Source organism: Dermacentor variabilis, chromosome 2 (assembly GCF_050947875.1).
Source record: "Dermacentor variabilis isolate Ectoservices chromosome 2, ASM5094787v1, whole genome shotgun sequence".
NCBI lineage: Eukaryota > Metazoa > Arthropoda > Arachnida > Ixodida > Ixodidae > Dermacentor > Dermacentor variabilis.
The window spans coordinates 230,557,576-230,845,933 of NC_134569.1; the positions used below are offsets into that span (position 1 = coordinate 230,557,576).

The following is a 288,358-nucleotide window of genomic DNA, read 5'->3' on the forward strand; positions in this document are numbered from 1 at the left end:
ACCAATATTCACTCTAAGGACATGACTCAATTAACCTTTGACACCGAGGTGTCGAGTTAGATACCAGTGACACATAGTCTAATTCTCGGTAATGTAAAGTATGTGACTACGCTATGCGGCAGAACTGACGTAGGAGAGCACTGATACCTTACAGGGAAAAGAAATTATTTTGATAGCTTATAGAAAAACGAGGCACGACCTATGACAAGTTGACGCTCAAAGCCCTAAATATAATGTTAAGCTCGAGATCGGTACAAAACGTCTATGATAGTGAACAGTTAACTAAAATAGAAATATGCGAATAACGATTGCTCCCTGAAAAGATAATTTGAACGCAAAGGAAATGAATAAGTATCCGAACGCAGGAGGCTTTTATCATATTGGTATAGAAGCAAACACCAATTCATCGCTCCAGTCACCATTGTTAACGCTAGCGCCTTCAAGCTATATAAACGGGTACGGTCTGTCGAGCCGGGCAGATTGCAAAGCACCTCTGCTGAATACGACAATGTTGACTGTGCTTTTCTTTTGCATGGGGGCTTATGCTCTTTCACCAATGATTACTACTGCTCACTGTCCAGAAAATGATGATGGGTGGGGGGTGAGTATTTCACACTTCGTTGTAGAAAGTGAACACAGAGAACTGGTAAGCCGGTAAACGTTACTGATGTATTTGTATTTTTCAGTAGAAAGAATTGAAAAAAAAAACTTTTATCCTTGCGAAGAACTCGGGATGCAGTTCCCTCTAGGTTATTTCATACGAAGTGCAGTCGTTTCACCATTTATAAAATTAAGAATATTACACATCATCAGTAATTTACATTTACTTTAGGACTAATGTACATAATAACTATACTGAAGCGGGTTTCCAAAAAATTTGAACTCGTGTGTGTACCTAAATGAAAGCATCGATAAGCGACGGGGCACAATATAAGCTGGACTGCAGCATAAGCTACTCTAGGTTAGGAGAATTGCCATTCCCTCAAATACAAAGGATGCGTGCGACCGGGGAAGCAATCGAAGCCGTCCGGCCTGCTCATTTCATTGGCAACATGCCGACGCCATATAATAAGAACTCACATAGAGCGCTGCAATAAACGTTCGAGAGGGCATAAGGACGTCTTTTGATATACAGTGGTCTTTGCTACGACGTTGCTAGACGTCATGCAGCCGTCATTTGCCTGATCCTGACGGCTAATAAACGGCAGTTTCTGAACAAAAAGGCGAAGCTATAGTGTCGGCTAGAAATTGGGTTTTAGGGCCATTTCATTGGAATGGGGGCAGGTGGTGCAATCAGCGGTCTCATGGACGACCACAATGTTCCTGACGTCAGCGGAGAGGTGCGGCCAGCAATACGGCGGAGCGGCCACTTTCATCGTCGTTTGAAACGGTACACACAATAGCTACCTAACACATAAATCGAACGACCGCCAGTTATGTGTCCCTTGCATCTCGCGTTACATGCAGAAACTACTCTCAATGATATCGCAGGAACGGCGATTCCGATACTAGAGTTCCAACTCTAAACCATGGTGATGCTACCGTCACGCTCTGATTACTTGATATCAGTGCCTTGTCTTTCTATTGAGGATCCTAGCCTATCTTTCTTATATCAGAAGATACAACAATGGGAAGGAACAATTAATGACGTAAAAGGTGCGCATTTCCTGATTATCAGTGTTTTTTTTTTTATGAGTTCTCCGAAATGGTTTTGATGCGAAACAGGACAGGCTTAGCAGTGGCGTTAGTCATGTTGCCTTTAAATCTAGTTGTCTGTTGACGTCCTGGAGCCAGAGGCCGACTTCCTGTTCTTTCCTTGAACACGGTATACATTATTCGCAATTGATTCGTTTACAGAACTAGGATATTAAGCTTGACTCTCCAAACAGGGTGCGTATTGCCAGGCTTTCCCTCTTGGTAAGCGCTACGAAAAACGCACTCATCCATCTTCCCGATGACCGCCCGCGAACTATGACGCTCATGCTGAAAGAGGATTTTCTCCTCTGCAGCAAGATGCGGCTCAACGTTTTGAGGAGCAGCGACTTGAGCTTCCTCTTATCTGTTACAGCGGTAGTAACCCGTATGACATTGCTAGAATTTGGCACCACCTCCGAATGCCACCTAGATCTGTAGAGACGTGAAAGATACGCCTAATTTACAGATATTACCCACCGTTTCCGATGATAAGGAGCCCACAAGCTATTTTTCCATGAGTTTATCCCGCAATAGGTGCTACCAAATCAGTCCCCGGTGACCAAAATGAGCTTCACGCCACCTCTAGTGTTTCCAACTTGCTTCTCTCCGAGTCTCCAGCGTGCCGATGCTAGTGAGCCTATGGAGCTGAAGTCGCTGATCGATGCTCTCTATTGATGGACATATCTCTGCCAAATTTTACTTTGAAGAGGAGATGTGATGTGTTTCTTAACAAAGTCCTTATAATGACCTTGATTGAAAAAGGAGCACCAGTTTCCGCAATGAGCATTATTTTTAAGCAGCTTGCGGGAAGAAAGGACATAACAAAAGAAAAATCTACTTTTCGTGGAGTTAGTGGCGACGCAAGGTATTTAGCTGTTCGTGGTGGTGGTGACAGTGAAACTTTATAATTAAAGAGATTTTTGAGCGGTTATTTTCTATGTGGTGCCATCTGACGTGGCTCCACTGTCGATCGCGGCTCGCCGGGCCCGTTCGGGAGTTGCCAGTTGGCTTCCCAGGTCCAGTTTGCAGTGTCTTGCCTCCAGCACCACGTAGAGAGTGCGTTTGCTGTGAGTCGTGGCGACATTGCGTCGCCCGAACGGTCGGTGCATTCGTGTGTTATGTACGCGAGTGTCACTGTGTGGGTGCTACACAACGTACATGTCCGGGAGGCATATCTGTCTGGGAGATGGTGTGTAGCCGGGACAAGTGTGTATGTGTTTGTTTGCAGGCGGCACAAGTCCTAGCCTGGAATTTATTGAGAGCTTTGTGCAAGGGGAGCTTAGTGTGTTCTTTCGACATGTTGGTCCTGTGTAGTATTTGTCGACTTGTGGTTAATTACTCGTGGGTCGCTAGTCACTCTGTCGGGGGCTGAAGGATGGTGTAGTACTCCGCTCGGCTAGTGAGATGTCCAGCTGCGCAGTACGCCTCTTCGTTGCCTCGCAGGCCTTCGTGCCTGAGGCACCAGACGATAGATACCGTGGGTCCATTCTAGTGAGCGGCCAATGATTTGAATGGCTTGTATAGGGAGTGTTCAATTCATGTATAGACGATACACAACTTGTGACTCCGTAAGGGCACGGGCGGATCTCAGCCTGCTCTCGGCGTCGGGAAATACGAGAGGCAATCGCTGCGGCTTCTGCTGCTGCGCTGCATGTGGCGTGGATGGAGGCAGAGGGTAGGAGGCTCCCCTGATTGACGACGGCGATTCTGTATTTTGTATCATGATGTGGCGATGAAGGATACGGGTCAGAGTCGTATGTATCTGTGTCTCTGAAACAGCGTTTGGGCAACATGCGGGCCCGCGCTGCACTCCTCTCTTGATTGTGCATGGAGTGCATGTTCTCTGCGATAGGGTCTACTACAATGTTCTCTCTAATGTGGTTAGGCAGGAGTTGTGTTTAAGGCCCTATAACGTAAAACTATTCCGAAATGTTTTTATTCCAATCTCTTGACGTAAAATTTGCGTTACCGCCGACGCAAGCATCGGCTGGTGACCCGCAGGGTTGCCAAACCAATCAAACGCTCTGCTAGTTTATAGGCGGTCACTTTTCATTGCTTTCGAAACAAATAACATTGCTTACATTGAGCAGCTTGTCTTATCTAATTGGTTGACAAGAGAGGACGAGCACGCTCAAGTGGAGAGGAACTTGATGAGCCCGAGCCAGTGCACTGAAAATCGGCAACCCGATGAAGAGGGTGGTGCCGTCGTCTGCTATTTGTCCGCTTGTCCTTACTTAGTTTGAGGTGGCTGATCGAAAATTGCGACGACACGCAACTGAAATTTAAGAATTCCACTAAAATGAATCCTCTGCAAAGAAGAATTTGCAGAACGAGATCGTCAACGTGCCGAAAGGGCTCCAAAAATTACGGGGCCATGCTGAAAGTTTTATTGTACGCAGATAAACCAAAGCTCTCCGGCATGTGTGAGTAGCCAGTGCCTGAGGATCGGCGGCAGCCATCATATATTCCTTTCGGAACGGAGAAGCCTGCGTCTATTCAGAAGAAAATTCAGTGTTTTTGGGCCTAATAATGCATCTTTCACACGTACATGTCACCTTGACGCGGCGAGTTTTCGCGGTTTCGTGACGTCGCGTGACAGGCAGGTGAAGTTGGTCCAGCCGGAAAAGATTTGACCAATAGCCGAAGTCTAATAGAGAAAAGCCGTCGATTCAAAAATAACCATTTTTCTTTTATTCGGTCCAATGATGCATAAGTAGTGCATACGCGTCATATCATATATCACAGTTCTCGTGGCGTGGCGTGACAGACAGGCGATGTGGGGACATTTCAAAAAAAGTTTTGACCAATCGCGAAAGGCGGATTGTAGAATTCGAATATCAAAATTTCGAATAGCGTTACGTTATAGCGCCTCTCGCTTGTCAGCTGGTACCCTAGTCGTTGAAGAAGGTGTCTTCCCTCTTGTGTCTTCTTGAGGCGTTCCCTCTGCTCTATCAGCGTGGCGCTTGCTAGCTCCCCGAAAGTTTTGTGTGCCTTTAGTGCTAGTAATTTATTTCTCCTCTTGCCTGACGGTAGCTGTAAGGCCGTTTAGTATGCTGTTCTTATAATAGTGTCCAAGCGCGCGATCTCGTTTTTGCGCTTAACTTGATACGGGAGTGCCTACGTGACACGGCTGATGACGAGGACTTGTATCAGTCTTATGGTTTCGTGCTCTGTGAATCCTTCTTTGCTGGGCGCTACTCTGGCGATGAGTGATGCGATGCTTCCTACGACGTGATTTTATTTCTCTGAGGATACCTTTACGCCGTTGTTCTTGTGGACGTGCATACTTAGTAAGCGTGTTGTCGGAACGCGCTTTGCAGGTTGCCCTACAATCTCGAGGCGTACCGGCGGCACTCGATGTTTCTTAGCTTGCTTGCGCCGGATTTGAAGTTACTCTGACTTGTGTGGGGGACATTTCATTCCTGATGCGGTTAGGCATGACTTGATGGGTTCGATAGCTGTGAGTAATGTGCTTCCTTTGTCGCCCTATGAACCCGTCGTTGCCCATAGGGTGATATCATCAGCATAGAAGGCACATCCGAAATTTGGGATGTGTTCCAGCAGTAACGCAAGTATTCCAAGACCGATGTTGAAGAGGAAGGGAGATATTATTGGATCCTTGCGGAGTACCCTTCTGCGGCAGGTCATATTTGTCTGATTTTATGCTTGCTATGCCGATGCGAGCTCTGGGGTGAGTGAGATAAGCGACGGTATACTGACATACTTGTTCTCTTCATCCTATAGCGGCCAGGCCATCTAGATTGGTTTCGTGTGCTATGTTATCAAAGGCTTTTTCCAGGTCGAGGGCTAGAAGTACGTTGTTGTTGCTGCCCGGTTGTGAGTTGTGTACTTGTTCCTTGAGGAGAAGGAAGACATCCGGTGCTGACATGCCTTGCCTGGATCCGTCCATGCAATTGGGGTGTAATCCATGTTCCTGCATGGTTTGTTCAATTCGAGCGAGTACGACTCGTTCAAGAAGATTGCCCAGGCAAGACGTGAGGGAGATCGGTCGCAGTTGATCGAGCCTGCGCGGTTCTGAGCGGATCTGAACGGTAGTGCATTCCTCAGGTAATGTTGCGCGCGGTGTCTAGATTCCTTCGTAAAGCTGCTGTGTAAAGGCTCGGCGGGTTTCATCGCTTAGGTTTCTCAATATGGCGTTCGCGATCCCGTCGGGGCCCGGTGCCGCGTTTCCCTTGAAGCTCTGTGCTGCCGCGTATACCCCCGCATACGTGATGGGTGCATCAAGTTTCTCGTTGGGAGGTCTCTCATAGTGAGGGCGTGGTTTCGGATGCCCGATCCAGATTCCCGTGTATGTTTGCTGGAGTTCCTGTTTGATTTCATCCTGGGTTCCCAGATATTCACCAACGAACTTTTGTATGGTTTTGTTTATTTCTGTTTTGTTACTGGAGGGATCGAGGATGCTGCGGAATATGTTCCACGTCTTTTTAGTCCTGAGCGTGCCTTTAAGCGAATCACAGAACATGCGCCAATTGTGTCTGCGTACCTTCAGGTCATAATTGCTGGCCTTCAACGTGACACTTCAAATCCAAAGACTATGTTTATTATTTAACTTCTGTTTGCGCCATCTATGTGTGAAACCTCGGCTTGGTTACCATAAGTGCACTGGATGGTTGCCGATTGCCAGTGTGTCAGTATTCGTTTGTTAGAGTTCGGCGTTGGCGCCATGTAATTCTTTGATGCGTTTGGCCCACTCCTTGATCGTGGTTAGGCAGCCTTGATGTTCCGGGAAGGGCGAACTGGTATCTAAGTCGGACTGATGTCTTTCCCTAAGCTTAGGCAAATTTGTAATTGTGGGCTTCCCTAGGGGCCGGCCTACTTTGTCCGATGCGCTGGTAGTTTCGATAATGTAGTGATCGCTACCCAGCGAGTCGTCTAGGACCATCCAGATTGTTCTACGGTATCGTTGGTGATGGTGAGATCAGGGGTCTTCTCCCGGCTTGCAGTGTTTCCTATCCTGATAGGCGTACGTGGTACAGTAATTACTGTCTATGCATGGTGCTCTCTGGCTTCTAGGAGCTTGGTGCCCTTAGTGTCTGCTTTTGGGTAGCCCCACGTATTGTGCTTTTGCATTTAAATCCGCTGTTATATTTAGGCGCTGGCGGTGTTCCAACATTCCCTGTAGGTGCCGGGATAGTGAGGCGAAGTGAGCCTTCTTGTAGCGGAGGGGGGGGGGGGAGGGGGGACTGTGTACGCTGCATACGACTTGTTTTTGTTTCCCCTTCTTGAAGGGCAATATCGTGATGATGGGATATTCGATGTCCTAACCGGGGAGTACTGTCAGCTTTGTGAAATATTTGTGCACGAGCGTGGCCGCCCTCCGGTGGCTGGAGTCAGTGTATTTTATACCCCATAATTGATTTCGGTTGCTCTCCCTCCTCTTGCAGGCAGATAATGTCCCGGGCGACTAGCGCCGCCTGTACATATAGCGAGAGGGATCCGTGTTTGCTTTTGATGTACCTGTAGTTCTAGGACCAGTCGTAATGCTATCGCTTTCCATTTGGGTATTACGGGCCGTCATGCGACTTAGACGGTTTGCACTGTCAGTGTCGGAAGTTAGCCTGCTACCGTGCTCTGTCTGAGAGCGTATTTTACTATTTTTGCGTTTACATTTAGGTTGCTTGTTTAGGGAATCGTTAACGTATTTTTTAGTTCTTGGAATTCCGCAAGAGACTGTTGAAATTGTTGCTGTATTTGTTTATTATTTCTTGTTGTGACTGTTGCAGTGTTTGTTGCAGATGGTCCTGGATTACCAGGTTGCTCTCTGACGGCGAGGCCGCCTGATGCTGCTTTGGTAGTGGTGTTTGGAGGGAGGGGGGCAGTTGTGCTTGTAGGGGTGGATGCCCAACGACAGTGCTTAGCTGCAGTAACTGTGATTGTGGCGTTCGTTCACGGGTCGCAGCCTGTGCCCATTCAACCATGTCCACTCGTTGGATTAAAATTTCGATGTTGTGCTCTTAGTAGGTTAGACGCTGTTTTGGCTGCCTATTTTCCTCAATGATACTTTGGTATTCCAGATTTTATGTTCTCGGTGTGGATGTATTTCATAGCTGGTGAAAGACTACTTCCGCGCTGCTTACCTCGTTTGATGGCTTCTGCTACCTGGCCGGAGTCGACGGTTTCCTTTTGTGCGTCGGTGGTGCCCGGTGCTCGAGCCTCGGTGACCAGGAGCCGGAGCGATGCTCGGTATTGACCGGCGTGCCGCGAATGTCCGCCCGGTAGGTCTCTTATTCGTATTCCTAGGCGAAGCAACGTGGGGCTTTCGGCATCACATGGGCGGACGATGGTGTGGATAGGGGTCAAACCAGTTTCAGTCGCTGCTTGCCCAAGTGGTCGCCTTTTGGGTGAGGCTCCACGCACGAGGCGCAGTTTATCTCGCACTTGTGGCCGTTGATTGGTTTAAGCAGTCCGCACAGCCTGCAGATGTGTGTGTCCGGGTTTACCACACGTCGGTGCGGTGGCCCTTTTCCCTGGAGATCCAGCTGATTCGAAGCATCGGTCTAAACAGGCAGCAGCGGAGTTCACCTCTGTCATCATCATCAGCAGCAGCAACAGCAACCTGGTTACGCCCACTGCAGGGCAAAGGCCTCTTCCATACTTCTCCAACTACCTCGGTTATGTACTAATTGTGGCCTTGTCGTCCCTGCAAACTTCTTAGTCTCATCCGCCCACCTAACTTTCTGCCGCCTCCTGCTACGCTTTCCTTCCCGTGGAACCCAGTCGGCAACCCTTAAAGACCATCGGTTATCTTCCCTCCTCATTACATGTCCTGCCTATGCCCCCCCCCCATTTCTTTTTCTTGATTTCAACTAAGATGTCATTACCTCGCGTATGTTCCCTCACCCAATCTGCTATTTTCTCATCCCTTAACGTTACAGCAATCATTCTTCTTTCGATAGCTCGTTGCGTCGTCCTCAATTTAAGTGGAACCCTTTTCGTAAGCCTTCAGGATTCTCCCCCGTACGTGAGTAGCGGTAATACACAGATGTTATCACTTTTCTCTTGAGGGATAATGGCAACTCGCTGTTCATGATCTGAGAATGGCTGCCAAACGCACCCTAGCACATTCTTATTGTTCTGATTATTTCAGTCTCGTGATCCGGATCCGCGGTCACTACCTGCCCAAAGTAGATGTATTCCCTTACCACTTATAGTGCTTCGCTACCTATCGTAAACTGCTGTTCTCTTCCGAGACTGTTAAACATTACTTTAGTTTTCTGCTGGTTAATTTTTAGACCCACCCTTCTGCTTTGCCCCTCCAGATCAGTGAGCATGCATTGCAGTTGGTCCCCTGAGTTGCTAAGCAAAGCAATACAATCAGCAAATCTAAGGTGTTCTCGATTAAATCTTATCCCCAATTCTTCCCAATCCAGTTCTCTGAATACCTGCTGTAAACACGCTGTAAATACCATATGAGAGATCGTAGCTCTATGCCTGACTCCTTTCTTTATTAGGATTCTTTTTATTGAGGACTACAGTGGCTGTGGAGGCGCTATAGATAACTTTCAGTATTTTTACATACGGCTCGTCTACACCCTGATTGCGTAATGCGTCCATGACTGCTGATGTTTCAAATGAATCAAACGCTTTCTCGTGATCAATGGAAGCTATATATAAAGGTTGGTTATATTCCGCCCATTTCTCTATCACCTGATTGATAGTGTGGATAGGGTCCATTGTTGAGTAGCCTTTACGGAATCCTGCCTGGTCCTTTGGTTGACAGAAGTCTAAGGTGTTCCAGATTCTACTTGCGATTACCTTAGTGAATACTTTGTAGGCAACGGACAGTAAGCTGATAGGTGTATAATTCTTCAAGTCATTGGCGTCCCCTTTCTTATAGATTAGGATTCGGTTAGCGTTCCTCCAAGATTCCGCTACGCTTAAGGTCATGAGGCACTGCTTATACAGGGTGGCCAGTTTCTCTAGAAAAATCTGCCCGCCATCCTTCAACAAATCTGCTGTTACCTCATCCTCCCCAGCTGCCTTCCCCATTCGCATAGCTCCCAAGGCTTTCTTTACTTCTTCAGGCGTTACTTGTGGGATTTCAAATTTGTCTAGACTATTCTCTCTTCCATTATCGTCGTGGGTGCCACTGATACTGTATAAATCTCTATAGAACTCCTCAGTCACTTGAACTATCTCATCTATATTAGTAATGATAGTGCCGGATTTGTCTCTTAACGCATACATCTGATTCTTGCCAATAACTAGTTTCTTCTTAACTACTTTTAGCCTTGCTCCGTTCCTGAGCGCATGTTCAATTCTATCCATATTATATTTCCTTATGTCAGCTTTCTTGCGCTTGTTGATTAACTTGGAAATATCTGCCAGTTCTATCCTAGCCGTAGGGTTAGAGGCTTTCAAACATTGGCGTTTCTTGATGAGATCGTTCGTCTCCTGCGATAGCTTACTGGTATCCTGTCTAACGGAGTTACCAGCGACTTCTATTGCGCACTACTTAATGATGCCGATAAGATCGGCGTTCATATCGTCAACACTGAGATCCTCTTCCTGAGTTAAGGCCGAATACCGGTTCTGTAGCTTGATCCTGAATTGCTCTATTTTCCCTCTTACCGCTAACTCATTGATCGGCTTCTTATGTACCAGTTTCTTCCGTTCCCTCCTCAAGTCTAGGCTAATTTGAATTCTTACAAGCCTATGGTCACTGCAGCGCACCTTGCCGAGCACGTTCACATCTTGTATTATGCGAGGGTTAGCGTAGAGTATAAAGTCTATTTCATTTCTAGTCTCGTCTTTCGGGCTCCTCGACGTCCACTTTCTGCTATACCGCTTGCGGAAGAAGAAGAAGAAGAAGTTTATTTACCACATAAGTACACTGATATGTACAAAGCGGTAGGGATGGCAGGATAAAAGCTGCATAACGGCAGCCTGACTAGTCCCACCTCCCCATGAACAACAGGCAGCAACATGGCAAGATATTCGTAGTACATTCTTGTGGCAAGGTCAATATATACATATTTACAGACGCATATATGTACACACATTTATATATACATACATATATATATATATATATATATATATATATATATGTGTGTGTGTGTGTATATATATATATATACATGCATATACGCATACATGAATGCATGAGAACCAGAAATGAAGGTATTCATTTCTGGTTTTGGAATACCAGAAGGTATTCATTATCCGCATATTATTCTGTTCTGCAAAGTCTACTAATAACTCTCCCCGGCTATTCCTAGTGTCTATGCCATATTCCCCCACTGACGTATCTCCAGCCTGCTTCTTGCCTACCTTGGCATTGAAGTCGCCCATCAGTATAGTGTATTTTGTTTTGACTTTACACGTCGCCGATTCCACGTCCTCATAGAAGCTTTCGACTTCCTGGTCATCATGACTGGATGTAGGGGCGTATACCTATACGACCTTCAATTTATGCCTCTTATTAAGTTTCACAAGACCTGCCACCCTCTCGTTAATGCTATAGAATGCCTGTATGTTACCAGCTATATTCCTATTAATCAGGAATCCGACTCCTTGTTCTCGTCTCTCCGCTAAGCCACGGTAGCACAGGACGTGCCCGCTTTTGAGCACTTTATATGCTTCATTTGTCCTCCTAACTTCACTGAGCCCTATTATATCCCATTTACTGCCATCTAATTCCTCCAATAGCACTGCCAGACTCGCCTCACTAGATAACGTCCTAGTGTTAAACGTTGCCAGGTTCAGATTCCAATGGCGGCCTGTCTGTGTTCACCTCTGTAGTAGTACTCAAAGCATAGTAGACGGGGCCCAACAAAGGTCAGCGGTGCACTCTATGTTCCACGGCTCCCAGGATGCCTTCTATTGGCACGGTGTATGCGCACACTGCGTGACTTCTACCGCTAAGTGTTAAGGTGTGGATGCGTCGTGCTTTTTCGGTGACCTCTTCGTACTGGGTCGATAGGATGACTAAGTTGGATCCCGGGTTAATTTTCAGAATATATTTGTCATCCGTGAACTCAGTCTGGCATACGTCGGTGATTGCTCATGCGAGAGTATGAGTGAGCACGTTTCTTAATGATAGTCCTTGATTCGGACGAACGATTGTGTTGTAGTGATTTTTCATAAACGGTGGTGGTTGCGTGGTCTTGGGGCTTCGCACTATCGCGTTGCCTCTCCATGGCTTTTGTGTTGCTTGTTTTTGTGACTGATTGCCAGTTAATATCTTCTCTCACGGTGTTATGGTACAGAATTTCGTGGCTCACTGTTTCGGTAGTCTGATCCATGCGTTCTTCTTCGGGTTCTGCAGAGGTTGTATGGAGGAGCTCGACAATCGTAGCCGTTCCGTTCACTATGGTTAGGCCTAGTGCCATTGCGGGAATCCCCGTCGGCGAGGCGAGCGGCTCACCCGTTGGGACGAAATTTCCAAGAATTCTCCTGGCGTGCTCGGTGGCTGGATTTCCCCGCGGGTGGTTTCGATACGGTCCTGAGAACGCTAGGAAGCTCGTGAACGCGTTCCCCGGCGTTTTGAGGCACACCGTTGTGGAAGAAATTTCGACCACCTGGTATTTTTTAACGTGCGCCTAAATCTAAGTATCCGAGTGTCAGCATTTCACCCCCACCGAAATTCGGCCGCCGTGGCCGGGATTCGATCCCGCGACCTTGTGCTCAGTAGCCTAACACCATAGCCACTGAGCAACCACGGTGGTTTCGCCAAATAAAATTAGACGCTGGCCCAACTAGCAATTTGCACATGGGTGAAAATAAATTTAAATGTGAGCCAACCAAATTGAGGCGTGGGCCAAGTTGATATTGGATGGGGGGCCAACTGGTATTTGGCGGTGGGCTAACTTAAATATGGGAGTATACAAACCTAAATTTGGTGGTGGGCCAAATTGAAGAGCGGGTGTGGGCCACATTAAAAGCTGTGGGTTCGCCAACTTTAAAACAAGAAATAAATTAAATAAAAAAATTGGCAGGAAAAAATGAAATAAAAGAAATAGAATATCCATAGAGAGACGTACGGCTCCTTAGAAAATCCCTGGGTAAAATTACAGTAGGGGTTGATCAATAGGAATGGAGGTAAGGCAAATTGAAAATTAGTGATGCGCCAACTCAAATACGGGGGTGGGACTACTTGAAATGTGCATGTCTGTCGAACTAATTGGAGGGGTGGGTGAACTTGATGTTTGGAGTGGGGATGGCCCCACCTACATTGGGGGTGGGCCAACTACAAATTTGAGATGGGCCTACTTATAATTTGGGGTGGGCACAACTGATATTTGAGGGTGGCCGAACCTAAATTTGTAAGTGGGCGAATCTAAATTGAGGTGTGGGCAACTCGAAATTTCGATCTGGGCCAACTAAAATTTGGGAGTGGGCAAACATGAAATTTCAGGATGGGCCAACTTAAGTTGGGGGTTGCCCAACTTGAAATGTGGTGGTGAGAAAATAAATTTGGGGGTGGGCGAACTTGATATTTGGATGTCTGCTTATCTAAGGTTAGCGGTGGGTCGACATGAAGTTTCGTGGTGGGGGTGTTCCAACAGAAACTTGGAGGTGGCGTAGCTAACATTGGTGGGTGTGCCAAATTCAATTTTGGGGTGGGGCCACTTTAGGTTTAGAGTTGGCACAAATGAGATTTCAGGGTGGCACGAGATAAATTTGGGAATCGGAAAATTTCAATTTCGGTTTAGGACTGCTCGAAATTTGGAGGAGGGCCAACTGAAAGTTGGCAGTGTGCCAACTTGAAATTTCTAAGTGGGTCCACTTGAATTGGGGCTGGCGAACATGTAATCTGGGGATGGGCGAAGTTGAATTTCGGGGTAGGACACGTTGAAATCTGAGGGTGGGCCAACTTAAATTTGGGGGTGGTGCAACGTGAAATTTTCATGTCCACTAAGCTAAATTTAGGGCTGGGTGAACTAGAAGTGCTCGGGTGGGATGGCTCAATCCAAATTTGGGGTTCGGTTAGCTTATATTCGGGAATGGGCCAACTTGAATTTCGGGGTGGGCCTACTTGAAATTTGGGGTTCGGACAGCATAAAAGTTAGGGGTGGACCTACTTAAGTTTTGCTGTGGGCCAACTTGAGCTTTATTTTGGGGGAGGGCACAATGTTCAGTTGTACGCTGGGGAGTCTTGTTCGAGCTATGAAGATCTCGGGGCCAGTGGGCGCATTGCGATGCTTGGCACATTTTGATTAGGCCTTACCAAAGGGCAGTAAGAACGCAGGCGACAGTTTGCGTACACAAGGAACGCGATCATACCACAGGCTTGCGAGAGCGGCAGGGTGGGGGACCAAGGATTGCGGCCATGCTCTCTCCTCTCATTCTCTACGCCGCACGCGCTACTGCGGCCGCTGATGTTCCCTTGGGACCGCTCCGCTCCGTCGAGGTGCGCTCGTGCGCAGCAGTCCAGCTCAAGAGGCAAAATTGCATTCAAGGGGATGAATGCGGCCAGAAAATCCGGCAATTGTCTACTAAAGCGTAAGCATTCTTTACCACTCGATATGCCACGGGTAAACGAACAAAAGCTAGGAGAATCAAGTAAGCAATACTAACCAAAAAAAGAAGTCACAGCCGAGCTGTAAAATGCTTACGCAATAATGCACACTCCCTAGAACTGATTTCTTAACTTACTTTTTGCACCCGTGTTGGGTCAGCGTCTTTGTGGAGGCACGCGGTTGCAATCGTGGCTGCAAAATTTTAACCGGCATCCCCGCTACTATTTAATATCGCCACGCATAAGCTCTCTGAAAGGCTGGCTGCCCTCCCAAAAATAGGCCACGCAATCTATGCAGACGATATCAAAATCTGTTCCCCGGGGGGATCTTTGGCCGATGTAGAGCAATCTCTCCGGGCGGCCATAGATGTAACGGATGATTTTCTTACATGCACGGGTCTCAAGCTGTCACCAACCAAATTCGAACTCCTCCTCTACAGACAATCGAGGCAGGGCATTAGGAACTTCAAGCCTCTGGAAACGCTGCCAGTCGAAATTACAACACGAGAAGGGCACCCCATTCCGAGGGTGAACTCCATCAAAATTTTATGACCTTTAATCAACGCCAAAGGCTGTAATGTAGAAGCTCTAAACAAGCTGGGTGCGCAGGCGAAAAATATACTGACTCATAACTAGAATCGCAAGCAAAAGGGGGGGGGGGGACTCAAGGAGGACAACCTGCTCAGGGTCTTCAAAGCTTTCTTCATCAGTCACATTACTTACACGGCACCCATTTTCTCCGACTCGCGCACGGCGGTCAGGGTTTCTCGTCCGCTCTAGTTTGTAAACATGCAGCCGACATCATTAACAGATGCTTTCATATTAATACGCGAGAAGAAAGTGCAGGTCATACTATAGCATGGTTCCCGGCCCACATGGACGATGCAACTAACCGAGCGGGTTGCAATCCTAACGAGTGGGCCAACTGCCTGGCACGTGAATTCACGAGCCGCGCCCGAGCTAGCGGTCCGGCTCTCCCGCCGGATTGCCCCTTCAAAGATAAACTTACAACCTTTCACGAAATTACGTCACATTACAGACACAGCAGGAGAAAATTACCTCCCCCCAGCCCGATACTGAACAGGGCTCAGGCTGTTACTTTCAGACTCTTACAGATGAGATTGTACCTCACCCCGAGAGCGCTTAGTTGGATAGACCCGAACATTCCGCAATCGTGCTCCAAATGCTATCACGCTTGCTGCCCCTTCGACCACATGCTCTGGCTGTGGCCGTACAATGCGGGCTCCGACTTTCATAACAAGTCCAAGTGGGACGCTTTGCGGAAGAGCACGGATTTCGAAAACCAACTACAGGCCGTCGAGAGGGCGCGCGACGTCGCGGAGAGTCACCATCTCCCTGTCCCGTCATGCGCGGAGCCACCAACTTGATCGGGGAGCCTTCGGTTCCCCCCAATCAAGTTCCTCAGGACACTCTAATAAAGTTCCTGTCACTGCCACTGTACCACGCGAAAACTGAAAATTTGCAACAGAAGCAGGTGCCCTTGATCTTCTGGGAACGATTCCAGCCAGGAAGCGAAGGACACATGAAAATGCTTCGAACAGAATTATACATCGCGCAACGTCACCTACTGTGGCAACTGACCTCGCTAGGTAGTCGAATACGGAACGTGCCATAATACCACCACTGGAGGTGCGCCACGCAACCAAATTCAAGGGTCACTTCGTTTTCGCTACGTGGATGAATGTGAAAGCATTGCGACCACCACATAATGCCACATTGCATTATGCCACGAAAGGTCGAGGGCTCCACTCTCAACAAAGACCGGGGGCTCAGTTTCTGTTTCAGTTTATTTCTTTAATAGGTGGTAGACATGCTTACATAAGTATAGAGAAGGAGGTCGAGCGCCATAATTGACTTCGGCTTAATTAACACCAACGGTCGTCGGGTCAACTCCCGCTAAAGGTCGAGAGTTCGAGTGCGTAAATTAACTGTGTCCTAATTAGCTGTGCCCTAATTACCTTGGCTCTAATTAACCCCGTAGGTCATGGGTTCTACTGCAAGCAATGGTCGAGGGTTTGTAGCCTTTTAGACCAACGGCGGTGACGTCAACTACGTCGGATTTTCTGCCTCATGAGCCATACAAGGCTGTCGCAGTTCAGAAAAACATAGCAGTAAACGCAGCCGCTAAGAGAACGCAGATGAAGTAACGTAGATTTGTGGGTTGTAGTCCGTTTCTTGCAATTTCGTTTGCTGAACGAGATAAACACATTCATGCATCGGGCCCACATGAACGATCACATTGTTGACTACTAGTTTATCAACATGCTTCTTTCTACTGTTTGCGTCGGCTCTTCGCTTTGTAGCAACTCTTTGTCCGCTTGTTGCCTCCGGGTCACTTTCATCGTACTCACATTGAACCTAATACTTAGCGGAAATGTCAGTCTGTTTGATAAATTAGTGGTCCTAATTATTGAAAATGTTCATGCAACTCGATATTTAAGAATTTAGTATGCTAACGTATAGACGCGTTACGCTAAAGTAGAAAACCATTTGTACAGGGGTATTTCTGTAGTCTCTTTAGCTTTTAAATAGCAGCAAAGCATATAAAGCCCTGAAATTGAAAACAATATAGGCAAACAAAGCCTGAAGCGTCTAGTTGTACCTCTCAAAGTGTGTGATACAGGTAACTGTAACGTTTAGAAGCTCAGGGAAGAAAAGGTTATTGCTACACCAAATGATTGGAAACTGCAGGAAAATGTTCGCCTTCGGCGTTGCCCTGGGGTTCGGCATGAAGTCGAAGTGCGATATCATGGCGCCCCACGCGCCGTATGCTGTGGATGTGAGGGAAAGCGTGCGAATGTTAATCAAGGAGGAGGATGGCCTAATGCGCGCCACCTTGCCTCGCGCCAAGTTTAGAGCTCACGTGATGGAACGTTTATTTTGGCCGTTTCAGCACGGGCGAGCGCATACAGGGCCCGCGTGCCCTATCTTAAAGGGACACTAAAGTGAAAAATAATTTCTTCTGCATCAGTAAAAAACCATTCTACAACACCAAAAACACCACTCTTACAACGATAAGAAGTTTCGTAAGCCAGAAAAAGCGCAAGAACGAATTACGAGTGGCGATGCCTACTTAAAGGGACACTAAAGTGAAAAATGATTTCTTCTGCATAAGTAAATTACTGTTCTACAACAACAAAAACAGCACTATTACAACGATAAGACGTTTGGTAAGCCAGAAAAAGCGCAAGAACGAAATACAGATGGCGACGCCTACTTAAGTTCCCGCACCTGGTGGCTGTGACGTCTTGGATTTTGATGGCATCTTCTAGGGCCTACTAATTACATATAGCGGTACAGATTGACTACATTGTGTTCTAAAGGAACCAAATAATAAGCATGGCAAGTTTCGGGAAAGTTTACTCAGGCAACACGGCCCAAATTCGAAAACATACTTTGGGATCCCTGACGTCACGCTGACGTACCGGCGCTGGGATTTCAGCGCGAAATTCAAATACTGATACTTGGATCTTCATTTGCTCATCTAATAATCAAACTATCTTTTTTTTTAATGACTGCCTGCAGGGTTCCCAAACAATGCTTCATTAGTCAAAAGTGATTTATTGTTTCGCTTTAGTGTCCTTTAAGCTGGAATCACACCGATAGCGCTGCCCCTACCCAGTTCCCGGACTACGCGGGGTGTGCGGTGCCGGAGTTGGACCAGGACTTTACCGCGGCCGAGATCCGAGATGTCCTCTTCTCACTCAACGTCAAATCTCCCCTGGTCCAGATGGCGTCACTAACAGGATGCTGAGGAATCTCGATGATGAGTCGATCGACTTCCTCACTGAAAGGATTAATGAAGTCTGGCGCAGTGGACAGGTCCCCACACAGTGGAAGGCGGCCTGCACGGTACTCATCCCCAAACCCGGTAAAGCACCAGGAATAGAGAATCTAAGACCAATTTCCCTGACGTCCTGCGTTGGTAAGGTTGCAGAGCATGCCCTGGTCAATCGGCTCAAGGTGCACATCGAGGCCAATGACATGTACACCCACAATATGATTGGTTTCAGAGCCGGCCCCTCGACACAGGACGCCATGAAGCTGATAAAGCATCAGATCATCGACCGGAGCACGGGAGATACCAGAGCCATCCTTGGACTAGACCTGCAGAAGGCATTCGACAATATTTCACACGAGTTCATTCTCCAGTCTATTGCCGGCCTCGGGCTCGGGAAGAGGGTCTACGACTTCGTCCGATCATTCCTTAGCCAGAGAACTGCCAAGCTCAAGATCGAAGGATACCTTTCGCAAGAGATCACCCTCGGTTCACGCGGCACGCCTCAGGGCTCAGTCATCTGGCCAACATTATTTAACATCGCAATGGTCGGGCTTTCTAAGGAGCTCGCGAAGATTCAAGGAATCAACCTTACTATCTACGCAGATGACATCACCATCTGGTGCGTCGGCGGGAGCGACGGCCAAGTTGAAGCCGCCATGCAGAGCGCCATCGATGCGACCGAGCGCTTCCTCCGCCCCACTGGGCTCAGATGTTCTCCATCAAAATCTGAGCTACTTCTCTACAAGAAAAGACCCAGAGGTGGCGGCCATCGTGATTGGAAACCGGTGTCCGAAAGCGAAATACGGCTTTTCACTGGTGACGGGTCTCCGGTGCCTAGAGTGGACTCACTCCGAATATTGGGGATGTATATCGAGACTAACGGTTCCAATGGAACCGCACTCAGAAAGATCACCGCCAAGACGGAGAGTGCTCTCGGCCTCATTCGGAGGATCGCCAACAGGCACCGGGGAATCAAGGAAGAAAATCTCATCCGCATTATACATGCTTTTGTTCTCTGCCACCTTTCATACTCGGCGGCCATGCATAATTGGCATGTGGCTGAGAGGAACAAGCTCAATTCACTCATCAGAAAGGTTTTTAAGCTTGCCCTCGGCTTGCCTGCAAGCACCCAAACCGAAAACCTGTTGAAGCTCGGAGTCCACAACACGCTCGAAGAGATTATCGAGGCACAGGAGCACTCACAGCTGCTCAGGCTATCCGGCACCCCGACGGGCCGCAAGATACTCGACGAGATGGGCCTCAATCCTGTCGACCAGTGCCCTGACGCCATGCGGATTCCCAGCGACATCAGGTCTCAACTGCCCATCGCGCCCCTGCCCCGCAATATGCACCCCGCAAACAACGTCGGCAGACGTCGGGCCAGGGGTAGAGCTCTACTCGAGCATGTCCGCAATAACCACATTGAGGCATGCTTCGTGGATGCCGCGGCATATGTCCAACAAGAGGCATTCGCCGTTTCCATCGTAGACTCCAATTCAAGGCTCACTTGCTGCGCTACGGTACGCACTTCAAGGCCCCTGGTAGCTGAACAGGTTGCAATCGCGCTGGCTGTGCTCGATGGTCGCAGAGAGGCAATATATAGTGATTCCAAGGCAGCCATTAAGGCCTACCAAACCGGCATGGTCTCCCCCCAGGCCCTCCGCATTCTCCAAAGCGCCAAAAGTATCTCTCCGCATTCTTTATTTTGGTTTCCCGCTCACTTGGGGTCGATTGAGGGTTCTCCCTCTAACCCTAACGAGGGCGCACACGAGGCCGCGCGAGGACTCACTGACCGCGCCGCCTCAGCAGTCCCTCAGCCCCGCGGGGAACCCTTGCTTACGTTTAATGAGATCACTACGCACTACTATCTGTCAAGACGGGTCTTCCCCCTCCCGCACCCCGCCTTATGTAGGGCGCGGGCGGTTACCCTTCGACTTTTACAAGCCCGTGCGTACCCTAACCTCGCGGTTTTTCATGCCATATACCCCGAAAGATATCCCAGTGCGGACTGCCCTGCCTGTGGACTAAGGGCAACATTGGACCATGTGTTTATGGAGTGTGAAACCATCGGCTCCTCCTTCAGCGAGGATAGGTGGGCTGCGCTCTTGGGCAGCCCCGAACTCAACGACCAAACCCTGGCCGTCCAGAGTGCCCGCGATCGGGCCGTCAAGCTCGGCTTGGCGGTCCCTACGTGGGACTAGCCGGGTGGCGCGGGATCTCCCCTGCGTCTTCTCTGGACCAAAATAAAGTTACTTCACTCACTCACTCACACCGCTCGTTATTCCCTCGCGAAAAACGATGCGCGGTGAACAGCCCCGCCACCGCTGACGCGTCAGCAGCCGCATGAGAAAGGCTAGTGCGCCGGGCGCGCCCCCTTTGCCGGTTGTTCCGCCAAGCCGTTTCCCCAAGATGCGCGGAGGGTGAAACCATCTGGCGGCCCTGGGAAAACTAAATCATGGCATATAGCGTGACGCGTCACTCGGGGTGCACTCTCATTGGTGGACGAGGGCACGGCCATGCAACAAGGCGCGTTCTTTTCTACTCCCAACACTCCCATGCCGCCACGCGATTTCCATGGGTGCGTTCGTCGAAGCATCGCCCGAGGCCCTCCGCTGCGCGTCAATCGCGCTAATGATCGCGCCATACGCTTGCAGCTTTAGAGGTAATGTGCTGTGGGCACAAGTGTTTGGTGAGCTGAGATGGCTGGTTGCCTAACGAAGACTGTCTTTCCATGTGCCTTGTGTTTAATGTCGGGTAATCTCAAGTTTCAGAAACGGGTGGAAACGAGAAACACCACGAAGCGCTTACTTTCCGTGCCTATATAGCGCTCCTGATCACGCCAGTGTTCGGAAATCGCTAGTTTGCAGCCATCGAGTGCGATGTATTCATGCCTACATGTGCTTGCCTGACATCATGTTTCTTAGTTTAATAAGTGCAGAATGTATACGGCGATTTACGGTGCCGATAAAACTATGAAACGTACATTGTGTAGTCGTCTCCTACTTTGAAATTGCCACGAGGCAGAATTGATGAAGTGCAGGCGTATTTACAAGGTATTTACAATTGGAGCAACGCTGCATGCACAACATGGCTTCTCGAACCAGCCGCGCGCTCTTCTTGCCAAATCGTCTTTGTTCTGAGGCACACCATGTTCCACTCCTCCGTAACATCACGTCCCAGTCGGAAATCGTTCATCTCGGCTCTAATGTTTATGATGGCAAAATTGCGGTGAACTAAGGCTTCATTCAGCCTACAGGGTGGACGATATCAATGGGCATAGCGGCAGATGATGATCGACAGTCTAGCGGAATACTTCGAAATTTACATCGCCGAGCTCACGCAGGATCTTATAAAGGCCTATGTAGCGCGGGGAAGTTTTCTTGACAGGCAGATGCGGCGGCATGGTCTCCATAGAAGAATGAGAAACCAAGTCGAGAAATGAAAGGGACGTTCATTTCTCCCTTTAGTCCGTAGTTGGCGGCTATTGTACCTCTTCTTATGTGCAGACTGTGAGGCCGTGAGCCGTGAGCGAGCAATCTGGCGAGCTTTATGAGCCGAGGCAAAAATTCGCGTGTATACTCAGTTCCAATGTTGGTCGCGATTGGAAGGAGTATGTCGAAGGGCAATGTTGGGTGGCGGCCGAACAGCAATTAAAATGGAGTAAAGCCAGCTGTCTCGTTATGGGACGAATTATAGGCAGATGTTATGAAGGGTAACGTGTCGTCCCAGTCACTGTGTTTCGGAGAAGCGTAGAGGAACATCATCTCCATCAACGCCCAGTTGAGCCGCTGAGTTAGCCCATTGGTCTGCCGGCGATATGCCGTGGTTCCTTTGTTCACGGCAGAACAGGAACGAAGATCTTTAGCAACGTGGGAGAAGAAGGTGCGGCCACTATCAGTGAGCAGCTGCCTCTTTGCTTCAAGATGTAGTATGACGTCATGCAGAAGGAAACCCGCAACGTCCGTAGTGCAGCCTGTCGGGAATGCTCACGTGATGGTGCGACGCGTAGTCAGTCGCTAGAGCGACTAACTTGTTGCCGGTTTTAGACATAGGAAAACGACCTAGAAGATCGGCGCCGACGCGAATGAATTGAACGGAATGGACATCAATGGCGTGTACGCGTCCAGCGGGTAATACAACGTGTCGTTTACGGCCTTGACAAAGTACAGATGCAGCAACGTAGCGGCGCACGGAGTGATAGAGACCGGGCCAGTGAAAGCCGGACCGTGCGCGGTCGTAGTCATCGGAGACACCGAGGAGGCCGACGGCGCGCACGTCATGTAGGTGCTCAATAACTGCTGCCCGGAGATGTCGAGGCAGGACGAGCAAAAGTACCGAGCCTTGAGGGCGAAAATTGTGTCGATACGAAACGCCGTTGCGCAGTACGAGTGCGCCGATGGCGAGTTCGGGATACAGAGAAGCTACCCAATGGACGAGAATACGTAGAGAAGCATCACAGCATTGTTCATTGCGAATGCCACGCAAGTCTGAAATGGCTAGGACGCAAGCATCCGTGTAGAAAGCGTCATGGACTGTCGACCGGACCACAGCAGAGACAGTCAGCGTCCTTGTGTAAACGGCCAGACTTGCAGAGGCCAGTAAAAGTGTATTCTTGAAGCCGCAGCACCCACTGACGCAGTCGTCCAGTCGGGTCTTTCAGCGACGAGAGACAGCATAGGACACGGTGATCAGTGAAAGCAAAACATGGACGGCCAAATAAGGGCGGTACATGGCGACTGCCCAAACCAACTCCAGGTACTCGCGTTCCGTGAAAGATAACTTCCGCTCTGGTCGAGAGAACGCGGCTAGCGTATGGAATTACACAGCGTGCGTTGTTTCACTGTTGGACGAAAAAATCTCCCATTACATGGTTGCTGGCATCTGTATGAATTTGAATAACAGCAGATGGGTTGTAGTGAGCCAGAAAGCCGAGCCGTTAGTAAGTGGATGAAAGCGTCGAAGGCTGCGGCTTGCGCAGGAACTCATAAGAAGGAAACCTTTTTTTTTGAGCGGCACAGTGAGCGGGTGGGCGGTGTCGGTAAAATTCTCGATGAAGCTACGGAAATAGAAGCACAGAGGAACAAAGCTTATGACATCTGCTATGGATGACGGTACGGCAAAAATTTGGATGGCAGGAGCCTCGTCAGGGTCATGTAGAATTCCTGCGGCACAGAGAGGGTTTTCCTAGAACAGTAATCTTGCGACGTTCAAAATATCACTTGGAGGAGAAGAGTTACAGGCCGACACGTCGGAAAACAACAAGAATTGCCGACAGGCGCGCAAGTTGACTCGCAAATATGGATGAAAAAGTATCACATCGTCCAAGTGACATCGAAAAGTGGATCATTTATAGTTGCGAAGTAAAAAGCCCATCATTCGCTCGAAGGCTTCCGGGGCATTACAAAGGCCGCACGGCATGATATTAAATTGATAGAGCCCGTACGGCGTTACGAAAGCGGTCTTTTCGCGGTTCATGCCATCTACGGAGATCTTCCAGTACCCAGAGCGAAGGTCAATGGACAAGAAATACTCAGCTCTATGCAGGCAGTTGAAGGCGTCATCAATACGTGGCAGCGGCTAGACATCTTTGCGTGTGATATTATTCAGACGGCGGTAATCGACGCAAATGCTCCAGATGCCATACTTCTTAACAAGGACAAGTGGCGAAGCCCACGGACTGGACTATTGTTCGATGACACCTTTAGTCAGCATTTTGTCCACCTCGTGCTGTATAGCTTCTAGTTCGGCAGGTGAAACGCAGTACCGACGTCGGCTATGGGATTGGTGTCGCTGGTAGATATGCGATGAGTAACCACAGACGTCTGTTCTAAGGGACGACTGTCAAAATAAAAAAAAATGTCGAGATAAGCCTCCAAGACGCGATGTATGTCAGCAGCCTGCCTACGTAGGAAGTAAGTTCCGTAAGCTCCGATCAACTTGCTTACTTCGTCTGTTGCAAGGCTGGACTGATCAAACTTGCCTGCTGATGATGGTGGATGCACTCCGCCAAAACAGAGATCTCACAATCACCGATAGGCAATATATCGGCCAGTGACAGACATCTCGAGGCAAGCTGTGCGAAGTAATTAAAATTTAGGAGAGGAAGTGTGGTCCGGTGGTCTGCAGCAGTGAGTAGGGTGCGTGGGACGGCAACGTTCCTTTCAAGGACTAGGTTAGCACGTGGACGCACCTCGTAGACGTCGTCAGGAACAGGCGGAAACGAGGTCACAGTAACGTACTCCATGGCGTCCGGTCGCAGGCGGGTCTCATTGAGGGAACATAAGCGCGGTTGTGTCTCTTCTGGAATGCTGTAGCTATGGGGCAGTTGAAGTCTAATCACATCAGACGCGCTGTCGAAGAGGGCGGAATGCTATTATAGGAGGCCTAGTCTTAGGATAATGTCGTGAAGGCAATGTTCCAAAACGGCAAACAATACAGTGGTAAGGTGACCTGAGACGTTCACACGAGCAGTGCACATTTCTAGCCCGGCGTGCGTTCCTCGATCGGTGACGCGGAGAGCGGTGATGCGGCAGCTGTGAGCACTTTTTTTAAGCGGCAGCGCGATTGGGCACTCATCGCAGAGAGTTGCGCACCAGTGTCGACCAATGCCGGAATGTTTGCGTTGTCCACTCTAACATCACACAGGCTTTGTCTGGTCGGTCAAGTGAGCAGATGATTTTTAGGTCGATTCGTCAATGCAGCATCCCCCCGACAACTGCAGCAGTTAGTTGTCCGGGGAAGAGCGTCGGCGGTTCAAGGGGGGCGGCGGGCGACGAGCCTAGCGCCATAGGGTCGATGTCCATCGAGCTGGTAAGGAACGGCATTGGTAACAGTGGACTGACCGTGAGGAACTGTTCCATGTAGCAGTAGCGTCGGCGCTAGACGGTTGCTGGTCAAATAGAGGTTGGAAAAGGTGGGGGCGCAGTCCGGAACGGCAACCATAGGCCGATCGCGCATATGAGCATACATAAGCATACGGGCATATAGTATTCTTTCAATCAAATTCACCAAATTTGAGGTTAGCGCGATTGGTCTATTGTTATCGATTATATTTCCTGTTCCATGATTTCTATGAACTGGACGTATTTTAGCAATTTTCTATGCAGACAGAATCTATGAAAACCTGATTGAGTGATTTATAATAGCAAAAAGGTAATCAGGAGCTTCCTTCAATAAAATTTTGATCATGGCAGAGGTTACTCATCTATTCCGGGAGCTGAAACTTGCAGGCGCTCCACCAGTTCAGCCAATTCGAACATCGTAATTTCTATAAGATCATCTGATGTACTTCGTAATCCGGACCAATGTGGCAAAACTAAAGAAACTCTCATTCCTAATCCCTTCGCGATTTCTTCTACCGACTGTTTCATTTCATTACTGCTCAAGGGTTCGGAGACTGTATTCATTGGTCGCGGAAGAACTTTCCTAATGTGGAGAAAACTAAAGAAAGCACGTTTATTTGTATTGTTAGATAGGAGGTCGAAATGCTTGCAGTCGTATTCGGCTTTGGCTTTTGAAGCTGTATGTTTAAAGAGGGCTCGACAAAATGTATAATCGCTCCAACTTTTGGTATTCTGGTTATGTAATAAGTTTTTCCATGCGGATTTTCGATTTTTACAAGCACGAGGACATTTTTCATTCCACTAACGGCTATATGAATTTCTCTTATGTAGAGAAAGCTCAAATTCAGACTTTTTGGGAGAACCTTCAAAAGCAGAACCGATAATCATAGTTTTTCGCTCAGTGCACGCGTCACAAAGCGATGCAAGAGCATTTCGTAAGCACTTGCTAAAAATGTTGTAATTAATGAAAGTTACCACCTGATCGCTCATAAACGTTACAGGGCGTGCTACTTCAAAAATTACCGGAAGGTGGTCACTGCTTGTCGCATACTCAACAGTCCACCCAGAAGATACGGAGACACTCGGGCCACAGCATGCAAGGTCCGTTGCAGAGTAGGATCTACCCACGTAAACGTAATAGATCCCGAATTTACACACGTTAATCCATTTTCCATAGCCCAGTTCTATAATATGGCGCCGCGCAAATCTGTTTTTATCCCAATGATATATGTTGTGAGCTGAAGTCACCTGACGCTAGGATGTCCCGTCCACAAGAGCTAAGAACCTTGTCCAGTGTGCGCGTGTCCTGTACGCCAAAATGAATATATGCGTTTACTATGGCAAAGGGGCTACATTAAGCAAAATTCAGCTGTATCGCTAGGATTTCACATTCAGAAGTAGACAGTTGTCCTGAAATTTTCGCCTTATGTCAAATCTGAGGCGAAATAAATGCAATTCATCCGCCGCCTCCAGTAGGGCGGTCTAGACAAAATGATCTGTAAAATTTTAATTGGACATTTTTTTCAGAATTTAGCCAAGTTTCTTGTACAAGAAATAAATAAGGGTTAAGTTGAGTAGGTAGACAAGCTAAATCTACTGAAGCAGAAGATAAAGAGCGACAGTTCCACTGAAGCATTTTCAGCGACGCTATGGTTTAGAAAGTGCCACAGGCGAAACTGCCTTCAATAGAATGCTTCCTTTTGGTAGATTACTGGGCGGCCTTAGCTTTTCAATGAGGACCGGAGGAAGTATCATTGATTGGTGACGTTATTTTATACTCTCGAGCGTTTTGTTTCACATCTGTCATTTACAAATCTGTGTTAACCGGAATATTATTAACAGGCAATATGGAAGAGGAAGTGGAAGGTTCAACACCATCAGTAGAAGGATGGGTACCTGAATGCCTAACACTAATTTGTGGACTGGAATCAATTGTTTGGGTAATTGTAGGACTAAGACACGTAGCTTTAATCAAATTAGATAAGCTACTAGAAATGGCCTGCGATATATATTCCCCAAGGCTCATTGCGAGCCATTCCATAGCTTTTGTAACTGCCTTTTCCACAGCGTCCCCTATAGTTGCTGTTAGTCATACGTCTGAGGTAAGAGTTTGCTCCCAGTCACACCCGCATAACCAAGCGCCCTTTCTTTCACGATGCTTACTGCCTCCTACCTGAAGCAACGTCGTCTGTAAATTATTTCTACCACCTGCAATTCTTGAGCCCTAACAGAGCAGGTAGAATAATTTGCTGGGTGACTTCCACCACAGAGGCAGCATCCCTCATCTTGAGCACTACGATCACTTTGATCATGCTCTTCCCCGCATTTGCAACAACGCTGACTAGACTTGCATCCTCCAACCTAAGGCCGTATCGCCAGAAATTACAGCATTGTCGCGGACGCGATGCCAGAGGTTCTATTATGAACACAAGGGGTAACACCTTTAGTTCTAATGGACAGGAAGTTCCTGCGAATGTTGCAATCACCGATTCTGTTGGGAGCCTCTCCTTGTCTACCACTCGATTGCAGCCATAAAGAGCAATTGCCCCATTCCCAGGTAATTTCTCTAATGTTTATGATGGCGATAGCTAAGCATCCACACCTCTGACTATTCCCTTGGTGCATGCGAGGTGAGATGAAGGCACTGACCAGCAGTGACGCGAATGATCACTTCAGCAAATTCGCGACACAGGTCTGTTCTGCCGATCGGCACATGATACATCTGCGGCCGAACTATCTCACTCCTGTGATGGTCTAGTATGCAGAAGTAGCAGCATGGATAGATTTTTGGGTAGCCTGGGTGTTGGTCAACCATACTGGTACCCTGCAATGAAGTTTGCCTGTACATGTCGTACCACGTAGTAGCGGCGTTGAGCACCAGCGCGTAGGCTTTAACGTCATTTCACCATTGGTGCGCTGAGGCCCGCCTGACAGCCTGCCTTTCCAATTTTCCAATGGATTCACCGCGGCCTCTTGGCAGCTTCTTTGTGAGAATTGTGAACAAGAAGAACAAGCGCAGATACTGCTGCGTTAAGGATTGTCACAACCGCGAAAGGGACGTTGGTATCAAATTTTACCGCTTCCCTTCAAAACCGGAGGAAGCGACCCGGCGGCTGAAGTGGACGTCGCGCTTCGAGTCGGTCTTGCGAATTTCTGTTAAACGAACTAAGACGTAAATGCAAAAATAAGAAAAAAAAATTTTAAAAAGCAGCAGCGGCATCCGTAAACACACAATGAAGCGTCAACTGCATAAAAACCCGTGAACTGATTCCCGCTCTTGTAAATCAGTTTAGATAGTTGTTTAGCTCGTCTTACTCTAAAACAAACGTGCAGTGGTGGTTATGTGTCAAATCTAGCTTCGCAAGCGCTCGGTGCTGGAGCTTTGTACGCGCTGTGTTTCTTCCTGCGCCAAGATCAAGACGCGAATGGTGGAACCGAGCACATTCGTGCCGATATTTTCTCGCGCTTAGAACAGAACTAAGGTTGGAGTACACTGCTACACTCGTCGAGTAATCGAAAATCAGCGTTTCTCTCGGGCATGCTAGCGCATGTTTGTTCAGTCTTCACGTTGTTTAGTTTGAGCTGATTGCTCTCTGTAATGCATCATCGGTAATGCCCTCTCACATTCGAACCCGAACGACAATATTAGAATATGCTCGATGCACTATCTCAACGGAGAAAAAAGCACTTACCTGACAATTCGCCAAAACATCTACAATTGTGAGGTGCAAGGCATGCTCCAGGTAATGAAGCGACAAATGACAATTCAAAGACATCCACGACCGTATTTGCTCACTTAAAGGGAAGCTGAAGAGTCTGTCGAATTCAATAATACGCTCATATACGGATGGGGGAACGTTATAAACCGTGCAGGTACATATTTTTTGGGGGGGGGGGGATTTTCCGCTTAGGAGCTCCGCCCCCAGTCGAGCGCCGCGCGATGCTGCTGACGCTGACGATGCGAGCGGAGACCGGAAACCGCGGCGTAGTGACGCCAGCACTGGTGTTCCGTTCCTTCAAAGTCTCCGCGACCGTGCCTGACCGTGCTTATTTCTGCGTGCGTGCCGTCCTAATCTCCTTTGTTGGACCATACATTTCCTTGTTTGTGTGTATGTAGAGTGGTAGTTCGACGTGCGCAGCATCAATTGAACTTGTCGGCCGATCATTCCAGCGTTCTGTGCAACCTACGGTTGCACGAACACCAGCAAGCGCGACGGTGTTCCGATGCACCTTTCGTTCCCGCAAGAGAAGAAGCGTTCAGCTAAGTGGGGGGCTGATGTGAAGCGAAAGAACTTCAAACGCTCAAGAAGAACACTGCTGTGCTCTAACCACTTCTGTGACCACGATTACGACCAGAGTTTATCAGTAATGCTTGCTTTGGGTTCTCCTTCGTGTTGGCACGCTGAACGGAAGGTGCATGTTTATGTCCCACCCTTGACGCAGGTTTCATCGCCAAGTGTCGCGAATTTTCTATTCGCATGTGTGTTGTGAAACAGCCTGCATGCAGCTACCATAACGCAGTGCAAGTGTAAAGTTTGCATGTGTTGGAAAGTTGGCTCACGTCAGGACGGTGCGCTCCCCGTTCTCTCGCGTACATATAGAAACCGACGATCTCACGTAGCCGACGGAATTCGCCGGTTACCAGTAACGCGCGGATGGCGCGCTTATGAAAGTTCTATACCAGGGGCGTAGCCAGGGGGGGGGAGCTTATGGGGCTTCAGCCCCCCCCCCCGAAATTTTTTCGTGCTGTCCATGCGCCGCCGGCCAAAACAACCCCCGGCGCCGGAAATCATACTCTATTTTGTCTAGAATGTCCCTTTCACGCTCGAAAAAAACACTTAAGCGCGAACATCGCGAAATCGGGCTGGATTTTGCGGCAACGCTCACGCACTGGGAGTCGCAGATCGCAACGCAAGGAGCTCCGTACGAGCACAAAGTTCCAAAGGCGTGGTGGGCGGGCTCTTCGCGGCATCTCGCTGAGGCCGCGGAATCGGGAGCGCTTGGATTTCAATTCTGACACTTTATGGGTATAAAGTTCTAATAAACATTTGATGCGAAAGGTGCAATGATATTTCCATAGCCGTGCTTTAGATTTTCAATTCCGGAACTTTGTGGGCTTAATGTTGTTATAAACATTTGACGCCAAAGGTGCATTGACTTTAGATTCTAAAGTCTGAGATCGGAACATACAACGAGACTAGCCAAATCAACACACTATCAGACAAGTTGACAAAACACGCAGCGAGATACGATGAGACGAAGCGTGTGGGGGGTTATTTGTGCCGTCATGTCGCATAAAAAATATCAACATTTTTTTTTCACCTACGCCAAAGCATCCATGTCAACACGCTAAAGCCAGCCAGGGTAACTACGTTCTTATTTATTTTTTCTACAATGACTTTTATTCGTGAGGGCACATTGAGCCTCTTAAATTTTTTTTATTCTCACTACCCTACCCGCGGGCTGCCAGAGCCAGCCAGAGCGCTTGCGTTTTTCTTGTGTTGCCCCGAAACCACCGCGCGGCATACTTCAGTGCGCGTGTGGTTTTCTCTGGCCGAGTGAATTTTCGCCTGGCAGAGTTTTGGACGCCTTCTGGCTAGCAGACGAGAAAAAGAAACAATGGTCGCTCACCGCCATCACTGTGAAGACTTGACGAATTACACCTTGTTCGCCTGAGCGCAACCTCTTCGGAAAGTCGTTTCGCCGGTGTAAAATACCGAGCAATATGCGTATGGTTCTCGGTGGACCAAGCGTCTCAGGTTTCCTTCGATATTCATTCTGTAGCCATATTAGGTGCCCAAAGTAGGCTTTGGATTGGAGCCAACATACTCTTCTTTGCGTTTTTTTTTTCATTTCGGTGCCCCCGCCCCACAAAAGGAAAAAAAATAGATGCATTGTTGCGGCGCAGCGAATTGTCAAATGGTGACAGTTTCTTACTTCTTTGGCGGAAAGTAATTGGCCACGGCACGCTTCGGTTGCCGGATACTATTATAATATTATTGTGATAGCAATTATATAAAGACTCCAGGCGCATTCCTGCTGTCGCCGTCGCCCTCATGTTTCGTTTGAAGTATCAGGGTAATAACGTCGAGACCGCGCGCCGCATGCTGTATGCGCGAGTGAAAGAGTAAGGGGGGGTGGAACGGGTGAGCCGACGATGGTGGCTCAGTCTTGCGTGCACAAAGGAGAATAGCAGGGAGCAAGCGCGCTGCCTTCCGTCGCACGCGATACATCGGGTGGAGTGGATGGAATGGGGGCGGGATCTAGGATTCTGTGAATCTGTGATTGCGCTGCATGTTTATTCGCCTTGTTTGAGGCATTATATACAGTGACTTTTTCTTAGATACGTAGTTGTATTGGAGACTTATACGTATATTTAAATATCTTGTTGCGAGGTTTTGTATACGTGCAGTGAATTTCTTTCCAGTGACACTTTCTTTGTCTTGGGGGGGGGGGGGTGGCTTTATCAAGCATTTGTATATTCCCTTGTATCTTCGCATTTCTATTGAACGAGGGCCAGTTAAATGCAAGTGAGCCTACCCAACCTGCGCAATATTGGTTCGGTTCATTATCGGCGAGGCATGTGCGTAGCTCACAGGCATCTTTCATTTTTAAAAGTGACATGCAGATGTGAGGGTAAATGTTCTTTAAGGCTCTTATACACTGGATTAAACATGGTTGCGAGACGTAATGGACACTTCAGAAGTTGAGCAACGGAGTGCCGTCAATTTTTTGACAGCTGAAGGTGTTTTCCAAGAGAAAATTATTTGCCGTCTGGCTGCCGTGTACGCTGAACATTGCATTTCATTGGCCACTGTGAATCATTGGAGCAAACGGTAGAAAAAGGACGTGAAAGTCCCAAAGACGATCCAAGACCGGGCCAAAGCCATCATGCAATCACCCCCAACACAAGTGCAAAAGTTGACGAGCTCAGGAGACAAGAACGGAGGATAAACATCGATGAACTGGCAGAGCGTGTGGACATCAGTCGCGGTTCAGTTGAAACCATAATTCATGAATATCTCGGTCATCAGCTCTTGCGTGCGCTATGGTTGCCCAAGATTTTGAACCACCACCAGAAGAAGGTTCTGTGCTGCCTTGATTCATCTGATCTGGTATCACTATGAGGGTGACGACTTCTTGTCTGCAATTGTGATCGGGGACGAACCGTGGTGCCACTACTACGCGCCTTAAACACGACGGCAAAGCTTACAGCGGAAACATTCGAATTCACCGCCCCCAAAGAAAGCAAAGGCCGTCATTTGCGCCGGATAGGTGTTTACTATGTTTTTTTTCGATCGTCAGGGGCCATTACTGATACAATTTTCTAAAGCCGGAGAGACTATCAATCGTTTCCGATATTGTGAAACGCCGGATCGGCTGCGTGTCGCAATCAAGAACAAACGACGTGGAAAATTGACGAATGGGGTCATCTCGTTCTACGACCTGGCTATGGTGTTGGGCTGCTGAGCACGAGGTCGCAGAATCAAATCCCGGCCACGGCGGCCGCATTTCGATGGGGGTGAAATGCGAAAACACCCGTGTACTTAGATTTAGGTACATGTTAAAGAACCCAGGTGGCTGAAATTTCCGGAGTCCTCCACTACGGCGTGCCTCATAATCAGAAAGTGGTTTTGACACGTAAAACCTTGTAATTTAATTTTCAGTTTTTCCACAATGCCCGTCCCCTTATCGCTGATGTGGTTAATACCAAACTGGCAAAGTTCAAGTGGCACATGCTGCAACATCCGCCATGCAGCTAAGACCTGTCGACTTGCGACTTTCCCAATTTGGGGCAAATGAAAAAAAAAACAGCTTAAGGGAAACAGATTAGTGTCGGACAATGACGTGAAAGAGTCAGTTGCAGATTTGTTGAAGCAGCAACCTAAGGCGTTTTATGAGACGAGAACCAACCGACTCAATAGTCAATGGGATAAATTTCTAAATGCTCATGGAGACTACTTTTAAATTAAGTACCCCGTTTGTCATATATTTGCATTGGCTCACTTTCATTTGACTCGCCCACGTATGTTTTGCAGAACGGCTTTATAGAGGTGCTCTCTGTTGGGACAATAATTTCGTTGCAATTACTCACGATACACTACCGGTGACAACTGTTCCTGCGTAATACATTGGAATAAATGACAGCCTCAGTGAGACTTTTCACTGGCCGTTGCATATGTACAAAAATGTAAACAAGGTTGTTGAATGACAAAGTTTCATTAACATATTTGTCCTCGACTTGTTCATTTATGGCCTTTAAATTTTTCGTATCAGTGGTATGCACTGGTGTGCTGGTTTCGAACTGATATAGTTCTAAAGATAGTATGATATTTTCTTTACTTATTAAAAAGACAAAAACATGGAAGCATTGATATCAGTTATTTTGAGCACAATTTCTCGCACATACGAGTATATCTCTTTATTTATACATACATATATTACTTGTTTTGACAGTGCGTAGCGTTCAAGAATTCGTTTGCAGCACCTTTGGCAATGGCAATGCAGTTATTATTCATGTATATCATCTCTCGACAAATTGTTTAAGAGGAAGCTTTAGCTAGGGCCCAGCTACGACGCAGCATATTCAAATAAATGTAAAACGCAGAAACGCTTTTCCGAGATAACCCCTGGGTCACTTTTAGTGGAATTTGTTGAATTTGAGAAAGTTGACTTCTAGTATCTGCTGAAAGCGGAAGTTCGATTTAGGGCCTGAATTTTGTTTAAAATATTTTGAAAATTTTGAAAGTGCGAAAAAATAGAATATCGACGTTTACAAACTAAAGGTCTTCATCAAAAACAGATATCGCGGTTCTTCAAACGGCATCTATTATAAGAGTCAAAGCGGCCAAATTCGTTATGTCAATTTGTATCTTACGTGAATTAGTTACGTGGTGGAAAAGGGTTCTGCAAAAGCTGTATTTCGATAATCCTAAATCGCTTGAGATTCATTTGTAACATATCAATTTTGTCCGCCGTAGATGTACTATTAGATGCGATTCACAGAACTGTGATATTAGTTTTCGTTGTTTAGTTACAGAGTTTTAAACGTGATAGTTTCGATTTCTGAAAATTTCAGATTTGTGCCAAGGCAACCTAAACGAAAAATTCGAAACCACAAGACAGTAGAATTTAAGTTTTGCTTCTAAATGAAACAAACCTTATAAAATTTTGTGCAGTGGTTGCCGAGAAAAGCTAATTCACCTTCTACATGTATTTAGGTAGGAGCAACCGAGATAAAGCTTCCTCTTAAGGAGGAGGCCGAGCTGCAACTTGAGCCCCCCCCCCCCCCCCCCCCGAACGAAATTTCTGGCTACGCCACTGTTCTATACTACACGTGCTACAACAGCCGGTAAACTTTCACCGCGTTTAAACCGTCTGTGTAGATTGCCGACAGCTTTGGGGCAGCGCACAAACGCCGAAGATCGCATCATCGCTTAGGTTCTACGCGCAGGCATGCAGGAACGTAACACAACAGTTGTTTGCCAGGAAACGTACTTATTGGATTACTGAGTGCAGCTTAGCAAAAAACGTACTCACCAAAAAACATTTTCGACACAAGGGGATGCTAACACTTCGCCTTCGTTCGCGTGGAAAGCACTGCTTGCACCAGCATTTTCGCTTCTTCGAGAGGCCGGCTCTTCGCAATCGGCTCGTACGTGTAGGGACTAAAGTATAAACCCCATACAAGTGATCTTGCACGCGACAGCGACAAACTAGGCGGTGGTTGTCGCGTTCACTCGTCGACTACAAGCCGAACTCCACGCGAGCGACGTGTTTGAGCGACGACTTCGCGGTATTAGGGCCGAAACATGCCGAAACTACCGTGACGCGTGCTTTATCAATTAAAGTTGATGTATTTTACTGTAAAAAGCAGCATAAAATATTCCTGAAGGTCTTACACAAGGTTCTTATTCTTGAATGTGTAAAATTAAATAGTTTGCTCGTTCCGTGCGATAAATAGTAGTATTTGAGTTATGTACATCCAGTTCCGGCTTCGCACTATTGGCTAGTCGGTCATAGCATTTCCGGACGACGAGCGACGAGTTCTAGATTTCTAGAAAAGAGCGATTGAGCCAAAATACCGAGCGATCTGTTCAAGCGACGGCCCACTTTGTCGCTCGAAGCCGTCGCCCAGTCGCCGTCGCGCGCAATATCGCTCTCGTGGGGTTTGCACTTAACGCCGAACTCCTCAGAGAAACGCAAGCTCTTGAAATTTTCCATGACCGTCTCAGCAAAATAGCAACAAACTACCTTCCACCGTGATTCGTGTATAGCGGCAGCAGTCGGTCCGGACGAACACAATTGTTGACGTCATGAGGTGCCCGACCAATCACAGGCGGAAACGACGCGCGGGAGCTGCCCTGAGTCTGCTGCTGCACTTTTCGTCGAAATAAAGTCTCTTCGCGCTTTCTTTCGCTCAAGTTCGATGCGATATTCGAATTCATAGTGTTGAAAACCGTTACGTTCGGCTCTCACTCATTTTTTCTGGAACAGCTTTCAGCTTCCCTTTAAGAGGAAGCTTTAGCTCGGGCCCAACTCCGACGCGGCCTATTCAAATACATGTAAAACGCAAGAACGTTTTTCTGAAAAACCCCTGGGCCGATTTTAATGAAATTTATTGCGCTTGAGAGAGAAAGTCATATTATAGTGACTGTTGCAAGCTGAATTTTGACTTCGGTCCTGTATTTTGTTAAAATTATTTTCAAAAATTCGAAAGCTTGAAAAAAATAGAAGCACGAAGTACACATACTCATAGCTCTGCATCAAGAATAGGTGTCGCGGTTCTGTAAATGACATCCAAGAGATCCTTGAAAGCGGACAAATTCGCTATGTGGTTTTATATCTTACGTCAATTTGTTACGTTGTGTACGAGGGTTCTGCAAAAGCTGTATTTCCATATTACTGAATTTTCGGAGATTCATGTGTAACATATCAATTTTGTGCGCTTTAGATGTACTATTAGATGCAATTCACACAATTGTGTTATCATTGTTGGTTGCTGAGTTAGAGTTTTAAACTCGTTAGTTTCATTTTTTATTTTTTATTTTTGTCAATGTTTTATAAAAAACTGACGACCTATATAATAAATTTGAAACCAACAGTCACTACATTTTAAGTTTGTGTTTTAAATGCAACATACCTCGTCAGATTTGGCGCAGCGATTGCAAAGAAAAACGAATTCTGTTTTTACATGCATGTATATACGAGCGCCAGGGCTAAAGCTTCCTCTTAAGCGGAATAAAATAATGATTTGTTAACTCACTTTGAGTTCGACGTCGTAAGCATGCTTGCTTTGTTGTGACAAATCCTTCGCGACCTGCGGTGGTTACTTAATGGCTATGGTGTTGGGCTGCTAAGCACGAGGTCGCGGTAATAAATCCCGGCCACGGCGGCCGAATTTGGATGGGGTCGAAAGACCAAAACACCCGTGTAATTAGATTTAGGTTCTCGTTAAAGAACCCTAGTTAGTCCAGATTATTCCGGAGTCCCCAACCACGGCATGCGTCCTAATCAGATCGTGGTTTTGTCACCTAAAACACCGTAATTTAATTTAAGCACCTCGCTGTGATATCCGTGCTGTTTACTCCTTTGACTGGATATACATGGTTGTAGCCGTAAATGTGACGTCCTTTCTGAAACGTCGGTGGTCCAAAATTGGCCTCAATGCTTTTGATTGCCTTAAAACCGCAATTTAGTACGGCCGACACGTTTCAAACGAGCGCCGCAAAAGCATGCCTCCGTAGCAGTGGCCGCCTTGATGTTTCGCGCATCTGACACGCTGGCGCTGACGGCTGAGCCGATCGCTGCGCCGCCTGAAAATTGCAGGAAGCCCATAGAGCCACCATTGGAAGGAACTAGTGCCACATAGATGCTGCTCACGCCACTGCGGGTAAACAAATCCAGGCGTAATTCGTCTGTCCGAATAGAGGCTGTCCAAGGGGAAAACCCTTTGCCGGGGAAGTTTTGGACATCAGTTTAGGATGATGCAGGCGCAAGAACAATAGGAAGATCAACCACTAAGCCTAGAAAAGCCTAATACCACCCAAAACCTGGCCGAGTAATAGGAGCCGTAGACAAGTCCGAGCAGCTTTCGAAGAGGGCCTCGATTCGACCTTTCCAAATCATCTTCATCGTTCATAGGCACACCGTTGCACTCATCTCCGTAACAATATTGTTGTCAATGCTTCGTTTTCGGTCGAAACTGCAACTTTTGTTTATAGGTCAATCTCCACGAGCTTCTCAAGACCTGCAGCCTACCTTTAAATGTGCGCAGGTTTCTTTGATATGCCCGTAATCCGAAATTTCTGAGAATTAAAGAAAACACATATTCGAAGTTACGGGAAGCAGTTTGTAGTATCATATTTACAGTTCTGGCTTTTCTGAGAAAGGAAGAGCTCATGTTTCAAACCAGAAAATTTGCTGATAGCTACGAATGATGGGTGCACTACTCAAAAATTTTTTTCTGTTGCTATTAATTTTGAATTATGTCCCGAATAACAACAACAAAAAAACAAGATTCAGTGTCAGTACACCGTCTATCGATGGGCCAAAAGCAGCACTTTCTGCCAAGTAAAACGGTCTTACGAGCAGCTGCGCCGCCTTAGAAACAAGACACACTTACCCAATGTCTGATGCTGTTCTTATATACAGGATGTTAGATTCTCGTGGTTGTATAAGCGACTGGCGTCTCTATTTCCTTCAGCTCGGATATCACATGTCTGCTCGGTAGCAGTCGACTAATTCTTGCACAAGCAAATGGAGGGCGAGAAAAACTTGGAGGACGCTTAGGCTGCGCTTCAAGAGAGGAACGCGATAGCATTCAATGATCCCTCACTGCTTCTCAAGCTTCCCGGCAACTGCAGTTTATGTAACCGTAAGGTTTACGGGGAAACACTGACGGCGAGCGTTCTGGTATAAACGCAGCCTCTTGCGCCAGCCACGACGGTGCAGAGGCGAGCGCCATCTGGATATATTACAACAAACTGGGTGCGCCGATCTGCGGCCTTTGAGGCTCGCGCGCGCCGGATGGTACAAATCACCAAGGCTTTGGGCCCTCTATCAGTGCTGTGAGGTGTTTCGATTTCGAGTCCCAGCGTAACAGAATTATATGTGTTTGTACATACATGCCATAGCGTTAAATGGAACGTGCGGTGTTGGCGTCGGATGTCTTAGCAAAAATATTTTCGAACCACACATACGTAGTCCCACCATGTTATGCAAGAAATTTACGGAAATAATTGAATTCCTCAGGCTCAAATACAAGGAAAAATCGTAAACTTTGGCATGCACACAACCTACAGACATGATAGCTCTCGGACTGTTATTTGCATGTACGAGAAAACATGATTCTGTTATGCAAAAACTCAAAGAAAACCCTTTTCCAGCGTTTTTACAAATCGCAGACAGGCCGCGGCGTCCGCCTGCGCGCGCGTGTCTCGGGGGCCACGAAGCGGCGCGCCGGGTTCCATCCAATACCTCTAGCTGGCGCTCGCCTCCCCCGCATCGCGGCCCACGCAAGAGGCCGGGTTTCTACAACAAAGCCCGCCTGCGTACAAAGCGTTCGCCGCCAGCGCTTCCTGGTAAACATTACGGTTACGTATGTTGCAGTTGCCGGGAAGCGTGAGAAGCAGTCAGGCGTCTTTGTATGCTATCGCGTTTCACTCTGAAAGGCGAAGTTTAAGCATGCTCTAAATTTTTCACATTACGATCTGACGCTACATGTCAGTAGGATGTGTCTCAATCGTACTTTACGGTTTTGCTGACGCATTTTTCCTTGAGAAATTGAATTAGTTCAGTAAATTCCTCGCGCTGCTTGGAGGGCCTGCGTGGTTGGGTATGCGTGGTTTGAAACTTTTTTTTTTGTCGAAACAGTGGCCGATGCTGGAGGCGGGACGGTGACACCGCATTTTCTGCGAAACCAGGCCCGTAACGATATCGCGTTAATACTTTGTTACAGAGCAGCTCTTAGGGCCCGACCAATGGGATGCGTCGGAACGCTTCGGCGCACCTACAAGCCTAAGTGTCGCTTCACGTTGGTTGGAGGAAAAGGACACACGAGCTTCTACACGCGCCGATGCTCGATCCTTGGCTGCAGCTCATTGTTGCTTGAAACAATAAGCAAATGATCTGTATCCTCTTTTATACATAAAAAAACAAGTCTGATTAATGAATAGGTTCTTTTTTTTAATTTTGAAGTAACAACAGTGCAGAAGATGTCGACATCAGCGCTTGCGTTCAGTGCCCGCGTCGTTTGCCTACAAGATTGCTTTGCCTAGAACCTGCACGACCTTGCCATATCATATGAAAAGTCGTTGTACGATTTTATTTCTGGTTGCTTATTGCACAGCCAACTATGTAAAAATCAGGAGTGCAAAGTATCATTCAAATCCGAATTAGAAATATAATTCTGCCCGTTCGTGCATGAAATAAACGCGAAAAAAAGGGTATTGAGAAAATCAGCGAGAAAAATTGGAGCACCTGGACGCCCCCAAGAAACATCTAGAACAGCTAAAATTTACCACATTCGCAGCTTGCCTCCCACTGATTCTTGCTTCTCTAATTTTGCCCCTGCAGCACCTCAGTTATTTTTCTAAGTTGTTTGAAGCCCCAACACCATCTCAGGATGTCTTCACCTTGAGCGGCATTGAGTGTATTGCTATATAGTTTTCAATTTGTAAATGCCATCTTCTATTGTAACTGGTTTCAACACTTTGTCTGGCTTTCTCGACATTAGTAAAATGATACACCGTCAAATCCTACAAACTTGCTAATCAGAGGGTTTTAATAGGTATCCTTCGTTGCCGTTTGCGAAGTCATACTACTGATGCGCGTATTCAAACGTACGGGGGCAGCTCATTTGCACAACATAAAAAGAATATTTATAAAAAGATTATTTTGTAATGAAGAATAAGAGCACAAGAACAAGGCCAGCCAGATCGTCTGTTCCATGCCCGCAGTGAAACCAGTGGGCCAGCCGGATCGCCAGCGTTTAGCACGAGAGTGAGCCGTTCGGGCAACCAGCTGTTCCTGCTCTGCCTCACCTGCCTTCTCGATTACGAACAGACGCTAGCATCTGAACTGTTCAGTACACTACATTAATATTGGTGGAGGTGCGGGGTATTCAAGAACATCAACAGCCGGGAACTCCGGTCTCGGACTCTGCCTTCCGTCATGCCTGACTCTCCCCAGCCGGCGTCGCCGCCACCCTCCGTTGCCTGCTCTGGCGTTGTCCCGCAACGTCATCCAGCAGTTTTCAGCGGTACGGATGAGCAGGACGTCAATGACTGGTTGTCTACCTACGAACGGGTGAGCATACACAATCAACGGGACGACACCGCCAAGTTAAATGCCGTCATCTACCTTGCGGGAGTGGCTCACCTGTGGTTTGAAAATCGCGAAGCCGACTTTCAGTCCTGATCCACGTTCAAGGAGAGTTTCGCTGAACTTTTCGGTCGCCCCGCCGTCCACAAGTTGCGCGTGAGCAGTGGTTAGGACAGCGAGCGCAACGACCCGGTGAAACATTTGCATGTTACATCGAAGAGGTTGTCGACCTATGCAAACGTGTGGATGCTTCTATGCACGAAAATGACAAATTGAAGCACATTCTGAAGGGCATCGCCGATGACATTTTCCAAATGTTGACCGCGAAGAGTCCGCACACTGTAGCAGAGATCATAAACTTGTGCCAAAGCTACGACGAGTTGAGGAGGCAGCGCGATTTGACCAGACGCCCCTCAGTGGCTGACGAGGCCCTCTCTTCCATGACAGTCTTCTCTGATCGCTCCGCCCTGCTCACAGAAATCTACGCTTTCGTGCGGGAGGAAATTGCACGTCAGCTTTCTCTACCACCCTTCGCTGAGCTACCCCATCAGCAGCCGCTGCCGAACAGCCTCCTACAAAGCTCGCCCCTACGCTCCGGCGGGTTATTGAAGCGCAAGTTGCTGAGGCTCTACCAATGCAGCATCAGCAGTACCCTGTTGCCGCGCCACCTACTTACGCATCTGTCACAGCGCAGCCTCCTCGTCAACCACTCGTTGCGCTGCATCCACGGCCGCTACCACCCGTTCATCATCTCGTTCATCGACCTGCTGCTGCGTTTGCTAATCCTTGGCGCACACAAGACAACAGGCCCATATGTTATGCCGGCGGTATTCCTGGCCATGTTGCATGACTCTGCCGCCACCGCATGCTGCACTCTGATGAGTTTGTGCAGTTGCCTCCCTACGCAGACGTGCCACCTTTCCACGACACTTATCTTAGTCGGCAGTCGAACAGGCCACCATCGGAGCGCTCGATCCTTACACGCCGTTCACCTTCCCCGCGTCTCCGCTCGTTGTCCCTCATTCGTCGGCGCCCTTCACCCACGCAAGAGCAAAACTAAGCGCCGCAGTTCCGGAGGCAGAAACTGCGTCGCCATCGGTCTGTAAAAGTCCTCCATTGTCGCCTTCGAACGTTGTAGACTTTACTGTTGACGGCGTCCCTACCGTCGCGCTACTTGACACTGGTGCAGCCGTGTCTGTCCTAAACGAACGCGTCTCTCGCGCTTTACGAAAAGTTACGACGCCACATTCTGAGTTTTCTCTTCGCACAGCAAGCGCCCAGCCAGTCCAGACTTCAGCAGCATGCACAGCTAGAGTTGTTATTCAAGGCGTTCTTTATATTGTGGAGTTTGCGGTTCTGCAGTCCTACTCTCACGACGTGATACTTGGGTGGGACTTTTGCGAAATAACGCCGTCATCAATTATGCACGTGCTGAAGTTGAATTATGGCCTCTGTGTGACGTGCCCCTCATCGGCGCCATTTCTCTTCCCGCTAAGTTATTTCTTCGGGAAGACATCGCCATACCGCCTTACTCATCTGCCGTTGCTCGCGCCTTCTGTGGCGCTGTCTCTAAAGGCGCTGTCCTCTTCGCTCCTTCGGAACTCTTGATATCCCGCAATGATGTTCCCCTCCCTTTTGCCACGCTTGACATTTCAGCCGGTTTCAGCGCCATCGTTGTCTGCAATCCACTTGCTACAGCCCTGATGGCTCTTCGCGGCGAAGCACTTGGCCATGTTCAGCCTCTTGATGACATGTTTATAACCGACGTGCCCGATGCTTCGTATGCAGAGCTCACCGACTTCTGTGCACTTTCCACTTCTGCTCCGCCATCACCTGACTTATTCACACCTTTCATTGCCGATGACCTCACTACCGAGCAGCGCTCCCAGCTTCTTCCACCTGCTTGCCCAGTTCCGTTCTTCTTTTGATGTCGTTCAGCCTACTCTGGGTCGCACGTCAGCCGTCAGCCACCACATCGACACTGGCTCCAACGTGCCATTGCGGCAGCGCCCGTACCGCGTATCCGCCAAGGAGCGTCATGTGATCAGTGAGCACGTGGACGACATGCCTCAGCGCGGCATCATTCGACCTTCCAATAGCCCGTGGGCATCACCGGCGGTTCTCGTCACAAAAAAAGATGGTTCTATTCGGTTCTGCGTCGATTATCGCCGTCTTAACAGGATAACGAGAAAAGACGTCTACCCTCTACCGCGCATTGACGACGCTCTGGACAGCTTGCAAGGCGATGAATTATACTCTTCGTTGGATTTACGTTCGGGCTACTGTCAGGTCCCGATGTCAGCAGTTGATCGCCCTAAAACTGCTATCATTTGAACTGCTCAGCACACTCCATTACAATTTTGATAATTTTTACGCTTCAAGGGATCACATCAATAAAAAAATACCGGCTTCTTAATTGTTTTCAGCTTCCAATGATATTTTGATTGATAAACACATTCAATTTATTTCAGTAAGGGCCGCAATTATTTTATTGCATAAGAGTGGACGCGATAGCGAACTGTTATTAAACTTTAGAAGAAATAATAGCACAATTTATGTGATCAGACACAGCCTTTTTTCATTGATGCTTTAAAAAATTGTCACACATAAGAATATTTTCGATATGCTACTACACTGAAATAATATACTAGTAAATCTTAAAACACAGTTGTATACTACGATAATAATAATAATAATAATAATAATAATAATAATAATAATAATAATAATAATAATAAAACATCAAATTTTTATTGTACTTCCCAGGTACAGCTAGAGAGCATTCGTATAGGTGCACTTATGCGATATGCGAAACAATATATACAGAGAACACAAATGTGGAAGATAAACCAACGCGATCGAGATTGAGAAACGAAAAGGGAAACAGAAAGCAAGGGAGCGTAAAAGCGAGTTATACATTCAAATTCAAATTCTTTATTTTTCAAAAGAAATTTTTGGTTGACAGGGCTAAAAGCTGCGGTCGACAGCCGCCCGAACACACTATTCAAGGCAGGGCTTGACCTCCACGTGAATGTCGAACCGTTAAACAAAAACGTATGAAATAGAAAATAACAGTTCATCAGAATAACAATCCGCAATTCTAGATTGAATGATTTATATACAGAAGCAGATTATATATATATATATATATATATATATATATTTCTATATATATATATATATATATATATATATATATATATATATATATATATATATATATAGAAATATATATATATATATATATATGAATTCACATATGCAAACACAGAAACACATATAACACATCAGGAAAAGATATGGCATTCTAAAAACACTACAATGTGAACTACAAGCAGACACAGGGGGATTTAGCTTCTGTTAAAAAAAAGAATTATCAATGTACGTAGCTTCACGACAATAGTGCTAGGCATGATTTTTTTTAAGAAAAGAGTTGTTGAAGTAATGCTAGTGTGGGATTCACTATATTGTGGTATTTATTGAGGATTAACGGAAGATTATATTTCAAAGACTGCAGTTTGTAAAAAGTATGGAAACGTGGTATTATCCAAAAGTCAAGACAACGTGTACGAACATTGGTATTTTTCTGAAGCAGTCCTATTGTACTAATAAAGTTTTTAAAAGTGGGTGGAGACTCCTAGAATGAACGCAAAACACGAAATACGTACATATATTTTATTTTCATAATGTTGTACAACCTAAAATAATATTCTGTAGAAGCTAAATAATCAATATTTGCCATATTGTGAACAACTTTCTTTTCTAATAAACAAATCCTCGTAATATTCCTTTGTGTAATGGTCAACCATACGAGACTACAGTAATTAATATGGGAAGCGAACAAGGCAGAATAAGTTTGTTTTTCACTGGGAGAATTGCACGGCAACGCGATAGAGCTCCTGTGGTCTTTGAATGTCTTTTGCATAAGTTGTCAACATGCGAATGCCATGCGAGATTTGAGCTAAATGTTACTCCGAGAATTTTATATTCATTGACGATTTCGATCCTGTGCTCGTCGCAGCATATATCCTGTTTTAAATTAATTACTTTATTTTTTGCACGGAAGAAAACTACATTGGTTTTATCTGGTTTAATCTTGAGGCAGTTAGAATTTGATCAGAATACGAGCTTCTCATGGACGTGATTACATCTTGACGCTAGATCGGCTTCATCAGTTCCGGAGAGTAGGATAGTGCTATCATCGGCATATGTGATAAATTTTGAGCTTCTGTCAATACGGACAATATCGTTTATGTGTACGTTAAACAAAAGAGGACCTAAAATACTGCCTTGAGGTAGACCACATTTTAAATGGAGAGGAGATGAATGGTAATTGCCAACGTGCACACTCTGAGTCCTGTTGGCTAAGTATGAACGGAATACTTCGAGCTGCTTACCGCGAACCCTGCAGTCCGAGAGTTTTAGTATAAGTATGTTATGGTAAAGTGAATCGAATGCCCTACTGTAATCTACGAAAAGATCGATAGTTATATGTTTATTTTCAATGTTTTGTAGCACATCTTCTTTAAGAGTTAATAAAGCGTCCTTTTCTAAAACCAAACTGCACGTCGGAAAGAAGATTTATTTTGTCAAAGAAGTTAGTCAGTCGAGAAAGCAATATTTTTTCTAAGCCTTTAGAAAAAATTGGTATCACCGGTAATGGCCTATAATTCTTTGTCTCATATTTATTGCCCCTCTTGTAAATGTTTCTTACCGTGGATCGTTTCAGTGCGTCAGGAATTTGACCGGGAATTTGACCGGATAGCGAGACTGAATACGTGAGCGAGCGCAGATGTAATACATTCGATAACATATTGTCACGTGGTAGTGACGGTGAAGAAAGCAGCAATACGGTGGAATACAAGACTAGCTTTTATTGGGCGAACCTGTGCCCACAAAAACAGGCTACAGTTATAGCACAACGATAGCGGCGAACACGGTCGGCGATCGTCGGAAATCTGATCAGCGGGTCAAGCGCGTCGGCTTTGAAGAACAGTCGTCGAATGTTCCAGACTAATCGTTCGGACCCGCGTGCCTTCCTCAAAGTTCTACATCATTCGGGTCAGGTGACGAAATCAGATAACATAAGGTTCGGCGACAACAAACAGCGGATAGAAGCATCGATAACTTTCCAGAAACTTCGGATACATGCAGGAGCGTCCCACGCTGTGCGATTACATTTGTTAAGCGGCGAAACGTGGTTGCCCGATAAAGATAAGTACACGTGTCAATATTTTATGGGCTTTATTGGCAGGTTGTCTATATCTAAAGCCTTGCTCTTCTTTAGAACTAGAAATGTTTGATAAACTGCAGCTTCACTTTTATCATACAGAGCAAAGTTCTCAGCAGGGCAATTGCTTGGCGGTCTGATAACTTGTAGGTTTACTACCTGGAAGCGCATGTTCTAGAAACGCTTGGTTGAAATGATCAACAAGCGTCTGACCAACTATTTCACGGTTATTGTGCGTTAGCTTTGATGGCGTTTACGTTTTACTATCGCTACCGAGAACCGTATTTAGCACTTTCCCTGCGGCGTCAGGTTGCTGTTTCTTTATATCAAAAAACAACGGTTGATAATATCGTAACTTTGCGACCTAAGCTTGGCGTTCCGTTAATTTCTTAAAGCTTTAAAATCTTTCAAGTCAGACAGTGCTCTTGTACGTAAAAAGGTGTTAAATAATCGATTTTTCTTATTGATAGCTTTCCTGTAGGCAGGAGTGACCCTAGGTTTTCTCATTCTTTTTGATGGTTTGAAACTTGTAAAAGGAAAATGTATAGCGTATATTCGCTGAAAAATTTCAATGAACTTAGAATATGCATCATTCACGTCTTTTATTCCGAATATGATAGACCAATCCTGAGCACTGGTGTCACGCTTAGATAAAAGTAAAGCATCGTGTGATACCTACAGCGCTGTAATTGCGTCCCTTCGACTATTTTTGCGAACTTTGGGTGCGAAGAAAATCATGAAGATTGGGCAGTGGTCAGGTATGTCAGAGGCTATGGTTCCTGCATCAGCGACTAAAGTTTCCGCATTGGTAATAAACAAATCAAGTGTCGATGAAGTTAGTACAGTGATGCGTGTCAATGTAGTGATTATATTCACAAAGCCTGTGGAAGAATTGGTGTTGCTGAAATCTTGAGCGCAAGTGCTATATTCAAGGGTATTTATATTAAAGTCTCCACCACAACCGAGTTTCAGACTACTTGTGGAAACAAATTGCAAGAAGGTTTCGAAAAAGTTCATAAAGTGCCCAAAATTCCCATTTGGGGGGCGATAAACGACAGTAATGACGTCAGCGCTTCGTTTCAGTGTTAGTACTTCGTAATCATTTATAATGCAAGTACAATCTCATATTACTTCATATTCTTCAGAAGCTTTAACATAAATAGCAATGCCACCACCGCTACGACTACTGCGATTAATAAAAAATATCTTGTATCTATTGAGATGGGAGCATTGCACACCCCTCATAATATCATGTTTCAGTAAGCATTAAAATACTATACCGAAAAGAGAATTCGTCTAGGAAATAGGCAATTTGGTCATGCATAGCGAGAGCAGAGCGTGTGTTAATATGCAAAACAGAACCGTACATAAAAGAACTTGGAAGAATTTCATAGGGCAACGGTAAATCGTGGTAGCGCATTTTGAAAGCTTAAACTGTACGCAGAAAGAGGGGGGGCTAATTACATCGATGTTATCTTATTGAGGTCGTCTTTACAAGTTATGGGTATGGCGCCAGAAGTGCCTGACTGCCTCGCAAAAATCCTTCCAAAATAGGTCCACACGGATCTGCACTGGCAGTCGTTTTTACGCCTGATAGCCATACTGAGAAGTCTCTTTAGTGTAGGACAAAGATGCTCATTTACATAGATAGGACTTGAGCTGCCAAGTCCTACGCTATCATTAGTAAGCCGGGCTTTTCGCGCTTTCCTTAATGTCATGTAGCGCTTAGAGCGGGACTTGAATTGCACTATAATGTTAGTTTTATCCGGATTACGCATGAGGACGCCATGGCAAGTCTCGATATCGCACTCACTGATCGGTTCTTCAATAGCAACTCGGATAGTGGACATTATGGCAATAACACTTTCATTTTCTGTCATAACCATCCCTGGATTTCATGATTGGCATTCCTAGAATAATGTTCAAGATGAACTATCTGGTTCTCAAGTTCGCCATTCTTTCTTTCCAAGGAAACGTATTTTGCATTGATAGCCTGGTTCTCTTTCAAAAGCTGAGTGTTTTTTGCTACTTCAGCTTCAAATTTCTTCTTTAAGTCGTCTATTTCTCTATGCGCGAAATGCTCTGTGTCATGTTTAGCTGCTCATTCTTCTGATCACGAATTTCATTGCGCACGTCTTGATTATCTACACGTAATTATCTACATATAATGAAAACAGGACATTACCTGTGAAATATGTCGATACAGGAACGTTGTACTGCTAAGCAGAAGGTCACCAGATAGAATCACGACCATGGCGGCCGCATTTCAAAGGTGGCGAAATGCCAAAACATCCGTGGTGCTTGGATTTAGGTGCATGCTAAAGAACCCCAAGTGGTCCAATTTTCCGGAGCTCTCCACTATGGTGTACGTCATGTGGCATGTAAACCGCATTGCCTTTTAAATTATATAGGACAGTCTTTAATTTAACAAAGCTCGGCAGAGAACTGCTCGGGAGTGCTGCACGAGGCATTTATACCCAACTTGCCCGAAGGCTGCACTTAAAAGAAGTGAGTAAAGGAGTACTGTGAACTTGTACTGAACTGGATTTCACATGCCGAATCGAAGAGCCCACTTTCAGCTGAAACCGAGGACATGGCTGAGGATGTACTTTCCATTGTTCGGCTAACAGAGCCTTTCGCTTTTGAAAGTTATCTTTGCCGCTGGAAACATCGAACAGCTCGCCCATTAAACTAATTCCTCTTGAAACCACATAATTCACATACGGAACACGTCGCCGTTCAAGACCCGAAGTTACACGCGGTTCATTCATGGCACCACACGAAGTGAGGAGCGCCATATTAAAGCTAAAGCTTTACTGGTCGCGAACTTGCGATTTCACCGTGGCGGTGCTCCGAGGAGGCACATGACGCCACAACGCAAGCCTCGCCGCGGATATTTCTCTCTCTCTCTCTCTCTCGCTCCTAGGTCACTACTGTGCGTGGGCGACTAGTAGCACCGAGCCGCAGGAGTTCCGCTGCTGCGCAGCGCCGCGCCTTCCCGCGGCGGCCGTTTGGTATGACGTCACACCGCGTTCGTCGTCGTTGCGCTCGCCTCCGCTCGCTTCGCCCACTGCGTAGCATGCCTGATAACATGTTGGAGGATTGAAAAGGAGAGATCGCGTGTGCCGCAACCACAGTTGAGGCGGCACTATGGACGGCGACAATTCTGTATGCAAAAAAGAGGTGAGGCGTGCAGACAGGACACAAGAGTATAGAAGTGGACAACATGAACGACGACTTTCAACTGAAAGGAGTACTAAGGCGAAAAAAAGAAAGAAGACACAAAACGCATCTGCCCAAGCTCTGGAATGGTATCACCGCGTGTCAGTTGGGGCACATGTGCCGGTCTACGTGAGAGAAAACTGCTAAGGCACTTAATCTCTTCCTCATGTAAAGTAATTGAAGGCTGACTCACGCATGCACATCCACCATTATAGATATACCATGCCTCTACCATAAGACGCGTATCTTCATTCTTATGCCTGTACAATATAGCGCATTCATCCAACTCTGCCTTGCAGTTACAGTCTTGGCAATGTAAAGAAAGATTACAAGGTGATCCACCGGTTAACGACCTTTTATATTCTATTAGCCTCTGATTGATACACCGCCCCGTTTGCTCTACGTAGAAGTGGCCACAGCTAAGGGGAATTTTTATAAACCACACCCATACGGGAGTCAGTAAAACTGTTGTTCTTATTGTGCTTCACTGGACAAATATCTGTTCTCTTTTTCCCTTTTTCCTGCTCCTTCTTCCTCTGCATGGCAGCGCATATCTTACCTAGCTTATTGGGAGCAGTGAAACCAACATTAACATCATATCTAATACATATCGACATCATACATCATATCATGTCTACATCATATCTGTCTGCACGCCTCACCTCTTTTTTGAATAATGAACCTTACCAACTAGCTCAGCTTTCTGTTGTTCTAAACAATTCTCATAAGCAGGAGGAGGCCTGGAATCTATATCTGAACGAGATGAAGAGAAAACGAATCGCCCAGGAAACTGACGAACAGTGTGCCGAATGAGTTGCTAAACGCCGCAACACAGCTAGACAACCAGGCTAACATGGACTTAAATCGAGAATAACCAAGGCTAACCATGCTATGCCTTAGCTTTCGCTACGTGTATCCTGGCATAGCCGAGCTAAGCCAGTGCCAATTCTTGAAATCACTGCGGTGCCAACCGGAACTGAAAATTCATTTACCTCTAAAGAGTTTGTGAAGTTAGCTCATACCCTCGCCATTTACGAACTCGATGGACGCGCTAAGCCTACGCATAATTTATACAACACCTGCGGTAGGCGAGTCCTGATTATTCATACTTCTGACTTCAATGCATGTGTCTATTCGCTTCGAGCACAAAAAAATAAAATACAAGCACAGGCGTTGCCGCAATCATGAATTGGTTCGATGTTTCATGAGAGCGACCTAAATTTTAGATTGAGAGCGGCCTAAATGACAGTCGACAGGTTGGATTTGCCGGCGTCGCTCGAACTAGGAACAAATTCTCGTCGCTGTGCCAACACCCGCAGCCGTCGGTCGTGTCATTGTTGACCTAGAATCACAACGCTGTCTCTGAGGAACACCGTCGCGCGCGTTTGCGTCCAAAGAATTTGGACGATCGTTGGTGTCGGCGTCTTCCCGTCGGCGGCCATAATGACCATAACAGTCTGAGGCGTCGCGGCCTTTCATTTGTGAACGCCGGCGACGCGACGCATAGCCATCATTCTAGCATCGGTAGTGAGCGAAATCTCCGCGCGTCGCCACGCGTCACCCTGTTCCCTACTTTCGCTTTTGAAGCATTCGCGTGTGCCGAAGCTGGCCGATGCATGCAAGTGGTTGGGCGTTTTTGTCCAGACCACACGTACAGTACGTACGTACGCATGGGCGCCCATGCGCATGGGCCCATGCGCTTGAGGACGGGCGCAAGCTCACGTCCACGCGCCCACGCATGCGCAGACGGTGTGACATGGCTCACACGCGTCGAAACGCGGCGTGATCTCGGGGAACAGCTCCTTTGTGTTATAGCACGCTTGGCTGCTTCGCGTCGGCACGCATGGCTACGCAGCTATGGCGCGGTACATTCAGCTATCAGCGAAGCAGATTTATGTCATGCAATAAAGTGCTTCTTCTTTCCTTTTTGTGCTGATCTAACAGCTATAAAAATATTACAATTATTTTTATAGACATCGAAGCATATTGGAAACACTGTCAATAACGAAGTACAAATTGGCGTCTGCCAAGGGGTCTATGAGTGAGCCCAGTGAGCGCGCGCAGTCGTGCGTCTACGTAGATGCAAACTGCCATTCCTCGCAAGGTGCGTAGACGTGAGCTTGTGCGCCTCGGCAAGCGTACGTGTGGTGTGGGCTTTAGGTGCCCATTGCTGCGGCGAGCGTCAGCGTCGTTGTTCCTGGGCTTCCGTCTTCCTACCTTCGCGTAACAGAGCGCACGAGCAAAGCGAAAGATGAAAGTGAACACGAGCGCATCTAGGGGATCAAAGACGTGAGGAGGAAAGCGGAATGGAGGGTGCAGCTGCACCATGAGGTGGACACCGGAGAAGTGTATGGTGAAAGCGTGAGGAGGAAAGTTCCGTGCAGCGACATTGGCAACGTGATGACACTAGAGTAGCGCGCGTCATTGTCGAGGTATGTCGGCGGTGGCTGCTGTGAATCGCGCCCATGTGTCACCCACGCGCTGGCTCTCGCGATCTACAGATTAGCAAGGCACTTGCGCTGCACTTCGCTCCAGTTGCAATGTGCCGCACGGGACAGATTGTCCTCCCCAGCCAATATATCGCCAAATTAAAAGACGTATAGAGCTGCGCTCAAACATCGCATTAGGCAGCGTCGTACCCGTTGGTTATGTCTCTTTTTTTGTACCACTAAACATTACATGGCAAACTGGTAATGTTGTACGGCACGCGGGCAAGTTTCAAGCATTCTCCACATATCTAATGTGACTTGGTCCGCAAAAGAAAGGAGAAATCAACAAGAAGCAAGGTCACATTCATGAAGAATAAGCCCCAGAAAATAGCAACCAGAACGGTCGTGCGTCAATATAGTCTGGTCTCGAACGCAGATATGTGCATGCTTCTCGCGTTTATATGATTATCATAGCGGCTCACCCAGGCTTCGATTTTCATACTTACAGTCCTTTCCTTGTTGAATGTGGCCACTAGGAGAAAACTCGCAGCAGTCAAGTTGACGAAGCAGCCATGCAGGTGCAATGACAACCTTGTGCAGCAGATATGCACAGAACGCAGGTAAATGAACCTGGGGATTCGTAGCACCTTGATGAAGAGCGGTTCTCACAACGACGATATTCGGTGGCCTCTCAGAATGGTATACGTCGCAACGTCGCATTTTCATATAGGTGACAAGTTAATTACTGAGTGACACATGCGCAAACCGGAGCAAACTTGCGCAGCATGATTACGGCGGAACGAATACGGGTGTCCTGCCTTCTATTGGGCACCACATACGGCTGCGCACGCCTCGCAAGCAAAAGGAAGCTGCACAGCTTATGAGGTTAAAACACGTGGGATTGCAAGGTTCGTACAAAATGTCCTCGTTAGCACAATATGCGGAATGCTTGTCACGCCATCAGTTCGACCCGCCTGACGTTGCTTTTCGCGATTAACAGGGGAACAACGTCGGGACGTCTCTTTACAAGACCTTATTCAACGGCTGATTTCAACAACACCCTATCTTTCGCATGCTTGAACGTCAAGATCCCTATTGCAAAACCTAGTATTCATCGTCGTGTGCCATGCTGAATTATGGGCACACTGTTGCGTGCTGGATGCTGTGGTGCTGTGCAGGCGCAGCAAACTGGAGGCGCTGGGTGGTGGTACGAAAAGGAGCCCTATAGCGTGAAATACGCGGTGCCTGGCCGCCGCATATATTTTTGTTCAATACTGAAAACAGCTACGATCGTTCTAGAGCAATAAAAATGTAAAACTAAAAATGTTGCGAACTGGGTTCCTTCTTCTGTCCTACAGATCCCAAGCCTGGTAGCTTACCACTAAGCCACGCCAGCTTATGGCAAAGTGCGGATAATTTGCCGTGTAAATGTACAGGCGCAGTTTTTGTTTCACAGAAAGACTTCACGAGCAGACATGGTACATGCGCTATCGCCCCGTAACTAATGCAGAAACTAATGCAGAAACTAGGTGTAACTAACGCCTGTAGCAGAAATAAAATATTCTTATCCGTCTTCAATAGTATGATTGGAAGTGTCACAACACTCACAATACCACTTTTCGTTTGCAATTGGTATTTTTAATTAAAAAAAAACTCCTAAATAAACCGTCGACCCGGGAAGTTGTATGGGCTGTTAATGCCAATTTTGACAGCCGTTTCTTGTTCTTCGCACAAGGCGGATGCAACGTTTTCTCTCTTCAGTGATTCGTTTCAATTGGCACATCTGTCTAGTCGAATATCTTCGTGAAAGAAGCGTAGGTTAGTGCTGGCAGCTTTCAGCGACAGCACATATACCTGTATTTATAACGCGTCACATCGGCGCTCATTACTTCTTCTGATGACAGTATAGACATTAAAAAAGCTGTTTATTTAAAAACATCGCTGCGAAAGCTGAAATAAACAGTGATTTGTCCTTCTTAGACTTCCTGATTCCTCAGTCCAGACGAGCCGATAGCGCGTAGACGGTCTCGGCGGATACGCTAGGCCTACGCTTCGGCGGAAGGGACCGATCGTGTCGCGGGTAGCTGGCGAATGCTAAAATGTATGTATTTGACCCTCAGAAGCTTTTATCTATTATTTTGTAGTACACTATTGAAAGTGGAAGCGCAGAAATCACCTCAGCTTTGTTATTGATGGGTTAGTATTATTACGGATGGAAGAAAGAAGAGAGAGGAAGTTCGCGATACGCTGGCTTCTGCGTGTTGTTAGTGGTCAGCCATCTTAGTAACTCATGTTTGAATTTGACTCATGTTGTGTGTACATATATAGATACATGTTGTCAGACAAGGTTGAGGCAGCCAGTTACTTCTTTATTCTCTCGAGTGAGAGCTCCACCACCAGGCACCAAAACAATGATGATGAGTATCTACAGGTGAGAATATGAAGCGCATGAATAATGCTCACATTAATTTCTCCGCACGCGCAGGCTGCCAGCCAGGCCACGACTTAGCCAGCAGGGAAACACCGAGCGAATCGTTTGAAGCGCGAAAAGGCGTGATCTCTGAACCACGATTACGATGGTGCGAAGAAACGCCTACGGGAGAAACGCGATAGTTCACAGGGAATGTTTTTTCATTAACTATGTAGAGTCCGAGGAAGCGGGATTCAAATTTTTCACACAAACTGGATGTATGAATTTGCGTTCAAAGGAGTACTTCCTCTCCAGGACGCTGCGACAAGACATGTCGTAACGTTGCTTGCAATCTAGCTGACTGACTTGTGTGTTGAAGCGAGCCCGTTGACGGCATTCCTCAAGTCTCGAGACGAACTGTGCGGGTATGCTGGCCCAGGTGTTGGGGCATTGAAGAAAGCGGCGTCGATGGTGAATGTCGGTGAACGGCCGTAAACTACTCGTATGTTCGTTGGATAGCGGTGTTGTGAGCAAAAGTCACAAAAGGTAAAATAGACCGATATACATTGATACCATATCTGTTAGTGTTTGATGAAATCGCTATGTTAAGCCATTTGTTTGAGAGTGATATGCGGATGTCGTCTGATGAACTGCGCCACAAGCTCCGAGTACTTCTGCGACCATTGTTGACATGAAAGTCTTGCCTCAGTCGCCAGTGCTGGATAAGCGGGGGGGGGGGGGGTGTAAGGCGGCTGCAGCCCAGAACCTCACCTGGGACAGTAGGAGAAGGGGGCCCATTTATTCTAACCTGCTTAGTATATGGAACCATGGGCAACGGAACTTCGAGCGACATGTATGAAGCGAGAAAACCAGAACGAGCAGATGGGGCCCCCCGCCTAATGTAAGAGCATGCGTTTAGCCTGATCATTTGGGGAGAGCTTGTCGGTCTGCAAAAACAGGAATCCCTCGCCGCCCTGGCGGGGCCCTTTTTCTTACGAAGCGAGGTGCGTTTGCTTGGAAGAGTTTTCGTGGCTTCCTGTCAGTCCGTCTGTCCCTTGCTCTCTCGAGAGGAGGGGCAAGGGGAAACACCTAAAACGTGTAGTGTGGGATGAGGACCTCAATCTCCCTTGCCTCTCGTCACCACCACGACACCCTCCAGCTGTCAAATAGTTCCGCCGCTGTCCTTCTCATAGAGAGGATGTGCTGAAATACAGAACAGTGCCTCCCATTCGACTTTTCTTTAACGTGATGGTAATTTAGGCGGGGGAGGATGACTTCGATAGCAGATGATGATGAGTTCGACGGTAGAGTTTAGGCAGGAAAGGAACGAAGACATCACACAGGGCTTTTGTCCGCGTGCCGTGGGTCATGGAATGTTCACTGTTCTGGCTAGGGTTGTGGAAGAGTGAAGGGGGAAGTTGGAGAGCTGTATACAAAGGCCTGTCTCCAGGGCCTATTCCTGCCTAGTGGCTAGCGCACGCGCGCGCGCGCTCGACGGAAAGGAGGAGGAGGAAGTAAACTTTATTGGTCTAGAAAGAGTAATTCAGCAGTCAGGCCGGATGCCTTCATCTTCTATTGCTTGATGACGATCTCCGGCCTGAATGGTTAGCGCCCCTATTCCAGGGCGCCACTGAGCGTGGCAGCTCGTCGGGCATGATCCACCAGCCTCCGTTTGAGGCTCGGGGTTGCCGCGGGAGAGCACGCTCTCCCACTGCTCCGCACTCCGATTTTCTATTTTGTGGAATGCCTTATTCGTATTGCACTCCCATGTGATTTGCTAAATTGTGGGTGTTGCGCCACACCACGGGTATGTGTCCTTGTATTGACTTGGGAACATTTTACTTAGTATAGGCAAATTTGGGAAAATTTCTGTCTGCAGCTTTCGCCAGTGAACTGCCTGTTGTTGAGTGAGGGTATTGTGGTGCGGGGGATATCTGATCTTCGTCAGATATCCCCCGCACCAATTTAGTATGTCAGAATATGTTGGGATCACTCTCATGAAATCTTCAGGATGTCTGTTTAGGTCCGCTCGGTTTGTACGCTAGTGAGTGATCCTATCAACCCTTTCGTTGACCTCAGTCTCAGTGTGCCGCGGTACCCAAAAGATGGTGTGTCTAGTGCGTTTATTCTGTCGGCAGCGCAGAGGAAGATTTGGAGCGCTTTTTGATCGATTCTACAGTTAATGTAGTTTAGGCATGCTTCCTTGGAGTCTGTTAGAATTATAAGAGATCTTCTTGTGCGGTAGCCCTCCACAGCTGTTAGAGCAACAGCCATTTCCTCTCCCTCGGTTACCGTACAATCCCGTGCCGACGCGCAAGCGATTTTCCTATAGTCCGAGTCTATTACTGCCGCGACGACTCTTTGTTCTGTTTCCCTTCGTTCTCGAGGATATACCGCGGCGTCCGTGTTCGTCTTGAGTGCTAGGTATTTTTCTACATACTTTACCCTAGCGTTCCGCCTGGCTGTGTGTAAATTCGGGTCCATGTTGCTTGGCAGGGACCCTACCTTGCTGGTGCTGCGATACTCATCGGGTAGGTTTGCCGTTCATTGTTCTTCGCTTTCAATTTCTTTGTGCCCCAGTTTCTTTAGGAGCTTTCTGCCCGTGGTAGTCTGCTGGAATCTGAGTAGCTGTGACCCTAATTGTGCTTCCTTGAGCTCCACGAACGTGCTGTGGAGTCTGAGGGCCAGCAGCTTGTCTGCCGAGGTGTTGGTCGGCAGGTGAAGTGCTGTTTTGTGTGCTTTCCTTATGATGGCGTCGGCCTGGTCCCGTTCGCGTTTGTTTGTGTTGTAATATGGGAGGGCGTACGCGATCCGGCTGATTATAAGGCTCTTAATCAACTTGACCGCATCTTCCTCCTTCATGTCGCTTCTCTTTTTGCGAGAGGCGGGTAATCATACATGCCACCTGTGCCGTCGCTTGCTTGAATAGGTTTAAGGTGTGTGTGCACCGTTGATTGCTCTGCACCCACATTCCCAGAATCCTGACGGCTTCTTTTTCTGGTATCTGCGGCCCTTCTAGGGTGACACTGATTTGTTCTTCTGAGCGTTTTCCTCTTCTGACTCTCAGGAGCACGGACTACTCCGTCGAGCAGGCGAGGCCTCTTTCCGTAACGCATTCTTCCACGCATGTTGCTGTGGCTTGTAGCCATTCTTCTGTTTGGCTGAGCGAGCCTTGGCTAGTCAGACGGTGATATCGTCGGCATAAATGGCGCGATGTATCTTCCGATCTTTCAGCTTCCGGGCTATCCCAAGCATTGCAATGCTGAAAAGGATCGGTAAGATCACGGATCGCTGCGGGGTTTCTTTGTTTGGCGTATGGAACTTGTCTGTCCGCAGGTCTCGCGGGTGTTCTATTTGATAGGAACGCTGTCACATAGCCGGGGATTCTTCGTCCGCTGTTGAGATCGTCCAGTCCCTTGAGGATGGCCGCGTGGCTGATGTTGTCGAACGCTTCTTTGACATCGAGTGCCATTATTACGTTTTCGCAGTTGTGGGGGATGTTGCTTAACTCCCTTATCTTTAATTTGTAGTAGGACGTGTTGGGTTGATAATTTGGTGCGAAAGCGGAACATACTGTGGAGATACAGATCTTCGTCTTCCATGTGTTGTTGTAGCCTACTTGTCACAATTCGCTCGTACAACTTGCCAAGTTGAAGTTTATTTTCCTTCAATGATGAAAGAGGGACCCGCAACAAAAGGCAGTAAGCCTGACGAAGTCACAGTCACAGAAGTGAGCGATATCGGCCGTACGTTTTCAACTAGTAGCTTCTTTCCTGGCTTGGGGACCATAACTACCTCCGCATGTTTCCATTCCTCTGGCAGTGTCCCCGCTTCCCTATGTGTGTTGAGGAAGTTCGTCAGCTGTGTGACCGCCTCATCACTTAGGTTGCGGATTAGTGCGTTCCTAATCTTGTCTGCGCCTGCTGCTGTGTTCAGAGTCGATGCCTTAATTGCTGCGAAAACTTCCTCCCTGGTGATGGGTCTGTCTATGTCGGTGTTTTCTTCACCTCGGTATCTCTCTGTTTACGCTTCGGGTTTATCTTGCCTGTAGCACTTTACACGGACTTTTTCCAGTAGCTCTTCTTCTGTCCCTTCAAATTGGTGTAGTAGTCTTTGGATGGCCTTGTTACTTTCTGACTTGGTCTTTGTTGGGTCCACTAGAGCCTTGAGGATACGCCAGGTCTTTGCGGCGCTGAGGGTTCTATTCAGCGAGTCGCTAAACTTTTGCCAACTTTGTCGTGTGAGTTGGGCTGCGTATTCCTCTGTCTCCTTGGTAACCTCCGCTATCTTCTTCTTTAGCTACTTATTTAGTCGTTGTTTCCTACATTTTGGTTAGTACACGGCTTGCCTCCCATAGCCTGAGGAGTCGCGAGTCCACCTCCGGTGTTTGCTCGGGCCTTTCCACCTCCTGGGTGTATTGTTGTTGTATTTCCTTAAGTTGTTTGCACGATTCCTCTATGGAGGTTATCTCCCCCTCCATGTGCTTCCACTCTTTGCGAAAAGCGTTCGAGTCCGTTATTCTGGCTGTTCCTATCTTGCGCTTGATGTTCTCTGCTGACACTTGCGTTCTTATAATGCAATGGTCGCTACCCAGGTTCTCCCACGTGGCTTGCCTAGTTCCCCTGACGTATGTCAGGTCTCGGCATGTGTCGAAACTAATGATGTTGCCTAGGCGCGTCGGTTGGTATGCATCCGATAAGAGGGTGCAACTTGTGATTTCTGCTGCGTCGCTAGCTTGCGTTCCCTTGTTAGTGTGTTTTTGACATCCCCAGCTCTGCCCTCTGGCATTAAAGCCTTTGTGATCTTTTGCGTATTTTGTTTTTTTACGTAGTTGCGAAAACTTTGGTCTTGCATTACGATCTTTTGTTGCATTCAATTCATTTGCTCCATCATTTCTTTGCATAAATATTTGCATTTGCAATGCCTTATGCTGGGAGATATCTATCCAAATCCTGAGGTCTTTCCTGGCAGATTTTCTTATTCATACTTTTGAGGGTACCGTTGAACTGCTCTACAAGCCCATTACACATGAGATGATAAGGTGTTGTCAGTAACTGCCTTACTGAGAAAAGGCGGTTAACCTCCTTCATCAGCTCCGACGTGAAGTTCGAGCCCCGGTCACTCAAAATTTCCATCGGGAACCCATAGCCCGAGAACATCTTTACAAGACCCACCCCCACTTGGATACTGTCAATAGTTTTCGATGGAATAGCGTCAGGATAACGAGGGGCCATAACAACCAGCAGTCCAATTTAGTCTATTGTTTGCCCTCGTCTTAGTAAGTTCACAAGCGGATCGGCTATGTGGGCCTAATCGGGAATAAAGTCCCTGTAGTAACCCGTTAAACCCAGGAAGGACTGGTACTTCTTTCTTGGTCATCGGTGTCTTTGCTTTCTATATTTTGAGCAGGATGTTGTGTTTTGTCGCTATACGGCTCATCCACAGCTTGTGTCCGATGAAAGAAATGGCTTCAAAGCCCACCTCACATTTTGCCGGTTTTATGTCAACCTGGCTTGTTGAATTCTATCAAATAATTTTTCCAGCGTAATTACATGCTCTTCCCATGTATCTGTTGTCACAAGGCTGTCGTCAATACAATGTTCTACATTTTGGAGCCCTTCCAAAGCCTTCCTCATCAGCTTCGTGAATATTGTGGACGCTGTCTTCAGACCAAAAGGCATGAATTTAAACTGGAATAAACCTGCTGAGCAAGAAAACGCAGTCTTCTCTTTAGACGAACCTTCCATTGGTGTTTGCCAAAACCCTTTAGCTGAGTCAAATTTAGAGAAAAAGTTTTTTTAGTCACCTTAGCGAACACCACGTCCGCTCTTGGTATAGGTTTGGCATCGGGTACTATGATGTCATTTAGCCGACGAAAATCTACACAAAGACGGTTAGTACCATCGGGTTTCTTGACAACCACGAAAGGCGTATTGTAAGCTGACGACGACTTCTCAATCACACCAAGCTCAACATGACCCGCACCTCTTTTTTAATGGACTCTTCATCTACTAGAGGCAGTGGATACTGTTTCACGCTGATTGGTCTATCTGAAGAGAGATCTAGTTTGCAACTTATGACATCCGTTTTTCCCGGCACATCCGAAAACACATCCCCCTTGGTTTGAAGGAGGGCTTTTATCTGTGATCTTCTGTCTTCATTCGAATCGGGTTTTATTACCACCTACAGTTTTCTTTCCATTGCACGTGGGTACCTCGGCAGCATCATCTATCTCCTCTGCCATTACCGCGCATGCTACCTCGGCGGCGCACCGTACGGGAACTGTTTCTTCGTACTTATTCAACATGTTTGCGTGGAAAATCTTCTTGGTGTTATTTATCAATAACTCATAACCCATGTGGTTTTTTCTTCTGCGCCACAAAGTAAAGGCGCTTCCATTGCAGCTGTACCTTATTATGACCCGTGGGTAGCAGGATGAGGACCTTGTCGGCCGCCTTCAGGTTCCTGTGCGTGGCTTCCTTATCATAGTAGCCCTTATAGCGTTCGCCCGCTCTTTCCAAGCCTTGATTTGCAAGCCTACATGTCTGCTCCAACTTCTCCCTCAACTCAAGAACGTATGTGTAGCTTGTCTTGAGCTCTGACCCGATCGCTTTATTGGCCCACAGCTCCTTGAGTATTGTAAGTGGGCCTCTAACGGTTCTCCCATACAACATCTCGAAGGGCGAGAAACCAAGACTCATTTGCGGCACTTCGCGGTAAGCGAATAAAAGAGCTGGGAGATATCTATCCAAATCCTGAGGTCTTTCCTGGCACATTTTCTTAATCATACTTTTGAGGGTACTGTTGAACCGCTCTACAAGCCTATTACACATGGGATGATAAGGCGTTGTCAGTAAGTGCCTTAATGACAAAAGGCGGTTAGCCTCCTTCATCAGCTCCGACGGGAAGTTCGAGCCCCGGTCACTCAAAATTTCCCTCGGGAATCCATAACGCGAGAAGATCTCCACAAGACCCTCCGCCACTTGGATACTGTCAATAGTTTTCAATGGAATGGCGTCAGGATAACGAGTGGCCATATGAACCAGAGTAAGCACATATCTATTGCCTCTGGCGGATGCTGATGAGATTGGCCCCACAATGTCAACGGCCACTCTTTGAAATGGCAGGTGCATGGCTGGCATCTTGCACAGAGGCACGGGACCAACTCTACCCTTCGGAACTGTGCGCTGGTACATCTCACATGAACTCAGGATACCTACGGTTCCCTTTTCCGGCTGATGTGGCTGTTGCTCCATAGCTGGAGGTGGGGTCTGCTGTCGCGGCGGGCTACCATCTTTTGCTCTCGCAGTTCCCTGATTAGTTCTTTGTTTCCCTCCTTTAGTTCTGTTTTTTTCCTACTCTGCTCTAGTTCTCGCTTTAGAGTCTTATTCTCTTCACTAAGTTATTTAAGTTGGTTGTCGTTATTGTTATTGTCCGAGTGCGGAAACAGTGATTTTGGAGGGCCTGCCCCCCAGCTTACTTTAACTCCGCCCTTCTTTTGTTGTTGTTGTGATTGTGGCTGCTGTTTCCACTGCCCTTTGGCCGCGGGTGGTGGCCCCAGCGGTTGGAAGGAGCTGTCACTGGACTGGCTCCGGTCCAGGTTCCACGTTTGGCTGCGGCCCCGGCTCCGCGAGCTGCTCTGCTCTCCTTCCGAGCTCAGCCACCTGGGACGGCGCCTACGGCTCCGCCCTCGGCTTTTCTGCGGAGCTCGTCCTCGCAGTTCGTCTATGTTTTTCAGGCGCATCTGGCAGTCCCGACTTGCCCAGCATCCTTGCCGCCAGGATCTCCAGCCCTTGAGTGCGTAGTCGCAGCGTGGATTCCAGTATTTCAGATGGTAGTCCTACCGGTAGCCCGTGGATTACCGCTCCCTTTACGTCCTCAGGCATGACCACGTAAGCGTTTGCTTCGTAACTGATTCCGTTTTGTGGGTGGTACTGCATCTTCCTGATGGCGTCCGCAACTTCTTCCTTGGGAGCGCTAGCGATGACGATGTTGGGCCCTGTTCGGAGCCTGACCAGAAAGTCTTCTTCCTTGAATTTCCTCCCGCAGGCCTCTATGATGGCTTGCATTGCTTGATATGGATATGGATATGGTCCTTGAGTTTTAGCCCCCCCTGGGCCGAAAGATCATCTTCGCGTCGTCCCTCGGTAGCGGCGACAGCCTGTGCCTCGGCTGCCGCGGCTGTTGTTGCGGCGGCGTCCCCGTCGCGCCGTCCTGCGTCATACCGCCGCCAGCTGTGGCTGCCGGCTACATCTTGCTATTGTTCTTCGTGGCTTGAGGTCCCCTCGTCTTCAAAATGGCGTCGCTCTGCATAGCGCGCTTGAGATTCTTTTTCTGGCGCCTGGAATGATAGATATGCCAGTTCTTTTTCCTTGTCTTTCTGCCGGCTCGCCTCGGCCGTGGCGTCCTGCTGCATGAGGTGCTCTGCTGTGGCTCCGGTGCTCGCTTCCTCCATGCTCGAGTGTGTGGCGGCGGGCGCCTCCTCCATATCCTGCAATTGTGCCGCGTTTTGGGCTGGCCTGGCTATAATATTGCTTGTCACAGGGTTGGTAGCGCCCCGGCGATTCATTTCGGTCGACGCCTTGTCGCTGCGACCTGCTTGGCACCCGCCCAGGTATCGGGTGTCGCTGAGCCTAACGCGAGGCTTAGCTCCCGGGCAAGGTCGGAGATCTTCGAAGTCCAATAAAAAGTTCAAAAATGCGGCTACCGGCTCGAAAGTAGTATCCTCGTGGTCCTGACGATCAGATGCGTTGATGTTGCCAAAAAAATTGGTGGCCTAATAAAATTGTCCTGCCCAAAACTTCGAAAATTTGCAGGGCCCATGCGACGTGCGTCCACTCGCTTCGACACTTCTTCTTCCCTCTCGACTGAAAATGTGCGTCAGACTGGCCGCCGAACTTTTCAGAAAGCAGAAAAAGCTGACTGAGAGGCGACGGAGGGTGCGTAACTCCTACCGCGCTAGTAGTCGCCCTCTTCCCTTCGTTCTCGCGCTCAGCGTGGACGGGGCGAAAGAAAAATCGATTGCTCCTAGGCAGGCGATTGCTCCTAGCCAATAGGAAGACGAGACCGGAACGGGAGAAGGACTGAGTTTGTACGGAGAAGGAGGGACTTCGTACAAGAAACTCTATGCGTATGTGAACGCCTGCTTCGGCGCTAGTAATAGACAGACGCGGCCCGCGTCTATAAAAGGAAGTTGATGGCGCGCTGTGATTCAGCCCCGAGCCGCCGGTTAAGCTTGCATAAGCCCGCCCGCTGAGGAGCTCCCGGGGAACGCACCACTGTCGGCCAGCCACGGGCCATCCAGGCAGCGTGCACCAGTCATAGGGATAGCCACCGCTAGACACCTGTGGTCGCGTCGGACTGACGAAGTGCCCGGTGAACAAAAAGCATCCATTCATTCGAAAACGCTCGGTCGGAAGCATTAATGTGGTTCATCTAAACGAAAGGCGAAGTTAGAAAGAGAAGAGCGTGAAATGAATCTACCAAAGATGAAAAAAGTGCATACTGAATGCACCTCCCGCTGAGCAGTATGATCGCTCTACCCAGACTCCGTGTCAAACTCCCAATAGTACCGACTGTGCTTCTGTGGAGGACTTGCCAACTACATCACCACGGTTTGTTTGCAAGAATCAAGGTTTGACTCACCTTGGTGGTCTGGATCCTGCGAAAACGGTGTCAACCTCGGTCGTCCATATTTCTGAGCAACCGATGCTAACCGAGCCCTGTCCTGTTCCTGAGTCAGCAACGTCTAAGCTACTCGGCCGGGCTCCAGCCACAGAACTCCACGTGTCCGGTCCGCCACGCCTGATTTCTACTACTGCTAATAAACAGGTGCCAAACCTCGTCGATGAGCCTCCTTCTACTGACGTGCGCCAGAAAACAATACTCCAAGAACCGACTCACTTGGTTCCTGTTAGTTTGGCTTCAAATAATAATGTTCCCATCCACGAAGTGTGCCTCGATAGGGCGAATGAGACGGCTTTTCGTTGCGGCAACAAAGAACTACAGACACCCCCGCAGCAAGAGGTACGTTGAGAGATTCTCTGAAGTGACCCTGCTAAGTGGCCGGACGTTATTACTGAGAGCTTTCGGAGTGTATGCCGTGAGAAAAGGCCGTTGTATTTTAAAAATCGGGCAGAAAATTTTCCGTCTTCCGAAAGGCAATACAAAACTCAGAAACGCTATATGTCACCTCATATTTTCATGCGAAAGGCTGTAAATGGGGAGGCGTACGAGTGACACTGGTTATTGTACTCGGAGTCGAAAGGTTCCGTTTACTGTTTCATGTGCAAACTATTTTCGATTTCAAGCAACGCCAATGCTTTCACCACGCACGGCTTTTCTGATTAGAAAAGAGCAGAATAAAAGGTTTGCGCACACGAAAATAGCGTCGAGCACCGGAATAACGTGGCAGCATGGCTCGCCCGTTCTAACTCGGGAGGCACAATTGACAAGGAGCTGCCTAAGCATCTTGTCACTGAGACAGCTTACTGCACAGAGGTGTTGAAGTGCGTAGTCGTTTTAGTTAAGCTTCTAGCTGAGCGCAACCTAGCGTTTAGGGGTAGTGAGGAGATTTTTCGTTCACCGAGAAATGGCAATTATATGGGCGTGCTTGAGGCGATTACCAAGTTTGATCCCTTTCTAGAGGAGCACATCAAACGCTGCGGGAACAAACGAAAAGGTCAGCCGTCGTATCGGTGAAAAACCATTTGGGATGAATTTATCCAGCATGTGGCGAAGGCTGTCAAGTAACGTCTCGTTGACTAAGTGAAACGCGCAAAATACTTCTCTTTAAGCGTTGATTCGACTCAATACCTTACTCACGTTGATCAGCTGTCACTTGTTTTTCGATACTATTTAAATGGGAAATGCACGAACGCTTTCTTGAATTTGTTCCAGTTGAATCGCATACCGGCTTGTGTATTTTCGATACCGCGATGTCCCTCTTGACCTCCACTGGCACTCAATTAATGATTGTAGGGGCCAAGATTATGACAATTCGAGTAATATGTCAGGAATACACAAAGGACTGCAAGCTCAAATCAAACACCTGAACGAATTGGCAGTCTACGTCCCGTGTGCTGGTCATGCATTGAACTTGGTTGGCGCGTGTAGCGTTGACAGTTGCCTTGGGGCAGTCAAATTTTTCACTGTTTTTCACAGACTGTATGTGTCATTTGCTGCATCACCTAAGCAATGGAGGGATCTTTTGGACAGCATGGGGAGAACTGGCTAGTACCTTGTTTTGAAAACCCTCCTGAGGCCAGGTAGTCAAGACACGCTGAATCATGTAAGGCCACTCTGAAAAATTTCAATGCAGTCTTGTGTTGCCTTGAGCTATATCAAAGAACGAGAAAGAAAACAGTGACACTAGTTACGAAGCGCACTCTTTCTACAAGAAAATGACAAAACTAGAGAACGCATTCATGGCGATATTGTGGAGTGAAATCTTGGAGCGCTTTGACAAAACGAGTGGAGCACTTCAGAAACCAGGCCTAGATATTTCAACTGCCGTAGACCTGCTCAGCTCTCTAGAAGGGTTTGTTAATTTTTTGCGACCTCTCTTTGATACCTTCGAAGAGAGAGCACGCATGCTAAGTATCAATCAATGTTATCCGGATGAGGGCTGTCGCGTCGTTTTGAGTAAGCACCCGGGCGGAAAAAGCGATAATGCGCTACAAGGTACAAAAAAGTTTATCGTAGAGACGTACAGTGTTCTACTTGACAGTCTAGGCTCTGCTTTGCGAGTGCGAAAGGCTACCTACACTGAACACTGCGAAATGTTAGGATTCTTAAAATTGCTGACAGAAGTTGGGAGCGAAGTCTCTCTGGCACAGCAGGCTGAGAAGTTGGTGAAAACCTACAAAAATGATTTGGGGCCAGCATTTTCCGCTGAAATAGTTCAGTTTGCGAACTTTCTGCACAACTCTGTGTGCCAGGTCTGGAGTCCCCTGGGAATAATGAAGTTCCTGCACGAAACAAAGCTTATTGATGTGTTTCCGATATTTTCTATTGCTTTGCGAACCTACTTAAGCATACCCGTGGCAAACTGTGAGACCGAACGATCGTCTTCCAAGTTGTCGCTGATAAAAAAATCGTCTTCGTTTGAGCCTCCTTGACGACAAGGTGAACTCGCTTGCTATCATGTCTATTGAAAGTGACCTCGTCCGCGATCCATCCTTCGCACAGGCTATATCTGATTTCGCCAAAGCGAAGGCACAAAAGATGCCATTTTAAAAGAGGACTGTTTGCGCTATACATGAATAGTTTCAACAAGTTCGTTGTGTCGCCTCCCAGCCTCCACGTTGCAATGAAACGCTTTGCAGTGTAATTCCAGATATGCAAATCTTCGTTGTTCGTCTCTTGTTCGTTCTTGTGATATTTAGCGTGCTTATAAACAACTGTATTTTTGTTGTTTTTGATAGTGCCATGTTTATTTGCTGTCGTCCTTGGTCGTCTTACCTTGAACGAAAATATTTTCAAATTTTTTGTAGTTACAGTGCGTAATTTTCATTGTTATTCTAGTGCATTTGTATGGTGTTTGTATTGTCTTAAGTATTAGATATATCTATTGCACATTTACAGAGCAACTTGTATAACGATTACTGCAGTTTGATGCTTAAATTTAATAATGTTTTGGAGACAACCATGCGTCTCCTCACGGTGTTAAACTTAGTGATGGAAACAAAGTCTAGCTTCAGAAGGATCGACATCTGAGCTGTGTTGTCTTTTCTACGTTCTTGTTCGCCTTGAGTGCAGTAAACGTTTCCTTAAAGCCTTGCTCTTGCTGAAAACAGAATGCAGATTAATCACAACGTGAACATATGTGTTGTCGTTTACAACAGCACGCGTTCCAAGCAAGTTCTGTTGTTTTTCTTATAATAATAACAATAATATTAATCCGGTTGATCGCACTTCGTTCTTTTTAATTTGGTGGAATTAATATGAAACATGGCATATTGCCAGTAGCGTAGCAGGCAACAGGGGGGGGGGGGGTATGTATAGGGAAAACGGGCCTGCATGCGTAGTAGACCAGGGCCCCCATTTTCCTTAATCCGGCCCTGGCAGTCACCTAAAAGTACACGAGGTGCACCATGGCGCAGCACATTGACATCCACAAAAAAGGCGGCGACGTCGCAGGCCGAACTAGATCGTAGAGGAGCGGTCTCTGCGTAACGTTTGAGCTGGTCAACAGCTGTCACGATCCACCGATGACCTGTGGTCGTTATGGGCAGAGGGCCGCCTAGGTCTATCCCAACGATTGCAAACGGTGTCTCGGGACATGGGATGGGCTTTAAAAGCCCAGCAAGAGGCTAAGTCGGTCGTTTCCGCAGTTGACACTGTGCGCAAGAAGCGACGTAGTTGGCCACAAAGGTGGACATGCCTGGCCAAAAGAAAAGGCTCGTAACGCGGTGGTATATTTTGTGGAAACCCAAATGGCCAGCAAATAGGTCACCGCGAAAGGCTTCAATGACTTGTGTGCGCATCAAACGTGGCAGAAAAGGTACCCAGCGGTGTCCGTCGGAGTTGTAAATGTAGCTGTGCAGCACATCGTTGTCGAGCTTAAACAGTCGCAGTCGTCGACGTAATCTGGCATTTGATGCTCAAATAGTTCCGCACAGGCGTTCGATAATGCTGTTGCAGTAGGGGTGAGAACGTTGACACGAGGCGAGCTAAGTGACGCGATTGGAAGATAACGTGTTGGTAACCGCTAGAGGTAAGGACGGAAGTGCAAACTTAGTCTCATCATCAACTTACGAGCGATGGAGATATGTACTCGAAGATAATAGTGGCAGAGGGCAGCGATAGAGAGTGTCGGCATCTTGATGCTTTTTCCCAGACTTGTAGACAACATCAAAATCGTACTCTTGCAAGCGGATCACCCAGCGACCAAGGTGTCCAGACAAATTTTTGATTGACGACAACCAGGATAAGGCGTGGTGGTTGGTTATCGCCGTGAAGTGACGTCCATAAAGATATGGTCGAAATGTTTGTATCGCCCAAACTACTGCGAGACATTCCTGCCCTATGATCGAGTAGTTCTTTTCGGCAGCCGTTATTGCGCGGCCGGCATAGCCAACCACTCGCTCTTGTGAGGTGGTATCACGCTGTAGAAGGACAGCACTGATCCCATGGCCACTAGCGTCAGTGGGCAAACATGTTGGTGCGTTCTCATCGAAGTGACAGAGGACAGGGTCGGTGGTTAAGGCTTGCTTGAAGGCTTGAAAAGGAAGTTTGCAGTCGTCTCTCCAAGGGAAAGCAGTGCCCGACGTGACCAACTTGTGCAACGGCGACGCTACGGCAGCAAAATGACTGATGAAGCGGCGGAAGTAGAATGCCAGGCCCAAGAAACTCCTTACTTGTTTTTGGTTTTCAGGGCGAGGGAAGCGAAGCATGGCAGCAAGCTTGTCGGGATCTGATCAAACGCCATCTTTGCTGATAAGGTGGCATAACACTTTGACATTCTTTCTGGCAAAATGGCATTTCTTTTTGTTGAGTTGGAGTCCAGGAGTTGGAAATGTAAGTGAAAACTTCCTCCAAACGCTCAAGATGCTGACGAAAAGTTGCAGAAAAACTCATCATGTCATCTAAATAGCACAGACAGGTCATCCTTTTAAGGCCACGTAAAACTGTGTTGATCATGCGTTCAAATGTTCCAGGAGCATTACATAAACCGAAGGAATGACGTCGAGCTCGTAAACTCCGTCTGGTGTTGCAAAGGCGGGCTTGCCCTTGTCCGCTTCGTGCGTGCGGATTTACCAGTACCCGGATCGGAGATCTAGACTGGAGAAATAATCTGCACCCTGGAGGGAGTCAATGAGATCGTCGATTCCTGGCATCGGATATACGTCTTTGCGCGTGATCATATTAAGGGCTCAATATTCGACGCAAAATCGTACAGAACCGTTTTCCTGCGAACCAACAATAGGAGACGACAAAGAACTGGCCGATGGCCGAATGGTGCCTCTTTTGAGCATGTCATCAACGTTATCCGCAATTATTTTCCGTTCTGCGGAAGACGCGCGATGCGGGCGGCAGCGTACAATCGAACTGCCTTCAGTTTCGATGCGATGTACTGCGATGGAATTGCGCTCCAGAGGCTTGGAGTGAAAGTCAAATAAGGTGCTGTGTTTTTGTAGGAGGGCCAAAAGGTCTTGCGAAGAAGTCAGATCGGGATTTATCGCCGCCGTTAAAGCAGCGGCAGCCGTATGGTCATGAGTTGTGTAGGCAAAGGTGGTAATTCGGTGTGAAGCGGCACCAGTGAAAGAAGTTCGGCGTCAGTAAAGCAAGTCATAGTAGTGCCCTGGGAGAACAAAGCTGGCGAAGAAATAGGGTTACGAACAGTGAAAGACGCTCTAGTGTCCAGAAACCGCACTAGGCTAGGAGTAAGGGTAATTCCGCCAGAAATGCAGTGACCGCTCGGCGCAAGGAACACAAGACAATTCAGAATAGCGTAGGAAGTCAGTGTAAGAACATGCTCATTGCCCGCGGGTATGAAACCGTCGGTAGACTTCACGAAACGTAGGCCATGAGCATCGACAGCGGACGAAGATTCAGTGTCCGTGCTACTAAGATTTCGCTTACGGCAAGAGATGAAAGCTGAGGCAGAGGACAGGAAGTCCCATCCCAACATCATTGCGTAGGTACACGAAGACAGCACGACGAAGTGAATGTGGCGAAGAATGCCATCAATAAAAACAGGCGCAGTGCAAACACCGAAGTGCTGAACAAGAACTGCAGTAGTAAAACGAAGGGGAAGGCCATTATACGGTGTATTCACTTTTCGCAATCGAGAACACAAGGCAGTACTATTAACGGAGAGGGACGCACCTGTGTCAACGAAGGCTTCGGTACGGACACCTTCAACACCACCAAAAGTACATTTGACGGGCGCCCAGGAGCAGCTTCACGTTGTCCAAAGGATGCAGCTTTCCCTCCTAAAGCTGCACCACTTAGTTTTCCGGGCGGTGATCGGAGTATGAAGTAGCCGGTCGAAGACGGGAAGAGGAGCGCCGCAACGGTGATGGAGAGCGAGGACGCGGGAAACGCAATGAACGGATAGTGTCGAATTCCTGTGCAGATGAAAAACATCGCGAATAATATTCGCACAAAGAACGCCGACATTATGGTACAGGGCCAGGAAACTAATCTCTGTCAAACCCGGCATAGCCACGTCTTTCGTCTTGCTGACGGCGTCGGCAGAATCTTGAAATGTTGCCACGGATGCCGCAGTAGTAGCAAACCTGTCGACGTGGGCTCCATGCCTTGTAAGATGGAAGAGGTGGTGGTATTGTAGTTATGGGGTTCAGGGACACGTTCGGTTCAGGTGCCTGTTGTGGTAGCTGCTGGGAGAGTAGCACTATAGAGGCAACCTGAGCGTAAGTTGGCGTTGGGATATGGTGCGGGCTCGAGACTTGCGGGCAGGTCTCGGCAGCTATCTCTTCCCTCACGATATGGCGTAGGCCGCCACCAAGAGGCGTCAGATGGACCTCAGGAGGGTTTTAGGAAGCCTGGGCGTGCAGTTTCTGACGGTTGATGGAGCGAAACAAGGCACGTAGCTCGCTTGCATTGGACGCCTTGAAGTCAGATGTGTCAAGGTGCCAAGCGGAGCATTTGAAGCTCATCGAGACGCTGACATGTACTGATGTCATCTACGGCGGTAGTGGGATTCTGCACTACAAGAGCATTGAATTTCACAGTCACAATTCCCTTGAGAAAGTGGCGTAAACGGTCACTCTCTACCATCGAGGTGTCCAGGTGGTGGCAGAAGGCGATGACGCCCTCTATGTACGAAGTGTAAGACTAGCCCGAGTGCTGGACACGCTCAGCAAGCTTCTTCTTGGGGATATCGGAGTTTACAGACGATTTCGCGATAATCTGGCGTAGGTGGTGTTTAAAGGTACTCCAGTTTACGAAATGGAGCTCTTGATTGTAAAACAAAGTTTTCGCAACGCCGGTTAGGTAGAAGCCGACGTGAGCAAGTTTTGCTGATTCGTTCCAGTTGTTAAAGTCACTCACGTGCTCGTATACCTCCAACCAGTCTTCAACGTCGTCACCTGGAAGCCCAGCAAACACAGGTGGATCCATCTGAATGGTGGTGACTGTCCACGAAGAGTTTTCCACAGGAGCAGGCAAGGTGGATGTCGTAGTATTGGTCTGCTGGACTTGCGACATGGTTGAGTGCAGTTGGTAGAGGCGGCGGCCCGAGCGGGGCTCCAGGGCTGTAGCGTAGGTGAAGCTGGAGAGCACACTCCACCACTTGTGAGACAAGGTTTAGCCAGCCAGTCTATTCTTTATTCTCTCGAGTGCGAGCCCCACCACCAGGGCCCAAAACGATAATGAGTATGTACAGGTGAGAATATGAAGCTTACGAATAATGCTCACATTTATATATATATATATATATATATATATATATATATATATGTATGTATGTATATATATTGTAAGTACAGTCTTTCTATACTGCCCACATCCTCTTAACATATTTGTGGGAGGTGCGGGGTACCGCGGCACGTAACGGAGCTCCACAATGAACGTCGCATCACCGTCTATGGCAGGAATGACGGTGAGAACGCTGGATTAACGCCGCCTCAAACGTCACCGTATCCAGCTACGTCGCTGCCACGTTCGGTTGTGATTGTGCAATACGAGGATCTTGTAACTTTCTGAGGTACCGATGACGCCGACGTTGAAGAGTGGGTGGCTATGTACGAAGGCGTGAGCGGAATTAACACATGGGACCCTAAGCCTATGCTAGCGAACCTGTTGTTCTACCTAAGATACACAACAAAAATGTGGTACGAAATCCAGGAAGAGGAGCTAACCAGCTAGGAACAATGCAAAGAGAAATTGGCAGCGTTGTTTGCCAAACCAGCCGGCCGTAAAATTGCCGGAAAGCATAAACTGGCCTCCCGTGCCTGATACACCACGTAGTCATAGGTCTCGTACATTCAGGACGTGCTGGAACGTTCTCGTAAAGCCGTTCACGACATGACAGAACTTGAGAAGGTCAGGCACGTGATTAGGGCATTGCTGATGAAGCCTTTAATCTGTTCATGTGCAAAAGCTGCTCTGCAGTGGATGCTATCATTAAACAGTGCCGACAATTCCAGCAGGCCAAAAACCGACGCGTCCTGCAACCATTGGCCAGATTTCCCAATACTGCCGCAACATCGGCAGGTGAAGATCAACAGAAGCATGCGTCGTCACCAGAAGACGTGCGAATCGTTCGACGTGAACTCGATGCGATGGCGCCCGCAGTTTCCCGTTCGCGTAGCAGTAATGCTACCACTTTCTCAGTTCCCCTCGTACAAGCCATCGTTCACCAGGAACTCGGAAACATTGGTTTACATTCTGTCTTTGCTGTCGCCGATTCCTGAACTAACGAACGCCCTTCTACTATATTCGCTCAACCCCGACGCTTCTCTATACGTTCTCGCAACCCAACTGAGTGGACCACTGAGGACGACGACGATGTTTCATCTGTCGCCACATTCGTCATGTCGCCCGCTACTGTCGCAGCTCGTGGCCCTCAACGCCTCACACGCCGACCAACCTGAGCCGTTTAATGCAAATTCCCGCAATGTTTCGCAAGTCTAACAGCACCGACAACTCTGCTAGGAGCACGTGATAGGGTAGCTCATCTTCGCCACGCGTGCACCAGTCTCGTTCACCGCAAACACGTCGCCCATGTTCCCTTTCGCCGCAGCTACCTCGTCTTTCGTCCCCTGTAGCTTTTGGCCGTACCCTTCCCGAAAACTAGGAAATGCGTCCCTCGAAAGTGGTGCTGCATTGCCTACTACTGCAGCAAATCTGTCTGTGCAGACAAGGGGATGTAAATTCACGTTAAAATAGACAGCATACCATTCCAAGCACTCGTCGACACGTGAGCCCACGTATCTGTCATGGGTGCGAGCCTACGTAGACGCTTATGAAAAGTTCTCACCGCAGCAGCTGCGTGGTTTGTGTATCCTGCGGCGGCGTGCTGGTTGTTCTTGGAATGTGTACTGCGCGTTTAATTATAGCCGGCCGCTCTACTGTTCTCTTTGCTGTGGTCGACAACTGCCCTCACGACGTTATCCTTGGATTTGACTTTTTATCTACTCATTCTGCTCTCATCGACTGCATGACCGGCGTTCTTCAATTAGAACGGCCTCAACTCGCCGATGCTCCGAGCACCGCCCCCTCCACACTTGTCCTCGCTTCACTATGTGCGTCTGCACCCGAGGTGGTTACTTACGTCACTTTGACAGCCCAGCCATAGGTTCCTGACGATGACTATGGACTTCGCCCCATCATCAACGTGCTTTTGAACTGGAACGTTGCTGTTCTAGATATGCTGGTCACGGTTACTAATAACGACGTCATTCTACCGCTTCTGAATTTCAGCCTGTGCCCTCAAGTGATTCCGGCCGGCACGTTCCTTCCGAATTTGACATTGATAGCGTGAATACCGAGAGTGCCATATTAGCGCAAATTGCAGGTCACAGTTCTGGTACCTTAACGGATGACTTCGTGAAAATTATTGCACCTGACCTCAGCCCTGCGCATGCCATGGATATACGTCTCCTGCTTGAATCGTAGAGTGCCATCTTTGATTTCGGCGACAGGCCTTTAGGTCAAACACCTGTTCTCCACTGTATAAACACTGAAGACACGAATCCCAGTCTTCGGTGTCCCTATTGTTTATCGCATGTTGAACGCCGCGTCATCCAATCAGAAGTGGACAAAATGCTTCGCAAAGGGGTCACCGAGCCATCAGCAAGCCCTTGCGCTTCCCCTGCCATCCTTGTGTAAAATAAAGATGGCACCTAGCGTTTTTGTCTCGATTATCGCCACTTAAGCAAGATCACGCGAAAAGACGTCTACCCACTAACATGCATCGATGATGCCTTGGACTGCCTGCACGGAGCAAACTTCTCGTCCATCGATGTTCAATCCGGCTACACGCAGGTTTCAGTTGATGAAATGGACAGCGAGAAGACGGCCTTCATCACGCCGGATGGTTTATATCAGTTCAAAGATATGGCCTTTGGCCTATGCAATTCTCCTGCGACATTTGAACGTATGATGGACTCTCTACTGCGAGGCTACTAATGGCGGCGTAAATAACAAAACAATGGTGTCAAGGTAACACAGACCACCAGTTTTTGTTACCTTGACGACGTTACTGTTTTTTCTCGCTCGTTCGGCAGCCACCTTACCCGACTCACCGCCATTTTTGCGGTCTTTCGAAAAGCCAGCTTCCAAATGAACTCCACGAAGTGTCAATTCGGGCGCCGTCAGATCACCGTGTTTGGACACCTCGTTGACGCATCCAGTGTCCAACCAGATCGGGAAAAGTTCGCGCCGTACGCAGTTTCCCAGTGTGACGTTCTGATTCTGACGTGCGCTGCTTCGTCGGCTTGTGTTCTTACTTTTTGCCGTTTCAACAAAAACTTCACCGACGTTGCTCGGCCATTGACAGATCTTCTAAAGAAGAACACGCCATTCTAATGGGGCCCGGAGCAGGCTCACGCGTCTGCCGCTCCCATCGGGTTTCTGACCATCACTCACACACTTGACTACTTTGATCCATCTGCACAGATTGAAGTCCACACTGACGCAAGCGGTCATGGTATCGGCGCTGCTCTGTCCCAATGACAGAATGGTACCGAGTGCGTGATAGGTTAGGCCAGCCCTCTGCTCTCACCTGCCGAGAGAAATTACTCCATCACCTAGCGGATGTGCTTGGCTTTAGTTTGGGTTCTCGCCAAGTTCCCGCCATATTTGCACGGCCACACGTTTTCAGTCGTTACAGACCACTACGCACTCTGCTGGCTGTCTTCCTTCTGGGACCCGACAGGACGTCTGTGTCACTAGGATTTGCCGGTCCAGGAATTTTCATTTATTCCCAATTGCAAGACTGGACGCGTCCACAAGAACGCTGACTACCTGTCTCGTCACCCCATGGAACCCCATGATCATTCTGCGCATGATCCAGTGACCTGCGTCATGGCGTTTACAGACATGGCCGACATGCGCGCTGAACAACGCGACGAATCCTTACAGTTCATTATAGCCATTATCTTGAAGGACTGACGGCACGTACCACATGTTGGTGCTGCGCACGGCATCCCCTACCGCTGCAATATCAACCCTGACGTCCCTGAGTTGCTCCTTGGCCTTCCTCGTCATCTGCGATCCGTCGCTCTTGAACAGCTTCACGATGCACCGACGGCGGGACACCATGAAGTTTTGTGTACATGCGACTACGTACGAGGCAGTTTCTTCTGGCCGGGTGTCTACCACTCTGTGTGTCGGTATATCGCAACTTGCGAATTGTGTCAGCCCAAGAACAAACCTCCCCTGCCACTTGTCGGACCACTCCATGCGACTGAAATTCCCTCTGGACCGTTCTTTCGCGTAGGCCTTGACCTGCTTTCCACTTTTCTGACGACGACTAGAGGGAATAAGTGGATCAACGTCGCTACTGATTACGCGACACGATATGCGATAACAAAGGCGTTGCCAACTAGTTGCGCAATAGACGTCGCCGATTTTCTCCTCCACGGAGTCATTCTGCACCATGGTGTACCTCGACAGTTACTTAGAGACCAAGGGCGCTCGTTCTTGTCTCCAGTTGTCGACGACCTCCTCCCCACTGGTGGCATTGAGCACAAACTATTCACCGCCTACTATCCATAAATGAAGGCTCTTACGGAACGTCTCCACCGAACAATCACAGAGATGCTGTCGATGTACGTCTCCAGCGATCACCGTGACTTGGACGCCACGTTGGCCTACGTGACGTTCCCGTATAACTCGTCCCGACATGACGCCGCAGGATATTCACCCTTTTATCTTTTGTATGGCCGCCGCCCTACGTTGCCGTTTGACACCATCCTCGATTCTGTGCCTATTGTTGCAACTCAGTACGCTCGTGAAATCATCGATCGCGCTCACATTGCACGTCAAGTCACCCGATCTCGTTTATTAGCTTCGCAGCATATGCAAAAAAGAGCGTTATGACCGGTGCCATCGCGATGTTGAGTTCGCGTCAGGTGCTTGGGTGCTCCTTTGATCACCATGTCTTCGGGTTGGCCTCTCCCAGAAGTTTCCCTCTCGCTATGCGGGGCTTATGAAGTCCTACGTCAAGTTAACGGCGTAAATTACGATATTTCGCCGCTACACTTTGATGCATCCTCAAGTACGGCACCTGTTGACGTCGTGCACGTTTCGCGGCTGAAGCCATACTTCGCTGCGAAAAGACCGTAACAGGACCCAGGGGTCCTGTTACGGAAGAATGAAAGAAGAGAGAGGAAGAAAAGTTCTCGAGACGTCGACTGTGGCGTGTTCGACTGGCCCGGTTGGTACGCGCATGTCTCTAACAGGTTGTACACTTCAGCTGCATCATTGCTCGCGCAGACGCGCCCTGTTCCGCCTGAGTCAGCCTTTGGCGACGCCTCCGTTTTCTGAACCGTCAAAATGCCCAGTTTGCCGTTCTGCGCAATGGCCTGTAACCTTGTCCTATGCGCTGCGGTGTGGCGTCTTTCTCAAATTTTCGCGGCGGCGAATTCTCTGCTTTCTTTTGCTCATGGCGCTGTCTGAAAACACTTTTTCTTGGCAAGCGATCATATATAGTGCGCTTGATTCTGGTTACGAAATTAATTCTCTCTATTTGACCTCTCCGAACCATTTGATACACTTACTCACTCCAAACTTTTATGCATGCTTGACACAATATTTAAGAATCATTCTCTTGTTCACTGCATTGCAAGTTTTCTTACCGGCCGTTCACAAAGTGTTTATTTTAGGAACACTTACTCTTCTGCTGTTTACGTAACATCCGGTGTGCCGCGGGGTTCCGTCCTGGGCGAATTCTTTTCTTCCTGTACATCAATGATCTACCTTCTAATAGGCACGTAAATATATGTTTATACGCGGACGACTGCGTGCTTCATCAAACTATCATTTCACCTAAAGATCATATTCTTCTTAACGATTCATTTGCTCACTTCCAGCATTGGTTCAAAACCTGTCAAATTACTATAAATTTTAAGAAAACAGCGTACATGTCATTTTGGAGGCGTATGTTTCCATCCACATTTCCTTATGCAATTAATGGTTGCACACAGCAAATATTTTCTGAGTATTAATACCTGGGACTTTATTTTACTAGTAAGATGTCCTGGTCTCATGATATCAATTATATTTGTGATAAAGCACTTAAAAAGCTAGGCTACTTACGGCGTACTCTATGCACCGCTCAAATAAAAGTCAATCACTTACATTAGTTATTGGCTCACTTTTGGAGTATGCCTGTGTGGTATGGAATCCACATAAGAAATCAGACACCGTGAAGTTGGAAATGGTACAGAAAAAGGCTATCAGGTTCATATACCGTCAATACGATAGTAACTTTTCTCCGTCTTCTAAACTTTCAGAGTTAAATCGAACTACTCTCAGCATCCGTAGCCACACAGAGTCCCTAAAGCTATTGCACTCATTAGCTCACCAAACACTTCTTCCCTTTGTACGTAAATAAATTTTGCTGAACGTTCCTAATCTAGGAGGTATCAGCATCCTAATATTATACCCTATCGGTCAGTAACTGATGCGTTTTAATATAGATTTTCCTTTACCCATTGAATATTGGAACTCGTTGCCTGTTGCCGTTCGTTCTCTTCCGTTGGTCGATTTCTTGCTTAAACATGAATGTCGCTGACGTATCCTTGGTTCATGTTTGTCTTCTGTTTGTCGTGCTGCCTACTTTGCAAATTTTTGCACGACAACGACGAAGTGTTTTTTTATACAGCGCTCTTCTTTCTAGCTGCGGTTTATTTCTGTGCAAATCTAAGTTCCTCCGCTGGTCCTCGCTCCCGGCTCGGTCGAGAAGGAAGTGGACGACCCCCGCACGTCTGCGGGCGACGGAGGCGTCAGCGGCGGCCGCCTTCAGGAAGCGGATTGGTTAGCAGAGCGACAGCGACAGCGAAGACACCCATGTTTACTCTCAGCAGTGAGGACACTTTCGATGACGACTTCCAGCTTGTGCAGAGCCGCAGAGCAAAGAGAAGGAACACCACGGCGTCCTCATCGTCATGCACGCAAACAGTAAGACGCACGCAGAGTCCGGACGCCAATACCATCATATTTGTACCCCTGCTTCCCACCGTCAACATGAAGCTGCTTAACAGGCAATCTGTGTCGATGTCACTGGAAGCCCTGTTGTCAAACGAAATACCGGACACTTGAGCTAACACTAGAAAAAAAATCTACTGGCGCTTGATGTCCAGCAAGCGCCTGCTATGACCACTCTACGCAGCGTAATGGACCTCGATGGCATTCACGTGCGCTCTTACATCCCTCTAGGATCTGACGTAGTTACCAGCGTTATCTACGACGTAGACGTCGCCATCATTATTAACGACTTGCCGATTCTTATCAAGCCAGCCAATGATGATGTCATCGTTGATGTTAAGTGGCGATTCAATTCACGCTGCGTGAAGATTGCATTCACGGGTAAATATATACCCTCGCATGTTAAGGTGGAACATTTCAGACATGCAGTGCGGCCTCATTATTGCGAAACCTTTTCAGTGCCGCAAATGCATGAAACTGGGACACGTGAGCAGCGTCTGCGAAAATCAGGCTGCATGCGCCTGCTGCGCCGAGCTCCACGCTGCAGATAAATATGGCGCGACTGTAATGAAATGCCCAAACTGCGGAGGGTCACTTGAAGCTTCATCGAAGAAATGCCCACATATAAAAAAGGAAATGGCCATCGTAAAAGAGATGGCGAGAGATCATTCATCTCATCGCGAAGCCGCCGATAAAATCAGGAAGCGACGTTCCCGTCGCCAGCGCTCCTCAAGGAAGTCTACTTCCTCTGCGACGCACATGCCACTCCCTACAACACAACCTCCTCCTCTACCACCCAGGCCAGAAACTTTGCAAAGAACCGCGAAGAACAAGGTCATTGAGTAGGACACATCTGCAGAATCTTGGCCGGCTCTACCGAAACGACGGCATTCACCAACAGATTCACAGTAAACTTTGCTGGATAACGCCCACCGTCTACTGTCGGTGATTTGAGCGACCAAGACAGGCAGGTGGCTGATATGCTGCAATCACTAATTAATGAAATGCGCATCATACTGAACAAGCTAGAAACACGAGCAGCTCGAAGTGCTCTGCAAACACTGGATACACTGAATCCAGTGCTTGCTAGCATCGTTTAAGCATAATGGCTCGACCAATAGTCCCCTTCCGCACTGAATTTAAAGGTGCGTCGATCTTTCAGGGGAATGCCAGTGGTCTAAGGACCCGTATAGCAGACTTTCGTCAATTCATTTTAACAAATCGCTTCCCCATGCTGGTCATTTGTAAACCAAATACATAAACTGCACTCAAACTGTCCCGCTACGAATCTTTCGTCGCGTCCGCGTGCGGGGCGAGCACGAAAGTAATCATCTAGATCCGCACGGACTTTACATATGACGATAACGCGGTAGAGCCTCATGACGACAACCAATATGTCTGCGTGAATGTCCAAAAGAAGGAGGTGTCATTTACTCTAACTGGAGCCTGCATATCCCCAGGGGGTCACTTTGACGGCGAACGACTTAAAAAAATATTACTAATGCAGAATGGCCCCTGGGTTTTCTCAGGTGACTTCAACGCGCATCATCAGCTATGGGGATGCACTGAAATTGACTCCAAAGGCAGGAATCTTGCTTGCTTTGCTGCCGACCATGATTTGTTCGGTGTGCATGACGGCAGCCCTACATTTCGGCGAAGCACGACCTATAGTAGCTGCTTGGACTTAACTTTGGTGTCACGCCCTTTGCCTAGAGCGTCCAATGATTTACGGACATAGAAACACCTGGAAGCGACCATATTCCAACATATATAAAGATTAGAGGAGTTTAGCAACGTTCTTCTACTGTCTTGCGTACAGTTGATTGGTCAAAGTTTAAGAAGTATATCGATGACGCCATTTCGGGACGATCTCTCACAAACTATCGAAGGTGCAATAGCAGAGGTGTTGAAAACATCCATGTGCTCGCTTACAAGGTCAGCAAGGCGAACAGACTTGGACGTGGAGCTGGAGGCTGCGTGCGGCACGATGACAGGCGGAGAGGAGGTATCGGCGGACGAAGTCCGTCTTGGATCTGAGGGCTTCACGACGCACACAAAAGAAAGTCCAGCATCGTATGGATAAATTGGATGAGAAGCGATGGAAATCTTTCTGTCAGCCGCTTGATCCCAGAAAATCGCTCTCGCACATATGGAGAACGGTTAGGGGTCTTCGCTCATCTCCGCATAGAAATTCCTGTGCTGTTCTGGCCCTCTACCAACTCCGCTCGGAACTTGAAGCGGCAGAAGAGTTCTGTGCACGGGTTGCTAGGTCCGTGGCCATCATTACTGACACATCACTGAATGACATCCCTGAGGTGCGTGTACCAGAAACGAACCTGCTTTTCTCATTCGACGAACTCGATGCTGCGTTGGCGATCTGCAGGCGTTCTTCGTCACCAGTACCTGATGGCATCGTGTATGCTGCTCTATGCCATATTGGACATGACGCACGTGAAGAGCTGCTCAACTACTACAATGAGTCTTAGCAGAACGGCGCAATTCCTAAAAAATGAAAATCGAGCCGTTGGATCCCCATTCTGAAACCTGGAAAGTCTTCATTTGAGCTCTCATTATATCGTCCGTTTGCGCTTTCGAGCTGCGTCGTCAAAGTGATGGAAAAAATTATTCTTGCTCACTTGGAATGGTACATAGAGCGATTCAACATCTATCCAGACGCCATGAAGGGCTTTCATCGAGGTCGCTCGTCCATCAACAGCGTCATTTTCATCGTAACCTGGGTCCAAAATCGAAAAAGCCTCAAGCTCCTATCAGTGGCACATTTTCTTATATAAAAGGAGCGTACGACAACTTCGCCCATGAGGCCATACTGAACTCACTTGAGACTGTTGCAGTTGCTGGCCGGATGTATCAGTGGCTTCGCGGACTATTTGACAGAGAGGTGCTTTTTCTTACAGACCGAAGACGGCCCAACTTCAGAAAATTACACCTGCCGTGGTGTGCAGTGGGGTGGAGTGTTGAGCCCTATTTTGTTCAACCTTGTCCTGCTAGTGCTAGCGGAGTACCTACCGCAGACAGTTCTTTTCTCAGTATACGCCGATGACATTTGCGTGTGGGCCTCTGCGGTGACTCGCCCTCAGGTACGAGCCTGACTTCAGCGGGCGGCAGCCATGACGGCGTCCTATCTCCAAGAACAAGGCCTGAGTGTGTCTCCTTAAAAGTGCGCATTGGTTGGCTTTACGCGCAAACAAATGTCATTGTATCCTGTTTAAATCAATGGTCACGCTGTATCTTATGTTAAGACGCATCGCTTTCTGGGTGTAATCATTGACCGCAACCTCTCGTGGAGCCCACACGGCGTCTATCTGCAGAATTTAGTTGCCATTGCACAGGTCTTCAAATTTCTCTGCGGGGAAACTGGGCTACACCAGTCCATTCTATGATACAGCAGTACAGGTACTGTTTCTAGGACTCCTACGTTACAGTCTACTAGTGTTGTCAAGTGCATGCAAGGCGAACTTTCGCTCTTTGGAGAGCATAGAAGGTCAAGCCTTACGCACTCACAGTAGCAACAATTGTCATCGCGGGAGACCATATGATCCAGACACATGTAGCGGTCGACTCTCGGAGAGCAAACATTCACCATCTATCAAGGATTCCCGACCATCATTTGGCCTCCCTACCAGCCGAGAGTCGTCAGGCGACCTTTTCAAGAATGATTAACGCTTATAAACAGTGCAGCCGTCATCTTTTAGACCGGCCGCGAAGCCTTCATCTCTACTGTGGTGCCTGCGACAGCCTCAAGTCAATTTTGCTATTCCTGGAATTACAAAAAAGTCCAATCATTCATCGCCGGCTCAAAAGCAACTTACGCTCCTATTACTGCACCAGACGTATCATGATCGCATACATATATATACCGATGGTTTGGCTTCACCTACCAGCTCAACTGCCTCATTCGTCGTTCCAGCTAAACAGGATACAGTTAGATTCAAACTGTCACACACGAGTACATCTACGTCGGCAGAACTTGCAGCTCTCCATGTCGTTATTACCTACGTTACCGAAGAGCCAACAGAGAAATGGGTCGTATTTTGTGATTCTAAAGCAGCTCTTCCCAGTATCACGTCTGCATTACATCGCAAAACTTACGACCAGATCATATCTGACATCAGGGAAGTGCATCACCATGCTCTGGAAAGAGGGCACAACATCATATTTCAATGGATTCCTGCTCACCGTGGCATTGTCGGCAACAACCTCTGACGAGGCTGCCCGGTCTGCCCACAAAGATACCCAGACACGTCGAACAACTTTGGCGAGGTCAGACGCTGCCAGGGAACTTCGCCTACTTGCACGCAAAAAGTAACAAGATCTCTAGATTTCAAGTTCCTTCAATTGCCTATTACGTAAAGTGGACCCCATGCGATGGCTACAAGTGCCATCTAGCCTTTCACGTGGCGAAACAACCTTGCTGTGCCGTTTTTGGCTGGGAGTGGCGTTCACGAACGCATACTCCTATCGTTTGTGAATGGCCAAGAGCCCGATGTGCGACTCCTGTGTGTGCGAGGAAACCATCGAACACCTATTGTGTACCTGCCCTCGCTACGATGTACAACACCTCTGTCTGCGGGCGAGTTTACACCGACTAGACTCAAGGCCAATCACCGAGTCAAAGGTACTCGGACCGTGGCCACATTTGTCACTGGCACGAAAAGCGATTTGTGCAATAGTTCAATACTTGAAGTGCACCTGCTTAAGGGACCGTTTATGGTGTCCCTGTGTATAGTGTCCCTCCCACATGCACACAGTGCTTACTCTCTCTATTTTCTCTTTCTATTCCCCTTTCCACTACCCACAGTCTAGGGTAGCGAACCGGGTGCTCTTCTGGTTGACCTCCCTGCCTTTCCTCTCCTTGCTTTCTCTCTCTCTCTTTGTATGATATACGACTGTGCAATTCCACACTCCTGCCATAACCCTAAAAGGGAGGAGCTATGTAAGAAAAATAAAATAAATAAGTATGACGTCGATTGTATGACGACTGCGGCGTTATGACGGCGGCATTACAATAGCCGGACGACAAAGCTGTAATGACGGCTATGCAATGACAATGACGGCATCACGACCCCGAACACATACCTTGTGACCGAAGCTACTTGAACTATTGCGTGGAAGTAGAAGGTGTGACGATGACAGCATGGTGAGAGTCAGATGACGAAAGTAGAATGACAATTGAACAACCACGCCGGTATCACTATGGTGGTTTGACAACGGATGAACGACGAGTGTACGCAGATGGTGACGTGGCGATGACGGCATGATGAATGTCTCATGACAAAACTGAAATGGCGGTGATGAAACGACCATGAAAGCACCAGGACTACGAACCCACATCGACTGGCAGAAGTTATTAGACAACTTGGGCGTCTGGGTCGGGGTAGAAGGATTCACGATGACGATAACAAGAGAAGGCCATGAGGCTGGAATGACCACAATGGAACGACGACGATGGCATCACGACCAGGAGCACGTACCTAGCGGCCCAAGGAGGTAGACAACTTCAGCCACTGGGTCGGCGTAAGAGGATAGATAGATCGACAGACAGACAGACAGACAGACAGACAGACAGACAGACAGACAGACAGACAGACAGACAGACAGACAGACAGACAGACAGACAGACAGACAGACAGACAGACACATAGTCACATAGATAGATAGGCACATAGACACATAGATAGATAGACACATAGACACAGATAGATAAACACATAGACACATAGATAGATCGACACATAGACACATAGATAGATAGACACATAGTCACATAGATAGATAGACACATAGACACGTAGATAGATAGACACATAGACACATAGATAGATAAACACATAGACACATAGATAGATAGACACATAGACACATAGATAGATAAACACATAGACGCATAGATAGATAGACACATAGACACATAGATAGATTGACACATAGTCACATAGATAGATAGACACATAGACACGTAGATAGATAGACACATAGACACATAGATAGATAAACACATAGACACATAGATAGATACATAGACACATAGACAGATAAATAGATAGACATATAGACAGATAAATAGATAGATAGACACATAGACAGATAAATACATAGATAGACATATAGACAGATAAATAGATAGATAGATAGATAGATAGATAGATAGATATATAGATAGATAGATAGATAGATAGATAGATAGATAGATAGATAGATAGATAGACAGATAGATAGATAGATAGATAGATAGATAGATAGATAGATAGATAGATAGATAGATAGATAGATAGATAGATAGATAGACAGATAGATAGGTGCAAATAAGTGGTAACCTCTTCTTCTGTGAATGATTTCTGTGCCGTGCTTGAATGATAACCGCTTAATTTTTTGAAGGAAACAAAGAATGTTTTTCCCACTGATATTTATCATTGACAAATTGTTTATTCCGGCGGTTCATCTCTGTTAAACTGTTAATAATGTTCACTGTGTACTATTATTCACTGTGCGCTATCTTGTCCTAACAGTGACTGTAAGTTTTTTTATGCTACTGCATAATATGTGGAACACGTGTGCACTGTTTGTGTACGGTGTGATTATTCTTAACTTTGATGGACTGTTTAAAAATTGCCGGTGGAAGATAGCATAATTCCTGTCGTTTATCTGAACTTTTTTCGATGGTGCGGACATCACTATACTCGCGGACAAATTTCTGTGGCTATGAAGGGAAAGCTATGGGCGCGTGGCTGCTGCACGTGTGCTACGGCGCCAAGTAAACCGCCAGCGTTTGACAGCGCTTTTGGTTGCTCGGAACAGACACTGAGTCGCAGCAGCTTTCACATGCGACGGTATCGCGCTGCCTAGACAAGGTAGAGAAAAGCCGAAAATAAGTAATATTTTACCTTCAGTGGTGTGTTTCGTCCTGTTTGACAATTGCTAAAAAGGTAATTAGGTTTTGTCTTCCGCAGCTTAAACTGACGTGGATGAAAACGTGGGAATCTTTTCATGAGCCCACTCACTTGCGCGCTCTTTGCCTCCGTAGACTTCTCTTCATAGCCGCAGAAAGTTGTTGGCGAGAATGGGAAGAGATATCGGAACACATGTTAAAATAATGGAGGAAATTGCCTAACTAAGATGTTAATAATTACTTTACTGCGCGCATTGAAATTTACGAATTCGAGGCCTTAAGTTTGCAGTCGTTATCACATTAAATTAAATTTCACTGCGACACCAGATTAGAGATATTATTTCACTGGGACAAAGACACGGACGTTCCAGTTACTTTAGTGCTTCCATACATAAAATAGCGTTTTGTTAAGAAATAAGCGAAACAACAGGGCATTCTTACGGATACTTTCGTGATGCATATATACAAACTGGCGTCATTCTGAAAGTTCATTACAAGTGAATACGCCATGCAAGCTCACTTGTTACAATTCGAAAATTGCAATACGTGCCGTCAGGAAATTAGTTCACAAGAAGATTACTGAATGTTTGCTAATTAGCTGACTATTTTTAAATTTTTCGTGCAAATATAGTCCGCCTCATTAACTCAGCTCAAGGACTAGAATTGTGTTATCAGCAACATGCTAGTTTTAAATATTCCGTCAAATTTAAATATGATCACCCTGTACAACTACGTCTACGCTACGCTATGTTAATTTCTGTCTTAGGTGAAAGTAGAACCTATTATGTCGTATGTTCTGTATTACCACTCCTGTATTTCGCCATCCAGAATCGATGCTCCACATCCCACGCAAAGTTTTGTCAGTGCTGGCGTTGGCTAACACTACCAGGGTTCTACTAGGAAACAAAAGTACCTAAGGAAGTGGATGGGGAAACGATGCCGCGGTAGCTGAATTGGTTCAGCATCGCATGCGTAATCCGAAGGTTGTGGGATCGTTGCCCACTGCGACAAATTGTTTCTTCATCCACTTTCATTTCTTTATATTTAGAGTTTCCTTATTTTATTTATTAAGCAGAAGTAATTTCCCCTATGTTCTCCTTGGTGTCAGTGTTTGATGGTCTCTTATATGAGTAATAATAATCGGGCCCCACCGTTAACCCTGTTTCCTTTCGTTTATTACATACCGAGGGTCTCGAATCTAGAAACATGACTGCTTTCAGGTAGCATGTGTGGATTTACTGACCGGTTGCCTTCACCCAAAATGATCACGTTCTCGTGACACCTGCGGCAGAAAGGATGTGCCACATCCGCCGCGAAGACATGTCAGTGGTGGTGCTGGCTAACACTCCCAGAGTTCAACTAGGAAACATAAATAGCGAAGAAAGGGGAAGGGGCAACGGCACCACGGTCGCTGAAATGGTACATCATTCATGCGTAATGCGAAGGTTGAGGGATCGTTCCCCTCCTGCGGCAAAGTGGTGTTTCATTCACTCTCATTTCCATTAGTTTGTCATTTCCTTATTTCATTTATTAAGCATAAGTAATTTCCCCGATGTTGTCCTTGGTGTCAGTGTTTGTTGGCTTTTTATGACACTCCTCTAATGACCCTTTAAGAAGCTGAGAGTGTCTACAACGAAACAATTCAACGTATCGCAATGTATGCAATGTCCCCACAAACACTTCAAATTCCGTCTTCACCAGCGACAGAGGAATAGGTTGTTGGAAAAGATGCTGACTGAAATTGTTAAATTGTTATAAAAAATGTCTAGTGTGAACGTGGGGGCCACTACGATATTACTTTGCTTTATGGCGGCATCAAAATGTGATAGAATAAAATAGCTAAGGATATCTTTGCTCTGCAAATGTTAAACGGTTCGCCGACATTAAAATGTGATTTAGAAGAACTTGTTGTTGGGCGAGTTGGTAGATATTAGCGAGCATTGTTTAACTGCGCGAACAAACGAACCACAAAGACAGCGAGGGACAAGGACGGGCGCAGACTTGCAACTAAAGTTTATTCCACAACGTACACATATAAGTACACACCTGACATACACCACTGCGCGTGCGCAAAAAAGGCAAGGTAAAAGAAAAGTAAAACCTTGTATAAGCGAAACGCGACCTACCTACGCTCGTCAATAAACCTCATCTCACTGTTATGTAAATAAACTGAGGTGTCACTGACACATTCTTGTCCCTTCTTTCTAATATGGTGCGCCTCGAGTAGCTCTCTGGCTCGGCTATCTCGGCAGCGGCACAAAATCTTTGCTTCCTTCATGATCGGCTTGCACGTGCATGCCAGGCAGTGGACAGGCAGGTGCCCATTCGCTTTATTCCTAATAGACAATTCATGCTCACGCAAGCGCACATTCACACACCTTCCTGTTTGACCTATGTAAACTTTGCCGCATGATAGAGGTATCTGATATACTACTCCAACACTGCAATCTACGTGGGAAATGGAGTGCTTTGTTCCGCACCCTTGGAAGTTATTTTTACTTCTTCCTATGCGCGAGCATAGCCCAGCGAGCTTGCCGGGAGCCGAGAGCGCTATCTCAACTCCATACCGTTTCGCAACCTTCTTTAAGTTGTGGGAAGTTTTGTGAACATAAGGCACAACTGTCCGTTTCTTATTTTTGCGCTCCCTTGCGTCTTCAGCAACATTGCCTTGCGTCTTTATCTTCTTAAGCACTGCCTCCACTACTGCTGAAATGACTGACTGCGGGAAACCGGCTTCTTCCAGCCTTACAATCTGCTTGTCAAAGCTTTCCTGTATTTTGTGCGTGCAGGACTTTCTTATGGCTGATATGATGCACTGGGTGGCTATTGCCCGCTTTACCGTTTTCGAATGAGCCGAATCGTAGGGCACCAGTTTCTTTTGGGATCTTGGGTTATATTTCCAGCACACATGGTCGTCACAGAAGCTTATAGCGTTGTCTAAAAACTGAATATTATTATCCTTTGTTAGTTCATGGGTGAATGTTAGACCTTTGCCAAGGCGCTGAAAAAAGTGTAGTACACCTGCGATGGCGTCGTCATATGTGTAACTGGCTTGCTTTTTTTTTAAAAGAACAAGAAAATCGTCAACATAACGGAACACGGTAACAACCAGGTCACGATCGATCCCTTCGTTTACCGCTCTGTCAAATTCCGATAAGTAAATATTGCACAAGATAGGAGCTACGCAAGATCCTATACATATACCTTGTTTCTGCACGTAATAGTCTTCTTTAAACTGGATGAAGGTAGAGTTGAGGTAAAACTCAAGCAACGCTAAAAACCTATTAACAGTCAACCCGGTAGAATTCTGAAAAGACACTTCGCCATTAACTTCAATACATTTCTGAACAGCCTGAAACAATGCAGCGTGAGGGATAGAATAAAACAAATCTTCTATGTCAATGGAAAAAGCATGGCCAATATCGTCATTCGACTCTATAAAGCTAGTAACAGCTTCCGAGTTCCTTGTTTCAAACGGGTCGTGCACTTTCAGGTGCGATAAACATTTCTGCAAAAACTTGCTTACTTCGTTCTGCCAAGTTCCTCTTTCACTCACGATAGACCGGAAAGGGATATCGTCTTTGTGCGTCTTGGCCGTAAAAAACACGATCAAGCCATCACCTTTGCTTTTGTTGACTGAAGTAGCCAGTTTGTGCAGTTCCATCTCCTTGCACATAGAAACGGCCTTCGCCTTTATCCTTGCGGCTTTCACTGGCACAGGCTTGAAGTTCTTTTTCACAGCAGCCGTCGCCTTCTCGTCGAAAAGCCCCGACGGCATTACCACAAACCCTCCTTCTTTATCCTGTTGCAGCAGTCTGAGGTCGTTCTGTCTAAAAAACCTGACGATTTCTGACGTTGGGTCCTTCCGCTTTGGCCTTTTTTCAGTCTTCTTGACTGTGTTGATTAGGCTGTCCACGCCATCCAACAAACACCTTTCTTGATCCTCTGCCTCCGCTTGCTTGGCCAGGCTCCGGTTTAGGGTCAACCATTCATGCGCTTCCAGTGAAGTTTCCATGCTACACTACACAATCATCCGAAAAGACCGACCTTCACGAGGTGGAGGAGTGGCCTTACTGATAACAAACTGTCTTCGCTTTGTCCTTCTTCGCGAGGTGAACAACGCTGAAGCCGTTTTCTGCAAAATTTCGTGCGACGGGACGTCAATCGTAACCGGTTGCGTTTATCGGAGCCCTTCCTCTGACAGTGCATGCCTTTCAGCAATTCAACAATATATGCAGCGTCATGTCCATCAATCCAGGATTATTCTTGCGGGCGACTTTAACCTTGCTGACATAGACTGGTTCACAATGCATCATACGTCAGAAGCCTCCGAAGTGCTAATAGGCTTAATGCTAAATTTTAACCTACATCAACTTGTCACTCGTCCTACCCGCGTTCAAGGCTCAACGAAAAATATCCTCGACCTCATATTTCTTAGCAACCATTTTACTACAAGCAAAGCACAAATAGACATTATTGAAGGAATATCTGATCACAGTATACCTATGTGCACATTCCAGCTTGATCATTGTATTACTACCCAGTCTACAGTAAAGCGCTTTTTTAACTTTCATAAAGCAGATGACGCCAGCATACCAACTTATCTGTCGTATGAATTCGATTCCTTTTCGGAAAAAGCATCTCAGGAATCTACTGATGTAGATGCATTGTGGCTACATTTTAAGAGCATTGTCCTGCACTGTATAACTAATTATATTCCAATGCAAAAGAAAAAACAGCACCTTAAGAATCCATGGATCACACGCGAAATCATCCATGCTAAACGGCGCGCAAATCGGCTTCGTAAGGCAAACAAGAATAACCCAAAACCATCTACAACCTTGAAGTTAAAATCTGCAGTTATGCCTTTCAAGCAGAAACTAAAAGATTCGAAACAATATTACTACAGTGTCACTCTTTCTAACTTCCTAAAAGATAACCCACAAAGATTCTGGAAACATCTGCGCAGTACCGAGCAGACAACAACCAAACTAACCGAAGAAGAAAAAAGTGCAACGGCAAACAAATATAACAATTTCTTCAAATCAGTCTTCACGGAAGACAATGGTACACTACCCCCTCTTCCACCATCCTGTACGTCAGTGCTTGATCGGTTAATAATAACGGACGCCGGAATCCACAATCTTCTCCTCAACACTGACCCTAAGAAATCAATCGGGCCTGACGAAATTCCAAACGAATTCCTAAAAAGATATGCTGAGTGGTGCAGTAGATATCTGGGACACATTTTTCGTAAATCACTAGCAACTTCTAATCTACCACATGACTGGAAAAAGGCTAAAGTAATACCGATCCACAAGAAAGGAGACAAAAATAATGTTGCCCATTTCAGACCCATATCTTTCACCAGCACTTCATGCAAAATACTAGAACAGATCATTCTAAAACACATGACAGTATTTCTAGAACGTGAAAACATCCTAACGCCTCACCAGCATGGTTTTCGATCTGGCTTATCAACCATCACTCAACTAACAGAGGTAGTTCACGACCTTGCTCTTAGCATTAATAATCGTTCTCAAATAGACATGATTTTACTTGACTTATCTAAAGCTTTTGATTGCGTGAGTCACACTAAGCTAATTGCAAAAGTGGAGCATGCCATCGGAAAGGGAGAAGTTTCTGCTTGGATAACAGCTTTTCTAACACCGCTCACAATTTGTTATGTATGACCACATGCCATCTGATGTCGTTCCTGTCACATCTGGAGTACCACAAGGCTCGGTACTCGGGCCACTGTTATTTCTGACCTTTATTAACGATATAACCAATAATATCGGGTGCAAAATCAAACTCTTCGCGGATGACTGCGTGATATATAAAGAAATTAACAGCCATAACGACCATCTCGATCTTTCTGATTCCCTTAACACGCTAGCCGACTGGTGTTCCCAGTGGCAAATGTCTATTAACGTCAATAAATCAGTGGTAATGACAACAACAAGAAAAAAGCAACCCTCTCATTTCACCTATATCGTTAATGGCACGCCTCTTTCCATGGTTGAGCAACAGAAATATTTAGGGATAACGCTGACATCAAACCTCAATTGGGAAAGACACATAACTAATATTACAACTGCTGCACTACGAAAGCTATTTTATCTAAAAAGACGCCTAAAGATTGCTCCAACGAACATTAGGCTCCTGGCCTACAAAACATTTGTGAGACCTATTTTAGAATAAGCTAATACAATTTGGTTTCCCTACACAGCAACTAACATGGCTAAACTGGAAGCTGTACAAAGAAAAGCCGCAAGGTTCATTCATAGCAAATATCGTTCCACTGACTCACCTTCACGTCTCTTAGCTTCCTCAGGCCTCAACACATTATCGACGAGAGCGAAACAAGGTCGACTAAAATTTCTGTTTCAAATGCTGCACCGTCAGTATAAAATTGATATCACCCGGTACATTTCATATTCGCAATCTAGAATAACATGGCATCAACACGAACATACCCTAACCGAGTATTCCTTTTCTAATGGACGCATTCAGGTACTCATTCTTTCCTCGAGTAATCAGAGAATGGAATCAACTTAACTCGTCATTAACAGCTACAAATTCTTTATCCCTGTTCGCTTCACAACTGGAGCTCATCACAAGAGATTATTAACGATTTCTCATGCTTGTTCCCTGTTCTCTTTATGTTAAACTAACAGTGCTTAGAAAAAAAAAATGTATACACTTGTTTGTTTCCAAATACTTCACGTTTTCGATTTGACTATGATATGCCCGGTTGTTGTTCATTTTATTCTGCTTTGTTTAGTGTTCTATTGTATAGCTTATCTACCTTATCCTTTGTATTTCGTTGAATATTGTTGCTTTTTCATTCTTTGTGTAGCTCACACATGTGTTTATGTCGGGAAAAGAAAGTGTTCACGCCCGCCTGCTAGGCTCTCGGCTGAGAGCGGCAGTATTGTGAAATAAATAAAATAAATAAATAAAAAGCGTCTCGTCATTCAAATAAGTTTGCATGGCTGGATACCGCAAAAAAGTAATGGCGAACTCTTCATTGCCACGCGTTCAACACCGTATGCACACAAATGGAAAGCGAGGTGCGACTAGTCGCGCCTTCACGATGTTGAGCTTCGGAAGATGATGAGGCACCGGGGGGTATACATACCCAGGTATTGTCATAGGCCACCCTCGAGGCACATGGATGCTTCGTATTTCTTTCCGCCTTGCCGTTATGATGGGTAGCGCGCTTACAGGACTGCCTCCACGGGAGAGCGGAAGGAAAGGGAAAGGGAACGCAAGCGCTTCGAACGCCGACACAGATAGGGTGGTGCGAGCGCAGACATGGCCGACGCGGGGGAAAGTCTAGTATCCGTTCTTATCAGATTAATATCTGATACGGGTTTTATTGGGACCTAAGATATTGAATTTATTTTTGCAAGTTGGTGGATTGCTTAAAGCCTGCTTCAACTTCGCAGCGCGTCTGCCCGGTACTGCACTATCGTCGGGATCGGTCCGCGTATAGGGAGAAGTTCTCTATCTACACGGCTCGATAGACGCACGCAATTTTTTTTGCGGGACGTAGCCATATACAGCTGCACTGTATAAACTGACACTGTGTTTTACGCACACCCCAAAGTGAATGTGACCATTATCCCACATGTTTTAGTTCACACATCAGTGTCATGAAAAGTGACCACAATATACGAGTTGCCATTAAATCTAAGTGTTTGCGTGCGGTTGTCGACGGTCACCAGCTTCAAACGCCACTTAATGTATAATGCGTGCTTCTTGTCGCAACACTTTGCTAAGGGCGAAGTTACTGAAACTTTCTGACCTCTTTTTTAAGGGTGCCGCCACATTGCGTGAGCAGTGGTGCCATATATGGGCAGTTGGCATGCCGGTTTGGGCTAACACTCCATGCTTAATGCGAGGTTGATGCTCAGCGGTAGTTTGTGGTTGTTTTCGTGCTGATGGGGTCTATTTAGTATAACGTGGCATCTTCTACCTGGGAAACGGTTCTTGCGAAACGTACTGAAGTAATTTAAGCCAGCATGGTCGGAATTTCTGCGGCGCTAAGGCGAACGGAGCACCAAGCGCGATGTGTCTGCACTCGCTTGAGCCTACAATCAGCATTGGAGATCAGTTTTGTGTTTAATACAATTTGTTTCTCTCATATGACATTATTACTGTATTCTGACTGTGCTAATAAGCTGTAGTTTAGCAGCAATCAATATTTACGAAACATATTACGATTGTAACAACGTGGGTACAGTTCTGCTACATAATAAGTGGTGCTGTTTACTTTGACAAGAGTTGAAAATCTTAACTGTAGGCACATTACGCGACTACCTCGTTTGTTTAAGGAGACTTCCTCCCACGAATAAAATAGTTTCCGTTAGTATCAACAGCATACCGTATATTGTGAATCAGACTTGTCTAGTTATCGATCGACCGGCTGCAAAGTGCGCGAACGTCCGAAGTAGGGCTAGGTGCTCGGTTATAGACCTGTTTGTTTTATATGCGCCTAGCCGAAGGATGTGCCACTACCTTGCAGAGACTTATTGAAGCGTGAGACCACCTTTAGTTTTCGGAATAGAAACAGATGAAAACCGGTATTTTTTTTGTTCGGCCTCGTTCGCCCCATCCTCTGCTACGCAATTGCCGGTCTTATGAAAAGTGTGTCCTCTTAAATACACATAGCATTTTTTTGCGCAATCACCGATGAATAATAATGCTTCACAAGGCAATAAAAAGCAATCCCTAAGCACAGCGCTTATACGTGTTAAGCTGATTTAATAACTGGTTGAGCAACGCCATCTGCTTTATACAGGAGGCTAGTGGAGACATAGAATAGTGATCTCAGGTTTAGATTACTTGAAATGCACGAAAACAACGTCGGTGGTTGACCCAGATGGTTTATAGCGATTGGCGATTAGATGTTTTGAGGTTTCATTAATCTGGTCGCGTTCCTGTTTACCATTCTTATATTTAATACCACATTTGCCATGTTCTTTGCCAGCTAAAAGCTACTTATTAACACTACCGGTCGAATCCTTGTTTTTTCTTTTCTTTTTACCTTTTCTTCTCTCTCTACTTCTATTTTTCTGTTTTCATTTATTGACTTCGACGTCCTTGGTGTCGACCTTCCCTTTCAAGGCTATTTTGTTTTTTTGAAAGTTCCGTTTATTGGTATTTTGTATCAAAAACCAGGCAAGTGTATTTTGCCTCCATTTCTACCTTTGCTTACCTACTCTACGTGCCTCTACCTGCTATGTACAACTGTACCTTGAGGCTATGATAAATAAACAAATAAATAAATAAAGATAGTTCAAGACACCCACACGCGCGGCCGCTGATGATGTACATCGCATGTTTACGCAGCCAAGACAAATTTTCTGATACTGTAGTTGCAACTGCACCGAAAGCCTACACAGTGGTTCTTCGACCTCTTTGTAATCGACGGCAACACATTAAAGCAGCGCCACGCCGCCTTCTACAGGCCAGATAGAAGGGAAGACCTGCCGCTCGCCGTTGCCTCCTCGCCCGATAAAAAGGTCCTTAAGAAGACAAGCCCACCAAAGTGAGATGCCCGCATAGTTCAAGATATCACTACCAAGAGAAAGCACTATCTTATCTGGCACATCATGCACACAATTTTTTGCAGCACAGCTGCAACTGATCACTTGATGCTTCTGTCCACATTAAATTAACAAACGCTTCCGGAAGTTGTACGTTACTTACGTGCCTCACAGTGTGAATTCCTTCCTATTCAATTAGGATGTTGCGGGTAGTTTCCAGATGTTTTCTGCCGCATACACATGCCTCATATTTTTGCAAAAATAATTGTGTTTTTTCTTCAGGCAACAATCTCGAGCCTCAAACAGTAAGGCACGTCCCTTCATGTTATCGTATATAGTTTCCTCGCTACTTTCTTTCTTTGCATTCTCGTAAATCTCCATGATGTTTTTTTTTTGTTTCCATTCTACGCCCCTATAACGCAATAGCGCTAAGGGCTCCGTGTCGCAGAAAATGTGGCGTCGGCGTCCGGCGCCAAACGTCCAGCGTCGACCGTCGACAATAATTTCGAAGTATGTATACCCATAAGCACACAGGCTCTCCATGTAGCGAGAGAACGTTACTGAATTAATTGGATTTCTCAAGAAATAATACGTCAGAAAAATCGTAAAGTGCGCCTGCGCACAGCCTACGGACATGATAGCGTCTGCCTGTAAATTGAATGTACGAGAAAACATTTCTGTTACGTGGAAACTCAAAAAACACAAACCCCTTTCCAGCTTTTTTACTATTCATAGAGTGGACATGGCCTCCGCTGGCGCACAAATCTCAAAGGCCATAAGGCGGCTAGCCCCGCTTCTTGCAACAGCTCCAGATGGCGCTCGCCTCTGCCACATCGTGGCCCACGCAAGTGGTTGCGTTTCTAGCACAAAGCTCAACTTCGCGCATAGCGTTTGCCACCAGCGTTTCCAAGTAAACATTATGGTTACATAAGCTGTAGTTCCCGGGAAGCGGGAGAAGAAGTCCGGGATCTTTGAATGCTATCACATTAGAAACTCGGAGACGCCAGCCGCTTCTCCTGGTTATTTAAGTTGAAAATGACATTCCGGAGTGGTAGGCCATGGGCAGGGGAAGGGGGGGGGGGCGCCGGGTAAAGAAGAAAGGTACGGCCTACGGCGTCAGGCCGCGAACGTGAGCGAATTGGAGCGAACGTCACAGCCGTAGCTGCATTGTCGGCCACTTGGCTGGGCCGAACGGCGCTCGTTCGCAGGATGGGACGCGTCGGGCGACGGCTTTCCAACTGCGTTCTTTACGCATTTTCTATGACGATTCCGGACAACACTCTCCAACTGTTGGCGCCGAGGTGGATAGCAGCATTTTAAATGTACGTGGCAGTCCACGCCTTATTTCTTTTAATCCAGTGGCCAAGCTTATGTAGCAACACCGCGATAGGGTTATGGGAGATTTAGTAGTGGACACCATACAAATTTCAGCCACATGTTGTTCTGTAATGTTCACCTGAATCTAAATATTCAACCATTTCTTTTTTTTTCTTTTTCACTTCGCCCTCATCGCTATGTTGCCGCTGCGATCGGTATCGAACCCACGAACTCAATTTCAGAAACGCAGCAGCGCTTCCACCGGGCTACGAATCAGTCAACAGCTTGGTACGCACGCGCAGTCACGTACTCTGATGAGACACTTTGTCGTACCTTCAGTGTATTTCTATAACAATTCGACGACACTCGGCTATGAATGACAGAGGTACCGCAGCGTGTATAAATAAGCAAATAAGACGAGAGGTGGGAAACATAGCTTTACTGTAGGGCCGTTCTCCGTATTTGAGCTGAATGAGCCGGATACTTCTCATAGATCAGTATAATACCATCGTGGATGTTACGGAGCGTTTAGTTGTCCACTTGAAGCGCTCGCAGTGTCAACGCCTCTGCTACTCCTCCTCGCCAGCACCACGCCACACTCGGCGGCCGCGGTGCAGCAGCATTCTTTTACACCGGAGGTTCAAAGAGATGAAATTTTGAAGCCGTGCACGACGCGTGGAGCCAGCAAGGAGAGCACAAAATCCCCTTTTTGTCAAACGCTCCCTTTTTAAGAGAAGCTTGCTGCTCATTTATTTCTGGACGCTTTATTTAGTAACATAGCAGATATCCATGCACGGCTGCTATTGGCTTGTAACTAACATCAATTAATCGGCGTGTTTGGATCATTGCACTTCTGCCTACTATTACGCTGTATATATGCTGACAAAGCTTATTCAACAGGGTAAAGAAAGCCAAAATATGCTTTAGAATTTCCACTGGAATCAGCTAATTCAGGAAGAAGACTATCGTCTGCTCACGTTCTTTCGGTCAGCCTGGACAGTGTCCTAGCCGTCGGGTCGCTCTAATTTCGACTTGATCTGGACACTATCTAGCCTTTATGCACGTGAAACTAAACGTCAGACCGCACGCGCGCTTGCCACAACGCGTTCACTCCTGGCACCTCCTAGTTAGATGCCTTGGCAGACTTCGCTTTACATTAAGCAATTGAAAGCGCTTCAAAATGCGTAATTTGGATGTGGCTATCTTTGGTCTGTCAAACTGGTGCCGGATAAAGCCGGTACGAACCGCGTAGCGCATGCGGCGTGCAGCATATGTGTGCGAGCGCGCACTTAAGCCCTGTCGTGCACAAAGCAATCGCTGCGCCCACCCACTACACTTGCATGTAGCTGCAGTCTGCTACGTATCGGTGATACTGCGGTCGCTGCTGGGTGCCGCGACGAGCCAACTGGCTGTGCGCGCTGGGGAGCAATGAGGGAAATTACGGCACGTAAGTGCCCTGAATTAATTCATTCTGAGGATAAATGCGTTTTGCTACGTGATAAAGATGATCACGGGGTGGTGAAAAATGGTGATCTAGCCTGCTTCTGCTACTCAGGCATGGCTAACTCATACATGACTCTAGCATTTCTGAGAAGAAGAAGAGGCTGCGCACGGTTGCACCGCACATAGGTTCCGCCTTTACATCGCTAAACCTTGGATAATTGACGTAAACGCCGCCACAACCAGCCTCAATCGACTCCTTACGTCGAGTGGAACACGTGGACACCCAAGACTATACTGTGACTCGCTTGCTGCACGAATTACCGGACTCTGAACTTCGCAAGAGGCGCCCGCCCAGCTAAGCCTAACGACGGGTATGGTCTAGCCGAAGACCGTGACCAAGTTCGGCGCACCAATGGCCACCAGTGATGGCACCAAGATGAATCTCAAGCACGCACAAATTCCACTTCCTGTTGAACCTGCCGGCGGAGACTGGCTCACTGTTAAGTAAGGTCGGAAGAAGACATCGACTCCCACCAATCCACCCCTCCAACCCCGACACCCATTGTTTCCCCGACAACCCCGACTCCCACCGCTGCCTCGAAACGACCTCAAGGTAATCACCCGCGTCTGAGAGGGACTCAACCTTGCCACCAGGACCACGCCACAGGTTGCTGAAGGCATCAAGCTTGCATGTCAGCACCCCACTACTGAGCACGTACGGACCCTTACTGTAAGAATTGACCCAGTACAAAACATCGCTATTGCTAGCGCACCAAACGAACAGCTAGCTATGAGCATCCGTCACATCACTACAATTCACCTGGGCGGTCGAGAATTTGCAGTCACGGCATACGCGGCGGCACCCGAAAGATCCGTCAAAGGGGTCATTCACGGCATTCCCGCAGGAACTCCCACAGAAGTCCTCCTTAACGGGCTCTATGCACCTGGCCGAGAAATCTTACATGCCGGTATGCTCGGACAAACCGCTGCGGCAGTGATCACATTCACTGGCAAGGCTGTACCCTTCTACGTGCGATACTACAGCGGTGAAGTACGATGCAAACCATACCGACCAACCACGCTTTTCTGCCGCATCTGCCACCAAGTCGGCCACCGGACCGATGTATGCCCAACTCCAGAAGCAAACGTATGCCCCCAGTGTGGTACACGGAACCCCACTCAGGACCACCCCGGTCAGCCCCGGTGCGCCTTATGCCAGGGGCCTCATCCTACGGCTTCCAAGGAGTGTCCTGATCGATTGAAGAAGGCATCCTCAGCATCCCAAAGGACCAGCCGCCGGGACTACTCACGGTCGAAGTCTCGGTCACGTACACACCAGCAACGGAAGCGTTCCCGCTCCAGGTCTCGCTCCTGCTGGCGGAATCAACAAGGAGCGACCCGGAACCTCAGTGGACCTGCTGTACCGGGATCACAAGCGGTGAGCTGGTCAGCACGGCTTTTCCCCTCTCACATAGTCCACCAAGACAACATCCTTTCATCACGACTACACCCAGCACCCACCCCACATAATTTTTCACCCATACACAATACTGATGTTTAACTGCAAGTTCTAGCTGAACTAAAGGCCATCAGAGAAGAAAACAAACGCCTTCACGAAGAAAACAACAAACTTCGCTCGTAGATTTCAGAACTATACGCCAATCGTGCTGCCACTCAGCTTTCCACACCAATAACCGCACCCTCAATGCCATCATCTTCGGAGCATTCTGAACCCATGATTCTCGCGGAATCAGCAAAACCGACAGAAATCGCACAAGTCGAGGAGAAAGTTGATGTACTGCAACGGCAGCTTCTTGTAATGCAACAAAGCTTCCAGCAACTGGCAAGTGTTATTGAAGAAACACGGCTCGCAAAAGATCAGTGACGCAAGAAAGTCAGAACACTAGTACAACAGGAAGTGGAGCAGGGAAACCCTGCCGATCGACCCGTCAGCCAGGACGAATAGCAAAGCACACCACAGGAACGAAAACCCACTCATAATCTGGCAGTGGAATTGCCGCAGCTACAAACGCAAGCAAGGATCACTGAGACAGTACATAGGTAACTCCAAAACGACACCAAGCGTAATCGCACTACAGGAAACAGGCACACACCCAACTCAAACTGGTTACAACACACATACCACCACGCCTGAAAGCCGCATGGCCACACTTACAGCTAAAACGCTCATTAAAACACAACACACAATAGACGGCAGTGACGCCGATCATAACCTAATTGAGATCCTGCCGCTCCAACGAGGCCGAAACAGCCTTTTCATACTGAATATATACAGCCCACCCAAGCAGAAGCAGGCCAACTTCGACTACTTGATCACTAAAGCGATTGGCATAGCCAAAAATAATAGTCTGATGATTGTGGGCGACTTCAACGCTGCTCACCAGGCATGGGGCTACTCGACAGCCACATCAAAAGGCACTGCACTCCAGTGCACGATACAGCAGCACCGTCTCACCATCCTCACAGACCCCGCATACCTCACACGTCTAGGAAACAGCGTCTCCCGAGATACATGCCCTGACCTCACCCTCGCTAAAGGGATACAGCGAGCAGCCTGGCACAACACGGAGGAAACTCAACACGGAGGAAACGTTACGCATGCACGCCACCCGATAAAAAAGACCACACTCACAGATTGGACAGCTTTTCGCAAAGAGCGAGCGGATGACTCCTCAACGGCTATTACGGATCTCGAGCAGTGGGTACGAAAGCTCCATCAAGACGTAGCCAGACATTCAAAACAGATCACACTCACCACAGACATACCGGCCGTAGACCCGCACCTTCTTCACCTCTGGGAAGCACGTCGAGGCCTTGTTAGGAGAGGGAAGCGCCAAAAACATAATCGTAAATTGAAACTACGTTTAGCGAAACTCACGGCAACCGCAGAATTTTATGCTGGGGAGCTCACCCGTCACAAATGGCGACAACTATGCAACAAGTTGCAGGGTAATCTTAGCACGGCCAAAACATGGTCGCTGCTACGTCATCTTCTTGACCCCACACAAAGCAAGGCAATTAGCCAGCAAACAATCCAACGTATCCTCCACAACCATCCGGGTTATGATGACGAAATCCTGGAGGAGTTGCGGGCACGGTACATAGGCAATTTCGAACCTGCACAAGGACAACCACCAACCTACAGCGGGAGCGACAATTACGACCTCGACAAGCCGATCACTATCACTGAGGTGCAACAAGCACTCCATGCACTCACACGAAACACCATCCCAGGCAAGGACAAAATAAATAACAAGCTCCTGCGCAATCTGGATGATGGCACCATTCAATCTCTTACTGACCTCTTTAATCATCACTGGGAAGCGGGTACACTACCAGCAGATTGGAAGCACGCGGACATCATACTCATTCCGAAGCCAGGCAAACTCTCCAGCTTAGAAAATATGAGACCAATCTCACTGACTTCATGCCTAGGCAAGCTTCTGGAACATGTCATTCTGAACCGGCTTCAACCTTACTTAGAATCCAGCGACCTCTTTCCTGAAACAATGTTCGGATTCCGGCCCCACCTTTCTACCCACGACATCCTTCTTCAGCAGAAGGAACAAGTCCTTGAACACATCTCACCGCACAACACCGTAGCGATTTTAGCACTCGATCTCAGAGGCGCTTTCGACAATATGGCTCAGCATACCATCCCCACAAACCTAAGCCTCACGAACTGTGGTCGTAATACTTACAATTATATACGCGCCTTTCTAAGCAACCGCACAGCCACAATAGGCATTGGTTCACTCAGAACCCCGACGTTACCTACCCGCAACACAGGAACCCTACAAGGTGCTGTTCTATCACCCACCCTTTTCAATATTGCTATGATGAAATTACCTGACAAACTCAACGCAATACCAGGAATCAGGCATGCAATATACGCCGATGACATCACTATCTGGACCACCGCTGGTTCCGAAGGAGAGAAACAAGACTCCCTTCAACAAGCGACCGACGTCGTCCAGCAATATGCAATATGCGACAGAAAACCCGAAGAAAACTTAATGAACTACCAAACATCACACTCACCCTCGCCGACAATGAAATACCCACAGTAAACCGCGTCCGCATTCTCGGACTCCACATACAACAGGACGGCGGAAGCGCATACACCATCCAACGTCTCAAGCAGACCACCTTCCAGATCATGCGAATGGTCAGCCGTATCACCACCAAACAATACGGACTCAAAGAAGACGACATAATACAGCTCGTCCAGGCCCTGATAATCAGCCGCATTGCCTACGCTGCCCCGTACTTGCCCCTCACTCCCAAGGAGATAGATCAATTAGATGTACTTCTTCGGAAAGCCTACAAGCAAGCGCTCGGCCTACCCCCGGGAACAGCGACACTCAAGCTTGAAGCCCTAGGAGTCCATAATATTATACGAGAAATTATAGACGCCCACCTCACAAGCCAACGAGAACGACTAGCCCTCACACCAACAGGAAGAACAGTCCTAACTCGCCTAGGCAACCCCACACACTGCAAAGGCCACGAACAAGCAATCCATCTGGCCCCCAACTTCCGCGAGCACATCAAGGTAGCCCCTATCCACATCATGCCGGTCATCGCCAAGCTCGCGCAAAAACTCTACAGACAAAATATGGCAGTCTTCCCACCACACTATACACAGATGCCGCGCAGTACCCCCAAAAAGCAGCCATGACGGCCAGCGTTGTCGGCTATAACCTACAAGAGGTGGTCTCGATGACGGTCCGCACTGCCAGGGCCCTCGTAGCGGAGGAGACAGCCATCGCCTTGGCCATCACTTCTAGTCTGACCAACGAGTACATAACAATTATTACCGACTCCCAGGCAGCTTGCCGAGCTACGCGAGAGGTCGAATACCTTCAATCGCCCACCGACTCCTCAAACAAGCCTCCGAATTCCCGGACGTTGAAATAATGTGGACTCCAGGACACGAGTCCCTCCGTGGAAATCAGCGTGCGCACGCTGTAGCCCGAGCTCATGCCTCCCGGGCGCCACAAGAGAGGGATACGGACGCATCCATGGAACCCGTACCTTTACAATACAACGCCATACCACAACACCACAGATTGAACAGACGACAATACCCACCTCCACACAAGACCCTCTCACGTGAAGACGCCGTAACATGGAGACAACTACAAACCAATACATACCCAAATTTAAGCAGACTACACGCAATCCACCCTACACTGTATTCATACAAATGTCCCCTTTTTAATGATTACGCCTTCCTATATCACACCACATGGGCGTGCCCCAACGTGAAGGCGTCCCGCAAATACCCAACCCCACACCCGAGCAGTGGGAGGCCGTGCTGACTATTTCGGACCCTCGTAACCAGCAGCAACTGGTGCGGCGGGCCCGAGAGACAGCAAGAGCCGCAGGAGCCCTGGACTAAGGGCGCCTCCCGCACAAGCAGAAAGACACCTGCTTGTCCTTTTTTTTTTAAATAAATGTTTCTCCTCCTCCTCCTCTAGCATTTTTGTATACATCTATTAAATATTCTCTTCCTCACATCTTCTGTATCTACATCGTACTGCTACTTAAGTCTGTAACGGACCCGGTCGCATCAATCTCTTCCCTCCTTCTTTTCCACCAATGCTCTGAACGTCTTTTGCTTATCTAGATTGCTGACCAGTTGATGCTTCTGTCCACTTTAAATTAACGAACGCTTCCGGAAGTTGTATGTTACCTACGGGCCTCACAGTGGGAATTCCTTCCTATTCAATTAGGATGTTGCGGGTAGTCTCCAGGTTTTTTCTGCCGCATACACATGCCTCATATTTTTGCAAAAATAAATGCTCAGGTATGTTTTTGTCTTCAGGCAACAATCTCGAGCCTCAAACAGTAAGGCACTTCCCTTCATGTTATCGTATATAGTTTCCTCCCTACTTTGTTTCTTCGCATTCTCGCAAATCTCTATGATGTTTTTTTTTGTTTCCATTCTTTGCGTCCGGTTCACTGTCTCTGTGGCTCTCATATTGTTTTTATGAGTGCTGGTTGCCTACTTACACTGTCAAGTACCCTGCGCTGAGTTCCGTAGGTTGCCAACTGCCTTGAACTCTTCTTCTAATTTGTGTCCGCACTTTTCAGGTACAGACACTTGTGCGCTTTAACCGCCCATTTTCCATCCATGTTCCTGAGACTTTGTTTCGCTTCGTTGACTTCAAACGAGGACCAACGCGTGTCCTCCTGAGCTGCCTAATTTGCGGTTCCGAGAGCCAATTGGCCTACCGATCTTTGCTTTATTCTAGCAGCCACAATATATCCAATTTTGAGCACAGAACGGCATTTGTGAACGTTAGTGCCGGCAATATTGCTCCTTCCAGATTCCAGGCACTACAGTATATTTATTAAGGCGAAAGCCTTAGGCAGCTCGTTTTAATGGCTCATGCCCGTGAAAAGCGCCGTCTCCTCCAGTGATACAAAAAAGTAGCCAAGTCAAACAAAATATACCATCATGAGCAATGACTCATACCCCAAAAAAGCGCAGTGTCGCCCATTGATGCAAAAAATATTATGGTCAGGAATGGATCATACGCACGTAAGCAAGCAAAGATGCACTGGCTGAATATTAATGAAGAAATGAAAGACAGACTGAAGGAAAGAGCCCTTAGGTCAGTGCATTAGGTGTTCGCATGTGTCGTGGGCGAGGTCGACCTACAGCGCCATACGTTTACTTCACATTGTTGCTCTTTATGTCTCACAAGATGTCTCACTCTTCCGTTTCCATACCTTAATGCATTACCACGAGTGCAGCAGTTTCTTGCGTTCACGTGTCACAGGTATGTCACGTGCTGCTGAATTTCTGTGGCCCTAAAGTACTCTATATTTCATTATTCCTGCATTCCGCTTCCCCTTACTTTTCCGACTATCTTGGCGGGTGTTTATGTCTCGGCGTTTATGCATATGCCTATGCATTTATATTGCTTTAGTATGAGCATGTCTTGTTGTTGAATCGACACCACCTAATTACTCTTCTATTCATTAAGGATCATTTCCGATTCCTGTTTGCTAAACTAAACAAACGTCTAAGCACACCAACCTCGTATGCGTCAAAATTTGAAGTAGTGGCGTCTACCTGAACGTGCAAAATAAAATTTCAACTGTGCGCCACTGTGACGTTAAGTTGGCGAAGCGTTGTAAGCACGTCCGGCTTCGCCGTAGCCTTCGCAACGCAAGACATTGAAAAAGAAACGGGAGCACAGTGAGCTGCATCATACGCAACCTTTCAGTACCATTAACTCCGCTTCTGCTCAGCGCATTGAACTACTTTTTGCAGCAAAGTATTTCTCACAAAGTATATTTCAACTTGAAATGAACTTCTCGACTTCCATGAAATGTGACTCAGGGCACCTCTAAAGAAGTAGAAGAAAACAAAAATCATTCCGTGACATTACATGAATTGTTATGCATAGCAATTAGCAAGAAAGCGTAAGTAATCAGTGGAAGGAACTAAACAGCCCCGGGACATTATGTTGAAATCACTGTATTAGAGCGCAGCTCTTTGGCGTCCGTTCCTGGGTTTCGCGTCGTCGTCGGCGTTGTCGTCGGCCTGGTAACCAGCTCCGCCCCCTTTCATCCCCCCTGCGCTAGCAGCGACCGACTGATACCGCTGGATGCCGCTGACGCCGCTAGAGAGTCAAGATAACGTGACTGCATAGAACACCGTCGCCGCCATGCAGAAAGAGGAGGAAAGGGTCCCCCCCCCCTGTTCTTGTGTGGCGGATAGGGTGCTCTTCAGTTGCCGACGCGCCGGTTATTTCACGTAGGCCCAGGCACGTCGACGAATACGTGACCACCTTCCCACGGCTAGACCTGGTTCTTAGCGCTGCGGAAGCGAGGGTATCATATTGTTTGTGTCGGCATCGGCGGCGTTGTCCCTGAAACCAACTCCGCAGCTGGGGTTGACTCACTATCGGCGTCAGCGGCATCAGTCAGTCGCTGCTATCTCTTCCCTCCTCCCTTTATCGTGTTGTCCGCTTGCTGCGCGCGCTTCTGCCCCCATCGTTTGCCGCTGGGTGTACACGCCGCCCCCCTCCCCCCTCTTCCTGCGAGTCTCCGGTTGTCAAAGCGCCGGCTCGAACTTAATTCCTTTCTTCGCTCCTCCTCCAATGCAACCCCTGTGCGGTGGCAATCAGAGAGCCAGATCGGTGGCGGCGGATCTGTATATGTGCATCGCCCGAGCCGAAATTGCCGCTGCCGTTCGCCCTGTGCGGTGGCAATCAGAGAGCCAGATCGGTGGCGGCTTGACATAAAGACAAACAGCAATTTCGTAACACTTATGCGGGAGAACATCCCGTTCCTCTCGCTCGTAACGCGTCCCACGGCTGTGACAACCTCGCGAGGCACTTGTACAGATCTCGTCTTTGAGAATCAAGCATTGGTGTACCAAGTCGAACATATATCAGTCTATTTCTCCGACCACAAAGCTTCCTTCATGACTGTCAAGAACTGTTAGTGGAGTCTTTGTTAAAGGAATACGTGTGAAAAATAAAAAAAAAGTCTGTGATAGCGCATACATGTGTTGCTCGATTTCTTTGCCTCAATCTATCGAAAAGGTGAAACAGCCTATTTGCTGCGCTCAAATTTCGCATTAGGAAGTAACGTAATCGTCGGTAATTTTTTTTGCAAACCTTTTTCGAAGAATTAGATGACGCGCTTAACAAGATGCTTGTCTGAGAAAAAGCGAAACACAGCTTTATTGCTAAAGAAAGGCACGGATCAAACCGTGATGTTCCAGATCATAATGAGATGGAGACCAAATGCGTTACTAAACACCGAATAATGAAGAATAACTGCACTTATTAGAGAACCCTGGCACCTTTTCTAGCTATCTTGTCTCCACACCAAGCAGCTCCAGTACTACCAATAAGATCAATCATGGCTACACTGACAGTCATGCTTCACTTGCGTGCATACTTGTGAAAGAAATTATTATTAGAAGTATGTATTTCTGGTGAAGAATGTAAAGCCTTCAGATACGTAAATAAGTACTCAATTTTGACGTAATAACGCTGTACGGACGATAACAAATTTCTTTTATCGCATTGAAAAGTTATAATTGAAGAAGGTGGCGTGATGTTTCCAGCGACACTATATCATGTCACCTTACTGACCACTGAAAACAAACACGCGAATGAAATGAGCCCATCTTTAACAAATATAGACCCAGCTACTCAAACGTCCCCCAGCCTCTCTGAGGCACAGTACCGTGGTTCATCCGTATTTTAACAGAAAGTATGCTTCCATCTGGAGGGCCGATAATGACTTTGAATTTCAATAGCACGATAACAGCAAGCGGTTAAATAACAGAACGCGATGGTATATCGATGCGGAAAGCAGGGATATACCCCCTTAGCACCTCTGTTTCGATATTCAGTACATCGTACTAATGAAAGTAATAGCATGCAAGACAGTCAAAGTATTATCACTAACAGGTCAGGGTACAACTGAACTACGGCGTTATCATTTCAGTTTTTGTCTTAGGCATACCAGCTTACTACGCTTTTCTCAAACATTTCAGCCAGTACTATTTCAAATGTATATATAGATTGCCATTCAATCGGTATAAAAGCAAATTTATCTGGTGTTTCAGGAGGATGTGTTCTTAGGCCATTTGTCTGAAACTTATTCATTTACGAAGACGACTCGACTATACTTTTAGCCGGCATATCATCTTCAGACAATTACGGCTAGCTACACAGACTGCAACTAGCTGGGTAAACGCAACTACAACGCAATAAGTTATCAAACCTATTCTATTTCGGAGAAAATATACCAACGCTGTCATTAATACAGAATTGCCAAACAATAATTCAAATATATCTAGTGAGGCGAGTGTAGCAGTGTTATTGGAGGAATTAGAGGGTAGTAAATGGGATATAATAGGGCTCAGTGAGGTTAGGAGGACAAAAGAAGCATATACAGTGCTAAAAAGCGGGCACGTACTGTGCTACCGGGGCTCAGCGGAGAGACGAGAATTAGGAGTCGGATTCCTCATTAATAAGGAAATAGCTGGTAACAGACAGGAATTCTATAGCATTAACGAGAGCGTGGCAGGTCTTGTTGTGAAACCTAATAAGAGGTACAAATTGAAGGTGGTACAAGTCTATGCCCCTACATGCAGTCATGATGACCAGGAAGTCGAAAGCTTTTATGAAGACGTGGAATCAGCGATGGGTAAAGTCAAAACAAAATACACTATACTGATGGGCGACTTCAATGCCAGCGTAGGCAAGAAGCAGGCTGGAGACAAGTCAGTGGGGGAATATGGCATAGGCTCTAGGAATAGCAGAGGAGAGTTATTAGTAGAGTTTGCAGAACAGAATAATATGCGGATATTGAATACCTTTTTCCGCAAGCGGGTTAGCCGAAAGTGGACGTGGAGGAGCCCGAATGGTGAGACTAGAAATGAAATCGACTTCATACTGTGCGCGAACCCTGGCATCATACAAGATATATACGTGCTCGGCAAGGTACGCTGCAGTGACCATAGGATGGTAAGAACTCGAATTAGCCTAGACTTGAGGAGGGAACGGAAGAAACTGGTACACAAGAAGCCAATCAATGAGTTAGCGGTAATAGGGAAACTAGAGGAATTCCGGATCAAGCTACAGAACAGGTATTCGGCTTTAACTCAGGAAGAGGACCTTAGTGTTGAAGCAATGAACGACAATCTCATGGGCATCATTAAGGAGTGCGCAATAGAAGTCGGTGGTAACGCCGTTAGACAGGAAACCAGTAAGCTATCGCAGGAGACGAACGATCTCATCAAGAAACCCCAATGTTTGAAAGCCTCTAACCCTACGGCTAGGATAGAACTGGCAGATATTTCCAAGTTAATCAACAAGCGCAAGAAAGCTGACATAAGGAAATATAATATGGATAGAATTGAACATGCGCTCAGGAACGGAGGAAGCCTAAAAACAGTGAAGAAGAAACTAGGAAAAGGCAAGAATCAGATGTGTGCGTTAAGAGACAAAGCCGGCAATATCGTTACTAATATGAATGAGATAGTTCAAGTGGCTGAGAATTTCTATAGAGATTTATACAGTACCAGTGGCACCCACGACGATAGTGGAAGAGAGAATAGCCTAGAGGAATTCGAAATCCCACAGGTAACGCCAGAAGAAGTAAAGAAAGCCTTACTAGCTATGCAAAGAGGGAAGGCAGCTGAGGAGGATCAGGTAACAGCAGATTTGTTGAAGGATGGTGGTCAGATTGTTCTAGAGAAACTGGCCACCCTGTATACGCAATGCCGCATAACCTCGAGCGTACCGGAATCTTGGAAGAACGCTAACATAATCCTAATCCATAAGAAAGGGGACGCCAAAGACTTGAAAAATTATAGACCGATCAGCTTACTGTCCGTTGCCTACAAACTATTTACTAAGCTAATCGCAAATAGAATCAGGAACACCTTAGACTTCTGTCAAGCAAAGAACCAGGCAGGATTCCGTAAAGGCTACTCAACAATAGATCATATTCACACTATCAATCAGGTGATAGAGAAATGTGCGGAATATAATCAACCCTTATATATAGCTTTCATTGATTACGAGAAAGCGTTTGATTCTGTCGAAACCTCTGCAGTCATGGAGGCATTACGGAATCAGGGTGTAGACGAGCCGTATGTAAAAATACTAGAAGATATCTATAGCGGCTCCACAGCCACCGTAGTCCTCCACAAAGAAAGCAACAAAATCTCAATAAAGAAAGGCGTCAGACAGGGAGATACGACCTCTCCAATGTTATTCACAGCATGTTTACAGGAGGTGTTCAGAGACCTGGAGTGGGAAGAATTGGGGATAAAAGTTGATGGAGAATACCTTAGCAACTTGCGAATCGCTGATGATATTGCCTTGCTTAGTAACTCAGGAGACCTATTGCAATGCATGCTCACTGACCTGGAGAGGCAAAGCAGAAGGGTGGGTCTGAAAATTAATCTGCAGAAAACTAAAGTAATGTTTACCTGTCTCGGAAGAGAACAGCAGTTTACGATAGGTAGCGAGGCACTGGAAGTGGTAAGGGAATACATCTACTTAGGGCAGGTAGTGACCACGGATCCAGATTATGAGACTGAAATAACCAGAAGAATAAGAATGGGCTGGGGTGCGTTTAGCAGACATTCTCAAATCATGAACAGCAGGTTGCCACTATCCCTCAATAGGAAAGTGCATAACAGCTGTGTGTTACCAGTACTCACATATGGGGCAGAAACCTGGAGGCTTACGAAAAGGGTTCTGCTGCAATTGAGGACGATACAACGAGCTATGGAAAGAAGAATGATGGGTGTAACGTTAAGGGATAAGAAAAGAGCAGATTGGGTGAGGCAACAAACGCGGGTAAATGACATCTTAGTAGAAATAAAGAAAAAGAAACGGACGTGGGCCGGACATGTAATGAGGAGGGAAGATAAACGATGGTCATTAAGGGTTACGGACTGGATTCTAAGGGAAGGGAAGTGTAGCAGGGGGCGGCAGAAAGTTAGGTGGGCGGATGACATTAAGACGTTTACAGGGACAACATGGCCACAATTAGTACATGACCGGGGTAGTTGGAGAAGTATGGGAGAGGCCTTTTCCCTGCAGTGGGCGTAACTAGGCTGATGATGATGATGATGAATAAAATATATAAGATGTCCCAGGTAACGTTAACCAAGATGTTCAATGAAAAACAGAAGTTTCCGAAACGCAGCGCAACGTCCAATTTTGACCATTACGCTGTTCAGTCATTAGGCCTCAAACGACAGAGTACTGTAGGTACCATAATTTATCTTGGGCGCTGTCTATTAAATATTTTTTTGCATTGAGCAGCTTGGTTAACGTTAGTTTGGGACACACGGTAGGCATAGTTAAACTATTCAGGATATTTGGAGCGACTTTTTCAGAAAGAATGTCTTGGGACGACTGCATTCGTTATATCACACAAAGGTTGACCTAAATTGTAAGGATAACCTATTTTAGCAGACTTTACTCACAAGGGTTGGGGTGATGCTTTATAACTGGCTCGTTTTTATTCCCATGTTAAAAGTTGTGATTGTGTAAGGGACTCTGTCACTGCAACAAGCTCACATATGCTACACTTTCTTCATAAAATATGCTAAGACAGATTGCTGATGTAGCTTTCGGTCATCCTTTAGGTCGACTTTTCCTGAGGTACTCTATTTCACAAACACCTTGAGTGTATTCTGATCGCCTTTGTGTGGCTTACAAATTATAAAAACAAAAGAATGTCCACGCGCTTGCTCAATTAAACTACTTGAACAGGAAGATCCGCGAGTATAACTTACACCGTGCAGGGACTTGGGAAGTATAGTCATGTAGAAAAAATTTTGGACCATAAAGGGTAAAACAGAAGCTTTCGAAGGTTATAAATTGATGTACCAGTCCTAACGTGGCCACAGAAATGTTATCCAGAAAAAAGTAGCATGCATTTTTCTTCGTGAATTTCACCTTGTTAAGTTAGTTTTGTATATTGTTTGTCAATTTGCCGGCCTAATTATATTTGAAACCTCCTTGAGAAATATCTGTCGCATTTTAAGTGCGATTCTTGTGCTTCTTCTTCGATATTGGCGCGTGAACTCGTTTATCTTTTACGGGTGAGTGCTTTTAACGTCTAAGAAATGTTATCGCTCAGCGCAGGACGCGTCTAGACGTATCGGAAGTTTCTAGAATGTTATCGGTGCTTCTATCCGCTGGCTGTTGTCGCCGAACCTTGTGTAACCTGATTGCATGTATGCGCGACGCGAATGGTGTAGAACTTTGTGGAAGGCACGCGGGTCCCAGCGGTTACTCTGGAACATTCGATGACTGCTCTATGAAAGCCGACGCGCTTGACCCGCTGATCAGATTTTGGCGATTGCCGACTGTGTTCGCCGTTGTCGCCGTTTTTAAGTGTAGCCTGTGGCGGTGTTACTCTGGTATCACTATGGAAAAATGAGCATTGCATTCTGTTCCTTCTGAAGCCTAGTTGATTTCTGTAGTTTAAGTTGCTTCCTTATTTTGCTTGATGTACATTATAATAGAAATGGTCAACACTACAGTTGGTTGCAGTGTTCTTTTTGCAATTGTAGTTTTTCTGTAGTTATTGCTTCATAACCTCCTATTTTATTATTTGCACTTGATTATGCTGTTTACTCGTCAGACATGTTGAGTTTAAGGGTGGCGGGAGGTAATCAAATTGTTTGTACTGCTTCTAGAGCGGACCAGTAAGGTTCACGTGTCTGCGTTAAGCATCGCCGTCCCTCGGCGTAACCGAGCGAATGAGCACAGCGAAAGATGAAAGAAAGAACGCCGAGTGTAGCAAGGAGGTGGGGGAGAAAGACGGCGAGAGCGAACAGAGCACGAAGAGGACGGCGGAGGAGGAGGGTGCAGCGGAAGCATTAGGAGATAAGCGAAGGAGGACAGTATAACGAAAGATTGAGGAGGAAAGCGGAGTGCCACACTGGACGTGCTCCACGGCAGCGACCAGGGATGCGACGAGCGCGTCAACCGATACCATATGTGGAAGCAAAGCGCTGGCGTGGGCTTCGGACCCACTGCGCATGCGCTACTTCGTCTGCGCCGCCGCCGCTAGAGAACGCGCTACCCGCGAGCCACGTGTTCCCGCCGTTCTCGCATTCCTTCTGAATAATGAGCAAACAGACCGGTGCAAATTCTTCGCCAGCCGCTGCTGCTAAACGAGCTGCCTGCCGTCTAGAGGACGCTGTTGCTCAGAATATAATAATTTGCCAAAATATATCTCGAATTTAAAACACCTAAATGGCTACGTTCTCAATTCGCTTAGGTAATAGCGTAATCTTATGCGAATTCTTTCTCGCAGCCTTCCCATCTATATTATTTAAATAGAAGAACTGTTCATTATAAGATATAAGGACGACAAATAAACGGACACACACAAGAGAAAAAACGGACATGGCGCCCAGTCCCGTTCTCTTGTGTGTGTCCGTTTATCTGGCGTCCTTATATATTATAATGAACAGCTACCAACTAGCCCAACAAGCAGTGCTTTTTAGTAGAACTGTTATCTTTCACATGCAAGCCTCTTCATACAATGTATTCCCTTCACTGGCAATACACTCTGCGCTGGATTACAATAAATATAAAAGATGTATTCCGTCGATCGCCATATATATGCATTTATTAATCGCGAAATATGTGTCCCCTCTGTCTAGTTTATGGCCGATGGGTCTCCAATGTACTTATATGAGAGAAACTTTAACACTGACCCTCAAGGACGGAATATTACCGCATGTGTTTCTGCTAAAACATTAAGAGCGGATAAACGCAATCATGAGATCGAACAGGAGTTAAGCTACTATAACAAGTCTTCTGAGCAATGGTGAGTTGGAGAAAAAAGTTCTATGATTTTTTTTTGTTTTCATCAAATGGTATAAGTGATGGTGATTTAGCCTGCTGAGTGGTATTCTATGTCTCCTGGTAGATAAAGCTACTGGTCACAACGTTGTCTCCTACATGCAGAAGTTAATGTCATAAAGAAATGGCGGTTAATAGACATTTCGTTTTTTTAATATAAGATAACTGAAAAAAATAGACCAAGAAGCCTTCGCCTATGGATTGAAGCAGTCCTAAACTATTTAAAACGAGAAAATGGAAAAGGGGTTCATAGTGTTTCCCAAAGGGCCAACAGAAAAGAATACGCAATTGGCTGGTGTTATTCACTCGGTAATATGAAAAACATACCAAGAATAGAATAATAATAACAATTTATTATCAAATCTGCGAGTATAAGTACAGAAATCGGGTTCGCCTAAGCCATCACAGTGGCTTGTCACGCGAAACCCGGCAGTCAATAACAAGACTCAGCCAGAAACTGACTTTTCATTCTTTTGCAAGAAATAAAAACAAAAAGACATTGAAAACTAAGGTAATGAGTGATAAAGTACAAGGAAAAAGAAAGAGAAGCACGAAAAAAGAACAACAAAGAAAACAAAAAGCGAAGAAACGACCGCAGAGCGAAGACATGTTTCAACAATGACAATAAAAATAAAAATATGACGCCTATAATCATTCTGTGTACAATGCCCTTAAAGTTTTGCGAATGTCGCGTACAGACTTATAGGAAGAAATTTCAGAAGGAAGGGCATTGAATATATCTGGAACATAAAAGGCTCGAGTATATCTGCCAAATCTGGTACGTGTGTGAGGAACTGAAAAAGCAGGTAAGGCACGGCAAGGCACGGCGGGTATTCTAAAGGTATCCGTCCAGAAGTGTTTCAGTACCACTGTTTGAACAAACAGTGAGCGCATGTTCGGCATCTTTAGCATCTGAAAAAGGTTCATCCCTGTGGTTTGTATACGTCATAAGTAACACTTTTTAACATACACTTTAGCAACCTATTTACACGGTGATGCCAGGTACTAAAACAATGTACAAATGTAATACCATATCTGAGCACACTGTAGGCTAACGAAAATACTTTGATGCAGTACAGTAAACAGACGATTTTACGAAGTTTGGCACATATGTTAGATAAGTAAGTAGAAAGAAGAAGACTAGAATCGAACCATATGCCTAAATACTTCACAGAGTCCGAAAATTTTATTGGAGGGCAGGAGCAATTATTACATCGAGAGCTGTGCAGATAAAGTGAAGAAGAAAGTGAAACACGCTTGAGTGGGCTATGGAAGCAAACGAACTTTGATTTAGAATGATTGATGTCAATTATATTTGCACCAAGATAATCCATCAATTTCCCGACGTCATATTGAAGGATTGAGAATGCGTCTGGAAAATTCACATGTGTGGCTAAAATTGCAGTATCGTCCGCATATTGAAATAACTTGCAGACAGATAGCACGTTGCACATGTCTTTAACGTATATATTAAAAAGTAAGGGAGACAGTATGGACCCTTGTGGCACACCGGCCTTCAGAAAAACACGGGAACGGCAAATGTCTGAACTGGAAACAATCTGGGAGCGATCTGTAAGGAAATTGCGTAGCAATCGGAAGAAAGGTCCTCGAAAACCTAAATTGAAGAGTTTTTCTAGCATAATCGAATGACATACCGTGTCAAAGGCTTTTCCCACATCTAAAAAAAGTGCGCAACATACAAGATTTTGTTCAAGTAAACAAAATAAATGGTCACTCAATTCTACTAATAAAGCCTGAGTGCCCCTTTTTTCAACAAAACCGTATTGACAGTCGGGGAACCCCCCCGCTTTGTCAATAAAGCTGTCCATTACTAAGAAAACATGTTTTCCTAGAACTTTTGCTATACTAGGCAGGATAGAAATGGGGCGATAATTATGCACACACTTAGCATCACCACCTTTTAGAAGTGTTCGAACTACGGCCGTTTTTAACCGCGTAGGAATACTTCCGCTTGCAATTATCCCATTTAGGATTTCTAGCAAGACATCTTTCAGAACGCCGAAGTTCCTGTACAGATCAAACATGCGAATTTTATCGACAACTGGTGATTGATGTCAGGCAAAGCTGCCCAATAACGAGTAAAGCTCTTTTCCGTCATAGTGGGTAGGAAAGCGGATTGAATTACAGGAGTAGCAGTGCTACCAGTGTAGCATGATTGCTTAGGCACCCTAGAAAACTGAGAGAAAATTGGTTAAAATTGTCAACGACTGTTGATAAATCTGAATCGAAATGATTCTGAATATCTTTAGCCGAATTTGAAGGTAGTCCTCGCACCTCGTTTATCAGAGACCACGTTTTCTTAGAATTTCTACGAGATTCATAAAAGCGGTTTCTGTTGTACGAACGCTTGGCTGCACGAATAAGGGCATTTACTTTATTTCGAGAAGTTTTAAATTGTGTACGCAGAATGCAATTACTAGGCGAACGTCTGCACCGTTGCCAAACCAGGTCTTTTTCTTTGATAGCGGATAAGATCATGCTGTTCAACCAGGGCTGGTTCGGGCGGCGTTGGCGAGTGTAAATAGTCCTTTCACTGGGTTCATATGTAATGTCTATCGAACGTGAAAATTCGTTATATAGATCGAGCCTGTCGGTATTTTCAAGCAGGCTTGGCCAGTCGAACAAGGCGACCAGTTTATCAAAAGTAGCCGTATCGGTAACAGCATGGCAGGTGTTGGGGCTAGAACATGATAACGACCGAGGAGGAAAGCGTAACTGACAAGCTATGAAGTAATGGTCGGCAGCTTTCTGTTGTAACACTGCACCATGAACTGAAGCAGACTCCGTACGGATGTTGAAGTGATCAATACAAGACTTTACTAAATTATTAAGAAGCAATTCTTCCCTAGTTGGAATATCAATAATACTTTCGAGGCCATGTTTTGCAATGATATCTCAGTAATCGCATACCGAGGTTGCAATGGGATTAAGAATATCTATATTGAAATCGCCTACTAGGCATATGTTAGGAACTAACGTCGTTCTTTCTAAATGTGCTTCCAGCTCATTGATAAACAAGGACAGGTTACTTGAGGGTGGTCTATATATTGCCAAGAGTGAAATATGACTAAGTTGGTTTGAAATGTTCAGTGCCAAAGATTCCGCACTAGAAAAATTAGCCGCTACTTGTTCCACACTCCAAGTATCCTGTACGAAAATTGCTATCCCTCCGCCTCTTTGAGTGTCTCGAGTGAACGAAAAACGAATCCTGGAAGAGTGAAAAGGTTAGTCTCGGCCGAGCATATATTTATTTCAGTAAGAACGAAAACGTCCACTTTATGTAAAATGCTATCAACGTAAGTACAAAATGTGTCCCAATGCTTTCGCAAACTGCGGATATCAACGTGAACTGTGGTAACTGTTGATGGAAAGGAAAATTGACGAACAAGTGCTTGAAAGTCAACGAAACTCTCGCACAGAGCCATGAGGTTGTTTTGAAAAAGAGCGCTGTAGTGAATGATAGACCACTTTGAACCAATTACGTTAGGCGCAATAGATCATTCACGTCGGTCACACGGATTAAAGAGGCACCCTCCTCCTTCTTGGCAAACACATTTCCGTCCTTTGTCCAAGCATACTTATACTTTTTCCTGGCAAGCCAGAACAGTTCCGGGTTTGCTGCTGTAAGGCTCTCATTAAAATAAAGCTTGTGGTCAGTATCACTTTTGCGTAAGTTCTGCAGTTTGTGGCGACAAGCCATCCAAGTTTCCTTTACAGATACCGAAGCAAATTTAATCAAAACAACTGGACTTTTATCTTTCTTTTTGCTCGGTAAACGATGGATGGCAAGAACGCTAGAGCTGTCGAAGTATTTTATGGTCAATTTTTTTGCTAGATTCGCCGCAACAGCGCGCAAGTCCTCATTAGGTGCAGCAGGAAGGCCGTGGATTTCGAGGTTTGAACGGCGACTGTACTGCTCCTGTTGGTTCATTTCAGTTTTCAAAGACTGGATCTCGATCTCTTGCTCCAGCACTTTGAGCTTGATTTCTTTTGCACTTGCTTCTATTCTAACCAGAAAATTGTCGTATTTTGTTGACATGAATGCAACTGAACTTTGAATCTGATTCACGGAAGACTGTAGCCTATCGACAGTCGACGTCAGTACCAAAAGCTGATCGATTTTATCTGGAAGTGATAACAATGAATTGATATCTGGTCTAAGGGAAGAGAGACTGTCCAGTTTTTGATTTATAGCTCCTATTTGGCTTTGCAGAGCATCAAGTTCATCTGTAACAGATGCGTCTGTAGCCAAGGGTCGGTTTTTTCCCTGTCGACAATGACGACATTTCCATGTGTCACGTTTGGACGCACCCATCCAAATGAACGTTGCTTCTGCGATTCCTGAACAAGATGAGCGCAAAGGAAAGGTTTTTTTACAGTCTTTGCAACACATGAAACGGCCATCATCAGGAAGAGGATCAGAGCAATCTGCACAGGACGACATTGGCATGGCGCTGTCACAGAAGGATACACCAATTCTAATGCACAAAATATCAAACCCTCTAGAGCAGTCGGCGGCACGCAGAAACTAAACAATTTAATTAGGAGCCTTAGCTAACCTGGGCAAAGACAAACGTCAGTTTGTGGCAAAGAATTGCCACAAAGAAGGCTGTGGAAGGCAGAAGGCTGTGGATCCGTCCGTGCTTTTATAGGTGATATATCCACAATCAAGGACTTTATCCGCGAAGAGGTAGCGCGTCAGCTTTCATTAATACCTCTCACGCACTAGCCTGCCCAGTCTGTGGCTCCGCACCTGCAACACGTCACAATGACCCAAGTTGCTGAGGCTCTACCGCCGACGCCTGCCCAATCTCCCGTCACTGCGCCGCTTGCCTACGCTTCCGTCGCGGCTTGGCGACCTGAACAGCCTGCGCCGTATGCTCGACTTGCGATACCACCTCATGCCTTGCCGTGGACCACGCATGCTGCGCCACTCCTCTTCGAGAGACCTTCGGTGCAGTTTTTCCGCCGCCCAGACACGTGGCGAACGCCATACAATAGGCCCAATGCTTCGCCTGTAGTGTATCTGGACATGTCGCCCGCTTCTGTCGCCGAGGTTCACCTCCTCCATTTGATGTCGTGGGCAGGCCACTTCCATCGTCGTTCCCGACGCCACTGAGGTACACCCCTGACGATCAACCACCCTATGCCAACAGTCAGTCACCATCTCCGTGACGACGCTCACTGTCAACCATGCGTCGCAGACCTACTACAGAAGAGGGAAATTGATTGCTGGAACACGCCTGAATACACCCGTCTTTCCGCCGGCTTGACTGGGCTCAAATGGCCAACAATGCACACTTATCCAGTAGCCCGAGCTCATCTACCCGAAGCGTTGCGCCGCGGAATTGTCGGCTGCAGCTCTATCAACACCCCAAGAAATAAATGCACGAATGTGCGGGCTAAAAAATTTAATGCGCAAAATCGTCGCTGAACTATTCGCCTTACTGGAATGTTTCATGTGGGGTGCGCTCGTGCCGTGCGTTCATGCTGGGAGCAGGAGTCGCTAAACATACAGGGAGGCGTTGTAAGGCGTTAAGGCTCTTCGGTCCCTCTTCCGTTCAGAATGCGCAGCGAAGACGAACAAAGACAGCAGCAAGAGGACGTTCAACGAGCTCGCCCGGCGCTCGCGTTTACGGCGAAGCGTTCGTTTAGAGCGACGTTGCAGAAGTGCGGCCGTCAAAAGTCGCGAATGGGATTCTCTGGATCGTCTTCAGAATCGGTGCGGCCGAAGAGTTTGGCGGCGTATGACTCGACAGGCTGTATATAGTCGCGGGCGCCGCGATGTTCAGCTCGCTTTTACTTCCCCTATCCCGCTCGCTCCGAGAAGCCGCTGGGAAACCGGCCGTTATGTTTCACGCTTTCCTTCTTACCCTCCAAAGTTTCAGAAAACTGTTGTTGTGTGACTTCATGTCAGAAGTACAGTGTCTGTGTCAGCTGCACATCATCATCATCATCATCATCATCATCATCATCATCATCATCATCATCATCATCATCATCATCATCATCATCATCATCATCATCATCATCATCCTGGTTAAGCCCTCTGCAGGGCAAAGGCCTCTCCCATACTTCTCCAACTACCCTGGTCATGTACTAATTGTGACCATGTTGTCCCTGCAAACTTCTTAATCTCATCCGCCCACCTAACTTTCTGCCGCCCTCTGCTACGCTACCCTTCCCTTGAAATCCATTCCGTAACTCTCAATGACCATCGGTTATCTTTCCTGCTCACTACGTGTCCTAGCCATGCCCATTTCTTTTCCTTGATTTCAACTAAGATATCATTAACTCGCGTTTGTTCCCTTACCCAATCTGCTCTTTTCTTATCCCTTAAAGTTACACCTATCATTCTTCTTTCCATAGCCCGTTGCGTCGACCTCAATTTAAGTAGAACCCTTTTCGTAAGCCTCCAGGTTTCCGCCCCGTACGTGAGTACTGGTAAGACACAGCTGCTATAATCTTTACTCATGAGGGTAATTTCAACCTGCTGTTCATGACCTGAGAATGCCTGCCAAACGCACCCCAGCCCATTCTTATTCTTCTGATTATTTCAGTCTCATGATCCAGATCCGCAGTCACTACCTGTCCAATGTAGATGCATTCCCTCACCAATTCCAATGCCTCACTACCTATCGTTAACTGCTGTTATCTTCCGAGACTGTTAAACATTAATTTAGTTTTCTGTAGATTAATTTTCAGACGCACCCTTCGGCTTAGCCTCTCCAGGTCAGTGAGCATGTATTGCAGTTGGTCTCCTGAGTTACTAAGCAAGGCAATATCATCAGCGAATCGCAAGTTACTAAGGTATTCTCCATTAACACTTATGCCCAATGTATTATGTCTACAGTTTTTCAAGTCTTTGGCGTCCCCTTTCTTATGGATTAGGATTATGTTAGCGTTCTTCCAAGATTCCGGTACGCTCGAGGTTATGAGGCATTGCGTATACAGGGTGGCCAGTTTCTATAGAACAACCTGCCCACCATCCTTCGAGACATCTGCTGTTACCCGATCCTCCACAGCTGCCTTCCCCCTTTGCATAGCTCCCAAGGCTCTCTTTACTTCTTCCGGCGTTACCTGTAGGATTTCGAATTCCTCTAGGCTATTCTCTCTTCCACTATCGTAGTGGGTGCCATTGGTACTGTATAAATCTCTATAGAACTCCTCAGCCACTTGAACTATCTCATTCATATTAGCAACGATATTGCCGGCTTTGTCTCTTAACGCCTACATCTGATTCTTGTCAATTCCTAATTTCTTCTTCACTGCTTTTAGGCTTCCTCCGTTCCTGAGAGCATGTTCTATTCTATCCATATTATACTTCCTTATGTCAGCTGTCTCACGCTTGTTGATTAACTTGGAAAGTTCTGCCAGTTCTATTCTGGCTGTAGGGTTAGAGGCTTTCATACAGTGGCGTTTCTTGATCAGATCTTTCGTCTCCTACGATAGCTTACTGGTATCCTGTCTGATGGGGTTACAACCGACTTCTATTGCACACTCCTTAATGATGCCCACAAGATTGTCGTTCATTGCTTCAACGCTAAGGTCCTCTTCCTGAGTTAAAGCAGAATACCTGTAGCTTAATCTGGAATTCCTCTATTTTCCCTCTTACCGCTAACTCTTTGATCGGCTTCTTATGTACCAGTTTCTTTCGTTCCCTCATCAGGTCTAGGCTAATTCGAGTTCTTACCGTCCTATGGTCACTGCAGCGCACCTTGCTGAGCACGTCCACATCGTGTATGATGCCAGGGTTTGCGCAGAGTATGAAGTCTATTTCATACTCTGCGCTAACCCTGACATCATACACAATTTTACAAAAAGGAATACGTGAATTTTGTAAGAATATTTCCCGATATGCTATGAAGTTATGTGCCTTTGTGATTACGAAGAACTCGGTAGCGTGAAAAATATGGCAGATAAGTAATAAAGATATCCTTAATAATCCCTTAACTAGTATTTATAGAGGAAGCACTTCCATTCCAAGAATTGAGGACACAAAGTCACTCAACAAAAGCTTCTTAAACAAAATCGCTTTGTGTGCTACAGCCGACAGCACTTTGGCACTGCGGGCGGCGCCCAATATGGCAGCAGCGAAAGAAATATGAAATAGTGCACCAGTGACGCCGATCTCTTTATCCTCTCCATTGCGAGTGCAGACCAACAGTAGTGCAAGGTTTCGCTGGCACGTGCTTCATCGTGGCATTTTCCTTTTTCTTTTTTTATGGTGACGCCAAGATTCGACGCGAAGCGTGCTCTATTCTGTTCCCAATCTTTTGGTTGTACCGCGGCTCGGATAATCACGTTTGTTCGTAATGGCCTCGTGCTGCACCACTGGAAAAGCTGGCGCCACCATCGGCGGGACGTGCTATTAGGGATCACGGGGACAAAGCGGCCGCGTCGGCTGCTTCAAGAGCGCCGAAGCGAGCTGAAAACGAGAGTTTAAATTCCCTTGTACGCTGCGGTCCTCATTTAGTGGCGAGATTTTCCCGCTTCGAGTGTCTCCTTTACAACGCTTGAAAGCACTAGAATAGGTAGCGGCTGCCTTTGACGGCGCGCAAGATGGCACGCTATTGCTCGGTGCCGCTGTGCCGGACGTACGCAACGGAGCCCGGTGTCAGCGTTATTCATACGTAGCCGCAAGGCAAGAAGCTGCGTGAAGCTTGGCTCGCGAAACATAAAACCTGCAAACAGTCATCGGCTACAACTCGGGTATGCAGCAAGCACAGAGGCGAGGGAGATTTCTGCTACGGCGCCGGGTCTGCGACGTTCGGAAAACGCGCGTTGAGACGCTCGCCCGAGTCCGCTGCCCGACTTATGTTATGACGGTTTGGTCTATGAACTTGTAGATGCTATAGATACTGGCACGCTCTCTGGAATGGAAAGGGAGCGGTAATGCGCACATTAAAAAAAGGCATGGCATATGGTCATATTTGTACGTGTTATGAATTAATGCACTGGATTACGAAAAAGAAGTAGAGGGAAATCGCACGCTGAGAACATCGCTAAACATATAGTGCGACGCATCTCGAGAAATAATATTGAAACGTCCAAGAATTTAAAAGAAAAAAAACAAGATGGAATCGCCGCGACGCCACATCACAGTCCCCGTAGGCGTCGAAGTCTCTAACTGAAATTATTTTGAACAGTTCTGATAGCGCCCACGCAACAATGGTTGCTTGCATACTGTCAAATTCTCATATTCTGCCGCCTAAAGCTCATTGAGTGATTGATTGAGTAACTTTTATTTTACAGTCCTGCAGAACGCGTATTAGCACGTCGCGAGCCGCTCCCACGTCGGGACCGACAGGCCTAGCCTGCCAGCCGCATCGTGGGCCTGCTGGAGAGCCCAACGTTGCTCAGCCAGGAGTGGGTTGCGGAGGGCCGCCTCCCACCTAGCTGAGCTGAGGTCAGGGCTTGCTATAGAGATACATCCCCAGAGCATGTGCGAAAGTGTTGATCTATCCCCGCAAGCAGGGCACGCGTCGTCAGTGTAAATCTCCGGATATATCGCATGTAACGTGAACAGGTTCGGATAGGTTTCTGTCTGCAACAGTCTGAATGTCAGTGCCTGAGACCTAGTGAGCTTGGGGTGAGGAGGCGGGTATTGTCGCCGCGAGAGATAGAAGTGTTTAAGAAGTTCATTATAAGTGGCAGGCGCGTCCCTACCATGCATAACTCTCTCTTAGGCCGTTACAGCGCCAGCGCGGTCAGTTAGTGCGCGCGCGGCAGCGTGGGCCGTCTCATTGAGGTTCGTGGGGACAGCCGCCATGTGCCCAACGTGGGCTGGGAACCAAGTAAGCAAGTGATACTTGATTCTATCCGGACCTGCCTTACGAAGCAGCCCAAAAGCCTGTTCTGAAATCACTCCACACTGAATTGCCCTAATGGCCGACCGTGAGTCACTGTAGATGACGTCGCTGCTGCCATCAAGCATCGCCAAAGCAATTGCCACCTGCTCGGCTATCGCCGGATCTCCGGTTCGTACAGATGCACAGTTCGTGAGTCGCTGTTTGGAATCCACCACTACTGCAGAAAAGGAGACCCCTTCCGATATGCGGCCGCGTCAACAACGCAGGCTCTACGCCCCCTGTCTGGATCTGTTTGAGTATGGCTGAGGCTCTTGCTTTCCTTCTACCCTTGTTGTATTCAGGGTGTACATTTCTTGGTATCGGCGATACGGAGATCAAATCTCGTATGTCCCGTGGTAACTGGCATTTTCTTGGTGCTTCTGCAGATGGTGGGTAGCCGATCTCTTGTAATATCCTCCTACCGGCGGCGGTCGTGGAGAGTCTGGCAAGTTGCGCTCTTTCCTGATCCTCTGCAATCTCCTCCAGAGTGTTATGCACACCTAGCTGGAGGAGGCGATTGGTGTTGGTGGAGATCGGTATACCCAGGGCTCGCTTAGTTATTTTCCTGAGCAAAGTGTTGAGTTTGTTCCTCTCTGCTCTTTGCCATCTGTGCATAGCCGCCACGTAGGCAAAGTGGCAAAGCACAAAGGCGTTAATCAACCATAACAGATTGTCTTCTTTAAGGCCGTGATGACGGTTAGCCACCCTTCGGATGAGACGTACTGCGTTGTCCGTCTTGGTCGTGAGCTTGATTATCGTTTGCGCGTTAGAGCCAGTAGATTCGACTACCATGCCGAGTATTCTTATTGCGTCGACCCTAGGAATCGTGTCTTTCTTGCCCGTGCGAAGACAAATGGTGCTGTCAGACCGTGGTCTCCAGCCCATGGGCTTACGACCTCTTCTTAAGGGGCGGTATAGTAAAAGCTCTGACTTCTTAGCCGAACAGTTTAATCCCGTGGGTCGAAGATAGCCCTCCGTGACCTCGATGGCCTCCTGTAACGCACTCTCAACCGGTCCATCACTTCCTCCAACACACCAAATGGTAATGTCATCCGCATAGATGGTATGCCTGATGCCCTCGACTCGTGAGAGTGTTCTGGAAAGGCCGATCATGGTCAGGTTAAACAAAGAGGGCGAGATCACCGAGCCCTGTGGAGTGCCCCTTGTTCCAAGCTCCACGTCTTCCGCGATCATGTCTCCTGCGCGGAGAGTCGCTCTTCTTCGGTGCAAAAATGACCTAACGTAATCATGGAATCTTACGCCCAGACCAAGCTCGGATATCGATTGCAGTATAAATTGATGGGCTATCTTATCAAAAGCCTTCTCCAAATCTAATCCAAGGATGGCCCGTGTGTCCCGCGTGTCATTGTCGATTATCTGACTCTTGATGAGCTTCATGGCGTCCTGTGTGGACAGACCTGCCCTGAAGCCAATAATCGTGTGGGGGTAGAGTTCCTTGTGTTCGATGAACCTCGTGAGCCTGTTGAGTATGACATGTTCCGCGACCTTGCCACCGCAGGACGTGAGCGATATTGGTCGTAAGTTGTCCAGGCTTGATGATTTGCCAGGTTTGGGGATCAGTACTGTAAGTTCCCGCTTCCATGCTTCCGGGACCTTGCCTTCCTTCCATGTCTTGTTGATGACTTCTGTCAGGTATTCTATCGAGTGATCGTCCAGGTTACGGAGGGTCCTATTTGTGATGCCGTCGGGACCAGGAGCAGACTTGCTATTAAGCTCATGCAGCGCCCACCTAACCTCTTCCGTGCTGATGTCTGCATCCAGCTCGGAGTTGGGTGGCCCAAGGTAGTCTGCGCAGGCGACCGATGTCCCTTGCCGGGGACCGACAGGGAGGTACTTCTCCACCAGGCTCTGCAGGACTTCCTCCGTGGACTTGGTTCGTGTGGCTGTATGCAGAAGCTTTGCCATCACATGCTGCTGGTTGGACCTTGTGTTGGTGTCGTCCAGAAGATGCTTCAAAAAATTCCAGTTTCGACCATTCCGCATTTGACCAACAACTGAGTTGCACACCTCGTCCCATTGTTGCTTTGAGAGGATGTGGCAGTACTCCTCTGTGGTTCTATTGAGTTCAGCAATCTTTTTCGTAGTCTGCGATTTAGCCGTTGGCCCATCCATCGATTGAGGAGGGACTGCTTAGCCTCTAGTAGATGGGCTAGGCGACTATCCATCTTTTCCACGGGAAGGTCCGTGCATATTTTGTGAGTGTTACTCTTGATATCTTCCCTGATCTGGTCCATCCACTGTTCAAGGCTCAGTCTGGTGGTTGGAGGTTGGCGCTCATTCCTTATCTTGCGGAACTTGTCCCAATCCGTGAAGAACTCCTTCGGCCTCTTAGGTGTTGTTGGAAAGTGTGTAACGAGGATATAATGATCGCTGCCAAGATCAACAGCAGTGTTAGTCCATTGCGCCTTTGACAAATTCTTGACGAACGTTAAATCCGGAGTAGAGTCCCTGCACGAAGATGTTCCCATTCTGGTCGGAAAAGACTTATCAGTGACGAGCGTAAGGTCCAAGTCTGTAGCATTCTGCCATAACTCCTTTCCCTTGACCGTGTTGTACATGTAGCCCCACGCGTACTGCGGGGCATTGAAGTCCCCGGCTATCACCAAAGGATTAGTCCCGGCGAGATTGATTGCCTTCGTTAGAAGCGCTTTGAAACGCTGGCGAAGGTCATTGGGGCTACTATACCCGTTAAGAATGAAAACGCTCTGGCGTCTCAATCGGCCTGGTATGATTTCTTACATCACATGCTCTGCCTTACAGGTGGCCACCCCCAGGTCGTGAGTGATATATGTGAGCTTACGATTGACAAGGGTGACAAAGCTCATGGCACATTGCGAAAACGCGCTCACAGCAAAAAGCAAACATTTTGCGCGGACATGCATGCAGACGCGCAGTCCGTCGCTGCTAACCTGTGCGATCGCTGCCTTGAGGCTTCATTCTGTTATGCCCCATTTGGTTACACAGACAGCCCACTCTAACAACATATTTCACATAGTTTACTCTCAGCGTTTGGCAACTTTTCACGCAAGAAGCCGCTTCGGGAGACTCCATCGCGGCGACCGCGCGCAGTGGCGTTCACTGTACGTATTCGGTAAAGAGATAGCGTCTGTAAACGATTCTGGGCTTTCGGTTTGCCCAAGATTATTGTTTAGACAGTAAAAAACTTCTCTCGTTTCGAAAGTACTTACAGAAATGTCCAGTGGAGACCCCGCGTGGTGTTTTCAGTCAGCGCTGACAGCAAAACCTATGAGGTGCGCGCCGCGTGATTCATCATACTATGCCAGCGAGGCGCTTCCGATAGATGGCGACTCGGTAACTCCTCGCCGCCATGCTGAATTAGCGATCTCTGGGAAAGAAAGCGAAGGAGAGGGGGACCCGGGGGATGTGCGCGGTATCCAAGGCGGCTGTACCGGTGCTGAAACCCAGACATTGTCGATATCCTCACCTCCCAAGACTACACACTCGGGGGGGGGGGTGACAGAAGACCTATGGGCCCCGGGTGCCAGACGACCTAGCTACGCCACTGGCCTTCAGCCTTGTACACCGCGCGTGTCGTTATTCAAAGTGAACTGTACGTGATATTCTTTCGTGTTGCCGTAGTGTTCCCACGACATTAGTCTCGGATGGGACTTCCTTTCGCGTCATGACGCCATCATAGACTGCTCCCATGTATAACTGACCCTTACACCACTGAAAACTTCTCTTTCGGTGGCTCCTCTTCCCGGCCCTCACAAGCTTGTCATTGCTGCGGACAAAGGTCTCGCCCCCGAACACTCCGACTCTTGTACCCCTGTGCGGTACAGCCGCCCCAGACGGAACTGTTCTGTTTACCCCGTTAGAAGTACTTCCCCGCCGCCGCTGCCTACAACTGCTGTTTAACCCGCGGTGGTTGCTCAGTGGCTATGGTGTTGGGCTGCTGAGCACGAGGTCGCGGGATCGAATCCCGGCCACGGTGGCCGCATTTCGATGGGGGCGAAATGCGAAAACACCCGTGTGCTTAGATTTAGGTGCACGTTAAAGAACCCCAGGTGGTCAAAATTTCCGGAGTCCTGTACTACGGCGTGCCTCATAATCAGGAAGTGGTTTAGGCACCTAAAACCCCAAATATTATTATGATTATTACAACTGCTCTTTGGCGTACTTGGTATTGAATCAGAAACTACAACCACGTTTATTTCCAACTGGCTCACATCCTCTATTACTTTACTACTTGAGGAATCTTGGGCCACATACAATATGTTGACCTCCTGCGCTCTCTGGAGTTTACAGAGGACCAGGCCCATGTTCAACTAAACGCCATGACGCCACCTGTTCCCAAACCTTAAGCTCTAGACAGCTTTCACCCTCCTATGGCAGCCGATCTAGGGTCAATATATATCATCCTTTCGCTTGTCCTTCAATGCGCTTAGCCATATTTGCGTATTATAACGAGCGTCGCATACCAGATTGACAACGGTTGACATGCGTCCTTACGGTAATGACCATGTCAAGTTTCAGCGGTAGAACGTCGCATTACCAACAAAGTCCATGACATACTTAAACGTGCTGTCATTCAGCCGTCCCAGATGTCCTTGTCTTCTCATGTTGTACTTGTGCGCAAAAACGATGTATCTATCATATTCTGTGTAGACTATCGCCGCCTCAATAACTCGCAAGGATGTATACCCGATGCCGCAAATCGATGATGCTCTCGATTATTTGCAAGGGGCAGATTATTTCTCGTCTTTGGATTTTCTCTGGGGTTATTGGCCAATTGCAAGAGCCGACCTGACCGACTGAAGAAGGCTTTCGTCACTCCTGAAGGTCTCCCTAAGTGTACCGTCATGACGTTCGCATTGTGTAACGCCAGAGCTACTTTCCAATGGATGAGGGATATACAAGAGAAATACCTGTCTACGCTACCTTGACGACATCGCCATTTTTCTCGAGGTTTTTTAACGCACCTTGTTCGCGATCGTGAGATTCTCATCTGTCCTGGCCTTCAACTTAACATGAGGAAGTGCCAATTGCCAGCGCGCCAGCTCATGATACTGGATCACGTCATCTGCTTGGAGTGAGTTCTTCCGGACCACACGAAACTCCGGGCCGTAGCCAAATATCCCAAGCCCAATTCCATAAAAACGTTTCCGAGATTCGTTGGGCTGTGCTTGTATTTTCCTCGATTTGCGGGCGACTTAGCTTCCATTATCGTGCCTCTTAACAACCTTCTGGCAGCCTGTAGTGGCCTGTTTGCTTGGTCACGAGCGTGTGACGGATTTTTCTTCAGTCTACGGCGCTTACTAACTTTGCCACAACTCCTTCGTCACTTTGCTCGAATGCGCCTGCAGATGTTCATACTGACGCTAGCGCTGTCGGCCATTGTGCAGTATTGACTTAAAGAAAGCCATGCTATCAAGCAGACGTATCTTGCTTACGCCTGTCGCACCCTCAAAAAAGCCGATTGTGATTATTCCGTTATCGACAAGGATGCGATAATTTGAGGTTTGGCTAAGTTTTGGCCGTAACTTTCTGGCCGCCCTTTTGACGTATTCACGCACCACCACACTCCATGCTGGCTCTCGAACTTGAAAGGTCCCTTGGTACGCATCGGTAGTTGGGCGCTTCGCCTGGAAGAAGGCTACATTCGGCTTTTGTACCGATCCGGCCGCAAGCACTCAGATGCTGTCCCGCTCGCCGACAGTGTTTGACACATCTTCTCCGTCAGATTTTTCGGCTGCCGTGTCGCCTATTGACTTCACAGACATGTCGTCAGAGCAAGGCAAGGATACGTGGATTTATCAATTCCTTATGTTTCCAACTGATCAATCAGCTTATTCAGCCTCAAGAACTCTCCGTCGCCAGGCCACCCATTTCAATATTCGAGACGATCTCCTCTTTCGGAGGAATTGCGAGTCTGATGACCGGAGGTGGCTGCTAATGGTACCTTTCCTTATGCGGACGGAAATCTGCGCTGCTTTTCACACCGACCCGCAAAGCACTCCCGCCGGCATTTCAATACCTACAACCGCCTGCGTCAGTGATACTACTGGCGCGGAATGTATAGATTTGTGTTGACGTACATACGTGCCTGCACTGCTCAGTAGCACAAGGCTTCATCTAAACGCCCGGCCGGTACACTTCAGCCTGTCCCTTGGACGGCCCGTCAATTGAACCGCGTCTGTATCGACTTATACGGCCCGCTTCCCTCTACCACCTCTGGGAATGGGTAGATAATTGTCGGTGTGGACCACTTCACGCGTTACGCAAAGACTGCAGCTTTGCCTACAGCCACAGCAAGAGTAGTTGCGTTTTCCAACTTATGCAACTTCGTCCTGCGCTGCGGTCTTCCCCGTGAATTTAGGCTCTACAGAAGACGTGTTTTCTTGCGCGATTCTATTCAAGCCTTGCTCGTTCAAAACAACATCGTTCATCGCATGACATCTGAGTATCATTCACAAAAAATGGCTTAACAGAATGATCTGATCGCACCCTCGGTGATAAGCTGACGATGTACCATTGAACCAGACCAGTTGGGACACCGCTTTCCATTCGTCACATATGCGTGCAACATTGCTGCGCACGAGACCACATGATTCTCGCAGTTCTTTTTCTTCTAGGGACGCGAACTACCATGAACACTAGACAATATGCTTCCCTGCACGGCTGACTCACACGAATACACTCCCATTTATGATGTTACCCTGTACGCCGAATATACTAATTAATTGTTCGGTTCATTGACAATGGAGGACCAAGGACACAAGCTGCTATACGCAACGCCGACCGACCTGTCCCTACTTTCGCGATGGGTGCCCTAGTTTGGTTTTGGATTCCGTCAAGTGTTACTTGGCTTTCGCCTAAGTTAATGGCATGATATCATGGGCCCTACCGCATCCTCGCTCGCACATCTCAAGTGAATTATGAGGCTGAGCAGTGGCGTAGCTAGGTCGTCTGACACCCAGGACCTATAGGCCTTTGCCTCCCCCGGGTGTGTAGTCGAGGTAGGCGAGGATATCGACAATGTCCGGGTTTCAGCACCGGTACAGCCGCCTGGGATGCTGCGCGTATCCCCCGGGTCCCCCTCTCCTTCGCTTTCTTTCCCAGAGATAGCCAATTCAGCACGGTGACGAGAAGTTACCGAGTTGCCATCTATCGTAAGCGCCTCGCTGGCCTAGCATGATGGGTCACGCGGCGCGCTCCTCATAGGTTTTGCTGTCAGCGCTCACTGAAAACACCACGCGGGAGCTCTCCTGGACATTTCTGTAATTTCGAAACGAGAGAAGTTTTTTTACTGTCTAAATAATAATCTTGGCCAAACCGAAAGCACAGAATCGTTTACAGACGCTATCTCTTTACCGAATACGTACAGTGAACGTCAGTGTGCGCGGTCGCCGCGATGGAGCATCCCAAACCGGCTTCTTGCGTGAAAGGTAGGCAAACGCTGAGAGCAAACTATGTGATATAGGTTCTTTTAGTGTTTGTATAACTAAATGGAGCGTAATAGAATGAAGCCTCAATGCAGCGATCGCACAGCTTCGCAGCCACCGACTGGGCGTCTGCAAGCTTGTCCGCGAACTGTTTCGCTTTCATCGCGTGAGCGTTTGCGCACCGTACCATGAGCTTTAGGCCGCAGAATATGAGCATTTGACAGTATACAAGCAACCACAGTTGCGTGGGCGGTATCAGAGCAGTTCAAAAATAATTTCATTGTAGAGACTTCGACGCCTACATGGACTGCGATGTGCCGTCGCGACGATTCAATCTTTCATTTTTAAATTCTTGGACGTTTCAATATTATTTCTCGAGATGCGTCGCACTATATGTTGAGCGATGTTCAAAGCGTGCGATTTACCGCTGCTTCTTTTTTTGTAATTCAGTGCATTATTTTATAAAACGAACATGACCATATGCCAGGCCTTTTATTAATGTGCGTCTTACTGCTCATTTCCATTCCAGTGAACTTGCCAGTATATATAGCATGGACAAGATTATAGACCAAACGGTCATGACATTAGTCGGGCAGCGGACTCCCGCGAGCGTCTCAGCGCGCGTTTTCCGAACATCGCAAACCCGGCGCCGTAGCAGAAATCTTCCTCGCGTCTGTGCTTGCTGCATACCCGAGTTGTAGCCGATGACTGTTTGCCGCTTTTATGTTTCGCGAGCCACGCTTCACGCAGTTTGTTGTCCTGCGGCTACCTGTGAATAAAGATGACACCGGGCTTCGTTGCGTACGCCCGGCACAGCGGCACCGAGCAGTAGCCTACCATGTTGCGCGCCTTCAAAGGCAGCCACTACCTATTCTAGTGCTTTCAAGCGTTGTAAAGGAGACACTCGAAGCGGGAAAATCTCACCACTGAATGAGGACCGCAGCGTACGAGGGAATTTAACCACTTGTTTTCAGCTCGCTTCGGCGCTCTTGAAGCAGCCGACGCGGCCGCTTTGTCGCCGTGATTCCTAATAGCACGTCCCGCCGACGATGGCGCCAGCTTTTCCAGTGGTGGAGCTCGAGGCGTGATTACAAACGTGATTATCCGACCGCGATACCACCAAAAGATTGGGAACAGAATAGAGCACGCTTCGCGTCGAATCTTGGCGTCACCATAAAAAAAGAAAAAGGAAAAGGCCACGATGAAGCCTGTGCCAGCGAAACCTTGCACTACTGTTGGTCTGCACTCGCAATGGAGAGGATAGAGAGATCGGCGTCACTGGTGCACTATTTCATAATTCTTTCGCTGCTGCCATATTGGGCGCCGCCCGCAGTGCCAAAGTGCCGTAGGCTGTAGCACACAAAGCGATTTTGTTTAAGAAGCTTTTGTTGAGTTAATAATGTAAATTTGAGTCTTAAATTCTTGGAATTGAAGTGCTTCCTCAATAAGTACTAATTAAGGGATTATTAAGGATGTGGTTATTACTTATCTGCCATATTTTTCACGCTACCGAGTTCTTAGTAATCACAAAGGCACATAACTTCATAGAATAGCGGGAAATGTCCGTACAAAATTCACGTATTATTTTTTGTAAAATTCTGCATGATGCCAGGGTTAGCGCAGAGTATGAAACAGACTTCATACTCTGCGCTAATCCTGGCATCATACAAGATGCGAACGTGCTCAACAAGGTGCGCTGCAGTGACCATAGGATGGTAAGAACTCGAATAACCCTAGACCTGAGGAGGGAACGGAAGAAACTGGTACATAAGAAGCCGATCAATGAGTTAGTGTTAAAAGGGAAAATAGAGGAATTCCAGATCAAGCTACAGAACAGGTATTCGGCTTCAACTCAGGAGGAGGACCTTAGCGTTGAAGCAATGAACAACCATCTTGTCGGCATCATTAAGGAGTGTGAATAGAAGTCGGTGGTAGCCCCGTTAGACAGAATACCAGTAAGCTATCGCAGGAGACGAAAGATCTGATCAAGAAACGCCACTGTATGAAAGCCTCTAACCCTACAGCTAGAATAGAACTGGCAGAACTTTCCAAGTTAATCAATAAGCGTAAGACAGCTGACATTAGGAAGTATAATATGGATAGAATAGAACATGCTCTCAGCAACGGAGGAAGCCTAAAAGCAGTGAAGAAGAAATTAGGAATTGACAAAAATCAGATGTATGCGTTAAGAGAGAAAGCTGGCAATGTCATTACTAATACGGATGAAATAGTTCTAGTCGCTGACGAGTTGTATAGAGATTTATACAGTATCTGTGGCACCCACGACGGTAATGGAAGAGAGAATAGTCTAGAGGAATTCGAAATTCCAAAGGTAGCGCCGGAAGAAGTAAAGAGAGCCTTGGGAGCTAAAGGTGGAAGGCAGCTGGGGAGGATCGGGTAACAGCAGATTTCTTGAAGGATGGTGGGCAGGTTGTTCTAGAGAAACTGGCCACCCTGTATACGCAGTGCCTCATGACTTCGAGTGTACCGGAATCTTGGAAAAACGCAAACATATTCCTAATCCATAAGAAAGGGGACGCCAAAGACTTGAAAAACTATAGACCGATGAGCTTGCTGTCCATTGCCTACAAAGTATTTACTAAGGTAAGTGCAAATAGAATCAGGAACACCTTAGACTTCTCTCAACCAAAGCACCAGGCAGGATTCCGTAACGGCTACTAAACAATAGCCCATATTCACACTATCAATCAGGTGATACGAAAATGTGCGGAATATAACCAACCCTTATATGTAGCTTTCATTGATTACGAGAAAGGGTTTGATTCAGTCGGCACCTCATTAGTCATGGAGGCATTGCGGAATCAGGGTGTAGAGGAGCTGTATATAAAACTGAAAGATATCTATAGCGGCTCCACAGCCTCCGAAGTCCGCCATAAAGAAAGCAACAAAATTCCAATAAAGAAAGGCGTCAGACAGAGATATACGATCTCTTCAATGCTATTCACTGCGTGTTTACAGGAGGTATTCAGAGACCTGGATTGGGAAGAATTGGGGATAAATTTTAATGGCGAATACCTTAGTAACTTGCGATTCGCTGATGATATTGCCTTGCTTAGTAACTCAGGAGACCAACTGCAATGCATGCTCACTGACCTGGAGAGGTTAAGCCGAAGGGTGGGTCAAAAATTAATCTACAGAAAACTAAAGTAATGTTTAACAGTCTCGGAAGAGAACAGCAGTTTACGATAGGTAGTGAGGCATTGGAAGTGGTGAGGGAACACATCTACTTAGGACAGGCAGTGACTGCGGATCCGAATCATGAGGCTGAAATAATTAGAAGAATAAGAATGGGCTGGGGTGCGTTTGGCTGGCATTCTCAGATCATGAACAGCATGGTGCCATTATCCCTCAAGAGAAAAGTTTATAACAGCTGTGTCTTACAAGTACTCACATACTGGGCGGAAACCTGGAGGCTTACGAAATGGGTTCTACTTAAATTGAGGGCGACGCAACGGGCTATGGAAAGAAGAATGATAGGTGTAACGTTAAGGGATAAGAAAAGAGCAGATTGGGCAAGGGAACAAACGCGAGTTAATGATATCTTAGTTGAAATCAAGGGAAAGAAATTTGCATGGGCAGGACACATAATGAGGAGGGAAGCTAACCGATGGTCATTAAGAGTTACGAAATGGATTTCAAGGGAAGAAAGGCGTAGCAGAGGGCGGCAGAAAGTCAGGTGGGCGGATGAGATTAAGAAGTTTGCAGGGACACCATTGCCACAATAAGTACAAGACGGAGGCAGTTGGAGAAGTATGGGAGAGGCCTTTGCCCTGCAGTGGGCTTATCCAGGCTGATGATGATGATGATTATGATCATGTGCAGCTGACACAGACACTGTACATATGACATGAAGTCACACGACAACAACAGTTTTCTGAAACTTAGGAGGGTAAGAAGGAAAGCGTGAAACATAACGGCCGGTTTCGCAGCGGCTTCTCGGAGCGAGCGGGAGAGGGAAAGTAAAAGCGAGCTTTACGTTGTGGCGCCCGCGACTGTATACAGCCTGTCGAGTCATACGCCGCCAAACCCTTCGGCCTCACCGAGTCTGAACACGATACAGAGAATCCCATTCGCGACTTTTGACGGGCACACTTATGCAACGTCACCCACAACGAACGCTTCGCCGTAAACGTGAGCGCTGGGCGCGCTGGTTGAACGTCCTCTTTCTGCTGTCTTTGTTCGTCTTCGCTGCGCGTTCTGAAGTGAAGAGGGACCGAAGAGCCTTAACGCCTTACAACGCCTCCCTGTATGTTTAGCGACTCCTGCTCCCAGCATGAACGCACGGCACGAGCGCACCCCACATGAAACATTCCAGTAAGGCGAATAGTTCAGCGACCATTTTTCGAATCCAATTTTTTAGCCCGCACATTCGTGCAATTATTTCTTGGGGTGTTGATAAAGCTGCAGCCGACAATTCTGCGACGCAACGTTTCGGGTAGATGAGCTCGGGCCACTGGATAAGTGAGCTTTCTTGGCCATTTGAGCCCTGTCAAGCCGGCGAAAAGACGGGTGTATTCAGGCGTATGACACCCCCCTACCCTCCCCCTCCCACTGGCTCCTAACACCCGGGATCCACGGCCCCCCCGGCCCCCCTGTAGCTACGCCATTAAGGCTGAGCCTTTAACACCATCTCAAGACTTACGTCGCCGTGGTCGTGAAATTATCCATGTGAGTCGCCAAGTCGTCAAGATGGCTAAGCTATATTCCCCGGGGTTCATCTAATGAAGAAGACAAGAAGAATACGAAGCAGCCAAGCAAGCAAGGAACAATGTTGGTGGTAGCAACGGAAGCGCAGCTTGCGCTTTTCCGGATTTTTGGACGCTTGACGCCCGGCGTTTCATGACTCTGGCCTTTGACGTTCCTCATTATAGAGGCAGTCTCGATCAACGTGCAAAAAAAAAAACTTGGGCAGTGAACACTATTTAATGCAAAGAACAATTCGAGCGGGCCCGCGAAAGCCCAAGGACCGTCAACTCCGCATCCTGAATTGGGACGCTTTCCTGTAGGCCAGGACCCTCACCTCTTTATCCGGTACCCAACCCCCTTTGGAAGATTAGGTGGCATCCTTGCTGAATGACGCGAGCGAAGCCACCAAATTGGTGCCAGAGGAAGCCAATCTGCAGGAGGCAGATAGCAAGTTACTGCATATGTGGGAAGCCCTCGACAGTCTGCAACGCAGGCACCAAAACAACAAGCTCAACCGAACGCTCAGGAAAGGTGTCACCACTTTCACCATTCACATCGAAGACTATGCACAACAACTCACTCGTCAAAATGGGCCCCGCGCATGCGTCTGCATGGAGTGGCTAATCAAATATGTCCGAACCGTGGAATATCTTCCGCTGCCACCTCAATCCCGCTAACAGCCAGAACGCACAACAGCACTACTGGGAAAAGACTATTCACACCCACCCGGGCATTGACGCACAGCTTCAAGAGCTGATAGACCGCTATGTAGGACCTCAACCTACTACACCCGCTTCACCATACATTGGCACCACTAACGACCATCGTGCCGCGCCCATACAAGCAGAAGTACGTGAATCTACCCTCGCACTCCGCCCTAACTGGGCCCGGGGACCTGATGACATTACTAATAATATGCTTCGCAACCTAGATAAGGACTCTATACTAGCCCTCGCAGCTTATTTTACTGCGTACTAGGAGACTGGACACCTCCCCTCACAATGGAAAAAAGGCAAAATTATAATGATTTGCAAACCCGGGAAGCCCCTCCAACTCGAAAACATCCGCCCTATCTCGTCGGAAAAGTCGTCAAACACATCATCCTCACACACTTACACAAACCTATGAATGAGAACGATCTCTTCCCCAATACTATGGTTGGCTTGCACGCTATACTTTCTGCTCAAGATATGATAATTCAGCTTAAGCACCAACTTATCTATGGCAATAAAAGCTCCAGGCTGGACATCAGAGCCACGTTGGGGCTTCAGCTAACCAACGCCTTCGATAACGTGACGCATGAGGCCATACTAAGCAGGGGCAGCGACGGGGACATCCAAGACACGCTGCAGCAAGCCATCAACCAGGTTGCATACGTAGAACCACGCGTCCTGGAGTGCTCCCCACAGAAATTGGAGCTCGTTCTATAGAAGTCTAATTGGGGAGGTCGACGTCCAGCCCCTCACCACCCCGAGATAGAACTCCACATCCTACGGCAACGCATACCTGCAGTACCTAGCGTCCTTATCCTTAGCATACGTGTCCCACAAATCAGCAGAAACACGGAGATACTCAAACAATTAGATACTCATGTACGCCATACCACTCCACTAAATGCATGTACCGCAAATCAACGTCGCGGCATGAAAGAAACCAACCTCATATGGCTGGTGACCACCTACGCCCTGAGCAAGATTACCGATGTTGCCCCGCAACTTAGCCTCAGTGCAACTGACAAGCTTAGACTCAATACCCTGAACAAGGGGGCCTATAAACAAGCCTTACATCTGTCCATTTCCATCTCTAACGAGAACCTGGAGGCCCTTGGCATTCAGAACACCATAGACGAGCTTGCTGAAGCTCAGAGTATTAGCCAATGTGAACGACTCGACAAATCCATCACGGGCAGGCACATTCCAGGCACCCTAGGCGTGACCTACACCACCCAATTCGGACAATAGTACATGTCCCTCCAAACATTTGCGCTCAGCTAGTTATTCCACCCATACGCCGCTGTATTGGTACGGGAACGAAGGGAAGAAACGTACACATGGCCTCTAATGGCGAAGCCAACGTGCGTAGTTCAACGAAGAAAAATCTTCGTCATCTGCAAGGCCACCATCAGCGTCCTCTACTTCCAACATTGCAGAGTGTGACATCCCCCCCCGTCGGAAAAAGCACCTCACTGGTTTGGTGCATTGGTACGAGAAAGGTACGGTTTGAGACGGCTGATGTACATGATGTCAGAGAGATGTCAGAGAGAGGTGGCATCCAGTGTAGAGGATATGTGACAGAGGTCACCTGGCGGAAGATGCGGCAAGGGTCGTATTATCGCGATAGAAGTTTCTCTGAAAGACCAACACGACGAGTTGGAGAACACACTAGCACAGGAGCAACTGGTTCGTATTCCACGTCGTGGTGGAGCTGGGAGTAACGGTCCTTCTGGTGAGTCTGTGAAGCCGAAAGGCAAATGCGGGCAATCTGGTTAGCTTGGGTCGCGGTGGCTGTGACATTGCGAGTCTACGCTGTCGGCGATTTGAGTGTGGTCGAAAGGAGACTCTCGAAAGGCAAAGTCAGCTCACGGCCAAGAGGAGATAGAAAGTTGAGTAGCCAGCTGTACAGTGGTGCGAGGAATTGTAAGTGAACGGGACAAATGGCAGAGCAGCGTCTCAGTCAGGATGATAGGAGGAAACATACATTTTTAGCATGTAAGTTAATGTGCAGTTCAGGTGTTCGGAAAGACCGTTAGCTTCAGGATGCTAAGCGGTAATAAGCTTGTGTTTAGTAGAACATGATCTAAGTAAGTCGTCATTGACTTTGACAAGGAAGTCTCTACCACAATCGGCGAGAAGTTGACGAGGTGCACCATGGTGTAAGGTAAGGTTGTGAAACAAGAAGTCAGTGACGTCTGCAGCGCAACTGGTCGGTAGGGCTGTAGTAATGACATAGCGCGTTGTATATTTCACAGCGACGGTAATCTACCTGTTTCCGTCATTTGATATAGTGAACGGTCCGAGAAGATCAACGCCAACGCAAAAAAAGGGCATTCGGTGTATCCAAAGGCTGCAGCAGCCTTTGGATGGTGGGCTTGGAGACGAAGAGGAAGAGTACAAGTTTTTTCGTTGCTCTACGCATGTTGGCTTCGCCAATAAAAGCCATCGGTAAATAGACGTAGGCTTCTTTCCTCCATTCCCGTAAGATCATTGGTGGAGCTGCTGGATCATCACTTGCGCAAGACGGAGCTCCGCAGCGGACGTAACCTGGCTGACATGCGACCCGAAGGAGAGTCTTCAACCACGGCCCCGTCGTCGCCACAGACTGTAATTCTGGGCCAGCCTAATTGACCCTGGCATGTTTTACGGGATCGACAACGTTCACGTTGGTGACTGGTTTCAGAATTACGAGCGGGTCACCGCTGACAATAGGTAGGATAACACGGTTATGCTGGCTAATATAATATTCCACCAAAAGAAAATAGCGCTGGTCTGGATCGAAACACATGAAGAAGAGATTACAATTTGGGACCAGTGCAAACAGAAGCTTAGAGCGTTGTTCGGCAAGCCCGTTGTCCCACAACGTGCTGCTAAGAAGGACCATGGGACCCGTGCACAAACGTCCACTGAGTCTTACGTGGCGTACATCCAGGGCGTCCTCACTCTTTGCCGCAAGGTGGATAATAATATGGTAGAGGCAGACGAGGTCCGCCACGTTTTAAAAGACATCGCGGACGATGCGTTTAACCGTCTTGTTTACAAGAATATAACAGTCAATGAGAACATTAACGAATGTCGCTGCTTTGAAGACGCGAAGAGCCGCCGCATAGTTCAACACTTTACGCGTCTACGCAATACTGGAGCTTGATTGAAGTGTGAAGACATTGGTCTACCGCGTGAACCCACCTCCTCCGCGAACGTCGTACGTGTCGTCCGGCGAAAAATTGAAGCATCACCTCCTGCCACGCCAGTAACGCAGTGCTTTGACGATTTCCGGCCGCTCGTGTCTCTCATTCAGTCGGTCATTCGCCAAGAACTTGCCAATGTGGGTCTTCCATCCATCTGGTCTGCCAACCATCCTAACTTTGCTTCGTCTGCTCTCTCTGCCCTTGTTCACCGGAGCCAATACAGTCCATATTCGATCTATCTCAACCCGATAGAATGGCGCGCACATGATAATAGAGCCATCTGCTTTTACTGTGAACGTGTGGGTCACATTTCTTGCCACTGTCGAGGTTCCTGGTCAGCCCACTCTCGACCAAGTTTTCCCGCCGACTGCTGTTCCCCACTGAATCCTCGCTCGCCTGCCCTCTCCACCAAGGTTGAAGACGCACCTGACAACGCTCGTGTCACTGCGACTACCCGCTTTCTATCACCACACAGTCGCCGCTCCCTATCGCCCTAGCTGCGTCAGTGACTCTGCTCTAGAACCCCTGCCTAAAATTACTCTGCTGACCCTGCAGACTGACTGCTACGTTCTGGACGTCGACGTGCATCGTTTGCCCATTACAGCAGTCATCGACACTGGAGCGCAAGGTTCCATCATGACCGCGAAGCTTCGAACGCGCTTGAACAAAATACTTACTCCTGCTCCGACTCGACTGCTCCAGGTCACCGATGGTGGAACTTCGGCTCTGTTTGGAATGCGTACTGCACATGTCAGTGTCGCCGGTCGCCACACGTTCTTTTAGTTTAGTCTGCACGAACGTTGCCGTAAGGATGTGATCCACAGACTTGACTTTTTGACAGCCCATTCTGCTCTGATTGTCTGTTCAGCCGGTGTTGTACAACATGGCCTGCCCTTTCCTTTTCCCTTTGACCTTCCTGCTCAAGCTTCAACTCAGCTTTGTTCTGCGGATTTTATTCGCTTTCCGTCTCTAGCAGCAACCTGCATCACTGTTCTAGCCTGCCCACCTATACCTGACGGAGACTATGTCCTTACTACCGCGACTTCCGTCCTGCGTTCGCACAATGTCTCCTTCCCACACACCATCGTTTCTGTAGCGGACAATCAGACATGTCTTCGCATCCTAAATTTCAGACTGTGCCCACAAGTACTTCCTCGAGGTACGCCTCTTGCGACGTTGTCATGATCGCACAAGTGCCACATTTCCGCTCTATTTGTGGCGCCGTCTTCGGCCAGTGCTCATTCTGCGCCTTCTGCATCTGCCCCGCCCGACGACTTTACAAAGATGATTGAACCGGATCTCTCAACCCTAGAAGCTGCAGAGCTCCGTGGCCTCCTCGAGTCATACTCCGACATTTTCGACCTGAACAACCGCACTTTGGGGCAAACTTAGGCTGTGAAGGATCGTATGACTACCGGCGCTGCAGCACCCCTTCGTCGAAGCCTATACCGGGTGGCGCCCACTGAGCGTGGTTATCCAGAGCGAGGTTGACAAAATGCTTGCCAAAGGGATTATTGAACACACTTCCAGCTGAACACACTTCTTAATTTAACACACTTCCCCTGTTGTTCTCGTCAAAGAAAGGTTACGAGCTGGCGATTCTGGGTTGACTATCGTCCCCTAAATGCTATCACCAAGAAAGATGTATATCCACTACCCCGCACCTCCACCAATGATGTTACGCGAAGGAACGGAAGAAACTCACGTCTATTTACAGATGGCTCTTAATGGTGGAGCCAACATGCGTAGAGCGGCAAAAAAACGTAAACTCTTCTTCGTCGTCTGCATGGCCACCATCAGCGTTCTCTTCTTTCCACATCAGAGACTGTGATAACATGCACCCTGACCACAATTAGGAGCGACGTCTGAAAAAACTCTAAGACAAAGCCGCCGACGTAACGTAGGTGGACACCGCGGTATACCTCAACCAAAGCGCCATGATGGTCACCGCAGTCGCGGGCTCGCTGTACCGCCTCGCCGCGACCGCATCAATACTCACCAGTCAACCCTAAGAAGGAAAAGAAACGGCCACCTCATTTGCCTACTCCTCTACCAATGCACAATGCATAATTAGCGATTCCAAAACAGCCACTCGCAACTGCACGAGAGGACTGATAGCAGTCAAAGCAGAGAAGATACTCACTGGCACTGGTCCCTCAAAACAACGCCGCGCCGCGTCCAGTTCATCTGGGCCCCTGGTCCCTCGGGTCTGGCTGGAAACGAATTCCCTCACGCTGCCGCCCAAGCTCTCGCAGACCGGGCGCATCATCCTTCTCGTGCGTTTTCCGATCCTGTTGGGCCCTCTAGTGTGCATCACGGTTACGCCCGACACCGAATGGTCAAGTTCAAGGAAATCCTCCTCCACTACCGCAGAGGGCGGTTATGCCACCCCCCCCCCCCCCCCCCACTATACAAAACACTGAATAAATTTCAATCCACCAATTGGCGACTGCTTCAGACGCAAACTTTCCCGATCCCCGTGCTGTACAACAGCATTTGCCCCGATGCATACTCCGCACTTTGCAAAGCTTGCGAGGCCCGCGATGGCTCTGATCACATTATTGGCCGTGCCTAAAGCCTCAACCATCAACAACCACCGCACCTAAACTGCGCGCATCATAACTACGGCCGAGCAGTGGGAGAATTTGCTGCTCTGCTTGGACCCACGAGAGGAGCTCTGGGCCGTGTGGATGTCTGAAGACGCCAACAGAATGCAAGGACTAGCCGCCATCTGAGGAAGGGGGAGACTGTGGGTTAGTCTCCCAACCCACGCCAGCCCTGGACGCCATCATGAACACAATAAAGTTTCATCTCTTTATTGTCGTTCGCTGACGTCTACACATCAATAAAGACGTAAGAATAATAATGATACCGATACAATAATGTATAACACAAGCAAAATTGTCTAAATGTGACGCTTCCGGGATGTGTGGCTTTGTTGATCAGGCCGGTCCCAGAAGTGGCCGTTGATACTTTATGAGGAAATGGATCTGCAATTATTGAAAATGTGCACTACTAATTTATGTGCAACGAAGATATAAAAAACTAAAACGTTAAAATGCCTAATGTGAGCATCTAAACTAATGCACAGCCGATGAACAAGAAGAGTTAGAAATTTGAAAAGTCTGTGTATGCAAGAAAGACTTGACAGAGGAAAGAAAATAAATGTTGGGTAATACATGTGTCGATAATGTGCGTTTTCACGAAATAGAGCATTCTATGCGAAAACCCGAATTTGGCTTCTAATGGTAAATGGGATGGGAAAGATAGTGGCTGAACCCATCCCACGATGGTTGTCGACGATAATGCATTAGGATTAAATCAATACAGTGACACAACGTATTTCTACCATCCAAGCGAGTTATCTATAAGGCGTGCTCTGCAGCGGGACTTTGGCACTTCGCCAAGAACACTCTGCGTCATCATGCGCCGCCCCCGTGAAGCCTGCGCGTGGACTCCAAAATGCAAGGCAAGCTGGCGCGTGCGAACGCTGAAAAACGCGTCATGCGGCAACCGGGCTACTCTCGAGCGCTTCTTTCTAGACGCTTTGCGTCGTCTAGTGGCTCTGCCGAGAAGTGGCCCGTGGCCTCCGATACGAGAAGCGTGACGCACCGGTCCTGGCGAACGCGGAGATTTGATCCCTCGCTAAGCCCACACTCACAGTCACATTCTCAGTGGCCCAATTTGGGGAAAGGTTCATTGTAAAGCGGCACATACACAGTACGTAGATGGTTTAACTCTCTAAAGCTTTAGCGTGAAAGGCGTTTACTGGCAGTGGCACATACACAGTGCACTTCTGGTGCAGCTTGCTAATGGATGGAGTCGTTGTCCTTAAGAACCGTTGGGGCGTGTGTTCGATTGCGTTCAGCATCCGTGAAATTTACGGGATCTTTACCATTGTTGTAGAGTGCCACATTCCGATTTTGACATGCGTAGCTGCCCAAGCTGGAGTCAAAGACGTTCATTAACGAGTGGCACACACCTACTGGCACAAACACAGAGACCAAAGTGGCATCAAAGATCTTCATTGAAGGTGTTTGAGCTAATGCGAGGAATACTCAACTGTGGCAGCGTTGGGTTTTGAACTGTTCTTTTCATTATTTATACCGCAATGCGCACGCTGCATGGTTGGAAGCTAATTACCTTCTCTTTGACGGGCGCTAAACGCGGAGCAAGTTGCGGCATGCCACCCGGGCCTGAGGCCAGGGACGCTACAGCGCTCCCCCTCCGCAGACAGGAAGCCAGACGAGCCCCACAATGAATATGCTTAGAAGCGACCATCCGGAGCGATGACGGAATCAAGCCCAGGTTGAGTGGAGAGATCGCGGGCGCAAGAGCGGCGACGTAGGCAGGTTTGAGTCTGCCAGCAGCCGGGAAGTCTTCGCGACCGTTAATGTCCAGCATGAACATCTTAGGCGTGCGATGGAGTACGCGGAATGGACCATCGCAGGCCCTGATGAGAGGTGGACGCATGTGGCCCCGCCGAACGAAGACATGACTGCAGCAATCGACATCATGGCTCACAAATACAGACCGGCGGTGCCGGTCAGCACAAATTACAGGCGCAAGGTCATGAAACCTGGTGCGTAGCTCCCGGATGTAGGTGGAAGCACCATGGGTACAAGGTGACGACAACTGCGCGAAAAATTCTCCAGGAAGGCACAGGAGAATGCCATAGACGAGTTCAGCCGAATAGCAACCTAGGTCAGCCTTCAGTGATCTGATTTCCAGAAGGACGAAGGGAAGGGGAACGAGCCAACGTTCCTTTGGCTGATCAGTGCTGAGGGCAGCCTTCAGTTGTCGATGAAGTCGTTCCACAATGCCATTCGCGGAAGGATTGTAGGCGGTCATATGGATGTGTCGAATGCCTAGGATGCTGGGAAGCACGGTGAATAGGGCCGATTGAAACTGGAGGCATCGGTCGGTGGTGACGACAGAAGGGCATCTGAAACACGACCACCAGCCGCTCATGAAAGCCGTGGCAAATGCCTCTGCCATTGTGTATGTAACGGGAAACCCATCTGGCCATCGGGTGAAGGGGTCCATGCGTGTGATCAGATAAACAGGTCTCAGTTAATGGCGGGGACAATGTCGAAGTGGACGTCGGAAAATCTCGCATCTGGAGGCCGAAATGGGGAATTAGACGTGGCGGTATGGCGGTGAACTTTATTACGCTGGCATTGAAGGCAGGCTCCCGTCCAGGTACGCATGTCTGCATTGATGCTTTGTCAAAGGGAGCGCGTTGTTACTGGCTTCTGGGTGGCAGCAATTTCAGGATGGCTCATGATGTGCAGTTGATCAAAGATTGATCAACTGCACTACTGCCAGCGCCTTCTTGGCAGTAGCACAAGCAGATACAGCTTGGTCAGTCCATTGAAGGGGCACAGCCGGATTTTTTTTGTATCCAGTAAGTCGGTCACAGGCTTCAGGAAATTGGCACACTTCGGAAGAAAGCGTCGGTGAAATTTCAGCAGGTCTAGCGATTCTCTAAGTCTTTTTAGTGAAGTCGCGGATGGAAAGTCTTGAATTGCCTTCACTTTGCTAGCGAGAGGCCGGATACGTTGTGGAGTGACAAGGGGACCTAAGAAATTTATGGTAGCGGCGCCGAAGAGGCTCTTGTGCGGATTAATGATGAGACCGTAATCATCAAGGTGTTGGCAAAAGGGCGCGCAGGTGAGCTTCATGCTCGGGGGCTCGGGGTCGCATGAGCCACCGACGCGGAAATCATGAAGGTACGCGAACACGAAGTCGGGACCTCGCGTGACTTCGTTGACAGCGCGCTGCAAAGTCTGTGCGGCGTACAATCCAAAAGACATCCTCACATACTCGAAGAGGTCGAAAGGGGTGGTAATGGACTTCTTCGGAACGTCAGAGGGTTCAAGAGGAACTTCATGATAAGCTTTCACTAAGTCGATTTTACATTAGATCGCGCACCCAACCTAATTCAATGTAGAACCCTGTTTGTAAGTGGATAGCAGTCCGGTAAGGTGTGGGCGTTTAGAGCGCGGTAATCCCCCCATGGTCTTCAGTCGCCGGAATCTTTCTTTGGCACTATGTGGTGTGACGATGCCCAGTTGCTTGAGGAAGGTCCCACAATGCCGAGTTCAAGCATGTGCTCAAACTCGCGGCTAGCGATGGCGAGGCGGCTTCGAGACAGTGGGCGGAGCCGAGTAAAGACGATGCTCACGATGTTATGAGCAGTCGAGTTCTTCACTGGTGACTCTCTGGTATGCGGCAAGAATGAAAATCCAGTGAAACGTACGGCGCAATCCAAGGCTAATTGTAAGAGACCGTTGGCCGTACGTGTGGATGGCGGAGTTGTTCATCGCTTGGAGCGGGCAGGTCTGTCCTTTGCGACGGCGATTTCTACAACAGACCGATATGACGTTACCCTGGGAATATGTGTCGACAAAGAAGCTACCGCCACTGATCTTGCCAAAAAGGTAGAATAGGCGGCATGCCCTTCGACCAGTATCACTTGTCGCCGTCAGTGGCCGATTGCAGTATTTCCCGTCTAGAAGCACGGACCGGTGCACTTGCAAGCAGAGGGGCTGATTCAGTGGTGGTACTAGCACGCTGCCGAAGACGAGCTGTTGCGTCGCGCGTTGGATGGTTGAAACTATAGAAAGCGCGGGGGCGCTGGGGAGCGACTGTGAGACCGAAATTTCGACGAAGATAGGTGTGAGCATGGTGTGACCTCATTGAGACGTATGACAAAGGCGTCCAGACGGCCCTCTATGTTCGCGAGCGTAGGGGCTGAGGCTGTAGCCGGAGGCGCAGTCGTAACGGTGATGAGGCTAGGCGCCCGCGGGTAGCCCGCAACTCGGTCAGCCAGTTCAGCAAGCTTGTCTAATGGCACATTGGCCACAGCCGCGAGAACTGGGACCATGTTCTGCGGGGCGCACTGGAGGAAACATTCAAGGGGCAGGTTGTCCTGTTGAAAGGCGGGGACTACCCCAAGAAGCTGGCGCATGCGTCGAAGGAGCTGTGAAGGGCGACTGCCACCAAGCTCTGCGGCTGTGAGGGCCTGCTGGAGTCTGCTGTGCTCGAACTGTGACTTGGGGAAAAAGTTAGCCGCCGTCAACGTGTCGAAGAGATTGGTTGGACCTGGTGAAGTGATAACGGCCGCTCATTCTTCGGCGACATCCCGAGGAAAGGAGGACACCAGATGTAAGAACTTACTCTGTTGACTGGTGATATGGCAGAGCGGAAGTGCGCCTCGACCGGCAGGAGCCGGATGCTAGAGCTGCTGGGCAAAAACGGTGGCAGGTTGATGTGTTGGAACGCGGCCACTGCAGCACTGCTAGGTCGGGCAATCTCGTGGGCGTCGTCACTGGCAGGAAGCGCAGTAGAGCTGGCAGGATCCATGCCGGAGGGTTGGAGCTGCGTGTTCCTTACCGGGTCATCATATCTCTCGGACCTAATGAGAGGAAGACCCAGCTCCGGTAGCCTTGTGATCTGAACTGCTTTTTTTTATATCGCACTGCGCACGCTGCGCGGCCGGGAGCAAACTTTCTCCTCCTTGACGGGCACAGCACGAGGAGCGAGTTGTCGTCTGCTGCCCGGTCCTGAGGTAAGGGGCGCTACAGAGGCTAGCAGAGCACATACGCTGTACTCAAACTTGGTGTCAAATAATTTGTTCGAACTCAGTACCTGCCGTACTGCCGCAGTACCAGCAGTACCTGCCGAGTACCGCGTCAAACAGCGACCCATGTCGCCGTGAAAGAGGTTCGTTGAAGAGCAGTACGTATGTACATTGTGCTACATCCTCAGTGACCCAAGTTGCACTGATGGTTGATTTTGAATCCTTATTAGCTCAACGCAGTAGCCCGGTGCACTACCGATTCGACCACGGACTACCACGGCAGGCGGGAAAACGGGTAGATACGAACGTAGACACGTATCCCGCAAAATTTGCGTGATGTACGCTGCGAATGCTAACGCATTGAGTCACTTTAAGGGATACCACGAGCGCCCGCTTATCAGGATCGCAAATGCTCTTCACGCACTGCTCCTTGCTCGTGTCTTTTTGAAACGAATCGTCAAGCTGCCTCCTCTTCAGACTTGCCGCAGCACTGGCAGACGCCGCCAACAAGAAATCTTGCATAAAGAAAACGTTGGACATGTTGCAAATCTCCGCTTTGATACCACATTTATGTTTCACAAACGGCCGCTTTGCGATTCATGATCAAGGCAAGGCCATTGGTGCCTTTGCTGTAGTACGTGATCTGAACCGGGCTTGCTAGACTTCGCGAGCCGAAGGATATACAGATGACACAGATGTCTAAGATGGTTGCAACGGGCGAAGGGAAGAACGGGTGAGCAGCGAAAACAAGTAGGATCACGCCACCAAAGCTACTGGTGTGAAATTCTATGTCAATTATATTGCTAACCTCTATTACTTAAATCGCGAGAAGGTCATCGAAGCATGGTGGGCTTTCAATAAGTCCTTCACGGAAATACCCTATCGACCTGCTGCATGCTAACCGCGCACTAAAGGATGCTTGAGCGTGCGAGAGCTGCAAACGAAAAATATACCTTCAAGAGTTGTATTTAAGAGCTAGTCGATCTTTATAAATGTGTAAATGCCGCCATTCCTGAAAGTGTCAAAAGTAAGCACATTCTTAAAGGCATCGAACATGGCCTATGACACATATTCCCAGCCAAATATCTCCACCCCTTCCCTGAAGTAGTTATATTACGACATAGTGATTTATTTATTTATTTATTTATTTACCTATTAATTTATTAACATACCTACATTCGCCCTGAGGCATTCTTGTAAGGGGGGTGTCATACATGAGTAAATCCAAAAAGTTACAAGCACAGCGTAAAGAAATGCCTGACTTGATTACAGCAGTGGAAAAAGGTTACAGTGGAACCCGCAGGTGATTATATATGATTGCAACAGTGCACTTTGCATTGGCAGCCTCTGCCGTGCGATGGATAACTTTTGAGGGTTGCTATCATCCCAGACTACTCCTCATTACTACAGCAGCTCAAAGGCATAGTACGCGAGGAGTCCGCACGTCATTTCCATTCGTCCGCTTGAGTGAGGTGTCAGACTCCCATCTAGCAGGCATGCTCCGCGCTCTCGTTGCCGCAGTAGTCACCGAAAAAGTCGCGGAAGGTCCCGCGGCACACCGCTACAAACCAGTGACCGCACCCCCGATGTGACCGCACCTCCTGTGCGTGCGCAGGCAATGCGTGTCCTGTCTCCAGCAACCTATCCGCTCTTACTACCCCTTCAACCACCAATCGCTCCTTCCTCATGCACCTTGGACCAACCCAGTACTCTTAAAGCGATGGTGGACACTTCACAGTGCAGGCAAAGTTGTTCAGGCTCCGACTCGACATACGTCCTGCCTCTAGAAGAGCGAAGTACAAGTGATGGCTCTAAGCATCAGCCGGAGCTCACTCGAAGCACTTGCTGCCTCTTCGACGATCGAGCTGCCACTGACCGTATTAGCGCATTTTTCTTTATGTAGTTTTGTTGCGAAGAGCGACAACAATGGTAAGAAAATATGGCGGATTGTAGGCGTTGGTGATTCATTCCGAAGCGCCGTCAGCTATAGGTTTGAAGTGAAGAGGGAAGGCCTAGTGACGATATCGGCGCCTCCGAGCGATCAGCCGCGGTGAGGCTGCTGTCGGTGCCAGAGTGACCACCCTGAGCACTCTGCGGTCTCTGACTGGCCACTTCGCTCTACGGCTGCCGCACAAATGGGTCCCGGCTCCATCATCTCTACGGTAGAGAAATCTCGCCGTTCGCTAGCAATACCAGAGTCTAAAACGGCGGTCCGCGAACGGCATATAGAGTGCGGCGAGTTCTGCCGTTAACGTGCCTTAAGACCTGCGCTGTAGCGAAAGGAATAAGGATGTTGCAGCCAGTTAAGCGAAGCTATCGCCTTCATTCTTTTAGTCGTAGAAGGACGCTTACGCCTCCACCCCAATGACCTGGTGGCGTATTTATAATTGCTAGTAGGTACAGCGGAGTGTAGCACTCGCGCAGATGACGGATATTTGAGCTCATGCGCGATTAAGTGCGGGTACAAGAGAGGAAATGTGGGGGGCTTTTGCTCCTTGAATATACGACTCTGCCTAGGCACTACGGAGGAGTTTCTTAGCTCGTGTTGTATGCGCTTGTACCTGGCGGGCCGGCGGAAGTTGCGGGGCGCGGTAGTGCAGAACTTAACGTCGCAAGTTTGCGGCTGGACCTAATTATATTTATTCAATCGTCTCCCTGGAGACCTGCGCCGCCGCCTGCTTTATTATAACTTCACGTTCTCTCCTGTGGCCTCAGTTTGCCGGTTACATGTGCCCACTATGAGCAGTGCTTGTAAACAATGCAATCTATTGTCGCGACGAGAAAAGCGACCCGCGACTTATACAACACTAGACAGAACCTATCCCCTTCAGACAGAGCGATCACCAAATGTGGCGTCCGTGCCCACTGCCTCACCGCAGAGCGTCAGAGCGGCAGAGCGTAAACAAAACAGCGCTCCGCAATGCCAGTGTGCGTAGGGTACAAAAACATAAAACGCATGCTAAGAAACCGCCTCCGTAGTGCCTAGGCAGACTCACACAATCAAGGAGCAAAGGCCTGCATATTTTCTCTCTCGCACCCGTTTTATTTTTCGCGCCTGCACAGAAACGTCGAAGGCCATGAGAAACGCCACGCCCCGCTGTACCTACTAGCAACTGTAAAAACGAACCCCAGTGTCCGCCACGAGACGTTGAATTCAGGGATCGCCAGCCGTTTGTGCGCAAGCGCGTGTAAGAGCGGGCGCGATAGAGAAAATGTGAGGGCTTTTGCTCTGTGAATACATGACTCTGCCTCGACACTACGGAGGAGGTTTCTTAGCTCGTGTCGTATGCGTTTGTCCCCTAGATTAGCCGGCATGCCAGAGCGTGGTCGAGTTTGTTTCCGCCGCTGGCTGCCCGCGCGGTGACGCAGTGGACACGGATGCCACATTTGGTGATCGCTGTGTTTGAAGGTTCCAGGTTCTGACTGGTGTTGTATAAGCCACGGGTCACTGTTTCTTCTTAGCGTGCCTCATAATCAGAGAGTGGTTTTGGCACGTAAAACCCCATAATTTAATTTTTAACTGTTTTTCTTAACGATAGATCGGATTTTTTACAAGCACTGCTACGTGAGGGCACATGTAACCGGCAAACGGAGGCTTCAGGAGAGCACCTGAGGTTGTAATCAAGCAGGCGGCGCAGGAACTCCAGGGCACCAAGGGAGTAGCGGGGACATCAAAGGCGGAAGCAGGGCGGCCGGTAGATTGGGGCCACCGTTGCCGAAGGGTGCGAGGAGGTGTTCGTATACAAAATTGGCTGTCTGCTATCGCGGACAGCCGATCTTATACAGCCCTGGCACGCGCAGGCCTCCGCGAGCTGTAACCCACGGACCTGTCCGTATTCTAGCTTTGGTGTCCTGGAGGCGCCGCCACCAAGGCGAAACAATGACACTTTGTTACAATTAGAAAAACTACGATTGAATAAATATAATTAGGTCCAGGCGCCTACTTGTAACGATAAGTTCAGCCCTATCGCACCCCTCGACTTCTGCAACTGGTCAAAATTTTGACTCTGAGAGTACGTCGGACAAACTTTCTCGCGCCTGCGGCACCGGCGGCCTTTCACCCACTTGCGTTCAACCACGGTCGCTAGAGCGCTCTGCCTTCTAGATTTTCAATATATGCGGCCCGGGCCCTACTACGGTCGCAAGCAATGATCCGCCACAACAGACGTAGCACGAGCGCGGCAGGCGCGGGGCGGTCTGTTCGACGCAGCAGTCGCCAAATGGAGCGTCAGTGCCCGCTGCTTCACGTATGTTAACGCTCCTGCAGCAAGTGTCCGAGCGTAAACTCGAACCCATTCCGCCATGCCGGCACGCCTAGGGACAAACGCGTACAACACGCGCTAAGAAACCTCCTCCGTAGTGCCTAGGCGGAGTCATATATTTAAAGGAGCAAAAGCCCCCAAATCTCTCTGGCGCCCGCTCTTCCTCGCGCCTGCGCACAAACGGCTGGCGGTGCCTCAAATGAACGTCTCGTGGCGTCCGCCTGCGTTTGCCCGAATACCGTATAAGCTAAAAATTTCTATTGATAGCGTGCGCACGCAGTTTCATTTTTGACATGATAATCATTGATGTATGAAGCTGTCACAATTATGGTAATAACGGCGCTGATTTTACACAATTTACGACACCTGACTGTAATTAATACTAAATAGAGGGCAAAAAGAAGGGACGCGAATTATTTGAAGCGCCAGAATATTTGGCGAGTTAGCTTGCCTGCTATTCCCAAGAAAAATCGAGACAAAGATTGTATTGACGTTTCCCTCAGAGGTTAACCTTACTTCAAGAGTACAATCGGACGATGCATAAGCAGGAATGTATATAAGCACGTGTAGTGATTTATCCTTTTCTCAGGGATTGCATTTCACCCACTAACAACTTAAGGTTATCGCTCAGCGCAAGACGCGCCTGTATGATTGGAACTTGCTGAAATGTTATCGATGGTTCTATGCGTCATCTGTTTTCACCGAAGCTTGTGTGATCTGATTATAGGCGCGACACGAATTGTGTAACACTTTCTGTAAGACACGCAGCCACCAGCGATTACTCTGGAAATTTCGTTGACTCATGAACAAAAGCCGACACGCTTGACCGGTAGATCATATTTGGACGATCACTCACGGTATTCACCGCTATCGTTGTGCTTTCCGTGTACTTGTTTTTGTGGCTACCGGTTCGCACACTAAAAAGGTTTAGTTATTCGCAGTTTCGCTGCTGTGTTTTTCACCATCACTACTACGTGACAACTGGTTGAGGTAGGAGGTAGGGTTGCTGGGCAACAGATGCGAGAGCCGGCGGCTGCGGTGGACGACGGAATTTCGGTGTTACAGCGCCCTAGCGCGGGCGCGGACGTGCACGTTGACTGCGGGCGGCGGCAGCGTAGATCATAGCTTCCGGCATGGGAGGCGGCGATTCGGGCTGCACTTGGGAAGCTCCCAGTCATCGTCGAAGTTCTTCCTTGATCATGCCAGTGACCGAGGACACCTGAGGTTGCGACTAAGGTAACATCTTGCGCATTTCTTCGCGCACAATGGCCTTGGAGGTTGTCGGAGTCCAGTGCTTGGACTGCTCGCTGCGGCGTCAGTACTGTGGCGGTTATTTCGCCTAATGCGCATTTATAGAGTTTTCTCAGTCGTTGTTGCCTCTGTCAAAGGCTCACCTACAGTCTTTGGTAGGTTGCGGATCAATCCAGGAAGAAGTTCTTGCCTAGAAGACCTTCATTCTCTTTCAATATTTCCGGGACGGTGTCCCTGAAAAGACGGGTCATCCCTTCCGTGATGATGGTGATGGTCTCATTGGGTAGTTGCCCTCGGATTTCCTGCAAAACTTCGGGATTTTCTTTTGGTACAGCCCTCGTGAAGGTCCTCAGGAAGTTACTGCGGAAAAGGTCTAATGTTGTGAGAGTGGACGCCCGGTTTTCGAATCAATTTTCCGCGGTACCTTCGAACGGGAAATACCCAAGCGCACCTTATCCTCAGAGGTACAGTTGTTGAAGGATGAGATCCTTTCAAAGGTTTCAAGCCAGGTCTCCGGATCCTTCAACCAAGTTTCACGGACTGTAGGTAAACCACGACGGCGGAATCTGGGGCTGCCGTTGTGGTTGCTGTGTTGGCCACGATCTTCCTGGTCGTATTAGGCAGAAGTCCCTGCTCCGGGGGCAGTCCTTGTAGTCTGCGGCTAGCTCGCTGGTCTTTGGTGTAGTTGGTGTTGTCTTCGGGGCTCGGGCTTTGATCGCGGCTTTGCGGGCACCTTCGGTGCATGAATGCACATAACCTATTGGTAAATCAAACTCGTAGGAAGGGATCGAGAATAGACCGTACAGCCTCTACGAGTTCAAGGTGATGCCATTGGGACTTTGTTCGGCGTCTGCTACGTTTCAGTGCGTGATGGACACAGTCTTATCACGACTGAAGCGGCAGACTTGCCTCACCTATTTGGATGGTTTTGTAGTCCTTACCCCACATTTCATACATCACCTGCGACGGCTTCAGACCGTACTAGAGCCGATGAAGTCACCCGGACTCACCATCAAGGCGTGAAAGTGGCGTTTCTCTTACGAATAACATCTGTTCCTAGGTGACGTCATCACTAAGTTTGAAGTCCGTCCTGACCCACAGAAGATAGCTACCATCGCTAGGTGCCCGCGGCCAGTTGACCAGGTAATATTCTGGAACGTTTGATGGCCCACATATAAAAGCTGACGCGCTTTTATACTTGATGGCAGGTCACATTTCGACGATCGCCGACTGTATTTGCCGCCATCGTTGTGCTTTGAATGTAACTTTCTTTTGTGAGTAGAGGTCCGCCCACTGAAAGGTTAAGTTATTCATAGTTTCGCTGTTTTGTTTTTCGCCGTTCCTACTACGTGACAATATGAGCTCGGTATCCTGTAGTCTTCCAAAATTGGCTAGAGCCTTTAGTTAAATGTTTTGTCGAAGTAAAAGATACGCGCAATAACTCATTCAGCCCCTTTAATTTGGCCTTACTATAGCGATTTGTAAGAAATTTTCGCCCTAATCATAGAATGACATCATTCTTAAATTAAATAACCTCACAAATCTCGGGCCGCAACAATGTTTGGAGTGCCTGAAGTACAAGCGAAGTTAGACGTGGTTATCGGACACTTCAACGCCTTTCTTTCTAGGCATCCATGCTTCGCTTTTCATCTCGGAAGGCCACGGGCAGCAGACGCAGCAGCAAGCAACTGCCATGTTTAGACGGGCATCACAAATATGACAAGGCTTTCCTGTCTTTTTGACATTATATATATATATATATATATATATATATATATATATATATATATATATATATATATATATATATATATATATATGACGCTGCATTAAGATATTTTGCAAGTGAGGGCAAGCAATTTCATATTGCTTTTGTTACGATATTGTAAATTCCCTACTGCCAGCATTTCAATATTTAAATCCCATGTTGAGAAGAGCCTCGTAACAGTTCGGCTACCTTTTCATACAATGTTCGAACGATGTTTTAGTGTCCCTTCCGGAGCCGTACGCTCTTTCATATTTCTGGAGCTCACTGAAATATTAGGCTCAGTATGCAGTGACGTCATGGTCTGTGCTCACTAACACCGAAAGTTAGTAATCTCCTCTTTTATTGAGGCGTTCTCTGGCTCCAGGAGATCTTTAGGCAAGACCTTGAATAATTGTGCGATTGATCAATTTCATTTCGTTATCGTCCATATGAACAAAGTGGCAAATAAAGGCGCCAATGTAGAGATCTCTGGTTCAATTTTTGTTGTGCTTCGTACTGATGGCGAATATTTCTTCGCCTATCCTCATGGGTCTTATACGGCTGCTGCCTACTATTTTGTTCTTGGTAAGTCCGCATTCAGAAGAATATATTGTTAAATGCGTGTAGGAAGTTCTTATGTGTGCCCAATAGAAGTACAAAGTCTTAGTGACCATTCCATAATCAATGCATCGTACTCCTTACAGCTTACACAACCTACAGAGATAAATAAAGTGAAAAAACTGTAGAGAATTACACAGCAATTACCTTGGCAATCACAGATTTTGCTGCTTCATTTCATAGCAATTTCTCAATGCGTACTGTCGACGCTAATTGGCTCCTTTCAAAACCAAAATGCTCGATATGTTCGAAAAATACGTACCCGTTATCACCCTAACAGAAAGACATTCATCCCCGTGGCTTAAGTTCATGTTAAAGCGTCTTAAAAATAAAAAGGAAAGGCTTTTTCGTTCGGCTAAATGGTTTAACAGCGCATGCACATGGAATATATAATACATTGCAGAAAAAAATTCGAAACTCTCCAAATAAAAACGAAATTTTATTCGCAAACGCTGCAGACTATGTAAAAAAATAACCCCCTAAAATTCTGGAATGTTATTAATCCTAATAAACCCAGCCATTTGCTCTGTTTGATCAACAAAACCACCGAATTCCCGATCACGAAACTGCCGAACAACTTAACCGGGCTTTTTCTTCCGTCTTCAGAACTGCACCTGATAGCATAATGCATTCCTTCCTTTATTTCGTTCATGGAGCCATGAGTGATATTACCTTTTGTCGTGACGCCATTGAGAAATTAATTAAATTAAGAAAAAGAAAAATTAAATTAAATTAAATAATTAAATTAAGAAAAATGAAGAAATTAAGAAAATAAAGTCCGCTCCTGGTGCCTAAGAAATAAATGCAAAATTGCTGAAAAATACCAAAACAACTGTGATTACTATCTTAGGTGCCATTTTTCAGTAACCATTGTCATTAGGGGTAGGCCCGAAAGACTGGAGAGTAGGTGAGATTGTTCGAGTCCCCCAAAAAGGTCCTCCATTGTTGCGCAGTAGCTACCATCCCATTTCACTAACCAGTGTTTGCTGCAAACTAATAGGATATGTTGTTTACTGTCAGGTCGTAGATATTCTAGTGTGCAATAACCTGTTTCATCCTCCTCAACATGGCTTTTGTAAAGGTATTTCATGTGACACTTAATTAGTTTATTTTTTCTTGATCTAAGTTCTAACCTCGAATTCAACGTAACTGTAGATGCCCTTTTCTTAGACTCTGAAAAGGCATTCGACAAGGTTCAATGCCTACGGCTACTTCTAAAACTTTCTGGCCTGAACATTATGCCATTGCACTAGACTGGATAGGTAGCTTTTCAATAACCGACAGCAGTTTGTATTTTCTTATATGCAATCATCAAAACGATCGCCTGTACTATCGGGTGTACCACAAGTTAGAGTTCTCAGACCCTTACTCTTTCTGCTTCACAATAATGACCTTCCTACTAAGATATCTTATAATATTCGATTGTTCACAGACAATTGTGTAATTTATCGACTAGTAACTAGCAGTTCAGATATCGATTAGCTTCTAAATGGCCTCAAACGCATTCAATTACGGTGTAACGAATGGCTAATGACATTAAATATTAAAAAACCTCACTAAACTCTTTCCACGGAAGACAGCATCACCAACAACGGAATTACACCATATACAGTGCCGAAATATCATTCGTTGAATCGTATAATTAACTCGGCCTTACTTATTCAACTACCCTAACTAGGTCACATCACGTATATAACTATTTAAGTGCATCTACAACTATAGACCATGTATTGTGTAACTGTGATAACATACATTCTGGCGTATACGATACGAGTCTCACTTACCATTGCCCTATTTTTGTGTTATTAAACAGCGCAAATAATACCATTGCAATAAAGACCATCTTGGCAAATTGTAGGAATAATTACAAAATACTGCGGAAAAAAAATTAAGAAAAAGGAATTTCAAGGTAAATTTAGCAGTGACGCTCATATCGAATGCGCAAACTTTGCAAATGCATTAGCCCACATGATATCTCAGTGTACCACATATAAACAAAACAAATACGAGGAGCCTTTGTGCCCGTGGATGAATAACACCATACTTACAGCAATAAAAGAAAAGGAATGGTGGTACCAAAAATGGAAAAAAACATAGAGATAACACCTATTATTTGCAAAATTATCAAATATTTCGTAGCCACGTAGTAGCTGTTATCCGGAGGCGGAAAAAAGAATACAACGCATTCTTAATAAAACAAGCACAAGGCAATACAAAAAAAAATGTGGGAAACTTTAAAAGCAGTAATTTGATAAACCAAATAAAAAAGTGATCACTCTAACATGTCGATGCCAAGTGCGCCGATACACTTTTAATGCGTACTTTACTACCATTGGCCCAAAGCTAGCGGAGCGTATTCCAGTTACTGAAAGCAATGTCGATTGCCGCATCATCCACGCATGTTTTTCCTTGGATCAAGTGGACGAGCATACCATAACCTCAATAATATCAGGCATGCTTAGCTACAAAGCTACTGGCCACGATGGCATTACCATAAAAGCATTGAAAGACAATATGGATATTCTTGTGCCACTACTCACTAAAATAATAACTGTATAAGCCGAGGCACATACCCTGACATCTTAAAGATCGCAAGAGTGTCTCCTATATATAAAAATGGTGACGTCAATGGCCCTGGAAGCTGTCGGCCTATCTCGTGCTTAGCGTAATAAATACTGTATTTGAAAAGGTCATCGCGGCTCAACTTAAGCACTACCTAAACGAAAACAAGCTTCTAACAGATTCCCAACACGGATTTAGAGCCAATCCATCAACGTCATCAGCAGTGTTAGAACTAACCCAGATAATATACACAGCTCTACACAAAAACGAGATCGCCGTAGGATTATTTTTAGATTTAAAGAAAGCATTTGACACGGTCTGTCATTCCATACTTCTAAAAAAATTACGAACTTATGGATTTAGCGAAATGACAATGGACCTCTTTTCAAGCTACCTAAATGGTCGAAAACAATATGTAAAATTTCGCCCCTTTGCTTCCCAGTATACTACTATATTCACAGGAGTTCAGCAAGGATTAGTTTTGGGGCCCATACTGTTCTCGCTATAAGTAAATGACCTCCCAAGAGTACTAAAGTAATCAAAATGTATCATGTACGCTGACGATACCACGCTATTATTTTCCGGTAAATCTCCTGGCGTATTGCAGAACACTATAAGCAGCGAGTTATCCAACATATCAACTTGGTTTGCATGTAATAAATTAACACTAAACAGAGATAAGACAAAATACATAGTATTCAACTCCCGTTAATCCAGGGGTGACACAATTTGCATGCAAATTCACCTTCTAGGTGGAACAATAGAACAGCTCGACCACATAAAATATTTAGGGGTATTATTGGACTGCAACTTGAACTGGAGACCACATATATCTAGTATATGCGCGAAATTAGCTGCAGCTTGCTGTAGCGACGTTACAGCTTGCTGTAACGAAAAATATTTCCTTGCCAAAGAAATATTTTTGGGTGGTCCTGCGCACTAGCAGCCCCCCTCCCTCCCCCTGTGTACATAAAGCCCTGTTTTCCATGAATAAAATTCAGTTGAAGTCTGGCGTTCGTGTTCTCTTTCTCTTCTCGTCCTTGTTCATTTGTGCGCTGGAACGATGTTTCATAATGCTAGCCACAATTATCCACTTATTTTTCAACGATGACGTGGGGAGCGGCAAGAAGGTCCATTCCCACTTGCTGGAACGGCGCCGGAGGCGGATCCAAAGGCTGAAGCAGGCCGGCAGGCTTGCCGGGTGGAACTTTACGCCTCTGTAGTCACGGCACGCTCGCACATAGCGCTGAACCGACGAAAATAGGTGTGGCCAATAGCATTTTTGCCGTATGCGCGCTAATGTCCTCGCGAAGCCTAAGTAGCCGGCACAGGGATCGTCGTGACACGCCTGTAAAACTTCCTCGCGCAGTGCCGTCGGAACGACGAGAAGGAACGTTTGCTGGCTGTTCTCGAAATTTTTCTTGTACAGGACATCCTTTCGCAGGCAGTACGGCATCAATCCTCGTGAAAGTGGCCGTGGGACAACAACGTTGGACAAAAACAAAGATATCGGATGACTGGAAGCAGCTCAGAGTCTGCACGTTGATAGTCAGCCATGCGCACCACGTCGACGACACCAAGAAACGGCAAATCTAGCTCAAAGTCGGAGGATGTCAAGGGAACAGGAGAACTTGCCACGCACTGAGCGTCGCTATGCTTATGGCCAGATCTGTAGACAGCAGTTATGCCGTATTCCTGGAGGCGGAGGCTCCAACGAGCGAGGCGACCTGACGGGTCTCGTAGATTAGCAAGCTCGCAGAGCGAGTGGTGATCGCTGATCGCTCGAAATGGCCGGCCGTATAAGTTGGGTCGGAACTTGCTGATGGCCCACACGACTGCTAAGCATTCTTTTTCGGTCGTTGAATAATTAGCTTCTGCTTTTGTCAGACTACGACTCGCGTACGCAATTACACGTTCTGCGCCATCTATCCATTGAACCTGAATGGCCCCGAGGCCTACGTTGCTGGCGTCGATGTGTATTTCAGTTGCCGCGGTGTCATCAAAATGCGCCAGCACTGGGGCGGGTTGAAGGCGTTTACGCAATTAGGTGAAGGCCTGCTCTTGGCCTTACGTCCATGCAAAGGGCACATCTTATCGCGTCAGTCTTGTGAGCGGTTCAGCAATCCTTGAGAAGCCTTCAACGAAACGACGGTAGTAAGCGCAGAGGCCCAGGAACCGCTAAACAGCCTTTTTGTCTTTAGGACGAGGAAACTGGGCAACGGCAGCGAGTTTTTCTGGGTCTGGTCGTACTCCTTGGGAGATGACCACGTGGCCTAGAAACTTGAGTTCCTGGACGCCAAAGTAACATTTTTCAGGCTTGACGGCGAGGTTGGCCTTGCGTATTGCGGTAAGGACACTTCGTAGCCGGGCGAGATGTTTAACGTGCTGGAGAACAGAACCACGTCATCTAGGTGCACTAGACACGTCTGCCACTTTAGTCCAACGAGTACAGTGTCCATCATTCGTTGGAACGTAGCCGGAGCGGAACAGAGACCGAAAGGCAGCACTTTAAATTCGTACAGCCCATCGGGAGTCACGAAGGCGGTTTTTTCGCGGTCACGCTCATCCACTTCGATTTGCCGGTAGCCTGACTTTAGGTCTAGCGAAGTACAGAACTGAGCATGACGCAGACGGTCCAAAGCATCCTCGATCCGTGGCAGGGGATAAACGTCGCGTTTGGTGACTCGGTTAAGCCAGTCAACGCAGAAGACCCCCCCCCCCCCGGAGTATGTTATCTTTCTTTTTACTAGTAGGACAGGCGATGCCCACGGACTTGTCGACGGCTGGATGATGTCATCATTTAGCATTTCTTTGAACTTGACGCTTAATCGCCTCCCGCTCTATAGGTGACACGCGATACAGATGCTGACGAACAGGCAGCGCCGACTCTTCAGTAACGATCCGGTGTTGCGTAACGGAAGTGCGCTGGACTTTGGATTTCGTGGAAAACAGCCGCAGAATTCTGTCAGTAGGCCAAGCAGCTGATTGTGGTGTTCTTCCAGGCAGGCAGGAACCAGGCGGTCGCAGGGAAAGTACGCAAAGGGAATTGCTTTATTCCATTCACAAGGTGACTGGCGAGCGCCAGCACAGCTGGGCCACCAGCTGCGATAACCTGGGAAGAAGTGCGCCGGTTACGCTCGGCGTCGCTGTATGTAAGCTCCTATCAAAGGGGCGTGTCGCAGTAACGCAAGTGTAGGTTATCGGTAGACGTTCAGCCACTACACTCCCCCGTTCTTATTGTAGTTCGGGCGCATGCACTGAAAGAAAAAGTAGTTCATGAAACATAGCCGTCTGGAGGGCGCCGCTGCCTTGCAGGATAACGGCACTCTGCCGTGGCTGGAAGAGAAAACGAAGCTGGCTGCACCGGGTCGCGGCTGCTCGGGGTCGTCTCGCTGTTCAGGGATGTACGGAAAGTCCATATCCCTAGCTTGAATTATGTGGTTCTGCTGGCGCTTCCAGGGACATACACCTCGACGGGTTTCCACACGAACTCTGTATGAAACAGGTCCAGTCCGCCCTAACCCAATCCCAGGCAACCACTTTGCACCGCGTCTGAAATTTCGCACAAGAACACTTTCACCCACAGCGAATTCACGTGCGCACTGCTTGCGACGCACTGTCTGGACGAACTGCCGCGCCGAAACCTTCTGCTGCAGAGAGGGCTTGACGGCATCTAGACGGGTGCGGAGTCTGCGCTGCAGCAGGAGAGTGGCCGGCGCCTCGCCCGTGGTGGCATGTGGAGTGTTCCTGTAAGACAACAAAAACTGTCCGCATGTGGTGCTTAAGCTCGCGGCAGTACTTTTCCGCAGTGCTGCTTTCAAAGTTTGGACAAATCGTTCAGCTTGTCCATTACTGCTCGGATGTTAGGCTGACGTCCTTACACGGCACGTGCCAATGCTCTTAAGGTAGTTTGAAAACACAGCTGAGATTAATTGCGGTCCATTGTCAGATACCACAACTTCAGGCAACCAAACCTGCAGGAGATTTCGTGGAGACGGTTTACTGTGTTTTCCGCGGACGTGTCTCGCATTTGGCACACCTCCGGCCACTTGGAGTGAGCGTCCACCACAACCAGGAACATGGCACCCTTGAAAGGTCCTGCAAAATCGATATGCAGACGTTCCCATGGTCTGGTTGGCCATGCCCACGGGTGCAAAGGAGCCGGGCAAGGCATCGCGCGTTGAGTTAAACAGGGGTTGCAAGAACGCACTTGGGTCTCAATGTCGCAATGGATGCCTGGCCACCACACGTAACTGCGTGGCAGTTCTTTCATCCGAACAATTCCAGGATGTCCCTGGTGCAATTCTTCGAGCATCTGCGACTGCTGTTTCCGAGGAATAACGACACGCATTCCAAGAAGAAGACACCCTAGCTATGAAGAAAGTTCACAGCGTCTGTGAAAAAACGACTTCATTTCTTCACTGACGACGTTCTCAGGCCAACCGTTCATGACGTGCTACATGACTATCTTTAGAACCGGATCTCGAGCCGTTTTGCGTGCCACATCGCGATAGGTAATTGGCAAGGACTGAGTGCGTAGGAGATAAAACTGGTCATCCGAGCATTCTTCACTTTCACTTGACAGAGGCAATCGAGATAAGCAATCTGCTTCGGCGTTTTGACTCGATGGCTTATACTTCAAAGTAAAATTGTAAGCAGACAGAACTAAAGCCCAGCGTTGTAGTCTAGCTGCGGCAACAGTTGGTATTCCCGTCTTTGGACCGAAAAATTGTCTGCAAGGGTGTGTGGTCAGTAACGAGAACAAATGAACGCCCGAAAAGATAGTAGTGGAAACATCTGACGCCGAAAACTAGAGCGAGCGCCTCTTGTTTCCAGCTGACTATAATTGACCTCCGCTGAAGATAAGGTACGTGATGCGTACGCAACCGGATGGCACTGACCATTTGGCTCCGCATGAGAGATGGCAGCTCCTATACCGTATGCCGATGCATCACACGACAGTTGCAGGGGCGCAGTGGGGTCGTAGTGAGCGAGAACCGGTGGCTGCGACAGCAGCTGCTTGATATCCGAGAAGGCTGCTTCGCACTCGTCACTCCAGGCCCAGGGAACATCGAGCCGCAGCAATCTGTTTAGGGGTAAAACGACGTTTGACAGGTTAGGAACAAACTTGCCATAGTAGTTTATCAAGCCCAACAGTGAACGTAATTGCTGCTTGTCCGTGGGACGCGGAGCCTTTGCGATGGCTTCTAGCTTGTCAGTTGCCGGTTCAATTCCGTGCGCGCTGATGACATGTCCCAAGTACTGCAACTTGTCTTTGAAAACTCGCATTTTTCTTTCTTTAACCTGATGCCTCTATCTGATAACCATCTCAATACCGCCTCCAAATTTTTTAGGTGCTCCTGTTCAGTCTTTCCGGTGACCATGATGTCATCGATGTAACAAGTAACTCCGTCAAGACCCTTCAGAATATTATCCATGATCTTCTGAAAGATCGCTGGCGCTGAGGCGATGCCAAAAGGCAAGCGTTTAACAACATTTAAGCCCCTGGGCGTGCTCAAGGTTAGGTAGGCTTTGGATTCCTCGTCCATCTCGACTTGCTGATAAGCCCGACTTAAATCAATTTTGGAGAATTTCTGACCGCCCGCTAATGCTGCGAAAAGCTCATCCAGCTTTGGAAGCGGGTACGTCTCGACATCTAGGATAGGGTTCAGCGTGAGTTTGTAATCACCATAGATTCTAATCGACCCGTCGCTCTTTACTACGGGAACGATTGGCGTAGCGTACTTGCTACTGGTGACACGAGAAATGATTCTCAACTTCTCGACCTTTTCCAATTCAGCCTCTACCCTTTTCACAAGAGCGAATAGCACACTCCGTGCTTTTAGAAAACGAGGCACTTGGTCATCCTTAAACTTGAGGCTTGCCTGCTCTCCTTGTATGGTCCCTAACTCATCCTTAAACAGGTCTTCGTTTTTTCGTAGCAGCATTTCTAATGCTGCAGGTGGACTGCCTGACGCAGCTGACACCTTGCAAAGACCTAAAATTCCACCCCAGTCTAGCCCAATATGCTGCAGCCAGTTGCGACCTAAGAGCGGTAGGCCGCCTTGCGGAACAATGTAAAGCGGCAATCGTGCCTCTTGGTTATTGTGGCGGACCAGCACATCCATTACTCCTACAGGCTTTACGGTTTCCCCTGTGCACGTCTTCAGTTGCATCTTTGTTGGTTGCAAACGAACACCAGGAAAGTACACTTTAGCCTGATGGTGCAACATGACCGATACTGCTGCTCCGGTGTTGAGCACCATGTTAACGGTAGTTCCTTCTACATTTACGCCTACCATTATGGGTGCCGTTCGTAACACGTCGACACTGTTGAGCTTAGTGAAGTCGTGCTGGGTCTTGCACTCAAGCGTGCGCATACACTGCTTCTGGTTTTTTGGGTCCGCTCTTGTTCTGCACATTCTGCGTATGTGCCCCTGCCGGTTACATTCGAAGCAAGTAGCTCGTACGTGCGGACACGCTTGCGCATCGCGCTTAAAAGTACCACGGCGATAACACTGCTGGGATTTGGCACGTTTACTTGCGTACTTCTTCTGCTTTCCGCTCTGCATTCTGTGAACTAGGCCACCGTTATCTGATAAATCATGGGCTGTCACTGCATTGTACATCGCGGCCTCGGACGCCAGAGCACGGTCAACTGCCTTATGGAAAGTTAAGTGCTTGTCCTCGAGGAACAGCTGTCTCTGGATGTCTATTCGCCGCATGCAACACACAAACTTCTCGCGAAGCGCATCGTCGAGAAAAGAACCGAAATCGCAGGTTTGAACTAGCCTGCGTATCTCTTCTACAAACTGAGCTATCGTCTGCGTTTCGCCCTGCACGGCGCGATAAAACTTGGCTCTCTCGGCAATAATGGATGGCTTTGGCGAGAGGTGTTTGCTCAAAACTTCCCGTAACTCACGTAACGACTTCAATGTAGGCGTATCGGGAGCAGTCAAAGACTTTTAACAGTTGGTAGGTCTCGGACCGATGAGACTAACTAAAACGTCGACTTGAAGGTCGGGTGGAACCTTGTTTGCCATCAGGTACGATGAGAGTCGCTCGTCGTACGACGTCCAGTCACTGGTCGAGTCGTCAAAAGGTTCCATCTGTCCCAGCTGCGAGGCCATTTCGCAGTATTGTCGGTTCCGAAGAAGAGACTGACAACTTAGCTGCAGGGTCCCGCTGTCGATGCGTTGATCCTCGTCGCAGTTATGTGGTGTTCTTCTAGGCAGGCAGGAACCAGGCGATTGCAGGGAAAGTACGCAAAGGGAGTTGCTTTATTCCATTGACAAGGTGACTGGCGAGCGCCAGCACAGCTGGGCTGCCGGCTCTGATAAGCTGGGAAGAAGTGCGCCGGTTACGCTCGGCATGGCGGTATATAAGCTCATATCAAATGGACGTGTCGCAGTAGCGCACGTGTAGGTTATCGGTAGACGTGCAGCCACTACACTGATCCTTCTGTACATCTGCTAAGTCAGCATTAATGTTGACGCGAGTATTCAGGCTGGCGTGAGTTGTTGCATCCGGTGAAGTCAGTTGTAACGTGCCGATTTCGGAGAAGTCAGCAATGTCGTTCAGGAATGCCACAGCTGTACCTTGAGGGACGTGCTGATACTCATGGCTGAAGTTTGTGAACAAAACTTGCGAGCACTTATGCTGTATTCGAATAAGGCCCCGGGCGATGCAGATGTGTCTTTCGAGCAGCAGCGGGATAGTTGTCTCGGCAATACCCTCATAGCCGTAGAATGCGTCGCAGGTGACGAGGGTCACTACGCTGCTCCTTGGCGGTACCGTGATGTTCTGTAAACAATCCTCAAGAAGCTGACATACGTGTCGTCAGTGCTGCTCCCTGGTAAGGCCTGCGCCGTGGAAAACGTTACCCGCGACTTTTGTACGTTAGTCACAGCTCCTTTAGCCTGCAGAAAGTCCATTCGCAGAATTAGGTCACTCAAACAGCTTGGGAGGATAACGAAATCTCGATATCGATAACGATAAATAACGATAACGAAACGAAAACGATCTCCCACGAATGCTCACTCGCGCTGTGCATGTTCCTACCGGGGTTAGCAGATGGCCTCCTGCAGTGCGAATCTGCGACCCAGTCCACTCGGTAGAAAGTTTCTTCAGCTTGCAGGCAAGGTCCATGCTCATAACTGAGGTGTCGGCTCCAGTGTCGATTAACGCCGTTATTTCTTCGTCGTCTACGGTGACGGGAATGTTCGACGTTACTACCTCTCGTAAGGTGTTTGACTCCGTCTGTACGCCTGCGTCGTTCCGTTTTCGTCGTTATCGTTGTAGTGGAGGATCTTGCGTACGGTCGCCGTCAGTGGCCTCACCTCCGGAGGTCGCTGAACTCAGTTTTCCCGACCCGCCGTGCTAGGCGAGCGGCGTCTCCGAGCGCCGCGAGTAAAGGGTTGGCTTGGTGATGCTGACCTGCAACGAGCAGGAGACGACGAACGGGGCTCCTGCCACGGCTGATCAACATTGCGACGATTCGCGACCAAACTCTCTATTTCCGGCGGCCGCTCACCAGGTCGTGGACGAGGTGCATTCGGCGAGAATCCACGGAGCCCTGCATGACGATAACGACACATTCTGTAGATGTGTCCGGCTTCGCTGCATTGAAAACAAAGGGGCTTGTAGTCTGTGGTGCGCCGGACATCGCTCTTCCTATTCCTTGCTTCGGCGATGTTCGGTGGGCTGCGAGGCGGCCTGAAGCATACGTCCATTTGTTGAATGGTGCGTACCATATTGTGGCGGACGGCGTACTGGGGTGGCGGACGGCGTACTGCTTCAGCGTAACTCATTTCGGCGTGCGGTCCCTGCTTTGGTGCCTCGTACTGTCCAGGAATATGGATGGCCTGTCGGACCTCGGCGGGCACCATTTCCGCAATGGAAAGTTGTCCCACAGGGGCAGTGGTCGTCTGCATTTTCTGCAGTTCCTCCTTGACGACAGCCCTGATGAGTTCTCGCAAGGCGCCAACGTCGTTACCGAAGGTAACGGCAGAGAGCTCCCTTGAAATCATGGCGTCGCGGTTGTTCTGCCTAGCCCGCTGTTGAAGGGCCTTTTCAATAGTACTGGCTTCGTCATGGAAATCTGCAAGTGTCGTCGGCAGATTTCGAATGAGGGCAGCAAAGATTTCACCTTTGACGCCACGCATGAGGTGGAGCACCTTGTTTGTTTCAGTCATAGAAGTGTCCGCACGTCTGAAAACCGATTCATGTCTTCAACGTACGCCGTCACTCGCTCATTCGGGCCTTGAATTCTTTCCTCCAACGCTAAGTCCGCCCTCTCCTTCCTGTGAGCCCTGGCGAAGGCATTGAGGAACTGCCAACGAAATTCTTCCCATGACGTCAGTGTCGCCTCGTGGTTCTCAAACCATGTTTTCGCGGAATCCTCAAGAGCGAAGTACATGTAGTGCAGCTTACGTTCGTGGTTCCAGTCTTTGAGGCTGGTAACCCGGTCAAAATGGTCAAGGCAGTCGTCGGCATCCTCTGGAGCACTTCCGTCGAACAGATTCGGCATCCGGATGTGATTGACGACAACGTGCGATGCTGCAGCAGTGGCAGGAGGTGGTTGCTTCATCAACCTAGTTCGTTCTGACAGCGGACCGTGCTGTGGCTGGAGTCCCTGGAGACGTCGGCTGGCACGTACGTGCACAGGGGTACATTCGGCTGGACTACTCGCCGGGCTTAGGTCTGGGGTATGCTCCAGAGATCTTAACATCGACCGTACCCAGCACCTCCACCAGAAATGTCACCCAGCTATTACAAATAAAACAGTTTACCACTGACAGATTGGCAAAAAAGAACGTCTGCCTTTAGTGATCGCTGGTCCTCGGAGAGCACGCGCGAAACCACGAACTTCGTCGTTCTCGCCTTAAGGGTCCCGTGTCATCACGTGCAAACTTATTTCGCGTCAATATAAACAATGTCCTTTTTTATGTTAAATGGACACAGGGAGAACACAATTGTCAGTATTCAACTCACAAGACATACCGGGGGACCGTACTACGTACTTCGTATACCGCTAGAAAGTAGGGAAAGAACTGGCCTCACTAATTGCACGAAACGCATATCATTATCCGATGAATGCAATAGTTTTGCGACGCCTTACGGATGGCATGTCCCCCAGATTCTCCGAATTTGCATTTGTTATTAGCGACGGTTGTTTAGGACTCTTGGAAAAATTGCCGATAACGGAAGTATGACATTTCTGGATGCTTGAATTAGTCACTTTCTGTAAAAGTTTCAATTAACCAACACGTAGTAAAGAGTCATCGTTCGCCAGCCACAACATGTTTCTTATGTCAACGAAATATAAAGAACGGGCCTTGCACCCCAGGAAAACCAGCCAGCACACAAAATGAAATATAGGCCCAGAGGACTTTAGGTCGCCCTTTATATAGACGTGAAAAAAAAGGGGAAAAGAGGGAAATAGAAGAGAAAATCAAAATCACCAAAACGTGTTTATTTTTCCAGCGACATTGTCAACGGTAGCGTCCTCAAGCCTTGGATGCACCAAGATCAATTAACATTGCCGCGAAGGCGAAGGTGAAAGGGAATTACAAACCAATAAGGAGCGACATCATTTATGGTCGTGTATTTGAAGCGTGGCTACACTTGGCAGGGAAAAACACTAGTTCATGAAAATTATGCATTCAATGCGTCCTCAATGACAATGTTTTAAAATTTGCGATGTCATTAGGATAGGAAAGTGTGAAGACGTGAAGAATTGTGCCTGTGTGCTTCCATCCAAGAATAATTATGAGTACGAAGCAGTACAAGTTTTGTGAAGTTTGTTCGTGTATTGCAGCATTTATTTATTCATTTATTTATTTGTTTATTTATTTTCATTTGATACTGCCACCCCGTACTTCGGTCACTACAGGGAAGGCGACGTGTGAAAATACATTATACATAATTTTCCTACATAAATAATTGTATTTAATGTATCACACTAAATCACTGATCGTATTGGTAATGAACAACAGAAAATCAAGAAACACAAAAGAGTGATTATACAAAGAAATACGACAAATATGTGCTCGTACCAAAATTTAGTACAAAAAAGTATCTTACGCATTTTCAAGATCGGCAGATCTATTATTGCTCACAACTGCGGTAGGCAAACTGTCCCACATTTCTATTATGTCAGCAATAGAGGAGAAACGAAAAGCGTCAGTGCGTGTTAAACGGAAGCTTTAGCTCGGGTGCTCCTATATCATCATCATCATCATAATCATCATCATCATCATCATCATCATAATCATCATCATCATCATCATAATCATCATCATCATCATCATCATCATCATATCCTAGTTACGCCCACTGCAGGGCAAAGGCCTCTCCCACACCTCAACTACCCTAGTCATGTACTAATTGTGGCCATGTTGTCCCTGCAAACGTCTTAATGTCATCCGCCCACCTAACTTTCTGCCGCCCCCTGCTACGCTTCCCTTCCCTTGGAATCCAGTCCGTAACCCTTAATGACCATCGGTTATCTTCCCTCCTCATTACATGTCCGGCGCATGCCCATTTCTTTTTCTTGATTTCAACTAAGATGTCATTTACCCGCGTTTGTTGCCTCACCCAATCAGCTCTTTTCTTATCCCTTAAGGTTACACCCATCATTCTTCTTTCCATAGCTCGTTGCGTCGTCCTCAATTTCAGCAGAACCCTTTTCGTAAGCCTCCAGGTTTCTGCCCCGTATGTGAGTACTGGTAACACACAGCTGTTATACACTTTCCTTCTGAGGGATAATGGCAACCTGCTGTTCATGATTTGAGAATGCCTGCCAAACGCATCCCAGCCCATTCTTATTCTTCTGGTTATTTCAGTCTCATGATCCGGATCCGTGGTCACTACCTGCCCTCAGTAGGTGTATTCCCTTACCACTTCCAGTGCCTCGCTACCTATCGTAAACTGCTGTTCTCTTCCGAGACTGTTAAACATTACTTTAGTTTTCTGCAGATTAATTTTCAGACCCACCCTTCTGCTTTGCCTCTCCAGGTCAGTGAGCATACATTGCAATTGGTCTCCTGAGTTACTAAGCAAGGCAATATCATCAGCGAATCGCAAGTTGCTAAGGTATTCTCCATCAACTTTTATCCCCAATTCTTCCCACCCCAGGTCTCTGAACACCTCCTGTAAACATGCTGTGAATAACATTGGAGAGGTCGTATCTCCCTGTCTGACACCTTTCTTTATTGGAATTTTGTAGTTTCTTTGTGGAGGACTACGGTGGCTGTGGAGCCGCTATAGATATCTTCTAGGATTTCTTATATATGGCTCTTCTACACCCTGATTCCGTAATGCCTCCATGACTGCTGAGGTTTCGACTGAATGAAACGCTTTCTCGTAATCAATGAAAGCTATATATGAGGGTTGGTTATATTCTGCACATTTCTCTATTACTTCATTGATAGTGTGAATATGGTCTATTTTTGAGTAGCATTTACGGAATCCTGCCTGCTCCTTTGGTTGACAGAAGTCTAAGGCGTTCCTGATTCTGTTTGCGTTTACCTTAGTAAATACTTTGTAGGCAACGGACAGTAAGCTGATCGGTCTATAATTTTTCAAGTCTTTGGCATCCCCTTTCTTATGGATTAGGATTATGTTAGCGTTCTTCCAAGATTCCCGTACGCTCGAGGTTATGAGGCATTGCGTATACAGGGTGGCCAGTTTCTCTAGAACAATGTGACCACCATCCTTCAACAAATCTGCTGTTACCTGATCCTCCCCAGCTGCCTTCCCCCTTTGCATAGCTCCTAAGGCTTTCTGTACTTCTTCTGGCGTTACCTGTGGGATTTCGAATTCCTCTAGGCTATTCTCTCTTCCACTATCGTCGTGGGTGCCACTGGTACTGCATAAATCTCTATAGAACTCCTCAGCCACTTGAACTATCTCATCCATATTTGTAGCGATATTGCCGGATTTGTCTCTTAACGCACTCATCTGATTCTTGCCTATTCCTAGTTTCTTCTTCACTGTTTTTAGGCTTCCTCCGTTCCTGAGAGCCTGTTCAATTCTATCCATATTATACTTCCTGATGTCCGCTGTCTTACGCTTGTTGATTAACTTAGAAAGTTCTGCCAGTTCTATTCTAGCTGTAGGGTTAGAAGCTTTCATACATTGGCGTTCCTTGATCAGATATTTCGTCTCCTGCGATAGCTTACTGGTTTCCTGTCTAACGGCGTTACCACCGACTTCTATTGCGCACTATTTAATGATGCCCATGAGATTGTCGTTCATTGCTTCAACACTAAGGTCCTCTTCCTGAGTTAAAGCCGAATACCTGTTCTGTAGCTTGATCCGGAATTCCTCTAGTTTCCCTATTACCGCTAACTCATTGATTGGCTTCTTGTGTACCAGTTTCTTCCGTTCCCTCCTCAAGTCTAGGCTAATTCGAGTTCTTACCATCCTATGGTCACTGCAGCGTACCTTGCCGAGCACGTCTTGTATGATGCCAGGGTTCGCGCAGAGTATGAAGTCGATTTCATTTCTAGTCTCACCATTCGGGCTCCTCCACGTCCACTTTCGGCTAAGCCGCTTGCGGAAAAAGATATTCATTAGCCGCATATTATTCTGTTCTGCAAACTCTACTAATAACTCTCCTCTACTATTCCTAGAGCCTATGCCATATTCCCCCACCTACTTGTCTCGAGCCTGCTTCTTGCCTACCCTGGCATTGAAGTCGCCCATCAATATAGTGTATTTTGTTTTGACTTTACCCATAGCCGATTCCACGTCTTCATAAAAGCTTTCGACTTCCTGGTCATCATGACTGCATGTAGGGGCATAGACTTGTACCGCCTTCAATTTGTACCTCTTATTATGTTCACAAACCTGCCACCCTCTCGTTAATGCTATAGAATTCCTGTATGTTACCAGCTATTTCCTTATTAATCAGGAATCCGACTCCTAGTTCTCGTCTGTCCGCTAAGCCCCGGTAGCACAGTACGTGCCCGCTTTTTAGCACTGTATCTGCTTCTTTTGTCCTCCTAACCTCACTAAGCCCTATTATATCACATTTACTACCCTCTAATTCCTCCAATAAGACTGCTAGACTCGCGTCACTAGATAACGTTCTAACGTTGAACGTTGCCAGGTTCAGAATCCAATGGCGGCCTGTCCGGAGCCAGGTATTCTTAGCACCCTCTGCTGCGTCACAGATCTGACCACCGCCGTGGACAGTTGCTTCGCAGCTACTGGGGACTGAGGGCCGGGGTTTGATTGTTGTATTCATATAGGTGGTTGTGGCCAAGTATTGCACCAGGGTGGCCAATCCTGCTCTGGTGAGACAGTGCGTTACCGGTTCTGGTCACCGGGATCAGGCCGCACTCTAGGCCTGTTTTGCAATTTTCTCAACACACGGTTTTTTTTATTTTCCTGTGAAGAATTGCGCGACACCGGGATTTGAACCACGGTCCTCTTGCATGGGAGGCGGATACTCTACCGTCCCCGCAGGAGTTAAATAAAAAAATTAAATTCTGGGGTTTTACGTGACAAAACCTCTTTCTGTTTATGAGGCACGCCGTAGTGGAGGACTCCGGAAATTCCGACCACCTGGGGTTCTTTAACGTGCACCTAATTCTAAGTACACGGGTGTTTCCGCATTTCGCCCCCATCGAAATGCGGCCGCCGTGGCCGGTCTCCGATCCCGCGACCTCGTGCTCAGCAGTCTAACACCATAGCCACTGAGCAACCATGGCGGGTCCCACAGGAGTTGTACACCTCATTTAACCTACAGTGGTGCCCTAATTGATCAGTCAAGGTGGACCAATCTGAGCTCGGTTATACCGCACGGATGGCACTCGGATAGAGAACCAGGTATTTATGACCTGCCCATTTGTGTCCTTACATAATTGAGCATATATATATATATATATATATATATATATATATATATATATATATATTTTAGGAGGGTTCTCGTACAGTGATAAAATAAAGGAAAATACATTAAAAGGAAAGAAAAAAAGGGAGGGGAAGGAACATACCAGGTGATTTGAACTCGCGACCCCTGGATGTTGCCCGGAAAGATAGCTCAGTCGGTTGGTTCGTCAGGCCCCAGGTTACTTTCAAGCACCATAGCTCCTGCTCTGAGCCTCATACTTACGTGAAAAGGAACTGATCTTGTCCGCGATAGTCGATTTTTGCTCGATAGTCGATTTGGCGAGTGGTTCGAAGGCATACTTTCTTGGAAAAAAATGGCCGCCCGAGGAGAAGAGCGAACTCGAGCGGCTTTAGAGACTAGGAAAACTGCGGTTAAATATTTAAACTTGAGGGAAAGCTTCGTTAACAAACTATAACACGGTAATCAGCACTCGAATACGACGAGAGAAATTACTGAGACGTGGAAAATTGCCTTGAAGTAAATATGGTTTGCGAGACAAATGCTTGTAAGTATTGAACCTCTTAAAAGATGAGGGGGAATATGCGCTCACCGAGAGGGCATCGTCCGCACGAGACCACCACCAGGCACCTTACTGAGACGTGGAGGGCTCTGCGGCCGGAACAAAGCCTCCCTTCTCCGCCGGCCAAGAGGGGAAAATGCGCTTTCCGATCGCTCAAGGTGCGCGGACATAGTATAACTCTAGCGTCTACGAAAAGCTTAAACAGGTGCGAGGGCGGCACGCATAGCGTGGGAAGCTAGCCGCCAGAATAACTATCTCAAGGACTGCTGCTGACGAGGGCGAAATACCTTCGTGTAATTAGAATAACCCTAATAAGACTATTTTCGAAAGAAAAAAAGGAAACGGCCCAGAGGGCGATATTAGGAGAGCTATGACTGATAATTTTCTCTCTCTCTCTCTCTCTCTCTCTCTCTATATATATATATATATATATATATATATACACATATATATATATATATATATATATATATATATATATATATATATATATATATATATATATATATTCATCTCATCTATGGGTTCGCATGCGCACGCTGTTGCTTTGTCTCTGCGTTTAGTAGTTACGAGAGCCAGTTTAAGGGCGGAGAAGAAGGTATTAAAGCGACCCCGTGTTAGAGAAACGGAAGGCGATATAAGCGTGCGTGGCCGTGTTACGCACACGACAAACTGCCTTAAAATATTTAGACTTGAGGGAGAGCTTCGTTAAGAAACGATAGCACAGCAATCAGCACTCGACTATAATATATAACCCTAATAATAACTGTAAACATTCATCTCATCTATGGGGTCTAATGCGCGCTCTGTTGCTTTGTCTCTGCGTGTAGTAGTTAAGAGAGCCAGTTTAAGGGCGGAGAAGAAGGAAGGAAAGGAAAGTCTCTGAAGCAAAATCGCAGCGCCGTGGTTTTAAAGCGCAACTGTGGTAGAGAAACGGAAGGCGATATAAGCGTGCGTGGCCATGATACGCACACGACAAACTGCCTTAAAATATGTAGACTTGAGGGAAAGCTTCGCTAACCAACTATAACACAGTAATCAGCACTCGAATACGACAAGAGAAATTATAGAGACGTGGAAAATTACCTTGAAATAAATATGGCTTGCGAGACAAATGCTTGTAAGTATTGAGCCCTTTAAAAGACGAGGGGGAATATGCGCTCACCGAGAGGGCATCGTCCGCACGAGACTACCACAAGGCACCTATCTAAATACATGTAAAAGGAGAATTCGTTTTCATCTGCAACCACTGCACCACATTTGACGAGGTTTGTTGCATTTATTAGAAAAACTTAGTCTAGTGAGGGTTTGTTTAAAATTTTTGAGTTAGGTCGTCAATTTTTTATTAAAAATTGGCAAAAATCGAAAATTTTCAGAAAACAAAAGTATCAAGTTCCCAAGTCTGCAACTCAACCACGAAAAATAGTAATACAATACTGTGAATTGAATGTAATAGTCCATCTAAAGCGGACATTATGGATATGTCACAAATGAATATAAAAACTTAGTAATATGAAAGTATAACTTTGGCAGAACCCTTGTAACCAACGTAACAAATTCACGTAACATGTAAACTGACATATCAAATTTGTACGTTTTGAATGATGTAATGGGTGCTGTTTACAGAACCGCGATATCTCTTCTTGATGCAGAGCTATGAATTTGTAAGCTTCGTGCTTCTATTTTTTTTCCAAGGGGCGAATATTTTAAAACTTTTTAACAAAATTCCGCTTCCAACAGCCACTAGAATTGAGGTTTTTCTCTCAAATGCGGCAAATTCCATTAAAATTGGTTCAGGGATCATCTCAGAAAAATGTTTTTGCGTTTTACGTGTATTTTAATAGGCCGCGTCGGAGTTGGGCCCGAGCTGAAGCTTCCTCCTAAATAAGGTTGGTTAGCTGAAATAGTTAGTATAGCTGTGCTATTGTTTAGACGATCACATCTTCCTGGAGGTTGTAGATACATATACTTGTTCATTTTTGTTCGCCAACTCATAATATTGCAAAAAAAGAACTTTAGCGAACGTTTACACTGTGTTCCTCGAGAGACTCCAGCTCACAGTATTTTAACGAGCCCTGAAGGAGCGCGTGTGTCGGCATTTACCGCATACGAAAAGGCCTGCAAGTCTTTCTATTCTTTCTATTTTGTCCTTCAGCACTTTCTTTTAAGGGATCACACAACACAAGCCTACTCCAAAACTGGTCGTACTTTGTACGCTGCTAATTTCACGTCCCGTGTAGCATATTCAAGCTGTTTTCTTATATATTTTTGGTTGGCCTTGTTCGCGCATGTTATGAACGTCGAAGGAAATGAGCAATACTCACGCCTCAGCAATGTTGAGATCAAGGGCGTTCCATGCTCCCAAGGGGAGGACTGCATCGCAATCATAGAAATGTTAGGAAAGAAAGCTGGCTCTCCCATATCGCCTAATCATCTCGACATTGTTAATCGTGTGCCTACGCGGTCCAGCGGTAAAAAAAAAACATTATTGCGTGTTTCAGCTCATGAACTACGAAATTTGACTTCGTCAGTAAAGCACGTGAGGCGAAGGTTTGTGTTAGGGATGTAGGCTTCGCTAGCACCTATAAGGCACCCATCTTTGTGAACGATCGCCTAACCCCATGTAACAAGGCCCTGTTTTCGGAAGCCCTAACACTGAAGAAAGAAGTCGATGTTTCTTTGGACTGACAACTGTCAAAGCATGACTAGAAAGGCTATTAACAGCAGAGTTTTGCGCATTCGTGTTGATTCCGACTTGACTAGAACAGACTAATAGCATAGCAACCAGTGGTAATTGTTTCAGCGCGTATCACATCAATTATAATATTTTTCCTGGAACCTTATCAAGTGGACTTGATTCCGTCATTAATTTCAAGGCTAAAATTCTTCGCAAACACTTTGATGAGATGATCATTTTCTTTCATCATGTTCTAGCCCATTCTCACTAATGACAGTAACTTAAACTTTGATATCAGACTATTACAAAAATAATTACTTCTTCCTTAACTACAATTCAGATTATTGTAACATACTTACTATCTGTGATGGCGGTATGGTGATACATATCTCTCCTGATCTTACTTAAGCAAACGACATGATTTACGCTTGCCAATCAGTAATTGCAAATCAGTATGGATTGAATAGCTAATTGGTCTCCCTCTATATATAACAGAGATTTTATCTTTGGTTGCATTAACCATCGCTTTTAGCATCAGTCAATGACCTTATATCTAATTTTGATCATACGTTATATTCCGTTTCACTAGTGAATTGCTCTTGCACCTCTTGTGCTATAACATGTCTTGTTACACAACAAAATAACTTGCGTGATGATCCTGATATATTCAATCGTACTAATTGCTCATTACCAACACTTGTGTATGAATGATTGAATTTTTTGTCGGACTTTGTACCATTCTTGTTTGAGATATTGTTTTGTTTTTTGTTTTATGTTCGTTATGTAACACAAGTACACCAACAGTAAGGCGCAAAGCAGTTCTTGGGCACTTTACGAAAAATAAATAAGTAAATAAATAAACAAAATAAGCTTGAAAACAGAATTGTTATAAGGGTGACATTAACATCAAGATACTCAATGACATATCAGTAACAGTTATCTCTTACACCAGTCTACTATAAAGCTACGGATATGAATGCCTAGTAGATGTTCCTACACAAGTTTGTAATGGCACGCGGACGCTAATTGATCACGCCCCCTCTAATTTACCAACTTCACCAGAGATGAAAGTTCCCAATATTGACATAACTGACCATTATGCATTGCTTCTATGCTTTAACAATAGCTCGAGTTCTTGTCTTCGTCCACACTCTAAATATGTTTAGACAAAGAGTTTCATAACTGTCATTGCTAATATAGATTGGTGTGAAATGAAAACTTTTATTGATCCGCAGGAATAATTTTCTAAATTTCTTACTGTAATTATATCACAAATTCATAAATTCACTTGCAAAAGGAAATGTAAAAAAAGCAGTTGCAATCTCCCACAATCAATGGTTGTTTAAAAGCTATCACACGCTTTGCACAACTGTAATAACCTGTAGAAAAATCTAAAAACTAGCCTTGTAATACCAAATTCCTTGCTCAATATGAGAAGGTACGCAACTCCATAAACAGTCAGTTAAAGGCAGCAAAACAATTATATCTAGAACAAACAAATTTACAAATTTTACAAGCAGGTAACGATACCGAATTGCTCTTTTTTCTCCTTCCTGAACGGAAATTCTCGCCCAGAACAAGTTTTATAATTCTCTGTACAATAACTCCGAGTATAACTCCCCAATCAAAATAGACAACGCATTTAGGTCCTTTTTTTCACGATCGCACACACTCACCTGCACAAGTCGCTCAACTTATTCGTCTCCCTTCATCATTCTTTCTCGTTCTAACAACCCTACAAGAAATGCATAGTGTTTTATGTCACCTAAAACCCACAAGAGCGGGAATCGATGAAGTTCTGCCTGCTACGATTAAAATAATTGCACATCTAATTTCTGATATTCTGTCCTATATAAGTAGTTTGATATTCAAGACTGGTGTGCTTACTAACGAGTTAAGCGCGGTGAAGTCATCACAGTTCTAAAAAAAAGGTGAATCACAATAATACATATCAACCACCCTATTTGTCTTTTACCTTTTTTTGGCAAAGTTCTCTAGAAATTAACCGCGTTGCGTCTAACCAAATATCTCACTCAATTTAATATTCTGCTTTCATGCCAATTTGACTTTCGTAACGGATACTTCACAAAGTGGTATTGTTACATCTAACTGACTAATTAAAAAATAATGACGGAGCTTCATTCGCAGGTTGTCTTTATCGATCTAACGAAACATTGGACTGTTAAAACCATGTGTCCTCTTTGGTAGGCTTGAGACTATCATTGTGCGCGATCCTGCCCAGTAACTATTTAAAAAGTACTCATATAGCAGAGTTCAGGCTGTGTCTGTGTCTTATGTCTGTTGTCTAACCACTAAAATTGGTGTCCCTCAACGGAACATCTTAGCACCGCTACTATTCTTGACCTATATTATTGATGTACCTAACTCTTGTCGTCTACTAAGTGCATTCTGTACTGTGGTAATACGACCATAATTCTTCTGATAAAACATGTAGCTTCTTAGCAAGCTTAATGCTGAATTCGATTTTTTTAAGTTGGTGTCATGCGAGCTTATTATCCATTATTGCCACCAAAACTGAATTCCTATATTTTCTCACATGAAGAACATTCGGCATCCTTCTCTTCTTTAACTTTTGGTTCAATCTGTCTCTCTCTCCGAGTCCATTCCCCTCTTTTTTCGGGTGTTCTCTTGACTGCAACTTCAAAAATAAAGATCACATTTCTCATATGAAAAAGAAAATAGCATACGGTATTCGAGTTATAATGACAACTCGTTCCCACTTTTCACATGGTACATTAATCTCGCTATGCCACTCATTCATTCACTCTCATAATAACTACGGCATAAGATTGTCGTGCACTTACGTGACGCGCTTGGGACACTTGCTCCCTGAAGAAGGCGAGGATAGGCTATCTCACGAGCTCGCGCTATAGTCTTTTTGTAGGTTCTGCACTGCCCCTTTCGACGACTGGGACTTTAGCGGCCTCTTTCAGAAGTCGCCTGACAATTAAACCTGACAATTTTGTGGTAAATGTGCAGGGTATTCTCGACCCATGCAACAGACTCGTCCCAGCAGCAGGAACGCTAGACCGATACCGGATTTCACGCCTGTACACCGCGCCAGCTGGCGAATCCAGATATTGACCACTGAGTTTGAGCCTTTGCCTGCGCGAACAACGACAATGTCGGTAGTTATGGATGCTACATCCCATACTACTACAACTAACCCTGCGACGGTTGCTCCGGTACCTCCTCATTACACGCTGGGAAAAACCACACGAGCCAAGTCCCTTCCCTGGTGACCTTCTTGGAGAAGTGGAAGACTGGCTGGCGGGCTTTCAGCACGTAGCAGAGTTTAATGAATGGGATGAGGAATCGAAGCTCCGAAACGTCTGCTTCGGCCTTTTTGGATGGTGCTAGCACGTGGTTCCAGAACCGCGAAGTTGTTCTGACATCACGGCGTAAGTTCTGTCGCAGCCATTTCGACACCTGTGCCATCTTCGATCGTCGGGAACGAGCAGAATGGATCCTTCAGTCTCGCATTGAGAAACCTAATGAGAGTGTGGCTATGTACGTGGAAGACATGGTACCTCTCTTCAAGCGAGCTGACCCTACCATGTCTGAAGACAGCAATCTGCGTCACTCGATGCGAGGCGTGAAACAGCAGTTTTTAGCAGACTAGTTCGCAGCCCGTCCAAAAATGTTGCAGAGTTTGTCACTGAAGCCGTAACCATGAAGAAGGCTCCGCACCAGCGCCGCACCACTACGCTCGGCAAGTAAATCTCTCCTCTGCTTGCAGTCGATTAGGAGCTCTCACGACTGACGTCGAGTCGCTCCGCGAGATTATTCGATCGATAGTCCGCGACGAGCTGCGACAGCTGCATCAGGTGCAGCAACCTTCATCCAAATTAATAGCTAGCGTAGTGCGTGACGATATGCAGCATGCCCTCACCGTACCACGTTACGAAGCATCACTTCAGCCCACCACACTACGTCAGGCATTCACAACTTCAACCGAACCACGACGCACAACATACGCTACGTTTTAAGAGGCACCGTCTCGTCACCGGCGACACCTCCTAATGTGAGCGAATACCAGCGTGCGACTTATGCCGACGCACTCGGGTACCCTATCCCTTCTCCAGCGCCACTACCTGCCGCCACTCCGTAAGCCATGCTTCAGTCAGCGCAGGGGGCACCTTATTTGGATAGGCTCGATCAGCCATATGTAAATCGGACATTTGTGCATGTCCGACCGATGACCATTCTGTTACCACTGTGGTGAGGCGGGCCATGTCTACTGAAAGTGCCAGTACCACCGCCTTGGACACCAGGACACCTCTTAATTTACACCGAAACAGTTTCGGACAACGACCACCTAAGATGAAGATATTATCGCCCGTCAGCGCGTGACCACCGTCATCAAGGCGCCAGTTTTGATCGCCATCACCACGACCATTCTATTCGAGAGGTACAAGTTGCACGTCGCAAGGACGATCTCCAAGCCCTCGCCTGGAAAGCTAACGTCAGCAACCTTTCGAGGCGAGGCCGCTGACACTCGACGTGCGCATGACCTCCAGTCGATGCGACCTAAGACTGATGGAGACTTCACGACACCGAAGTCTCAGGCTGGAGACAAATTTTAATGAACATCCCTGTGCTGGTCGACGGTCGGAATGTTAGTGCTTTAATCGATACTGGCCCTGACAGTTCGATTACCATCCGAAAACTGTCAAGCAGTTTAAACAAAGTTGTTATGCCTTGAACCGGGACGCACATACGGACGGCTGCCGGACATGTCAAAACACTTGGTATGCACTTCTCGTGTCAGATCAATTCCTTGTTCTCGAAGAATGCGCCCGTGAATTGATACTTCGAATAGACAACGCTTGATAGTATGGCGATATCATCAACCTCCGCCAGCGCTGAATTTCGTTCTGTACAAAGAAAGCGACGACACGAGACGCCTGCCGCCACATAGCCACTCTTCGAATTTCCGAAGACAGCGTCACGATACTACTTCGTGCTAGTGTAATCAGTCCCGTAATATCCGAGGGCACATGCGAAGGCGAAGAACTCGCAGAGTGCCACGTCTCCCTTCTACTTACCCTTGGAATTAGCGTGGCGCGAGGAATCATTGATGTGCGGGATGGCCAACCTGACGCCTTGACCACTAACTTCACAAATGAGCACCGACAGCTCTTCTGTGGCACTGCCGTCGCTTACGCTGAAGCCGTGGAGGGCGTCATTGAGTGTTTCGCTCGCGACGAAAGCTGTACCGACGATGAAAGCTTTACAAATATCGACATCAACAATGAGATGTCGGAGGACAGTAAGGGGTACTGCGAGGACTGTTGTGTGAATAGAAGGACTGCTTCGCTCGATCGTTTGAAGTCTGTCAGACGCCAGTCGTGTGGAACAGGATAATTACTTACAACGACATACGTCCTATTCATCAGATCAGCCGCCGTATCATGTTTCGCAGAAAGAACGCGAAGCAGTTCAACAACAAGTCAAGGAGATGATTTACGGTTGCGTCATTAAATCTTCGAACAGTCCGGGGTCGTCACCGGTTGTCTTTGAAAAGAAGAACGACGGCACCCTCCGCTTCTGTGTCTATTACAGAAAACAGAACAACGTCACAAGGAAAGGCGTCTATCCGTTGCCGCGCATAAATGACTCTCTCGAACGCCTACAGTGAGCCAAGTCTGTTTCCTCGCTTGATTTGAAGAGTGGGTACTGGCAGGTTGAAGTAGACGAGCGCGACCGGGAGAGAACAGCCTTTTGCACTCCGGATGGACTTTATGAGCTCCGAGCACGTCCATGGGGAATGTGCTCAGCCCCGGTAACTTTTCAACGGATGCTGGACATTCTGCTAGACGACCTAAAACGGCAAACCGTTCTCGTCTACCTGGATGATGTAGTCGTATTTTCAGACAGCGTCTCCGGACATCTTAAGCGACTGCGGCAACTGCTCGAGGCAATCCGATCGGCCAACCTCACCTTAAGATCTCAGGAATGTCACTTCGTTTCTAAAGAATTCAAGTCCCTCTAGCATGTCGTGAGCGCGGCTGGCTTCCGCCGCGATCCCGAATAAACTTCCGCTGTAACTACTTTCCCGACTCCTACCGACAAGAAAATCATTCGATGTTTCCTGGGACGGCGCATACTACCGGCGCTTTATGCGATATTTTTCTAAAGTTTCCGAACCACGTACTCGTCTCACTAGAGACGACACGCCATTCAACAGGAGCTCTGAACAGAAAGCTGCTTTCACTCAGCTTCGATAGCGCCTGACATCGCCCTTTGTTCTTGGGCATTTCGACGACAAAGCCGAAACTTCAATTCACAGCGACGCCAGTAACGTCGGTCTGGGTGGGGTGCTCGTACAGCGGCAGCAGAATGGCGAAAGCGTAACTGCTTACGCCACTCGCACCCTATTGCAGCCTGAGTCCAATTGCACTACCACAGTGAAAGAGTGTCTTGCCCCCGTACGGGCACTTGCAAATTTCCGACCTTTTCTCTATGGCCGGTCATTCCGGGTCGTGACGGATCATCACTCTATATGCTGGATGGCAAACCTAAGAGACCCTTCTGAACGACTGGCAAGGTGAAGCTTGCGCCTGCAGGAACACGACACGACCATCGTGTACAAGTCAGGCTGCGCACTTGAAGATACCGACACATTGTCGAGCGTGCCTGTTGAACCTGCGCCATGAGCGAGGCAGACGTATCTACATGGGAGAGAGCAGATCGAGAATTGCGACCTTACATTGAACACCTAGAAGGCCGCGACGTACGTCTGCCCCGACAAATTGCTCGCGGATTGTCATCGGTTTGTTTGCAAAAGGGAATCTTACACAAGGAGAATTCTGCTACCAGCAACAAAACCTAGCTTTTGGTCGCACCTGCAGAGGCTTCGTGACGAAATCGTGTTCGCATGCCACGACAAGCCTGCGTCCGGCCACTTGGGTTTCAATCGAACACTTACTAGCGTACGGAAATCGTACTGCTGGCCGAAACTCGCCAATTGTGTTAAATGATACGTACAAGCCTGCCGGGAATACCAGCACCGAAAGACACCCAGTGTGAAACCTGCGGGATTGCTGAATCCTATCGAGCCGCCTCGAGGGCACTTCGATCAAGTCAGCATGGACCTCCTGGGCCCGTTTCCCTTGTCTACTTCTGGAAACAAGTGGATCATCATTGCCAAAGACAATTTAACCCGCTATGCTGAAACAAGGGCTCTCCCTAAAGGTATATATAGCTTCTGAGGTTCCACAGTTTTTTGCACAGACCATCGCGGTACGTCATGGTGCCCCAACCTGTGCCATCACAGACCGAGGGGCGTCGGTTACGGCGGGACTGCTTGAAGCAGTTTTCCAATTGAGTTAGACTACGCACCGAAAGATGACTTCCTGGCATCTGCAAGCAAATGGCTAGATGGAAAGGCTTAACAAAACGATGACCGACATGCTGTCGATGTACATAGACGTACGACATAAGACGTGGGACGATGCACTACCTCATGTCACGTTTGCGTGCAATACGGCTGCGCAAGAGACCAGTCGCTTCACGCCGTTTTCTCGTTTTTACGGTTGTGAAAGTCAGACGATATTAGAAGCCATGTTACCAAGTGACAATTCCGACAGTCTTTATGAAGACACCAAGAGTCTTCTGCAGCGTGCCGAAGAAGCACGTCAACTGGCTCGCGTGACCATAAGGAAACGGCGGTGTATGGACGCGCAACATTACAACCTCCGCCGCCGACAAGTTGGCTACCAATCGTGTGACCAAGTGTTACTTTGGGCCGCTGTCGGCCGTAAAGGCCTTTAAAAAAAAAACTTCTTAGTTGGTACTCCGGCCCTTACAGAGTGCTTCGGCGAGCGAGTGACCTAATGTATGAGGTTATTCCGGATGGCACCCAGCCAGCAGACCACCCATAATCGCGGCCTTAGATAGTGCGCGTCGTGTAGTTAAAATCATATCGCACACCACAATAGTCATAGTGTTCAGACCATTGCGTTTTTCCTGGGACAATTCTCTCTGCCCGTCAACGAATTATTTCGCATCGAGTCGATGCTCTTCTGGGAGGAGGGGTAATGTCATGCGCTTACGCCACGCGCTTGTCCCGCTTGCTCCCAGAAGAAGACGAGGACGTGTTAGCTCAAGAGCTCGCGGTCTTGGTCCTTTGTCGGTGCTGTGCTGCCGCTTTCAACGACTCGGACATTAATAGCCTCTTTCAGAAGTCACCTGACCATTAAATTTGACAATATGCTGGAGTAACACTTATAACACTCACTTCGCATCCCTCCAGGCAATTCAAAACTACCCCATAGTAATCATTACAAGCAGTCCACATTAAAAAAATTAAATTATGGGGTTTACGTGCCAAAACCACTTTCTGATTATGAGGCAGGCCGTAGTGTTGGACTCCGGAAATTCCGACTAGCTGGGGTTCTTTAACGTGCACTTAAATGTAGGTACACAGGTGTTTTCACATTTCGTCCCCATTAAAATGCGGCCGCCATGGCCTGGATAAGTTAACACTTTGCGAATGGAAATTCACTACTACATGAAAAAGAAAACATCCTATTTCAGAACTTAGTGCTTATTATGTTCTACAATGGGAAAACTCGGGCACCGATCTAGGCAGCGACCACTATATCATACACATAGGTGTAGGTATGCCGAAACAAGAGACTAGAACCTTCGGTGCACAGACTGGGACCTATTTTAGGAAAGTTAGAGCGCAGTGACTAGAATCGGAACCGATAGAAGCGGGCAGACAGTCCTTCCAGACCTGGATCAACCAGCTCGAACAGGACCTCAGGGAGGCCACTAAAGAAATTAAGACCGAAATAAACATAGAGAGCATTGACAGTAGGCTCGCGCATCTGATCCAGGCCAAACAATTCATCCTGCAAAGATGGAAAACGCAACGACTGATCTGAAAGCTCATGAAAAAGATAGCGTTGCTAAACAGACAGATCGAGGAGCATTCGAGAACGCTCGTGAAACAGCAGTGGGACGAAGTTTGCCTCTTGACAGGTGGCAGAATCCAACATCGAGACAGTTGGAACATCCTCAAACATCCATTGAACGAGCGCTACACTAAGTCAAACAACAGAACCGTAATTACAAAACTAGTACATCAAGTCAGCCAGTACACGGCTCAGGAGGTAGTCATGAGACATCTCGGGGACAAATATCTCCCGAGGAACACGTGGAGTACATGGAAGGACCATGCGAGGAAATGGACCGCGATTTTACCGAGGGTAAGGTACGGGCCACCCTCCATGGTCTCTCTAGTAGATCGACAGCCGGACCAGACGGTATTACCAACTAGCTCTTAATGAATCTAGACGATGAGTCGATCACTTTCTTGACAGATCATATCACCGAGTCGTGGAGAAAGGGAGACTATCCGGAGGAATGGAACATGGCCAACACCATCCTCTTACCAAAACCGGGTAAACCGCTCCTTCTGGATAAACTATGTCGAATCTCGCTTACATCGTGCATAGGTAAAGCTATGAAACTCGTTATTCTCAACAGACTCACTAGATACGTCGAGCAAAATGACATACTCCCGTATAACGTGATCGGTTTCCGCCCCGGACTATCGAATCAGGACGACATGCTCCTGATTAAACACCAGCTCGTACACGTTAGCCCGGTGCACGCGAGAGCAATTCTGGGACTAGACGTCGAAAAAGCTTTTCATCGCATAGAGCACAATGCCATCCTCGAGGTGCTGTGCGAGCTGGGGTTGGGCGAGAGGCTATTCAGCGTAGTCAAGGCGTTTCTGGGCGTTAGGCAAGTGAGCCTCACGCTAGCAGAACTAAAATCGAAGGTGTTGAACCTGTGTAACAGGGGCGCCCCACAAGGGGCCGTACTTTCTCCAATGTTATTTAATCTAGCAATGACCAGAGTCGCGAGGGAACTGGAGAGTATAGAAGGTATACACTTTGCAATATACGCCGATGACATAACCATATGGAGCGCCAACGGTAACGTAGGCCAAACGGAGAACAGATTGGAGCAGCGCATACACACCGTAGAAAGCACGCTAGGCGAGATAGGACTCAACTGTTCGACAGCAAAGTCGGAGGTTTTCGCCCTAAAACATCGGCGCAGAAGTCGAAGACACAGGGGCTACGTCCCCGGGGAGGAACCCAAGATTATCTTACGCTGTCACGACGGATCCGCGATCAAGCAGGTAGAAAAGATTAGAGTTTTACGCTTCCACATAGAAGCGCAAGGTACCAACCTCAATGCCAATTAACACATTTCAAACAAGACGGACCAAGTGATCAGGTTACTAAGGAGAATCAGCAACCGACACAGAGGCCTGGGTGAGGACAGCGATCTAAGGCTAGTGCACGCCTTCACTCTCTGTCACTTCACCTACGTGTCAGGTCTATTTAAATAGTCGCAGGCCGAGCTGAACAAGCTCAACACTATGACCAGAAAGTTAGTCAAGGCTACCCTAGGTATACCTCGAACGTGGAGCTCATGAAAGTAGGCGTGCACAGTACGATAGAAGAGATGGCGGAAGCGCAACAGATGGCGCAGCAGAAAGCCTGACGAAAACGCGAGTGGGCAGGCTTATACTCAAAGCGTTAGGGACAGTCCCCAGTAGATTGATGAACCCGAAAGAACCCGAGGTAGCATTGAGCGCAAACCTTAGAGACGCGATCAGAACCACCCCCTCCCGAGAAATACGCACCCGGAACACAATGTTAGCAGGAAAAAAAAAGCGACGGTGAAAGCTTTGTTGAAAGAAATTGAACAGCTAGGAAAACAGGCGGCCCTTGTAGACGCTGCCTGGGTCAAAGGCAAAGAGGCCTGCACGGCCGTGGTAGTCGACAGCCGGGGCGAGGTACGGGATGCCGTCGCCATTTTCACTAAGGATTCCATGGGGCCGGAGCAAGCCGCGATTGCACTAGCCATCAGCAACCCTAAATGGTCTTTCATCTATAGCGATTCCAAAGCAGCAATTAAGAGCTTTGACAAAGGCTATATCGCGAGGACTGCGGCTAAAATTATCGACGAGGTCGAAACTATCAAAACTGAAATCCGATGGTTTCCTGCACGTATGGGACAAGTGGACGAGACTCGGCTCAACCTCAACGAGGTGACGAATGACCTGGCGCGAGGACTTGCTTGCCATGCCGGTCAGAACCAAACCGATGCCCACTACCATTCCGGGGAGCATAAAGATCACTTGCTAACTTACAACGACATCACTAAATATTACTACTTGGGACGTAGGCAGTTCCTACTGCCACACGTAAAATTGAACAGGGCTCGGGAAGTAACGCTACGTTTACTGCAAACCAGGACGTACCCCACTCTGTATTTCATAAATAAAATGCACCCCGAAGGGGAAATTAGGAAAGAATGTAACGTGTGCGATGGCTTCATTACCATCAGACATATGCTGGCGGGCTGTCCCGCGTCTTTCGCCGACGCCGAAGAAAAATGGCTTTACTGGCACAAGATGATATCAAGCTCTTCATATCGAGATCAACTACGGGCTGTCCAGAGGGTCCACGATGACGCCATAAGGCTCGGCGTGGCGGTGCCGACGTGGACGCGGCCCGCCTCGGTTTGGAAAGACCGGGCTTCAGGACTCTAATAAAGTTTTGCGAATGAATGAATGAATGAATATTCTACAAACATTCGACTAAGGAACCGCCATCGATCTGCTTCTCATCTTGTGAATGAATGCACAGTGATAGGTCATAGCTACAGCAGATTCGCACTCAATGGTATTTTCCTTCTATATTCTATATAGTATTCTACACTATAACATTCTATAACATTATTGTATAATTATATTCTGTGACAGTATTTACCTAAAGTGCGTGCTATGGCAAACAGACTGTGGAATTTTCCTCGATATTACTTTGGAATACTCTACCACGCACAACAAAATATGCAAGATATCTATACCAATTTAAGATATTAGTAGAAGCATTCATAATACAATATCCGTACATACTCACTGAGAGTGTCCGTCTTCTTTTTAAATTTGATTCTGTTTTTTATACTGTCATGCTGTTTAGAAGTGTTGTTATTACCGATGTGATATAAACATGTTTCGATAATACTCTTAGCTCTAATCTGCGCTACTGTTGCTTTAAACATTGTATACCATCATAAGTGTCTTTAAAAGCAGGTCCCAATACAGTCTTCGACTATGCGACCTTCTAATGCATACTATACACATGTAATATGTCTGTATTTTTACCGGTAAAAAAAGTCTGAAAATATTGAAATCATTACATAATTATGTAAATCGCATCTGTCACATCCTCTGTTTGTATATACTTTCATGTGCTCGTGTGCGCAACACAATATCTACGTAATGTGACAATTCATTTATTTTCAAGTGCGTTCTTGTTATTTGCTGATCTCAGTAACCACATACAATAAGATCACGTGGATTGGGACATTTCTGTGGACTCTTACCGCCTATACAGTGCAGCGTGTCTTGCGTATTATCGTCCTGTTGGTATTGTCCCGTCATCGTGACTCACAAAGTTCGTGTCTTAATTTCTCAGAATCAACCTATTCTTAACGCATTTCATCAAGCTTTTCTTTTTGTCCGAGAACTGGTACTATGTGTTTGCGCCAGCTAGGTTCGTCTTACGAATTAATGTTGTTGATTTCGATATTTTTTTATGTTGGATCATTAGAGAAACGATATTTCTTGCCCTACGAACGATTTCGTATCGCTTTTTGCTCCTCCGTTGCAAAGTACTATTGCTTGTAGCGAAAGCAAATAAGATGTCACAGGTGCAGAGAACACTTTTAGAAGCTTTCGGATAGATTAACCTTCTCGCTTAAGTAAAGGGGGTTATACTCAAAGCGATGAGGTCAGATGCAGAACTTAAATATGGAAGAGTGTGACAGGCTATCATATTCTATGATAGTGAAGCGAATAACTCTCAAAGTTTGAAAATGCTTTATGCCCGTGACATGGGCCCAAAGTATGATTGTTCCTCTAAAATTGTAAATTGTCCTCCTGTAATTGTTGAACATATCTAATTTGTTGAGTGTTACTTATTTGTTTATTTAGTTCTCCATTGCTGCATTGTGTAAAGCGATTAGTGAAATTCAGGAAATCACGGACGAGAGCGGAAACATGTTAGCTGGTTAGAGCTGAGGCGGGCCGCCAGATTGCGCTTCCAGAATAAAAGCGAAGGTGGCCAGGTAAAGTTTTTAAGCTGTGGTGACATGGAAAGCGAAAGCAATCGCATTTGCCCAGCTCTGTTCATAAATATCCTGCGGACGAAGCACCCAGTGATAAATGTATCATATATCTTTTATGTTACAGGGTTTCCTTCCCCAAAAAATTTACTGCTAAGGCTTGGGGCACAGGCACCACGTCAATTAATTTCCTCAAATCACCTTCTCCATGTATGTAAATGGCATTCCTCTATTTTTACCCAAACCTATACGTTATGCTAATATCAACCAACACTGTATTTTCGAATATACAGATGGACTCTTGACGTACCTCATACTGCATGCTGACAAAGACTGCCTGCTAGTAAAGTTGGTCTATCGGAGCACTGGTGAGCACGTTTTGTAATGCAAAGTGCATAGGATGAATATTTTCCTGTTATACAGTTACAGCTACTGCCGATACTTGGGACGCAACGTCTCGCTGAATATTAATTAAATTATGGGGTTTTACGTGCCAAAACCACTTTCTGATTATGAGCCACGTGATAGTGGAGGAGTCCGGAAATTTCGACCACCTGGGGTTCTTTAACGTGCACCTAAATCTAAGTACGGGGTGTTTTCGCATTTCTCCCCCATCGAAATACGGCCGCCGTGGCCGGGATTCGATCCCGCGACCTCGTGCTCAGCAGCCTAACACCATAGTCACTGAGCAACCACGGCGGGTCTCGCTGAAAATTCGACTTGAATTCACATATATGAGCTAAATATACCTAGATAAACCTTAGCAGAAGAGCGTTGTGCAAAATATTTTACATTGGCTATGAGTTTAGGACTAATCCTCTAGCAAAAAGCCTTTCGTCTTGTATTTCGCCCCAAAGCACTTTCATTATTCACGTGTAATTAGGACTCTGGGAAAATTAACAAATGTTACGAAGTGGTGGTAACTTGTAATAAACAGCTGAGACATTACTCCTGACATTATGCGCAGTTTTGCTACACAAAACTAGTACGGCAGCCTCATGTCATAGGCCGATGAAACATATGATGCTAAACTTTTACCGCTGAAAAAAAACGCAATTTCAAATCCGAGCATCGGAATAACTCGATATTTTAACGGAAGTGCTAGCAACCTAACCGATTATTCTCCGGTTATCCGGTTTTCGAATTCAAATACCCGACTCACCCAATTACACCATAGGCAGTTTTGCCACAAAACTGGTTTAATGACGCCTTACTAGCGCAAAGTCGAAGAGTCGCTCACGCTCAACGGCTGCATGTGTTTTCTAAAAAGTGACTACGTCTGTGAACATGCTGAGCCTCTTTTTTTTTAAATTGGAGGCATGAAGGCTTCAGGAAGGTCGCGGTCTAGTGTTACTCCCGGAAAGTGGTTTATATTGCGATAACTGGTTGCGGTGCCCATTAATTACAAAATTGTGTGGACCAATTGTCTTGTGTGTCAAGCAATAGTAAACACTTGTCCAATGACAGTTCTACTCATTGCTTTCCAATGTACTCGGTCTTTACTGCGGCTGCTTTGTGGACCATGGCATGCACGAGGTAATCTGTCACCCCAGATGCCCAACTGCTGGTATCGTCAGCATAATTAGACATAAGAACGTATTGGAGGAGTCTGTCCGCAATCCCAACGAGCGAAATGTAAAAGGGTACGTGGCTCAGCATTCCGTCTTTAGGCACACCACAGGAGGCATGAAGATGCGATGACGCAACACCATATGTTTGTAAAAGGAACATCTACAAATAACTATATATCGAGCCTGGAAGGCGGCCTCCAAATCAAACATCCCCAAATGCAGGATGGCTTTATGAGTTAACTTATTGTATGCACTTTTAAGATTCAAATACATCTACGTTGATCAGTCCTTTAAGACTCTGATACTGTACATATAAGAGAGGGTCAATTAACCATATCATAAGAAGCCATATCTTAAAGGAAGCATAGAGGAAATTACTTGTGCCTAACCAATGCAATAAAGAAATGACAAATTAATTGAAATAGAAGTGGATGATGAAACAACTTGGGGCAGGTGTGGAACGAACCCACAAGCTTCGCATTACGCGTGTGATGCTCGACCGATTGTGCTACCGAAGCGCCGTTTGCCCATCCACTTTCTTGGGCATTTATGTTTCCTAGTAGAACCCTGGGAGCGTTAGCCAACACCACCACTCACAAACCATGGCGGCGGATGTGGAACATCCTTTCGGCCGCAGGCGTCACGAGAACGTTATCTTTTTGGGTGAAGACAACCGGTCCATAATCCCCCACATGCTGTTTGGACACATCAATGTAGCCGGATTCGAGAGCTTCGTTATGTATTAAACGAGGCGAAATGGGGTTAACCGAGGGGCCCGACTTTTATTAATCATATAAGAAGCCAACACTGACACCAAAGACTTCATAGGGCAAGTTACTTGTGCCTAATAAACGAAATAGCGACATGATAAATTAATGGAGATTAAAGTGGATAATAAAACAACTTGCCGCAGTTGGAGAACGAACGCACAAGATTCGCATTACGCGTGCGATGCTCTATTAATTGAGTTACCGCGGCGCCATTTCCCGACCCACTTTCTAGGATATTTATGTTTCCTAGTAGAACATTGGGAGTGTGAGCCAGCGCCAGCACTCAAAAACCTTGGCAGCGTATTTGACATTTCACAAACTGGCAACACATTTCACTCAAAGATAATGGAAACTCGCTGTCGAATCGCTATAATGATGAAGCGCGACAGAAGCAGCGAGAGAATTCACATATGTGCGGCGTCCCACATCAACACGAATTAAGCCATATAAACAGCACGCGGCGCACTCTCTCCCCGTGAAAAGCCAGGAGGAAGCGCGCTGACGGCAGGCTTTTTCCCCTCTCTCCATACTTCCCCGGGCGAGATTGACCCCACGTCGCTGGCTCAATCGCTGTCGCCGCTGGACATGATGCGGAACCTTATGGTGACAGCTACAGCGACGGCAGAAGTGCGCACGGAGTGTCCATATAATTGCTATCGCAATAACAAAACAGAATCCCAAGAAGATTGTCAGGCTGTACTCCTGCAAAGCAGGAAGCAAAGTAGTCCTTTAAATTGGGCAATATAGAATGCTGCAGCTTTCAAGTTTATTACTATTAATATTTGCCCTCATGTTTTTAAGCCATTTACGCAGACAATTATTCTTACATTACAATGCATGGCTTTAGAGATTTAGAATGTACATTTGTTTTAATTTTAGCGTTACTAAAGCACAGCCTTTTATTTTATCATGCTCTCTGTTTTTTTTTTGAAGAAACGATACCAAGCACCGAAGAACTCTGTACGGGTAGCACAGGATGTCGGAAAGTGCCCCACCTGTTCACGCGAAGCTCCCGACGCTCCAGCCGCCTGGCTAGTTGCAGGGTGCTTCTAGGCCTGTAGTATGCCCTGCACAATGGTCATGCCTGCAGTGGCAGTCACAATTGGAACACTATTGCAACGCATACTAACTAGCACGCAAGAAGGGACGTAATAGACACAGACAAGGCCCTAAAGCGCCTTCACTGTGCGTTTCATGGGCTTTTTTGCATCCTGGTCTGTAGGTGCAGAAATAGCGCTCCCTGATGTCATACTAACAAGCCCGCATTGAAATACTGGAAAGCAGAATGCTCTGCCACCGAGCCAGTTGTGCTTAGCGTTGATGGTGTGTCCACTTCGATTCGTCGTTCTTGCAGGCTAACGCACTCTGCGTGTCTGAAGACCCTCCACCCCTGTGTGCATGAAAAGCACTTGTTGTATCAATAGCTGGACAGCATGATGACGACGGCGCAAATGTGCCTCGAACGTCCATATATTTGCTATCGAAAGGACAGGTAGTTCAATCACTGGTTGGACTAAGCCATGAAGCCGTTCTCGAGAATATGGCAGCATCTCAGTTACGCCATGTGCGCATAAAAGTAGTGGTAGTGGATGCCGTTTTGCTATCAGTGTTTGCTAACAGTGTTCTATTGTTCTACTCATTTTACCCAATTGTTCTACCCAATTTAAGAGGTCGCTAATACCCTGTTATGTGCTTGTTTTATGTATGTTATCGCCAACAACGAGTTGAGTTATTTTGTTTTCAAGCGCGATTTTTCGCGTATACTGCCCTCCATCCCCCAACCACCCGCATTGATCAGTCTAACTACCCTTAAACTTGCGTTTTATCGCCTCATCTCAGTGTCTGTCAAATGCGACGGTACCGGCTCGTTTGCGAACATTCCTTGTTTTACACTGGTGTTATCGAGCGCCGTCTGCAACATGTATAAGTACCAGCAGGAAGACAGACGCTTCAGTTGTGATTCTTAAAAATACCCCATTGTGCTTTCTTCTTGCAGTTAACCTTCGTGCCTGTGAACTGCTGGTGAGAGACAGCTACTTCCAGCATACCGAGTCATCCAAATGCTGCGACCATTGGTATGATATCAGTTGTGATCCAGTTGTACAAACATTGTACAACCCCGTCCAATGTTCTGGCTTGGAGAAAACTAAAGAAAGATAAAGGAAACCAAAAAAAAAAACTCAAATATGATGGGAATGCGAGCTTGCTGCGCAGGACACGTCAATTTAAATAAAACAGTCATGATGCAGTTATGATTGAACTTCGCCTTCTCTCTTGCTACTCGAGGTCGTCATCGTACGGTCACATTAATGGTTTTACAAGTATGATTTCTTGTCTGGGCAGAAATAATATTTCTAAGAGACGTCCGCTGAGTGAAAAATTCATTATAGGTTATATTATGCCACTGATCTTCCAATGCATAGAAAAAGAAAATTCTTAACCATGTAGTACCAACCGTGAATGTTGTGTACTTGCGGTCTCTACATTTGTAACCCGTGCTTCCCTACACTTGCATACAAGGGTATGCGTGAGCAATTAGTGCTTCCAGAATATATTCAACATTTTGATCCTACAATCACTTCACAACAAAGGTTTTATGTTCATATCTCCCCTCATATTTCATAGCTTTATTCAGTATACCATACATTTGCATTTTATGGCGAATATTTTGAGGTTATGATACAGCCAAGCGACATCTATACCAGTTATCAATGACAGCTGCTTCCGCTGTGTAATACCATTCTTTGGCCCTCTTTGGTCATTATTGACCCTTGCGCCATAAAAAAAGCACATACATCATCCTTACCTTAGTAATAACCCTCGCTCCCGCGGGGGTATCTGCAGCCGCAAGTGTTTGGTGTGGTACGGCCCCACGAACTCGATAACATGGGGGTTCGACCGAAATTCATCTTAGACAGTGTATGTCGGACACGCGCCGTTGCTTCTCATGCCAAGGATTTGGCCATGTCTCTCACAGCAGATGAGGCCACGTCACCTGTGCAAAACGCGCTTCAGATGGACATTCTGCCTACAACAGCGATGACGCGTGCCACTACGCAAACTCTGATGGTGGGTACCCGATATACTGTAGGTTGTGTACATCATGGAAGAAGCTGAAGGATGTGATGAGCCTCAAGGTGAACGAGAACATTTCTTTGAAGAGGCGCGTAGGCGGCTTTAATTTGTGTAGCGAACTTCGTACGCCGAGCTGTCCCGGCAGGGGGCAGTGGCACTACGGTTCACATTGAGCGTTAGGAAACCACAGCCTGGACTGGGGCTAGCGCCATCTGCCCCCTCACATCAAGCAGCATACGCTGCTCTGCCATCAATCAAGATGAGCCAACAAGCCTGCGTGTCGGCGGGTTCTGGGCCCTTTGCCCAATTAGAGAGCCTCAAAACACCCGCAAGCTGGTGTTTTGGGGCGTCCCTCGCGAGCGGGCACCTAGCGCTTCAGCGGAGGTGCTGGGTCATCACCAACTGCACCGGCGTCCCAGGTGCCAACGGAGCGGCGCAGTTCCCTGGAGAGCACCATTAAAGGGAAACCCCGCATCACACGGCCTAGGAAGGGCCCAGTGGGTTACAGGTTTTCAGCTATAGTTTTCGTCTGTTAAAAACGAAGCGCAAAACTCCCTCACTGTGATTACAGAAATAACTTATTCGAATGTTAGGTATCTTATCCGCGACCTGAATGACATTACAGAACTCCTACATCAACACAGTCCAAAGTTGCCGCTTCTTCGAAAGACAAGTTTGAAACCTACCCACATTCACTTGATTTGGCAACACCTGATATTCCGAGAGGCCATGGCGGTGGTAACGCCTCTTCCGGTGGTGTAGAAACCATCCCAGGCAAGACTTGAGTTTGCCATCATGTAGCCTCCGGAGCCCTCTTAAGGTAATGTCGTGCTGGGAATGAAAGCCTGATTCATCGTCATCATCATGACCACCACCACCACCACCACCACCATCATCATCATCATCATCATCATCATCATCATAATCATCATCAGCCTGGTTACGCCCACTGCAGGGCAAAGGCCTCTCCCATACACCTCCAACAACCCCGGTCTTGTACTAATTGTGGCCATGTTGTCCCTGCAAACTTCTTAATCTTATCCGCACACCTAACTTTCTGCCGCCCCCTGCTACGCTTCCCTTCACTTGGAATCCAGTCCGTTACCCTTAATTACCATCGGTTATCTTCCCTCCTCATTACATGTCCTGCCCATGCCCCCTCCCCCCCATTTCTTTATCTTGATTTCAACTAAGATGTCATTGCCTCGCGTTTGTTCCCTCAGCCAATCTGCTCTTTTCTTATCCCTTAACGTTGCACCCATCGTTCTTCATTCTATAGCTCGTTGCGTCGTCCTCCTGATTCGATTGATTGAAACCTGGAGTTTATCCTACAAATGAATGATGGCTCATTCAAAAGAAGTGTTCCCTGATAAAACAAAGATTTCAGAGATGTGTGAATAAGGCAGAACAAAGCAGAGCGCATGTTGCGTAGATCGCAAAATGCAAAAGAATGTCATACAATTTAAACACATTAAATCACAGGGTAGGCGGAGACGACATCAGGCTTGGTCAGGTTCCTCTGGGGTATGACACACAGCCAGCGAAAGTGTGTAATGGTCTAAGAAGGCTAAGGGGGCAGCCAGTCCATTCATTACCCCTGTGAACGACCAAGGGAATACATTAGAAACCAGGCAGACTCTTCTGGAGAGCACTTTGAGTGTGTGTGAAGTTTACTCCATTAATCACATCTCTTGCTGATATACGAACAAACAAAAGAATGTAGAAGAATCAACCATAAAAAGCCGACATAACGGACCATATTAATGCTCCTTCAATGTTCCCGATTTCAGAGCTGTCTTTATCGCATGGAAGTACCCTGTACCGGCACCTCAGTCCTGTATGACATGATTAAGAATATACGCAAACACTCAATGGATATTTCTCTGTCTTTTCAACAGTATTTTGGCCGGCAGATAACTTCCATGCACATGAAAAGAAACGATTTTGGCCCCTGCTTTAGAACGAAGAAAGGATTCATCTATGGCGTCAAGCTACGGCCCTATGAAGCTTCAAAGTGGTCTGGTTTCCTTGAATGCATCAAAATGTCTAAACAATATAAAAGCGGCTTCGGAGAAGGCCAGTATACAACGGACCATCTTGTGCGCGTTGATGTGTACATACGAGATGCGTTCGTACATGAACAATTTTCTTATCCGTATTTTTCAAAATTGAAGAATGTTTACGACACAAGGTGGCGTTACACGAGACCTTTCGGCAAATGGTGAACACGGGAGCACGCTGAACATAACACAATGATACTAGGACCACCATACTCTTCGCGTCAAAATCCACAATGTGTTGTCCCATCTTTTTGGGAATGAACTCCGTCTACCCTCAGGAAGGCATGCTACGCTGTACGCTTTTCACTTTGAAGATGAACACGCTCCAGCTTTCACCACCAAGAGCCATTTTTTATTCAATCTACATAAGCGATCTCAATGGAGACTTCAAATCCTGTAATCTTACAGTATGCGAAAGACAGGTAAAGGATGGCTTGAAGAAGTTGTGTTCTTTCCAGAAAACTATAAAGAGGGGGTTAGTCCGAGATTCTAGTCTTCAAATATATGGACAATCCCATGTCCATGTTACTACTGAGCAAACGTTCTTCGGCATCTTCCTTCATTCCAAGCTACCCATCAAGAAGTTTAAGACCAAATGCTCAAAGTTAATGAATCTACTCAAAACTCTGGCGCACCCAACGTGGACCAGTGACAGAGAGCGACTTACGATGCATAAAAGCCTTGTACGTTCGCGCTCGGACTATGGTGTCCTAGTCTACCAGTCTCCTAAACACAATGACTTAACAGTGGTGGATCCGGTGCACCTTTTAGGCATCCGACTGGCCACAGGAGCCTTCAGAACAAGACCTGCGCAAAGTCTGTATGAGAATCCTGTGAATGTTCACTCCATCTGGGTCAGGTCATACGCTACTTTCAAATACTTTCTGAAAGTATATATCCTCCTTGAATACTTTTCTTACTGAAGTGCCAAAGATTTGAGGCGTGCCACATTTTTCATAATCGACCTGCACTAATAGAGTCCATCTCTCAGCGTTTCAGGAAAATCAGGGCAAAAATACGCTCCTTTAATATTGGATTATGTTTCCAGGAATGGCTGCGGTAGGCAGTTGAACGTGACACATCCTTTAATAATGTCACGAAAAACACTCCTTAGACGTATGCAGTTCCTAGAACTCTAGGCGAAGAGCTCGTCTCCTAAATTTTACACATACCAATCAAAGTCTTATGCAGCATTAGGGTCATCCATCTTGGAGTCTGATGTTGTGAATCCGGAAACAAGTATCCTTGTGACTTAAGCCAATGCACTTTTTTCGGCTGTGAAGCACAAAGAGCCAACAAAAATTTCACCGGCGATCACGTTATTCTCTAATGCGAAGTTTGAGCGCAGCTCTATACGAGTGTTCTTTTCGCGGTATATTGGCTGACGCAGACCATCTGTCTCATGAGGCACGTTGAAAATGGAGCGAAGTGCGGTGCCACTGACGCGTTAATCGGGAGATCGCGAGAGCCAGCGCGTGTATGAATCTTGGGCGGGATTCAGGGCAACTGCCGCAGACATCAATTCATGCAGCGATTTGTTACCATATGTCTGACTTGAGCTATTTTGGCCCCATCTCGTAGACATCGTCACAGCACAGCCTGTCTTGCGTGGCACAATGCTTTCCTTCGTACGCTTTCGCAATACCCTCCTTCTCCGCTTTCCGCGTCTTGGTTCGGCTATACGGCCTCCTCCACTTTCCTTCACGCGCTATCTTCGCTACTGACGCCTTTCATAACCATCTGCTCAGCGCGTTCGCTCTTTCATCCTTCGCTGTGTTCATTCGGTCGGCAACGAGGGACCCCGACGCATGCCGATGATCAACGCTAGAATGGGCGACTAAGAGCTGTGATCTAATATAGAAAGGGCAATAATATTCCCAGACACGCTAGGCGTTGTAAAAGCTTTAATGTCGTTGCGAAAGCGTAAACATTCTCTAAGAAACGCTATGTTTCCATTTCTGTGCACTATGTATGCATCTAAACAGCATGTCGTCTTATATTGGGTGCCCGGGCATAGAGGTATTGCGAATAGTCTGCTTGGAAACTGAATTGCTACGTCGATAACAATGAAAGTCTGTAATTCTATTGTAGCTATTCCTTCTACAGACTCCAAATGATTTTTGCCGGCAAGGAGCACAGAAACGTTTTCGCAATTTATTTGGAGCAAATTAACCTCGAATAAACTGCGTTTATTGAATCCGCATCTAAGTTATTGGCCGTCGATACCAAAAGCGTGACGAACGGGTGCTCTGTTTTAACTATTGAGAATAGGGCACACGTAAGGTACCCATTATTACCTGCTACCTGGCGACAAACCTTGCATTTGTGGTAGATGTCGTGAGAGTCTGACGCTGCGTGTCTATGTTTTGCTGGAGTGCCACGAAGCAGAAGCTGACCTACAAAGACGACTTTCCTCCACCTTATTAAGAGCATACTCCTCTCCATCCAGCAATGTTTCTTGCTACGGAACCATGTTTCTAAACCGAAGCTGTTCTAAATTTCCTAAGTGAAGTTGTGTTACATGTATTTAACCCAGAATATTCGTGACACATAATCTTATTAAAGGCTGCTGCTTCGATTGTCGCGTTTTCTGGAGCATGCGCCTCCAGGCGCTGGCGTTTGAGGGCCTTGACGGGGCAGTAGTGTCACTGATACTTAGACATTTTAGGATATCAACAATTTAAACAATATCTTTCATGTCCATAGCACACATCCGCAGTAAATGTCCCTCTTTCAACAGTATATATTTTACTCGCTTTACACGGCGACAATTTTAGGCCTCTATACTGCTACGCTAGACCTATGCATCTACCACTTGTCATGAACCGCTACATCGACTACATTATACCATTGGTTGGCGCTCTTTTGTCATCATTATTGTTTGTGCCATAAAACATTATGTATCATTATCATCAATACCACTCGCATATACTAGTTATGCGCCGCCTGCTGTTTCTTGCATGGCTCCACAAATAAGGGTGGTATATGGATACGGCCACACCAGTGTATGCATTCTGCGGAAAACAAAAGTGCAATCGCTTATTATTAGGCAGCCAAAATTGATCAAACGGCTCCTAATTAGTTCATTGTATGCACATTTGACTAGCTTATTTCTGCCTTTTGAAATGCGTGTGTTGAAGTAAGGAAACAGCTCACATTAGTAAGAGATGGACAATAACGACAATGCATGTATTTTCGACATTATACTTATTCATTGGGTATCTAGTATCTGTATCATTATAAATTCGGCAGGACGTTTCTCAGTATCTGTGTTTTCCATAAATCTTTATATACCTACATCACGATCGAGAAAGGCACCTTGAATTACTGGCAGCAAGTAAAACTTACTTTAAGAGACGACACTTATGCTAAGTCACTTCGTGAGTGATGGCGCTGTGTAACCTTCTCAGGTTTAGTACTAGCAGAGAGACAATAATACCTCTGAAAGTGGATGGGGAAACGGTGCCTCGGTAGCTCACCTGGTAAGAATATCGCAAGCGTACGTAATGCGAAGACGTGGGTTCAACCCTACCTGCCGCAAGTTATATTTTTATGCGAAGCTTTCTTTTCCTGTTCGTTTGCCTTACCCACTGTTGCTGTTGCTGTTGTGGCTGCTCATGTCTATTACAGTGCTTGGGGAGGTAGTTCAGAGAGTGTGTATACAAGAGAGGAGTGAGTTAGAAAGGAAAGGCCACGCGAGAAACTCGTTTGGACCTCACCGCGCGAATGTGCAGAATGCCTTCTCGAGATCCGTGGGCGTCGCCACATTAGCCTCTTAGAGGAAGCTTTAGCTCGAGTGCTCCTGTCTAAATACATGTAAAAGGAGAATTCGTTTTCTCAGCGACCACTGCACAAAATTTGACGAGGTTTGTTGGATTTAAAGGAAAAACTTAAAATCTAGTGACTGTTGGTTTCGAATTTTTGAGTTAGATAATGAATTTTTTATTAAAAATCGGCAAAAATTGAAAATTTTCAAAAAATGGAACTATCATATTTACAACTCTGTAACTCAACAGCAAAAAAGATAATAGAATTCGGTGAATTGCATCTAATAGAACAGCTAAACCGGAAAAAATGAATATGTTACACATGAATATAAAAAAAATTTGTAATATGGAAATACAGCTTTTGCAGAACCCTTGAAACCAACGTAACAATTTCACGTAAGAAGTGAAATGACATATCAAATTTGTCTGCTTTGAATGATCTAATGGATGCCGTTTACAGAACCGCGATATCTGTTCTTGGTGGAGAGCTATGAATTTGTAAACTTCCTGCCTCTATATTTTTCGAGCGGTCGAATATTTGAAAATCTTTTTAACAAAATTTAGACCCTAAATTGAAATTCCGCTTCCAACAGTCATTAGAACTTAAGTTTCGTTCTCAAATTCAATAAATTTCATTAATATCGGTCCAGGGGTTATCTCAGAAAAAGGTTTTTTTGCTTTTTACATGTATTTAAATACGCCGCGTCAGAGTTGGGCCCGAGCTAAAGCTTCCTCTTAACACCTGGAATTACCGATGAATCCTCTCAAAATAATTGCAGAAGACGAACCACTTCCCTTTCTACTAATGTGTGAGTCCAGAGGGGACGTAGATAGAACTGTACAGAGGAGGGAGGAGAAGAATCAGTTCCCATACAAGAAGGGGGGGGGGGAGGTGACACGATAAGGCAAGGAAAACCTATTACTATTCACCAGTGGTTGCTAGGAAACTGAATATGCTTAAATTCAAGGTAAGTTCATGGTTCAAAATAAGTAGCCTGCAAGTATGTCAAGCGGACAACTTACGCAAGGCATCCAGAAGGAAAGCCACATTAATTAAAGCGCACTGCAGGGTCCAGGCGACAATAGGGATGCGACAGACCGTCAAATCTACACTTATGTGCCCGCCGCGGTAGCTTTGCGGTATTAGTAGTGCTAGAGGTCGAGGATTTAGTCCAATCCCCGGCAGACGCATTTCGAGAAGGGCGAAACAGAAAACGCACATGCACTTAGATTTTGAGACACGTAAAAGAAAATCATGGTATCAAAACTCTGAGTACGCCTCTACTGCGTGCATCTTAATCGCATTGTGGTTTTGGCACGTGCAGCCCCATAATACAATTCAAATTTACACTTCTACCACGATGCGCTGTTCTATGTGAGAAAATTAGAACGCTCAATTCTCTCAGAAGTTATGAAAATGGCGCATAACAACGCTTCAAGCCAACAACACTTCCTGTGTGTTCGCTGTACTACGCAGACAAACAGCAGTGGTTAACGCAAGCTAAGGCTTAGCATTAACTCACCACTCTCTTGGTAAACTAAATGCTGAAGAAATTAAGCTTTGGCCGTCAGCATCACCGCTAATTATCGTAAATAAACGGAAGCAGCGCAGGAAGCTCCGCTTACATAGCTTGCCACAAAGGGTGGGATCTGCATAATTTTTTAATCCATCTTCATTACTGTTAGCTCATTACTTGTTATTTCAAATAATAATTACAAATAATATCCCCTATGCTGTCCTTGCTGTCTTTCTTGGCTTCTTATGATATGACTAATAAAATCGGACTGCCCTTGGTTTCTTTTATTCTCGTTAATTACAAAACGGGGCCTCGAAATCACCGGCATGTTTGCTTTCAGGTAGCGTGCCCCTGTTTATTTACCAGCTGCCGTCGCTCGAAATGGTAACGTACAAGTGACGCTTACAGCAGAAAGGATGTTCCTGATCCCCTGTGAGGGCCGTCAGTGGTTACGCTGGCTAGTATTCCCAGGTTTAGTTGTAGCAGATTAATAATATCATCAGAATTTTACCTGGAAAACGGAGTGGCGGTAGCTCTGGTAACGTCATCCCACGCATAATGCAATGACGTGGGTTTGTGTCCCACCTGCGGATAATTGTTTTAACGCCATAGCGTTAGGGGCGCTGTGTCGCAGAAAACCAGGCCTGCGTGTCGAACATCGACCAGCCTTTCGAAAAAATCATTTGGAACCACGCAGGCGCTCCACGTAGCGCAAGGAAGATACTGAATTAAATTTTTCAATTTAAAATGCGTCAGAAAAATTTTTAAGTATGACCTACAGAAATACTACACCCGTCATAGCGTCGGATTGCATTTCAATACACGAGAAAACATATTTCTCTTAAGCGGACACTCAAAATACAAACACCCTTTCCAGCATATATACCATTCATAGGGCGGCCATCCACTCCGAGATTTTCGCATGACTGCACGCGCAAATCGCAAAGGCCATAAAGCGGCGCGCACGGTTCTTTAAACACCTTCAGGTAGCGCTCGCCTCCGCCGTATCGTCACCCATGCAAGAAGCCGCGTTTATACCAGAAGCTCGCCTTCGTGAATAGCGTTCGCCGCCAGTGTTTCCCGGTAAGCATTACGTTTACATACGTTGCAGTTCCCGGGCATTGTGAGAAGCAGTCAGGGATCTTTGAATCCTATCACGTTCCACTCCTAAAGGCGAAACTTAAATGTCCTCCAAATTTTTTCATCCATTTTCATTTCCGGTAACTTATGTATTTATTTCCATAAAAACAAGTAATTTCCCTTATGCTGACCTTATCGTCTTTGTCTGATGGCTCTAATGATATATTAGCATATTCAGGGTACTTCACGCACTTTGCGGAGGCCATATCTATCTATCTATCTATCTATCTATCTATCTATCTATCTATCTATCTATCTATCTATCTATCTATCTATCTATCTATCTATCTATCTGTCTGTCTGTCTGTCTGTCTGTCTGTCTGTCTGTCTGTCTGTCTGTCTGTCTGTCTGTCTGTCTGTCTGTCTGTCTGTCTGTCTGTCTGTCTGTCTGTCTGTCTGTCTGTCTGTCTGTCTGTCTGTCTGTCTGTCTGTCTGTCTGTCTGTCTGTCTGTCTGTCTGTCTGTCTGTCTGTCTGTCTGTCTGTCTGTCTGTCTGTCTGTCTGTCTGTCTGTCTGTCTGTCTGTCTGTCTGTCTGTCTGTCTGTCTGTCTGTCTGTCTGTCTGTCTGTCTGTCTGTCTGTCTGTCTGTCTGTCTGTCTGTCTGTCTGTCTGTCTGTCTGTCTGTCTGTCTGTCTGTCTGTCTGTCTGTCTGTCTGTCTGTCTGTCTGTCTGTCTGTCTGTCTGTCTGTCTGTCTGTCTGTCTGTCTGTCTGTCTGTCTGTCTGTCTGTCTGTCTGTCTGTCTGTCTGTCTGTCTGTCTGTCTGTCTGTCTGTCTGTCTGTCTGTCTGTCTGTCTGTCTGTCTGTCTGTCTGTCTGTCTGTCTGTCTGTCTGTCTGTCTGTCTGTCTGTCTGTCTGTCTGTCTGTCTGTCTGTCTGTCTGTCTGTCTGTCTGTCTGTCTGTCTGTCTGTCTGTCTGTCTGTCTGTCTGTCTGTCTGTCTGTCTGTCTGTCTGTCTGTCTGTCTGTCTGTCTGTCTGTCTGTCTGTCTGTCTGTCTGTCTGTCTGTCTGTCTGTCTGTCTGTCTGTCTGTCTGTCTGTCTGTCTGTCTGTCTGTCTGTCTGTCTGTCTGTCTGTCTGTCTGTCTGTCTGTCTGACTGACTGACTGACTGACTGACTGACTGACTGACTGACTGACTGACTGACTGACTGACTGACTGACTGACTGACTGACTGACTGACTGACTGACTGACTGACTGACTGACTGACTGACTGACTGACTGACTGACTGACTGACTGACTGACTGACTGACTGACTGACTGACAGACAGACAGACAGACAGACAGACAGACTGTCAGTCAGTCAGTCAGTCAGTCAGTCAGTCAGTCAGTCAGTCAGTCAGTCTGTCTGTCTGTCTGTCTGTCTGTCTGTCTGTCTGTCTGTCTGTCTGTCTGTCTGTCTGTCTGTCTGTCTGTCTGTCTAGACGGTGGCAATACTTTGTGTCACACGATTGCTTCAATGCACATTATCATTGACAGTCGTCGACGGTTCTGCCAAACATTTTCTAAGTAACAACACATGACTGAGACGATTGAAAGATGTGTAGCAAAACAATAATAACGAATGAACGGCTAATAATTCATTTAGGTTGGTCATTTGATAGATTGTGTAGACCGATGAAATCTTACAACAGATGGGCAAATCGCCTCATCTTCTTAGACTTTTCGAAAGCGTTAGACCGCGTCCCTTACAATCACCTACTTGCCAAATTATATAATCTTGGAATCCCCCCAGCACTGATTACCTGGATCCAACATTTCTTAAAAGGACGCGTACAATAGACATCCGCTAACTCTCACGACTCACACCTTTCTGAGCTTACATCCGGTGTCCCCCAGGGAGCAGGCTTATCCCCGCTGTTATTTTTAATCTATATCAATGACCTGCCTTGTAACACAAAAACTAGACTTCGACTTTTTACTGATGACTGCGTCCTCTACAACGCCATCCATAACCCTTGTTATTCCATTGACCTACAAAAAGACATAGACATTATCCTTTCATGGTGTAAAAATGGTTCATGCCTCTTAACCTTAATAAATGCCAATGTATGTCGTTTTCACGTAAGCGCAGCATTACAAATTACGCGTACCGCATAAGCTCAACTACAATACCCCGAACAGAGTGGTATAAGTATCTAGGTGTTCACTTGACATCGTCATTATCACGGCTTACTCTCATTGAAACAATATGCGCAAACGCGTCTCGCCTACTTGGTTTCTTGCGTCGGAATCTGAAATCTGCATCACCAGCTATAAAAAACTTGCATATCAGACATACGTTCGGTCGAGACTGGAATACGCATCATCTATCAGGCACCCCTCGCAAGCATTTCTCAGCTATGAATTAGAAGCCATTAAGAATCGTGCTGCACGCTTTATCATGTCAAACTACTCAAGTAAAACAAGCATAACTGAAATAAACGCACACTCGATCTTCCCAGTCTCAAATCACGTCGTATCATCTCACGTATCTGCATGCTTCACTCTTTCTACTATCACCCAATAGCCAGACACCCTCGGCTACAATCCCCGCCCAGAATCTCTCCCCGCCTCAGCCACAGCTGTCCGATCACGCACATTCAGTGCCGTTCGTCTTCTACGAAGGATTCTTTTTTTCCAAATGCAATAGCGCTGTAGAACACTCTGCCCGACTGTATTGTCTCTTCCGCCGACCACACGACTTCCCGTGAGAAACTAACAATCCACTGCACCTAGAATGGTTTGTTAAAACTGCATTTGCTACTTGACCCCTTTTAAGTAATTAATTTATAGTGATTCGTTCTCATGCCTAGTATGTATTTAGTAGTATTTATGTATTTATGGGGGCGCGACACCGCCGGACGCACTATGTGCTCACCCCTTCTTCTAACACAGGTTGGTCTCGCTGTCTGGCTCGGCCCACTTGGAATGCTCGTCAAAGGTGCTCCGGGAACAAGCGCTACGGATGAAGAAGCATCGACACATGGGCCTTCCATCCAGCCGTGTTTGTACAAGCCGGAATCGTCTCCCCGCCAAAAGTGTAGCGCCTCGGATTCCTCGTCTGGCAACCCGGAACCAAAGCAACAGTGTTTAACCGCCCACCTATGTCGCATTCACCGGGGCGCGACCCCGCCGGACGCACGATTTGCTCACCCCTTCTTGTAACACAGGTTGGTTACATGAGCCATTGCGCATGCATGCGAACTTCAAACCCATTTTTATTTGAGGTGTCGTGCCCCAGTGACACCTAGCACTGGCTATTTCGGTTTGTTAACCGCTGCACGTCCGCGGCGTGCCATGTTGCGTTGTCACAATCGATGTTAGCTTTGTTAGGCGTTGTGGAGTCGAATCAAGGCCCCGATAGCGTTCAGGAATCTAGTACGCAGACCGACGCAGGGGATATCTCTGCTTTCTTGCAGATGCTTACCAAGCTTCAGTCAGGTCAAGAAAAAAATTTATCTGATTTAGCGGACATACGGACTAAACAATATGCCACTGACGAAAAAGTTAAGAACTTGACGGAACGTGTCGACCTTCTAGAGCAAGGATGCTCGCAGTCCAGCAACTCTTCGGCCGCAGAAATAGCTGCGGCCGAAGCCTATTCCGAAGCCGGCCGAAGCCTGCGGCCGTAGCCTATTTTCGGATGATTCCGAAAATAGGCTACGAAGGAACAACCTTCTCTTTATTGGTTTTCGGGATAACCCGTTGGAAACCTGGAAGCAAGCCGAAGAAACTGTTGTTGCGTTCTGCTCTACTAAGCTAGGTGTATCGCTTGACTCACTAAACATTGATCGAGTGCATAGACTGGGCACTTACAGTGAAGATAAAAACCGCCCCATAATTGTTCGCTTTGTTAGATTCAAAGATAAAGATGCGGTATTGGGGGCGGGCCCGAAGTTGAAGACAAGTGACATTTCCTCCAGGCAAGACTTCTCTCGTTCCGTACGCTTAGCCCACAGGAAACTTTCCGAATTCGCAAAGGCTCGGCCCTCCTCGTACAAAATAAGGCACGATAAGCTTCGTATGGACGGACGAAACTTCATTTACGACGCTGATAATGATAATATTGTGCGGCAAAAAAAGTGAACTTGAAACGGCGTCGACAATCCCTGTTACTGAAGTTAACGGTTCCGTCAGCGTTTCTCGATGCCGCTCCGTTGAGCACGTGCCGCGCCGTCCTCCATTGGTAAACGTTATGCTTATCAATTGCCGAAGCGTCAAGAACAAAACCGACGAGTTAACAGGGCTCGTATCATCTTTTGGCCCTGACATTGTTATCGGGTCTGAATCTTGGTTGGATGAATCGATTTCCAGTTGTGAAATATTTCCTGCGGAATACGTGCCCTATCGCAAAGACCGCAATACGCACGGTGGGGGCGTTTTTGTTCTGGTCAGGCACAGCTTTCCAAGTTTCGTAGTTGACTTGGGGGATAACAGCTGTGAATCTGTTTGGTGCAAAGTTATTCTAGAACATAGCAAACAGCTTACAGTTGGAGCATTTTATCGTCCGCCTAATAACAACAGCAGTCGTACCTTTAATACCCTTTCCCATTCATTACTTATGGTCTCAACTGATTACTTTCTCGTCGGTGGCGACTTTAATATGCCAGATGCGCAGTGGATTAATGAGCTGCCAGTACTTCCTTCGTGCTCATCCTTGTCGTCGGCTTTCTACGATCTTTTCGCAACGCATGGTCTTTATCAATTCGTGGAGGGACCAACACGTCGCCATGGCAATGCCGCTTCCACCTTAGATCTTCTGATTTCAAGCTCTCCTTCGTTGCTGCAATCTATTTCCATAGTTCCCGGAATAAGCGACCATGATGCAGTGGTTGCCCGTCTCGTGGCTCCCAAGGCATACATACCGCCACCGAAACCCAGAAAAGTTTATTTCTTGGATAGCGGAAATTACTCTCGTATTTCTGAAACGCTCGAGTCAAACTTCCATGCTTTCTCAGAACAAAGCAGCACTGTATCTGTTTCCGAGTTATGGCTGCTGTTCAAGGAACAACTTTTATAGCTGATTGACTTGCACATTCCATTTAAGATTCTTTCTGTGAAACACCGAAAAAATAAACCTTGGTTTGATAAACCCATAAAGGTGCTACTTAACAAGAGGAATCGTATGTTCAAACGGTATAGAGAAAAGCCCGATCCACTGCAATTTTCTAAGCTTCGACAACTTGGTTCTGAAATCCACATGAAAATCGCAGAAGGAAAAAAGAGGTATTTTGACTTTCTTGGTTCTAGAATAAAAGAAAATCCAAAGGAACTTTGCAAACTAGTGAAATCAAACAGTAAAGACGATATTGGTATCCCTCCATTATTTCACAATAGTGAAGCTGTTACTAATGATAGAGATAAATCAAGCTGTTTTAATGATTACTTTGTTTCTGTGTATTCCAGGCTAGTACCTCAACATCTTCCAGTCTTCTTGAGCGACGCGCTTGATGATATGCCGGATATTGATATTCACTACTTCGGAATAGTCAGCCTTCTCCAAAAATTAAAACCACATTCGGCACCAGCTCCAGATAGGATACCCAATTTTGTTTTGAAATCCTGTGCACATATCATATCAAGGCATCTAGAAGTACTGTATCACAAATCTCTTGAAACCTCAGAATTACCTGAAGACTGGAAGATGAGCGACATTGTTCCGATTCATAAAAGCTGGCCCCGTGACAGTGTCATGAATTATGGACCTATATCCTTAACATCTGTGAGTCGCGAAACCCTGGAGCACATAATTTACACTAACATCTTTTCCCACCTTCAAAACAACAGTTTCTTTGTTCCTTATCAACACGGGTTTAGAGATGGTCACTCATGCGTAACTCAGTTAGCGGAATTTGCCCATGACATATTCACATCATTTGACAAAGATTTACAAACAGACTGCATACTATTAGGTTTCCAGAAAGCGTTTGACAAAGTGTCCCATGTTCTCTTCATCAGCTTTCACTTCTTGGTTTACCAGAAAAAATACTTTATTGGCTCAAAAACTACTTGACAGGTCGTTTACAAAGAGTGGTAATTAATGGCACAGAATCAGAATATGCATGCCTATCTTGTGGCGTTCCGCTGGGTTCCGTCTTAGGTCCTCTTTTATTTCTTATATTGTGACGTGCTCGTGACGTCAAATGACACAGTATCAATACTGTTAAACAGAAAACTAAGTTCTATTGGGCGAACCTGTGCCCACAAAAGAAGCTACACTTATAGCACAGCGATAGCGGCGAACACGGTCGGCGATCGCCGAAAATCTGATCAGCGGGTCAAGCGCGTCGGCTTTTATAGAGCAGTCGTCGAATGTTCCAGACTAATCGTTCGGACCCGCGCGCCTTCCACAAAGTTCTATACTATTCGCGTCAGGTGATGAAATCGATAACATAAGGTTCGGCGACAACAGACATCGCATAGAAGCATCGATAACTTTCCAGAAACTTCGGATACATGCAGGCGCGTCCCTCGCTGTGCGATTACATTTGTTAGGCGGCGAAACGTGGTTGCCCGATAAAGTACACGTGTCAATATATATAAATGACATTGGCACAGGAATCACCTCGAAAATCTGGCTGTACGCAGACTATTGCGTTCTTTACAGAGAAATGAATAATGATTCCGACCGAGTAGCATTACAGACAGACCTAAATAAAATTTATTCATGGTGTGACAGGTGGCTGATGTCCCTCAACATCTCAAAATGTAAGCACATTTGTTTCACCCGCAAGCGGCAACCAATCCGTACACAGTATTACTTGAACGGCTCCCCTTTATCAGAAACACGCGAAGCTAAATACTTAGTGTCAAATTTTCCGCTGATCTGACAGGGAATCGTCACATTCGAAGCATCACTTTAAAAGCAGGGCGAGTACTTAATTTTATCAAACGAAACTTTAGGCATGCGCCACTAGATGTGAAGAGAACACTTTACCTAAGCAACGTTCGCCCGATTCTCGAATACGCGTCTGTTGTGTAGGACCCGCATACACAAATTCTTGTCAATAGCTTAGAAGCGATACAGAAACGTGCGGCCCGTTTCATAACCGGCATTTACTCATTTCCAAGCAGCATCCCACAAATAAAACGGCACATATGTTTGGAAGATCTTTCACTACGCCGTGTTGCTTCCCGCCTCTCTTTCCTTCGAGATATCGTTTTCAATCGCACACCACTAAAGAAAGAGACTTATCTACAATCGCCAACATGCATATCCGGGCGCCGCGACCACTTACTTAAGATAAAAGAAATATGCCCGCGCACAACAACATACCAAAACTCCTTTTCCCCGTACTATACACGAAGGAGACCAGCTGCCTCCTGAGCTAATTGAAGTTGCTTCTGGTGTCACATTCCCCAATGCTCTCCAATCACATGTTTGCAGATAAATATGCACTCGCCATTTGAAATCTTCTTTGATGTTTATGTTCTGCAATGTTAGCCAGTGTGCTGTGACAATGAGTGTATCTTGTTACCTGGGCGAAACTTGTTCATTGTGCTGTCTCATGCGCTCCCTCAGAATGTAACACATGTATGATTGGTATTGTACCCATGGTCTGAAGTGATTAACCTTTTAAGACTGTGCAATCTTGTATTTTATATTGATTATCTGTCCTCCCTACTGTAATGCCCAATGGGCTAAGTAGGTATGTAAATAAATAAAATAAGGAAATAGTATGTATTTTGTTATATTTTATGGTTTCTTTACAGTGATTTTGATGATAGTACCGCTTGCTCGGTTCCCTCCTGAGCGTTGTTTCCTTTTCTATTCTTCGTCTGTTTTCTTCCTCTTTTCCCCACTTAGCGTGATGAAGAGTTCATCACACTTTGTTTGCCCCCGCCTTATGTAATGCCTCCGGGCCTTTAAGGCTTCAATAAATGGAATGAAAAGATTGTAAGTCGAGTCATAGTTCACACTGTGCTCTTTTGCTAGAAACACTTTCATAGCAGTTTCATAACAGTTTTCATAAATGCGTTGTTCGCACGTGTCGTGAAATGATTTTCTGTTCCAGCCCAAAATTTATAATACAGCATTTTGCACAGTGCAGGAACATATCATGCAAAACAGTAGTGCCTATCGCTAGAAATTTTTTGTATACTGGGGTGCTATGCAGGCCGTGCCGAATTTCTTGTTCACCCTAGTTTTACCAGAGTTTGCTCGACGGCAGTCAATGAACGGAGATAGGGTGAAACGCGCAAAAGCTGCAGGCAAAAAAAAGTATGTAGACAAAAAGCCGCGTATGACAACATGAGCGCACCCTGCGCAGCACGCTGCTTCCACGTTTCAAGCGCAGAAGGGTGCACAACGAAACGCCAGCGCCGCGTATTGTTATCAACAGATTATCGCAATTAGCAATACCGTGACTGTCCCGCTGTCTGTCTGCACACTTGTCCATCGAATGCGAAGAGGATACAAGCGGCGCATTCTTGCACCTACACTTTCACTCAAACGAATAGGTTAAAATGCAACAAATAAAATAAAGAACATTTTTATTTCCTTAAATATGTGTTTTACGATTTCAATGCTAGAAATTTCTGAAGGCAGACGGAGATTGAGCAAATTATTAAATTTTGCACTTCTTGCCGCGAGTGGCGACAGTGAGGCGAAAGCTTAGAAGCGGATACATTGAAGAGGGTCGCACGCACAAGCACGGCTGGACTCGATCATTATTGAGGGACTTTAGGACCCGACTCTCCTCCGCGATCCCTTATGGCCTTCGCAACGCCACGGGAGTACACGGAACATTTTCTTCTCGAGTAGCTCGATGGCTCGCCGCACGAGGTCGCCACCACCTCACCGTGTCCGCGGCGCGAACGTACGCGCAGTGGTTCTGTCATTTTCTTGGGTAGTTCCTGTGCCTATTGGTGACTTTCTTCTCCATCAAACGTTCATCAGACATGTCTGCTGGTGCCCACGATATGAGTGTTGGCTTTCTCCCTGCAACCCTGGTCTGATATTGTTAGTGCAGTTACTTCAACACTTCTGCGCTTGACGGCGGCGTCTGAAGCAGCATGCCTATGCCTCCGATCCCTTCAAGGCTGTTTCACATGCTGCGATTGGAACGACGAAAATCGGTGCAGTCCCACGCGTCACAATGCGATTTTTAGAAGGCTCATTTCGCATGATTGCAATTTCAACAATGCGAATGGTGCGACGCCGAGGGTTGCTTACTGCCAAGTTTCGTGGCACACGCTGCATAATTCCTTTATTTAATGAACAAAATGTTAAATTACTAATTTGAAAAAGGTTAAGATTTGTCTTTGAGTGCCCATCAGCGGTTTCTGTAATTCAGTGCGACATGGCGCACGTAAACAGCAGTTCGCAGGTGGTTCAGCGCTGTATGTTGACTCATCTGCCTTCTATGACCGTTTCGCTCTGCATGCGCTACAACAATCTACAAGATGACCTATCGACACGTTCATGTAGCTACCCTCACCGGAAATGCAGTATTCGGAATTCGGCTGCCACGAAGTCGTCGTGTCCTCCCAACAAGATCCTCGCGCTACTCCTGCTCGGCGTCATCTCCTGGAGAAATGAGGCGTGCATATTGCCCGACATTGCGCATATGTGGTGCCTGCTCCTAGCCACATCCTTGCGCCAAAGGCAACCAGAAGCTCCAACCCGAAAGCGCGCGTGTGCCCCTGAACGAAGCCTCAAATGATCTGTGTGATTACTGGACGTGGAATGAAAATTGTGTTGTAAAAGTCAACCTGAGCGCTAGTCTGGTTCATCCATCGTGGTGCTTGCACTGCGAATATATATATATATATATATATGGGAGCCTTCTCTAACTATTCATAAAGGCGCAAAAGCCGACGCATCAAATGTTTCAAGCAGTTACCGTCACTTTTGTAGAAACCTGTACTTTGTAACATAGAATTCTGAAAGACTCTCTTCTCGTCCACTTTGTTGTCCTGTGTCTCGCGCAGATAGTATAATCAGAACTTCTAACAAGAAGGCTATATCAATACGTGCTATTCATAATGGGGAATCGTATGGGGGGCCCACGTCAGGCGCACTTGCCGTAGAATTTTGAGCTTTCTGCTCAGCCTCGCACGTCGCTCACGGTTAGCCTGTTTTGTGGAAATAAATATAATTAATAATAATGTTATTAAATATTATAGTTTCTTCGCTGTCATTCATAGCAATCATCCAGATTTCTTAAGCTAGTCATGCATTTAACCGGTATTAGATCAACATTGTTACGACATGCTGATGGGAGTCATTTCAAACCAGATTGCTCAGCCAGAGAAAGTACAAATGCGAGTCTCAATGTTTATTCCAATTTGGTATTCCTAAACAAATTATATTGGCAGAATTTTGTGCCTGCTTGCAATACCTGCAATTCAATGTTCAGAGCTGGAAAAACTTATTCCTTTTCTTGCTGTCGGAAGGCTGCTTCAATGTCACTAGCAAGCCATAATTATTCATTTCGAAAGTGTTAAGCATTGACTATATCTCTAAGCTTATCAATGCGTTTTTGTTTCACGAACACATTTAAGATTTCTTTCTTACTCTCATTGACAGCCATGCAATGAAACTTCACTTTCATAAGTATGAGGAAGCTAACATTCTGGAGCTTATCCTGAGCATTTGTCTGCATCCTATAGTGTGCATGTTTTTATCAAGTTCTGGTGGCGCAATCGCAGTTATCTACGCATATTGTTATATTGCAAGAAACAAATTTATTTAACGTTGTTTTCAAATCTACACTGTGGCCATGCAGTAACGACGACATTATGGGGCAAAAAAAAACTGCAGATTCAGTGTACGTGTTGGAATCTATGCGAAGGGAAGTTTTTGTCAAGTGGTCAATTAAATACTGTTAAAGTACCTGCGATATACACAATTTGTCTTATTTTCAGCAATCCAACATGCCATCATTTGCAAGATTTGCTTATGCACCGCATAGGTTACAACCTTAATGTCATGTAACCTTTATGTTCACAACTGTTCACAACTCTTCACAAACTATACCGAAACTCAAACGGCAGTTAATGTAGATGCACGCTGCCAGACATCAACACAGTGGCGTTTGTTGAACAAAGAATCGTGCGAAGTGTATGCAGATAATGAATGACATGCTTACGTACTTATTTATTTATATACTACGCCGGCTGCAAGGTTAGAGTATTATGCGATGGGGAATAAGAAAGTTGTTACAAAACGAAGAAGGGCACAACATTAAAACAAAGACCAGCAAAAACGAAGTACCAATACATTACACCAACTAACCCAACGTGTTTTACTGGCACAACATTACACAATACTTAACAAGCAATAACAGAAAAAATTGCTGCCCATGCACCCTGTAGAGGTGGTAAACCTGCGAAGGGAAAATGTACGGTACCGGTGTTTACCAGTAGGTTAATTCCAATCTTTATTCGAGTCTTTCTATATAATTGGTTATGTCTGTGTTTCTTAATGAGTTTATGTACACGTTTGCCTTGGGTTTATCACATTGTTTATTTGGAATGCCACACATCGCGCTTTACAAGATCACCATTATGGAAAGTGTAGTGAGTGGTTAAATGTGTTAATCCAGCGAGTCCATCAAAATCTTTCTGAATTATGTTACGCATTTCCGTTTTGTAATGCGTTAATCATAATATTTATGGCTCGGTTATGCACTGTAGTTACCAACTGACACACCGGGGCTGCAGATTTCATTGAATTAAATAGAGGGACACATTTTTGAACCTATTGGGAAGTCGGAGAGAGGCTGCCGCACGTGCGTTCTGCAGCTAGAGAGAAAAGATGTCACTATCCGTCTAGCCAATGGCCCACCACACCTTTGCTGCGAAATAATAATGACATCATGGTCTTGTCTTAACCCCGTCCCCCTCTGTGTCCCTTCCCTGCAATAATACGTAGAGAAATGTATGTTTGAAATACATAAGCATTTCTATGTCTACCCAAAAGAAATTTCTCCGTCCATCATGCAAGACGAATGCAATGGCTCACACCCCCCTAAACAATGGCTGATACCTCTACACTAGTGTTTTTCGGATCGGACCATCAGTGTTTTGCCTAGGCTTATACAGCTTCACTGTAAAAGGAATGAATGCCTTTCTGCTAGAGACCAAGAAGATCATGAGGCATACTAACAAAGGAAAGTTCATTGAACATGCCGAGTAAATTCTGGTTGACAAGATATAAATTGAAGTTACACAAAAAGCAGAAGCAAAAATTGATGTGTATCCATACAGATTCCAACAGAAAACGCACCCATCTCTGAAAGTGTAACAGAGGCCATGCTCACAAGATTTTCCCAGTGTCTTTGCATCTACAGCATCTACAGCATCCATAATTTCTATAGGCAGCCAATCTCCACATGCTAGCTTCTTCCTCTACAATGCACTCTCCACATCTGAGCGTGCATTGTAGAGGAAGAAGCTAGAATTCTGTGCAGATCCGCTGCCTAGAGAAATTACGGAAGCTGTAGATCTAAAAATGCTGGGACAATCTTGTCAGGACGACCTCCGTTAGAAATTTATGCATTTTCTTTCAGGAAACGCACATGAATTTTTGCTTCTCCTTTTCGTGTATGTTCGGTGTATTGCTTGTCAGCGAGCAGTTACTCGGTGTGTACATTAAACTATTAAGGCCATTCATTATTTTTTTAGACTGCAACAAGTCACTTTATAGGCCCTTATAATGGTTTTGTGTACCTTATAAAATCTTTTATAGGCCAATGTAGCAAGAATGTATAGTTTGAAGCAGTAAGAACAGGGTACGCTAACTTCTAATTAAAAGGTTTATTGTGAAAATGCAGTGACCTGTAAAGGTTACCAGAAAGTAGTACAGCAATAAAACCTGATAAAGACTAGTAATCGATGAAACCACACATAAAAGCGGGAATGGGAGAAAGTACATATAGATATTCAAGTCCTTGGAAAAAAGACATTGTGATCACCAAGTGTGCATGTGGCTACCTTCCAAGAAACTCATTTTTTTTTCAATGGCATGGAACTGGAATAATGTGCTTGCTTAAGCAGGCTGTCAGTCTGTCAATTGGAATAACAACACTGTTTCTTGAAAGGTGCTGGCATGCAGGATTGGCAATTGTAATGTTTTTTTTTCTGCACTTAGAATTTTTCTGTATTTTCTTTCTGTAGCATTTTTTTTTATGTTTGGCTGCATCAAGCACCAATCTTTATCTAGCCTGCAAAGATGTCTTTCTTTTTCTGGGGAAAACACGGGGAAGGCAGTAGATGGAAATTCAAGACAATGAACAACACGAAAACAAGGTCAAAGTAGAAGCCAACATTTCCACAAGTGGACCTTGAAGAAGAAAAGTGCACTTGTCGAAACGTTGGCTACTGCTTTTACTTTGTTCTCGTATTACTCATTGTCTTTTTATGGTAATTTGTATAACTCGCCACATTTTGCAAGTGAACCCCAGTTGAAAGTTAGTCCTCATCTATTTCTAGTGTCATCCTGTTGATACTGCTTCATGCTATGCACTCTTGCAACGTTTGTGTGTGTGTGTGTGTGTGTGTGTGTGTGTGTGTGTGTGTGTGTGTGTGTGTGTGTGTGTGTGTGTGTGTGTGTGTGCGCGCGCGCTTGTGCATGCGTGGATTTGGATGTGAAATCGGGCCCTTGGGCAGAGGTATCATTCTTCACCTGTGCAGCCTTATAGCTGTAGCTATTACCTATAGCTATGAACTATAGTGCAACAGAAATGCGATGGACAAGAACGAAGTGAACACACAGAGCGCTTCGTTCTTGTCTGTTTTCTATCTGTTGCACTTTAGTTAATAATGAATACACACCAACTCATCCAGTTTTCAGTTATTATGTCGGGCTTATAAGCGCGCTTCTGTCCTGGAATATCTGCATGGCTATGTATCTTGCGATTTAATTTCTGGCCATGTGCTTGCAAGTCGTGTGTCAATCTCCTGATTTTCCTGACAATCTTGTGTAATGTGCAGGCCCAGGTAGCTTCTGGTGAATCTCTGCAGGGTTTGTGCAGGGTGTAATCTGGAATACAAGTGCTGCTTGATTGCTTTCAGTTCAGCTTTTCTAGGTGTAGGATGACCTGGATGACATGTAGGATGACCTGACAGCAGGAACCACGACTTAGTGGTTCGTGCTGTCACCGTCTTGCGCAGCCTTCTTCCGCGTGCACCTGCACTCCTGTTTGCACGTGCTGCCTAACTGCGCTTCCTCCTAGGAGCCACTGCGCCTGCACTGCATGGCCTCAGGGTGACAAAAGGAATCTACGGGACTCACGACTGCGGCTCTCCTTCCTGCACGTGCTGCCTCATTGCGCCTCCCCCTGAGCATCACAGCACCTGTGCTGCCTGGCTTGAAGGGGGTATAAAAGGAACCATTGAGGCACTCGGTCCACTTGTGAGGAGCAGTCGCTGGAATCTTTTGAATATCTATCTACCTTTCCACTGCAGGTTGGTTTTTTACGTTATTACCATTTTGTGCTTCTGCCTGCGGCAGCTGTTCACTAGTGTTTCTTTGGTTATTCCATGTCCTATATAACATGCCTTCAAATGCTGAACTGGCTAAAAAATTGAGCAACTTGAATCACTCCTTACTAACAAACTTGATAACCTCGTTGATGAACTTGCTTCTAAAATTGCAAAGCAGCTTGATGACCATGGTCTTGCTAACCTTACATCTCACGCTGACAGTGTGCGTCACATGAGTGACCAGTACGATAAAGTGCAGACAAGTGTCAATGAATTGCTAAATTCAAACAATGATTTGAGGGCCAAAAATGAAGCGCTCACCATCAGGATTGCAGCAATGGAACAATACAGCCGGCTAAATAACATTGAAATCAAAGGCATCCCCTGTACACAGGGCGAAGACTGCACTGTGATTTTGAACACAATTGCAGAAGTTGTTGAATGCCCCATTTCATCGACAGACATAGACGCAGTTCATCGTGTCACCAGCAAGACACCAGAAAAAAGCATCATCACCCGTTTTTGTTCGCGTGACAAGAAAAACGAATTCCTTCGGAAAGCTCGCAAAGCACGTTACGTACGTCTATGATAGGTCTGACAGGAAGTAAGGGTAGCGCTTCTACGTCAATGAACACCAGACCATTGACAACAAACGACTATTCAGCGAAGCGCTGGCCCTCAAAAAAGAAATGAAATGGCCTTACCTTTGCACCGAGAATTGCCATATCAAGGCACGCAAGACTGATGACAGCATTGTCTTCAGAATAAGTGCCGAGTGAGATCTGCGCATCTTCACGTAGATATCAATCCCAACATTTGTTATTTTCATAATCTGTTCTTGACAACATTGCTCTATGGCATTGCTCTCAACATTAGAAACAATATCGTTGCTCGCTGGTTCTAACTACTCTTTACTACACAATCAATGCGCGAAGTTTATGCAAAAACCAAGATAGCATTACTGCCTTTATTGATTCACTTGGTCATTCCTTTTCATTTTTGTGCATTTCCGAAACTTGGCTTGACTCTTCTGATGGTAATTTATGTTGTTTTCGGTCGTTCCATTCTGAATACTGTAACCGCAGTTCCGAAAGGCATGGCGGTTCGGCTATCTTCATATCATCAAAAATCAAGTACGAACGTAGGCTTGACCTGTGTTTAAACGTATCTAAATGTGAATCAGTGTGGATTGAAACTGACCTGTCGGCTCCTAGTAATCACAATGGTCTAATAATTGGTTCCATTTATCGCTCCCCATCTTCATCTATTCCTGATTTCTTGCACAACCTTTCCACAATTATTCATAAAGTTTCACCTGAAAATAAACAGATTTTAATAGTTGGTGACATGACCATCAATTTACTGGATACTGATATTATTTCAGTATTATCGTATAGCGATTGTTTTGTTGGATTCGGGCTTGAGTCTTTAATTACTTCTACTAGATTTCGCGCTTCTAGAACTAATACTCTTCTTGATCACGCCTTAAGCAATATCACACCATCTGCAAGTGCGGGTGTCATTGACATGTCTATCACAGATCATCTTCCCATTTTCGTTACCTTTGTTACAGAAAGACCTTACTATGACGCTAGTTACCTCACATCCAGGTTCGACCGGGATAACTTTGTTAATACAATAAATGGTACCAACTGGTCATCAATTAGTACTCTATGTGATCCTGAAGAGGTACTCGATAAATTCTGCTCATTATTTTTGAAAGCTTCGTTCGCTAGCACTACAACAGTCAAATGCAAAAAAAATTTAAATTTCCACGTAGTCCCTGGATAACAAAAGGTTTGTTAACCAGCATGCGCAAAAAAGATAATCTTTACAGGAAGGCTAAAAAAAAACAGCCGTTCTATGTGAATCTAGCACATCGCTATAAAAAAATACAGTACCATGTTGAACAACCTACACAAAAAATCGAAACGGCTTTATTATGAGAAAGAATTCTGCAAAGCTAAAAATAATCCTAAGAAACAATGACAACTTTTCAACGACTTTTTGAATGCACACCAGGCTAGTAGAACCATTGATAAGATAACTTGTAAACAAGACACTTGCACTGCATCGTCTTTCATAGCTAACTCAATGAGTGATTACTTCCATGAAGCGTACAGCAATAGCTCGATAGCCTCTTCCTATCCATGTAACCGTTGCAATCATACATTCTTTCTTTTTCCCGTAACAGCCGATGAGGTCTGTTCTGCTCTAATAAATCTAGAAAAAGCCCTTGCCCAGGTCTAGATAATGTCTTTGCCTATCACTTAAAACTTGTGGCCCCTTGCATTGCGGAAACACTAAGCAGCATAATTAGTGTAATCTTTAAGCGAACTAGGAAGGTACCTCCTAGTTCGCGTAAAAAGGCAAAAGTAATTCCTGTCTTTAAAAAGGTGATAAATCTCTGGTGTCTATTTATCGCCGAATCTCTATTTTGTCCTCCATTAGTAAAGTTATCGAGAAATTATTTCTGAAGCGTATAAACAGTCACCTAACAAAGTTTAAGTTGTTAAAATCTTGCCAATTCGGTTTCCGTCTTGGCAGTTCGACGAGCTTAGCTCTTATTGCATTGACCGATTACATAAGGTGTTCTACTGACAGTGGGAAATTTGTTGGCTCAGTATTTTTAGATTTTTCTAAAGCTTTTGACCCTGTGAATCATACCATTTTATTTGCCAAACTAGAATCTTTAGGTATAACAGGTCCAGCTTTAACTTTTCTTAAAGATTACTTGCATGATCGTGAGCAAACAGTCTGTGTAGGGGGCGCTTATTCCAAGTCGAAAGTTGGTAATCAAGGGGTACCGCAGGGCTCAATACTACGACCCTTGTTGTTTTGCATTTACATTAACGGCTTACCCGATGTTCTTGACCTTTATAATGCTATTTTATATGCTGATGACACCACTATTCCCATGTCTGATATCTCTTTAGCAACCTTACTCCTTAAACTGAACAATTAACTAGCGAAAGTTGTTGAATGGTGTCAGTTAAATCATTTAATTTTAAACCCTCTCAAAACTCAGTTCATGTTATTTAAAACAAAGCAGAATATCGCGCCGTTTTTCGCTCCAGTAACTCTCGACTGTCACCTTATTCCCGCAGCGGACTGTGTTTTGTTCCTTGGTTTAATATAAATTCTCACTTGAAATATACGAATCATATTGCGTTTGTTAAACAAAAAGCAGCTTTAGGCATAAGAGCTCTCATAAAATCACGTGCATTCTTTTCGGAACACGCATTATTATCTTTATACGTTGCGTTCATTCATAGTCATATCACCTATGGTATTGCTTCATGGGGAAACACGTATAGCTGCCACCTCTCGTCTATTCAACATATACAGAACCAGGCTATTCGCATAATCACCAACAGTTCCTTTTACTCAAATGCTCTCCCGCTATTCCAGGCAAACTTTTTACTACCTATATCTGGCTCGTTTAAGTATCATCTAAGTATTCTCTTTTATAAATTACTTAAAAAACAGCTTCCTTACGAATTTGTGGAGTACAAATTACTCACTAATACCAACCACACTGGGTTTGCGCATAATTGCAACTTTTTATTACCTAAATGTAACACAAACTATGGGAAAATGGCATCCTCGTTTTCAGCATTAAAAAGATAGAATTACCTACCCTAATCACTTAAACTAACGTCATCTTTAAATGTATTCAAACATGAGTTAAGATGCTTTATTTTTTTTGTAGATAATTGCATGTCCTATAACATGTTCTCTGTATAATTATGCTTTTTGACATATGTAATTTTTTGTTGGTTTTCTCTTACCAATGTACTGCATCACGCGCATTCATTTCTTTTCCTTGTACTTTTTTGTCTTTGCTGCTTTAGCCCACGTTTTGTACACATCCTTTTTTTCCTTTTTAGAACCGAGGGTCCCGTTGCAGTCATTGACTTTGGGACCCTGGTCTGAATACTATTTGTTGTTTACTCATTGTTTTTTGAATGACGAATAAACGGAAACTGAAAAAAGTGAGACTCGTCACATGGGGTTTAGTTTTATGTAGTGTCATACTACTGTTACACTGATATTGCCACATCAATGTACTTTGTGGGGCTGATGTTTGATTGCATATTCATGATTAACGACCTCCTTTGTGTGTTTGGCAGTAGCATAGTCTCCTGGCCTAATTGTCTGCACGCATATTTCACAGTATGGGCCTGTTGTGTTTCAAGTTCAGGTGCTCCCGAGGTTGTTTCTGAAGGGAGGGGTAGTCGTACTTGCATGACATGTGCTAGCTGGCATATTATCTTAGGGCCAGGTTCTGAGCTCTTGAGGCAAAGAATTTGTGCTGCAGGCTGCAACTCTACTCTGCCTAGGTGCTTGTTCGTTTGCTCTTTCTCATAGAGGTCTCCAGGCACGTTAGTCGGAAATACCCGTTGTTACCCGATGCCTGTATTCGGTGAGTTGTCTTTTTTGTGTGCTGCTGGTAATTGATACCGCACCATACCTTGGACACAAGCAGAACGCCTGCGATTTTCCATAGTATCTACTCGTCCACCCCCCATAATTTCATGAATATGTTTTCTACTTACCTGATGTTTTCTACACAGTTTATTATTTATTTTTCGTTACCTTTGTTCGTTTATTTTAGCTGATGTATGGCACTTTCTCATAAATGTTTCCCACCTCTTATGTAATGTCCTTGGAGGGACCCTTAAGGCAATAATAATAGGTGATGATGATGATTCTTTTCACCAGGTGTAGAATTTGCGTTCAGGCATGTCATTATTGTTTCACCCAAGTGCTGGTTCTGCTGTCACGGTCTTACACTAGCTGAGAATTTGTGGATGCTGACTTGCGGGTATGTTTCTCCAGCTATTGGGAGCACAATGTGCAATCCGGAGTAGTTCTTGATTCTAGTCTTTTTTCCGACGTCGATGTAAGCCGACTTATCAGAAAGCGAGAGGCCAGACTGGCCAAGAATGTCTGCAGTGTTGTCGAGGGCTTGTTGCATCATTCGTGATTTCTGTATGAGATAGCTTTCCCATAGACTTTAATACACCATAGGCTGTAGTGTTTCTTGTAGTATGTCTGTGATGTTGGTGTGGGTAGACCAAATGTACCTCCATCTCTCACCTGGAATTTTCTGCCTTTCAGAAAGTTACTGTTTAAGTGCTCTACCAGAAATATTTTTGCTCATCGTTCCTCTTATTATAGTAGCATGATGTACTCATGTTAAAAGCCTCTTCACTCTCTTCATTCTTTCATAAGCCCTATTACACAATTTCCTGCAATAATGTTTCTGCTGCTTATGGCCCACTTATATCTGCGAGAAGGAACAACTGTTGAAAAAGGTTTTCTTTGTGCCATGTGGGCGACATAGTATGAGCATTTATGTCTTGACAATTATACATCTGTAGAATCAGCTTCCTGACAGAGTACATGCTATAGCTGATTACGCTTATTTGTGCAGTGCTGTTGAACAATATATATTGATGCAATAAATATTTACACACTAGAATTATCACGCAAGATGGTTGTTTTACAATTCTGCCCTTTGCTTTCTATTGCTGTTAGATTTTGCATAAGTATGCCCCCTATGCAATAGTATTTTGAAGTTTAAGGGGTCAATAAAAGGTGATGAACAAAATCTAAGTGCAAGAGCTTTCTTTTACCTATGACTCCCATTGAAGTACCACTTCCATGGCTGGCAAATCCACCCCTCGCCTTGTGTTAGCAGCAGAATGCTATAGCCACAGTGGCAGGTCAATAAATTCAAGAACACTATTTTTGTCTAGTTTTTTTGTTGTCCTTATGTAAGTAAAATTTGCAATAGGTTTGTCATTGCAAAAAAAAGCGCAGTTTGTGGTCCTCTATTGAATAAACCACTTATTCTGTATAGTTGAAATGCAGAAATTTGTTCTAAAATCATCGGGTGATATGTTCTTGCAAGTAGCATGGTATTTCACTAATTATAAAGAGTAACCACAGCAGATATCGTTACACACTAAGATATGTGATCACGGACATATTAGAAACATGTAAGGCATGCATGTTTCTGCCACTTGATCAGCTGTGAACGTGCAAGAACTACTTGAACTGGCTGACATCACTGCACAGTTTTGATTTACTTTTCTACAGCGTGTCGTTCTATACTCTTTTATCCCCACAAGAAGATGCCGTTTGCCTGCTTTTCGGATTGTTGCACGATTTTTACATGACGGTGCAGGAGGGTACGTTGCCACTGCCACTATAGCAAGCCAATAATTTACTTAATCTACTAGCTGTAGAGTTAATTACCTTTCAAAGCAAGTGTTGTGATGCAAGGTTCGTGTACTCAACGGTTTTAACGGTTCTCTTGGCGGTGCCTCCGAGAACCTAATTGAGAACAAAGCCGTTGGTTTCGAAAACACACACAAACTTTTAATAAAACTAAATAGACATAGAAATAAATGGAATGGAATAGAAAGCATAAAATAAACACTCAAATAGACATCCCGGCAATAAGAAACATACTTGGGGCTAGTATGACGTTAAATAGCGCGTGTGTCCGGGCTTGCCACGATGGCAGGGACACATAACAGTCCCGACGCGGAGACGCGGCGACAAGCTGACGAAAGGACTTGCGCCGGTCTCACCAGAGGTCGGGGTATAGGATGGTAGACCGGGCAACGGGAGCGCCCTTGCTCTGGCTTGAAGAGCAGGCGGCTAGGTGGCACGAGTAGATGGCGGGGGCATTCTGGCCGGGTAGCTGGGCGTAGAACTCGGGCCCGTAGTCCAACTGCTCTCGTCCTACCCACGGGCAGAGAACCTCGAACGCCGGCCTTGGGCAGCAGGCGGCATGAAAGACGGGGGCGGCGTTCTGGCCGGGCAGCTGGCGTAGAAATCGGGCCCGTAGCCCAAGCGATGCGAAACTGTGTTTTAAGCGGCGAAAAAAACATTTCCCGTGAAAATCTCGTGATCAACGACCAATCCGCATCAACTGTAGTGTGTAGCAAAAACTCCAATGAAAGCGATTATGTTCCCGGATGCCGAATACGGAAGTTGCTTGCGGGAGCTGTACCGACCATTTTCGAACTCCATCCGTCCTACATGGTGCCAGCTGCAAAGAGACCGCGTAAGGACCCTACGTGTCGTGACCCCGGAGCTCCTGGAAATTCATCAAAGCGAAAAGCAGAGTCTCGTTGCCTGCTCAAAAAGATTTTGTTTGTCGGGGCGAGATAACCAAGGAGAGGCGAAGTGCTTCAACACAAATCAACAGTAACGACGCTCACCGAGCTAGTCGCTACTTTGTCATTATCAAAAGGCTTCGGGCTCAGCTTGCCAAGCAGCGCTCGAAACGCGAGGGGCTCGTGAGACAGCTTGCTGTAGAGAAAGGAAGGATGAAAGAGTACAATGACGGCAAGCGCTATACTGCCGTCAAAAAGGTCATTGCCGATTCGCAGAAAGGTGAGAAAAAGGCGGTTTTTCTCCGTCACCAGATCTAAATCTATGGCAGTAAACAACCTTGTAATTCAGAAGAGGTTGTGAGAGAGTGTGCCATTTGGCGCTTTCTTTCGCCAAAAGGGTATGATCATGCCTGAAAATTTGACCTCTTGACGCTGCCGGTGACGTGTACGCTTCAGAGATATGTCGGCCCATCCCCAACGTCTTCAGGTATGAGCCCTGCCATGAAGGAGAGGCTGACCTTTGAGGCTTCGATGCTCAGCAGCAAGCAGCACATCGCCTCATTCATCGTAGACGAGGCTGTCATTAAGCCAAAATGTGTGTACGACAGAAAGGCCGACACTGTTTTTGGTCTCAAAGACAAGCCGAACAGCATAGCAGCATGCAGGTTGGCAGAGACTCTTGCAAATAGGGTACGGTAAATTGTTCTGCATGGTGTGGCGAATTCATACAGAATACCATGGGCCTACTACTTTACCAAACAACAGAGTGGAAGAGACTTTTTTGCCTGTACTAAGGAGGTAATCTCTGTTTTGGAGTCCTGTGGATTCGTAATTGTCAGAATTGTTACGGATAATTACTGAGCAAATGTTACTATGTTTAAACACATAGGAAATGGATGTTTGTCTACAGTAGTCTGTCATCCTCACGATTCAGATCGAGTCATTTTTCTGAGTTTTGTCCCTTGTCATATCCTCAAAAGCATGCGCAGCCAGTTCCTGGAGCGTGAACTTACAGACGGCACAGGGTCATTACAGGGAAGTTCCTCCAAAAACTTTATGAATTCCAGAAGGACAAACCCGTCAAACTGGCGAGAAACTTGACCAGGAAGTACGTTTACACGTCAAACTTAGAAGCAAATGAATTGGCTCCACGCTGCTCAGATAATCTCCCCACAAGTGACTGCAGCGTTGTGTCACCTCCAAGAGAACCAGTGCGGCGACCCAGCCCTTTACAGTTTCAGTGAAGTGAGCCCAACAATTTTCTTCTTGTAAATGACTAAGCAATAGTCGGACGTCGATGGCACGGTCTACAGAGGCAGTGACAACAAGAAGCCCATCTCTGATGAAAACGACCACAGAATGCTATGGCTGGAAAAGGATTTCACCTGCTATGCAAGGGAGGTTCAAGAGGCCTCAATCGCATCAGGAAAGAGGGAATTCGCCGACAAAACGTACCACGCCTTGCTGTTCACTAAGGCAACAGTGGAGACGAAATTCCTCTTAGGGAGGAGAGTCAAATATGTTCTCACGAGGAACTTCAACAGTGACCCAGTTGAAGCACTCTTCGGACGGTTCAGGTCCATGTGTGGGGGTAACGATGTGCTTGATGCAACGGCTATTACAGTTGCCCTTGATAACATTGTCAAAGACAAGGCCATCCCTCCAAAGCAAATCCAGGTGACACAGACTCATGCTGAATAGCTCGCTACAGCTGTACCACAGGAGTTAATTGCACAGCTGGAGGACCTGAAAGGACACTTTCTAAATTCGTCCCCCTCAGTGACATACTCCGGTCTTGTGTATGTAGGGGGTACCTCGTGAAACTCATTAGTGAGTTTGGCTGTGATGCGTATGTGATGGTGGTGACAACGACTAACAAAGGGGATCTTTTGTTCACCCTATTGCACGAACAGGACAAAAGTGGACTGCACTATCCAAATCGCATGGTCTTGGCACTTTTGGACGAAACTGTGGCTATCTTCGAAACGGCTGGGAATCACCTTCCGCGAACAAAAGTGCACGAAGTGCTGCAGCTTCTCGTTATATTACACCTTGAACAATCACCTATCTTGAACTACCGAGACGATCTGGGCATTGGGGACACCAAGCGCACAGCTGGTGTGAGTGCTGATAAGCTTTTTCTGTGGAAATGATCATAGATACAATTAAGCAGCACCCGATACTGTACGACAAAAGGCACTTGAATTTCAAGGACATTGCCTACAATGAGCAGCTGTGGGACAGGATCGGGAAATAAATGGGAGTGAGTGGTATGTACAACTGTTAGCTTATTCCTTCATGCTTAATCATGCTTCATGCTTAATTCATGCTTAATCGTGCCGATGCCGGAGCGACAAGACTTTCTCATTGCCAGTACCTTGCTTTTATGCATATTTTCCCTCAAACGTCAGCAAAAATTTTTCCGCACCGCTGATTGCTCCTATGCCATGCATGCTCCGCTTGTGCGACGTTAAAATGCCTGGCATACACGCGCGACACTGATGGCACCGCGAGAGTAGCGCAGTGTTACAATAGAAACTTTTCTGTGCAACAACGGTGAGCCTAAAGTGTCTGAAACGATTCATGATCTGCGGCGACAGCCGATGTCCGGAAATTATTGCCGCGGACAACAACGGTTGTGTTGTGGTCAGCCAAACAAATGACGGCGGACAAGTATTCCAACAGAGCACAGTAAATAGCCATTAAAAATTATCGGAGGTGCTAAGCTGAACGGCTCAAAATCGCGCGAATGAAAGCGAACAGTCCATCAACTCGCTTCATTCTACTTGACAAAAGTGCCTTTTATTCTCCGCAAGTTCGCTGTGCCACAAAAAGTTTAAAAACCCAAAGGAAACATTCGCGAAAATTAGAAATCAAATAAGAACAAGCATTAGGAGCGAAGCCGGTGCCGCAGACCTCACCACTATCGAGTGGAAACACTTTGTTCCCGTGCAAGCCATCATGGAACCAGTTTCAGAAGAACCAGTGTGAGTGGAGCAATTTTCCAAAATCTACACGAGCATTTGTAGCCTTGCTTCTTAATGTTATCCACGCAAAACCCCAGGAGGGAACAAAACCTACAATCTCAAGTTAGCAACCTTTCAGAGTGCTCTCCTTATGTGTAAATATAATTTTGCAAGCTCTATTCAAGCTTCGACATCCTTTCGGAAGCGTAATTTCCTAAACAATGTTCTTCCTATCGTGTGCAGGTTGTGACTCCTGCCAGTCATTACTATATCTAAATTGAATGCATCACAGTGTTATTGCCCAAACATGGCCGTCAAATTATTATAGATTTATTCATTTATTAACTATTGTGCACTGTAAACATAAATCTCCAGGAACAAGCTGAGCTGCCGGGAACTTCTAGCTTCTCAGTTCCGTCAAGTGGCTCAGCAACAGCAGCAGCTGAAAGCTGCAAGTGCACTAGCTGCAACTGAAAGGTAAACAACTTATAATATAGGCATACAAGATTGCAATCACTGAAATGCAATGCAGTGTGTACAAACATGGCATTTACACACTCATTTTTAGAGCCATCTTGATGAGAGACCAATAGAAGATGTCTTAGAGTCTGACACAGATAGGTAGGTGGAACACTACGACTCGAGCTTTTTCATTTCTGATGTCGCACATGCTTGCATCTAACCGCTTGCTATAGTGCCTATGCAGTGAATGCATTTCGCTGCTGAGGAAGGTTTAATTTTTTCGTAGGACTCCAAAGCGGAAAAGAAGCAGGCGGTCACCAAGGAAACCACAGAGGTAAATCAGGAATGAACACATAATACACGACTACAAAAAAATTGTTTCAACTTGCAGCCCATTGAAAGCCCCTCAGCATGCTGCTGTAACTGCTGCTTGTATGGGGCACCTCCAGGCGGTGCGTATTGAGAGGCAGCAGACGCAACAACTGCAGCGGGAGCCACAAGATGCCGTGTACCACACGCGCATGACACTTGGCGGACAGCTGAGAATGCATGGCCCGGGAGACCAGTCAGATGCAATTTTCGAAATTCAGACAGTGATGTACCACCGGCTCCAAGGAGACATGCATGGAGAAAATTCGAACTAATGTTTTATAGTCGCTCGCTTCAGCCACACATATTTTTTCTACTTTGCTGCACCAATGTAACACTATGCTTTTACTTCTGTTTAACTGTTATGCTTCTTGTTTCTTCTTTCTCTTACTTGATTTAGACTGTATCGTCCGTTGGTTCATGCTTTTTATCTCTAATCATCTGTTCAAATGTTATTTATTATGAGCTGAATTTTTCCCTTTTTGTATTACTTTTACAAACGCACTGTCAAGAACAACGTCCCCTATAAAGAATTCTCAGGGGCCTGTAAGGTATCTTAAATAAATAAACATTTTGGACGGCATTTATTCCTTTGGCATTTCATGCTTGGCCCATTTTCAGATTTATTGATATACTGAATATGTCAGGAAATATGGTTTGTGCAGTACTCAAAGGGTGTGGTATTCACCTGCAACTACCAATGAAAACTGTTCATATTTTTACAGTCAGCATTGTTAGAAAGCCAGCTGTTATAGGGTTAACTGCTGCCACCTTTCCATGATCTGTGATTGCATGTGCCTTTTTGTCTGTCGCCAGTGCTGCCAAATAGATAGGCGGAGACACAAGTAAACAGAGTATGCTATTCCGTTCTAATTGCAATCAGGTCTTTCGTATTGACATGAAGAAACACTGTTTGCCCATGAGGAAGCACCGTAGTGTCCACCAGCAGCCTGCACAAACCGCAGATGTCACTTTAAATTACTGAACACTTCAAAAATATAAGAAGGCAAAAGCGTGCTCCATCTGCTATTGTCTGCATCCGTACCTGCAACATACATATGTCTCGAGAATAATTGTTAGAAAACAGCAAAGTGTACGAGGATGCTGTTATCACTGCAAGCAGAAAATGGAATATAGAATGTGTTTAAAGTGGCTGTACGCAAAAAAAGAATGTTACCATTGCTACATTCTGCTGCTCGTGATCATCTCCTCTTGCCAGGGGACCTTGCCGCTTCCGATGAAGTGTTTGCAAAGCCTGTCTCGTGCAGCGTAGGCAAGTCTAAATACAAAACAAATGGAACATTGAAGCGAAAGTGCTCGCTCTAACATGTGGAAATTAACATCACTTTAACTGCTAATCACAAACGCAAACTATCTGGCGGAATAGTAAGTAAACAGCAGTGCCAGTTTTGTTCGCAGATATTTCCACAACATGATTACCTCGTTGGGTGATAACCTGTGGCAGCCACAGGAGTCAGTCCGCCATTCTCGTCCGCTTCTTGCCTCCATGTCCCATCGGTTCGACGTCCCTGCAAATCTTCATAAGCGGTAGTTCCTGGTGGGCAGTAAACTGCACGAGAGGAAGCTGTTTCTGTCATCAGAAAATTGTGTAAGCATACACAGGCTGGTATAATGCGTCTGACGCTTTCATCATTGGCTTTAAATGGCCGGCGCAGGATGCGCCACCTTTGAGCCAGGATCCCAAGGGCATTTTCTACGACTCGTCGAGCCCTGCTAAGTCTATAGTTTGAAATTCTTTTTTCTTGTAGCTTTGACAACTGACTTGGTGCTCTCGGAACATCTGGTTGCTGAACTTGCCCGTCAACACAGTTTCCAAACAAAGGGGGTAGACCTGCAGACGCAGTGCCGCTTCAGTTTGCTTAGAAAGTTCTGTAAATTTGCACGCATAAATTATCCCCATGTATTAGCACACTATATGTTTACCGCAACAAATGCGATACAGACAATCACTACCTGTCAGAAATAACTGCGATGGCAATATTTATAGTGGTTTAGGTCAATAGAGGAAAAGGATCTTTCCATGCTTGTATACAATTCCTCATTTGCATAAATTTGCAGCACTGGCTAATGACACATATAAGATCATATTAGAAGACCCTTAAAGGTGTGTAAAATCACTCCTCGAGATCTAGCAAATGGTTAATACTGTAATGGCCTAGAAATGACGAAGGTAATGGTATTACTTAGTCTTCCTTGCATACGGCCTCATGAGGTAGGTTTTTAGAGGAAACGCCTCGTCTCCCACAAAGACGTGGGACGTGCTGCCAATGTCGGAGTCTTCAGGAATCACTTGGAGGCTTTGGTCAACTCTCTTGAAGATTGCGCTCCGGCCAAATTACCCCCATCCGATTCGCTGTCATTGTGGCCTACTTCTGCAAACAAGAACCTAATAGTGAAGTGGAAACAAATTTTGTTATATTCATATGGTCTGCATCAAGGAAACATAGGCACATTTGACTTGCTATGGCTGCCATGTAACTCACATGAAAACTCATCATGACAGTTGGACTGTTGCATACATCAACATGCAGCTCAAATAACAATTAAATGATACAACTACAACCTTCCTTATTCTTTGAGGGGGTTTAATAGGTGACAGAGCAAGAAAGGCTCTAGTCAGAATCTGACAAGGTCTAGCCGTAAGTGCGCTACAGTGGTTAGTAAAAAGCAAAAATCGGTTCGAAACTTTACTTGAAAGGTGCTTTTGTAAAATAAAGTTGCGTGTAGTATACCTCTATGTTTTCATTAGAAGCTCTTAAGACTACTTAGAGGCCGTATATGATTCTTGTGTATCTATTACATGACATCGTGCTCTCTTGATTTAGACCCACCACTACACAAGAAAAAAGCTAGCAATTACCAAGAAAAGAAAATCAGCCAGGCACCGCATATAAAACAGCTCCAAGCACTTGTGAGTAAAGCAATTGTACTTCAATACCTGTAGTGTGCATCACTGATCGCAAGTATCGACTTGCTGAAAACATTTTTATCGTTTCTCTCCACACTCTGAATTGTTCGGGCACCTAATGTTGACATGCTTTTCACCCATTGCGCCTAGGCAATGTGGCATGTTCCAGATGCGCCTAAACTCTTCGGAGGCCTAAGTTTAGGGCAGAAAAAAAATGCAATTGATACGTGAAGCACAAGCCCCGAAGGCAACCTCGGGCGGGGGATGTGTAACATGCTCCATGTAGAATAGGAGTCCGAGAAGTCGTAGTAGGGATTTGTACCCTCGACAATGACACTGAAGTTATTTATTCTGACAATAATGCTTTTGTGCAGACTTTTTGTACTGTCGCTTTAGTTCCAAGGATGGTTGTTTCAGTGGCGAAATTACATTTTACCGACACTGTCAGTGGTTTACGCTCTATGCAGTATGTGCAAGGAAATGTGATGAAAGAACTTACCCCCAACCATTCATCTGAAGATGATGGTGTTATAATGTATATAGGGCCAAGCACTTACCAAATGGCAAGGCACACCTCTGAAACAAGGTTGCACGTTGTGGACCTGCCAGCCAACAAATTAAAGGCAGACGACCGCAGGGTATGGCCAATGGCCAACAATCTTAAAAGAGGTAAAAAGAAGGGACAAATGAATTCAGCTACACTCGTTAAGTAAGTCTTCATGTGTACTGCGGTTCCAAAGCGATGGATCCAATCGCCTCTAGTTCCAGCAGCTGTTTTCACCTGATAAAATTATAACACCAGCCGTCATCCACATGAAGTTCAAGAGCCAAATCATGAGGCGCCTAAATAATGAAAGGAAATGTATTTTAAATTCCTCGCATTCTTTCGAGTTATGCTGTATCCGTTACGAGCTTCACAGTACCCCTGAGATGACCAGTAGTCTGCGGTCAGAGCAAAACAAATAGCAAAGCAATATTACAGCATGTGTACAAGAAGGCGTGCACAACAGCAAAAATACGTTCGCATCACCCAATAATTTGCGCCAGGCGATGGTCTGGAGGTATAGTCATGCGAAAGGGCATGTCTTTTTAGCGATGCGGGGGCCATGGAGCTTCATCAGTGTGTCAAAGCTGCTGGGTGACTTGCGCAGGAAGGTGCCGAAAGAGAACCGGCAGTGAGAAGAAAGCACGTAGAACGCCCCTGTGTGCTCGATCATGGGTGCTGCAGCACCAAAGACTTACCGTGAAATGCTTCTCTCGTTTAAACCGCTCGAATAATAGAGCCTAAATGTGGCCCAGAGATGACATACAACAGTCTTCCTTTTTCAATACCACGTATGGGTGATGTATTTGCCTGATTCCATCGGAATTACTTACAAATCGGTCCCTCTTCAGCATCGGCAACCTTGAAAAGTCAGCTTACGCAAAGCTGATGCCGGTAGTGCCAGTTGGTGCCTATAAATATTGCAGCTTCAAAGGTAAATCGTTCCAGAATAGACAACACAAGCGTTACTCGGAAGGCACCACCAGTATACACGACAGCTGCTTGTTTAAGGTCGCTGATGCTGCAGGTGACACGGATTTCTAAGCACTTCTCATCGATTCAGGCAAGTACATCCACAAAACGTGGTATTTAAAAAGCAAGATTATCGTATGCCATCTCTCAGTCAAATATCATCTCGAATAAGTAGCAGTTTGAATCGACAGAAGCATTTACAGTGCGTATAATGCTGCAACAGTCATAGTCAAACTTTGATGAAACACCACGTAAACACGCGTATACTCACTCTCTGTAGCATTCGACGTCTCGATCGCGAAGCAGTGGGAAGAGCTTGTTCGCCTGTCCCAACCTAAGCCGCTCCTGCAAGGACGGGCGGCCAAACCACCGTCGTCGCCGCCGCCGCGATGTTGGTTGTTCAGACCGTCGCAGCTCTTCAAGCTTAGCTGTCATTGAGGGGCAGAGGAGCATCGTGACCATTTCTTCTTTTTCCGACGTATACTCGTCTTGTGAAAACGTTGCCATCGTGCGGTGCTCCGCATCTCGCAGCTGGAAGCCCAGCAACGGCGCAATAAAAGCAGGCGTAACAAAAGCCCACGAACGAGAGGCATTCAAGTGAACTCTCGTCTCCTTCGCAAAGTCGCGAAACCGAAAAAGAAAATGCCGCGAGATCTCGCTGCCGTCGCAGAAAAGCAAAAAGCGGCGGCAGATCCGCCGATGCGCGCGTCAACAGATTAGAACACTCCCTCTTTTTTCCGGCAAACAAATTCACTTCGCTTGCCGAATTCTTGTAGTAGTGTGAAGAAGCCTTAAAGGCGACGTTGTTGCGACGAACGGGAAGATGGGCGGCGTGTTTACGGTGAACGAGACTCATGACCGCGCGGCGATGGTGAGCGGCTGTACCACGTGTTCCAAGCAGAGTTGTCGGCTCTGTTAGACTCGCTGGTGGCGAAACATTGCGGGTATTTCCATTAAGAAGGCTCAGATTGGTCGGCGTGCAAGGTGTTGGGGCCAATGAGTGGCGATAGTATCGGGCGACATGACCAATGCGGCGACAGATGAGACATATCGGCTGGTCGTCCGCAGTTCTTCATTCAGTCGGGTTGCGATAACGCGGAGAGAAGCGTCGGGGTGGAGAGAAAATAGTAGAAGGGCATTCGTTAGCTCTGGGATTGGCGACAGCATACACAGACTGTAAACCAATATTTTCAAGTTCCTGGCGAACAATGGCTTGTGCAAGGGGAACTGAAAATGTGGTAGCATCAGTCCTACGCGAACAGAAAGCTGCGGGCGCCATCCCATCCAGTTCACGTCTAACGGTTCGCACCACGTCCTCTGATGGCGACACATTGTGCTGTGCGGGTTGATCTTGACACGTCCACGTTGTGGCATTATTGGGAAGTCTGGCGAATGGTTGCAAGACGCGTCGACTATTAGACGGCTGGAATTGTCGGCAATCTTTAATAATTGCATGAAGTGTACAGCAGTTCTTGCACAGGAGCCGAATCAATGCGTCGTCAGCAATGTACTTAAGCGCGTGGCCGAATTTCTCAGCTTCTGTTTTGTCGTGATCGGCTTTACAAGAAAGTGCCAGTATTTCCTTAATGTACGAGACATATGATTCCATGGGTTCTTGGGCACGGGAGGCCAGTTCCTGCTTTGCGGCAATTTTACGGCCGGCTGGTTTGTCAAACAACTATGTCAATTTCTCTTTGCATTGGCCCCAGCTGGTTAGCTCCTCTTCGTGGTTTTCGTACCACACCTTTGCCGTGCCTCTTAAGTAAACTTGAGGTTAGCTAGCGTAAGCGTAGGGTCCCGTTTGTCGATTCGACTCACGCCTTTTTTCATGGCCACCCACTCTTCAACGTCGGCGCCATTGGTCCCTCTGGAACTTCCAGGATCATTGGGCTGCACAGCGGCAACCGAAGGTGACCGTGACGTAGCATGCGGCTGTGACGTAAGAGGCGGCCACGACGATGATCTCGAGTTTTCACCGTCATGCATGGTGCGGACGGCGATGCGACGTCCGCTGCGGAGCTCCGCTGCGGAGCTCCCTGACCTCATCATTATGTTACGGGATGTTGGGAGTATAAACGATTGTATTTACCATATATATATATATATATATATATATATATATATATATATATATATAAAGAGTAAGAGTAGTTAGCGTGGCTGACCACCAACAACACGCAGTAGGCAGCGTCCCGCCATCTTCTTCCTCTCTCTTCATTCATGTTTCCGTAACAATATACATAAATATAGAAAGAGGGATGCAGCGATGGCGTAGAGCTAGAGCATCTGCCTCGCGTACAAGAGCACCGTGCTTCAAATCCCCGTAGCGCGCAATTTTCCACCGAAAATACATTCGCGCGTTCATAAAATTGCATAAACCGGCCTGGAATGCAGCCTGATCCCGGTGACCAGAACCGGCAATGCAATGCCTCACTAGAGCAAGATTCGCCCCTCTGGTGCAGGACTTTTCCACACGCCCCCATATGAATACAACAATCAACCCCCGGCCCCCAGTACCAAGCGGCTGCAAAGCAACTGACCACGGCGGCGGTCAGACCTGTCACGCAGTAGAGGGTGCTAGGAATGTCTGGATCCGAACTGGCTGCTATTGGAATCTTTACCTGGAAACGTTTACCGCTAGAACGTTATCTAGTGAGGCGAGCCTAGCAGTGCTATTGGAGGAATTAGAGGGCAGTAAAAGGGATATAATATGGCTCAGTGAAGTTAGGCGGCCAAAAGAAGCATATATAGTGCTAAAAAGCGGGCACGTCCTATGCTACCGAGGCTTAGCGGAGAAAAGAGAACTAGGAGTCGCATTCCTGATTAATAAGGATATAGTGGCTAGCGCACAGGAACTCGATAGCGTTAAGGAGAGGGTGACAGGTCTAGTCGTGAAACATAACAAGAGGTACAAATTGAAGTTCGTACAGCTCTACGCGCCTACATCCAGTCATGATGACCAGCAAGTCGAAAGCTTCTATGAAGACGTGGAATTGACAATGGGTGAAGTGCAAAGAAAATGCACAAAACTGATGGGCGACTTCAATGCCAGGGTAGGCAAGAAGCAGGATGGAGACAAGTCAGCGGGGACAATATGGCATAGGTTATAGGAATAGCAGGGGAGAGTTATTAGTAGAGTTTGCCGACAGGAATATTTTGCGGATATGGAATAGCAGCTTCTGCAAGCAGCATAACCGAAAGTTGACGTGGAGGAGCTCGAATGGGGAGACTAGAAATGAAATAGACCTCGTACTCCACGCTAACCCTGGCTTCATGCAAGATGCCAACGTGCTCGGCAAGGTGCGCTGAAGTGACCATAGGATGGTACGATCTCGATTTAGCCTGGACTGACGAGGGAACGGAAGAAACTGGTACATAGGAAGCCGATCAGTGAGTTAGCAGAAAGAGGGAAAATAGGGGAATTCCGGATCGAGCTACAGCAGAGGTATTCGGCTTTGCCCCAGGAAGAGTGCCGTAGTGTTCAAGCAATGAACGACAATCTTATGGACATCACTAAGGAGTGTGCAATAGAAGTCGGTGGTAAGTTGGTTAGACATGATACTAGTAAGCTATGGCAGGAGACGAAAGATCTAATTTAAAAACGTCAATGTATGAATGCTTCTAATCCTACAGCTAGAATAGAACTGGTAGAATTTTCCATGTTAATCAACAAGCGTAAGAGAGCTGACCTAAGGAAGTATAACATGGATAGAACTGAAAATGCTCTCAGGAACGGAGGAAGCCTAAAAGCAGTCAAGAAGAAACTAGGGATAGGCCAGAATCAAATGTATGTGCTAAGAGACAAAGCCGGCAATATCATTACTAATATGGATGAGATTGTTCAAGTTACTGAGACGTTCTATGGAGATTTATACAGCACCAGTGGCATCCACGACGATAATGGAAGAGGGAATAGTTTAGAGGAATTAGACATCCCTCAAGTAAAGCTGGCCGCCACGGTGTGAGTCATGAAGCGCTCACAAATCTATACCACTCATCTAGCCTACGCCTTCTGGTGTACTACAACGCCTCATAGATAACTGGTAAGGTTCCCACGGAATGGAAGCTTGCCAAAGTTGTTCCTATGCTGAAACCAGGGAAGCAGCCGCCAAATTACGCCTCCTTCAGACCCATATCTCCGCTTAGCTGCGTGGAGAAGCTATTCGAAAAAAATGATTCACAAACGACTAAACTGGTTCCTGTAAACTACAAAAGTTTAGCCGGAGGAAATGAATGGCTTCCGGCAAAATAGGTCCGCAATTGAGAATGTCATTGCTTTGGTCTCTTCAATTGAAGAGGAATTGTTCTACGCACCTACTGCATTATTTAGGACAGTAAGGCAGCATATGATTCGGTCTTTCATAAAGCAATACTAGATGCTTTGGAAGCCCTTGACCTTGGAGGACGGCTTTATGCATGGATTGAAGACTATCTTCAAGGACGCCAACTTTTCATGTGTACCCTGGATTGTCCCACGACGCTTTATGCCGTCGAGAAGGGAGTACCGTAAGGAGCTGTGTTAAGCCTGGTATTATTTAATTTAGTCCTCATTCATCTAAGAAGAAACCTGCCCCGTGGCGTCAAAATCACACTGTACGCGGTCGACATCTGCATTTGGAGCGCGGCGCGTTCTCGCAGTACCACCCAACAACGTCTCCAGAGAGCGCTGGCAAATATATCGGCGTACCTGAATCCAAGGGGTCTGAAATTTTCTCCCCACAAAGCGTTGTTATGGATTTCACGCGGAGGTGTACAGAAAATACCCACTAGTCTTGGGAGGTCGTACCCTCGAACACGTCAACACGCAAAGGTTTCTGGGAGTGACGATCGAAAGGAACCTCGCATGGTCACATCACGTGAAAGAAAGTGTTGTCGGACGTATTGGGATCTTTAGCCAGATCACAGTGGGGCAGCAACTGTCGATCAATGGTGCTCCTCCATAAGGCCTACGTTAACGCAACACTACATGTGGCTTTGGACAGGCCGTCGGAAGCATGTCTATTTCGATTCTTTCTCAGGCGTCGCAAATTATGCCACGAAACCTTTTACCATAAGCACTATTCCCTTTGGAAATGGTGCCACATAACCCTGAAATCAGTTCGAAAAAGGAAATGCCTTATGCATCGATTTATCTGATCGCTTTGGAATATTTGCACAAACAATACGCCACCGTAACGCAAATTCTCACAGGTGACTCTACAACTCCACATCGCTCATCGTGCGGACTTTTTGTTTCCTCTGCAGGGCAACGATCCTCATTTCGTCTTGAGTGAGCGACATCATCTACTTCAAAACAGCTATATGGCATTAAGGTGACCCTTGCGTATGTATTTCAACAGCAGCGGCCAAAGACATGGGTGAGTTTCACGGATTCAAACGCAGCCCTACAAGGTATGTGGAACAGGACCTAGTGTTGTAATAATCAACCTGCAGCATTTGATATTGCTTATCTTCACCACAAGGCTAAGATTTCTGGGCATTGCATCAAGTTCCAGTGTATACCTGCCCATCCTCCGCCCCCATGCCGGTATTTCGGGAAATGAAACAGCGGATGAAGCTGCCCGGAATGGACTCCAATACCACAATTTGCAACAAAAAAAGATTTTTTACGAGAACCGACGCTTCAAACATGGCAAAAAATATGCCTATCCAGAAAAAGACCGCATCTAGAATCTGCCGCTTCACCAAGATAACTTCCTGCGGTACACTGACCAAGAAATGAGACCGAAAATTCCACGACCACTTCCTCCACACTCAGAGACATCGTACCATCGTCTTCGACTGAACGTAGCATACACGAACAATTATGTGTACCGCATAGGGCTTACCACTAACCCTTGTTGGGATAGCTGTGGCAACATAGAAACAATGCAGCACATATTAGTAGAATTCTTGGTCCAAAGACCGGTCCTTCAAATTAGCGTTGGGTTTTGGATTTATTGTTCAAATACCTGTCAGAAATTGATTGTTCTAATAGGGAAGCTTTAAAGATTCTACATTTCATATACAAAAGCCTAAATTTACCCACCATGTCCCCTGTAACTATCAGTATGAAGTCCACTTGCATATTTCATATTTATTTTTACTCTCTTTTTCCTCCACTATCTTCTGAATTCTTTTAATCTCATTCCCCATCCCCATACAGAGTAGCATGTCCGCGGTTCTATGCGCGCGGGTAGAAATCTCTGTTTTTCTAATAAAGAGTCTCTCTCTCTCTCTCTCTCTCTCTATCTATGAGTGCCATAGAACTCTGAGCAGATACCAGAGACAGGGGCAATCGTATATAGATGAGGACGAGAACGTCTCGATTGACTTATACTGAAAATAAATAAAAAGGACTTGAGCAATATGCTGTGTCGCTACAATGCTTGAATACTGGTCCCATTTCCACGGACAGCCATCGTGAGATGGCTTCTGCCTTAATTTTTGTCTTTCGCGACCGTAGAATTTTTTTCTCGACCTGACAGAACTAGTCGCAACACTTTAGCTACATAAAATTGCAAAGCGCTGCTTCAAAATGACTTCCTAGAAAACATTTTATTACTAAAAACCCGTACAAAGAGGTGCCCGGAATAGCCACTGCTTAGTGTGAGCTCTGTGATTGTAATGAAGCAACGATGGTCGATACTGACGCAGAAGTCCCTCGACTTGGCTATTTATGCAGAGAGCAAGAAGCTTCGCTTTAGGCTAAAAAAATATTCGTGTTTTGCAATTCTAGACCATTCATTTACCTACCGCTGCCCGCTTCGCAATATATCTCGTCTCGATAGGACCGACTCAGTAGCTGCCCACAAAAAAGTAAGCAAATTTAGAAGGAAATAGTTCAGTCCCCTAAGAGCAATCGAAACCGGGTCCGCAGCGTTGTGTTAAGGTACTTTTCCTAGCCCCACGTCACCGCCAGGGCAAGATACATGTAATACGTAAGATCACGGAGGCGATGTACAATATCTATTAGTAAGATCTTGATGAGGCCTAGTTGGTTCATGTTTAGAACTGAGGCTAGACAACGCGAATAAAACAATGTCACAAGGAAACAAATACCACAGGCAGCACTTGTCGGTGGTATTTGTTTTCTTGGGTCCTTGCTTTATTTGCGCTTTTTAACCTCAGTTCTAAATATATTATCTAATCCTAAGTGTTTCTCATGAGAAGAATAGGAAAGCGAAGAATAAGAGGAGCGTACATTGCTTGCGAGCGAGTAAATTCGGCTTCTTTGAAAAGGAAGGACGAGTATTAAGAATAAACTTTTATTTTCAAACCGTATCCCAGCGCAAGCACAAGTTCTACATTAGGTGGAAGCTTCCCACATTCAAGGAACCATCCGCCTTTGACTGCCCCGTTGACTCTGGCGGCAAGGCGTTGTTGGTGTTCCTGGTGCTCGCAAGCGAACGTGGACTCCCACGTTTCGATGAGCTGTTCGCTTTCTTGTGTGGCATTAGTCTTTCCGTGAGGGTGATGCGCCTTTGTCAAGATACCATGGGCATCGGAGGATCAGGTGTGCCAAGTTGTCTGGTACGCCACACATTCGGGACATGTATCCTTGTAGCGTTGGGAAGAGTCTATGTATAAGTATATTCTGAGTGCGGTCTTTCTTCGTTGCTCACATTTGGATAACTCCCTGCGTTCCATCCTGTGATGTAGAAGGATCGCTTAGCAGGCACATGATGGGTTCAGTCTCTACCCCCGCTGATGCAGGCCGGGACCATCGAGAGTAGGCACTGTTGGCCAAGCAAGCGAGAATTCGGGTCGTGGCCTGTGCCGCTACGTTCTCCTCCAGCCCCTCGTGCCCAGCAATCAATGTCACCAGGTGAATGGGATCAGAGTGCTTTGATGCTTAAATTTATGTAGTGCTTCTTTCGGCACGCTACCCCTAGCGTAGTTTCTGCTAGCTGCTTAACAATCTGCAAACATGACAGCTGCGTCCATGGTAGTGGTAGTTGCTAGGGCGATCGCCATCTCCTCTGGAGTCTCAAGGTTTTGGGGGCGAACTGTGGCGTATACCAGTTCTCTGCCCTGGGAATCCATGACAGTGAGGGCGTAAGCGCCAGATACGTCGACGTATCTGGCGTCTACACCTCGCCTTTGTCTTCGCCGTAGGGTAACGAATCTGGCTTGTATTCTTTCCTTGCGGTACTTGAGATACGTGTTGCGTCGGATTGGTGATATACACAGGAATACGACGTTTTTTGTGGGAATTTTTTCTTTTGGGTTTGTGGTGGCTATAAAGACTTCGCGGTAGCTCAGGCGTTCGAGCACTGATCTTCCGTTGGGCGTGTGAGCTTCAGACGTTCTAATTGACTGGCTTTGCTAGCTTCAGCTAGCTCTTGCCAGGTGTTGGGTATGCCCTTCTTGAGAAGTGTCATGCATTGGACCTTCAGGGCGATTTTGATACCTTCGCCTGTTATAATGTTGAATTTTTTTACGTCTGCTGTCCTCAGCTTGATGCAAAGCGTACCGTGTTTTAGCCGACTGGTGAGGAATGCTTGCATCACACGTAGCCTGTCTTGCCCTTTAAGGCCCCTTCTATGATTTGCAAATCTCCTGACGAGGTGCGTGAGCTATGATAGCGTTAGATGTAGTCACGGGAGGTTAGCCGCCCCGGAATCGTTTTCGTGGATGGGAGACCCTAGAACTCGTAGTCTCCACTTTAGAGAAGGGCGTTCCATTGAAGGTGACACTGGGATAGGGTTCATCGTAGCTGACTTTTCTGGAGCACAGCGGAGGCCGCATTTTTTCAAGTCGTTCTCGATGGTATGTACTTCTTCTTGTAGGCGTGGTTCTTGCATTCCGTTGTTCAAGGCCCTTGTCCATAAAACTTGCCAAGGTTGACGACTGGGCGTGTTGGTATAGCATATTAGAGGTTGGATTTCGCAACATTTTGACGAGACCCATAGAAGAGAATGTGGTGTGTGTTTCTCTTCTGTGTGTCCCGTCAAAATGTTACGCAATCCAACCTTTAATAATCTTGTCCATAACGTTATATCACCTGAATAAAAAGCGTGTCTTATATCCTGTATGGTGTCGCGAAGACTGGGCCGCTTGGTCATGGCGACGTTGAAGAGCAGTGGTGATATGACAAAACCGTGCAGTGCGCCTTTGCTGGGTAATCCGAAGCTGTTCCTGTGGACGTTGTACATTCCTACTGTGACCATGCGGTCCTTGAGGAGATTCCTGACGTATTCGTATACCAGAGACCCGCAGCCCGGGTCATCGAGTTTTCAGAGGATAGCTTAGTCACTGACGTTGTCAAAAGCTTCCTTCAGATTCAGATTCAGATTCAGATTTATTGGTTCCAAAAAAAGGAAGTAATTACATAAACATGTCGTAATCACGTCGATGGTTAGGATCAAGGATTTGCCTCTGGTGCTCGGGTGGCCGATGAGGTATTTTAGTAGCATGAAGACGATTTGCGTAGATATGTTTTGCCTGAATCTGAACATAGTGTAAGGACAATATCTGTTGGCTTCGAAGTAAGGGATGAGCCAATTGTCTATCATGTGCTCAAAAAGTTTCCCTACACAAGACGCAAGGAATCTGGCCGCAAGTTGTCGATGCTGAGCTGTTTGTTCGGTATGCAGATCGTGGTGTTCTCCGTGCGCTTCCAGCAAGCCGGTAGCTTTTCTTTCTCCCAGCATTTACTGAAGTAATGGAGTAAAGCTGCAGTGACCTGCTGTGGAAGGTGTTGGTTGATCCTATCTTTGCTCTGGCTCTGGCGTTGATAGTGCAAGAGAGAGCTCAGCCCTCGTAAAGGGTTGGTCAAGATCGTGGTTTGGTTTTCCACCGTAGACTTCGCCGTGTGCCGTTGGATTAACTGGCGTGACACCGCACAGCTTCTTCTGAATTTCTGGACGGAAGTTCTTTTCCGCTCGGGTGGGGTTGTGCACGAGCCTCTTTCATCTTTCCTCTTTCCGTTCCGTCTTTCGCTAATTTCCTGTAGCGGTCCTTAATTACATTTATTTTCCTTCAGCAAGAAGAAAATACCAATATGCAGAGCTTTCGTTACGTAACTGAATTTAGTTCGTTGACGGCAGCGTTAAAATACTAGTAGCTTTATCAGTACAAAAGATGTCATGCGATCACAGTGAGCATGCTAATTCACCATTATTTAGCGAACTTAGTTGAAAGAAAAGTGTATTTTCCTACACGAACTCACCAATCTTCACTTGACGTGTTATAGTATTCGATGTGCTGTTCAATTTCACCCTTGCTTTCATCCGCATGTGTGGTTTTAAAAGAAACACATTGAGTTAGGTGACGTCCATAGATATCGGTATTAAAGGTCCTTTTGAGCAAGTACATTGGAGATTGATCACTGCTCATAAACTGCAAGAAACGCGAAAGTTTGTGCAACAAATTAACGCAGATGCTAATCCATATAGGTATTGTGTATCGTTAGGAATTGAAATACCCTCCAGATGGTATAAAGGTTATACACTTGGATAAGGTGCATCAAAAAGGCTGGACAACATTTCGATAGGAGGACGATCTTTGTCAAAGGTGGCCTAGTCATCCTCGGCGTGTTAGCTTTAACGGGTTAGTACAGTGACGTCACGTGCGGTGGTTATAAAGGGGGAGACTGCAAACAAAATAAACGCTGTCGTCTGACCTCTGCCAACCTGTTTTCTAAGATGAGGGGACAAGAGCGGGAGAGTGGGCAGGCAGATAAAAAGAAAGGGAAAAAAGGAGAGAAAAGGAAATAAAAGTACCAAGAAGGGACAAAATTTAAAAAAAAAACAAGAAAAAAAGTCCGCTCTAGCAAATTACTTCAAGTTTGAGGACTTTTATCTACAAATACATGGTACAAGTATGGGTACGCCTTTTCCCTTAACTTACGCGAACATATTTATGGGGATTCTAGAAACAGATATTCTATTTCGTTGCACATACAAGCCCCACACATACCTGCGATACGTAGACGACATATTCATAATATGGGCACATGGTCAAGACAGTCTAGATAAATATGTAGCCTTGCAAAATTCTTTTCAATCAACAATAAAATCCAAATGAGTATCTTTACCGGAGCGCATAAATTTTCTGGACACAACAGTTTTCATAGACAAAGGGACGCTAAATCCAACGCTGCATTGGAAACTTTTCGACAAACAACAGTGCCTCGAATGTACGAGCCACCGTCCCAGACATTGCGAACAAGGCATCTTTGAAGACTAAACCAGACGACTACGTCGCATTTGCGTTGAGAACCAGAACTACACAGATAGACTCGATCACCCTAAAGAAACGCTATCAAACAGGAACCACGTAAATAGTGCACTTCAAAAAGCCTACACCAATGCAACCAAACTTGATCGACCCAAGGTCCTCAAGCCCTGCCCTAGGATCACAAGAACAACGCCTCTTACTACTAAATTCTCAAACGCCCTCCCAAGCAGTAACAATATCCTAGGTAAGTACTACCCAATTCTGACCAGCAACCACGAACGTAATAACATTTTTCCCGACCAACCCCTCGTAGCCTACAGACACAACAATAATTTTAAGCATGTTCATGTGCATGCCAAACTAAGAAAAAAGACGAAGTTAGCCTCCGAACCCTGCGGCCGCCCCAGGTGCTCTGCATGCAAACATATTCGATCTGCTACTAACTAAAAAGTACAGCGTAAAATTACTCACACACGGTAACTTCGAGTTTCACTTGCACATCAGACAACGTAGTCTGTTGTCTAGAATGTGCCGCTTATAGCAAACGATACATAGGTGAATCTGGACAAAAAATTGATACAAGACTCAATGGTCACCGCGCAGACACAATACACTATTTCCTGAAAGCATTAGCCAGCCGCGTTATTGAACATGCTCATATATTCGGCAAAGCAAGGCTCTATATAGTAGAAAAAATTTCCATTCACTTAGTGAGAGGAAGTATATGGAATAGCACCTCATACACAAGTTTCAATGCCTACACTCGACGGGAATTAATTTGGCACGAGGCAACTTAGAATCGCTAAAAGCCATAACTTAAATCTGAAAGTCTTATATGAACCAAGTTACAAAACATAATGCCACCAGCTAACCTGAATTCCCCCCCCCCCCTAACCCTCAGATATTACCAAATTACCAATTTGTCCCTGACTACCGCTCAGTCTCATAAACTCTTCCACATTTTGCCATAGAACGCTCCAGACGCACTTCTCCCGTCGGCATCGCCGTGAGGTGTTCTGTAATGTCCAAGGGCGATCGCCGCGCGAAATATGCTATATGTGCGAGTGAAAGCTTGTGAGGGTGAGCCGGCGAACGTTGTTCAATATCGCGTGCGCGAACGAGGAACGCGACCCGGATGCGTGCCCTCTCTTGTCGCGCGCGAGCCAGGGGGGTCGGGCGAGGGAGGAGGGGCGTTCTTCTCCTGCGGCTGCTAGGGTGCCTCGATTGCCTCCTCACCAGCCGCTCCGTGCAGAGTGGATACAGCCGTGGCGTTTACTACGGCGTTAGCCACGCGAATCGCGGATGACGTAGTAGACAGCTTTGGCGAAGGCCATAGGGATGCGTTTGCGGTGATCCTGTCTTGAAAGCGATCTGCGGGGTGGCGAACTCGTGCGCTCCCAAGAACCTCTTCTTCAAAGCTATGTGCTATGTTTGCAGAGTTCACGTAGCGCCGGTAGCTTCGTATGCGCTGTGCTTTGGACGTTTCGTTCGCGGATACAAAAACGTCATTTCGCTTGCGGCTGACATGATTCCTCACTCCAGAAACATGACAGCGAGTTTCCGCGCTCGTCGAGCGAGATGTGTTCATGTTTTCGTGTACGCGCATGACACCGTGCTGGTTGAATTATTTAAAACACGTTGGTAGGCTAGTTGGTTTGAATACATGATGGAATGTGTAAGCGCGACTGAACATGGACGTTGTAAGAAGCAGACACAAAACTACAGCACTGTCGCTGTGTGCCTGTTTCTTATTACGTCCTCGTTCAGTCATGCTTACCAATATTATCATTATCACTTTGGTTAGTAAGCGTATGTCTACAATTTTACATGGCTGCTAAAACTACTGTCCTTAATTCGCTCTGCTATCCACTGATTTGCTATCTCAATCGGTGCTTCGTCTTTCGGGAGAAACTGCGACTTTTCTTTACGCATATATCCACTGTACGGCCAGTTTTCCCATGCACACCTGCCACCTCTCACGTTAACTCATGTCGCACTCTTATATATAATTCCGGTTTCGGTCCTGCCCCTATTTTTGTCTGTATTTTTCATTTTATACTATTTCTTTGAAACACCATCAACAACGCATTTCAAAGTTGCAGACGCCAGCATTACTTTTCGGCGCAGCCACACAGGGTTTCGCCAGTTGTGTTTACCGCAGTGACGACGCCTACGTTAAGCTACTGACGCTAACTTCCCTCGAAAGGCCAAGCCGCTTGGTTCCATCTACCCCATGCGCTGCATCCCAGATTTCTTGTCGCCATCCTATCTCCTTCAAAATTACGCGACACAATGATGCTGCATTGTTCAAGTGATCCTTTCAAGTAAAGTATTTTTTGCTGTTGCTTGTTACTCGCGCCCTGACCGACTGACTGGCTCTTCTAAAGCCACAAAAGTATGCCGCCAATGACACCTCTAAATGCTCTGTGACTTCTCCCTCCCACAACAATCCCCTATGCCCTTTTTTTTATTTTCTTGTCATTAAATTTGCTTACCTCTTGGTCTTTTTTTTTCTTTCTTTTCTGTCTCCTTTTTTTTGCTCCTCGCCTTCGCACTCTCCCATTCTTGTCCCCTCGTCTGAGAAACCACGCTTACAGAAGTCAGGCGACTGTGCTCAATTTGTTTGCAATTTCTCCCTTTACAACCAGCCACCACCGACAACAACCGCACGTGACGTCGCACTGCTAGCGCCTTAAAGCAAACATGCCAACAATGACGAGGCCACCTTTGACGAAGGTAGGTCCTCCTATCGAAAAGTTGGCAAGTCTCTCTGAAGTACCTTTACACCACAGTGCGCTACTTCATCTGTAAGCCCCATTCTTGTTTTTGAATACTCTTCATAGTTACTTCCACAAATTACCTGAAGATTATTCGTTGAATATTTCAAGGAAAGCATGGTAACTACATTTATCCACAACAAAAACGAAATGGCGTTCGCGGAAACTGTACTGTTTGTGGTATCCTAACCTTTCTGTAGAAATGCTGCGATTGATGTGGATGTTGTTACGTTCGTTACAAGTGGATCTAATGGCAATTCAAACACTGATGCTCTGAGCGCACGTCTCTATAGTACCTTTAGGTTATTTTGTCTGTTACACGATCCCTTAGTGTTACCCTTCTAAGAAAATGCAAACTCACGCTGAAGCCCATGTATGGAAAGACACTATGCGACAATTGGATGATCCGGGATTAGTACCTTAGGCACATTAAGAGACGTTTCTATAGGTCGGCTCATGTTTGTCACTTTAGGCCCGATCATCCTTGGCATGCTATTTTGAAGTGCATAGTAGGGTGACATCACGTGTTGTCGTTGGAAATACCACGTCACCATATTCAAATATAACACTTTATTACGAGGAATGGAATCTTGTCTAGTGAGTACACTAATTGTTTCAACAATAAAAATATATTCACCTGATATTAGTTGACTCTCCAAGTGTGCAAGCAACTCAAGCGCCAGCCTCAGTGTACCAGGCATTTATATCCTCGATTCTACCGCAGCTTCTTGCCTTGGTATTACCACATCTCAGACAAAACGACTGAGCGTTCTTATTGCGAGTAGTATTCTTTCGGTACTTCAGCCTGTATGCGGTATGTTCGCCCTTGACTAACTTCTTTGACGCCAGCTTGGGTAACCGACTCGTCGGTGGTCTAACGGGTAGATAATCGGTCTGGTGTGCTGAAGGAGCGGGGTTTAAAACCAACTATCGGACCACCTTGGCTCACTGGTCATGTGACACAAATTATGTGCCACTCCTCAATGAAGCTCCTTCACGCCAACCTGGGTAAATGTGTATGTGCTACTAGGTCTGTGGAAGGGGCGCATGTGCCTTTTTTAATTAACTTCTTTCGCGCTTAATTGGGTGAGTCGGTATGTGCCGAACATTATTGCAAGAAAAAAAGTCTTTTCAAGTTCCTACGGTGCTGTGCGCGTTTTAACCCGCGTCACTTATATTCAGACAATCTTATCTCAATATATACTCAGGCAAGCGCTCCGAGCAAACTATGCGGTGACAACTCTAGATGGGGCAGAGTGTGTAGAGGGAAGCGCGAGAGAGGAGCGCGGCTGCAGTAACCAACTAATAATACACGACGGGTTCCTGTGATCGCAATAGCGTTTGTCCTTACATTGCTACACTGGTAATCGCGTTAACATCGGCCGTCATCCTGAGCTGCTTTGTGCCGGAATGCTTTTTTGTCATTAGAGTTACTACTTCTTTTCTGTATTTAGCAATGTAACTGCTGTTCAGGGCAAAGAGTTCTTTTGCTACGCGCCTTTTGTTAGGCTAAACCTATTTGGGTTGCGTTCTGAGCAACTGGCTTTTGTTTGTCTAGGAAGAAGTGTATTATTTTGCATAGACTGCCTTCTATTTCTTCAAGAAGCATTGCAAAGAAAGTAGTAATTTGACTCCGAGATGATGCTGCTGTTTTGTTCATTGCATCTGTGGCGTGCGAATTCAGAGATGACGATGAGCCACAATAAACACGAGTGTATTTATACCGAGCCGAAGGCCCTAGCTGACGGTCATTCCTCGGTGGGTAAACGTCTCGACCCTTGCACCGGCCGCACGGGATCTGAGCCACGCGCGCACTTCGCTTCATTGGCGATGTTGCTCGCGTGGCTATGTCCCTAGTCAGCCGTACCTAACCCTTGTCAGCCGCTGTTCTCACCTGCCTCGATGTCTCTGCTGCTACACACCAATTAGGTAATGACATCATTTCTATAGCGGGTGCGCAAAGCGATTCAATGTGTATTTTTCCGGCGTAATTCTCGCAACGGCGTCATCACAAGCCCTATTAGTTTCAATACTGCGTAGCAGTGCCTACTGCTTGTGTGCTCAAGGTCTCTTAAATATGTTCGCAGTTTCGCTAGAAAGGCAGGGCGATAGCAAAGAGCTGAACGAAGTAAGGAAATGGTATACGCTTGTACACAAAGGCCTACTAACTAAATTAACAAGCATAGTGTCACGCTCGCACAAGCAAACATGAACACACCTCAATCCACAACCGCGGAAACTCGGTGTCAAAACGCTGCAGTGAGGAAACGCGGCAGCAGCAGCGAGCGAATTCGCCTTCGTGCTGCCGCTCGCATCGACGCAAACCAAGCCCCGAAAACGAAGAACAGCGCGCACTCGTTACCTCTCGCTGATGACTTTCTATACACAGCGGCCCTACCGCGCTCGCACGCGCGACCGGGCTGCGCGGTGCAGAACGCGCCCCCCACCCTCTCTACCCTTCCCCTGAAGCCTTCCGCGCGACGGGAGGCGGCGCGCTTGCTCCCCGCTTTCGTCCGTTGCGTGCGCGAGATTGAGCCGCGATCGCCGGCTCACCCTCGTACGCTTTCATTTACACATGCAACATATGGTGCGCGGCGACAATTTCATCGCCCTTGGGCTTTGTGCCGAGCCTCCCGGCGACACTGACGCCTAAGGTAGAAATGCGCCTAAGAAGAGGGCGATGTACAAAACTAAAAGCACTCGAGCGCAAAATGTGCACTAATAAAACAAATAAGTATAAAAGGCGGCACAGTGTGTTTATTTTGATACAGGTAGGCGAAACGACTTTCAGTTTTTATTTCGATAATAGTAATATCGGTAATCGAGGCGCATTCTTCTTCTTCAAGGAAAAGAATGCGCCTCAAGTACCTATATAATTGTTATCGAAATAAAAACTGAAAGTCATTTCACGTACCTGTATAGAAATGAACACACTGTGCCATCTTTTATACTTATTTGTTTTATTAGTGCACATTTTGCACGCGAGTGCTTTCAGTTTTGTACATAGCCCACTTCTTATCAATCGTCTGCGACTATTTCTGTGCACATTCTTTCTCATTGCTCTGTGATGCATCTCCAAGCCCTTTCCCATTTGTGATTGCTGTGCCTCGAAGTCTTTTGCCGTCGTGAAACCAAATTGCCCTCTCCTTTGCAATTTTGATTCAGCGTAGTATATCAAATACCAGTTGCGAAATGCATTCGAATCTCTTCGTTCTATTGTGTGTTCGCTTGCGATTTGGTTTTAGGTTCCCCGGATATGTAGAATGATATTGCGCAACGTTGGTTGTTTTGCGCGTATTGTACTGCTTATTGTCGTGGTCGTGGTTATTGTAGCAGAGTGACTTATACGCTTAACATTTTTGCATTGCCTTTTCTGCAAATTTCTTTCGCGATTTAACAATGAGAGGTTCGCGGACCTAATAAATGTATTTCTAGCCTGCATTGGACCACACAACAATTCCAGCTCCTGCTCCTTACAAAGAAATCCAGCGGAAAAAGCACAGCGAGAGGCCGTTGAAATGCAGCCTAACCACAAACCTATACCCAGAGTACAAACAACCCACATCTTCGGGCTTCACATGTGACATAACGGTAGCAAAATATTACGCCGACGATTACGATACCCCATAATGCGAAATTTGAGTGCAGCTCTATGCGTGTACATTACGCGATATATTATTGGCTGGCACGGACAATCTGTCTCTTGCGGCACTTTGCAAACAGAGCGAAGTGTGGCGTGACTGCCTCGCTGATCGCGACAGCTAGAGAGACAGCGCGTGGGTGATGCGTGGGCGCGACTTACAACAGCCGTCGCGCAGAGGCTTCCACTCATCAGCGCTTTGTTTTCATATCGACGACGCGCGCCAGCCTCGCGTCATCCCCTAGTCATGGTCGCCCCAAAGCCAGTTTTGCCCAGCATTAGGCATTTCACCTCAGGCCATGTCGCCATGCCTGCTTCGTCCGCTTTCCTCCTAGCGCTCTGTTCGCTACCGCCATCTTTCATGTGCAGCTGCGCTCCGCGTTCGCTTTGATCCTTAACTGTGCTCGTTCACTCGCCGACGCTCGCCGCAGGAACGGCGGCCTAAGAACTTCGATTTAAAACCAAAATATACGCGCACTAATACAAACGGCCTACAGCGTATCTTGCATAATGAAGAGAGTCGCAAGTCAGGAAGAAATTTTACATAGGACGTTTTACTCGGGCCCTTAAAGTCAGGAGAGTCACGTACGCGGTATCGCAGTTCAACCTAGCAACAACCGAAAACGCCCAAGTAAATGTATTCCTATGGAAAGCGTACAAACAAGTCATCAGCCTTCCTCAAGGCACGGGAAAAATGAAACCTCTACCCTTGGCATCCACAACACCTTTGATGAAGTAATTAAAGCACACCGCCATGCACAAATCAGACGACTCAACCTCACTAGAGCAGGCAGAACCACGGAATTCAGTGGTCAACAAGCATTCATGAAGTACCTATACTGGAAAATGACGATGGCGCCTATTCCGCGTAACATGAACCCGGAATATCACTTAGGCAGGAGAAAAAGCCGAGCCTCAGCAATAGAAAGAGGACACGGCACTCTCTCCAATGCTCGCTGACCTGATGCGACCAGGTTACCGAATAAACAGGGCATGGTTATCAGCTTGGCAGGACACAGACAGGAGGAACAGCATCCGCACCCATTCATACGCTCAAAGTCTGCGTAGCAGAAAAGGCCGCTCTTGCGGACGCCATATCGGCATGAGCGAATATATATTCTGACCGAGTGTAAGTCAACATGTCGAGCCTACGCGAACAGCCATGTGCATCAAAAAGCTTGCGTTATCTTCAACCACCTCCGCGAAATGCTTCGCATCACTATAACCTGGGCACCAGCCGAAGATAACCTCAGCTGAAACCATGCTGCATACACGATAGCCCGAGGTCACTGCAACCTAGCACTGCAAGAGACAGCAGAGGACAACTTTCCACCTGCAATATATACTTTATATGAACTAATTCAATACTGCTGCCTTTCAAAAACGATGCCGCCACGACACCTATCCCTCACCAGAGCTCAAGGCAACGCCTGGAGGCAACTCCAGACAAACACCTATCCTCACTTTGCGCTGCTCCACGCGATGCACCCCACCCTTTACGAACCCCTTTTCATTTCTGTACAGAGGAGCTACCCTATATCAACAACATGGGTATGCCAAAATATCCCTGATAACACCCCCATCCTCCAATCGGAACGCAACGCATGAACAGTTGGAGACGGTTCTGACCAGCTCGGCATTGGAGGCTCAGCGAAAGTTGGAGGCTTGGAGGATCGCCAGAGCCGAAAGTGCTGCCACCTAAACTGCGGCACTGGCCTGTAGGCTCCACCTACCACGGCGAGCCACACCTCTCTGTTCCTCATCAAAATAAAAGTTAAAGGCAAAGGTCTGCGCGTTCAACAGACAATAATTAGAGTTCATATTTTCACTTTCATGGATTGTTACTTTTTATTATTTGTTTTCTACCACCAAAGGTCGTTCGTTAGAGTGCATTAAGTACATCTTCATTAAATGTCCCTTAATCAACTTTGCCCTAATTAACAACAAAGGTAGTGGGTTCGACTCCCAACCTTCATGATGTGAATTGGAATCCAGCTTAGAGATACTGCCGGTGCGCCCATACTAGCAAGAGAAAGTTCGACTCCGAGGCCGTAAGTAACGGTACCTTAATTTACTTTGGCTTAAGACCACAGGTCGTGAGTTCGGCTGCATCAATGTTCTTGGGTTCGAGTGCCTTAAGTAATTCTATGTTAATGAACTGTGCCTTGATTTTGTCGTAGTTAACACCAAAGGTTGTGGGTTTCACTCCCAATTTTATTGCCTTTGAATTTTGCTACCATAACGCCGGACGGCGTTAAGCCAAGCGGTCAGATTTTTGACTCATTGGCCATGTAAGGCTATCAACTTATTAAATGAATCCCCAATGGGTAGAAACGTGGGCTTCATGGTGAGAAATAACGTACCTGCACACGAAAGTGAAGAACAAGCTCAAGGGCAACACACGGCGCTTGTTTGAAAGATAGCCCTGCGTTGCATGCCTCTTGTTGGTCCTGTCTTTTCAGCGCTGGTCAAGCAAATAATTCCCGTTAGCATCCTTGCTAAACGTGAACCTCTGCAGTGCGGCTATGAGTTTGACGCATGTTGAACGGCAAATCGATTCCTCCTGGGCCTTTGCCTTGTAAGTCAGGGTATATAGGTAGATCCGGCGTAGTTCTTGCCGGGTACAGCAGCTGGAGGAAGTTTATGGTTATTTGTTCCTCTGTTTGGCGAGTACCTAGTCTGATCTGGTCATATTGTGCCTCGGTCTGGGCTGTCCTAGGAACGAGCGTAATATGTACCAGGTTTGCGCTGGGTGTAGTTGCCCGTTTTGAGAGTGGGAGGTTGTAGCCAGTTTTTTGTGGCTAAAGGTTTCGCATACTCATGCGCCTCTTATGCGGTTTAGCGCTCGTCTGCAATACTTGCTAAGTTTGTTGCACTTCCATGTTAATTTTTGCGCTTTCTCTAGCAAAGACCTAGAAGATGCGTATGTATATATGGGAGTTCTTTCTTGCGCCCTATCAAGGACGTGTGTAGCTGGTGAGTACCCTTGAATATATAACGGATTTCGTCCAAAGTGAGGTGGCTCTTTAGATTGGTTAACTCGCATTTTGTCCCATATAGTGGTTGCGTCTGGGGACCACCGTTCAGTACAATTTTATTTTCAGGGAAGACCTATCCAAATATATATTATGTTATGGTCACTACATAGGTTATCATGGCAGTTGATCCAAGAGACAGTTAGGTATTTCGTTTGTTTGTTATACAGGAATTTATAGCAAAAATGAAACTAAGTCTATGATGCCTTAGCTATGAAGTCCAACCAAAGGGCGAAACAGGAGAAAAGTAGTCATGTTTTGATCGATGGCAGATCTGAGGTTGTGTCAGCGTGGCCGCTATCACCAATGAGCGTAGGTTCACTGGTGACATTTATTAAGGTAAATCGACATTCTAGCAAGGCTTGTTCAAAGAGGAGGCCAATGGGGGCTGTGTACCGGCCGTCCCAAAAAGAGTAGGGGCGCTGAAGTGTGCTCTTATAAGCGAAGGCCTTTTCGAATGCCATTACTTGGACGACCACTTCAAATTGCTTACCCTGTTGTTCAGCGTTCAGCAAGCTTTAGTGTCAGTTAGCCTTCCTTGTTTCGCTCGTAGTGCGCAGTAGCAATGTTGTTTTCTGCTAGCAAAATTGAAAATGTGTTTGTGTGAAAATGAACTACTGCGACATCATTTTCAACGTGTTTTGCAGCAGCAGCAGGTATTCTAGGCGACGTTGCGGCTATTGCAAGCAACGTAACGTGAAGGAGCAATGTTTTCCCAAGGTTCCTGTAGGAGTATTTTGCCTGGTTTCGTTTCTGTTTGCTGTATGTAGCTTATAAAGGTGCCTATTTTACCTCTCAATCTCATGCAGTTCCACTGTCATGCCAAACACGAGTGTTAATTAGCCATGCATGGTTACGTGCTTAGTCGCTAGTATTTTGTTGTTTAGGTGTTGGTGGCTAGTTGCGGGTAAATTCTGTGTTGGTATTTTGGGTACTTGTGGTTTATGTGCTTCTTGGTTAGATGCGACAGTGGAGGGTTCCGGGACTGGAATGTGGGTCATCTTAGCCCACTTGCTTGTGACGAGAGTCTTCCAAGCTGGCTAACGCTACAGAGAGTGTTCAGCAAGGCAGGCTATCCCTTGCACTCATAATATGCATGCTCGTTCGCATCTGTTCTACCATACTGTGTAGTTGCACTATATGCCCGTCCTTTGTACCGCTCACTGGAGACGGTTGCTGCAGGGTCTAGTTAGATCATGCCAGAATGCGAGGTCATCGCGGCTGCATGTTTCAGAAACATACTGCCGGACGTAGAGAGCATATTGTCAGAACTAGGCAGCTTCGGTGCGTGGAACACTGTTCCTGCCTGGACCTGTGATTGGAGGGTTCACTTTTCTTTCTTGAGTCTCCTTGTTCTGCAGCCGCTACTAAGCTGAAGGTCTCAGATGGAGAGCTGTCCTATGTCCGAAGAATTTGCTATCGCTGCGACTTGGGCTGCTACCGCGGTCCTGGAGCGGTGCTAATCCGCTATTTAGTTCTGGATATGCGTTGGGATGCCGCGTGGGAGTAGCAGGAGGTCCGTGGTTCCGTTGTAAAAATTGTTGTTGTCGCAGGGTTGACCGCTTTCTTGTTTGCTTGTCAGCTTTTGGCGAGCCGGATACAGCAGGTACGCTCAGGGGTGTTCTACTTGACAGTTGTACCGTTTTTCAGATTGGTGCAGAGTGTCGAGGCCTCTCGTTACCTGTAAATTGGTGCATCAGTGCGGGCGTACAATGTACTCGTGGTGGTTGTGGAAAACGTCTGCCCAATGGCGCAGAAATGCGCGCACAGAACACTGCGTGGCTTGTAAAGGTATACTTTCATCAGTAGGTTCCCTACCTTTCTTTCCTTCCTTTTCATCCTCCTCCATCATCACCCCCATCATCACTGGGCGATTGTAAATCCATGACGGGGAGTGGCGTGACTTCAATGGTTACAAGGATTTTGTCTGATATGCCCTATGTGCGTGCTTGTTCTATTTTGGCTCCTGGAATTTTGATGTCCCACAGTATTTCTTTATCGGTCGCCACTGCTTGAATTCCGTGTGTGACATCTTTTGCGTTACATGGTCTCTTGTCCAAGTACGTCAAGGTCGGGTGCGGCTTGCCTTGTAGCATGAAATGGCTGATACGTTGTAGCTTGCGTTCGACGGTCGGACAGTATCTCTCCATACTTATGACGTTTGCTGTGGTAGAGACTTTATGTACGTGTCTTTCCTACCGGTGCATTTGAGACTAGCAGCTTAGTGGATGCTTGTGGCTTTTACATCTTGAAACAGACGTATGAACACCAAACCAATATTAAGCTTTATCATGATGGTTACATGAATTGGTAGCGTAGACGTCGTGGCTCCCGCCATTTGACATGGCCTAGTGTCGGATGCCGCTTCTTCCGTAACATGCGAACGACGGGTCGCCTTTCCCCATGACGTCGCCCGAGCTAGTCGCGCAAGTATAGGCATCCAGCAGATCAAGTTGCGACCCCGGCAAGGGCGCATCTAGTAGAGACTAAAGCTTAACAGTCAGCACTAGCAGCACCAGCATCTGCAGCGTCAGCGTCATTAGGCTGAGTCCCGACGCGCTGGCCGTGCTGCCCGCTTGGTTTGTTAGGACTCATTACATTTCAACTGACAAGCGATGTTCTCGACGTTAACTGCAATAAGACTGCGTCTGATTAGGAGAAATTCCTGCGCTGTTTGGTGTAAGAGTGTTTGCAACAACGCTCAAGGTACCACACTTTTGGCTGCACGGATTTCACAGAAGCAACGATCGAAGCTCTGTAGCCAGCTCGTTCGTTGAACAAACTCAGGTACATGCACGGTATCTTCATAGAACTTGTAATGACAGACGGGCGCATCGTGAATTAAAGCGCTAAACATTGTCCGACCTAGTGCGAGCGGGTGCACACGTCAAGTCACATTGGTGAGAACATCAGCGTCTTTAGTTCGACCGATGCTTCGACACACTGGGGCAGCCCATTTAACCGGCACTTTCTAATTATTCAAAGGACCACGTAATGTGAGTTTATATCATATGTGAAAAGTGTCAGCACGGAGCACATCGAATAACGGGTATTGGGTATCTCCCGTGCCTAAAGCACCTGACACCACATTGAAAACTAGTTTTCCTAAAATGCGTGCCTAGCCACTAAGCCCTTGTAGCTTGATTTAATCCTTCGTTCGACTCGTGAATATTCCAAAGCCTTACATGCTTCCCAGGACGAAAGAGCATTACCGGCATGCTGCTGACTAGGGCACGAGCTCGAGATTACCTTATGAACCGGAAGAGGAGCGTGGGAGAAGCCCGCTGCTATGACTTAGTAGTTCCTTAGGACCTTAATAAAGTTTGGTGACTGAGTGACTGACCCGCGGTCTGTTTACACTTTGCCGCAACACCGCCGTGGCACCTGCTTCATTTCATCGATAGTTGTTAACCTGAAAACAAGAAGCACATGTGCATGCTGAGTCACGTTACTCCTATAATAAATTTCTGCCTTGTGGGTGCGACGATCACGCTTTGTGGAACGCATGTTCCGATGATTTCAAAACCACCTGCATCCGCCACCTCTTTGTAGGCATGGCTTGCTGTAAACGCCAGGTTTCTCCTAAGATTAGCGCCGCGAAATAAGGCATCTAACCGTCGCGCTTCGATATATAAAGTCGCAATAATTACGGACATGCTGTATGTTGCCCCCCCCCCCCTTTGCGGGTACCACGCCAACTTTGTGCGGTGATTTTCAACTTGACGGTGGACTCGCCCTCTCCTTTTCTCAATAATCGGCTCCGAGATGGCGAGCAGCCTAATTTCGGAGGCAGTGCTCCAACAGTTGCGAAAACGGCCATTTGGTGGCGCTTTCTGATAGCCGAGCGGACGTAAGCTATGGACAGGTAGTGGCAGCAGAGATACAATAAAAAAATTCATTGATTGCATTAGAAGTGACATTAGTCAGTTTAGTATATCGGGCCACGTGGTTATAATAGGATATATCAGTGTGTATATGCAGCATTTAGACGGATATACTGATTACAGCCGTTTTCTTGAGCCGGATCTGCGCGATTAACACAACCTTGTTGTAGTTAATAAAAAGAATAAGTGTCATCGACCTATACCGTGGCATTGCAGAAACAGGCAGTCTCGTGTCGACACCCCTTAATCTCAGAAACGGTCTACGAACGATTTGACCAAATAACGATAGATGAACATCGAAAATATAGCCTGGGTAGCAACTTGTAGCAACTTGTAGCAACTTTGTAGCAATCGTAGCTGTCGCTACTAAGGAAACACTGGGTTTTGTTGTAGCAACTGCTACGATTGCGTGGATGTCTAATATTTCCCTTTATAGATTACTCCTCTCCACTTTGCGCTTCTCGTCAGAACTATTACGCCCAGCTCTTGCTTTTGATTTGAGTTGCTGAGGAAGTAGACTTCGCCCTGCGTTCTGCTGGCCGGCTGGTTAGCTCAGATGATAGAGTAGCTGCCCCTGAAAGGCGGTGGTCCCGGGTTTGAGTCCCAGACCAGGACGAATTTTTCTTCGAATGTGAGGCCTTTCTTTTGAGGAACGCCTATGTGTTTTCTTTGAAGAACTGCTACGATTCGGTGGATGTCTCATTTTCCCTATCTTAATTACTTCGCTCCACCTTGCGGGTTTCCACAGAACTATTACGCGAAACTACTGCGAAATGCCAAGCAATGTATTCGTGTCGATTTTTCTGGCATATCACTCCATGCGTGCCCTGACATCTCGTTTGCTGATTAGACTTCCATGAACCATGATTCTTTTGTGTTGTTGGCATTGCTAGTTTGATTACGAAGCAAAAAAAATATGTTCTTGTGTAGGGATTACGTGAAATAATTATCGGCAGGATCATATCAATTCAAAGTTTCTTAAAAACAGTCACCTGTTCTTGAATACTGTCGCACAGTTTTGCTCAGCCACTAGATTCAACCACCGTGCCTATGATCGAAAACGAGAGAACGTGGTTCCACTGCATAAGACAGGTCCCACTGACTCGATTTAATTGTCGGCCCACATCACTTACCAGCGCATCCTGTAAGCTCAGGGCATGTGCCATTTACTCACATCATATTGCTTTTCTGGAATCAAACTCATTTTTCACTACCTGCCAGCATGTTTCTGGAATTTGTTTTTCATGGTGCACTGAGCTTTTAGCTTTTAATAGTGATTTATTTAGTGCTGCAGACAAGGAACTAAGAATAGATTGCATATTCTTGGATTTCACGAAGGTTTTCGACTCTGTGTCTTACAAATTTTCTTTATTTATGTTGCCTAAATTTAATCCTGATAATGTTATGTTGCGCTAAATTGAGTGCTTCCTTTCTAATCACTTCCACTATGTATCTGCTAAGGGATATGATTCTCCCATCGTTTTTGTACAGTCTGGGGTACCACAGGGGTCGGTTGGGACCAATACGTTTGCAAGTGTTATTAACGACGTCCCCATGTTCGTTCATTCTTGTATAAAACATTTAGCAGAAAACTGCGTAGCTTACCATGTCACCATTAACACCTCCAATCATACTGCCCTGCAATTCGACCTTACCGTCATATATACGTGGTGTTACGACTCTTTAACGACTCCTAATGCTAACAAATGTAAAATCATGAGCGTTTCGTGGATTTTCTCGTGCCCTGTTTATTTCAACTACACCCTCAATAACACAGCAATAGCCCTTGTAGCATCTTACATATATCTTGGTACATATATCACTAGTAATCTCTCACAGAAAGTGCATCTCCAATACATATTTAATAACACTAGCGGCATTCCCAGTTTCATACGTCGCAATTCTACCAGGGTGACTGCTCACGTTCAGTCATATCTTTATAAAACATTGGTACCTACCAAGCTCGAATACGCCTTCTACACTTGAGGCCCTGGTCAAGCTGGTCTAACAGATCGTCTAGAATCACTTCAGAACAAGGCCGCCCATTTCATTTTATTAAATTCGCGTCACGCAAGTGTATCATCAATGAAAATGGCGCTTGGTTTGCCAGACTTCGCCTTACGTCGTATATTTACACGCTTATGCCTTTTTCATAGGAATCAATTACTAGGCTAATGCTGTTCTTAATGGCGAGTTGTTCCTTCTACAATCTTACACTTCACCTCGCATAGTTTACCAGATGAAGGTGAGGGTACCACCATGCAACTCCAACTCTTACTTTTACTCATTTGTACCGCACACTGGCGATGACTGGAACCACCTTCTTCGCCTCCATCGCTGCCATCTCCGACACCATTTCACGAAGATTGGCAACGAGTTCCTATCTACTCGCCACTCCTATCTGTAATGTCCACGGGTGTTGAAAGTATCTAAATGAATAAATAAATAAAATTAAATAAGTAAATAAATAAATACAATGTCTCGCCACTTACTCCACCAGAATAATGTTTTCTCATCTTAACTGTTTTCTTCCCAGATTCCTTTTAAACGTAATGCTCAATAGGGATATTAGTGCTCTATTTTCAATAAGGTCATTATTGTGATGTTGTCAGGAAGCACTTCAACTGTGTTCTTCAATGTAAAAATTGACGGAGCTATGCCCTTCAATGAGAGCCCTGACCGGCAATTGTACCACCGAAGGTCACTGATGTCACTGATATCGGCACGCCGTGGACGCAGCAACCAGCGACCTCGAAAGACTGCAGGTGGCGTCAGGCTCTTACTGGACAGCCCGGACTGGTATCGTAGCATCTCTTGCGGGATAAAGCCATGAAAAATAGCTTGTGGGACCCTTATTATTGAAAAGGTTCGTGCGTAATATATGTAAATTAGGCTTGCGTATATAATTCTTCTTATTTAGGAGGCATTCGGAGCTCGTTGTAAACTCTATCACTGCCCTACGGGACACTACCGCTGCAACAGACAAGAGGGCACAAGAGTCGCAGCTCCTCCATATTTCGTGTCGCGTCCAGCTGCACAGGATAATGCGCTATTTCATGCTGAGTGTCCTAATTCGCTGGCGATCACCGGAAAGATGTACAACGCGAGCGCGCTTTCCGTAGCATTCATCTAGAGGGAAATCCGGGCAATTCGAACCCTGTTTGTAGAGTCAAGAGTGATATCCTAGATGTAGATGATGTATACCGTGTGCAAGAAAAGTAATAGGAAGTCGACCTCCGATGCCAGCACGCTAACACATTAATGGTTTTGGGGACAACTGGACTAACTCCACTGCTAAGCTTCAACTGCTCCGCATCGAACCATATCGAAGATCTCTTCCGAAAACAACCACTCATAATAAAAAAAACGCAGACGTTTGACGAAAACATTTTTCACATTGTCGTAGTTTCTCAGATAGCAAAGATAGGTTTATATCCCCAATGTTCACAGCTGAACTTGTTCATCTTTATCGAGTGACCGCGTTTCAGCGTCTAACGACTGTTATCGCACCGAGAAGCACGCGTCTGTATGTATCAGAAGTTTCTGGAATGCTATCGATGGGTCTATCGGCTGTCTGTTGTCACCGAAATTTGTGTAATCTGATTGCATGTACGCGCGATGGCAATTATGTGGTACTTTTTCGAAGACACGCGGGCACCAGCGATTTCTCTTGAACCTTCCATGACTCATCTATAACAGCCGACGCGCTTAAAACGCAGATCACATTTTGACAATCGCCGAACGTGTTTGCCGCTGTCGTTGTGCTTCGAGTGTAACTTGCTTTTGTGGGAACAATTTCGCCTAATAAAAGATAGTTTCATCATTCGCAGATGTGCCACTGCATTATTGACCTTCACTACTACGTGAAAACTGGTGGAGGTGCTGGATTAAGTAATTAGGTTAAGTAAGATTAAGTAAGTAAGTTAATTAAGATTAGGTAATGGAGGTGCTCCATTACCTCCTGAAATGAGAATGTACTCACCACTGCTATATGTAATGCCCTCGGGCCTTGAGAGTGTGTAAATAAGTAAATAATAAATAAATACTATGTGTCGCCACTAATTGCACTAAAAGAATATTCTTTTCTTTTTCTTATGTTTTCTTCCTAAATGGCTTTAAAACATAATGCTCAATAGGGAAAGTGGTTCCCTATTTTTAATAAGGTAATTTTAGCGACGTTCTCAGGAAGCATTTCAACTCTGTCCTTCAACGTAAAAATTGACTGACGCATGCCCATCAATAGAGCGTGCTGACCAGCACTTTGCCACCATAGGCTCACTGGCGTCAGTACACCGTGGTTATAGAAACCAGCAACTTACAAAAACTGCCGGTGGCGTCAGGCTCTTGTTGGCGAGCGCGGAATGCTCTTATAGCGTATCTGGTGGGATGTGGGTGGGATGTGGGGGGGTGGTGGGTGGTGGGAAGTCGTGAAAAAAAAACTTGCAGGCTCCCAACCCTCCCAGCACCTCCTGAAGTCAAAGTCGACAAGGTTACCCGAAGATTAAGCGATACCACCCGAGAGCGCCCGTAGTCATCATGGCTTGAGTGTACTTGAGGACCAAGTCAGCATGCCGCTTCGCTCCAGCATTGTCATTTCCGTCAGCAGCGAAACAACAGCTGACACAGAAGGCGTCATCGAGGAGAACCAACGTCTTACTGCTCGACCGTAAAATTTGCGTTGAAAGAGCGATCGCTTGCCTGCACGGAGGGAAAGCAAAAGTGATGCTGACAAACTAGGCGTTCAAGCACATGAACAAGGGCACGACGATGGCATACATCGAGGAAATTGTGGAAGCCAGCAATGCGTTTGTTCTCTTCCAGTCTGCCACATCTACCCCGACGATCAGTTCCCTAACCAAACTTGTCTTGTTTGAGTAGGCAGTAACAGCTCAGAAATATTCTCTTACGACACAAAGACTGCTTTTCAACGTCATCGAAGATTCGACAAGGACCAGTTGCAAAGCATCCCACACTAACCGAAAATTGTGCTCGACCACTCGCCAGACCACTTACCGAGTTTCGACGTGAGAACGTGAAGCTACAAAGTAACAAAATGTCAAAATGCTGCACGACATCATCCAGCCGCGAAAAGCCAGCGGGCTTCTCTTGTAGTCTTCATGAAGAAAAATAACGGAACCATACGTTCCTGCATCGATTATTGGCGACTGAACAAGGACACGAAGCAGGACGTACACCCATTCCCACGAATAGACGACGCATCGCATCGCGTCTGCAAGGCTAAATACTTCTCGGTCATGGACCTCAAGAATAGGTACTGGCAAATAGAAATCGTCAAAATGGATCGCAGAAAGACCTGCTTCATCAGGTCAGACGGCTTTTGAGTTCAAGGTCATGCCATTCTTACTATGCTCGGTGCCTGCACCGTTCCAGGGCGCGATGTACACGGCATTATCAGGATTAAAGTGGCCGGCCTGTCTTCTTTACTTTGATGATATCGTCATCGTCGGAAATTTCTCGATACATTTTAGGCGGCTTGCGACAGTACTAGAGACCATGAAGTCATCATGGTTCACTATGAAGCCGGGAAAGTGCCGCTTCGCTTACGACGAGCTTCTTTTCCTGGACAACATCATTAGCCAATCAGGACTTCGGCCTGACCCATAGAAGACAGCTGCCATCGTAAAGTTCCAGAAGCCTATCGACAAGGACGCAGTGCATAGATTCCTTAGCATATGTGCGTACTAGAGGCGCTTTGTCAAGGACTTTTCACGCATCGCAGAGCCGCTAACACGTCTAGTCCGAGTGCGAAACGCCGCCGGCCGATGCATTTCAAGAGCTCAAACGACGCACGCTCTAGACACCGGTACTTGCGCACTTCGACGAGGACGCCAAAGCGAAATCCACACTGAGGCCAGTAGCGACACCAGTAGTCTAGGCCTCGCATCCGTCCTAGTCCAGAGAAAACATGGACTTGAATGGGTGATAGCTTACGCTCGCCTGTCGCTGTGAAAAGCGGAAGGCAATTATTCTACGACCGAAGATGGCTGCCTCGCCATCATTTGGACTACAGCGAAATTCACCCGCCGTGCTTGCTCAGTGGCTACGGTGTCGGGCTGCTGAGCAGGGGGTCGCGGGATCGAATCCCAGCCACGGCGGCCACATATAGATGGGGGCGAAACGCGAAAACACTCATGTGCTTAGATTTAGGTGCCAGTTCAAGAACCCCAGGTGGTCGAAATTTCCGGAGTCCTCCACTACGGCGTGCCTCATAATCAGAAAGTGGTTTCGGCACGTAAAACCTCATAATTTTACAGCGAAATTCCGCCCTTACCTATATGGCAGTCCGTTCCCGACGTACTCTTTTCGAAGTCAACATCTGGAAATTAGTGGATTATTGTGGCCGCGGACCACCTTACCAGCTAGTCCGAAACGAAAGCGCTGCGCAATAGTAGTGCCGCGGAATTCGCGAAATTTTTCGTCGAGAACATCCTTTTGCGACATGGTGCACGAGAACTCCTCATTATTTACAAAGGAACATTTCTTTTTTACAGCCGAACCTACTCCATCCATTCTGCAGTATAACCAATGAAGTCATCGGAGGACCACTGCCTACTACCCGCAGACGAATGGCCTAATGGAACGACTGAACGAGAAGCTCGCCGATGTATGTTAGCGATGCATGTCGACGTGGAAGACATGACGTGGGATGCCATGTTGCCGTAAATCACATTTCCTTGCAACACAGAACTGCAAGAAAAACATAAATCACACCGTTCAAGCTCGTTTTCATAAAAAACCCGACGACCAATCTCGATGCTACGCTGCCGCACGTCACCGACGAAGAAAATGTCGACGTCGTCACCTATCTCCAGCGCGCGGAAGAATCCCAAAAGCTCGCCCAGCTTCGCATCAAGAACCGGCAGACGACCAACAGCGGGCACTACAATCTTGGACGACGCCATGTGGAATACCAGCCCGGTGACCGTGTTTGTGTTTGGACCCCGATAGGATGACGATGACTCAGCGAGAAACTATTGCGACGCTATTTTGCAACCTACAAGATTATCCGACATATTTTCCCAATGGACTATGAGTTCATGCCAAAGCATATTTACAATTAAAGCGGCGCCGCTCGCGACATCAAATAGTCCATATTCTGAATAAAGGGAAAATCAGACATCCACCCGTTCGTAGCAATCGCTACAAAGGAAACCCATACGGGTTCCTCGAAAGAAAAGCCTCATAGTTGAATAAAAATTCGTCCTGGTCCGGGACTCGAACCCGGGATCACCGCCTATCTGGGGCAGCCGCTCTACCATCTGAGCTAACCAGGCGGCTAGCAGATGGCAGGGCGAAGTCGAATTTGTCGACGACACGAAGCAAACACAAGAGTTGACGTGATATTCAGCGCCTTAAGCTGTTCTACCATCGCTAACAAACTTTCGGACGTTGTATCTTCGTTTCTTTGTTTTGAATTTTTACTAACAATGCTTTTATTTTTCGCTCTCCGGTTTCATGCACCATATAATAATAATATTTGGGGTTTTACGTGCCAAAACCACTTTCTGATTATGAGGCACGCCGTAGTGGAGGACTCCGGAAATTTTGACCACCTGGGGTTCTTTAACGTGCACCTAAATCTAAGTACACGGGTGTTTTCGCATTTCGCCCCCATCGAAATGCGGCCGCCGTGGCCGGGATTCGATCCCGCGACCTCGTGCTCAGCAGCCCAACACCATAGCCACTGAGCAGGTTTCATGCACCAGGACAATGCTCTTTAATAGGGGGGTACTGACAAATCTACCTGTTCACCTTTATCGGGTGAGCGCGTTTTTCCGTCTAACGGATGTTATCGCAAAGCGCAGGTTGCGCCCGCATGATCGACAGTTTCTAGAATGTCATCGGTGGGTCTATCTGTTTGTTGTCACCAAACTGTGTGTGATCTGATTTCGATCGTTTGGTACTTTACGCAGACACCAGTAATTTCTCTGGAACCTTCGATGACTCATGTATAGAAGCCGATGCGCTTAACCCTGAGAGCAAATTTGAACGATTGCCGAGCGCGTAGGCTGCTATCACTCTGCTTTTACTATACCTTGCTTTTGAGGCACACATTATCCCAATAAATATTATTATCGTTATTCACAGGTTTGGCGCTGTCTTATTCAATGTCACTACTACGCGACAATACATAGACGAGGCGAAGATATCAAGCTCTCTTGCAGTGCGTCGGTCGCGTGTCCTAAGTTTATAGTGTACCCGTTCCTACGATACGCGTATTGTTACACAAAAAACGCATATTAACAAATATTTAGAAGTAAGGCAAGCAGCACAGGAGTCACAGCGGCCAAGATGGCGAGGGGCAATCTCTACGTCTTCTTCTTCGGTGCCGGCCTAAAGCGAGAGAATTCTGTTTCGAGGCATTAACCCCCGGGCGAAAACACCGCACCATTCGGGTAGGCTATAGTGCAGTATTAACGGGCGGTTTATACATCTTTAGCGAAGCAGCGTGAATTATATCAGTCTGTACCGGCGTAGAAGGTAACAACGGCTTTGGTGGCGTAATCTCATACTTCACGTGGGTAACTTCGCGCAGAACGCGATAAGGACTGTTGTAGCGTTGTAGAAGCTTCGCTGATAGACCAACTCGTCGAGTTGGCAACCACAGGAGCACTAATGATCCTGGGGTGTAATATACATCCTTATGACGATAATCGTAACGCAACTTATGTAATGCCTGCAACATCTTAAGGTGGTCACGTGCAATATGAGGTGGAAGGGTCCATGGGAAGCATGTTGTTTATGGTGCGATTAAATCGTTCGGTGAGACCGTTTGCCTGAGGATGATAGGCGGTGGTGACCTGTTTTTTGAAACATGAGCGGAGGATGTCATCGATGACACGGGACAAGAAGTAACGACCACGATCGGCGAGCCGCTAACGAGGAGCTCCGTGATGCAGAATCACATCGCGTAGAAGGAATTCAGCAATGCGGCAGCACAAGAGTGCGTGTAATAGCATACCGCGTGGCATTGTTTGTCGCCACAGCGACCAATTTTTTCACTGATGCTGATGTAGGGAAAGGTACGATCAGATGAAGGCCGACGCAGAAGAAGGGCTATACTGGGACATCGATGGGCTGAAGAAGGCCGTCGGTGGCCCCTTGCGTGGTTAACACAGTTGGCAGCTGCCAACATACATCTGCACGGAGAGATAGAGCGCAGGCCAAAAGAAACGACGCCCCACGCGGTCATACGTGCGCATTACACCAAGGAGGCCAGCTGGGGGTTAGTCGTGAAGCTCCTGGAGGACAGTAGAACACATGTGGTAGGGCACTACCAGCAAGTGCTCAGGACCTTTGGGTAGTAAATATACTGCGGCGGTATAAATTTCCACTATGTAAGGTAAACATCCGGAGCGACTCATCAGAGGCCCCGGAGCTGAGACGGTCGATGGTGGAATATAACGCTGGATCACACGCTTTTCATCGCCGACATGAAGAAAGTCCGAGATAGAAATAACGTGTCAGGTTTGGTGTTGTCGGGTGGATCATCGGCATATCGGGACAGGCAGTCCGCGTCCTGATGTAATTGGCCAGACTTGTGCACGACGGACAACGAGTACTGCTGTAATTGCAAAGCCAAGCTTCCAAGACGGGCTGTAGGATCTTTCAGCGAGGAAAGCCAACAGAGCGCATGATGGTCAGTCACTACCCTCAGTGGACGGCCAAAGAGTTAAGGCTGAAACTTGGACATGGCCCAAACAAGGGCAAGGCATTCACGCTCGGTAATTGAGAAACTGAACCCTGGGGCAGAGAACATGCGGCGAGCATTCGCTGTGACGCAGTGAGGACCGTGATGGTGCTGGGAAGGACGGCTCCGATTCCGCATGCACTGGCGTTCATCCAAACTTGCATATGAGCGGAAGGATCAAATTGCTCCAGCAGAGGAGAAGTCGTGAGAAGGTGGATAAGCGCAGAAAATGCGTGGGCTTCTCTATAGCCCCTTGAGAATGGCGTATCTTTCTCGAGAAGTTCAGTGAGGGCACAGGCACTGTCAGCGAAATTTTTGACAAAGCGGCGGAAGTAACACCATAAGCAAGACAAAGGACGACGGTCTTTGGTAGACGGAGGTACGGGGAGATTCTTAACGGCGGAAATTTTTTCAGGGTCAGGTCGGTTTCCTACACTATTAACAAGGTGACGGAGCACTGTTATTTCCCGGTGACCAAAAGTGGCACTTGGATGAGTTTAGCTGAAGACCGGCATTGCGGAACACTTGGAGAATGGCCGACAGGTGCACAATAAGTCTAGAAAATGTCTTAAAATAATAACGTCATCCAGGTAACATAACCAGGTCGACCATCTGAAGCCTCGAAGGAGCGAATCCATCATGCGCTTAAATGTGACTTGTGCATTACACAGACCAAAGGGCATAACGTTAAATTTGTATAGCTCGCCATGTGTTACAAATGCAGTCTTCTCGCGGTCCATAGGATCTACGGCAACCTGCCAATAGCCACACCGCACATCGATGGACGAAACATAACTCGCTCCGTAGGGGCAGTCGAGGGCGTCATCTCTGCGAGGCAACAGATATACGTCCTTCTTACCGATCTTGTTTCGGTGCCTGCAATCGACACAGAAACGCCAGGTGCCGTCTTATTTTTTTTTTTGAAGAGCACAACTGGATTGAACATGGGCTACTCGAGGGTTCTATGATGTTCTTTCTTACATCTTGCCGACTTTTTGTATAATCGCCCGCTCAGCATGCGAAACGCGATATGACCGACGATGAATATGGTTTGCGTCGCCGGTGTCGATTCGATGCATGACAACCGTTGTCTGGCCAAGCGGGCGGTTGTCGAAACTGCCGTTTCTTAGCAGCCAGAATCCTGCAACTAACGGCCGGCACAGCACCGTGCCTCAAGGGTTTTCCGTAGCACAACAGCAAGGTTTACAGTTGGACATGAATTCTTATAGTGTTTTGGTTATAATCTGTCTTCAGAGACGACTTGTTGGTCGAAATAACTGTTTGTGGCTTATAATTTTATTATTTTGCTTTAGTTAGCTAGAGCCGCTTTCTGAGAACAATTTATTGTTCAATAACAAACGATGGTCTCGTTTCTACGCGATGTCTCGTTAATAATATTTAATGCTCCTCTACACGCATTGCACTTTAATTAGTAAAAAAATAGTTCTCGCGTTGCTTCTAAGGCCAATTCACAGTTACATTAAAGAAGAACTGGAAATCGTGGCTGTATGAGTTCTGCTTGCACGAAATAACCGTGCAATTTGCGAATACTTAACGTATTGAGCAGAAGAAAGCCTAAAAACTTGGTTGTTTTGCATAGAAAACAACGTGCTTTATACATTGCGTCTCATGTACAATAAAGAAAGTGATATGAGTAATAAAGGCACATAAACCTCTTTATTGGCCATCTTTCAACCTACGAGGAATCTTTATTGGCTTCTAGCGTTTTCCAGATCCACCTGAAATCAACTTCACTAAGGATGTACTTACGCTGCGCCTATTTCACTTACTCAATACACAATAATTATGCGTTGCAGGCTTGAATTGAAAGCGCATTCCTTCTAGCTAAATTTCAGATCAGCAGTCAGAAACATTAACCGAGAGTTTCTCTCCCTCTGGCGTGGTGACGTTGCGACATCTTAGTAAATGCGGCGATATATAAAGACGTCCCTATGCTATCTTGCAAGTTTATTGCGGTGCTGTATTGTGCGTTGTTAATAAGTGGCGTGGGCATATTGGCAGGGAACTGACCAGGCCAGACGGCTTCAACTGCTTCACTGGTCGTACGTATCCTTTTTGTTTGGACTATGGCGATTCTTCTTAACTAGGGTAGCTGATGCTGCAGTCTGGCGCTTATCAATGTTTTAATTTAGGCACGCACACGTTTAAATTCTTAGAAAAACGCTTTGCTACAGGGTTCATTACGAACACTAGTCGTAAATACATGTTGATAACTAAAAATTCGTAATTTCTCTAATTTTATAAAGGCTCAAAAACAGACTTCGCAAGAACACCTAGAGGAAACTGCATGCCATGTTCTTTGCAAGCATGAACGTTTTCCACAATTCTTCCTATAGTAAATTAAAATGAAACGTAAGACACGCTTACCGGCTAGCCAGTAGCCTCTTAGTTTATTTTATATAAGGAAGTCAGAAATACTTACCGGCCATCCATCATTATTTTCTGGACAACTAGCAGTAGTAATAATTGGTGAAAGAGCATAACCTCCCAAGAGAAAGAAAACCACTGCCAACATTATCGTTTTCAGTAGACTGCCTTTGCCCGGCTCGAGAGACCGCACCCCTTTATATAGCTTGAAGACGCTGGCGTGGACAATGGTGACTAGAGCAATGGATTGGTGTTTGCTTCTATACTCACATTATAAAAGGCTCATACGTACGAACACTTGTTCTTTGTTTGGTTCACTGTTCACTATCACAGATGTTTTGTACCCATCTAGAGTCTATCATTTTGTTTAGAGCCTTGAGCGTCAACTTGGCGCATGTCGCGCGTTTTCTTCTGTAACGTATCGAAAGTATTCCCATTCCCTCTCAGGTGTCAGCTATTCTCCTACATCAGTGCTCCCGCTTAGCCCAGTTACATACTGTACGTCACCGGAATTAGACTATATATCACTGGTGTCAAAATGGACACCTGGTATCAAAGGTTAATAGAATCATATCTTTGGAGAGGATCTTGGTCAATGTATGCTGGCTCATCTGCACTATTATTATAGAGAGCATTATTTTTGTATTGGGGCTTTTAATATTGACACGTATACTTGCCTATGGAGGACCACGTTTCACCCTCTAACAAATGTCATCGCACAGCGCAAGACACGCCTGCATGTATCGGAAGTTGCTGGAATGTTACCGACGGTTCCATCCGATGTGTGTCACCGAACCTTGTCTAATCTGATTGCATGTATGCGAGACGCGCATAGTATAGAACTTTTTGGAAGACACGTGTGTCCCAGGGATTACTCTAGAACATTCGTCCACTGACGTATAAAATCCGACGCGCTTGACCCGCTGAGCGTCTAGGCAAGGGGGAGCGGGGTGGGGCGGGCTTGACGGCGGGCGACGGCGGCGAAGTTCATCAGTTCCGGCTGGGGCTTCGGCGATTCTGGTTGCATCTGAGGAACTCCAAGCGATCGCTGAACGTCACCTTTGACGATTTCGGCGATTGAGGCCACTTGAGGGTTCGACCTTGGGCACAGCTTCCGCAGCTCTTCCGGTACGACCGCTCTGATGGTCTCGTGCAGATCGTCGGCGGTGAGGGACTGAATTCCGACGTAGTTTGTAGAGTTCTCGCGGCGGTTGAATTGCCTGTTCCGCATTTCGAGTGTCTTCTCGATGCTGGTGGCCTCGCGAAGGAACTATTCTATGGTCACCGAAAAGTTCTTCCTTCACACCACGCATAAGTAGGCGGACTTTCTTCTCCTTGGGCCTATCTAGGTCGGCGTGGGGGAACAGACGGCTCATTTCTTGTGTAAAGATGGCAACGTTCTCGTTAGGTAGCTGCACACGGGCGTCCAGTATAGGTTCGACCTGCGCACGACGCTCGTAAAGGTGCGCAGGAAGCCGCTACGGAACAAGTCCCATGTTGTCAAGGTTGACTCCCGGTTCTCAAACCACGTTCTGACGGCGCCTTCTAAGGCGAAATATACATGTCGCATCTTGTCGTCGGACTCCCAGTTGTTGAAAGTCGCGATTCGTTCGTAGGTCTCCAGCCAGGTTTCCGGGTATTCAGTCGCTGCTCCATAGAAGGTCGGTGGGTACCGAGGTTGTTGCAAGATAGCGGGGGACGCTGGGGCAGTCATTGGGGTTGTCTTGGCCACGATCTTCTTGGTCGTCTCAGGTAGAAGTCCGTGTTCCGGGGGTTGGTGTTGCAGTGGGCGACTTGCTCGATGATCCGGGACGACGTAGGTTTTGTCTTTGAGGTCCGGGCTTGGATCACAGCTTTATGTAGGCGTCCGGTACATGAGCGCAAAACACCTGCACCAGTTTTTCATTTCATTTCATTTATTTGTTGTTTGACGGCGGAGGACATAGCAACAAAACCACAATGTGAATGGCGAAACAAACTTTATTGGGCGAACTTGTGCCCAGTAAAAACAGGCTACACTCAATGCTCAACGAAAACGCCGAACACAGTCGACGATCGTCGAAAATCTGATCAGCGGGTCAAGCACGTCGGCTTTTATACATCAGTCGTGGAATGTTCCAGAGTAATCACTGGGACCCGCGTGTCTTCGACAACGTTCTACACAATGCGAGTTGCGTATACATGCAATCAGATTACACAAGGTTCGGTGACAGACATCGTATAGAACCATCGATAACATTCCAGAAACTTCCTATACATGGAGGCGCGTACTGCACTGTGCGATAGCATTTGTTAGGCGGTGCAACGTGTCGCCCGATAAAGATAGGTAAGAACACGTGTCGATATGCTATAGCTTCTTCAAGATGAATTCTCTCCAATGTTTGTTTTACTGGCAGCTTAACTTTGCCTAAACCAATTTGGCTTTCTGTTCATCCCTACTGTTACAGGGAGCAATCATATACAGAGGATACGTTTGCAAGGCAAGGCGCTCAATGCCGCAACAACGGTACGGGTAGCGCGGGCACACCAGATGACCAGACCGTCGTCGTCATCTAGCAATCGCCAGCACCAGAACGGTTGGCGTGTCAAAAATCAAAATCAAACGTTACACCACGCGCTGGCAGAAGAAACACCGTCCCGGTGCAATTAGGGCTCGTGTCAAAAGTTGTACTGTTTAACGCGCGAGACGTGGACTACGTCACTCGTGACGGTGGCTGACGAAGACCTTGGGCTTAGAGTAGCCATGTCATGTGTAACACTTTTGACTGTGCATGGTGCAGTAGGGGCCAACATAACCCGTCAGAAGCTTTTCACGTAAGCAAACGTGACGTGGCGGTAGCCACAGCAAGACGAAGAATCCCTGAGCGAAGTGTAGCTGCCGATGTTGGCAATCATGAAGACGTTTTTGAATTGACTAACCATAAACCGGAAGCATTAGGCCGCTGTCTGTGGTTAACAGGGTAAGAGAGCGGAGGCGCAGAATCACATCGTGAAAAATGAAATCGACTACGTCACTAGCATTGCTGGTAAGAAATGCTCGCGCCAGAGCACGGCGTTGTGTAGCCAGTAGCGAATACAGCCCATTTGCTCCAAGAGATCAACACTACCAAAGGGCCTAGCAGAAGGAGTGCAACCAGGAAGAATTAATCAGGGAAGTCAAGCGGGCTGAAGGCTGTCAGCAGGCCGCAGGGCAGTTTGATTGCACCGCTGGCACAGATAGACAGAGAAACAAGCCGTAGCGTACTGTCGCAGAGAACCAGAGGTCAGGAGCTGTATTCTGTAATGATTTGGTTTCTCTAAAACTCAGTTTGGCGCCGGCGTCACATTTAGGTGGTTCGCTGACGTAATAACAACGAAAGGAAAGACAGAGGCGAATCGGCGCGCAGGTTATTTTCTGAAAGAAAATGTCACAAACCGAGCGAAAGTATAGCAAATTAGCAACGCGTCTTTGTAAATAAAAGATAATTTGATTATGCTGTTCATGAGATTAATGTTTTTTCGTTATGAAACGCGTGCGGAGAGAAAACGCAACTATTCTTACTTGGCGATATTAATTTTCCAAATTTAATATGGAATACGCATCCACCCACCGTAAAGCATTTTCCGTTGAGGCTAAAGAATTCTGTGAACTGTGTTCCCTGTCTTCATTTTCCCAACTTGTAACTGAGCCTACCGGATCATCACTCAACACCGCAAACACGCTTGATTTATTATCTAATCGACGAGAACTTGCTTCCTCTATAACATACTTACCTTGTATAAGGGACCATTCCTTACTAACATGCGGTTAAAAGTCTGCTATCGCAAAAGGAGAAAAGTTAAGAAAAGTAGACGCGATTACAAGAAGGCCTACCTTGAAGCCATTAACAGTGAACTGTCGTGATTTATTCAGACTTTTTTGTTGATTTGGATAACCATTCTGTCCAGTCAAATTGTGATATATATGAAGACCAGGTATGTCTATTAACTGAAAAGTTCATTCCTAATCGCGCCATCACTTCTAATCCAAAATCCCCTTCAACAAGCATTATATAAAGCGCCTATATAACCGAAAAAAAATACATCTCTATCGCTTAGCTAAATCATCTGCAAGTAAAACAACCTGGCAAACCCATCACGCTGCCAATCATGTGTACTTCACTTTAGTAAAAAATTATAAAGACAATTACTTGTCCTATATATTGCCTGACATGCTTACGAGAGATGGCCGAAAGTTTTGGCGCGTCATTAACCCGTCTTCTGATAGCTCTATCACCTTGAAAGACGGGTAAGGTTAAGGTATTGCAAGTGAAGCTCGCGCAAACATTCTCAAATAATAATTTGCAAATAATTTTTCTACTTCATTGAACATTGATCCACCACACGCAGAACACTACAACTACCTCATTATGAAACACATAGCTCCTGACTTCTCTGGTATTGCTAGGCTGATTGACGATTTGCCTTTAAACTCAGCTCCTGTATATGATAATTTTTTAAATAAATTTGTTTGTTAATATTTAATTGGTAGTAAATTTTCGAAAAGCACTAACACACTCAGTTCTTTAATACGTGCTAATATTTTGCAAAAGTCAATAAACACTTGTACTCTGCCTGCTCAATGAAGAATAGGGAGGGTGGTTCCGCTGTTCAAGTCTGGTAACAAAACTCACCCCTGAATTGCCGCGCGATTTCGCTTACGAGCACCTGTTTCAAACTTCTTGAACATGTGATATTTACTAATATCGTTGACTTTCTTGACTTGCACTCATTTTTCACCTCAGCTCAACATGGTTTTCGCAAAACTTTCTCATGTGAAACCCAACTAATATATTTCACTCATAGATTACACTGTACTTTAGATCATGCTTCCTGTGCAGACTGTGTATTTTTAGACTTTAGAAAAGTGTTCGACAAGATTTGCCACAAACTGTTGCTATTCAAGCTGAGTCTTTTAAATGTTGACAGTAAGTTACTGAAATGGATTCAGTGTTTTCTTACTAACTGTTGTCAATTTGTTACTGCGAATAATTATGATTCACCATTGACTGAGGTTCGTTCTGATGTGCCTCAAGGATCAGTACAAGGGCCGCTACTTTTCCTCATTTATATTAATAACCTACCTTCATTATTGGCATCTCACATTCACTTGTTTGCTGATGGTTGCGTGACATATCGTGAGATAATTACTAACGACGACACTACTGACAGACAGACAATGAATTTATTTGATCCTGAGGAGCTTAAGCGGGGGCTCGTATCGGGGACCCGCAGAAGCCGCTGGCCGCGTCCAAGTCGGGGCAGGAATACCGTGATGTTCCACCCTTTCTTGGGCCCTCTGGATTGCATTTAGTTGTGACTGGAGCGATGGGCTCCGGAGTGCCTCTTCCAGTCGGCTTCGCTGGATAGAGAACACTAATGCTCTTCAGCGTTACTTGGACTATGGGATTGATTTGTGTAAGACTTGGCTAATGGAACTTAATAAATGTAATGTTATGCGTGTGCAGAGGAACAACAGTACTCTTCGTACTTACTATCTAAATAAAATTCCTCTAGAACACTTTAACACTCACAAATACTTAGGAGTTCATATAACTAACCTGGGACCTTCACACTGAGTACATTACAAGTAAAGCTAATAGCTTGCTCTGTTACTGCCACCACCTGTTTTCCAAAGCACCAACATCCTTAAAATTATTACTTTACTGGTGTTAGTGCGACTAAATGAGAATACGCTGCAGCTGTGTGGGACCCGTACAATAAAAACCTTTTTTCTTCACTGGAGCTTGTCCAAAGTAATTCAGTTCGATTCATATTTTCAAATTATAACCGTACCCCTAGCGCAATCAATAAAGGACTCGCTTCCAGTACTTACATCTCGTAGAACAATAACACGTTTGACACTGCTTCACAAATTTTATTACCATTCCTCCCTTCACAGTAACTTCATTTTCAGCCTCACTACCAGTCGAGCCGCATCGATGACCGCCAAAAGGTCGGATTCAAACAGGCAACACTAACACTTTCAGTCTATCTTTTTTTTCCCAGATCATCACGGGAGTGGAACCGCCTTCCTTGTGGAATTATATCTATTGTTCGCAACAAAATCTTTCGTAAGGCATCAGCTAACATTGTATAATTAGGAATTCTTAATTTGATATCTTATTGACTTTTAAGCACTTGCAAACGACTAAGGACGACACTGGTTAACATTGTACTAAGAGGAATTATTAAGATGCTTTTTTGTTTACACAATCTATCATACTTCCAAACATTAGGAAAGATATTACATAGCATTGTATAATTAGGAATTAGTAATATGCTACATTGATTATTTTTCGTATTTCATTGTTATACTTGCAGTTTTCTCACTCCCCCCTGTAATGCCTTCGTGCCTTGAGGGTAATAAATAAAAAATAAAAAATAGTGGCGGTGAGTCACTTAGCGTATTTCGTTTAGTGCTGTTGAGAAACTGCATAAACATGGCGCGGAGAAGTATGCGATAGCGTATTCCCAAATTTAAGTTGGCCCACCCCAGATCTCAAGTTGTCCCAGCGCAAAATCTCATGTGGGCCCACGTCGAAATTCGAGTTGGCCCACTCCCATAATTAAGTTTTGTTAAGAAAGCATGAAGCCAAGGTGAAGAAAAAGCGTCAGCATGATCCGTGGTGTTAAGGCACAGTTAAGGCAGAGTTAATTAGGATAGTTAACCTACGACCTTAGGAGGTAGTTGAACCCACTTAGATATATGGGCGAACCGGCCATATAAAGCCACTACCTTTGTTGGCCATATCAAGCCACTACCTTTGTTGCTAATTAAGGCGAAGCTATCTAAGGCATATGTAATTAAGATAGAGTTATTTAAAGGGATCAAACCGACGATCTTTGTTGGGAGTGAAGAGGTAATAGGAAGTAAGAAGGCATTAGAATGAAAATGTCAGGCAATAAATGTCTCGTGCGCAGGCAGGCTTTCTCTTTACCGCATGCTCTTTTCTCTTTACCGCATGCTCTTTGTTCACTTTACCGCATGCTAAATTGACTGCCAACTTTTTCCCTCCTCTTTTACAGACGGCACAAAGGCCTCGGCTGACCTTAGCGCCTCTGCGTCGCGGTGTCGGTAGGTGCCACAATGCTAACGTGGGTAGCAATGTAAATGTGCCTCTATCTATGACGAATAAGATGTACTCAATTTACCCGACGTTAAAGAGATGCGAACCCATGTCACAAAGGTTCCCAAAGGACCACAACCAGACGCTATAGCAGGCTGCGCCACAAAGGCATTTGGCATGTGCCACTTTCAAATGAGCGTGCCGCATGAACAGCAAAGACATAACACACGACCTTCTTGCAACGCTAACCCTTCAGACTTATTTTTATTTCGTTTCGAAAGCAGGACCCACTGCTCCCCTGTCTCTTCGTTATTTTCCGGCACTGCGTTGTCTGTGGGCAGACTTCTTCACTTCGGGCGAACATTTCGAGGCACTGAAACTGCATAACACCCTAAAAGAATTGATAGAAGTTCGTAGAACTGTACAGATAGAGAGGCCCTCCAAAAGCCAAACAGGAAGACATATTCACAATCACTGCGCATCAAAAATAGAACCAGAACTGACATGAAAACGAGCGCATATTATGAAACACCTATATATCCCACCGTTACCGAAAAACATGTGTCCTTCGCAGAACAAAGAACGAAGAAAATAAAGACCCATAGCATTAGGCAAAAAGTGCGAAAATTTAAAGACGTGATGTATGTGGAGGCGGCTGACTACGAACAAGACGCAATGGCAGTGGCACTAGTCAACAATCAATTAGATGCAATTGTATCAGGCACATTCGTAACAACCAGGCCAGAGGTAGAAGAAATTGTCGCCATTGCACTAACAGCAACAACGTCTTCCAAATATCAGATAATAATAAGTGATTCCAAGATCGCCATATTAAATTAGGCTCAAGGACGCATCTCGCCAAAGGAGCGCAAAATCTTTGGGTTGGTTTCAACGGATACCGAGTCAGCGGATAGAAAATATAGGCAGAGCCGTCAACTTTGGCCTGCCAGGCAAATAAAATGCGCAAGACGCGGCTCCAGGTCTCGCAATCCAGACCACGTCACCAACATTTGCAAGGACGCATTCGCCATCCGCCCATCGGGTGGAGATAGGCTGGTGTGCAATAGCGAAATCATAGATCATTACAGGCTAGCCAGGGCTAGATAACCGGCGTCACACTGCTCCTTAACCAAGTGGAAATCGGCAGATTGACGGGTAATACAAACCAACAACTTCCACAACCTCATTGCCTTCAGTCACTCTTACCCAGGCATATACACAGACATATGTAAGCACTGTAACAACAGAGCCGAGCTTCAACACATAATCTTGGCACACGCAAAGAATGAATTTAATATCAATACAAGCTCGCAAACGCAGCAACGACCATTAATAATAAGGGATGAGGAGCAATGGGTAGCCGTACCGCTCCGCTAAGACCCGTGTGTTCAAGCAATACTAGTACAAAGGGTTGAAGACGCCACCGCGACCCCAGGGGCTGCCGGCCGCCATCAAAAGGGGAGAGGAGGGAAACGTCTAGGTATTATTCCATCCTCTAAGCACATTTTGGGCTAAGTAACGGTATTTCTATCTCTCTCTCTCGCCACACGGTCCCCCTGGAGAGACGGAATCTGTCAGTGAACGCACTTGTAACATCAAGGGGCAGGAGAAAGTGATGGCGAGGAAGTAGGAACTGGAGAAAGCGGGGCAATGTCAAAACTGTGAATCACGCTGTTTTCGATGAAACCAAGTTTGACTCTTTCAACGGCAACGACTGTTGGCTTGTCAACGACATCAATTTATAAGTATTTGGCCTTGTGGTCCAGTATAGAGAGGCTCCACTGACTGCCCTGTGGCATCGGTACGTATAAAACATGGGAAGTCGAATTCATGTCCTTGAAGGTGAAGGAGGGCCCTTGCGGTCTTGTAGCGAGGCTGGATAGGTCAATATACGGTGAACGAGTGTTGCAGTCATTTGAAGAATGAGGGTGCGTCCCAGGTTGTGGAGTGGCGGAAGGGCTGCACGAATTCGGCCGGAATACGCAGGGTGGTTCCATAAACGAGTTGGGCTGGGCAAATCTGCAAGGCTTCCTTAAAAGCAACACAAGGACCAATAAGTATTAGTGCAAGGCCATCAACCGAGTTTGCTGAGTCGCCATTGGCCATGAATGCAGCCTTGATTTCTCGGTGTAGCCGCTCCACCAGTCCTCTGCTTTGCCGGCGATACGCAGTCGTTTTGACGTGATGTATGCCGAGCTCCTTAGTAATTTGTTAGAAGAGTGCCCTCTAGAACTGCCGGCCTCTATCAGCTTTAATCTTGGATGGGACGCCGAATCGTGATATCCATGCGCTTATGACAGAGTCTCCGATAGTTTTCCCCGTGATGTCTGGAATTCGAGTGATTTCGGGCCATCCAGTAAAACGGTCGGCCGTGGTTGAGGCGCAGCGATTTTTTTTTATGATGGACGTAGAGGACTGATGATATGAATGTGAACCTTCTGGAAACTGTCAGTGGGCGGGAGGAATCACTTTAGGGGCTTCGGATGTGGCAATATATATATATTAGCTATTTGGCAAGCAAGGCAGAGCGTGCCCATGTCCGCACGTCGACATTTATGCCTGGCAAGCCGTAGCCCTTAGCGACGAGCCTTTGGCAAGGCTTCATGCCAGGGTGACATGATGCGGAACCACGGGGTGATAACGACCAGCGGTAACGTCACAAGTGAGGAGCACAAGGTCGCAGCCGAAAGCGCCGTACCTTGTTTCTGCTTCTGATAATTTTTTCGAGAAGAAATTGGGTTGATGCCAAAGGGTCATACACATATTGCTGAACCTCTGCGCAGGCGAGAATATCGAAAGCACTCAGTATGAGGTCCATGAGGGCCTCGGGTGCATAGGTATACGGTAAAGTGGCATTAGCCAGTTATGTTTCGATCTTCGTGAAGGCTTTGTCTGCAGTAAATGGGATGTGTGCTTGGCCGTGTTGAGGAGACCATCGAAAGATTTCAATATAGCAGCACAAGACCGAATAAAATATCTGCAAAGCTTCACCAAACCGAGGGAACGTCGTCACTGTCGCATTGCAATGAGGCGAAGAAAATTGGTGATGGCTTTGACTGTGAAAGGAAGTGATCTTCGTCTTTTAGGAGATGGTCGAGGAACTCGATAGAAGAAGCACCAAAGTCGCAGTTGGCAACTTTGATGACAAGGCCGTGAGGCTGAAGGCAAAGGAAGAGAAGCCGTAGGTGCTCAACGGGCCGTGTAATGAGGTACTGGCCACGAGGATGTCATGACGTAGGCCAAGCCGAAGGGCCGTCCGCGAACTACCTGCGATAATGAAACGCTGCAAAATCTGCGGGCCATTATTCACGAAGAAATGCAGCCGCAGAAACCCAAAGAGGCGGTAAGACGTCGTGATCGCTGTTTCAGAGCGCAGCTTTTAGACTCCCATGCTTGTGGGGAGTGGCGGTGGTGTTGGCGTAACCGAGTGGTCAAGCACAGCGAAATAAGAAAGAGCGACCATGCAGCGGGTTATGAAGGATGCCAGTCGTATGCAGTGCTGGCCGATGAGAGCAGCCTTTTCAAGGACGTGCGCATGGAAAATTGGTCTCATACGGACCCGTCCGAACACCTGGGGCCGAATCATATAACGGTTCGGAATACGAACTGTTGGTTTCGCCACTTACGTCACAAAATGGGCCACTCCCAAGGCGGAAGTGGAAGAAGGGGAGGATGCGATCAATAGGCGGGAAAGTTCCGCCTATGAATAGTGCGTCATCATATGACGAACAAATCGAGGAACTGCAGTATGTTTCTGCTTGCTCAGTAAATGTGAACTATTATTTAAATATTGTCTTAAACGTTCTCAGGTAACGTCGCGCATACACATATTTTTTATTGCAGATTGGGAAATATAATATTACCGTTTGTTTAACTGTTCATTGCCAGGTGGAAATCCACGCGTTCAAAATTGTACCGACTCGATTGAAACGAAATAGGCACATCGTCATCACCATCTGTCGCTACAATTTTGAATGTTCATTTAAACATCCATTACCCCAAAGCTCCAAGAGGTCATCGCACAGAGACGTTGTCCTCGAGCCACACGGCTCTCACCAACAAAGGGAGCTGTTGGTCTCCTTCATGGAGGAGCACCCCTAACTGTTGAATACGCCGTGCGTGCTGGGGCCGACACTTACTGCGGCCCGGAGAAGCGAGGTATGGAACGAGCTGGCGACCATCCTCAACATAGAAGGCCCGGCTGTTAAGACAGCAGCCCAGTGGCGGTAGTACAGGAAGAAAGAAATTTACATTTACCGTCACGAGGCCGCTGTCTCATGAGCCGAGCAACAGTAAGTATTGGAGTCCCGCTCATTGAGACGAAACATTTCAAGTAGCCGCTCATTGCAGGGGATCTGGTGAAGACGCCTGCAAGGGCTTCGCGGCCGCTGTCTGGCACTGGTGGGCCGCAGTGGCGCAACCGGCGTTTGTGCGCGAGTGTTCATACCGCCGGAGCAGGTGAAGATCAAAACCACATCCTATGTATTACCATCGAGCAGGCAGGTTGGAGTGAAACGAGGCGATCATGGCTATCGCGCGATTTGTAGCTTTTATTTTTTTTATTTTATTTAACAATACTGTTGCCGAAGGCCGCTACAGCGTGGTTTCAAGACAAACTATACAAGATAGCAGCGCTGCCGCAGTGTAGAACAGACCAAATAAAGCATTTACACAGGCAAAGGCACAATGCAAATCAAGAAGCAGCAAAAACAAATTGCAGTAGGGTGGAATTAATTGTACCACAGCCGCTGGAATTATCATGTGTGTTACAACCAGGAACATAAGTAAGACAAAGTACAAGTATTAAAGTAGTAGCTATGTACTTCTTGCCGAAGTAAAGAATTTTATTAGTGTGGTTTCAAATTTATTTAGATTGTCTACTGTTAGTAATTCTGGTGGTAGCGCGTTCCATTCCTCTATTGTTCTGGGGAAAAACGAGTACTAATGTGTATCTATTCGTGCTGAAATGGGTCGAATTTGCTCTAAGCTGCTGCTTGGTACTGTTAGAGGCTGACGCTGTGTTATGTACTGCGGTGTATTAAGGTTAAACCAGTTATGGCGAATCCCATAAAGAAATTTCAGTCTAGCTAACCTTCTGCATTCTAAACGTGGAGGTAGGTTGAGCTTGCTGAGTATTTCAGTTGCGAAGTTCGTTGATCGATATTTTGACAAGATGAATCTTGCCGCTCTTCTTTGAAGTTTTTCAATTCTATCTACCAGGTTCTTTTTATACGGATCCCACACGACGCTCGCGTACTCTAATGTAGGACGAACAAACGTTAAATATGCAGCTAATTTAGTTTGTTGAGGAGCAAGTTTTAACTTTCGACTCAAGTACCAGAGCTTTTTTTCAGCTGATGAGCATATGTGCTTTATGTGTGCTTTCCAGTTGAGGTCACTGGATGTGGTAATTCCGAGGTACTTAATGTGATTTTCGCGGCATTGGACCTTACCATCTATCTCATAATCGAAGGAGTGTATATTTTTTGATCTTCTTGGTTACCCTTATATGCTTAGTCTTGCTGTAGTTTATTTTGATTTTCCACTTGTTACACCAGCCACTAATTCTTTTTAATGCGGGATTTAAGACGATCTGGTCATTGCGGCTCGATACTGCGGTATACATTAAGCAGTAATCTGCAAAAAGTCGAACTTTGATAACGGGGTTAATCTGGTCTGCAATGTCATTTATATAACTGACAAAAAGGACAGGGCCCTGCACCGATCCCTGAGGGACTCCTGACTTTACAGGCAACACTCCGAATGTCGCACCATTCACTTCCACAAACTATGTTCTTACTAAATATGATTGAATCCATTTGACAATGTTAATGTTAACGCCGAGACTAAGCAGTTTATCAAGAAGTTCTGGGTGTGGAACGCGGTCGAACGCTTTTGAGAAATTGAGGCAAACAGCATCTAACTGACCTTTCTCGTTAAGTACGCTTGAAAAATTGTGTATGGTTTCGGTGAGTTGAGTAACCGTTGACAATTTTTGCCTAAAACCATGTTGGTTAGGAAGAAGGATATTAGTATTTTCCAAATATTTGAACAAGATTTTTGATATTACATGCTCCATGATCTGGCCGCATGTAGAGGTAATTGAAATGGGCCTATAATTTTCGATGCTGTGTCTGTTGCCAGATTTATAGTTGGCGACAACTCTAGCTGTCAGCCAGTCAGAAGGCAAATTGTGCTGCTCTAGGGACGCCTTAAAAATTATACAGAGATACTTAGATATCCATTCCGCATACCGTTTTAAAAATTCATTTGGGATGCCATCAGGACCGGCTGATTTTTGTGTGTCTATGTTAAGGAGTAGTGCACATATCCCCTCTTCAGAGAAAACGATGTCTGGCACAGCCAACCTACCGTCGGTGCGATTCTCATCAAGGTCAGTGGAAGATGGCTCCGGTGAAGCGAACACAAAATGAAAATATTCATTATTTTTTTCAGCAATTTGAGCACAGTTGTTACTTATGTCGCCATCAACGCAGATATATTGTATTTGTTCGTGCGACGGGGCACGATGACGCCAAGAACGTAGGGGTGAATCTCTCATGAAATTGGGTAGCATCTGCGAGTAAAAGTGTTCTTTTGCAGTTACGAGCATGTGCTTAAGGGTCTGGGAAAGCTGCGAAATCTCCATTTTGTTCCTCTCTTTATTCCTACTTCTGCGTCTTATTCTTCGTTTAAGCTGTATTATATTGCGGTTAATCGAAGGATTGCGCTTCTTTACTGCCTTAATTCGTTTTGGCACGAACTTTTCCAGACAGTAGATCACCGTAGTCTTAAACTTATTCCACAAGATGCTAACGTCAGTCGCCCCATCGAACGAGTACAGTGACATTTCAAGACAATCCAAGATGCTAACATCGTCGGCGTTTCTGTAATCTCTTATACAGATAGTTGGCCTCTTTGAATTCTTCGTCGGGGCGGCTTCCTTTACACAAAGCAAAACCAGTTTATGATCAGAAATTCCGTCTTTGACGGAAACACTACAATCTGGTACATTGCTTGAAATGAGCACAAGATTAAGTAAGGATTCCGAGGTCTCTATAATTCTAGTACTTTCAGGAACTATTTGCGCGAGGTCGTAACTGAAAGTAAAGTTTAAGAAAGCTTCACAATGTGCAACTTCTGTTGTACCCACTGCAAGATCAACCCAATCTATTTCCGGTAAATTGAAATCTCCTGCAATAATGACACGGGTGTTAAGAGGAACATTGTTGCACATATAATCTTGAAGGCATTGTAAAAATGAAAGAGGAGCATCCGGAGGTCCATAGACAGCTGCAATAATAAAAGGGTCGCCTAGGAACTCTGTTCTGCACAAAATGCTTTCAGTATTAGGGCAGTCATACAGAACGATCAGCTCAATGTCTTCTTTACAAACAACAGCCACGCCTCCACCGCGCGTTCCGCGGTCATGCGGATCATGATGTAACTCGGAGGGATTAATTCACAGTATTTTATTTCGGGGCGTAGCCACGTTTCTGTGACAACAACGAAATCTGGCTTGTACTGTAAAAGAAGGTGTTCAAATTCGACTGTCTTGTTTGCGAGGCTACGAACGTTGACAATAATCAAGTTCAAATCCCTGGGTTTGCTTTCTCTTTGTCACTTTGTTGTACGCGAGCTTGACCCTCCCTTAACCACCTTCTTTCGACACTTTTTTCTTCGTCCCAGATAAACGTGTCGTTGTCGATCAAAATCTTATCACGCACGCGGCGAACCTTCATTCCTCTGTCCTTTTCAGCTTATGCACTTTCCCAAAGGTTTTTACGCTTTCGTAGCGTCACCTCGGAAAAATCATCTGCAACTGAGATACTGCTGCCCTTTAGCTTTTTGCAGTTCTGGAATATTTTCGCCTTTTCGTTGTAGTCAAAAAATCTTACAATAACTGGTCGATATTTATACGTCCGTTGTCTCCCAATTCTGTGAATTCTTTCAACTGTGCCGACTTTCACTCCAAGTTTCTCATCGAATACATCTCGCAGAACTCGCGTTTTTAATTCATCGTTCGTTTCAGTAGTACTATGTGTTATTCCGAAGACAATTAAGTTGTTACTACGACTTTGATCTTCTAAATCAACCATTCTTTCTTGGCTTTACTGCAGAGCACTACCTATGTCGTTAATTCCTGTTTGAAGGCGCTCTATTTTTCCTTCATTTTCCTTTACAGCTCTCATGGTCAATTCCATCTCCGATATCTTCTTGTTTATGACTTCTAGCTGCTTAGAAAACGTAGCCTGTGTTGTTCTTACTTGTTTTATATCCTCTCTAATTAGTTATTTCCCTTCCAAAATTTCCGTGAGCATTCCTTCAACTGTTTTGGGACCAGGATTAAGCTCAACATCACCACACAGTATCAGCAACATCGAAATACATTCTAGGGCACAAGAAGCGCACAGTTCGCGGCATGGCAGAGCAATAATAAACCGGTTGTCACTTCTGAAGAACTTCTCAAATTTACTAACCTGTAACAACAGAATGGCCGGTGCAGTCTTCATGACAGCACTTTCGCCATGTCCACGGGATTGCTGCGTGCCGACTGAACTTATATAGCTGCTGCGCTGGGATGTCACTGTCGTTTTCGGTGCTGTTCCGTGTGCATGCTCCAGTTACGTATAACCAGGCATATGTATAACTTCCGCCGGCACCTATTCAACAAAATGAGCCACCGCGCCCATTCGTGCGACATAATAGTCACTTTTTGGGGACAGCTTGTATTTTGAAACGTCTTTAACGCAGCCGCTGCAGGCCGCTATCGGTGCGCCCCGTGTAGACCGCATGTCCGTCGGCACAAGACCTGAAACGAGTGGTGTGGCACGTGATCAACATTTGCACATTCTGGCAGCCCCCTTTGTTCATTCGCGTTGCGCAATACATATGTTATTCCTTCCCTATAGGATGTACCTTTGTGTTAAATGAAGCTGCGTTTACATAGAGTAATCATTTCTAGAAACACATCTCAGCTGGCACGCCGCAGCAGCAGCATCAGGAGCCGCAGCAGTGCCGGGAGCCGCAGCAGCTGCAGCTGCCTCAGGAGACAGCACAACCAGCAGCACCTGCACATTCTGGCAGTCTTCTGGACTATGGATATTGTGGAGAGCCACGACTAGGCCAGGTAACACTGAAGAGGGTGTTGTAGAGTATACTTACTGAATTGGAACACTGTAGCCACTTTCAGTGGCAAGCGGGGGTATTGTTTTAGTATCACAGTTATTACTAGTCAATGCTCACGAATTGTAATTATTATTTTGCTGATGAATTATGCAGATTCGTATGTGAAGGTCAACTGCAGAGTATGATGTCGCATAGTAGTACTTCCGTGCAATGCGCCTTGTCTGATCCTTGATATCGTGCCGTTTCTATTTTTCTTAGCTGGCAGGTACAGTCACTATCATCCTGCCAATATGCATAAAAAAGTGGGTGTGAAAGAAAACGACAGGAAAACAATTTTGCCTCTCGGGTTGTCCCTTTATTAGTTCTACAAATGCGGTTAATAACTTTTCCTTCAGCAGACATATCTGTTAAAGTACAAGGCAGTCGTACAAGCTTTTATGGACTACACACTGCTATGCAATGTAAGTATGGAAGAATCATACTTGAGGAAAATATCGCACAGAAATTTTGAATGTGTGTTACTACTATGTATCAGTAACTGTTTATTATTGCTTAGCAGTTGCTATTTTGTTATAATGTGTGCTCATGCGTTTATAAAGCAGTCCTGGATGTATGTCACATGGGGAGTTATCATCCGTGCTGTTTTGAACAAAAAAAGCTTGTTTTACAAGAATGTGCAGTTGAACAGTGTCCCTTCTCCCTTTTTTAGTGCCATCTGTCTACATTGTACACACCTAAAATGTCTTACCTAGTGATGTAGAGCCCTACATGAAGTTGTGATCAGTGGAACAGTGAACCATCATGAATGGCAGCATAAGTCAATGTGCCACAATGAATAGGTTGAGGCTGCTGCATTTCTGTTTCGCAGTAGCAAGCCTATAAGAAATCTGTACAGCTTAAGTGAAACTGTGTAGGTCAGGAATGTGTTCAGGACCAGGAATTATGACAAATCAAAAAGGACAGAGTGGTGGTAGTTGCCTTATTCTACACTGCATTGTTTCCTGCATTGCTAAATACATAAACTGTTGACATTTCACGAAGATTTGTCTTGAGACGTTTTCTGAGTGGGCAAATTGTTTGGTTTACAATAGTGCAATGAGTAACCTTGCACCGTTTTTTATGCTGCCAGGCTTTTGTCAATTGTGCTTCCTCTAGGTCGGTGTACTTGCTTAAAGATTTTTAGAGTGTTCTAGAAAGTACCATTTTAATGTTCACAGCACCTACACGCCAGGCGCGTCGTCCTATTCGAGCACATCGTGTAATCATGGACGAGGTGATGAGCGACGTTGTGGACAACTACATGCCGTCGGTGGGGCTGCTTGAAGAAAATAACCAGGCATATGTATTGCCCATTGTCACATAGATATCTGCAAGTAATAAAATGTTGGTATTTATGTAGATTTGTAAAATTTTCTGCGGACTACGCCATCTTTGTGCACTGCAACACAGTCCAGGGTAATTTAAAGTGCACAACTTCTCGTCGTTGATTACCACCAGATGTGTGGAGTATTATGGCAGTTATTGTGTTAACTCTGCTACCAAACGAAATGATCCATTTCTATATCAATGCCATGCCTGTCGCAGTTATGCTTGTAGGACCAATTAGGAAATTTTGGATTGTCTGTAAGAAGCTGGTACCAAGGACAAGCTGTCTCTGGAAATGTCAGGTACAAGAGTTTTATCTGTCTAAAACTGCGTGAATATGCTGTAATATATAGTCAAACTACATTTCATGAAACGTGAATTATTATGTTTGACAGAAATGAATTCTAGGAGCAAGAACACATTTTATTTTTCAGCTCATCTCCATCAACTGCAGCTATGCCTCATGTAGTGGCTTTTAAGTACTCTTAATACAAGAGGAGAAGCGATTCTGCATTGCCCGTGAAATTATGACACTACTCTGGCAGTGTGTTCACTGGCGTTATGAAAATTCTACAATATTTTCTTCAAAGTCAACACAATAAAAAACTTGCAGGTGACAACATTCTGCAAATATTACTGCTCATGGGATGGTTTATGCTTCAATTCTGTGCAGTGTTTAGTGCTGTGTAGCTTTCACATTAGTTTTATAAATGCTGCGATCGATTCATCACAAGCGGATACCAAAATTTAACAAAGAGACATAAATTGTGATAAGGCAAATTCTGTATGCATCCGCCGATGTTACGTCATTTACTGCCAGCAGTGTAGCAGATGGCTATGGAAAGGAATGCTACAGCTGTCGAGCGGCAAAGGCTACAAAATAAGTTTTATTTATTTTCCATTGACGTTTCAGTTGGCCATAAAGTGTAGTGCAGGCCTTTTTTTAAATGTTTACAGTCGGCGTCCGTTTTACCCTTCACTGTTGTTCAGACTCCCTTAGGCAAAGAACTGCTATAGTATGGAGTTTATTTATATTTTGTAAAGTCGAGCAGCTCTACGATGAAATGACGCGTGTAACGAAAAATGAATGTGTCCCTGTTCTATTATAAACTATGTGTTGTGCGACTTTTACAGCGAAGTGATCTGTACAATCAATTATTTTGGACGCCCCAAACATCTTATTACAAAGAAGTTCGAGTGTAGTAAGTTCAGCAATACAAAACTGCTTTGTTTGAATACATGAAAAACTCAAAGCACCTGGAGTATCCATATAATTAGTACCACAGTAAAATTAAATAATAGTCGATGGACGTATTGCCATATATTTTTTTTCTAAAGGGAGTCTACTCGTGTGCGTAGCACCAATGTTCTCCAGGGGAGAGGTTAAGTGGTTTTACAACAGCTCACCTACAGGAAAGCTATTCTTATGGCTGAACGTAACGCAAAATGCTGCCATGCACCTTTTTTTTCTTGCCATGCAAAGCCATAGCAATACCTCTTGCGACTATGAGAGCTCAATTATTTTCAGTACTTTGTTGCTATCTGAGCACCTGACCGTCGATACTGGTCAGGTGATGAAAAATGTTATATTTTTAGACTTCCAGACTGTGCTCATTTTGATAGCTGAATGTAACTTGAAATGCATCATCAAGCAATTATCTTCCTTGTGATATGAATCCATAACAACTATGGCATACAACATATGAACAGTGAACATAACATATGAACGGTGCATTATTCATGTCATGGGTAGCTTGAATGTTTACTTATTCTTTGTTATTTGGTTCTATCTGTGCACCTGGTTTTTGCTCTCGTCATGGGATAAATGTTTATTTTCAAAGTTTGTTTTTAACTTCTTGTGTGTGCCTGATATTTATGACTGAATGTAATGTAAATTGTCCCGCACAGTATTTACGCAAATTCATAATAGTCATCGTGATGTGTGGATCTTTTATGAATGTGTATGTTGTTCAAATTATGGCAGCTCTAAAAGTTCAAACCTTATTTCATCTGGGCAACTAGTAAGTTGAAAAGTACATTTTTTTACATTTCTTCCTTGTTTATGCGTTCACAGCGATATAGCAGGTGAGGACATTTTCTTTTTCAACCATGAACAGTGTGTCTATGTGGCAATTTCTGCGATTACCATGACCACTCATTTGCAAGACACTGCCTTATCTTGTAGTGGTTTAATGTTATCACTTGAGCGTCTAATATGTGTCCCTGAAAATAAGTGCTGTGGTTTCTTTTTGTGTACCTAGGAAGCAACAGCCGATTCCACAGCTAATGAGCCACCACTTCGTTCTGCCCATTGAAAATAATGGTTGATCAGACCTTTTGCGTCTTCAAAACCACGAAAATCACACTGTTTTTCAAAGTATTTACAACATTTGAGTGAGTTTTATCAAGTTTACGTAATAATTCGCACAAGAACTGCCTGCAGGAAAGTCAGATACAAGAGCACCAACCAAATCATGTCTTCAATTTTTGGAAAGAGCCCATCTATTCACTTGAAATGTATCGTAGCCATAGTACAGTGCGAAAAACAGTGAAAAAAGTGGACCCGCTACATGACATTTTTGTACCGAGGGCGTACACCCAGCTATCTACCGTCAAAATGCTCTGCAACAACTTTGCGCTGCGCAACTCTGTTTTGATTGTTCACCAACACGTCTGAACGTTTCGCAGCTCTTACCCGTCGCCTGTATTTTCTGCCTTGGGCTATCTTGTATGATCGGTTCCTACTGCTTGCATCTTATTTGTTCGCTTTGTAATAGTTACCACATTTGATTCCTTTCTTCAGTTTTGTTTAGGTTTCCTTGTTATCCACTCCTATATGAACATGTAAAGGCTTGCAATATTGCTAAAAAATGACATTACTAAGCAAATGCACATTTTAACCAAACTTGCAGCGCAGGTCAAACCACAAATTTTCAAGGCGTGTGTGATGTTTGTCTTTGGTATCAGCTTGGCATGCACAAATAAGCACTCAGTGTGAAAAGCGATGTAAATTACACACTACTGAAGCAATTTCATGCTGAAAGATGTACAGTCATTATGTGCGATAAACAAAAAACAAACGA

General features: G+C 46.4%; 1 protein-coding gene, 1 long non-coding RNA gene and 1 pseudogene across 3 annotated transcripts; 2 read left to right on the forward strand and 1 right to left on the reverse strand.

Annotated features, from left to right (window-relative positions):
• The first annotated feature begins 489 nt into the window (after positions 1–489).
• On the forward strand, positions 490–191,999 carry LOC142571215 (uncharacterized). 2 transcript variants are annotated; one of them, XM_075679488.1, is made up of 5 exons: positions 490–601; positions 111,991–112,157; positions 187,536–187,618; positions 187,702–187,776; positions 191,746–191,999. In XM_075679488.1, the coding sequence occupies exons 1-5, from the start codon at positions 509–511 to the stop codon at positions 191,907–191,909; spliced, it is 582 nt and encodes a 193-aa protein (XP_075535603.1). In that variant the 5' UTR covers positions 490–508; the 3' UTR covers positions 191,910–191,999. The 2 variants fall into 2 exon arrangements, with proteins under 2 accessions (XP_075535603.1, XP_075535604.1); XM_075679489.1 differs by lacking the exon at positions 111,991–112,157.
• On the forward strand, positions 91,789–91,968 carry LOC142573520 (U2 spliceosomal RNA; annotated as a pseudogene).
• Positions 192,000–226,137: 34,138 nt separating the features above from the next.
• Positions 226,138–229,395, reverse strand: LOC142571216 (uncharacterized). The gene is made up of 4 exons (XR_012825796.1): positions 228,854–229,395; positions 228,090–228,234; positions 227,827–227,928; positions 226,138–226,288 (listed from the first exon to the last, which is right to left on the reverse strand). It is a non-coding gene; the product is annotated as an uncharacterized LOC142571216 (long non-coding RNA).
• Positions 229,396–288,358: the final 58,963 nt, after the last annotated feature.

Coding starts and splice junctions, on each gene's coding strand:
- LOC142571215 (XM_075679488.1), top strand. CDS start 509: ATGTTGACTGTGCTTTTCTTTTGCATGGGGGCTTATGCTCTTTCACCA. Junction 602..111,990: donor AAAATGATGATGGGTGGGGG/GTGAGTATTTCA, acceptor CCCTCTGTCTAG/TTTATGGCCGATGGGTCTCC. Junction 112,158..187,535: donor AACAAGTCTTCTGAGCAATG/GTGAGTTGGAGA, acceptor TTTATGTTACAG/GGTTTCCTTCCCCAAAAAAT.